Source organism: Misgurnus anguillicaudatus, chromosome 20 (assembly GCF_027580225.2).
Source record: "Misgurnus anguillicaudatus chromosome 20, ASM2758022v2, whole genome shotgun sequence".
Classification (NCBI taxonomy): domain Eukaryota; kingdom Metazoa; phylum Chordata; class Actinopteri; order Cypriniformes; family Cobitidae; genus Misgurnus; species Misgurnus anguillicaudatus.
The window spans coordinates 16318436-16606793 of NC_073356.2; the positions used below are offsets into that span (position 1 = coordinate 16318436).

The window sequence follows — 288358 nt, forward strand, 5'->3', positions numbered from 1 at the left end:
CCATACGAAGTTTCTGGAATAAAAAATACTCAAGAAAATGCCACCTATGTTGCTGAATTCCACCTCACCGTTTTATATTTGCGCACTGAAATAATTCGCCTGAGATTAGGTAAAAGATAATTCATGATTATCAGGCTTATTAAGATTGTTAGGCGATTTAATAGTTAAAAGGTGAACATTATAGGCCTACAGGAAATAATAGTAGTTGTTATTAAAAAGAAAGAAAAGGAGCAGGAAATGAGCCCCCCCAAAAAAATTAAAATGCCCCCCCCCCATATCATGGCATATCATGAAAATCTGACTTTTTCCATGTTTAAAGTGCTATAATTGGGTTCCCAGTGCTTCTATCAACCTAGAAAATGTGAAAAAGAACAAACTAGTAAACCATTCAATACAAGCATGTGGCTCCCCTTGTGATGTCAGAACGGGATAATACTGCCCCTTAATCTGCACTATGCAACCACGGCACTGCCATTTAGTGCAGAGATCAGCTCATTTGCATTAAAAAAGAAACACCCAAAAATGGCACATTTTTGCTCACACCTACAAAGTAGCAATTTTAACATGTAATAACAAATTATCTTAGGGATACTTTGAGCAAGAACTTCGCATACGTACTCAGGGGACACCAAAGATTTATTTTACATCGTAAAAAAGTCTTGTGAAATGCCCCCTTTAACACTGTTAGCCCATTTATAACCGAATTACCGTATTTGTCCTAATACATACAGCTCTGACTTCAAAATTTTTATTATTTTATAAAGAGCAAAGCTGATTACCTTGTTGCCAATTCCCTGTCCTGTCCCTCCGCAAATTTTACCTAAACATAACAGTAACTTGTTAAACTTCTAAGATTAAAATTGTAGATTAAGAACAGAAAGGCTCTTTATATTCGGATAGTTATGGTAAAAAAGAGTCCCGCCTACAACTGGAAGTGAAGCACACCAAACTTGTCTCATCATTGATCTCCTCAGTTGTACGTTTGAGCTGGACTGTTGAGATTTTTAACTTTGGGTTTAAATCTGTGTCACATCAGAGATGTCTGCGATTATCAGAAAGATCATTCACACTGCAGCTGCTCCAGGTGCTATCGGACCTTACAGGTGAACGAGCACGCGCTGTTTATGATGGTCAGACGCGCACGCGACCTGCTGTAGCATATGCATTATTATATTTGCTTAAAGCACGCGGCTATAACACGACAAAAAGACCTGACGTGGATTAAACATTGCAGTGCAATATTTGTTCGGGGCGTGTCTTTGTTCGCTACAGTGGCATGAACCTAAAAACATTGATTTATTAACTTCGCATATGATATACTGTACATGTAACGTTAGCGTTTGGACGAGATGACTTCTGTGCAAAGAAAGATCCCATATACAACTAAAGCCCCTATTAGACAGGGCATATACAGGTAGGATATATGCATAATCTTTATTGAAACAGATGAGGTTTCATTCTTTTAAAATGTTAAACTATGTGTTGGTTTATTTTACGTACCGATACATTTTTTACTGTAACATTATCGCAGTTAATAATTTGCATCCTATTTAAAGGATTATTTCCTCACCAAATTTTATATCAGGGAGAGTTTATATTTCAACCAATAGACGGTTAGGAGGAGGTCTAAAGTTCATTGCCTTGACCAGAGTTTAACATGCTGAGTTTAGCATATGTGCACAAGGTTATAGCTTTAATATTACAATACAATGTTTGAATGATAACATTACACATTTACATTATATGAACCTAAATCTCTTTATCTTACACCTTTGCCTTTTTATTAATGATTGTTTATATACCTAACCATTTCTAAACTGAGCTAAATTAGACACACATTAACTAGACTTGGACCTGTAAGAGCTGTAATATTGTGTTTTACACCCCAATAACTAAACTGGAATCTGTCCTAAATTAAAGATCACTCAAATATAAAAAAAACCTAGTGCTAAGCAAAGATTAATCGCATACAAAATAAAAGTAATTTTTAGCATAATGTACAAGTGTGCTGTGTGTAATTATTATGTATATATAAATACACACACATTCATGTATGTATTTAAGAAACATTTACATGTGTGTGTGTATATATATTTATTTATATTTTAAATATTCTATATTGTATTTTAATAAATAAAAAATATAAATAAAAAATTCTGAAATGTATATATGTATGTGAGTGTGTTTAAATATACATAATAATTATTAATAAATCGCAATTAATCTACGTCTTACTTTCTTCAGCTGAACACTAATGGATAATATGCCGTATATATAAAAAAACAGATAATAATTGTCTTATAAGGTAAAGTGATGGGTATTTAGATTTCAAACTTTACAAATTACGGCCTTACAGATGTTCACGAGAGAGTTGTGGTCTCAGGATGGAAGCTGACGTCTGACCCAACTTCACAAACGTAACGCCTTGGATAACATTTGACACCTGTATGAGTTAGTTTTAGATGTGCTTTTTTGGAGCTATTAAAATAGGGCACTATCCAGTGCCATTATAAAGCTAAAAAGGGCCAGGGTATTATTTTATATAACTGGCCAGTCTTGAGGGTGAGTTAAATATGGGCTAATTCTTATTTTTTAGTGAACTAACCCTTTAAGCAAGGCTTTACTTTCTCTAGTTGACCTGTAGTGTACTGATTATTTCAGCAGATGGCAGAGGAGGGCAAAGGGTTGTGGCTAGAAGGGCTACAGCTAAGGCAAAATCCCGTGAAATCTTGCAGGGAGCGCTGCTGTTGTCATCCTAATCCTAGCCCCAAGCCTAATTAAACTAGTTTCCCGGACAGGGATTAGCTTAAACCAGGACTAGGCCTTAGTTTAATTAGGAAATATAACTGGTTTTAATAAACACGCCTTACTAAACATTACTTGTGTGCATTTTGAGGCAAAATAAAGGGCACTGATGTATTTAACCCTAATAAGGTCAATCTTACCCCCAAGCCACTTTTATTTAGTTAAAAAAATATGGTTCCCTTCATCTCAGTGGAATAAGATTTTGTGACTTTTCCAGATTATCTGTCAAGATTCATATAAAAAACTGGGCTTGATTCGGTCATTCTAAAGAGGTGTAAAAAAATTCACCAAAAGAGGGGGTAAAAATGACCCCAATTGAAATGAATGGGAAATGCATAAATAAAATTTTTCTTCTTGTTATTCATCAAATAAAATTGATGCATCCAGAATAAATCGGAAAATGTTGACACAGAAAGGTAGGCCTTACTAGAGCACAAATGCAATATAGAAAATACATGCTCAATCACACACACACACAAACACACAAAGGTATGACTGCCACAGAGAATTTTTTTTACAGAATTTGGCAAAAAACAGCCACAGATGCAAAACAAAGTACAAACAAAATACTCACTCAGGTGTGTGCGTGCCCACACACACAAACACAGACACACACGCACAAAGACACAGTAAAACTTACACACACATAAAGACACAGACACACACAAAAAGACACAAACATACACGCACGCCTACACACAGACAGGATTTGATGAGAGCTACACATTCCAAAAAAAGTTGGGACAGGCAGCAACAAGAGACCAGAAAAGTCAAATGTACACACAAGGAACAGCTGGAGGAGGACCAATGTTTAGGAATAGGAATGTTGTCCTATTCTTGTCTAATACAGACTTCTAGTTGCTCAACTGTCTTAGGTCTTCTTTGTCGCATCTTCCTCTTTATGATGCACCAAATGTTTTCTATGGGTGAATGATCTGGACTGCAGGCTGGCCATTTCAGTACTCGGATCCTTCTTCTATGCAGTCTTGATGTTGTAATTGATGCAGTATGTGATCTGGCATTGTCATGTTGGAAAATGCAAGGTCTTCCCTGAAATAGACGACGTCTGAATGGGATCATATTTATCTAGAACTTGGATAAACCTTTCAGCATTGATGGTGCCTTTCCAGATGTGTAAGCTGCCCATGCCACACGTACTCATGCAACCCCAAACCATCAGAGATGCAGGCTTCTGAACTGAGCGCTAATAACAACTTGGGTTGTCATTGTCCTCTTTAGTCTGGATGAAATGGCATCCCAGTGTTTCAAAAAGAACTTTAAATTTGGATTCGTTGGACCACAGATCAGTTTTCCACTTTGCCAAAGTCCATTTTAAATGAGCCTTGCCCAGGGAAAACGCCTGTGCTTCTGGATCATGTTTAGATATGGCTTCTTTTTTGACCTATAGAGTTTTAGCTGGCAACAGCGAATGACACGGTGGATTGTGTTCACTGACAATGTTTTCTGGAAGTATTCCAGAGCCCATGTTGTGATTTCCATTACAGTAGCATTCCTGTATATGATGCAGTGCCGTCTAAGAGCCCGAAGATCATGGGCATCAAGTATGGTTTTCCGGTCTTGACCCTTACGCACAGAGATTATTCCAGATTCTCTGAATCTTTGAATGGTTTTATGCACTATAGATGATGATAACTTCAATCTCATTGCAATTTTTCTCTTAGAAACTCAGAAAACTATTTTTCGCTGCAGTAATGGGGGAATTGGTGATTCTCTGCCCATCTTGACCTCTGAGAGACACTGCCACTCTGAGAGGCTCTTTTTATACCCAATCATGTTGCCAATTGACCTAATAAGTTGCAAATTGGTCTTTCAACTGTTCCTTATATGTACATTTACATTTTCTGGCCTCTTGTTGCTGCCTGTCCCAGCTTTTTTTGGAATGTGTGGCTCTCATGAAATCCAAAATGAGCCAATATTTGGCATGACATTTCAAAATATCTTACTTTCAACATTTGATATGTTATCTATATTCTACTGTGAATGAAATATAAGTTTATGAGATTTGTAAATTATTCCATTCCTTTTTTACTTACAATTTCTACAGTGTCCCAACTTTTTCTGTTTTGGGGTTGTACAAAAAATTATACTATTTGAAATAATTTTTATTTTTAATGACCTTTCTAATATTTATATAAACACAATTTTACAAAACGTTTCACTAAAGTACTGATGCTGAGCAGTTGGCCACATCCAGTAAAATGAATGGGTCTCTATGGGCATCTGCTGGTCAAAATTATTTATTTCCTAAACTGTAACCATAAAACAGTTTTTTTTCTAAACACCAAATGGTCGAATTCAACACATAACATCTATCAATATCTAAAAACAATTTAAATCAAATTTAGATAATAATTTATGTGAATTTTTCATAAAAATTTTATATTTTACAGGCAAGCTAATGGTGTATTTGAGGAATTGAGTGGTAAACAAGTACAAAACACAGCATTAATGTATAGATGGGAAGTAAACAAAAAAATGATTTATTATTTGTATCATTAAAAATGTATATATTTTTGTAATCACCCTTTTAATTTCTGGGGTCATTTTAGGGAACTCTAACGTATACAGAAAAATAGGGGCTTATGTGGGTTAAGATGTGTCAGTGCAAGCTGTTTTCAGTTTGGACAGCTCTTACATTTATTTTAGTCTAGGACTAGTCTAATCCCAGTCCGGGAAACCGCCCTAATATTTCACGGGATTTAGGCCGTAGCTGTATCCCCTCTAGCCAGAATCGATTCAAAGCTGCTTTGCCTCTCTATCGCCCACTCCGTTTGAAACATAAAAATGCAGGTTACTGTGCTTACTTGACATGTTTTTTGACAATCATATTATGTGATCATACTATAATCATTATTATAAGCTTGTTTTGAATCGGGGTAAGGTAAGCAGTTTTCAACATTGTTTATGTACTTGCTCAATTACTGGTCCCTCACTGAACTTATCCTTAAATATTTACAGCTACTTAAAACTACTAAATTAATCTATCAATACCTATAAATTCTGGTGTTACATTCAGCCAGGCTGTCGTGGTGGATCGCACAATGTATATCTCAGGACAGCTGGGCATGGATGTATTATCAGGACAGCTGGTTGCAGGAGGGGTGCAGGCCCAGGCCAAGCAGGTGAGCCATAAATAACAACACATACAAAATCACCATATAGATATTTCAGTATGGGATATCGGGAATTACATGCTTGGAAACGTGTTTTAATTTTTATTTTTACAACTTTAAAGGCTCTTATTAACATGGGTGAGATTCTAAAAGCCGCAGGATGTGGATATGAAAATGGTAAGTAATCATCTTTCATTTGTGCTTATAAAAGGTTTGTTACATCATTGATAAAGTCTATCTTTTTATTTTTTCAGTTGTCAAGACAACGGTGCTGCTGGCAGACATAAATGACTTCAATAATGTCAATGAGGTTTACAAGCAGTGTAAGTAAGACATGTAATAGGCAGGGTTTTAGTCAAGCCTCACGGTGGCATAAATCACCCTTGTACCTACAAGCATAGAGACACGTAGAGAGTATTCGCGAATGAAAAGCTATGCAAAGCTTTTGGTAACAAACAAAACCTCAAACATATTTCTGCACAGTATTACAGCGGTCTGTCTGGGTCAGAAATAACCATGGTTGTTGGTGTACATTAGGTTATTTTACATACTTTATAATGCATTCTTTTATGGATCATGCAAATGTAACACAATGATGTCACGATAAAGTGCACCGCTGGGTATTTCCTCTTTAATTCAATGCAGAAGGGTAATCCTACTCTAATCTGCATGTAAAGAGATACAGTGTGGTTATGTGAAACGATAGACTCCTTTTCTGGCCAACAGCCCATCATCGCTGCCTCCTACCACCACACAAAACTTTCCATCATGTGACATAAAACTAGACCACAAGTTCATATTTTTGAACACTGTTCACGTGTATTATGTAATGCTGAAAATACATAGGCGTAAGATGACATTTTGGTTCTGTTTCTGTAGTCGATTTTTGCCGTCCTAACTTCACACCATTGGTTAAGATAATGTTGCTATGCCAGGTTGGTCAAGATGCTCAAACAAACAAAGTGATGTTATGACAGCACCACAGAGCTACAGCAATTTCTAACCACTATGGATTACACAACGCATACAGTACTGTAGTTGTATCTGGGTAAGCTGGGACAGGAGAAAAGTTTAACCACAATGAAATTCCCTTATTGAACCTCATATCATTCAAGGTGATTTTTCACATTAAAATGATGATTTCTCAAAATGTACCATTCGTTCTCCACAGAAAGCATGCAATTAACTACACTCTCCAAATAAAGGTACAAAACCTGGAGCGGTATCCTTTCAAAAAGTACACCTTTCTAAAAGAATGCATATTAGTTCCTAATAGGTTCATGTGAATTCAGTGTATTCATACTGTAGCCCATCCGCCTCAAGGTTGTGCGTGTTGTGGCTTCACAAATGCTTTGCTGCATACCTCGGTTGTAACGAGTGGTTATTTCTGTCAAAGTTGCTCTTCTATCAGCTTGAATCAGTCTGTCCATTCTCCTCTGACCTCTAGCATCAACAAGACATTTTCGCCCACAGGACTGCCACATACTGGATGTTTTTCACTTTTTACACCATTCTTTGTAAACCCTAGAAATGGTTGTGCGCGAAAGTCCCAGTAACTGAGCACATTGTGAAATACTCAGACCGGCCCCTCTGGCACCAACAACCATGCCACGCTCAAAATTGCTTAAATCTCCTTTCTTATTCTGACATTCAGTTTGGGGTTCAGGAGATTGTCTTGACCAGGACCACACCCCTAAATGCATTGAAGCAACTGCCATGTGATTGGTTGATTAAATAATTGCATTAATGAGAATTTGAACAGGTGTTCCTAATAATCCTTTAGGTGAGTGTATACTAAGGACTCTGTAAGAGCAGAAAAAGTATATTTTACTTTGTCTCTATGTTCCTATAGAATAAACGCCGATACATTTTCAGGATATTGTAATAATGTCTGTTTCCCTTTCTCTGTCCCTTTCTATTTTTGTATAGTTTTCACCTGCAATTTTCCAGCCAGAGCTGCCTATCAAGTATCTGCCCTGCCCAGAGTAAGTATACACTTTAAAATTAGGGTTCCTAAAAGTTCCAATGGGCTTTATAGAGAAGCTTTATCATCAAGAGAAGCACACATTTTTTTTGTAGTTTTAAGTTTTCTTTTTTGTAGTTTTAATTAGGCATTGCTGTGAATAACCCTCCTGTATAACTCTGGTAGAGCATTGCAGCACAAAAGGTCATTTGTTTGAACCCAGAGAACACACATACTGATACATGTATATTGTAACGCACTGTAAGTTGCTTTGTATGCGTCAGCCAAATGCATACATGTAAATGTAAACCCCCTTTTTTTAATAATGTATATTTTAGACTGGTTCTACTTTTGTAGTCTAAGAATACTGAAGTACCGTAATTTTAAAAATCGACTGTCACTTTTACAGGGTGGACTTGTTGAGATTGAAGCAATCGCTGTGTTGGGACCCATCACTGATTCCTCCTGACTAGCTGACCACAGCATGCATCACAAACTCTGAATGGTGACAGACAGTGGCCCCAAATTAGAAAAGCAACTACACTAAAACCCCCATAAAGTGTTGTGCTTGAATACAGACAGGAATCAACATAAATACACATCCCTGCACTAAGATCATTTGCAGTTATATATACAGTAACGGTGATTATTGTATTACAAAGTAAAAAATATGATCTGTCATCAATTTACTGATGTCATCTATAATACCAACATTTGTGAATATAGTCAAAGTTAAACTTTATTTTTAGTTTCTTACAAATACACTATATTCACATTGGACTTAATGACACCACAAAGACATTTCACCATTTCAAGATTAGTTGCAGCTGCAAGAAAACAATAAAGAAATGTTCTATAACAAATAAAGGCCTGATTTTCACATACTTATTATTAGTCATGATTTTAAATTCATAAATAACAGTCTTTCTTAAAGATTAGAGATTTGAATAATCACAAACTATTAACTATTATTATCAAGTAAATCACAGTTTTAATATATTTTTTTGGCTTTTTATGCACTATTTTAAGCCAATGAGGAGAGGCACCAATAGAAGATCTATAGTTAAAGCAACACCAATTCATTAAACTACAACTGGTGTTGGGTAACTGCATTATATAAATCAATGGTTCTCAGACTTTTCAGTGTGCATCCCTGTGTGGCCAACCAAAAAGAAAATTCTTGAAATAAAACTAACAATTTGAATTAAACAAACACTTATTGAATTATTAAATGAGGTGTTCGATAACACAGAATGAATGCATATTTTAAAATGTTATAAAACCGTGCCCCTCCGGCACCCCCCAGTTTGGGAACCACTGATATATGCATACTGTATAAAGAAAGGCACAGAGATTTACTAGACCAACTGGTCTAGTTTGGCAACAAGCAAGCAATAAGTATACACTAAATTAACATCTTAAGTAAAATGCTGACTTTACTAAAATGAGTGTTTCAGTCTTGATTGAGCAGTCGCTGTGCCGATCGATGCAGATTTAATTTTCTTCAGTAGAGGCTGAAAAAGTTGATACAGCTTATGAAATTGGACGTTTACATTGTTAAGAGATGCCAGATTGTTTATTTATATCCCACTTACCAGGAGCTTCCTCTGGCGGGGAGGAATCCTCAGTTGTGTTTTCTGCGAAAATAAACTTTTTTTTAATCTGTGGTCCTTGCTAAGGCCAGCATCCCTATCATTATTGCTTTTGATTTAAACAAACCTTTACCCAAAGTAATACATTTTGGCATATTACTTTTTGGTTTTAACATTATAACATGTTGGTCCTGTGTATGCATTATTGATTATTAAATGACCCATATGTAAAAAAAAAAAAAATTAAGACACTTTTTTTTTTTTGCCGGTATGCAATAACCTTGAAACCTTCCAATAACTTTAATATTGTAGCTTAGTGGGTTTTGTAGGCAAGCAGCATTAAAACAATTCTTCAAAATATGTTAATCTAGTTAACTGCTTAAAGGGGCTCGCAGCTCAGCGCCGCGTCGCGTCTAGGACAACTCTGAGGTATCGTAAACCGGAAGTGCACATTTAATAGCGCGAGCTTCATCAGATAGTGTCTACTTCAAAATGCAAAATATACGTTAGCCGCCAATGTTAATCGTTATTGATTTGGGACAAATATGATGTTATTTAAATGTTAAACTATGTGAGTGGCGCTGTGTGGCCGACAGGGATTTGAGCAACTTCCTGAGTCACAGCTGGGCGGGCGGGGACAGGCGCCACCTGGCGGCGCCGGTGTGCGTATACTCATAGAAAACAATGTGTTTGATTTTTTTAGAACGGCACAGCGCTGAGCGGCGCGGCCGGTGTGCGATCCCCTTAAGGCTTAATTTTGGATTCCTGTGACATCCTGTGATTTCAAAATTAAATACAGCTGACAAGTTGGGTATTTTGCACTTGGGGCCCTGTTTTTAGATTGTTTGTGATGAGGTGGAACGGTTTTGACTGAAATTTGGACATATGATGCTGGGCCGAGAATTTTCGGGTGTTTGTTGTTCACCTCCCACCTTTACAATGGGTGTATAGGTGCACAGGAACAATCCTTCCTAAAATGCATTAAACTTTCGTTTACAAAGATGTGAAACTCACCGAGTGGTCAGGGGTGTTCACTGATATGCTCACACAAAAATCGCTGCAAAAGATGCTTTCCAACAGGTGTTTTAGAATACAAACAACGTTCCCGGCGCGGAATAATACCGTACCTCACAGCACATCTAATACAAGTCAATGGAGTTGGACAAAAACTACGATAAAACAGCTGTTGGAATGCATCTTTTGCAGCGATTTTTGTGTGAGCATATCAGTGAACACTCCTGACCACTCGGTGAGTTTCATGTGTTTGTAAACGAAAGTGTAATGCATTTTAGGAAGGATTTTTCCAGTGCACCTATACACCCATTGTAGAGGTGGGAGGTGATAGAACAAACACCCGAAAATTCATCATATGTCCAAATTTCAGTAAAAACTATTTCATCATAAACAATCTGAAAACAGGGCTTTAAGTGTAAAATACCAAACTTGTCCTTTAAAAAATTTTTTTATTAAAGTTTCTCTTGCATTGTATTACTCACCAGGTGCGTTCTCTGGAGTGGAAGAATCTGTCTTCTCCTCAGTTGTGTTTTCTGTGTAAATAGAAAATCATCAGTATACTTGCTAAGTTGAGCATCACTGTTATTATTAGTGGTGCACATCTGAGCCGTCATCAAGAGGGACAATAAGCCACTAAGCGTGTCTTTATATTGCAGTGTGTATAAAGACTGGTACCCAAACTTAGACTTTTGTTAAAAGTTATTTAATTATATTTTTTATACAGTTTTAATATACGGTAAGACAAACCAAATGTGCAAATTCATTTTAGTATTTTCTTCATAAAATTGCAGTTTTCCAAAGACATTCTCAAAATCGCTCTGGTTACATAGGTCACAAACATGTAGCCTATCGTGTCCACACAGCGGATTAGGTGTGATTTAGTGTAGAGGTAAAGCAGAGGTGGGGACTAATTTGCATATTCATAGATCTGTGTATACTAAATGAGGTAAGAGTGCAGAGTTACATTCTAGCTATTTTAAGGCAAAACACTTTTACATATGCTGTTTTGATGCTGGAAGATGTTAATTTTTAGGGATAAATTATCAACTACAGGGAGACTTTAAGCAGCAGCCGTGAGTCAAACTATTAAATCCAGACAATTTGTATTACTGACCCCTCACATGCTGTTTGTTAAAAGGAGATGTGCATCATGTTAACAAAAATATAGCTTTAAATAATTCTTCACATCAAGCTTTCATACATCTATAGCTCCTAATTCATAAGGACTATAGGTGTTGTGGTATTTTATGGTCCCCATTCACTTAAATTGTAAGAAAAACAGTCCTTTAAAATCTTCTTTAAAAACTATCAAGGTTGCGGACATCTTTTCATTTATTGTTTGTAGCTAATGCTATCAAGTCTGAATTGAATCAATGACACATTAATATCAGTTGCTTATCAGTTCCCCATACTAATTTTAGAGTATTATTTCCTGTTGTGTTGTTGCTTGTATTGTGTTCTGTGATTAGTCATCGATTTTGACAATTTCAAAGACAAGTCTTTTGTTCCACATTGTACCCAAAATATTTGCATTGGTGATACATTGTCATTTACATTTGAAATCCTGGCAATGACGCATACTATAGCCCTTGGCGAGTCCCAGATATGGGCCGATCAATTATATAATAAAGAAAGGAAAAAAATGTCCAACTCCTAATTAAATAATTGATTGCATATTTATAACGCATACAATAGCCTCTACCATCCTAACTGGAACTTCACACCACCACTGTGTGTCTATACCAGCCAAAATCATGTTATGTATGCGTCGCAGGTGTAAGAACTAGAAACTCTTGGTATGGGCTGAATTGGAGAACTAAGTAATGGACAGTAAACTTGTCAGGACACTAGTGCAAGCTATAACCAAGTTAAACTCTTATTTAAGGCCTTATTAATATTACATAATTTTTTACAAATATAGCTAACAAATAACAATACATGTGTGCATCTTGAGATAAAACAATGTCACTGATATATGTTAAAACTATAGGCAAGATGATTATAAATTAAGGCATCTTAAACATGAATTTTAGGATAAGCCCTGTCCGGGAAACTGCCCCTTTATCTCTTAATTCAAACGTAAAGTTCACTTAAATTATAAACCTTTCTAATGATGCTTTGACTATAATGTTTTATATTTATACTGACTATTTACTTCAGAAATCATGACTATAGGTTTTCCATTACTAAAGGGAATGTGCATAATATTTTGCATCCAGAGATACGCTTCTTGAAAGTGCGCGAGCTATTTGCATGCACACACGCAGCACACAAGGTACATTGTACATTGATCTTGAGTATGACTTTGAGCAGTTCACTTACTGCAATATTTATTTATATAATATTAGGGGTGGTCTTCCGGACAGGGCTTATCCTAGTCCCAGACTAAAAGCAGTCTTAATTTAAAAACACCTTGCACTGACATATTTTAACATACATCCGTACCATTGTTTTCTCAAGATGCAAACAAGTGTAGTTTATGTAAGCTTTGTTTGTAAAAACGACTTAAATGTCCTAAAATAACTAAGGCCTCATCCTGGATTAATCTAAATCCTTCGGCTCCATAGTGTATTTACCGTAATATACATATTTCTCCTGGTTGTCTTAAGAAAAATGTAAACTTACCACTTTGTGCTGGTGCAGGTTCTTCCTGACCTTCAGCTGTGGTTGAGGGGTCAGTTTCTGGTACAGCAGGCTGATCATTGGCAGCCTCTACAGGGTCAGCAGCATCAGGTGTGATGGTCTCATCAGCGGCTGTATCGGCGGTCTGTGGAGATCCCTCAGCCTGGGGTTCTGGATTTGTCTCAGTGTCCACAGCAGGACCACCGTTTTCATTCCCTGTCTCTTAGAGTTTAACACATAACATAAAAGCGTTTAAAAACAATCTAATAATATTATATTTCTCATATATAGGATCCCAGGCTGGGGCTGGATTGTTGGTATAGCTTGGCCTGTAAACTTCGGAAGAATGCAAATGTCTTCACAGTTTTTTCACCACCTATTATAATTGCATTCAGGAGAAATGTGGCTTAAATACAAGGTAACATGTAAATACTTGGGGCTGTTTTGATAATGCTTTCAGCCACCAATAGGGCTGTAACGCTCACATCTCTCTTTAACACATTTTACTATATTTAAATCCTTTACAAGATTTTCACCTTAATATGAACACAGAAAATGTGAAAAACATCTATGTTGACTTTTACTCTTCTGGTAGACAATAGCAGGTGAATTAAGTACACAATGCTTTTTGTATATATATATATACATACAAAAAGCATTAAAAAATGTAAATAACACAAATACAATCTTATTTAATATACAATATATATATATATATATATGGTAATATTTTCATGTTTTCTTAAATAGGCATGTTTGCATATCTATTATTTGAATAACATCTGGTGATAAGGAAACTGAGACGTGCAATAGTCTATTAATTCACAGTATAAGCATAGCATTGAAACTATACAGTTAATAATTATCTGACACTATAAGGAAATCATTAACATCCTGGTTGAATAATGAAAATTCCTATATAAATGAAGAGAAAATTCTTAATAAAAAAGAAATGAATGTTGTAAAATAAGCAAACTAACAGTGGTTATATCTAACTTGCGTGATCTAAAGTACACATTATTTGCATGAAACCTTGTTCACAGGTCCATAAATATACACATAGTTTAAATGATGCGTTTAACAGGTTGACATGCATCATCACTCTTGAGGAAACAAGGTGAGGAAGACCCCCACTGACAGTCAAAGAATTCCTCAAATAACTCCTCAGATCCAAGTCCTGTATGACAGAAACTTTAAAATCCCTTTATATGTGATTATTGATTGCAGTTGGACCCTATTCACATTGAATTTGTTAGGATGTAAAATAGAAAATTTCTGTAATTTGGTCCCTGAGCTGCCAGTTTGTGTGGTGGATGGCATTTAACCCTTGGTTGTTCCAGTGGGCTTTGTAAATAATACTGTAAGTCTCTACAGGAGACTATAGAGTCAAGTTGAAATAAACTGCATGGGCAGATGACAGCATGATGGATACAGGTCTGGATCTATTACACAAAGGTTGCGGGTTCAGTTTCAAATTAGGGTGACCAAGGATCCGAAAAGTAACTAAGATTACAATCGTAGGCTGAATTTAGCATACATTTGTGTCCACATAAAGAAATCACACGAGCAATACGCGACATACAGTGTCCATACATAATTTACAATTATTCATGAACTAAAAAGCTGCTTTTAAATAGTTGTATAGCAAAATTACCTTCATCTTGTTTGGTGTTGGGTTGTGTTGTATCTTGAGTTGTAGTCGAGCTAGATGCGCATCCCATTGTGTCTGTTGAAGTTGAAGTCAAACACTGTTGAGTGTTACTGTAGCCAGCCTGCGGCGCACATCAAGTGCACGAGACTCCTCTAATAAACCACGAGCATTTGACAGGGACGGTCATCACCTATCAGCAGGTAACGCACGCTTTATTTGGATGTAGGCCTATGTAAGCGGTCGTCATGTTATGCAACCTGTCCTTATTCGTAGTGTTAAAATGGCAGCAAACTATTTTTTTCTCTCTGTGTCTGACTAAAATTACCAGAGTCTAAACTGAATGTCAGATTATGTCGCTTTAAAAAATATTTTTAGAAAAAAATATAATCAGTTTTTAAAGGAACTTTAATTTTAAATACGTCAAAAAAACACGTGAGAACATTTGGCTTTAGGACGCAAAAATGAAAACAAACTTTTGAATAGCTTTCTAAAGAAATTCGTTAATTGGTCATTTTGGCGACACCTGCAGGCGACTTGAGGATCTACTTTAAACAAGCCCAAATTAAATTACTTCTTATCGTTTTCAACGATTAACCTTAATTATTTTGAGAGGCAAATGGAAAATTAATTGATATGAACTGTTTCGTATATAGTGATATAATCTACGTTACTCTTGCGGTATTTATTTTAAGTAATTCCCATACTTTCATTTGTAGTGCTTCATAGATTTTAATTGTAAAATGATGAAAATAGTATAAATACAATTTGGATTGTATCCAGGATTTTCGACTGGTTTCGTTGTTTTTTTTATTGTTTTATCCGTCATTCTTATGGATTTAAGAAAAAGTGTAGGTATTAAATAAAACTTACTTTTTAGTTTCTGTGTATTTTTAAAATAAACTTACATCTTCCAAGTTCCCTTCAAAGGCATCATCTATTTATGCAAGTAAATTCTCCTTTAAAAGTCCTGAGAATCGGTGTGTTCGACTTCATGCGGCGGCATTACGTCAAAGTACCGCGAGAGCGAGTACTTCGTATGATTTCTGAAATCGCTCTCGCGGTACTTTGACGTCATCCGCGTGTTGGTTCTTGAAGTCGGACACGCCTCATATCTCGAGTTACTTGGGTTCTCGCGATACTTGAGCATGAGTGTTACTCGCGCATTGCACGCTGGGAAGTCCTTTCTCTACGAGGCCATCTTGGTGTGATTAGGAGGTGAGCGCGGCTCTGCTGAAAATGATTAAAATGACCGCATTTTAATACTCGCAAGAGGAATTTAAACGCATTGTTTTGAAAGCGCACATCTTGATTTATCGCTTTAACTGTGTTTAGGTTGGCCAGATCGGACTAATCAGTGAAAATGGTGGCAGCAAAGAAAGCGGTGAGTTGAGCGCAGCCCTGCGCATGCCGGAGAACTTCACGTGGACGCCAGCTACAGGCCTCATGCTGAAAATGAATGCTTTTATATACAACTAAACCATTTATACAGTTTACGTTTTAGTAGTCGTTACCTCAGTTACGATGTGGGAAGCTTGTTTGTGTTAAATGTGAGCAAGTTGAGCAGTGAAACAGCTTTGACAAGTCTTTTTTTTGTCCAAGAGTGGTGTTATATTTAACGTAACAGTGATCGTAATTGAAGTTGCATATGTACGTTTTCATAGATTCCAGACTTGATGTAAGAACTGAAACACGTCTTTATAGGACAATGTTCAAGACATTGAAATATGAGAGGTTCAGTAAACACTTCCACGTTATCGATAAATGTATACATTAAGCGGAGTGACAGTAAGATACAGTACTGTACTGATATGATGCATGATAAACAGTGTGTATATGTGACAACCCACATTAAAATATTTCAGGATACTTTAGTAAGTATTACCTTATTATAGTACGTATTGCAGTGTTTACTAAACAGAATCGTGTAGTATACATAATCAAAGCGTAGTAACGTTAATTACTATAGTATACATAGTAAACTACAATTTGCTACAGTTTACTATAGTATGCTACAGTATTCATGTGGGCAATACTGAAGTTAATTGATAGATGTAATTTTTACAATGAGAAGAGTGAATTTAGAGCAGCAGTCTTTTGATTTTACAATACTTAATGTTAAACTGTTTAATGTTTAATAACTACATTATTTTAGCTAAATAATTGAATTATTGTGTAAATGCCAAACATGAGTTTAGGTTGGTTTTCAAAATGGGTCAATTTTAAACACATTTGTATGTACATTTTCTTAAACTTAAGTTAATGTTGAGTGCTTTGGATACTAATGACTTTTTCATCTTCATGTGCTCCTGCATTTGTTTATTTCTACATATTTACAGAAAAAGTCCTTGGAGTCCATCAACTCCAGACTGCAGCTTGTAATGAAGAGCGGTAAATACGTTCTTGGATACAAACAGTCCCAGAAGATGATCCGGCAAGGCAAAGCCAAACTCGTAATCCTGGCTAACAACTGCCCTGCTCTGAGGTATACACCGTTTGCTTGTTTCAGAATGATTTTTTTTTTAGTATACTACCATTGTCCCAATAGACATCCATATCAAATTTGGGGCTGGTATTAAGATGCGTTTTGTCGATTGGATAACAAGTGGATGAGAGAGAGACACATTCACGTTTACGTCCTGGTATTTTAGTCCTCCTCTTCTCTCCGGATAACTTTGAGGGGGTGGTCTGGGGGCGAGTCCCTCTGCTTTTCAATGAATGCTTAAAGATTACTTTGAACACTGTTGGTTTGTGCTAGAAGTCATGTCCAATGTATCACATCAGATCAAGAGGCGGAGAGTGGCAATCCTGTCTAGTGCGTTTTCGACTAACTCTGAATGTGGTCGAATAGGGACGAGCCCAAAACGTTTTACATTTGTATTTAGCATCGTCCACTTGAGCTCCAATTGACCAAAAAACATCTTAATACCAGCTTTAAAGTTGTTCAGAAATTAAATTAATTTGACGACTGTGATCTGTTCCTAGGAAATCTGAAATCGAGTACTACGCTATGTTGGCCAAAACTGGAGTCCATCATTACAGTGGAAACAATATTGAGCTCGGTACAGCCTGTGGTAAATACTACAGGGTGTGCACACTGGCGATCATTGACCCTGGTATGTATTATTAATGCATTTAAATGTAGGAATCTAGTTTATTATACAGGTTGTCTGACTGTTGTATGTACTTAACATGTTTAATAATGACTACTTTTGTGAAAAGGTGATTCTGACATCATCAGAAGCATGCCAGACCAGCAGCAGGGGGAGAAGTAGAGCCATTCCACCAGATGTTATTACAAATAAAGTGATTGAAACGGTCATTGATTTTTTTGGTTATTTCTTTCTCCGCTTTTGTTATGGTGTCAAAAACATTGAAGTATAGGAAACATAAGACAGCACTTGTATTTTCAATGACTTTTTCTTGTTTAAGTGCTATAATTGGGTCCCCAGTGCTTCAATCAACCTAGAAAATGTGATTAAGAACAAACGTAGGCTCTGTCCAAATAACCACACTTGCGGTCTTTCCATAATGCAAGTCAATGGTGCTCCAATACTTCTTGGTTACAAATGTTGTGTTCGTCGGAAGAAAAACTATACAGGTTTGAAACAACTTGAGGGTGGATGTCTTGTTTCTCTCTGTTTTATAAGTTGTACTGTAATTGCATTGCTGTGGCATTACAAATATAAAGCTTCAAAAAAATAAAAACGGCCCTAAAGCGCTTGAGCAGAGACTGAGATAAAGATCAAACGGTCTCCTCACAAAACGATTGCCCCAGTTTCCTCAGTCACGTGTGCTCGGTTGAGAAATCTAATTCTTAAATACCCACACACATAAATATAATCACTCTCAACTGAGCGCATGCATGCAAAGATCCTTCCAAATATGAAAACTGAAAAAAAAAGAAATTATTAGAGAACAAATAAAACATTATTTATGAGATGTGAATACAGAAAGGACCTCAAGATTTATTTTGCATCAATGGACAGCGTCCTAAGAGTCCAGAGCCATCAAAAAATAGGTCAGTGGATGTTGTGTCCATATTTTTAATAACCCAACTGATTGCTCATGACATAGTTGTGCTCCGAGTCAGGCAGAACTTCAAAAGGGGGAAACCGTCTCCTCTGGTCATGCAAACTTAATGCCATGTTTCATTTGTGAAGAATTTACTTTGATATACCCTAAATTAAATTCAACCAATCAGAAGTTCACAGTATAAAGACGCACATTATTATAGGCCATACATAAAGTTTTACAGACAAAATCATCATCATAGTAATTTAATATTATCACATTCGTTTTTGAAAATGGTAATAAAAAATACACAATCATAACAAAGCCTACTGTAATATTTTATTATTTAGAAAGCCAGTATAACACCACAAAAACAAACACATTCTACCAAACAACCTTGTTTTCGTGAATTAATTTTGTGCTAACCATTAATAAAAATGTGTTTACCAGGAATATTATGAAAGTATTGTAATAAAATCTACAGGTTATGTTTATTCCAAATAAGCACAATATTGATGTGTTGTGTTATTTTGTGACTTTTATAGGTAAACCGCTTTAAACACAATAAAACACTGAATGATTATGCTACATTGATAATGGAAGTCTACACACAGAGTACAGTCAAAGTAAAATGTTTACATACATCTCTAACACTTTCATTAATGGTTCTATACCCAACATTACCATCACTAATAAATGAAGATCTATAGTCATTGTCAACAAATACATGTTACAAATACCCTTGCATAGCCACTGTATATAAAAATGAATAATGTTCCCATTAACAGAAGTTACCTTGTGCTAGGAAATGACACCTGGAGATATCTTAGCTAGGTCTAAATGTTAAATGACTTGGGGTCACATTGTTTTTCATTTCTCACAATTATGGATTAACACACCTTTGACACAGTCAATAACACATTATTACTATTTATATGTGCAAAAACATTGCAGTCTGTAGCCATAGGTCATAACGACAAAAATGTTATTGTACTTGAGTCTTAACAAATATAAAAAATCACATCCTTACACCCTCTCATTTATGCTTTTGAGCACTGTCAGCATTCAATTCAGAAATCGCAAGATAACACCATCCAAAGAATCATTTAGGTGTTTTTAACCACTTCTTTAACTTAAGACTTGATTGATTTAAATCAGACTCATTGGCATGTATTACAGCTATGGTTAACACTTTACAATAAGGCTGTATTTGTTAACAATTAGTTAAAGCATTAGCTAACATATACTAACAATGAACAATATTTCTACAGCATTTATTAATCTTACTTCATATTAATTTTGGCATTTACTAAAACATTTATAAAATCAAGCATCGTAACTGTTAACATTAATTAATGCACCATGAACATGAATTGACATTAACTAACATCAACAAGAATTAATACATGCTGGAAAACTATATTGTTCATATCACTTAATGCATTTATTAATATAACCTTATTGTAAAGTGTTACCCATGTGTGTAACTGTTCATTTAATACAGATCCACCACATATCATTGGGTCAAAAAGGGATGAACCCAGCCGTGGGTTAAATTAAACCAAATATATATTTGGCTCAACAATGGGTTAAAAAAATCCAGCATAGAATAAATTACAACCCAACAGATATGGTTTTGTCTCTTTTTGACCCAATGCTGGGTTGAAAATGAGAATTTTTTTGAGTGTAGATCATGAAATATTTGGTTTTGGATCATTCACACTACATCCTCTGAAACTATTGATAAGCAATTCATTGAAAGCGAACGACTGTGATTGCATGTATTTGGAAATTATTTGTATATAAGAAAGACTTTGTTAGTATAACAAATTTAGTTTATATTCTGAACCATTTCTAAATATTTCTTTCATACAGTACTTTAACAGTTTTCTTACATTCAGTACATTTCTAGTTAACTTCAATTTGAAAAAGTGCTCTTACGTAATTCGCATATTTATCGTGCACGCTGCATTTAAATCTCAGGCATATCAGTAGATGACAACACTACTGGGTTCACAGTATGAAAAAGGCCAATGCCACAGATCATTACTGAAAGTGCAAATCAGATTGGAGCTGACACCGAGCTTTGGGTTGCCAGGACAGCTGGGCAGCCTCGTAGCGGGAAGAACATTTCAAAGTCATACTACCACCATCAGAGAGGATAGGAGACTTACGTCACACAGAAGGGGGGGGGCGTAAAGGGCTATATTGTGACGAGAAATTGTTTCTTTGGAGAAGGTTCGGGAGGAGTGTGGAGGAAGATAGAGGTACGTCTATCTCAAGCTAAAGTATATTGGGGTGGCGAATCCTTCGGTGGGATGGCGACTGCCTCTTCGTAGGGTGGAAGTAGTACCTAAAAACAATGCGAAGACATTATGTTAGCCGAATGCTTATGAATGATACTGGGATGGTTGTAATTGATAGCTTTGATTTTGGGGGGGGGGGGTTTACCTCCCCCTACCACCCCTTGGAAACTACGCCCCTGGCCTTAACATTTAGAAAGACAAACAAAGAGCAGCCTATATTTATGCATTGATAATATAGGAAGGCTAACACATTTTCATCTTGTGAGGATGGTTCAAATGCATAAACCGAGAGCAACCGAACAAACATGCAACGGCATTCAGATGAGTAATGTAAAAGACCCATAAATGGCTTTTTATTTCTGACCACTCATGAAAGTGAATCAGCGGAGCTCATTTGAACAGAACATAAACAACATATATCATAATTAATTATTTGAATTGAACTAAGCAGCGGTACAGATAGACAGTGGCTGTGAGACAGGATTATCTATGACAGGCAGACAGAGCCGGAGATTAGAGGCAATGCAGACACACTGCACAGTGCCCTTTCTAATGCCCTCCATAAGCACTGACTCAACATGAGAGGGCATAAACTGTCATCATTATCTTCTGTGATATCCCTGTAGTTGTGCAAAGATGTACCGTACAGCAGAATGCGGTTTGACTGAATTATTTGTGATCGTTGTGGCAGGGCTTTACTGCAAAGACTTTTTCTGCCAGTGGTTGAGATTTGATGCTAATATGTTTGGCCTCAACACACAAATGTGTTTGCAGTGGTTTTCAAACTTTTTCCGCGTGCGGCCCCCCTTGTGTACGGTGCATTCCTTCGCGGCCCCCCCAAAGAAAATTTATGAAAAAAAAAACAGTTCTAAAATGTAACATTTTAATTAAGCAAAACATAATAAATTATAGTGCTGGTGGTTAGTAGGTTTATTTTTTGGTTTAATTACACAGAATTCATGATAAATTAATGTATTTTATAAAATGTCATAAAACTGGGGCCCCCCTGGCACCATCTCGCGGCCCCCCTGGGGGCCCCCGACCCCAGTTTGAGAACCACTGATCTAAGTAGTTTTGAACCCAAGTTTGTTTGAAAAAAAGCAACTTTTGGCATTAAACAATTCCGTATCCAAGAATGATGTTTGGATATGGCAAGACATGATAACCACAGAGTTTTATAGGACCAACCTGCTAAGCATCGTCTTTGACGAAGTCCATTTAACTTATAAATGGCAAGTGTTATTTATCAATATCATATTGTTATTATGCCTGTACTGTGGTTGTCATAGTGCCACTAAGTTGTGTTGCTTTTCAATATCAATATACAGCTACTGGTTTAGTTGCATAGCTTTCAGCTGTGTGCACACGTACTGATAAAAGTTGTTTACGTTTGAATTGATGTCGCTCTACATACGTCATCTGGTATAACTGAAACGATTGGCTATGAGCTACGTACAGACGCATTTAATAGACATTCGTAGCGCCCAATAAATGGCTCTGGGCATTCGTAAACCACGCCTCAAATACCAGAAAATGAGCATGTGGTTCCCAGACCACGTCTCATTGTCTATGAGACTGGTCTAATGTTAGCCAGGCTAGGCATAAACTGTAAAAAGTGCTATTTTTTTGGAAATAACCTAATGCTTTTAATGCGTTTGCTTCAATGATGTGTACAATGCAAAACTGCTGATTTGTCGATAACCTCCAATCTGGTCTAACTATTAATTTTAGGAATGCATAGACAAAGTTGCCTTAAATAGATATTTAAATAAACATATTTCACATATTTAAATAGGCTTTCAGACAAAAGTGTTTTTTTGATGTATGAGTTCACATGCACTTTTCACCTTAAGCATTTTATTGGAAACGAACAGCACTTTTTTGGCAAAAACCACCATTTAAAAATCCCTTTCTTTGTATAACAAATAGTGAACACTTGCAAAATCACTAAAGATGCAAGTTCAACCACCCTGATACAAATGCGACTTCCGGAGGCTGCAGTCTTCCACACATTAGGGGACGCTGTGATGCATGTGGCTGCCACATTTAGGTTGTATTAAATGGATAGTTCACCCAAAAATGAAATCATAAATAATCTGTAATTATTTACTCACCCCCATGCTGTTCCAAACCTGTATGAGTTTCCTTTTTTTTTTAATAAACACAAAAAGAAGATATGAAGAGTTTCGTTGCAAAACAAGATAAATCCGTTTTTTTAATTGTTCAGAAATCTCATTTTTTGGTTGTGCATTCCAATTAATTTCAATGCAACTGCAGTTGTTTTTTTTTTTTTAACCCTTCATAACTTAAAAAATACAGCTAAGTAGCACAATAAAACAAAATAATAACATGATAACATAATAATAAACATGTTTTGACAAAAAATGTTAAAAAATGGATTTATCTCGTTTTGCAACAAAACTCTTCATATTTTAATAAATAAAGCTAAGTAACCATCTGATTGTAACCAATGACTTTCATATAGTAGGAAAAAAATATTATGTAAGTATTGTGATCAATTATAAAGAAGATATTTTGATAAATGATGGTAAGCACACAGTTGACATTGAATTCTATCGTATTTGTTTTTCCTACTATGGAAGTCAATGGTTACAATCAGTTGTGTGCTTACCATCATTTTTATAAATATCTTCTTTTGTGTTCATCAAAAAATAAATTCATACAGGTCTAGAACAGCACGAGGATGAGAAAACGATGACAGAATTTTCATTTTTGGGTGAACTATCCCTTTAAGTTTAAATGTAACCCACAGTCTTTCACATTCATCTTTCGTGCACGTTGAGAAAAAATTGACAAGGTGTTTAACTGATTCTGTCAACTAAATGAGGCCAGGACTAAGCAGATTTGAAGTGAATATATTTGATAAACATATAATACGTGCTGAGAGCATTTGGTTAATATCATATACAAATAAAGAAATTCATATATTGGTATGTCATATGTACATAAGATGCACATAACATACAGCGACAATGAAGAACTAGCCCTATAAACCAAAAGGCAACTGACTCCAAGCATTCAGGCCCTGGGCTTATTGTCATCCATGCGTTATATGTGGACTATCAGAACTAAGACTGCTTCAGATATAGTGCGAGTTTAAAAAGAATCACTTGACTTACTGTAGTATCATTTGTGGTGACATAAACCAAGACCTCCGTACTGCTTCTTCCACTCACATATCTGTAGCAGTTCCACACACAGGCAATAAGATACGCCTGAAACAACAAAACAGCCATTGATGCTAAATAAAACATCTTCATCAATCATGTAAAGCCTTCGACTAAGCAATAACAATGATGAGCAATAGACACAATGAGTGCATAGTCTGCACTATCACATTTCCCAGTTGTAAACATTTCTGAAATGAAACATGGGTAGCTGACAAATTACAAAAATAAAATTTGCACTCAAAACAAACACTTGGTATATAGACAAAAATTGTATGCAAAAAATGATGCAGAAATGAATTTGAATAGCAAATATATTACATCATGCAATCATTTTATATGATATTAAACAAACTACATGTATTACAGAAGATTTGGGAAATGTTGTTTCACTTTCAGAGTGTTGGGTATGTCCTTTTAACATATTTCTAAACATACTTTATAACGGCCTGAGGTTAAATAAATGTATTCACAAGCAAGCTGTCTCATCATTTAAATGATCACATATAATAAAGAGACTATGACAATGCCTGGCATACATACACTGTACAACTGCTTAGAGGAGAAACTAAGAGTTTATTTTTAGCTCACTGTGTTTATCCCAGCAGTGTAATCTCCCTTTCTCTAATGCTCACAAGCTGTCATAAAGCGATTTCTATCACATCTGAAGTTTGCCGGAAAAGTCAAGATTCCAGAATTCCCAAAAATGATCAAAATCAATCAAATGTACCTTAAAGGCCAAGATGCATCCAATAAAGAGAAGCACTGCTAATACTAGGCATATGTTGTTTGTGGACATCAAGTCCTCTTTGTATGGAAAGGTTCCAGGCTGTTAAGACATAAAGACAAGAGTAAACGATTGCACGAAACTTGGCATTAAAATAAGTTTGATCATTTATAATAACATTCTTACCAACTGCTGAAGGTAGTCCTGTACAGTGTTGGGATAGACCACAACGCTTATTGCTACGAGTGTGTTAAGGGCGAAGTCAAAGATCTGATAGCAAAAGAAGGGAATGATCCATGCTCCGTGTTGCTAAAAAAAAAAGGTTGGTTCAGTACAAACATACTGATGAAATAATGAAAAATAAATATGGCTGATTGAGTGATTTGCCAAACCTTGTATGCGCCGTAGGTTGCCATTCCACAAATCAAAATCATCAGCAAAGAGATCGCCGCTGCAATACACATGTCTGTGAAGGACAAACAGATTACATTACATCTAATGTTGCTGACGCAAATCTGATGGACAAAATGTTTGTGCTTCCAATCTAGCAGTTAGGATTGGCTAAAAAGATTATTTGCAATCTTTATTTCAATTGTATTAATATTTGAAACCTAGACTGATCTTTAAATCTATGCATGTTTGAGTCAATATGTCACACAATATACATACAAAATTATGGACAATCATAAAAGATGGGTTAACCTAATACATGCTGGGTTGAACTAACTTAAAATGTTGGGTGGTTTTAACTCATGGGTGGGTCAAATATGGACCTTTCTAATTATTTAACCCAACATATTGGTGCACACATTTCCCAACCATCGGTTGAAACAACCCAGCAAATCATGTCTTTTGAATGCCACTTCAAAAAACACAATTGAATATTTAAATTAAACTTTAATAGTAGGGAGGGATACACTGATATATCTGTCCATGATCGGTATCGGCAAATAAAAGCAAATTTCCCACCATCAGACATCGGCCGATTGTTTACAAACAGTCACTATATCCTGGCAATTAACTCTTTCGCCACCATTGACGAGATATCTCGTCAATTAAGAGAAAACGCTTCCCCGCCAATGACGAGATTTTCCGTCTTTCCGCAATACCGCTATTATCCACCAGGTAACTTATACAACCCGGAAGTAGCGCCTCACGTGAAAGAACTCTGTGTATGTTTTAAAGATCGCTCTGCATCTGATCTTTATCAAATGTCCTTCGCAAAAACGGAATTATCTCAGCTTTTTGCTCAAAATTGGGTGTTTTTGAAGAAACCTATCCATGTTTGAGAGGTGATTACAAGAGAACTAATGAAACGTTTTTTTTTTTTTTGTTTGAAAGCAGAGGGTCTGTTCTTTCATCTGATATATTGTTTGTTTATATATTTAAAGAAGAACATTTTCTGGAAGGCATTAAACTTTTGTGAAAATCATGAAAAATGCTGGTGCTGGCTGGCAACTTTTTTTTAAAACGCTGGCGGGGAAAGAGTTAAAAGGTTAAGAAAACTCATCAGAAATCATACTATTTGTTATTTTGAATTGAGTGACAATGACAATATACTTGCCGGAAAATAGTCCCCTGCTATCAGTGTTGGGGGAAAGTTACTTTTAAAAAGTAATGCATTAAAATATTAAGTTACTCCCCAAAAAAAGTAACTAATTGCGTTACTTTTCATGGAAATAATGCTTATGTTACTTTTGCGTTACTTTTTCTTACTTAGCTGAGGCTTGATCTCATTCAGGACTTGCAGGTGGCTCGTAAATCTACGTTAATACGTTCAGTTTAATCAAATTAATTAAACTGAAAAGTAACTTGCATTACTTTTTTTAAAAGTAACTCAAATATTAATGTGTACATTCATAAAGTAATGCGTTACTTTACTCGTTTCTTCAGAAAAGTAATATTATTATGTAATGCACGTTACTTGTAATGCGTTACCCCCAACACTGTCTGCTATTGAAAGTTACTAAGGGAACTATTTTCGGCTGCTGTGCAATATTATTGCGCCTCCTGCAGCCATGTTACAGCAGCAAAGTCTTTGATTATTACGCCAGAATGAGAGTATAGTTCCTAGCCATATCTGCCTAGAAAATTGCAACTTTTGATTTTCTGTCTGTCTTAGTAACTACACAATGTAACTACAGAAGAGTCAAGTTTTAAATAGAAAAAATAGAAAAACTCTTTGGTTATTTTTTAGCACGATGCTAATGGTCTAATCAGATTCAAGGCATTATGCTAAGCTATGCTAAAAGTGGTAGCACCAGATGCGGAGATCTGAATGGATTCCAAAATGGTAAAAATCAAATGTTTAACTCTAGGGGAGCTGGAAAATAAGAACATTTTTTTAAAAAAGTGTCCCTTTAATACAAACATTATCCTGGCAGTAGAATATGTATTTTTTCATGAAAGTTTTATTGACTATAAAATAGTGACTATAAAATACAGAATAAGGTGCTGTGTATAGATTGCAATATTTTAATATTTCATCTGTTGAGAGGTGATTTAAATATTCATGGCTTGAAAAAGATGGAAAATTGACCTGCTTGTGCCGCCGCTCTATAAACTGCTGCTTTTTTGCCCTCCAACCCTCCCCTTGGTGGGTCACATGACTGAAAACTAAATATGTAACTTTACCTGTCTGAATTAAACATTTAGTAGCTCAGCCAGTTGCACGTCATTGAACTGGTTACCTGACCTGCCATCTAATAGAGCTGTTTCCAAAACAACCAATGCCATCATTCTCTCCAAAACAAGTATATTTTTTACATCACTAAGCAATACAAACAAAGCAGCATGCAATAAGATTAAACATAAAAATAAGTGTAACAAAGCTATTCTAGAAAACCTTAATTATTAAATTTGATAAAATATTTTTCCCCCCAACATTTTAGAATAACAAATAACTAATCGAACGTATGGAATAACACAAGGGAATTATGTTGTAACTAAAATAATAAAAATATATGTAAATATGTATATAAAACGTCATTTCAGTGACCGTAAACTTTCGATTGGTAGTGTTAAGTTGCTCATGGTCTCTATATCCATTAATGTACTGACACCAGCCTTTGAAATACTTCACTTAATCCCCCCTCCATATGTTAAAGTGCACCAGTACATTGTCTAATTGAGCGACTATTACAAAACAGGCTTGCCAGACCCAAACCAAGGATGTAAGTATCATTATTTTAATCCTGCTGCTGATGATGACAAAATCACAGTAGTCAGTGTCTCTGACAGCACAATATTATTTGAAAAGCAAGGGGCTAGCAATGCCAATGTCGTGTCTTTGATTCCCAGATAATGCACAGTAAGTCGGTTCCGATAAAGGTGTTGGCCAAATGCATAGATGTAAATGTTACTTTAAAAATAAAAGAAATGCCCTTAAACATACTTGCATCATCCATGACGTCCAAATCCGTGCCAAGTTCGGAACTGGTGAGGTGGTAGTGATATTGGACTGGGTCATTGAGGGCTGACAATAGGATTAACAAAACTACGGCATTGATGAGCTGTAAGGGAGAGAGTTTTCATCTTTAGTTTGTTTAAACAAAGAAGAACTAGAATCAGATGAGACCAGGAGTCTTGAGGTGAAGGTGTAAAATGAGTTTTGAAATTAACAGCTCTGATATAGCAAAAAACGTAAAATTGATCAATATATCTGACACACTTTAACTATAACTGCATTTATCTTATTATCCTTGATAATGTTTTGTCTGTGACAGCATTTTAATCTGTGTCAATGGACATCTCGGTAGTTTTTAGGTTAATGAATGTTATGTTTTAACTGACCAGAATATTCCAGCATGTTGATGGTATTTGGGACCTTTGCCAAAAATCTTACAAACCATAAAGTATCAAGAAAGGGGTCAAGAAATACTTATCTATTTATACTGCAAGAGCTCTAATTTCAACAAAAAGATTAAGACTCAAAGATTAAATATTATTATGTTTTTTATATAAAGTCCAGCCAAGAGATTACACAAATAATAACAGTATTAATATACTGTTTTTTATTTAATTCTGTTTCCCATCTGATACATAATAGTAGTTGTTTACAACACATTCGTTTTTAAAACAAACGATTTAAACCATTTCTCTACAAAGAAACATTTCACTGTTCAAATGTTAAATAGTTATGGTTAAAAAATATAAAGTAATGGTTTAAATATGAGATGAAATATAAAGGTTGCCTTACCATATACCAGATGCCCAGAATAATGGTGCCCGTCCGTACATGACAACACAGACAGCAGCTGGTCGTGTACCATCTGTCCCACGGAGAAATCATCTTTACACCAAAATATCTCTATCTGTTCATGTAGGTCTTTCCAACCAAATATTTGTAACACCTCAGTGGCTTATGAGAGAAGTTGTTCACCAATGCAGGATTCGGGTGCTGTTAAATCCCGAAGTTGTTTCCGTTTCCCGTTCGCCGTTGTGTCCCGTTTGTTTCTCCTCACCGTTGAATTAATCCAGCTCGTCTCCTCGACGTCACGTGACCGGAGGGGGATTACCGTGACGTCAGAAACCCATAAATACTGCTGATTTATGGTATAGTAAATCTTTCAGCTAGCTTAATTATCTTTATATTTATGTTAATGTAATGTAACCCGATATTGTGTACTGTTTTCCATATATTGTACTGTTCTGTATATTGTTTTTGTTTACGCATAATAAAAAATAATAATAAAAATATGGTATAGTCCCATTTTACATTTAAATATTTTGAGAACGTTTTCCAAGCATTGTTTATTGGTTGTGGGAACAGTCATTTCAACGTTTCAAAAACGCAAAAAGCAGTTTGCTTAATGTAAGTGAAATGTTCTTTGCATAATGTATGAGCAATTATAGGTGAATTATAACATTTCTTTTTTAAATAGTTTTAATTAAAATATATGAAACTTATTTAGCATATAAAATGTAGATGTTATGTTTTAGGACTAGATGAAACAATCCCCTAAATATAAGACTTGAGGTATAAGTGGTGACAATTCCTCCATCAGTAATTTCCCTGCTGTGGTGGTGGCTGAATGGGCTGCGACTGGGGTTTTGCTTCATTGGGGTCATCAGGTGGGCACCCTCCTTCTCCGGTGTTTCGATGATAGGCCCACGACACCTCCAGAGGGCTCATCGGCACCACCTGGAGTCCCAGGTGTGCCCCCCTCTGCTTTTACCCCTTACGCGCAACAGGTGTTATTAGGGGCCCAGCTGGAGTCTTCCCTTTTCATCCAAAGCCACCGACTTGCTTCTTCTGCTGCACCTTATAAATGTATTTATAATCGATTTGAATGAATATAATATTTATATAAATGCATAACAGAACATACAAAACATAAAAGAAAATAGTACAGTAGTATTATACAGTAAGTACAGTACAGTTTTGTTTAGTTTTTAACAGTATAGTTTTCTACAGTATTGTATATCATAGCAAAGTATAGCATATTATAGCAAATAACAATTTACATGTTCAAAAGTAAGTAATAAGCATATCTGTGATTAGGATGCAATTTTATGAAATGTTAGTATATCTCACTACATACGAAGAAATACATACAGTGGCAAGAAAAAATTGTGCGCCTAAGAATGAACTGGTTTTCTACAGTAATTTGCCATAAAATGTGATCTGATCCTCATCTAGGTCACAAAAATAGATAAACACATAAGATGACAACACAGAAATAATTCTAGTTTCTTGTGTCTTTTTTGAAAACACCCAATACACGTTCATTGCACTCAAACAATCTCAAAATATTTAGACATCCATCAGTCGACAGTTAAACAAATTGTCTATCAATGGAGACAGTTTAATACCGTAGCTACCCTTCCTAGAAGTGGGCACACAGCCAAGATAACTCGGCACAACACAGAATTCTCAATGAAGTAAAGAAGAACCCACGAGTAACAGCTAATGGCTTGAAGACATCATTGGAACTGGCGCACCTCTCTGTTCATGAGTCATAATTCGTATCGTTTTTCTACCGACTACAGGAAACTCAATTCTTTAACAAAACCTGATTGTTATCCTCTACCAAGAATTGATGATTCGTTAGCAAATTTTATCTCCTAAAAAGTTATTGGCAAGTGCCATTAACATCTCGTGCTAAAGAACTATCTGCTTTTGTCACCCCTGATAATTTTCTGCAGTACACCGTTATGCCTTTTGGGGTCCGAAATGCTCCTGCTACATTCCAGCGATTGGTAAATCATGTGTTGTCTGGGGTGACCGGTTGTGAGGCTTACCTGGACGATGTTGTTCTGTATAGTTTTACTTGGTCTGAACATCTTTGTTTTCCTAGACTTTTGTTTATCATTATTGGTTGTGGTATATGTTTAATGTAATAAAATTTGCATTAATTAAACGTTTTTGTGTGATTCCTCTTTTATGTTGCGGCTTTAAACGAGCTGGTCATAACAACCATACATAAGTCTTTGAACAGGCACAGTATATGGCAGAACACCATGGAGGAAGCCGCTGCTCTCCTGAAAAACATTGCTGTGAGCTTGTAGTTTGCAAAGAGCACCTTGGCAAACCCCAGTGCCACTGGGAAAATTTTGTGGACTGATGAAACAAAAGTTTAATTGTTCGGGGAAAATACTAAGGCGCAAAAAGAGCACAGCTTAACAACATCAAAACATCATCCCAACAGAGAAGTAGGAGGAAACATCATGATTTGGGCATGCTTTGCTGCCTCAGGGCCTGGACCACTTGCCATCAATGAGGGGAAAATGAATTTCCAAGTTTAACAAAATATCCTACAGGATAATGTCAGGAGGGCTGTCTGCCTGTTGAAGCTCAGAAGTTGTTGGTTGATGTAGCAGGACAATGACCTTAAGCATCAAAATCCACCACAGACTGGCTTAAGAAAAACAAAACATTTGGATTGGCCTCGTCAAAGCCCAGACCTTAACCCGTGGAATGACCTCAAGAGAGCAGTTCACACCAGTTTTGTAAATGGGAATGGGCAAAAATTCCTATTGAACGATGTGCATGTCTAATTCAGAACTACTGAAAGCGTTTGATTTAGTGCTTGCTGCTAAAAGAGGTTCAACAAGCTATTAAATCCAAAGGTTCACTTACATCAACCATAATTTTGAATAATTTGGGCACAGGTGAAATGTCATTTAAATTAATGAGTACCGTTAATATGTTCTGTACAATTTGACCGCCCAATAAATATTCTTTACTAAATAACACACAAATAGTATAGTAATACATTTCTTTCTACAACCCAATTGCAGACCTACATTAAAACCATGTGGCAAAAGCATTCTTGATGTGACGGATATTAATATGTAAAAGTGTTTCTCCAATGTAATCATATGTAAGGATTCACAGAGTACAAGCCACGTGACAGGAAGATAAGCAGATGGCCCATGCCAATGAATCTTTTTATATGTGTGTGTGTGTACCCGCTAAGCTTCTGTGGGCAAAAGCTTCATTACAGCATGAGGAGATTTACAGCTCTCACACGTAAGTGTATTTACACAGCAGTAGCAAAACAACATTGTGGTTAAACATTTGTAAAATGTACAGGTACTAAAAAAAAAGTACAAAACCGTACCTGTGTGTTACCCTCAAAACTTTTTTTATAAATAACAGAGAAGATAGAAAAATTTAAAAGACATCAGTAATTGAAGTGTTGGGAGAAGAGATAGGTTTTAGCAGATTCCTAAAGGGGACATATCATGAAAATTTGACTCCCCCCATGTTCAGGTGCCACGACCGGGTCCCCAGCGCCTCCATCAACCAAGAAAACATGCAAAAGATCAACCCAGCAACCCAGCCCGGGCAAACCATCCTCCGCAACCATGCGAAAAAAGGTCTAAAACCTGTCTCCCCCTGCGATGTCAGGAGGGGCTCTTATAATAATACCACCCCTTCATTTGCACGATCCAATCAATGCACTGCCATTTAGTGCAGAGATCAGCTCATTTGCATTTAAAAGGACACACCCATGCCACATTTTTGTTAACACCTACAAAGTGGCAATTTTAACATGTTATAATAAATTATCTATATGGTATTTTAAACTAGAATGTCATTTACATACGCCGGGAACACCAAAGATTTGACAACTTAAACTGTTAAGCGTCGCCGTCCCGAATATGGGACACCTAAGTTGGCATTAATATTGTTGATGTAAATTTTAATCTATCACTACAAACTATATATCGTTGGAAAGGCCTAAGCCTCCAGAATAGACATTTCAACAGTGTTTTATAAATTAAATTATGTAGGGAGAGTAATTGTATTTTCTGCTAAATGTCACTGTCCCACCAGCAGGACGACTACATTTACTTCAATGTTTGCATATGAATTCTTATCTAATCATGACAAACTGTATATTGTTTGAAAGCTCCAAGAGTGTAGACTTAACTCAATAGGGTGGGGTGACGCTTAAAAGGTAAAAAAAAATTGTGGGCTACAGAGTCAGTTGAAGCTGAAGTGCTGCCTAGCAAACACTGTAATGACTTGCTTTAGCTAGTGCATTATTTCCTAGTATTCAAAAAAGCCACCAAAAGCTCAAATAGCAATTTTCTTTTATTTAACAAATCAACATGGAAATATTGCATTGACTTACGCAAACATGAACATTCTTAAATCCATAAACTAGTAGAAATACATGTTGAATTATCTCTAGATTGACAAACTAAGGCAGGCACCTGAGGCAAGCTCAACATGCCTCAGAAACACAGAAATGTACAAAATGACCATGGGGTAAACACCAAGAATTTAACCCAAATATGAATTTAACCCCACCCCATATCCATTCATTATTCATTAAAGCCTATGTACAGTGAGAGGTACTTGCACGAGTGGACAGAGAATCAGGACATTGTTCATCACTATAAATGATTATTAAATCCATGCAAGTGCAACACTGACATCAATCAGATTTGAAATTAATGAATCAATGTCACACCTTGTATTAAAAAGATTTAAAATGAGAGATAAAAGCATACACTACCAAGTATAGATTAAGGCAACAGATTCCTGAAACTGATAAGATTTTAGTGTCATGGAATTAAAGCTGCTCTAATCACCAATCAATCCAAATAAACCAACAAACTATCTCAGTCCAAACAAAAACATAAAAGATTTAAATGTTCACATTGTGCAAGATTAAAAAAGTAAATACACATGGGATTTTTACAACCTTCAGCACAGTGCAATTACAAATAGTATTACCATAGAAAAAAGCCCTTATATTTCTATACATATGGCGTGGCTTTTTCTAGTTTAAGTTGCGAGAAGTAAAGCATTAGAGACGGTTGATTAAAAAAAAAAAGACGACTTAACTCTGAACATCTCCATGATCCACCCACTCAATTACATGGGTAAAATATATATATACTCAGGACGGAAGAAAAGCTCTAAGAAAATAGGTTTAGCATTTAAAAAAAAAAAAACTCAGATTCTCTGCAATATAACCGTTTCTTACGTCTTTAACCGTACTGATCTACAGGATTACAGTAATACATCCACCTGTTACCGTTCCAGCTAAAGTCACAGAAGTACTTCTACCTATGTCACTGACTCGCAGCGCCTTCCTGTGGCTTCTAACACTAACTGCAACACTTCAGCAAACTGCAGCAAGTGCAATTCAGCGGTACAAAGTGCCGCAGGGACAGCAATGATGTAAAAACGACGAAAATCGTCCTCAATTTCCCAAATAAGTTTAGTAGCCGTTTGTAAAATAATGATTATGAATGGCTCCACTGAAAGTCTGTCTGATATCAAGGATGAAAACAAATCTCAGTGTAGCATAATAGTGCACGTAAGTATAGTGTTTCAGCCCAATGGACTCTTCACCTTTACTCTAAAGTTTAATTTATTTTTTACTGAGCTATTATAACTCAGATTTGATGCGATTTTGGAATTGTTTAAAAGCACAGTCAATTTATTCATTCAGTATAAAATCCTGTACTGTGAAATTATTGCATAAACAAACGGTTTGCATAAGCGCTCTCGGGCGATGTTCAGGGTTCATGTTTCTCTTCTGGCCTTTTTCTTCTGAACTTGCTTCTGTGGTTCCAAATTCTGATCAGATTTCTCTGTGGATGCAAAAGTTATCAGTTTATTACTTTTCAAATAGTAAATCAGTTCCTAAAATAGTTAAATATTGTCATTTCTTTAACTACATTGTAATAAAAGATTTTTTGATTCAATAAAAAATAGTAAGTTAGGGTTAGGTATTTGATAAATTCAACTTAAAAATATTAGTTGTCTCAAAAAAGTTGTGTCAACCAGTATTTTTAAGTTGAATTAAAGGTGCAGTGTGTACTTTTTAGAAGTATCTCTTGACGGAAATGCTAAATAATATACAAAACTATATTATCAGAGGTGTATGAAGACCTGTTTATAAAGAACTTTTATGTTTTTATTACCTTAAAATGAGACGTTTTTATCTACATACACAGAGGGTCCCCTTACATGGAAGTCGCCATTTTGTGCCGCCATGTTTTTACAGAAGCCCTTAACGGACAAACTTTTTTACTAAGTTGTGTCCGACAATGACATGTTTTTCCGGTGGCGGCTACCGTAGCTTCTCTATGCGTTTCAAAACAAGGGGTGAGCAGTGGACTGAGCCGTTGGTTGCAATTCACAACCTCACCACTTGATGCCGCTAAAATTTACACACTGCACCTTTAAGTAAAAATCTTAAAGGGGACAGTTCAGAGTGTGTATGTGAAGTTTTAGCTCAAAATACCATATAGATAGTACAGGCCAAATGTTTGGACACACTCACTTGTTTTTATTTATACATTATTCCATATAACATAATAATAATAAACTCATCCAAACTATGGCATAACACAAATGCAATTTTGGAAATTATGTTGGTTACAAAAAGCATCCAAAATAAAACAAAACTCTGTTATATTTTATTATTTGAAGTGCAGTCACCCTTTGCCTAGAAATTGTTGAACCGTATTGGTGTAATTGTTTTAAGAAGCTTCTTAAATTTTCAATTTAGGAAGAATTTTAAAGAGTATAGAAGGAGTTCATATTTAATCAAGGCTCTTATTGGCTCCTTTTTCTTCAATATTCAGTGTATTTCAAAAATAATATTTTAAAATAAAATTTAAGTTTTCGAATAACAAAAATTAATCTGTTTGGCACAGGTATATTTTTTTCTGCAAAAGTAATTTTAAGCATTTACCCATACACCTTCAGCTTAAATGATTTTTAAGATCATAGTTAACATTTTAGTCAAGTGTGTCCAAACTTTTGGCCTGTACTGTAATTTATTATTACAGCATGTTAAAATTGACACTTTTGTAGGTGTGAGCAAAAATGTGCCGTTTTGAGTGTGTCCTTTTAAATGCAAATGAGTTGATCTCTGCACTAAATGGCAGTGGCGTGGTTGGATAGTGCAGATTAAGGGGCGGTATTATCCCCTTCTGACATCACAAGGGGAGCCAAATTTCAACTTGCTATTTTTTCACATAGCATTGTAGAAAATGGTTTACCAAAACTAAGTTACTGGGTTGATCTTTTTCACATTTTCTAGGTTGATAGAAGCACTGGGGACCCAATTATGGCATTTAATTATTCAGATATTTATGATATGTCCTCCTTAAGGCAACTAGGTAACTTACTTTATAGACTTTGTATTATGATTTGTATCATAAAATACTCACTTTGTGTGGATGGTGGAGGGATGTTTTGCTTGGACACCTCCTCTTTTGGAACATGAGGAGGATGGGGCTTTATAGTCACACTCTTCTCCGCAGGAGCAGAACGTTCTTGGATCACCTAAACAAAGATCATATAACCATATTGACCAATTTGAAGATTTCAAACACTGAAGTGGGCATACACGAAATGTACTTCTTACCTCTGTGGCTGAACTCTCCTCCTCTGGTCTCTTCTTTTTCTTTCTTCTCTTAGATTTGCTACCTCCAGCAGGATCGGCATTATCTTTGTCATCATTTGATTCCTGGAACGAACACAAACACTTAGCCAACAGTTTTGTTTATTTAAATTAAAAAAATACTTTTAAATTATTTTTTGATTCCACAAGTGGCTTTGAGACTGGCACCTCTTTGAGAACAGGAGCATCTACTTTGGGTTCTTCATAATTGCCCCATATCTCAGTTGGGGGGTTCCAGTCTGAACTCGGGTCTACAAGACCATCTGAAATCACACGAAGATGCTAAAAACGTTAATCGTGTTCATAAAGTCCTTAATAATGTTTAGATATTACAGGACCTCGAAACCATTATTGATCTTACTGAAGCTAGACCACTCGCTGGAAACAGCATCACTGCACATTTCAATTTTAGGTTGAGACCCAGGCTCTCCACCTATGAAAATCCAGGGAAGAAAAGGTTACAGTGTTTATTCTCATGCAGTAATGGATAATGTCTGCAATGCAAGCTTTAGAAGAGTTATAAATACCTGATGTGTTCAATCCAAGCATTGTAAAATTTACTGGTTTCAGTTCTGCTTTAATTCTTGAATCCAAACCGGTCAATGTCCCTGTGAGTCAATTACATATGTTGTCATATGTGTGAAATGTATAAATGAATACTGACTTTTTCCTATTTTCTACCAAATTCTAAAATATTTTGCATTTCAAAACGTATAAAGAAATGCTGATGAATCTAAAGCAATCATAATGCATATTTTAGTGATTTTTGGATTCAAATTTACATTAAATTTAGTAAAAAACTAAAAATACTATTCTAAAAGCAGCTCAGAACAACCACAAGTGTTACAAATACATCGAGTTAGGGTCATAAACAACCCGATCCATTACCCTCCGATTCTAGTTTCCAGGAGTTCTCACGGTTCTTGGGTACAGGAGCCTTTTTAACAACAGACCGCTTCTCATTGTTTGAAGTGTTTGCTTGGGTTTGGTGCTTCACTGGCACTTCAATCCACCCTCCTCCATTTACAGCGTTTGCATCATTCCGATTGGATGTCACTACAGGAAGGGTGAAATTCGTAAAAATTCTACAAATTTATGCAAAAAAATGCCACAACCCCTACCTCTTTATTTTTGCTGCATATTTGTTTATTTAACAATTTGGCTTTTCTCATCATGCTTTTGATCATTATGGTTATTTACTAACACTTAAGGCTGATTTATACTTTTGCGCAGACCAATGCAGTAGCGTCTATGTCAGGGTTTCCCAAATCTTTCCCTGGAGGGCCGGAGCATTACAGAGTTTAGGCCCAACCCTAATCAAACTTAACCACCTGTGATGTTCTAGTGATCATGAAGACCTTGATTAGCTTGCTCAGGTGTGTTTGATCAGGGTTTAGCTAAACTCTGCAGCGCTCCGGCCTTCCAGGGTAAGATTTGGGGAACGTCATAGGCTGTGTGTCAGTTTTCATTTATACTTCTGCATCGTTGTTCGATTCAGCGATTTTTTTCACCTGATGGAGGGGTTCAAGCAGACCAATCACAGTGCTTTCATTCAACGGAGAATTGGCGCATTGTTACATTTTTTGAGAAGTGCGCACCGGAATATTCAGTGCTATGCACAGCATAGGCCCAATGCAGAAGTATAAATCAGCCTTTAGAAAATCAATTATTACAGGGGACATTTCACAATGCATAAGATGTCAAATAAATCTTTGGGGTCCCCCGAGCACGTATGTGAAGTTCTAGCTCAAAATACCAAATAAATCATTTATTAAAGCATGTTAAAATTGCCAATATAGCAAAAATGTGCCGTTTGGGGTGTGAGGATGCGGTATTATCTACTTCTGACATTACAAGGGGAGACAAATTTAAATGAGCTATTTTTTCACATGCTTGCAGAGGATGGTTTACCAAAACTAAGTTACTGGGTTGATCTTTTTCACATTTTCTAGGTTGACAGAAGCACTGGGGACCCAATTATAGCACTTAAACACAGAAAGAGTCAGATTTTCATAATATGTCCCCTTTAAAATTTGTGAATCAGAAGTACCTTGTTCACACTGTCAGTTAAAATCCGATTTTCGTGCATTATTTCATTTGAATGACTGACTGTCCACACTGTGTATCACAACTGTTCAGGTCCGATGTGTGTCATGTAGTTGTTTTTCGTTTTCCAGAATAACTTACAAAAAATACTGGTGTACATCTTGAGACAAAACAATGATATTGATATTTAATAAAATATGTCAATATAAGTTGTTTTTAAATTGAGGCGGCTCAAACATGTATTTTTGTCTGGGACTAGGGTTAAGCTCTGTCCAGGAAACCGCCCCTTAATGTTGTCTTACAATATAACAGTGGACTACTGCATCCAATAAAGCAGCGGTGGGAACATAGGAGGATGGCATAGGCGGTTTTATTACTTGATGCCATCTCCACTCCCACATTGACAATAACACAACAACCTTGCTTCTGACACAACAACGTCTGATGTGTTTATGTTTTACGTGGTGTGAGAAAGCAAAATAAGTGAAAAGCTAAGCCAAATTCGATCAGTGTTCAGAAATGGATTTCCTAAAATATGATTTGAATAGGATTTCAAACTACATATAAATGTAGAATTTTGATGCGTTTTTTGCTGTTTACACATGCTAAATATGATCGAATTTCGGATATACAAAAAAAAATCGACTTTGGACTGACAGCAAACAAGGTCTAAAAGAAAGAATCATGATTTATATGTGAATCGATTTTCCCCCCACCCCTAATGAATAGTGCAATTTTACCTGGGGCTACGACAGCTTCAATCTTTGCAGACTTGGGACGTGATGACTCTGCAATAAGTCAGACAAAGAGTGCATATATATGTTTAAAATTTAACCTCCTGCAATGACATTTTGAGAGAGGCCATCATTGTTTTCCTCTCCTAAAGGACTTGAACAAGATTGTACCTTTGTTCTTCTTGGTGCTTGCTGTGGCTGCAGGCGGTGGCTGCTCCACCACCTTCGAGCTGGCACGATCGCTGCTATCAGGGCTCCCGGGGCTGTCGCCAGGACCCTTCTCTTTTTTACGCTGCTGACGTTTCTCTCGTTGGCTAACCTTCGTCTCCCAAGCACCTGCTGAACACAGTCATACTGAAAAAGCAAAGCACTTTCACTCTTTCTCTAACAGTATCATTTGAATTTTCCCTTGAGCAATACGTTTGCATTTGGAAATCAGAAGGGTAGAAAGGAACTACAAGTGAAATACCTCATATAAAAGACAAAAAAAAAGCTTAGCTCCATAAAAAAAATTAAACATGCTAATTAATATGTTACTGACTGAACCAGACTCGCATTAAATCAAAAATGTTTATGTCCTAATTTTTTGTTTGGAAAATTTGTCTATACCATAAAAAAGCAAAACATTTTACTCACATTAACCTTATTCACATTTCAAAAGTGAAACTGCTGCTCCTACCGGTAGATGTTTGTTGTGGCAGCTTAACAGAGTTTGTTAACCAAATGAGTTTCATACCTTCATCATGTTCCTTGCCATCAGTGGAGGAAACATCTTGACTTGACTTCACCTCTGGTTTTGGTTTCTTCTTGTTTTTCTTAGCCTACACGGGAACCACAGCAAACTTATTTACAACTTCCTGGTAAAAGTCATAAAGTAACCTATTTCCCCAAACACTTTCAATAGTTACAAACGTGTGGTTGTGCCATTTCACGCAACTACAGAATTTCATACACAGAAAAATGCACAACATCTTTTTTTAATATTGTAAACAAATGTTGAAGGAAAGGCCTTGGGTCAGGGTACATATTCCCTGTTTGGATGTGCCCTGCATTTGCACTGTCTGTAATTATCCGATTACAGCATGAGACCGACACCCGACCTCTCTGAATCACAGAGTGAACCAAGGCCGATACAAACATCCAGGGAAACCGTAATAGCACTACTTAACAGTAGCCTTTATTGTTTAAACATTTTAATAACATACCAGCCGTACTATGCTTAATACAGTTTTTAACTACGGGAACACGCTTTGAACTTTTTTAATTTAGATTGCCGCAGTGCAGTAATACTAAAATAAAAAAGCGAAAGAGACGTGGATGAAAAATAAAAACGCACCTGACATATACACTATTAATAATAAAAAAAAGGTTCACATTGTACATGGGCGTTGTCAACTGCCCATCAACTTTGTATTAGTCACTGCTGTCATAAAAAAAGGAAATAAATTGACAAAGCAATTTCAGCTTATTTAGCTTGGAGCTTTGCATGGTTAACAACTGCAACTCATTATCGATTTTTGGTATATTTAACAATAAAGTAAAAAATTGTTTAAAGGTGGCATGTCAATAAATTTTAATCTTAAAGGAAAACAACAGCGTTTTTTCAATACTTTACTATGTTCTTACCTCAACCTAGACGAACCAACGCATACCCACCTCTCTTCAATGCGTGCACCTAATCCCCGTACAGCGCATCGTGAATGTGTTGGCATTTAGCCTAGCCCCATTCGTTCCTTGGGATCCAGACAGGGATGAATTTGGAAGCCACCAAACACTTCCATGTTTTCCGTATTTAAAGACTGTTACATGAGTAGCCACACGAGTAAGCATTTTTGCACAAAATAAAACGTCAATATTACTGCGTCTGAGGTCAAAGTGCTGCAAACTAAGTGCTCTTCTGCCACACAATATAGTTCTCTTTTTTTATCTGCTTTAAAAATCGCAACGTTTTCTTTTGTGAAACCATACTTACTCGTGTAACCACTCACGTAACAGTCCTTAAAGTGGAAGTGTCTGGTGGCTTTTAAATTTATCCCTGTTTGGATCCTAAGGAATGAATTGGGCTAGGCTAAATGCTAACACATTCACGACACGCTACACAAAGATCAGGTGGACACACCGAAAAAATATAGGTATGCATCAATTCGTCCAAGTTGAGGCAAGAACATAGCAAAATGTCGAAAAAGGTGGTGTTTTCCTTTAAATATGTAAGAAAATATTTTTTATTTTGACCTTGTTGAAAGCTGTAAATTCAGATCATTGCTCTAAACTTTTGACTGCATGTTAAAAACGTCAAATCTCAAGACGAACTGCATGTGACAGCTAGTCACGAGACGCACAAGAAGCAATGAGATTCGACATAATCAATATGCCGTCATATTTGAATTTACTTATTTGTATGTAAAATATTTTTGAAGTTTTCTCTCACAAATGTATTCAAGATTTACCGTTATCAAGTAGTCTTAATTAATTAAATGCATAATTTTACTTCAGCAGACATCCAGGAACTCACTAGACTCATTTTGATTACTTTAATGATGGAGGGATGTGCTTTTTTATTAAGCTTTATCAAGTTGAGCCCTATATATGAACATAGCAAGAAAGCATTTTAATGAAAAATGTAAAAGTCATATACAGAAGAAGTCAAATCTTATATGGGAGGGCCAGTAAAAATTGAGAGAACTTTTATATTTAGGTGCACTATTCCTTTAAAAGCACACAAAGAACTGTACTGAACTACTTTCAATAGATGTTAAAATTTAAAGACACTTATTTAAAAAAAGACACTTTTCTGAAGAACAAGCATGAAAAGTTGGACGATGAGCCTTTATATCAGCAGGAGGTTGTACTGGTACTGGTGCTGCTACAGGAGGGGTTTTCTTTTTCTCCTCAGCGACTTTGATTTCTTTGATTTCCTCCTTCGGTTCAGCCACTGTCTGTCCATTCGCCTGGGCCTTTTGCTGCAAGCACATGACAGTTATAAACTCAGCATTTCCTTCCCTCTTTTAAATGACAGCGTCTATAAATTAACCGTGAGCTATAAAAACAATAAAGTCTTTGGATCTTAGTTGTGCAAATCCCAAAAAACTGACAGCAACATCGGTGTTGAAGAAAAACGAAACTTATAAGAGCATGCTAAGCTTGAGCTAGCCGGTCAGCTAAGTTATGTGGCTACGTGGCTTTCCCATCGCCTTCGTGTCTGTCATATAACAACACAGATAATGAAATCTCAACTTCTCATATGATCATGTATGCCTTAAACCGTTTAGGACAATAAACAATATACAGTTAGATTATTCTGAGGGGCAAATACGCAAATATTTTCACCTCACCGATGGTTTATCGGTGCTTTGACAGATTAGCTGTTAGCCAAAACTTCAATCGGTGTACTATGATTTACAGTGAAGACTGGTCGTGTCTCAAAGCCTAATGTTCCGCCAATTACGACAACAGCATTAAAAGGTGCCTTCCGAATGATAACGCTTACAAAGCTGTCTAACGTTAGGTAACATATTGCATTGAAACCAGAAGAACACAATGGCAGGCCGTTTACCTTGTCAGCTGCCTTCTTTTTGTTCTTTTTCTTCGGTTCGCTCGGTTCGGCCTTCACAGTCTTTGGTGTCACGGTGGCTTTGATCTGGGTCTCGGAGGCTGTGGTGGGACTCCTGGTACCGCTAACCGGAGCCGCTCGACGCTTTCTTCGTCCGCAGGCCGCGACCAGCAGCAGCACAGTCAAGGCGATGAGCGCCGTGCTCAAAATCGCCCATGACGGGTACTTCTCAGGCTTTAAGCCGAGATCGACCCCCAGCTCGGTTCGGAGGAAGCCTAGGCCGGAGGACAGTAGCCCGCGGAGACGGTCTGACACGTATTCGGCTCGCTGAGTGGCTAGGGCTAGCCAGTCCGGGTCCATTTTCAGCAGACGGACACGAGCTTGCAGACAGAGAGTGAAGTACTACTGCCAACAGGACTTCAGTGAAGAGAGGAGGGAGGGAGGGGCTATAATTGTTCTCGCCTTCTTGCTTGATGGCAGTGTCTCATCATCATAACCTAGGGAGCTGACTACTTATGCAGATGCTGATTCTTTTAGTTAAATCTAGTATATATATAAATTCATTGATACCTGAAAACAATATTATGTTTAGAAAATAAGAAACGTGTCTGTATTTGTAAACATTTCAATATTTTATCCAGCTTTATTTATATATTGTAATTTAATGTACCCCTGACTGTAAAGAAGTCTTTTAACCAATAATACATTTACCAAGCAGCTTTTGGTGGCTTATATGCCGTTTTTAACGAATAAAGTAGTAATTGCTGCGCAGACCGATCGCACTATGACATCAAAGTACCGCGTGAGCGATGAGAAATACGGAGCTTTCGAATTACTCTCGCGGTACTTTGATGTCAGTCTGCGCAGCACATGAAATCAAACACACACTCTTCTGTTGATTCGATTCAACCAAAGGTTATTGTAAAGATAAAACATTTTTTTAAGGCTGTCAAAAGATTATTCGCGATTAATCGCATCCAAAATAAAAGTTTGTGTTTACATAACATATGTGTGTGTACTGTATGTAAATATTATGTATATATAAAAACACACACATTCATGTATATATTTAAGAAATATTTGCATTTAAATACTGTATATACATTTATATAATTTATATTATATATAAATATAAATATTTTATATATAAATATAACTTTTTTTATTTTTTTCTTAAATATCTACATGATTGGGAGCGTTTTTATATATAAATAAAATAATAATTATACACAGTACCCAAACATATGTTATGTAAACACAAACTTTTATTTTGGATGTGATTAATCGCGATTAATCTTTTGACAGCCCTAATTTTTTTAGTTGGTTTATGGAAAATATGCGTTTATGGTTTATCATTTCCAAAGTAAAATTTGGTCCCAAACTAACAAGTCCTAGCTTGTGCCTTGGTAATTAAAATTTTGCAAATTCAGTTAAAAATTTTGATTTTAAATGTAAAATAAAATAATTATATAGATAAATAGTATTTACAATTTTGGATAACAACTGTGCACCAGTTGCAAACCTTGTATAACAAATTCAAAACACTTTAACCCATATATATGCTTTGACCATCAATATTTTCTGACTAACCCTTATTTGATAAAAAATATATATTTATATATATATATATATTTAGGGCATTTACCAAAAACACACTGTAACTGCTTACGATACCTTAATTAGGTATAACACTTTATTAACACATATATTTGATTTAATTTTCTTTACACTTCCTTTAAGATTTTAAAGGTCACAGATGGAGGTGAAATGTTTTATTACTGGAATTGTTTTCTCAGTAGGATGTGCCCATTGGGATTACTTGCTGTCTGTTATTTAAAAACAACGTTGAAATCCCAAAAGATTTACACCAAAAACATTTGTGTTTGGGTTTCTTACAAGGAAAGGCATCATTCTGATCTCTGCCTGTCTTTGTTTTGTTAATGTAGTCAATTCATCATTATCTAGTGTTTGTATTGGGTGCAAAAAAAAAAAACTAAATTTAAAATTTATTTTGTGTATTTTTCACTTTCTGCTTAGACTTAAAAGAAAATTAAAACAAACTAAAAAAAATCAACTAACTGACTGATTTCTCTGTAAAATACAATGAAATACTGTCTAATAAATATAATAATCTTCATCATTAGAAATCTGCGTCAAGAGTAAATTCAGAGTCCACAACGTTTGACATAACTCCAAATCGCTGGTATTCTCCCACTCGCTTCTCAAAAAAGTTTGTTTTTCCTTCCAGTGAAATCGACTCCATGAAGTCAAAAGGGTTTTCTGACTGGTACACCTTTTGAAATAGAAAATAAGAAGCATTGTGACATTAATATAAAGATATCACTTTACATTTATTAATATGATTCTAATCATTTAGAAAGACAACTAGGAGACAGTTCTGATATATTACTCACTTTGGGCAATCCCAAATCTGTTAACAACCGATCAGCAACAAACTCAATGTACTGCTTCATAAGAGAACAGTTCATTCCAATCAGATTGACTGGCAGGGCTTCCGTAAGAAATTCCTTTAAATAAAAACAAACACAGTTTAAGTGACATTCATAACAAAACTTACAAGAAAGCAATGTGTGGAATTATAATAATATACAAACCTGTTCAATGCTTACAGCCTTTGTGATAATATCCTTAATTCTGTCTGCTGAAGGTTTCTTCACCAAGTAGTTGTACATCAGACATGCGAAATTGCAGTGCAAGCCCTTTAACATTTAAGTGTCACGATCAGTTATTACATTTTGCGTATTTCTATCTTTGCTCGAAATGCTTGTAGCTGAGCTATAGGAGCATAATATTTTCTAACCTCATCTCTACTGATAAGCTCATTGGAGTACGTGAGCCCGGGCATTAGTCCTCTTTTCTTTAACCAGTAGATGGCAGCAAATGACCCAGAGAAGAAGATGCCCTCCACTGCTGCAAACGCTACTAAACGCTCTCCTGAAAGTACATAAGCGATAAGTTACTACTGTAGGTCAGGTGTAATAATCGATATTGCATCTCTTTAATCTATCTTGGAAAACACACTGAATGGACTGGCCCGTTTTTCTTCAACCCACCAAAAGTGGAGTTCGTATCAGAGATCCACTGTAAGGCCCACTCTGCTTTCCGTTTTACACAAGGCATAGTCTGAATTGCATTAAACAAATAGTCCCTGTATCAAGAAATACAAAGCAGAAGTATTAAATACAAGTGCAAGAGGGCATGCGGTGTGCTATGTTTCTACTACAGGTTGTTAGGGTTAGGATTAAATTCAAAGATATACATTTTAAAGGGAAACTTTACCCAAAAATAAAAATTCTGTCAATTTTCTGACTCTTATGTTATTACAAACCTGTATAAATTTCTTTATTCTGATGAAGAAAGATATTTTCAGTAATGTTATCACAGTAACATTCATAGGAAAAAAATGTCCAGTAAATGTACTTATCCAGCAATAGTTAGTTTGTCTAGAACAAAGCATTCACATAACTCATCTGGGTAATATACTTATGCCGCAATACTAAGCCTGTCTGGAACTGAGCTGATTTAAACCACAATACGGTATGACGCTTGCATTACATGTGAACGGCCCCTACGCTAATAGGATTCTGTTTCTCTCGACCCCGAGGACAATGAGACAAACAGACCCAGTTCCTGCTGCTGTGAAGGTCATCACACCACTGATCTACTGACTGTCCTTCAACGTGATGCCCAGCCGATGCCTGACCAACGACCACCGGCGGAACTAGTTTAATTCGCTTACCCGTTTACATACCCCGATAGTATTTATATATAGAAATATATATGTATCTCTCTCAGGGGTTTTTCTCCTCCTAGGAGTTTTCCCCCTGGACTAACCAGGAGGGTTTTTCTCCTAGGTTTTTTTCATCCCCTGGGGAGTCTGCCACCTTTGGCTTAACTTTCCTACATCTATTAATGTAAAGCTGCTTTGAAACAATTAACAATTGTGAAAAGCGCTATATAAATATTGAATTGAACTATGGAAGTGAATGGGGCTCATGAACGGTTTGGTTACACAATTCCTCAAAATGTTTTTCTTCGTGTTCATCAGAACAAAGAAATTTATACAGGTTTGTAACAACATGTCAGTGAGTAAATAATGACAGAATTTTTATTTTTGAGTGATCTATCCCTTTAAGTAACTTTCTCTCTCACATATGAACAGATAAAATGCAAGTCTGTTCATAAACCACATAAAAACGACATGAAATGTGCTTAACCGAACCTCACACCTGTCACCTGTGTACATGCACGTTGGAAGTTACTGACATTGTTAAAGTGAACATCACATTGCTTATTTTCCTCAAACCTCTCTTTAAGATCCCTGATGTAAGTGTTGATGAGCATGCTGTACATTTCGGAGTGCACATTCTCAATAAGGATCTGAAAGCCATAGAATGAGCGAGCCTCTGGAAGTTGCACCTCTTGACTAAACCTTTGCACCTAAGTGAAGACAAACATCCCTGTTTAGTACTACTTCAAACAGACTATTTCATAACCAAATATCTTAAGACACTTGACATTGATTTCCTTTATCATGAGTACAAACAAAGGTCGTCTGGTTGAGACAGACTTGCCAGATTCTCATTGACAATCCCATCACTTGCTGCAAAGAAGGCCAATACATGAGATATAAAGTGTTTTTCATCAGACTTCAGGTTGTCCCAGTGAGCCAAGTCCTTTGATAAATCCACCTAAACAAGTCAATAAACAAGAGAAAATAGGACGTCATCACAGGAGTGGCCATACATTGTAATTACTAAATAATTACCCTATTACAATTCAATGTATACAATACAACTACAATTCTGTTTATATTTATTTTTAGGGATGTTACAACATAATCCCTCGCTGAAGTGCAGCCTAAACAACCTAAAAGATTAAAAGGACAAAAATGTAAGATTCCTCACCTCCTCAACTGTCCAGAATGAGGCCTGAGCTTGTTTGTACATTTTCCAGATGTCTGGATACTGAATGGGAAAGATAACAAATCGCTTTGGGTTTTCTCTGAGAAGAGGCTCATCTTCAATGCTCTTTGGGTCAACATCCTTGTAACCATTCTGTAAAAGAAAAAGTTAATAGAGGAACAAGGTGTATTTTTAAACTAATGCACTGTTAAGAGTCCTACATCCACCATTCATAGTAATATATATAGAGGAAGAAGAACAGATATACGGTACTACAGTTACAGCGCATGTGGGACAAAATGATGACGAATCTGCTACGCAAATATTAATTCACATATAACCTATTCATATAACACGTGTTTATGACAGAATGAGGTTCATTTTAATTGTATTTTAATAAAAAAAAATTTAACAAACCTTACTGTTAATAATTCATATTTAATGTAACGTTAGCTTAATCCATTTGCGATTCGTAATACTTTACACAGTGTTACTAAAATGAATCAGTTCAAGAGTTTTCAATTCATACAAAGCATTTCATTGAATTGCCATTTCATTCTTAACAACTCAAAATTTCGTTTTATTTACGTTATAAACAGTTTGTCTAAGGCGAAGGCCCTTTGTTATGAAAGCTCCCAACAACAGACATATTCGGGACAGCAGATTCACCATTTATTCGAAGACCGTAAACCTGTATCAAAACCTAAAAAATAAGTTATTTTACCTGACACTCCATAATATCCGTCGACGTGCTCATACTAGAAGTCATGTTTATTATTGTTTGATCGGCAGCGGTGAAGCTGCGACCTCTCGCTCTGACGTTGTCATTGCTGATGCTGCTCGAGCACGATACTCATGGCTTGTAGCTCCGCCTACATTTTGAAGCTGATTATTAACCCTTTCACTTCTTTAACATAAACCTGAAATAACACCAAATCTGCTTGATGTAAAGGTTGGTTTTAAATGTTTATGTTTATATAAATACATATATTTAAAGTGTAGTTATGGAGCAAAATATTTGGTAGCTTTAGCTTCCATGTCTAATGTAAAGTTCACTACTTGATAAACAAAAATGACTCTGAACAACAGTATTTGCTCAAAGAAATGTATTAAATTAACATTTTCATTACTCCTACAAGCACAATTGTACAGTCAAAGACAGACAATGGTCCATTAGTGCCTTAGACAATAGTTATTTCATAAAAACAGAGTGAGTCATGTTAAAATCAAAATAATTAACTGTGCTAGACACACAGGATAATACATTTGCAATATACATTTTGGATTGATAATCACAATTAATTTGGAAGTGAAAATTGTGTTGTAGGTTAATTGAATTAAGAGGTTCCTCAGTGCCAGACAATCCAATTATAAAATATGAGAAAATCATGACACCAATTAACATCTGCCTTCTTATGATAACCTAGCAGAAGGCTCAAAAATGTTCATATCACAGTACATTTAACCATAGAGCACTAAGAAATATAATAACCTTTAAAAAACTTTTACGTGACGCACCACACGTACTGAGGAAACAATTTGGCATGAGGAGCAACTCCCCAAATCTATAAAACCATGGACATTGTGAAAGAAGAACAAGGACAGAATTGCTAAATCAAATTTTCACTTATCCACATACTAAAGACGATAGCATATGTGAAAATATTAAAATCTATTTTACTGAAATTACTTTGGAGACAAATGCATCATGTACATTTACAGGACTGTATTTAAGTAATCTATAGCCATATATATGTATACATCAAAAAATTAAATTAGTTCAACATTTATGTAAACGGTGTTTAAGAAACCCAAAGTTTGGGTGCCATCTCCACAGTTATCCATTTTGTTGCATATGTTATTTAATATGGGTTTTCTGCCACTGTTTTTGGTTGCTAAGGAAAGTGAGCCTTTATGTAGATGTGAGAAACTGAGGTAACAATGTCAATCAATTAGTTTGCCAAGCCTTTCTCCCCCCATCAAGTTATCGAAATGTTTTCCACCCATGACTGTTGGAATGTTGACTCTGCAAGCACGTGCCCAGTGTTCATGGAGATCGATTTTGGCTCCGTTACAAGCCATACTGGACCAGTGAGAAGTTTTTCATGGTGTCATCCACAGAGATCCCAGCTTCCTGCATCTCAAACCTGATGGAAGGATATAATATGAATGTGTGTAACATCTATCAAAGTACCTCTTGGTTAAACGAAATTAAAGAGCAGCAAACAAATTCAATATGGCTACAATTACCAGTCATCTGTAGAGATGGTGTAATACACAGGTGGTGGTTGTGTGTCACTAAGGGGTGCTGACCCTTCCTGACCACTGGCCCCCATGTTCCTGAAAATGAGCCAGTCCCCAACAAAGATCTCAGGGAGAAGGCAACACTCCACCACCTGGTCCAGTGCGTCACACGTGGGACCCCACAGGCTGCTGGAGAACACTGGTTCATCTAGGGTGAGTGACATCTAAAAACAATACAAAGTTTAAAAATCTCAACCAGGCAACTAGTACAGAAATGTTTATGCAAGTGTGAATCAATTACCTTGTGCACAGAAGGAGCGGCGATGGTATTTCCAAACAACTTCCCCACAAAAGATCCATACACACCATCGTTCATATAATACATGAATTTTGGTTCATCACTGTGTTTCAGCTCATCTAAAAGCACATTGGACATTTAGTCAGAGGAAGCGTCAAACGAATCAGTAAAATAAGATAAGATGGGAATTTTACCATGGAGATCCCGGTATACTGATTTCTTTCCGATAACATTGACAGCCATGGTGAAGGAGGAAAACACAAAGAAATTTCCTGGTTCAGCAATGACACTCACTCCAGACCCTGAGGGGAAATAGGCCTCTAGCAGTGGGGTGACAGTAGAATGTATCTAAAAAAATGAAAAACGTCAAAAATGTTTTGAAAAACATCCACATTGAGCAATATTCAAATAAAAGAAACATGAAACTTGATGTATCTGTTTTAACTGAAACTCAGAACCACTGAATCCACCACCGATATTCAGAATCTTCATGTCGAAGCCTAACTCCTTCTGTGGAAAGACACAAGGAAAACTCAGCACTACAACAATAGATACATAGTGTAAATCTACTAAAAAATGACAGTCGACTTATGATATCCAAGACACTTTATATAGTATAGTAACCATGTTAAAAATCACATTTATCTCCTCACCCCCATGTCAAAGATGCAGCGAGCGTCTGAAAGTGCATGGGTGTACGCCTGGGGATCTTTGCTTGACACTGGTACCTGAAACCTGCAGACAGAGCAGCCCAATGTCAAATCTACTGAAATTAAAATTCAATACAAAAACGAAAAACCTTATAACAGTTTACTTACATGACTCCAACCACGTCTACACTCAACTCCCTTGCCATTTCCATAAGATGCCTGCAACCCTTCAAGGAGCATCCAATGATCACACTCGCCTCTTCTACCTGTGCTTCAGTAGACACTTGTAGCAAAAGCCTGTTGGGGCAGAAACAGAACGATGAATTATCATATTAAACGGATGCATTTTATTTCATCTATTCAGTACTTACTTGGACTCTGGATGGGCACGTGCAATTTTACGAAGCTCCGCCTCGTTTTCACACACCAGATAGTTAATGCCATTCTTGGCTGCATGTTTAATGAGTGAGAGCTGCTTGCAAACACCAGACAGGATGATGTTCTCAGGAGGGACATCATGACTGAGTACCAATGTGGTTTCCGCCTGAAACAAGTTAATGAGTTTCCATTAGATCATGGCCCTAAAATCCATAGAGACCTTTCGAAATCTGCAACTTTTATTAAGCAAATTGTTTAAGATGTTACCTTATTTGCACAGACAAAACCAACACCAAGCGCAGACAGGAGTTCAATGACTACAGGGCTGCTGTTGCAACTGACTGGGTAGAAGGGCCGAATGAGGGGCATGGTGGTCTTCCACAGAACATACTGTCGCATTAGGGCCCCAAGGTCGGCCACAACAAATGCATTCTTTTCAGCCTGAGAAAACAACAACAATGAGTATGTAACATCATGTGTGACTTGAAATTCCATGTGCCTGGTTAATAGACCTATGGTTGTCATAATACGTACCAGATTTTGTTCATAGACATGGCTGTCGATGACATCTTCAAGGGTCAATCCTCCTTCTAGTATTTCAATCATGTAGTTTGGTGCATCAACGAATCCTTTCATCTCAACCGTATTCCGCAAATCCGACAATCATAGAGAGTTTACTGAGCCGCTGGGTTATTCTTGGTATGCAACAAACTGTTTGGGGTAACAAAAGTCACTTTCAGAATAGTGGTTTTATAACAACGTTACACATTTTGACGAAAATTTCAATAAAGGCATAACACCGCATGTTACCAAATGCTGTGCATTATATAAGCAACCTTTGAACAGGAAGAAATGAACCGTGTCATTGTTCAATTTTGAGACTCATTTGATACGCATCAACAAAGTCCACAAGGCCAATAAGTAAAACAAGCAGAGAAAACCAATCACATCATCAGAGAAGGTATCACATGAGTCCAGCTCAGTATGTTTAGAGATGACGACAACACACAGGCTTTCTCTCAAGCCGAACCGAGATAAATCCCCGTGGCTTTGAGGCACAATGGAGCGTTTGATGGTATTACCAATGGACTTATGCAGTATGACTGGGGGACAGAGATGTCACATAGAGGCCGCCCAGAATGTTATGTAAAACCAAAAACAATCTACCACAGTTTGGTAACCAACTGTTCTGCAAAGATTTTGTGTTTTGTATATAGCCTATACAAGTGTTTGTGTATATATGTATGCATGTATATATGTATATGGATATATGTATGTGTATATATAATTCAGGGGGTCAGAACGCCACTACTTACATGGACAACGTGGGAGATGGTGCTCTCCCGCTATCAACTAGGATCCCAAGGCGGCTCAGCGTTGAAGTCAAACTGCTCGCGGTAAAGAGCCTCCCCTAGGCCTTCGGGGTAGCGCTTATACACCCGCAGAGAAAGTGGGGAGCCCTGTGGTGCCAGAAATACAGACATGTTAATATATTTCACTCAGAATAGTAGCTAGCTGACTGATTCAAATAAAGGACGTGTCAAAACATTTCATAGTAAGTAACCAGTTTTCTCATACGCTCACTGTATGTTTATCATCAACATCATTACTGTAGGCTATATGAACCTTATCAAGTGACAACAGGTTTACTACTGTACTTTGTACCAGAGTTTCACAGACCTGGGTGATCAGTTACCTTGTGTTCTCAATTTTAAGCATTAGACAACTTTGTATTATCTTAAACACTCATCATGGGATCATTAAATGAAGTTTCAGTTTTATAATATATTAGAGATAACAGTATTTGTTTCTACATGCACACAACACCTTCTGAAGTTTGAGTCATCTTTTGTCCTGTTTAATTAATACTTATAGGTTAACTTCATTAATTATGAATTCCAACCCATGACGTTATGTTTTGGTAATAGCTGTATTGAGATAACGCTACAATAAACATTGCGTAGACTTATAATATATAATAAACTATCTTGAAGGGAATTCTGTTTTGCCATTATGTTTTACTAATACAAATGTTTAACTGAGGCAAGACAACTAAAACTGCTAACGTTGAGTTAACGTTAATTTAATATTTAATGAGCTGAAAACACACGGTCCCATTTCTTGTTGAAATTCAGTAAACCGGTAGATTTTTGTAATAGTGATATATAATACTACTAACGTTACTACCACTACTACTAATAATAACAACAATGTGTAGTTTGTCTTGTTTAACTCGTCATTTAACAATCTGATAGAACACGTCGTATGCGACTGGGTTTGGATGACTGAATCAGCTACTAGTAACTATTTAGCCAACTACACCCGTTACGCTACAAACAAAAAGGTTTTGTATTATTAAACTCATTTAATTCGTATAACACGTAATATTTAATTTTATATATCGTTGTCCTTCACGGAGCAATGCCGCTACCCGTATTACAAACGCGACTACAACCAACCGCCATGTTGTGTGTCACAGTTCCTCACAAGAGCCGTTGAATTTCCCGAGTCAATAACCATAACCAAAATGCGTACTTACGTGAGATAACGGCCTGAATGATTTGGAAAATCGTCTTCTCTTTTTCGGCGGAATTTTTAAAGAGTGGTGGGGACACAAATAGAAGAAAGAAAGGAGGCTGTATGTGCCATATGCCTGGGTGAGGACGACTCGGGTCGAGCACGGAGCACTGTAATACGTCTTGAGCAGAAATGGTCGGTGGAGGAAGGCGGGCGATTTGTGAGAGAACACGGGGAGGAGCTTATATGTATAAACCCTACTACCGGGAAGGCTTGGCTTATGAATATTATTTAGGTTACGTGATTGGACGCTCAGGGGGAAACTTTTTGAGAACGTCAGCACTTCTGGTCAATATTCATGAGCTCAGGCAAACTAGTTTAGGCTTGTTTAACTTCGCGCGGCGCAAACTCATCTACATGTAAGTACAGCGAGAGTTCTCGCGGTACTTTGATGTCATATGCCGAGCGCCTCTTGAAGTCGAGCACACCCTTTAGTAGCCTGCGTAAATTTGTAGGCAGAGCCTTTTATGTACTCATAAAAGAATTATGATCATTTAGATCATTATCTAATTCCTTCTCGAGATAGACACTCCTTTGAACATGTTTAGGCCTACATCACAGGCTCTGTTTATTTGTCTTTTAATGTCTGTACTTTTTGTTAAATTGGCAAAGATTTCATCCTAACTCCACCCAATTTTATTTGATCTTCATTCCTAAACAGCTACACCGGCATAACAGTGAAACAATTCTTTGTTTACCAGTTCCGTAGTTATGTTCAAAAAACATAAAATGCAAGGTTGAGACAAATAATAGGCATGAAAGTCACACATACAAAAGATTATTAAACGTAGGAGTTGTGGTTCACCCTGAACACTACAACAGACCTTTATCAACAGTATTCTGTTTATAAGGGAATTCAATTTAGATGATGAAACAGGCTCACAGCAAGGAGGATTGTCATAACAAACACTTAAACAATGATAAATAAACCCTAAAACATTGTAAGATACAAGTGTTTTCATAGCTGTTTGCTGGGTGAAAGGTCATATTTTATGGTTTTGACTTCCAGCTTCTTTGCCAAAGAATTGTAGGTCCCTTAACCATTTAAAAAGCTTATAATTTACAATCAAACCGTTTAAACTAATGTACATGCCTTAGGCTACTTTAAAGGTCTGTTTTGTTCACTCAGTTGTTGCTTACTTGATTTGTATTGGAAATTTGTCTTATAAATCCAGTTATTTATTAAAAAGTAATTTCTTAATAGTATTTTTTTCAATAATAGCCTTTTTGAGGTCACAACATGTATTAATGCCATGAAACCATCCCCAGAAAAAGTTGTTTTAAGTTCTGGTGCTGGTTAATGCGTAAATAGTGTTATATTTTGTATTATATTTTGTTTATTCAGTTTAAATTTCAATGCAGTTTACTACTTACATAATACTTACTACACCATCAAGCTTTGTAGATTCTGGAGCGTATTAAACAAAATTTAATACATACTTAATGATTAATATTCATGTATTCAGACAAAACAAAACAAACCAAAAAAAGTGGCTTTGCTTTACATGAAAATAAATAGTCGTTAAAAAACGTTGAATTTATACAGTGTTTTAATGCGGGAATGACTTGGTTTTTTATAGGTTTTATTTTTTTTTTACAAAATAAAAAATGACATAATGGTAGGCTACCAAAAAATAAAAAGCTAAATTACATTCAGATCTTTTTGTTTCAGGTTATAATAATTATTAAGATATAATAAAGCTAAAAGTAAAAAATGTCAAAGTGTAATTTGTGATCAGTATCTATTCAAAAACCAGATATGATAAGCTTTCAAAAAAGGCTTCCCAGATTATGCGCATCCCGGATTATGCGCATCCTGAACGCACTGTTAACTGTTCTGAACACAACCTCCTCTGATCAGCTGACCACAATGTGATGCTCTTCTGTTTAGCGTTTAAAAAATACAAACAACAATGTTTTACTAAAACAATATACATTTAAACGGATTCATTTGCAGTTTATTGAAGTGACTTATCCAGTTCGTAAGTACTGTCAAACATTCATTTAAATTGTATAGTCGTGACAGCGGTAGCTGGTCATACGATATGTCAGACCTCTAAAGCCACCCAGTGGCTTTATATCCTACCTCATTTCAGTTTACGCACGAAATTGAAGTGTATATGTTTGGGATTATAAATTGTGTAATGAAAATTAATTAATTTACTATTAAAAGCACGATATAGTTTTTGATGTCGAAGCACTAAATGACTTTTCATTTGTATGGAACGAAATGGAGAAGCGTGACTTTGTCACATGATCATCCATGTATGAACCTATAATTTATTTTACACAGAATAACGTTACATTAGAAACGCTTTGCCTATATTTTCTCACCTGCTGGGATATCCGTTAATGCATTTAATCCTAAATAATCTTAAATGTATTTTAGGTGGATTGATCATTTGAGTAGTCATGATGACTGAGCTTTGGTTGATCTCTGCTCCTGGAGAGAAGAGTTGCCAGCAGACATGGGACAAAATGAACTTGGCCACAACTCATGCCAACACCCTGTCCACTAACCACAAATTTAACATTCCTGACCTTAAAGTAAATGACCTAGTATATTGTCTTCAAACATTAGGGTTTATTAACAACACATGTTTGACATCACTCTTATCTGATTACTTTTCTCAACAGGTGGGAACTCTTGATGTCCTTGTTGGGTTGTCAGATGAGCTTGCTAAACTGGACTCTTTCATAGAAAGGTTTATGTTTACATGATGACATTGTTAAATGCTTTAATTTAGTCTTTTTGATGATCTTTATTTTGTTGCATAAACTCTTAAAAAAGGTGCTTGAAAAAGGTTCCTCACAGCGATGCCATAGGAGAACCATTTTTGGTTCCTCAAAGAACCATCAAGTCAAAGGTTATTAGAAGAACCTATTAATAATCTAAAGAACCTTATGTCACTACAAGGAAGAGAAATACTCTTTAGATGTTAAAGGTTCTCTATGGAACCATTCAGCCAAAAATGGTTCTTCTATGCCATTAAGCACCTTTAGTTTTTAAGAGTGTACTATTTATAATTATTTATGATCATAACAGTCTTCGCAGACAAACTGGTTTGGAGCAGGGTCATATTTCCCATAATTCCCTCTGTGCTGATGTCATAAATGTTTTTGGTATCTGTCACATTATAGTTTTCTAAGCATAGTGAAATGTATATTTGTACAGTGTGGTGAGGAAAGTGGCCCAGTATATGGCTGATGTGTTAGAGGACAGTCGAGATAAAGTTCAGGAGAATCTTTTGGCCAATGGAGGCAAGTAAACACTGATCCTAAAAAACTTGTAAGATCTTATCCATCATTGTGAACAGGACCGTATACAGAAATATGATAAATTGGTTATTTCTTTACAGTTGATCTGATTACATACGTTATACGTTTCCAATGGGATATGGCCAAGTATCCAATAAAACAATCCCTTAAGCACATCTCCGAGATCATCTCCAAGGTGAGAAGCATTCACATTATTCATCCTTATTTGTTATGTCTGGAGACGTCTGGTCTTTCGTTTATCATCATAACAGGCTCTCTGCTTTATAGCAAGTGAGTCAGATTGACAATGACCTTAAATCTCGAGCGTCGGCTTATAATAGCCTAAAAGGAAACCTGCAGAGTCTGGAGAGAAAGAATGCGTAAGTGGTAGAAATGCTATATTCTCAATTTAAGTGTGACCTTTTTAGTTCATGTCATCATAATATTTCTTTTCCACTAGGGGGAGTCTTATGAATAGGAGTTTGGCTGATATAGTCAAGAAAGATGATTTTGTACTAGACTCTGAGTACCTTATTACTCAACTTGTGGTTGTTCCGAAGTAAGTCAGTGTATTTGTATTCTTTATTTATAATTTTGTGCTAAAGAGGCTTTATGTTTCATGCTTTGACTTTGGTCAAAAATATACATGTACAGATCTGAATAAACTCTGCCTCATTCATGTTTTTTACCAAAAGGGCAAGTTATGAAGACTGGCAGAAGACATATGAAATGCTTGCTGAAATGGTGGTACCAAGGTCCACAAAGTATGTAAAATCCTAAATTAATCTGTCAAAGGCACCATATAAGTATTACCATTATATATATATTTATTAACATCATTATAATCAATATAGTTATTTTCACTCCTTATTGGTGGAGACATGAAATAAGCATTCTGTAAGCACACACAATAATAAAGCATTGCTACTACAGAGTGCACCTGCATACATACAAACACACAACCATGTGCTCAATTAATTCTATTTGAAATAACAAAATATTTAAGAAACCATAATAAAGTCACATTTTAAACAGATCCAACATCATCATTTGTCAAAAAAAAGGTTTATTCTAGCATTCATTTGAATCTGAATCTAGAATCTATGCTGCTCCTCTTTGTGATTTGATATGTGTTTTTTTTTAGGTTACTATTTGAAGATCAAGAAAATGGGTTGTTTAGTGTCACACTCTTTAGGAAGGCCATTGATGACTTCAAAACCAAAGCAAGAGAAAACAAGTGAGTCTTTCATTTAACCACCTGCGGTATAACACAAAACCATGAAAAGTTCACCCAAAAAATGGAAATTTGTCATCAGTTACTCATCTTCATGCCATTTCAGTCTTGTATGACCGTTTAAAAAAATGTCCTCCCTATTTATTTACGTTGAGACTGTATGGGAACTGGACCCTTTAAGCACCAAAAACAATCTTAAATCTTATATATCAGTGCCATTGTTTTGTCTTAAGAAGCACATCAGTAATGTTTTTTGTAAGATGTGTTTTTAAAAACTACTTAGGCTGCATCCCAAATGCATTTCATGTGGACTTATGTGACCCCAAGTGTAGGGCAGGGATGTCTAATCTCGGTCCTGGAGGGCCGACGACCTGCAGAGTTTAGTTGAAACTTCCCTTAATACACTTGCCTAAAAGTTTCTAGTCTGCCTAGGAAGACCTTGATTAGCTGGTTCCAGGGCTCCGTTCCAATCCGGCAGACTAACTAGCAGCTTATCTTAGCAGAGCCGTTTGAGCCAAAGCTGGTGACTGACGTATTCATGTGGGCGGAGTTTAGTCAACGAACTGTTTTACTGACGTCATTAAAGCAGGAAATAGAGGGCTGTAGTCCAAACCGGTCATTCGTTGTAGGCTTTTAAAGAGGAATTCTATTGAAGAAAATATATCGCCTGGCAGTGAACTTTGAGCTTTATCATTTTACAGGTATTATTTATGCTATTATAGCAACATTACACACTAACTAGTGTTTAAAAAATGGTATCAGGAAGAACGTGACCTTTAAGGCAGCTCCATATTACCACAATGCAACACGATTGTGATGTCACTTCAGCAGCTCGCGCTTTGCACCGCTCAAATGATGGAGGGGAAAGTAGTTCACACCTGTAAGTTAGGGCGTTCCATTTGAACCCACTTCAAGTGATCCCCCAGTAGTGGGCACTCGTACAACGTAAGCAATGACGAACATCCGAGTGAACGAGACTGAGGGAAGTTAGCGAGAAAAGGTCATAAAAACGAACTGGAACGCAGCCCAGGAGCAAGATTTGACACCCCTGGTGTAGCGTGTCCCTTTTGTCCTTTCAAGTTTCAAAAGAGTGCTCATGGGTGCCCCCTTTTGGGTCAATATGCTCCCTTGATCAGGGTTCCCACAAGTCCTTGAAATCCTGAAAGTTTGTGAATCTTGGGGAAAAAATTCAAGGCCCTGGGAAGTTTTTGAAAATATACATACATAGATACAGGTCATTGAAAGTGCTTGAATATATTTTATGCAAGAAGTTTTCTGGTAAAAAATCCATATTATTCCCTGTGTAGTGTAGGATAATAGCATACAAATTCTAGACTTTTTAAGCAGACTTTTTAAACTGTTCGCTTTAAATGCTTATATCTTCTTTATGTGAATGTTGATTCATATCAAAATGCTTTTTTGCATAGTTGTGTTTGACACATGAAAACGTCTCAGGTTACGTATGTAACTGTTGTTCCCTGAGAAGGGAACGAGACGCTGTGTCTCCCTTGCCATACTTCCTGCATCCCTGTAACACAGTCTTTGGCAATATTTCAGATAGCAATATACAGTGGGGCAAAAAAGTATTTAGTCAGCTACCAATTGTTCAAGTTCTCACACTTAAAAAGATGAGAGAGGCCTGTAATTTTTGTCAAAGGCACACGTCAACTATGAGAGACAAAATGAGAAAAAAAATCCAGAAAATCACATTGTCTGATTTTTTAAGAATTTCTTTGTAAATTATGGTGAAAAATAAGTATTTGGTCAATAACAAAAGTTTATGTCAATACTTTGTTATATACCCTTTGTTGGCAATGACAGAGATCAAACGTTTTCTGTAAGTCTCCACAAGGTTTTTACACACTGTTGCTGGTAGTTTGGCCCATTCCTCCATGCAGATCTCCTCTAGAGCAGTGATGTTTTAGGGCTGTCGCTGGGCAACTCAGATTTTCAACTCCCTCCAAAGATTTTCTATGGGGTTGAGATCTGGAGACTGGCTAGGCCACTCCAGGACCTTGAAATTATTCTTACGAAACCACTCCTTCTTTGCCCGGGCGGTATGTTTGGGATCACTGCCATACTGAAAGACCCAGCCACGTTTCATCTTCAATGCCCTTGCTGACGAAAGGAGGTTTTGAGTCAAAATCTCACGATACATGGCCCCATTCATTATTTCCTTAACTCGGATCAGTCGTCCTGGTCCCTTTGCAGAAAAACAGCCCCAAAGCATGATGTTTCCACCCCCATGCTTCACAGTAGGTATGGTGTTCTTTGGATGCAACTGAGCATCTTTCTCCTCCAAACAGACGAAGTTGAGTTTCTACCAAAAAGCTATGTTTTGGTTTCATCTGACCATATGACATTCTCCCACTCTTCTTCCGGATCATCCAAATGCTCTCTAGCAAACTTCAGACGGGTCCGGACATGTAGTGGCTTAAGCAGGTGGACACATCTGGCACTGCAGGAATTGAGTCCCTGGCTGCATAGTGTGTTACTGATGGTAGCCTTTGTTACTTTGGTCCCAGCTCTCTGCAGGTCATTCACTAGGTCCCCCCATGTGGTTCTGGGATGTTTGCTCACCATTCTGGTAATAATTTTTACCCTACGGGATGAGATCTTGTGTGGAGCCCCAGATCGAGGGACATTATCAGTGTTCTTGTATGTCTTACATTTTCTAATAATTGCTCTCACAGTTGATTTCTTCACACCAAGCTGCTTACCTATTGCAGATTCAGTCTTCCCAGCCTGGTGCAGGTCTACAATTTTGTTTCTGGTGTACTTTGACAGCTCTTTGGTCTTGGCCATAGTTGAGTTTGCATTCAGACTGTTTTAGGTTGTGGACAGGTGTCTTTTATACTGCTAACAAGTTCAAACAGGTGCCATTAATACAGGTAACAAATGGAGGACAGAGGATCCTCTTAAAGAAGAAGTTACAGGTCTGTGAGAGAAAGAAATCTTGCTTTTTTGTTGTTGACCAAATACTTATTTTCCACCATGGATTGCAGGTGGATTCTTGGAGGATCGGACAATGTGATTTTCTGGATTTTTTTCCTCATTTTGTCTCTCATAGTTGAAGTGTACCTATGATGAAAATTACAGAACCCTCTCATCTTTTTAAGTGGGAGAACTTGCACAATTGATGGTTGACTAAATACTTTTTTGCCCCGTACTTCCTGGCTCCCGCGTCACCCTGTCTTTGTCGTTAAGCCTCAACATTGGTTGAATTTGATATACACATTAAGACGCACTTACCCCTGGAGGCGTCCCCAAAGTGTCACCGCAGTGACGCAGCACAAGTTCCCTCGAAAGGGAACTGTAACAATGTATCTTAAAAGGTAACACGATGTAATCTTGCTCTCACTTGAAATGTGTCCCCACATTTAGTCCTTGAATTTGAGAGTATTGGACCTGGAAAGTCCTTGAAAGGTCCTTGAATTTGAAGTTAACTAAGGTGTGGGAACCCTGCTTGATGCACACTTGAGGCTGCGCTTGTGGAAACTTCGCAGCAGACTTTTTCCATTTAGTTGAAACAAACTGTGCATTTTAGTTTCATACGTTTTGAGCTTTCTTTGGTTTCATGAATTAAAATGAGTAAAATACATTTTTAGAAAGTAAGCTCAAATCTGTTGTGTACTACTAGAAAGGCTGATATGAAAGCTTGTTTGAATGTTTGTGTGTTTGATGCTGTCAGAGAGAATCAGACCCAGTGTTACTGATTTTTGTTTCAGGTTCGTAGTGCGTGACTTTCAGTATAATGAAGAGGAGCTGAAAGCAGACAAAGAGCAGATGACTCGCCTCTCCACTGACAAGAAGAAGCAATTTGTATGCGTGCAGCTGCTTTAGTTATAATCCAATATTGAATGTTATGATTTCATTACAATGTTGTTGAAGAGGAACCTCAAATCCACAGGCAGTGTGATACCCTGAGCCTGTATTAATTACAATACTGAACTTTTAAATTCGCTTCTGTATATCTCATAGGGACCTTTGGTACGTTGGCTTAAAGTTAACTTCAGCGAAGCATTCATTGCATGGATCCACATTAAAGCTCTCCGAGTTTTCACAGAGTCTGTCTTGAGGTACAGTACAAGTGTTGCCATTAAAACACAAATCTCCATAACACATTGTGATTGTGTGACCTCCATGTTTGTATTTCTCAGGTACGGGCTGCCAGTCAATTTTCAGGCCATGCTGCTGCAGCCCAACAAGAAGACTGTAAAGAAGCTGAGAGATGTTCTGCAAGACCTTTACAAACATTTGGACAGCAGTGCTACTGTTCTTGATGTGAGTCACTGGTTTACTCACCCCCATGTCAACCAAAATCTTTGTCTTTCTTTGTTCAGTCGAGAGGAAATTGTGTTTTTTGAGGAAAGCATTCCAGAATTTTTCTTAATTTAGTGGACTGTATTGGACATCAACAGTTTATAGTTTCAATGCAGTTTAAAATTGCAGTTTCAACGCAGATTTGAGGGTTCTAAATCATCCCAAACGAGGCAAAAGGATCTTATCTAGCACAACAATTGTCTTTTTTGGCAAGAAAAATAAAAATATGCACTTTTAAACCACAACTTGACGTCTTGCACTAACTTGCGCGATCTTACTTAATGCGTAAGGACATCGAAAGGTTACGCATTAAATATGTAAAACGCACATTAGCAGACCATTTTTAAAGGCTCTCTAAGCGAATAATGTGCGACGTCACTTCCTGTTGATGTTTGAACTGTTTTCAAACAAACGGAGCGTAGCTAACGCCTCCCCCTCCCTCTCCCGTCCGTTTTTTCATGAATGCGCCCAACCTCCACCCCCAAATCCTTCTTGTCGTTTATTGGCTGGAACACTTTGCTATGTTTTGTTGTGCTAGGTTTGGCCACTATGTTGATATTGCCAGTTGTCGAGCCTGAGCTGTCTACAGAGATTGCGTTTTTTTACAGTTTGATCAGCGGACAGGCTGCAAGCAGATAGTGAGGAGATGTTTGCTGTATGTAACAAAAAATGTTTTATGGTCTAAAACGCGTCAATTCGATTAGAGCGCCTTTAAACGATAAACGTACACAAAGACATTAATTAGTATAGTTAGACATACAACAACGTCGAAATGGTCTTCTTTCTCCACACTTGTAAACACTGGGGCGGTAGTTTAAGTTTTGCATACGTCATGCTTGACCTTTCGACGTGATGACGCATTACGTTAGGTCGCGCTGACGCGTCACATGGCTGGTACAAGACGAGAAGTACATATTTTTATTTTTCTAGCTGAAAGTGACAATCGTTTCACTAGATGGGACCCTTGTGCCTCGTTTGGGATCGTTTAGACCCCTTTAAAGCTCCTTTGAAACTGCAATATTAAACTGCATGGAAACTGTTGAGGTCCAATAGAGTCTTGAATTGAAAGGAATCCTGGAATGTTTTTCTTAAAAAAGCTTAATTTCTTCTCAATTGAACAAAGAAAGACATCAACATTTTGGATGACATGGTGGTAAGATTAGTTTAAGAAAGTGGACTAATCCTTTAAATTGAAAGGAAACTGAGGGGGTTTAGGCGAATTTGTGTTTGTAAGGTTTGCTTTAATTCAATCCAAATCGAACACAGTCTCAGCAGAATTTATCACAACAGGTGTTTAGTTTAGAAGACTAGTCCTATATATTTAAATATACTGATCTAATGAAAGAAATCCATGTTTCTGATCACAACTTTTCTGTGTTATAGGCATCTATGGACATCCCAGGTTTGAACCTCAGCCAGCAGGAATATTATCCTTACGTTTACTACAAGATCGACTGCAACGTCCTAGACTTTAAATAGAGTTCAGATTCAGTTGCATCATTCCATCGGTGGCACTTATCATTGACCTACTGTTTATTCTGTCCTTACCTTTTAGCTGGTAGTTCATTCAATGTATTCCTGCAGAGTATCTCAGGTGTTTGTTCTTGTGTGATTGGTTGTCAAATTGCTTTTGCTTTCTTGTTTACAAATGAAGGAAAGTTTTTAAAATCTGTCTTTTAAGGATGTGTGGTCCACCACTGCACATGAAGACAGTGACATCATTCCACTTTCAATGAAGCCATGCTGTGCATCCGATCGATTTTTGTGTTTTTCATTTCGTTACTAATCTATGCTTCACACTGGGAATGTAGTGATTGTTTATGTGGTCAGGTAATATAGTGATTTTTAAATTATTTTGTGAAGAATCAATATGTCGTGCTACTGTGAAAATAAATGTATATTTGATGTTGTTGAAAAAGCAGAAATATATGGTCACATATTGAGTATAAATTATAATCCCAGTCAATAAAATTATAAAACATAATTGTGCTTATCTCATTTCATGGTCAGACATAATGATTAGTAATAACAAAATGTTCACTGACACATTGTCATTGAAAGGTTACTGCTTTAATACAATCCCTAAATAGTGAAAATCAACAGTATTAAAAATGTAGACTCTTAAGAATCTGTAGCCTGTGTATTGGAAAATTGATTTAATACTTAACATATTTTAATCACTTTTATATTCAGTAATTTAGCCATTTCATTATTCAGTTAGGAATATGTACACTGAATTTAGTTTTGGTTTGAGCCTCTGAATATAAAACAGACATCACACTGTTTATGAAACATTACAAATTCAAATGTCAGAGATTCATATTTCTTCAAATTTAAGGGCTTTGTAAATAAAACAAAAATAAGCCAAATCAGACCACAGGTGAGGAATGAAGCATGAAAAATAAAGGATGAATAACATTAAGCTTAACAAATTTTAATTTAGATGGTGTTTCATCTGCTGCTTCTCACCCAGAGGCGAATGAAAAATTCATCCTCGCCTGATGGGGAGAGTTCCCAATAAAACCCAGAGGAGTCCAGCTAAATAAAAAATCATAAACGCTGTAGAGAGAAATGGATCTTGGCATCTCAATGGATGTCTTACAATTTTCACTGGAAATTACAACATTTGTTTTAATTGTCAGTATTATAGCAGTTTATTGTTGTTATACTTTGCTTAAGTGGTTTGAAAATCATCTTGCCAAAGTTTGATATTAGTAGCATATCGGCATCCTCATTTAAAAGCTTATAGCATTGACTAAAGAATGCAGATTTTACTTGTGATATAAATATAATTGCAATGTGCTATTTAAATGCCAATAAACTTTGCGTAATAATATTCTTAGTGATAAACAACCAAGGTTGTTTTTTAAATTGGGTTGGTAAATATTAAAGGCCTTTTAATAGCTTTTATTTATTAATTTATTTTGTTATTTATTTCCTTTGAAGCAAAACATTGACAAAATGTATTATTTAAATTGTCAGTATTATATCACTTTTTTGTAATGTTTTTGTTTTGAAATAAAGTTTCATTTATTGTCTTTGACATTTAGCATATGGCTTTACATCACAGTCTTGTTTTCTCTATAACCACTAGAGGGGGTAATTTATCTTAACATTGGACATGACTGCACCAGAGCTGAGGTGTCTACCAACACTTTATGGGGTCTGTTTAAAAAATGACTGGCCATGGACTTACATTTCACATAATTGTTGAAAAAGCTACGCAATATTATGAAACATTTTAAAGTCTTGTGGAGTGACTCACAAATCGATTTCTAAAGAGGCAATATTTTGGTAATCCTATTTGTGTTAGAATATGAAAGTGTAATCGATGAAATAATGTATAAATACTCTAATACTGTGAATATTTATTAACAGTAACGTTATACAACCTATGAAAGATTATTTGCCATATTTATTATTTCAGCAGCCACAACTGGGTTTATATGATACATGTGAACATTTGGTTTGCCCCCATCCACATAGCTCATTATTTGCATATAGGTTTTATTTATTATACATTTATTTTACCATTGCGTATTTACAAACGGATCTATCTCGCGGTACTTTGATGTCACACGCCGAACCGTCTGCGCAGCGCCGCGCGAACACAGCTCGTCAGTCTTTAAGACCTCGCGGAAAAATAATTTGACCGCCTCAAACATTGCTTCACCAACACAGCTGAGCTCAGAAGTACCAACACGAGCAGCAGAATCGGACGTACGATGGTTTTCTAGATGACAGACCTAACATAAACACACATTTTCTTACTCATCAAAACAATATCACAGTCATTCTTACTCTCGGGAGAACCGGGGAAGAAGGATGATGGACGGAGGAATGTTAATCTCACCGCCGAATCTCCAGGATCAGGGAGATGGAGCGAAACCCGCAGACAACAGCGTGGATTGTACGGACGAGGACGATGAAATGTCTTTGCAGGAGATTTTAACACTGTACAGTCAGCCGATCAACGAGGAGCAAGCATGGGCCGTGTGTTATCAGTGCTGCAGGTGGTTAACGCAGAAACGGAGACGGAAAGAGACAGGTGTGAGTCCACCTGGACGCATCGCGGGTCCCGAAGATGTAAGGATCCAAAAAGACGGAACTGTTAAACTGTACCAACAGAGCGGTCCAGGTAACGTTAACCACAATATTTACATAACTTAAGAGGTCAAATTAAATGGCGCGACAATGGACAGCTATAAAAAGCAACACCAGTGCACCGCGTTGTTTACACCTGCGTCGTATTGCCACGTAAATATAAACCATATACGTTACGGGTTAATAGGGTCCACGGGGCCATTCAGACGATTAACTGTGTTCAAATGTAGCTTGAAATCAAAATATGGGCGTTATAATTGATTCTACTGAAAAACATTAGAAACTTTACATTACTAATGGATTTAATAGTTAAAATAAAAAATATTAATTTGACCAGGCCCAAAATATACTAAATTAATAATGTTTTTTTTTTATGGTAAACGGCTAATCTTTAGTGGTATTTATATTGGAAACAATATTATATGCTTTTATGCTTCATCAGGGAAGGCATTACATTCAAACATTTTTACTGACATGTTAAATGGTTTGATCAAATATCTTCCATTTTTTTTAATTAGATAAGCTTTGAATATCCTGATATACATACTGCTCTGAAATTAAACAATTCTGTAGTCCAAGTCTGGGTTATATCGTGGTGACCGTCGTGTCACAATAAACAATAGAGCCATGTGATGGATTCATCTATAAGCACCTTTAGTCAAACAATAGGGACCTCCTCTTTGGCCTATTAGTGATACCATACATCTTAACGTTCCTGGTTATATTAACATTTGGTTGTGTTTATGTACAGTTTAGTATATCCAATATTTACAATAGGCCTATTAAGTATGATTCATTTATAACGTTAAATAATATAAATGGAGCCAAACTGTAAAGGAGGTTTGTGTAACAATTACCTGAATGACACATAATGTGACATAAGCTAATAAAAATTTGATTCATTTTAGAAAGTGTTGTATTTTTAAAATAGTGCATAAAAATAACTGGTTTCTATTTTATTACATATTTTTTGTAAATTAATTGAGACCGATTTTTAAATACAGACCTATCATTAATTAAAATCCTTATATCATTTGGGCTCCATAGCCTGAGGGTTTGGGATTTCATTTCCATCTCAGTTTTTCCTTTGAGAATTAATCTCACTACCAGTCATAAGTGTAATTATTGAGATCAGTGTCTAAATCTTTCCATCCACCCGTCCAACTGAGGGGTGACTCGGTTCCTTTTTTTTTGCTTTTCGTATGCTAGGCTCTATTCAATCTTCGGGGTAAAGTCGCTTTTCCAAGAGACACTTCCATGAGTTTTTGTAGTCATTTAAATACAGTAGCTACTAACCTTTGAATGACCTGCAGTTAGCTACTGATAACCATCTTTAAAAAGTGTCAGCATAGGTGTGCATTACATATACTGTACATTCAATGACCACATGACCTAGATTTCAAAAGGGTTGCAGGTTGTGATAAAGGATATGTTTGAAAATATGTCATTCATGTTAGCCCGATGTATTAGAAATCTCAAGTCCAAGAGAGTTCCCTAGTACAAGATGTAAAGCCAAGTAATTACATCAGAAGGATACTATAGGCGGCTCAAATTATGCTGACCGACCGATAAAATAAGAGTAAGACTGTGTGAACTTTCTTATTTGGGTCCTTCAAACTGAATAAACCGGTTTATGAATCTATTTTTTTGGGTTGTGATGTGTAAATAAGAACAGCTTCAGGCGATGCTTTATTGATGTTTATTTCTTTCCTGTACAGAACCCTCATGCTCTTCTCTGCTTGCTAGCACAATAGAGATTGATAGTTGTTACAACCCTGGAAACAGCATGTATCCTAACTAGATAAACGACATGTGGGAGTGTATTGTTTATCCAGCTGAAATGGTTTGGTGCTGGCTGGAGATGCCAAGGTCATGGGTATAAAAATAATGGAAAAAGCGGTGCTCTGTGGAAAAATAACGTCTTCCAAATGTAAATGTGAAAATGTGTCATCATGAGATATAAACATTGACCATGTGGTTGACTTAGAAGTCACCTACTATGAAAATGTCACTTTTATATTGTTTGAACATAATTGTGTGTCGCCTGATTGTACACAACCACCCTGTAATGATAATAATCTTCCCACTCCATTTATTTTAAATTCCCCATAACCTCAACAGTCTCACGAGACAAGCTGTTGGCATTTTCTGAGCAAACTGATGTCACTTTGCGCAGGCCCCGCCCACAACTGTTTAAAGATCACAGCAAGGCCTTTATTTTTAATTTTTTTTGCATAATTCATTACTGAACAATTAAGTAAGGTGATTGCCTGTGTATGTTTTTGGTATGATAACTGTAAACACAGCAGCTCAATTGCATTTAAAGGTACAAACACAAAACGAGCTTTGTCAACATGGTATAATAAATGATCTATAGGGATTTTGTACCTCTAAAACATTAAAAGCAAATTCTGGGGACACCTAAGACTAAACTTACATCGTGAAAAATTGCCGTATTAGGTGGCATAATATTAATTCTTAGAAAATGTGTCGTGCTTTATAGGTTAGATAGATCTCATAATTAGTCTATGTCATATAGATTAAGAATGTCAAGCCTTTCACTTTCTGTTCTCAAGTTAATTTGATGCTTTGGTTCTGTCATGACTCATGAGTAAACCCTAAACCATTAGAATATTGCAAAATTGTTATGTGAATGTTAAATCATTTTAAGTTTCCTTTTAAAGTCTCATTTAAAAAAAAAAATTGTGTGGGTTTACACATTTGCCTTTATTTTTGTTTTGGTAGCTTCCCACCGTGCTAGACATTCAGTTAAAGAGGTTTCCATGGTAACCGGTTACCCTGTAAGGGATGAGTTAGATTCAGTGACCCTCTTTCATCCTTAGACAGGCAATAGTCATCTCCATTTTCATACAACGGACGCATCTATGACAGATGAATTTGAAGTATTGTTCAGTCGTAAGGTATCCCATAGATTTCTTTGCACAGTTCTGCTTTGATTTGTTGGAAGTGACCGTTGAAGTGACACTGGACTCATTCATTGTAGCAACGCTGAACTCTGGGTCTCAGCCAATCCCAGAAGAGACTCTTTCTTTTAATGCTGTAACATTATACTCCCAGTGCAACTGAAGAGTGGCCTAAAAGACAGACATTATGGTTCTAGCCTCTGTGTAGATGTCCTGTGTCTCAGGTTCAATGGGCACAAATTGCCCCACAGTCTGTCTGTCTCTAGATTGAGTTCAATATTTCATGTGAACGTTGTTAGGGGTGAACCCCTGGGACCCTCAGTGTAATATAAAATGGGGGGAGGGTTTATCATGGTCAATTTCCCCTCTGCGTAATTTATCTATGGCTGCAACCCATACTGCACATTTCTGTCTTAAAAAAAAGCATCTTTATTACGGAAGGTGTGTCTGAAGCATGGCCAACAGCCAATCACAGTGTCTACAACACATGCTCCTCTGTTCTTCGGTCTTGCATAAACATAATTGGCTGGCTCTGCACCAAGTTATTTTCATAAGGCGATCTGATTGATGGATGCACGCATTAGCACTTGAAAAGTTGAGAAATGTTCAACTTCTGCCATGAGCAACGACAGTGACGCGACACCGACGGATCCAGTTCAGTTCAGTTCGGCAACGCATGACGTTACTCATTCAAAGTAAATAAGAATCGTTAAAGGCGGAGTGCACAATGTTTGAAAAACGCTTTGGAAAAGGTAGTCGGGCTGATTACCAAAACACACTTGTAGCCAATCAGCAGTAAGGAGCGTGTGTACTAACCGTCATCCTTGCCTGGGTTGCGTATGTGTGGGGTGGGTCTATCAAAAGAAGGTCCAGATTCTATGGGGGTAGGGGCGTGTTTGTTTAGGTGATTTCATTGGCTTTCAAACATTGTGCTCTCCGCCTTTAACGGTACATTCACACGGACGAAAGCAATCACAGTGGCCGCAACACATGCTCCAGTCTTCCCTAAACGTAATTGACTGGCTCTGCCTAGGTTATTTGCATAAGGTGATCTTATTGGCTGATGCACGGGCTACCACTTGAAAAGTTGAGATATGTTCAATTTCTGCCGCGAGCAACTGCAGTGACGCAGCGCCGAAGGATCCACAATTCAGTTCGGCAACGCATGACATCACCCATTAAAAGTGAATGGGAAGCGTTAACGCTTACGCCCCGTGTGAATGTAACGTTATGACGCTGCTACTGATAGGAATGATACCTCCAATCATGTGGCTTTAATTTTGCCTGGAAGGGTAGCAAAAAAAAATCCCAAAGATTTGTTTTTTGTCAAAAACACGAAATTTGTAATTATTACCTTTTTACATTTGTAACCCTCTCTGTGAAATCTTGGCTAAAGTCTCATCATCTAATTTTAGATTAGGAGCATCAAAGTTTGATTTCAATCAATGATTTTACATTGATTTAAATTTTTGGCAGGACTATGCTCAGTCAGAATGTTCGTTACATTATGTAGGATGAAAAAGATTGTGCTATTTTTAAATATTGTTTGGTTTAATATTTCCCATTTAACCGATTTGTTTTCTCTCCTCTACAGATAAACCCATAACGCCCAGCACATCAACAGAGGTGAGTCATCGTTTAGCTTTTGTTGAGGTGGTGCAAGACTGGTTTTGGACTTGACAATGAGTCATTGTGTTACTATATTTGGAAAAGAGCACCAGCTTGATACACCACATTCATATCGTACGATTAATAAAACCCTCCTTAGAAACAAAGATAGTTTTCTCGACATGTTTATTTCTTAAGGTTTCGAGGCTTTGTAGGCACCCTTCCTCGAACCTGAGGAGCATCTGTTGTGGTTGACTCTCTTGTGAGTGGTGTGAACATCTTTTATTGAGATTTAGGTGGATGGTTTTCAGGACTTTCTGGGTCTTCAGCAACTGCTTTGACTCTCTCAATGTTATTCGTTAGCGGCCATTTGTTGGCTTGCCTCAAAGATTTAGTGTTTGCTCTCTAAAGCTCCCTGGCAACTTTCTGAAAGCTGTGCTGTAACTTGGTCAAAAACTGAGATTTCCCAAGCTGTGAGAGAGCTCCTGCTGTCTGCCTCATGTGGGACACAACATATATACTGTTTTTCCTTTAACCATACAGTTTCCAATGGTTTTCAAAGATGAAACTTTTATGTATTGTTGGTTGTTTTAGAAATTATAAGAAATATAAAAAAGATACAAGCGGTAACAGATGGGTCCACGCGGTGATGCACACTGACTGCACTTGGCCACATGCACACAAAATTGCAAACCGTAAGATCATGTGCCTGTGCATGTACACAGACCACCTTCCAAAACAAGATTATCAACAAAGTGCTAGTCGGTAGACTCGTGATGTTGAATGGGAAGATTCTGCCTCCTTCTGTACACAAACACCACCTCTTCTGCTGTCAACTGTCTAGATAAGCATACATTCAAAAGTGTACAGTAAATATTTATAAGCCATGTGTTAGCTTTCGATTAAGGAACGTTCTCTGAAACAGTCTTCCAATGAAACATGAACCCCATTCACACAGCACTTTGGTCCCAGATAATTTCCGTAAAAATGGCAGAGAGGCAAACATGTCCCAGATATGTTCTGGCATTGCTTCCGTAATGAGGACCTAGAAAATTGCGGTTACATTCACGGAAAGCATTCTGTGTGAACAAGATGCAGAAACAGTGTCGTAAGGGTGTGCCGTAGTGAGGATGCACGTGTCATTGCAATAAGAAGTACTTTAAATACGCCACGTGTCTTTATGGGATCTTTACGGTATGTGTGTGAATTGCACGCACATATTCCAGAAAATTATTGGCAGTGTGAATGAACCAATGGTGCGTACACGTCACGTCTAGAGCCTCCCTGACTGTATTTTAAAGCAACACTATGTAGTTTCCATATAAAAATGACTTACAGCTCCCCCATGTGGTAGAAAAGCGCAACAGTGCCTGGTATCAGACACTCTTCTGCAGGCAGGGAGAGGGTGGGGCTGTGTGCTCTACCCTCCACCGCCACTGTCAAAGTGTGCTTGTAGCAGCTAGGAGGCTGCTCAGGTTGCAGCAACAGTACCATTTGTCCAGTTAAAAGTTGTTCTATCACTGAAATAATTTTAGAGACATTATTTAAAGGTAAAAAAACTACATAGTGTTGCTTTAAAGCAAAGAGCTGCTATGTGCTCATTCGAGCAATAAATTGTGGGATTCCATTTTAAAGGGCACCTATTTCATTGCTAAAAAACGATGAATTTTGTGTATTTGGTATAATACAATGTGTTTGCATGGTTTATGGTTTAAAAAAACACATTATTTTCCAAATACCATACATTTTTGTAGCTCTAGATTTTACTCTCTTCCTGAAACGCACAGATTTGAAAAGCTCTGTGTGCCTGATTGGCCAGCTAACCTGTACGTTGTGATTGGCCTAAATACCTCTGATGTCAGCCGGACATGTGGCGCTCCTTACCATGTTTGAAAGATTCGCTCACAATGCAATGCTGACAGGTGTTAACTTGCAGGCTGTGAGTCCGAAGCGGGATGAATTGTGATAAAGTCGGTCTTGTCTACATCACTAATCCCAGGAAGTAAACTGTTGCCTACAATCCATGTGTTTGTTGTAGTCCAAGAAAAGAGATTTACGTGGAAACGTTAATTCGCGTCATTGACCACGTTTACATGCACCCTCATAATGCGATTATAATGGGATTTTGGCAATACTGCTATTATACTTTACCTCATGTAAACGCAATACTTCGATAAAAATAATGCGATTAAGCTCATAATCGCAGTGAGTATAATCGCATTAAAAGAGGTGGCGTACGCCGTTTATAATCGCAGTATGCGTCCATGTAAACGCTTTAATTGCATTTATACCGCACTAACTGAAGTGCGTGTGTGTTTTAGTCACGCACCTTACGCACAAATTTGTTTTAAACTTGACATTAGGAAGTTTTACGTGAACTCTGCCAACACGACTCGCTGTCAGCAATCTGCCTTCATCCAGAAACAGCTCAAATAACACGACGGCAGTGTATAAAACCTTAAGGACATTATAACGATAATTATAACGATAAATATATTAGTGACCACATCATAATGACAACTTCATGCTAATTCGCTTAACGAGCGCGGCATTACCTAATATTAGATATTTCTTGTAATAAAAACATTTTTTGCACTGAATATGTAAATATGCTGTTCTTGTTGCATTAACACAGCGGGAAACCAGCAGATATCCTCAACTCGCTGCGTTTCGCGTAACTAAACAATGAATGTAGTAGTTTGTGTAATAATATCTTACCTTTTGACATAGTAAGTGTGGTAGAAAAAGTAGTGAATTTCACAGCAACTGCATCAGCACTGGATACCTGAGGGTAATTTTATGCTATAGACCTCAGCAATGAATGAGCTTTTCTACTGCATTTCAAGTGCGCATGCACTTCAAGTTCAAATAGATTTGATTGGCTGTCAATAGTTTATCGTTCATCATGTGCCAAAATCGCTATTGTTATAGTTGTTGGGTGAACTCCGTGATCTTTAATATAAAAAGATTTTTAAAACTATTTTTGTAGTTATTGTTTTAATATGAACGCCATTTACAGGCACTGTCATATTATTTCTGTCTTCATCACGGCACCGGATAATGAAATGCATCCATAACAACGTGTTTGTCATTTAACGTAAGTAAATTAAAACAGTGGACCATATATGTGAGTTCATCATTTGTGCTCTGCGTTGGGCTATGTGTGAATAATCCGAAAATAAAAACTGCATGTAAACAGGAGTGAAGAGGTGAGCTCCAGTCATGTAAACATCTTACTGCAATTAAGTCCTTACTCGCATTATTGGAAATAATCGCATTATTGGTGTACATGTAAACGAGCTCATTGTTTACTTTGGGGTTTGTACCTTTTGCATATCGTTAACGTGTACTAATACACACTTACACACCAAAGGAAATGTAAAAACAAGAATCAGACCATAGGTGCCCTTAACTATGCACTAAAATACACTAAATATAAAGTATCTCATTACTGTATATTTTCCAAATATAGATTTAATGTAGTTTTCCACCAATAGCAGTAGAATACTAATGCTCTGTTTTCAAAAACCAATTAGATGAAGGTTTCTTGGTACACTTAATGTTATGCAAACCATGAAACATAAGCTGTCAGATTGGTGTATTGATTTCTTTTCCAAATTGGTGTGGATCGGAGAAGTGCTTTCAGCTGGGGTGCATCCAGCCCCTGAAGTACAACCACACTGGCATTTGGCACTGCCCTGAATAACATGACATGATCTAAGCCAGTTTACTTCATTAATACTGTCATACGGCCAGCAAGATTTCAATGTTTTATAAATAGGAGAATAGTAATCAGATTTAGATGCATTGGCTTCTCACCAGGGACCCACTCAATCAAATTAAGACTGAGAAATTTGTGGCTCTCTAAGTGAAGTGTGCATTATAAAATGCTAGAGACTAACTATGAGTGTCCATCAACTGCTCATTATAGCTAACATGACCCATAAACCTTGAAGGATGAAAGACCAAGACCATTTTGACTGTTAGGTGTCGGCAGCTTGCATGTTTCCTTCCTAGTGATGCACGGACAAAAAGGATTTGGCCTAAGATCCAGTTCAGTGGCTAAAGGGGATTAACAGGAGTCCTTTCAAGCATCAGGTTTTACTACCTATCAGAGGTTTGATCTCTCAAGAGAGAGACAGTTGCTAAACAGGCTTAAGATGAGGGGTAGGAATGTTGAAGAAGAATATCGAACCATAAATTCCCAGTTCAAATTCCCCATCAGTGGATTCTAGTAATGGCAATGTGTTTTCAAGAATATGCCTCACAAACACCCGTCATCTTACTTTCTGTTTCTGTGGTTTTGGATAACTTGTTTGTTAGCTCTGAGCTTAGTAGCCTCGTGGTTTAATCCCCGGAGGTTTTCTTTATCAATGCACAAAGCCTGTTTCTTTTGCATCACTGCATAACTTCCATTCCTCAGCTGGCCAACTGTTTGTATGTGTGTGTGTGTCTTTGCGAACACTTTGGTCTGGTCTCACATGGTCATTGATGGGTAAATGATCCCAGTCAATTTGACATAAAGTTCTGACTTTTTAGCCATGTAGCAAGCCTTGGAAAACAAGTGGTGATCTTTTTTAGCATCTGTTTTGCCTTCTGAAAGATTAGCTGAAGCATGATACAGGTTTGGAACAAGAAACAGGGACAGTATCTCTGAGCTGTAGCCGGATGCCAACTTTGGACAAGCTTTGTTTGTTTGTGGTCAGTTAAGGAAAGCACTTAACTTTGTGATGTAAGGCAGTGGAGTGTGAAGGCCAGCCTGGATTCTGTGTAGTTCACCGGTCATAAAATAGACAAGCATAGAAAATACACAGATGACTGAAGCTATCCAAACACAGTCAAGATTTTGTTACCTGTTGGAAGATGGGTCCAGATGGTTGATTAGTCAACTAGTATACATTTCTTAGTTGTATGAGTCTTAGTTTAAAGTCCCTGTAAAGACAAAAAATGTATGGCTGAAACATGCCACTAAGGCTGTAAACTGTGTAGTACTGAATTTCAGAGTTAGATTGTTAAACAATTTTCACCATTTCTGAGTTCAGGATTTTTAAGGCGTCTTAAAACGGTTGCTCGTCGACACACTTGAGCCACCGCGCATGGCCCCGCCCCTAACCCCCCATTCAGGCAGTAGCAGAGCGACGCAATCTCATTCATTTCAATGGAAACCGGGCGACTTCCGGCGGCACGAGTGAAAGTGACCGTTGGCGACGTATGGGCGTGTCCAGCGACGCGAGAAAGTTAAGAAAAGTTAAACTTTATGCAAATGTCGAGCGAATTTCGGGAGCGACTACCAGTGAGAACGAAGCAGTGAAGTTCACGTCATCCTTCTCTCGTCAGTTACTGGCGTTGATGGTTCTCATTTGTTTATGACAAGCAGGTTTAGAAACGCCTCATTGAAAGAGACGGGCGACACACAGCGATAACATCGCTGGCTGTCTGAATGCGGCGTCACACAATCACAAGCATCCGTTCAGGTTGTAGCTGTATTTGAAAGTTGAGACAGACTTGGAGCTTTCTCGCAAGTGGGTGTGGTTTCAGCGCCAACAGCGGACACACCTCCACTGCTTGAGAACAGAGAATCCTGCCTGTTTATTTTATTGACTTTCTGTTGTCAAAACACATTTAATAGCTGACTTTTAATTGTTGCAGGCACTTGTAAGGAAAATGACGTTAAAGAGGTGACCTTCAAGAAAATAAATCTAAATGCAATTCTTATATGGACTATGATAGTTCAATGCCATTTAAAATTATTTATTCTGTTAATTTGTTGATTACTGTATCTTTCAGTTAAAGTATATTTTTGAAAGGCTCTCTCTCTCTTTCTCTCTCTCGCGCGCTCTATTTTAAACCCAATGAGTTCAGTATAAAAGCGCAAATATCTTAGCCTATACTACTGCAAAGGGCATTATTAGCCACTCTCTTATAAAACAGTACTAACGCATTTGAGAAGAAACACGACAAAGATTTGCATGTGAAAACTGTACGTCTAGAGAAGAGATACAGAGCTACTTCAAACTATAACTGTCACATTAATAATCTGATTTCTATTAAATAGTATTAACTCTGACTGCATGTTTATAGATATATTCATAGATATAGAATAATTAAGTGAGAGACAAATATAATGCCTAGAGCAGGGGTCGGCAAGTAACTTTGGCCGCGGGCCAATATTTTTTTTAGCCAGTAGATGGCGGGCCAACTGTTGTTGGCACACTTACGTCTTATTTTGAATTAGCCTAGTATAGGCTATCTGATCTTTTGTCAAGAAACATTGTCTTTATTTCCTTTTTAAAAGACGAAAGACGGCATTAAAAATGGCTAAAAACATGGTAATGGGTCTGTTTATCATTCGTTCGATCGTTTTTTTTTTTCAAATTAAAAACAAAAATGAAAAAATTAACCACCACGGGTTTTCTGATTGTGTGCTCAGATAAAAAAATTAATTACTGGATTAGACATTTTTTTAATTTAACTCCTTTATAGGCATAATATATCAATGAAATCATTTTGAACAGATCAAGTACTATAGTGGTAATATTACAGGCATTTATGCTCTCATGAAATACTCTTACAGTCCGACTTTTGAACTATTCCTTTTTTTATTAATATTTAACCGGGACACACACATACACACCTAAGGTTTAAGGAGGTCTCCGCTGGACTGTTTTTTGTCCAGCTCCGACAAGGTTCTATTCATACATTCATTTGTGTTCACCCGCTTTATTTCCCGACCTGACGGGTACGCAAAACTTAACGACACGTTTCGTTTCCAGAATCTCAAATTCAAATGTCTCTAACGAAAAGAGACAGATAATTTTAAATGTTATACAAAAATTGTGTTCGTGCCAATAAAAATATTATTTTAACATTGTATTCATTGTATTTATAATGAAATATAAATAATAAATTAAATGGGACAAAGCCTCTCACTCAAATTTCTCACCATCATAAACCGAGTTGGTTGCGGAGTTGCTGTTCAAACTGCTGAACATCCTCCTTTGCCAAATTTATAACGTTTTAAACGGAGGTAAAGATCAAAGAACTATGCGTTAGGAAAATTAATAATGGCTTTATTTTAATAGACATGTAAAACCATATTTTGGCGGATTACTTTTATTTTTTTAACGAATTTCCCTGCCCATTTAGTCTTAATAATTAACGGTAAACGAACTTGACTTGCTGTTTTCGAAGACAGGTCGAACCTTAGGTCGGGCTCGAGCCCCAAGTTCAAGTAGCAGAAAACAACAGTATTCCTTTCAAATCTACTTTAAAAGTGTGTTAGTTAAAATATTATTGCAGTAAAAGAGTTTATTTTTTATCATATTTTTTAAAGTAGATTTCTAAAAGCCAGCAATTACTTTTCAGTAATTTGCAATGTCACGGAGTTTAACGTCTTCACGCGTGATGAATTGACATGATTTACTTAGTAAATTTGCAAATGATTCATGAAGTCATACCTCTGCAATTATTTGATCGATTGTGTTTTAGAAGTATGCTCAAACTCTAATGACAGTTATGATCGCGGATGCGCTGGTAGAGAAAGAGAACGAGAAAAAGCGGCCCGTTAAGATAGCTATTATACGCATTTTTTTTCAGGACATTCTTGCTATTTGTCAGTGTGTTATACGCGAATAAAAAATAATGAAAAAAGTTCAAAAGTCGGACTGTAAGCGAATGAGACTTACAGGAAAGCATGGTTGCTATTCAAACCCTTATTAAAACCCTTATTAAAATGTAATCTGTTAGTACCTGATCTGTTAAATTTATTTCATTGGTATATGTCTGCTAAGGTGTTCAATTAAAATTTGTCCGAACCCGTTTTCATTCATTTTTTTATTTTTGATCTGAGCGCACATTCAGAAAACGAGTCGTTGGATTTTAGTTCAGGAAATAAATAATAGAAAAACAAGTCGTTTTTATTTATTTTCTTTTTGGTTTTGATTTGAAAAAACGAATGAAGGAATGATACACGGGGCCATTTTTGTAAACTGTTATTGTAAAATAAAAAAGTCTGATTAAAAAAAAATTAAAAAACGGATTTCAAATTAATCCGGCGGGCCAGAAACTATTGCTGGCGGGCCACTTTTGGCCCGCGGGCCGCCAGTTGCCGACCCCTGGCCTAGAGTAAGGCACTATCTTTGTAAAACTGCTTTTAAAAAAACGTAAGTACTAACTCTGGGATTTTAAGCATTTCTATGTTACCCCAAAAGCTAATAAAGGAATGGCAAAAACACAACTGTTACAACACTGCTTAGTTAATCTACAATAAACAGATAATAATGTTACTGAATACTGAACAAAAAATGTAATTCAAAATAGTCATGATGCGTAACGTATCGGGACCCTTGTATCGGGATACGTATCGTATCAGGAAATTGGTGGCGATACGCAGCCCTAGTAAGTATTCATGTGGCTAAGAAACATGTCTTATTTGGGTGTGGGGGATATATTACCCTAAACAAGCCTATTAATGCAGGGCTTTAAAGGTAGGGTATCACATTTTGAAAAATGCTAACGGTAGCCGATCCCACCCTCCATTCAAATCGCCATCCAAAGTCACGCCTCTTTCAAAAGACATGAACACGCACAGATCAGATGGTCACATCTCATGTCTCATTCACTAGTGAGAAAACTTTGCAGTACAAAGTGAATAACACTTCCAAAATAACCAACATAAACAACTGGTTTACATCAGAATAAGTTTAAACACACTTTCAGTTGTGTAGACGTAGTCATATATCAACTATATCATTACGCTAATCCGTAAACGAACACAAATTTCATAAGCAACACAATGTTTCATCAAAGTAGAATATCTGAATCCATCTCAATAAAAACATATCGCGTACCTACCAGGGCTTCAGACTGCCACCAAAATTTGAGAGTGTGCCACTGAATTTTACATCCAGTCGCACATGTGAGACCAGTAAATGTGATCTTTTTTTGTGATGTGACACTGAATTTGAAACAGCACATTGTACTTTCTCCATCTATCATTAAAGCATTTATTAGTAAAAGTACAGTGTAAATTAGTAGAAATGTGAATATTTGGTTAGCATGTTGATTTATTGTGTGTGCCCCTAAATTGTCTGGTTGTGCCCCTAAAATTTTCAGTTGGGGGCCACTGTGCTCCTAGTGAAAAAAGTAAGTCTGGAGTCCTGTGGTTGGTTGGTTAGTCAGTCAGTCAGTCAGTCAAGTTAGTTGGGTTGGTTGGTTGGTAACTCAGTCAGTGACGTTTTGAGCTCGTCCACTTTCGACCACTTTCAACCACATCCAGAGGTGGTCGAAACCACTTTCGATCGGATCGCTTTGGAGTTGCGGAACGCACATGTGGTTGAATGCGTTCGAACAGCCACACGCGACCTCCTTCTCTCCGCCCATTTATATAATCTGAGGTATTAAACACAAAACACTGTGCAGCATGTTTACTTGCTAAACAAGCAGTGCACTCCGACATAATATTAGTTTGCGTCCATATAAACTCATAATTACTCCCGCTCGGGTTTGAATGACAGCAGAGAGACTCGCCCACCGTCTCACAGACCACCCCCTCATAGTATTCAGCACAGAAGCGGTCGAAAGTGGACAAAAGAGACGGATTTAAATACCAGGTGTAAACGTAATGTGTCTCTCTCGTCCACTTGTGATCCGATCGATGAAAACACATCTTAATACCAAGTGTAAACAGCCCCTAAGTTCACCCTAACTAAGAGGCCAGTTCTTGGACAGTTTTCACTACAGTAAAAAAGATTACATGTTGCAGACATGGGGATTGTTTTAAGAAACCTGTACGATGAAATAATTTGTTATCTGAGCTTTATCTATAAGATGGAGGTGCAAAAGGAAAACGTAGTAGTACACAGAGACTACAGTACAGTAAAACAGTGTGATGCTTCTTGTTATGTAAAGAAATGCTGTACAAGATGTTTTTCCTGAACGTCCTAAGGATTTTCTAGAAATAAGGTAGTAGGAAGGATCTTTCCAGCATCTAACAGTGGGACTACTTGTGTTAAACCCAAAAATGAAAATTATTTCATAATTTACACACTCGTTGTTACAAACCTGTATACATTTCTTTGCTCTGAGACCCCAGAACCCCTTTTCTTTTTTCCTACTATGGAAGTCAATGGGGCCTCTGATCGGATTGGTTAAACAATCCTCAAAATATCTTCATGTTCATCAGAACAAAGACATTTATACAGGTTTGTAACAACATGAGTAAATGATGACAGAATTTACTTTTTTGGGTGAACTATCCCTTTAATGTACCCCTGTCTGTACCTTGCTGTAGGGCTCTGGATTTAGGCCAGATCGTTATGTAACCGTTCATTTACTCTTTCATTCACTCTCATTTTCTCATACTCATTCTCTTCCTTAGTCTGTTGCTTTCAGTGGTTCATTGCTGTGCCAGACTGGTGCGTAGATGTCTGTAGTTTAGAGTTCAAAATGGTGCTTTTGCCAGTCCTCAAATGCCCCGATACTACTTATGTTCATATAGAGTGGAAAATTAAATTGCACCTATCTGGTAAATGCCATTTTATCAGCCAATTGGATTTTAACCAGCTGCCTCAGGTTTATAACTTAAATTTTTTTATTAATTAGTTTTTTGGAACCAGCTGCCCCCACATTTGTTGTGTTAGTTTTCTTTCTCTTTCTTTTTTTCTTTATTTTTATTTCAAACAAAACCAAATTTAAAATAAAATAAAATATGAAAAAACAATAATTGAAAATACAATAATTGTGTTACCACATGAAACAAAACAAAATATCCATTAACTTCATGTGTCCGAAAAGGAGCGGGATGAAGCAAAAGCTTGTCTTGTTTTGAAAAAGTTTTATATTTTAATCTATAGCTAAATTGTGTTAAAGGACAAGTTCGGTATTTTACACTTAAAGCCCTGTTTTCAGATTGTTTATGATGAAATAGAAAGATTTTGACTGAAATTTGCCAGGAATTTTGTTTGTATTCTTACAATTGGCAAAGGTGGATTATCGCCACCAACTGGGCTGGAGTGTCTATTATTCAAGCTCTCAACGGAAGAATATACGGGTGTAAAGCGTTTGGAAAAATAGGTCCACAAGTTTACACAATGAATGCTGAAACAGCTGTTGGAAAGCATCTTTTGCAGTGATTTTTGTGTGAGCATATCAGTGAAACACCCCTGACCACTCGCTGAGTTTCACGTCTTTGTAAACGAAAAGTTTAATGCATTTTAGGAAGGATTGTTACCGGGCACCTATACACCCATTGTAGAGGTGGGAGGTGAAACAACAAACACCCGAAAATACTCGGGGCAGCCGCATATGTCGAAATTTCAGTCAAAACGTTCTATTTCATCATAAACATCATGAAAACAGGGCTTTAAGTGTAAAATACCGAACTTGTCCTTTAAACTAGCAACTGTGGCTTCTATCATTGCTTTGATGTAAATGCATCACCTCATGCCAGTCTTTTTTAGATAATGAACTTGTCACTTGTCAGCAATTCGTCAATTATTTGCATTATTTGCACTACGAATTATAATAATGACTAATAAGTCTTAATAAATGCGGGGAAAAGCTCTTTCACATTCTCTGTTATGCGTTTCATGTACTGATTCTGACTCTGATTGATTCGCTTGGTGACTGAATTGTTTCAACCGTTCATTAAAATGAAACGGTTTAAAATAATTGTTTTTAAAGAATCATTTGTTTTCGAGCCGTTACTGGTCACGTTGTTTGTTGACCCACCGAACAGTTTCATGCAGAAAAAAACTTGTGTCTGCAAAACATCCACGGACTATAGCTAATATACAGTTGTGTTCAAAATTATTCAACCCCAACTGAAATTGATTGTTTTGGCCGGTTTGACATTGATTTTGATCATTCAGTCATCCTGCTTAAGGGCGATTTATAGTCGTGCGTAGGTCCTACGCCGTAGGTTCCGCGTCGGTTTTCATTTATACTTGTGCGTCGCCGTCCGCGTCGACGTGCAAACACACGCGAAACCGCTGGTTGGCAGTAATCACGCGTGTAACCACAGTAGCAGCAGAAGTCGTCACAGAAGAAGAAGCTAAGCAAGTAAACCCACAAACGAAGAAGAAATAGCAACTTGTTGTGTATAATTTGAGAAGAACAGCAATGATGGAAGTAAATAAACAGCGACTTATGTTTCAGTTTAAGTTAAATCACTCCTCAACTTGGCTCGTCTTTGTTTTCACCGTCTCAAACGGAAATACCTATGACGCAGTTTTTTTACCTGACGGGAGGGGTTCTGGTGGACCAATCACAGCGCTTACGGTCCGCGTAGAGCCGACGCGCTGTTAGAAAATTTGTGAGGTGCGCGTCAGGCTACGCAGAGCTACGCACAGGCTACGGATAGCCTACGCCGTAGCTGCGCCGTAGGACCTACGCACGACTATAGATCGCACTTTACAATTACATCAAAGAGGCATGTGTAGGTCAGACAAATATAACATAACATTTATAATGAAATAACCACAAATGTCTTTTCTGTGCTCACATCATTATCAGTTTTATTCAACCCCCAAGTGACATTCAATCTTAGTACTTAGTACAACATCCTTTTACAGTTAAAACAGCTTTTAAACGTGAAGCATAGCTTGACACAAGTGTCTTGCAGCGATCTACGGGTATCTTCGCCCATTCATCATGGGCAAAAGCCTTCAGTTCAGTCACATTCTTAGGCTTGCGCACTGCAACTGCTTTCTTTAAGTCCCACCAGAGGTTCTCAATCGGATTTAAGTCTGGTGACTGCGATGGCCACTTCAAAATGTTCCAGCCTTTTTTCTGCAACCATGCTCTAGTGGATTTGGAGGTATGCTTGGGATCCTTGTCCTGTTGAAAGGTCCAACGTCTCCCAAGCCTCAGGTTTGTGACGGACTGCAACACATTGTCATCCAATATCTCCTGTTACTGAAGAGAATTCATGGTACCTTGCACACGCTGAAGTTTCCCTGTACCTGCAGAAGCAAAACAGCCCCAAAGCATGATTGACCCCCCACCATGCTTCACAGTAGGCAAGGTGTTCTTTTCTTCATAGGCCTTGTTTTTCCTCCTCCAAACATAGCGTTGATCCATGGGCCCAAACAGTTCTAATTTTCCACAGAACACTATCCCAAAACTTCTGTGGTTTGTCCACATGACTTTTGGCATACTGCAGTCGACTCTTCTTATTCTTTGGAGACAGCAAGGGGGTGCGCCTGGGAGTTCTGGCATGGAGGCCTTCAGTACGCAGGGTGCGCCGTATTGTCTGAGCAGAAACTTCAGTACCCACATCTGACAAATCTTTTCTCAGTTCCTCAGCAGTCACACGGGGACTTTTTTCCACTCTACGCTTCAGATAGCGCACAGCAGTCGCAGTTAGCATCTTTTTTCTGCCACGACCAGGAAGCGTTTCAACAGTGCCCTTTGCCTTGAATTTGCGAATGATGCTTCCTATGGTGTCTCTTGGTATGTTTAACATCTTTGCAATCTTCTTATAGCCATTGCCCTTCCTGTGAAGATTAATCACCTCTTCTCTTGTCTTCCTGGACCATTCTTTTGACTTCACCATGTTTGTAACCACACCAGTAAATGTTTAGAAGGAGTTGAGTATCACAGTCATTTTAAAGCTGCCTAATTGGTGCTTATTAGGCTTTATTGCTGTTCCTGATTGAAAACACTTCAATGAACCTCTGTTCTTCAGAGTGGTAGTTCTTTAAGGGGTTGAATAATTGTGTCAATGAAGAATTCACAAAAGAAACATTTACTACTATATTACAAAAACAATTGATGTCATTTTAGTTGCATATGGTTCTTTAAGAAGTCATTGTAGGATTTCATTCTGAATACAATTACAAATGTACACTAAATTCCCTAAAACCCTTAACAGCATTGGGGGGTTGAATAATTTTGAACACAACTGTATCTCTTAGGAGGAAACTCCATAAGTTGCACTTTCAAATGATAATATTACACAGAGTGCAAGGATTTTTCATGTTTTCCGTGAAGACACATGACAGGGAAACCTGTTTGCGCTAAATTTGGGCGAGGCGGCCGCCTCCAGAATCTCTATGCAGGAAAAACCCTGTCATTACATTGGCAAACCACAGCACACTTTTTATATAGTTAGTGAAAAGTATAGGTGGTGAACAGGAATATCTACTGTATGTTGTGTAAAACCGAAACAACAGCATTAGTTCATCCACTCCAGTGGCTCATCTCCATATGATCCTGGGAAAATGGGAACAAACTCGGGATTTAACTTGGATGCAATGATGTCATATGAGCAGAGCCCAGAAAACAGTAGCCTGCCTGTGTCTTCATTGTTTTGTATAGCGTGAGAGATGGCGAGAGCTTGGGATAAATACAGTGTTAAGGTTTGGGCATAGTCACATGGGGTGGAAGGTCAAACCAACCATGCTCTTTTATATTACAGAAGGGTGACAAATTTGATCCATATATGCTTTGTCATAAAGCCGAAATGTTGCTTTGGTTGGCAGTGGAGTGCCAGAATGTTTTCGTTCCCTCCTGTCAGCTCAGTTCCACTTGAGAAACCTCTTTTTATCCTGCCTGTCTGATCTCTTTGCCTTTCTCTGTGAAGACACTTACGTCACATACTGTAAAGTCAGTTCGGTTTAGCTCTTCAGATGTGGATGTTTGCTAAGATTTTGTTGGCCGGGATAAAACAAGCAGAGATTAACCACTGTTGATTTGTGTCGTCTCACATTCATAATCCCCAAATTCCTTCAGTCTGCACTCTCTTCCTGTAATGGATGGATTGATGGACCACGAACAACAGACAAAACCTGACAGAAATATTCCTGGTGTATTATTAACTTTTTATGACTCTGTGGAATGGAAAGTTATTTGAATGGTTAGTCTTGCAGAACAAAATTAGTCTGGTCAATGTTGTAACTAAGAACTACCTACTACAGAATGGAAATATTTATATGTTAATCTGAAATCTAACAATTTAAACCTAAATGTTTGAGTATGGTCCTTTTTTTATGTGACGCAATTTTCGTCATCAGAAGAGTGCGCGCGTATTGTATGCACACCACCTTTTTTGAAACCCCATGTACACTGTACGCCTAGGTCTCGCATGCGCATACAGGAGAAAGTAATATGTAGCCCATGAGATGCATTGCAAGATTGTGCGCATACATTTGCGTACCCTGACTATACTGACTTTATGAAAAACGACTATTTTGCGGACTCAAAGGGACACTTCAATTTTTTTGAAAATCATTTTCCAGCTCCCCTAGAGTTAAGCATCTGATTTTTACCGTTTTGGAATCCATTCAGCTGATCTCTGGGTCTGGCGGTACCATTTTTAGCATAGCTTAGCATAATGCATTGAATCTGATTAGACCATTAGCAATTAGCATCATGCTAAAAAATAACCAAAGAGTTTCAATATTTTTCCTATTTAAAACTTGACTCTTCTATAGTTACATCGTGTATTAAGACCAACGGAAAATTAAAAGTTGTGATCTTCCAGGCAGATATGGCTAGGACTATAATCTCATTCTGGTATAATAATCAAGGACTTTGCTGATGTAACATGGCTGCAGGAAACGCAATGATATTATGCAGCAGCTGAAAATAGTCCTCTGCTATTGAAAGTTACCAAGGAGACTATTTTCGGGTAGTGTGTAATATCACTACGCATGCTGCAGCCATGTTATGGCAGCAAAGTCCTTGATTATTACGCCAGAATGAGAGTATAGTTCCTAGCCATATCTGCCTAGAAAATCTAAACTTTTGATTTTCCGTCGGTCTAAGTACACGATGCAACCACAACAGAGTCAAGCCTTAAATAGGAAAAACATTGAAACTCTTTGCTTATTTTTTAGCGCGATGCTAATGGTCTAATCAGATTCAATGGATTATGCTAAGCTAGGCTAAAAGTGGGTTTGTGGGCTTTTAATTGTCGAGAGCTTGTAATGCGCGTGACACGGGCTCCTTCTCACACTTGAAGCGCCTGAGCATCAATAACACGTTTGGATTAATGGCATAAGGTTTAAGAAGGTTGCAGTCGTGACGTCTAAATCAGCCTTTTTTCGTCCACTAATCATAAATTAGTAAAAAAAGGACAAACAAATAAATGAGTAAACTATTTCCCCACCCCCGATACTTTTGTGTATCGCCGATCTACTATGTGCAGTATGAATCAGATGTTTGCACAAAGATCTTTTTGAAAGCTGCCTTTATTTGTTAATCCCTTCCTAGTGTGCACTGATAATTAACACATTGACCCTCTAGTGTACAGACAAAAAAGGTGTGAATTAACAGTAAGCCTGTCTTATCTTGTCTCTTCTTGATGGTCTGACACTCACTGTAATTTTGTCAATTATTTACCTTAGAGAAAATGTGATTTGAATTGATACTAACTGTGCAATCGATTACACGTCAAGCCTGACTCTTACAGTTTGGCACAAAATACACCCATAATATTGGTTTCTGTGTGTGGAATAATTCAGCTGCTTATTGGTTAGGCACACATTGCTGCTCCTTAAGTGTGCGATTGTGCACATTTATTCACCCGTCATGTGCTTCTGTGTTTTGAGGTCTGCTGAGTCTCATGCTAATAGTTCAATTGACAGCACACGTCTGTGAAGACACCGGCATGTAACTCAATAGAACGAGCAGATCTGTACCCAACTGTATGAATTCAGATTAGAACGTTTGCAATTTTGATTTTCTCTCTAATAAGACCAAATATTTTGGCAGATAAAGGATCAAGACATGCATTTTTGACTAATAAAATGTAGGATGGTAAAAAGTCATGACTCTGGGATGGGCGCAGGTATTTCAAATGGTGCCTGAAGCATTGTTAAGGTGAATGCTCGCAATTTATGCATGAACCAATAGTGTGACAAATTCAACAACGACCTGCCTTTTTAGGAAGTAAAAACATTTTCGTAAATATCAGGTCTTTAAGAAATATTCAGACACAGTTTTTCTCTGAGCAATGATGTCATGTGAACCAGGTTGAGTGAACAGTAGGCAGTGTCTTCATTGTTGTGTATAGCGTGAGACAGAGAAAGCTCTGGAAGCGAGTAAAGAAACCATCTTTCTGTCAGTGTGCACATACTAAAGGGATGAAATATCACTCCAAAGTGGGTTCGACTGGTAATAGATGAATGAAGTAGAGGTTTCTGACCTAGCATGAAGGTTTGGTGGTTGAAACTGACTGGTTGAAAAGTCTGACATATCAAATCTTGTGCTTTTTACCATAAAAAGTCTGTGTGAAGAAGGAAGAGGTCAGAGTGATTTTGTTTTCCATGTTTGTGCGGATAAAAACTGGGTTTCCTCTTCACCCTCTCTGATCTCTCTTACCCTCCATTTCTCTTCCCTCATTCCTGAGTCACAAGTTTGGATAGAAGACAAATACAGATAATAGTCCTGTGTTTGTCCACTCTTTTCGGATGTCTGGAGGAACTTAGTGTACTGTCCCGGTCACACCCCTCACATCATACAGATTGTACACGCGTAAAACATCAAACTAGCGCAAGAAAATGTTTTGTTTTCAGGTTATATGCACTTAGCTTCTGTAAATTGGCTAAATCTTTGAATTTTCCTCTGTGAGGAAAATGTTGTGCCAGTACACTGCAAAAAACGATTTGTTGGTTCAGCTTAAAAAAGTAAGTTACCTGGTTGCCTTAAAATGTTAATTAATTCGAATGTTTCATTTTTTTAATGTTAAATTAACTAAAAATTTTAAGTTTAACCAACTTTTTCTAAGAGTGTACCGTAGTAATGAGTGGTATGAGAGCTAAATACTTGTATGTAATTATTATTTACATTTAGTCATTTAGCAGACGGTTTTGTCCAAAGCGACTTAAAAATGAGGTAAACAATAGAAGCAATTATAGCAACACAAGAACAGCAATACATAAGTGCACTAGAAATAGTCTCATCAAGTCTAACAAAGTATACATAGCGAAGGGTTAGTTAGTTATAACTATGTGACAGCGTTGTTCAAGAAAACACCATAACTATGATTTAATGGACTGGCTTTCAACTTATTTTCAACTTATTACACACTCTAAAAAATAAAACATTGAATCAACAAAAAAAAATATGTTAACCGTTTCCACTAGAATTTTTGACTTTAGACTGCTTGCAGAATTACATTAATTCAAAGTGATGTTTTGAGTTTGGTGAATTACCTTTTATGCCACAATAAAACGCATATTTAAGTTGATCCAAAACAATGTTTTAAGTAAGGAGAAGTAGCTTTTAGGCCACAATGAAACACATTTTTAAGTAATATGAACTTAATTATTTTCAACATGAATGCAAGTAATAAAGTTGATCTAACATAATATTTTAAGTTAGATGAAGAAGTTTTTGCCCATAATAAAACACATTTCTAAGTCACATGAACTTATTATGGTTGATCTCTACAAGAGTTAAGATGAGCCCTGCCTATAATAAAGACATTTTCCTGTGTTTCCCAGTAGGCAATTTTTTAAATATATACAGACACCAGTAATGATCAGATTTTTTTCCAAATGAAATTCAGGCTTACCATGACTGAGTGAAGGTTATCCACTGTCTCAGGGATTCCAGATGGTAGTACTAATTTACGGACATCATGATCCGCAAGAATCACTCGGAGTTGAACTGGTTGTGACATTATGCATCCTGTACACAAAATGTTTTACATGTTTCAATCATTTTTAGTAAATGGTGAATAATGTTCAAGAAGAACTCTGGTGAATTTAAACATTGACCTCATTTATTTGTAAATTTGGAGTGCTGTCAGTACACAGAACAATGACAAAAATCTGTGTTGCCTACACTGTGTAGTCCTCTTTTTAAAATTTGCACCTTGTCGACTTCAACGGAGCCAGTTTTAAACCTGCTTTTAGCCTCTTAACATCCTTGATGTGACATTTCAAGTGCCCAGCTATTATGAGTGATTACCTTAAGTGTGAACCTCGGTGAGTCTGACTGCGGTAGATGTGAAAAATATGGGTAAAAGTGATGCTGATTCAGCCACCGTACATGCCTGTATTTTCTTCCTGTTTTCAGTCAAAGTCCACAGTAGTCGATTGTCGAGTTCACGCGCATCTGAGTCTCCACCGTAGCTTAGTCACGCGTGGGATTTGGACAATCGACTACTGTGGACTTAAATCGAAAACAGGATGTAAATACAGATATGTGGCTGGCTGAATTAACATCAATTTTATACATATTTTTCACATCTACTGCAGTCAGATTCACTGTGTTCACTATTGAGGGAATCACTCATGGGCTGGGCACTTAAAATGTCACATCAAGGATGTTAAGAGGCTAAAAGCAGGTTTAAAACTGGCCCCGTTGAAGTTAAGTCTCAATGTTGATGTAGCTTATAGCTGAAATATCAGACAAGTAAACTGACAACAGTTTTGCATATGTATAAAGTTAGAGCCTCCTAAGATGGTCTAAGGACATTGACAGTTTACACTTACATAAAAATGATTTTAGACAAAACTCATGTTTTCATACGTTGTCATGTCACGTGTGTTTTGTGAGAATCACTTACATCATACAGTACATTATGCAGCGAATCAGACGTCAATCATCGATGGATTTTCTTCAATCTGTGCTACAGTGTTTCTAGAGGTTGCACGCGTTTAACTGTGTTTGACGACGAACAGGACTCGCGCGTATGTAATGGCGGGTACATGTGTGAAGTTTTGCTTTTAGTTAAAAGATTGTTAAATTCATTTCCACGTCACCCAACACTGGTTATATTCTGCGTGTTTCTACATAGGTTACGAGTAAAACAGCTTCGGACGATTCCGTTTTTGCAGCGATTTGAACAATTCATTCAAACTGTTTCGCGAACCAAATTAAAACGTTTGGCCCATTCGCTTTGTAAAGAATCGACTCAAATGACCCATTTATTTGCAACACTTTGTAAGGAATCGACTCAAACGAGTCATTAATTCGCGAATGCGCCAGAAACACAAGATAGAAAATTAAAAATAAAATACAAATTTCGTAATTAATTAAAATACAGTAACGAAGGAACGCTGCATAGTGTAAACGAAGTAAAAGTACATTTTTTCCACCTCGGAAGGGCAACTTGAGTCGAGACTCGAGAAGGGCATATGGGCAGTTGCCCGGGCAACCTGAGCAACCCCCCTGTGCACGTCCCTGAATTATTTATCACACTAACTGTCTTAACATAAATATGAGCTTATAAACCCTTATTAATGAAATATGGTTCCTCAAATACATTCTCACAGACAAAAAGAGCATGCTGTCAGAGTGTTTCTGTTGAAAAAATGGAATTCATAGGGCCTTGAACGACCGTTAGCTACAGGCTAACATTAACTAACTTTACCTCAGCAAACAGACTATCAACACTGCTCAAATCTCAGTATTAGGTTATAGTACATGTTATCACTAACAGAATCCTGAGTGCAAATATGTGCAATTAAGCATAAAATTACTTACCATTCATCACCACATTACACTTCAACGAGTTTCAGCTGTGGCACCACAATCGTATCCTTGAACATGGCGCGGAAATAGTATTTTACATTAACAGAACTTAAAATTAAATTATTTTTGATTAACTGAAAATTTTGAACTCTGACAAGTCATGATAATACATTTAATCAATAGGCATAATTTATGTGTCATCCTAGCTTGATAAAATAACAATCACAAGTAAAAAGTCTAACAGTATCTCTGAACTTGATTTTTTATTTCACAACAATGTATATATTTAAGTAATGACTAAAGGTCGTCTGAATTACTTTTTAGAGTGCAGTGGCCGGTTGCATAAAACTTTAAGACTTGTCTTAAAAGTTAGTCATTAATTTTTTCTTCAAGACTGTTTTAAGTATGTTACATAGAAAGGTAGATTGGTTTAATTCAAATCCAAATAATAAGACTGATTAGCCCTAACTAATTGCTAGTTAGTCAGAATCATTCTTAACGACACGGCTAAGTACTCGATTTCTTAGTTAATATATCTCTTCCTAATTTACCTTATACTGTAGGTACTTAATGCAATTCCTTGGTATTTGGTATAAAAAAATTCAGTCCTTGCTAAAATTTGTTTTGACACTTAAATCAATAAAAAGTTAGTTCTCTTTGCTGCCGATGCACAGGTCTGAGAGTTAGTAATAGTTACGTAGTTTTGAATTATTCTGCATGCACACCGCCAGCGACTTTGTTGCTGTTTGTCGACCATCTCTTTCAATAAGGTTGTTGGGAGGCTTTCCTCCCAAATTGTGGTTGTCCTAATAACAATTATAAACATATGTGTGTAACCGTCCGCTCAGTAAATGCTGTAACTCCCAATTGGTAGTCACTCCCGAAAGTCGCTCATCATTTGCATAAAGTTAACTTTTCTCAACTTGGTTGTGCAGCTGGACACACCCACTTCCTGTCGCCAATGGTCACTGTTGCCGAAAGTCATCAAGCTTTCATTGAAATGTACAAGATTGCATCGCTCTACTGTTCTGCTTATCGTAACCGTAAATGCCACAAGGTTAAGCAGCAAGGTCTTTAGGTTTGTGTTTTGCCGTGGGCCAGCGGTGCTCATGTGGGCTTTCGGTCAAAACAGTGAGGCTTATTGTTGCATCACAGGCTTACTGCAGTCGCACACTAAGACTGGATTATCACATGCTGTCTGTCTGGGTGCAGCTCTTTAAAAGCAAAACAATTTAACTTCGCTTTATAGCTGTTAGATACTGACGTGTGTCTCTTTATTATTTAACAAATAATGACCCATTCAAAGTGTCACTGCACCTGCATCATAAAATATCCTCCTTTTGGTTTCTTATGTTACATGAATGCCTCTCCCAGATGTTCCTTAAATTGAACATCATTAAATTGAAAGTCAACGCATGATGGTTCGTCAGTGTTGACCACACCTGGAATTAAAGGAAATCATTGAAAGACGTGACGATTTGCTTTGTAAACGTATAGTGTCATTTGCATAAATAATTCATACACAAATATGCATTAGTAAAATTTGCAGTAGTCATGTTTGGAAAATGGTCCAAAAATATTCATTAAATAATATTTTCATCCAATCAGATGCTTTCTATAAAAAAGTCCTGTAATTGACACAAAAGAATGCTTTTGTCAATGTATCAATTCTAGTAGTAATACATTTATTAATGCACTTTTTAGGACCCTTATCAGGGCTCCAGACTTTTGCCACCAAAATTTGAGAGTGTCCACTGAATTTTACATCCAGTTGCACATGTGCGACCAGTAAATTTGACCTTTTTTTTGTGATGTGACACTGAATTTAAAACAGCACATTGTACTTTCTGCATCTATCATCAAAGTATTTATTAGTAATACAGTGTATTACTTAGTAGAAATGTGAATATTTGGTTAGCATGTTGATTTTCGGTATGTGCCCCTAAATTTTCGGGTTGCGCACCTAAAATTTTCAGTTGGGGGCCACTGTGCTCCTAGTGAAAAAAGTTGGTCTGGAGCCCTGCTTAGTATGTTTGAAATCCACGTGTAGGCTTTATTTGCAGGTAGCACTGCCTGTCATAATCGTACAGTAAATCTTAAATTTGGTTTATTACATAGAGGATTACATTACATAAGAGCAGGACACATAAAATATTTATTTTACCTATCAAGAGGATTAATGTCTGGACCTGTGACAACATGTTATGGTTAACAAGTATTAAATGCAGACAATTCACAAGATTGTCAATATTTAAAGAAGAGCTGCTTGGATGAGTCTCAGTTTTTTTTTGTTAGTGGTAGAAGGTACCAAGTACTTCAAATAAAATACATTTGGAAACTTTGTGTCATGTGTCAAAGCCTCTTGTGTTTAGTCATAATATCCATACACACATGTTGACTATTCAAACATAGCTTCAAATTGTTGAACAAATCTTACATAGATAATCTATTAGTCCATGTTTGATCCAGCTTGAAAATAAACACGTGATTTTTGTGTCCTGCCTGAGCTGATTGTCCATACACATCTACTGTAATTGCATAATGTAATTTCCTTACATAAACTCTTCTCACAGTTTGTTTTTTTAGCTGGATATAATTGGTCATTTGTTGGGTCTTGGTTTTTCGGTGTAATTATCAGCTGACTTGCGAGTACATAAGTGTGCTCTGACCAAACTCCTTAAATTAAACTCTATAATATTGGCTACGTGTTACCAGAAGGCATTTCCCACAGTAGTCATGCACATGATGGGAAACATGATTGTATGAAGCTGGAATTTAATGTAATCTCAATATGTGAGATCTCAATTGTCTAGACATTAGAAATTCCTCGCCATTAAACCATACTGAGCTCAGAGAGTCATGAGACCATAACATGGCCTGTGTAAGAGGGTATTGTCTCCTTTATGTCTTTTATCAGTAGTCACGTTTGGGTTTATAGATGTTTGAGGTTTATGTCAAACTACGTGTTGATCTTGCTGCTGATGTGCTTTGATTTGTTCAGCAATGCTTAATGAATGTGATATTATGTGTTACAGATCATAGAGTCTCTGGGTATTATGATCTATAAGGCTCTGGATTACGGCCTGAAGGAACATGAGGAACGAGAACTAAGTCCTCCTCTGGAGCAGCTCATCTATCTCATGACCAACATAGCGGAGACAGAGAAGGACCCCTGCCCTGATGAAGGCTATGAGGCAACTGAGGAAGAGGATGAGGGAGAAGGAGATGAAGAACCTGCAGATGTCTCTAACATCCATGGCTATCGTGACATCATGTCTGTAAGTAGTATATTATTATTATTTTTTTTTTTGTGGCTAAAACAAGTATACGGGTGATTCTCACGAAACCATTGAAACACCACGGCACTAATGATTTTAGCTTTAAAATGTGTAATATAGTAACATTAAAAAGCATCAGAATTAACACAATACTGTGTTCTACCTTGCACAATGTGTGATTTCAACATAAGAATTTATAATTGTAAATTTTATCTCATTTTCTGCTGAAATTCTCATTACCGCAATGTGTCCGGCTGTGTTTGAACATGCGTTATGTTGTAATTTAATCAAATTAACACAAAAATATTAAGAAAAAGAATGGATGTTTTGCTAGACTACTTTAGATGACAGAAAAAATATTTACTGAATATTCATTTATAATAATAATGAAGAAAAATTAGGAAAATGTTGTGTCCATGCCTGATGTTCTCATCCTCCGCAACACTTTTTGAGAACAGTTTAAGCACACATACAGAATTTTAATAAAGTTTGATTTTGAGTGACCAAGCACATGGACCAGTTACTTCAAGATGATCATTTTTTTACAGTTAATTTGAAATATTGTCTTGTCAGAATGCTTACACGACATTTTGATTATCATTACCGCAACAGATGCTTATTAAATGTTAATTTAATTAATAGAAGCATAATACTTTGATTTTAAATGCATGTGCAGAATCTCCAAATTATGTTCTTTTAGGTTTGTCATGTCATTTTGAAAATATGTCAGTGTTGATGTTTTCTGACTGTTGCGGTAATGAGATTTTTTAGGACTAATTTTTTTAATTATGTTACAAAAAGTGTTAAATGATAAGTAAAAGTTTTTAAATTAATATTCCCATTTACTCCAGACTTTGTTTTTCAATGTCTGGTAGGAAAAAAATTCAAGCAATTTTTACATTTTCATGCTTGACATTTTTCAAACCAAGTTTTCGTGAGAATCACCCATACATGTGGGATCATCCTAGACACTTTATACTCTTTCTTGATCTTAAAAATTTACTAAAAGATACTGATATTCATTAAGCTGTTCTCACAGGTCCACTTATGTACTGCTTTCCTCTAAGACTCCCTTAAAGCTTTTTAAACACTTATCACCACAATCGTTTTGAATTACTGTGGTATATGACAGTAAGCCAATGGAGAAAGCCCTTTACTAACTATGAATAGAAAGAATATGACTAGGCTATATTTGCATAGTTTTTAAGTGTGCAAGGTTGGACCTGGCATGACATTGAAATGGCTTCCTGTAGTGGTCAGTTTAGGTCACAGTAAATTAGGTTTTCTGCAGGGCTTTTTTGGGACTGGTTCGATAATACTCGTCTTCTTTTCGGCCTCTGCCTGTCTTTAGTGTTGAGAGACGAACCGTGACATTAGATTTCTCCTAGCACATGAGTATACCCGTCCTGGTTCTATATTTAGAGAGAGACGGAGAGATAGAGATATCAAAGACAAGAATGACGATAATGTACACAAGACATATGCCTACGATAGTGTACTACAAGACATAGATATACTTAGATATAGATATTTATTCAGCTCTGCACACATTATCTTTTTTAAAGCCCCCATAAATTTAAAATAAAACTTTTCTCCTTTTAGTATAAATACAAATACTTTTTTTTCATATTTATTTCCGCAAACATTGAACGTAAGCTTAACGTTAATCTAATTACTAGTCTTCTTCACTAGATGTCACCCTCTTTTTTGCCTTGCACGATGTTACCGAGGAGCGAAAGGCGAGCATGTCATTCATTCATTCATTCAGTGCTTAAAATGATGGTTTCAGGTGCTTCGTCGACTTTGATGCCACCTTCACATAAAAAGTCAGAGGTATGGAAGCATTTTAGATTACGCAAGCAAGACGACGAAGATAGTGTTTAATTTATTTTTATTAATTACCCACTTGTAAACTGCTGTTCAATGTTCTTTTTTATTAATATAGTATTTGTATTAAATCTATATTCATTGAGTTGAATCGAGAATCGAGTATAAAAACCGACCCGAGAACTGGAATCGAAAATTGAATCGATTTGATAGCTTGTGAATCGAAATTGAATCGATCTGGAACATCTGAATCGATACCCAGCCCTATTGTTAACATCATTTGTAAGTCGCTTTGGATAAAAGTGTCTGCTAAATGACTAAATGTAAAAAAGTGGAAGGGTTTTCTCGATAGTTCCATTATAACTTCCTGTTTCAGGTAAACTGATGGCAAATTATGCTGCACATTTCAAAAAGTTATGCGGGTTTGGAATGAGGTTGGGAACATATTTCCATAATTACATTTTTAAGTGAAAAGTTAGTCTTTAACCCTTTCAGACCCTGCATCCACTGGAATGGACATCACATGTCCAAAAAAAAAAGATGATTAACAAATTAAATTAAGGCACACTGATTAAAAACCTGAAGGTCTGAAGGGGTTATATTGTTGTTTTTTTTAAGTACCCATTTTTGCTAGGACTCTCCCTTCTATCAGGGTAAACAGATATTTTCGAACAGTTTTGCTCCTAATAATCCTTTAGGTGAGTGAGAGAGATTCACTTTCTCTTGACGTAGCCAGTATTCTTGTAAAGCGTGATTTCATGGTGAAACTCCTCAGGTAGAAGGTGACGATACGCTGTGTAAGACATTCCTGAACAGGGCAGGGTACAGGGGCAGGTGTGGGGAAAAATGCCATTAAGCCGGTTGAAGGTTAGTCAGGGTGATTTCAAATTCATCTCATGCTAAAATCATAATGCGTGAGACACTGAACTTTAAGTGTTTTTCACCTTCCAGTCATGCAAACTTTGGGTTTGGCTCTTAGCTATGTGCCAAAACATAATATGTGTAATGCAAGGATTAAATGATCAGACTGAAAATGATTTTCATAAGTGCCTGTCTAAAAGATGCCAGGGTTATTTTATCAAAGTCGTTTCCTTAAGATTAGTTCCTTAAGGAAATCTTCTGTAATTCCTGTCTTGCATTGACTTTAAGATATGTAACCCTTGTCTAACACACAGTTAAAACTTCTTGACAGATTGGGTAATTTGTTTCGCTATTAATGTTTTGTGTTCATACTTGCTTTCTGCTTGGTGATTGTGAATGGGCTAGACAAGTGTTTCTTTAATAAAATGGATGTTGTTGTTTTTTCCATAGCCCTAATACTGTTCCTACCTGTAAGCTTAGGCTCCTTAGACTAAATGTTAAATGCTGTCTTAATTGGCAACTTTTTCAAAACTTTGGATAAAGTAATGGTTGGTGGTTGATTCATTGCCAGCAACCTGTCTGATTGATCAGTACATGAATCTGAAGTCAGAAATATATAAAATCACAGACGTATTATGTTAATGTCTTGAACTTAAATGTTAAGAAAACAAATCCTAAAAAAATCTTAAACTGTGATGCTGCGATTTACATCTCACTGTTTTCTGGTCTCCAGCTTTGCACATCTCACCTTCCCAGCCAATCAGATTCTCTTGACCACTACCAGGCCGTATGTCGAGCCCTGTATGCCGAGACCAAGGAGCTGCGCAGCTTTCTGGAGAAGATCAAGAGTGCCAGAGAGGTAAAGTTCATCACATGACTCTACTAATGACCCAGAAAAACAGCAGATCCTTAGATGAGACATTTTATTATTCATTTCACACATCATTGAAACCACAAAAACCTTTATAAGCACTGCGAAATGTCACATACCGTCCATTATAAGCACATACCAAACGGATCATTGGTAGTTTCCTCCTCACGGATGGTAGCGATTGCTTACAGGCCATTGTTAAAGCTGCCTTGTTTTTGTTTCTTTGCTTTTATCATTGTTTTAAAGATGTTAGCGGCACCTATTTCCGAGTAGCCGGGGATCCATGTCCAGACAGGGTGAAAATCAGAACAGTTGTGTTTTTGTACTGTTAGACTTCCTCAGAAAGCTGTTTGTGTTTGTCTAAACTGAATAGATTTAGTGGACCGATGATGACTCCTACCAAGGAGGATTAGGGCCAAGCTAAAATAAAAAATAAAATATTTTTAGAGAAAAAAGTCAGAATAAATATAATTTTGAGATTAAAGTCATTATACACTCACCTAAAGGATTATTAGGAACACCTGTTCAATTTCTCATTAATGCAATTATCTAATCAACCAATCACATGGCAGTTGCTTCAATGCATTTAGGGGTGTGGTCCTGGTCAATACAATCTCCTGAACTCCAAACTGAATGTCAGAATGGGAAAGAAAGGTGATTTAAACAATTTTGAGCGTGACATGGTTGTTGGTGCCAGACGGGCCGGTCTGAGTATTTCACAATCTGCTCAGTTACTGGGACTTTCACGCACAACCATTTCTAAGGTTTACAAAGAATGGTGTGAAAAGGGAAAAACATCCAGTATGCGGCAGTCCCGTGGGTGAAAATGTCTTGTTGATGCTAGAGGTCAGAGGAGAATGAGCCGACTGATTCAAGCTGATAGAAGAGCAACTTTGACTGAAATATCCAATCGTTACAACCGAGGTATGCAGCAAAGCATTTGTGAAGCCACAACACACACAAACTTGAAGCGCGATGGGCTACAACAGCAGAAGACCCCACCGGGTACCACTCATCTCCACTACAAATAGGAAAAAGAGGGTACAATTTCCACCAAAATTGGACAGTTGAAGACTGGAAATTATTGCCTGGTCTGATGAGTCTCGATTTCTGTTGAGACATTCAGATGGTAGAGTCAGAATTTGGTGTAAACAGAATGAGAACATGGATCCATCATGCCTTGTTACCACTGTGCAGGCTGGTGGTGGTGGTGTAATGGTGTGGGGGATGTTTTCTTTGCACACTTTAGGCCCCTTAGTGCCAATTGAGCATTGTTTAAGTGCCACGGCCTACCTGAGCATTGTTTCTGACCATGTCCATCCCTTTATGAACACCATGTACCCATCCTCTGATGGCTACTTTCAGCAGGATAATGTCACAAAGCTCGAATCATTTCAAATTGGTTTCTTGAACATGACAATGAGTTCACTGTACTAAAATGACCCCCACAGTCACCAGATCTCAACCCAGTAGAGCATCTTTGGGATGTGGTTGGAATGGGAGCTTCATGCCCTGGATGTGCATCCCACAAATCTCCATCAACTGCAAGATGCTATTCTATCAATATGGGCCAACATTTCTAAAGAATGCTTTTAGCACCTTGTTGAATCAATGCCACGTAGAATTAAGGCAGTTCTGAAGGCGAAAGGGGGTCAAACACAGTATTAGTATGGTGTTCCTAATAATCCTTTAGGTGAGTGTATATTATTAAATGTATTGTTTCCAGTTGAAAAATTGTTGTTTGTATGCGCATAACACATTTTAATGTTGCAATACCAATACTGCAACACTGTGGTATTTTAGCTTAAGATTATCATACTGCCAAAATCTCATACCGTCCCATGCCTGAATGTGTGCTATAGCGTGAGTTAAGCTGTTGTATTATAAGCTATTTAGTATAACTATCATTGTTAATACTTGGAATAACTTTTTTTTATATTAGAGATGCACCGATATATCAGGCTGTAATCGGTACTGACACATAAAAATTGCTGTTTGTATGCCTTTCACTTATAGGGTTTCATAATAATTTGCAAAGTTACTGTATCTATCGCTATCAGTACATGTCCTCCCTAATAATTGGTATTGGATCCAAAATTTTGCTTCGGTGCATCCCTAATTATTATTAACCAAGAGCTGCCTGGAACAATGATCAGTAATAAAGTTTAGCAGTCATCAATTATAAAACTGTACATGTACCACCAGACTTGCGTGAATTACAGGTTCCATTTGTACATGGCCTCATATTCAGGAGAACATTCCAGAATTTGTGTTTATTTGCTTATTTGGGTTATGTAATCCTTAAGTTAACAAAGAGCCATTAGAAAGATTTTAATGAGATTGCATGCATGTTGGTACGGAGTGTAACTGTTTAATCGGTAATCATCATGTGATCTTTATCTCAATGCACTTTATTTACATAAGCCTACTTCCAATAACTTCTCACTGAACCAGACTTTCAGAAAACACTGAGTAAAAAGCACATGCATTCGACTAAGATGACTGTCTTAAGGGTGAGCTGCTATCAGCTAGTCTAGGGATGTGACCCTGTCTGTATAATCCAGGCTATAATCTGATTATGAGATTAGAAGCATTGATTTCACATTGATGTTAATCTTTGACATCGCCTTACACTCAGTCAATAATAAAGATATCAAGATTATATTTTCACAAAATGTTCTTTATATTATGTAGGATCATTTATGTAGAAAACAGTAAATCACTAAAATTAACTTTGTTTTTGCATTGTAAATGTAATGTCGCACATACTATCTGTCATCTAGTTTGTGAGATAAGAACATATGCAGTATAAATCACTGAATCATTCACACTCGTGCCAAAGGTAATGTCCCAGTACTAGCGCACTTTCAGAAGTGTACGCTATCAGTCAACGATTCAGATATGAATTTATGAAAATACAGAATCGGCTGATCTAAGAAAGGTTGTCAGAAATACCACAGTACATGAAAGTACATGAACTTTCTGATTCATGAAAGAAACGCTCTGTTTTAAGTTACGTTTTTATGACGCCATACAGCTGTTTATGTAAGACATCAAACTCTTTTAGCTTGGATATTATTAGCTCGGTTTCTGTATGTCTGTTTTGTTCATTCATGTCGAGGCAGTGTCAGGGCTTGGTCATGTACAAAGAAATCCATGCGACAGTAAAATAATGCTTTTTTGTTCTGACAATATGCCTGATCCTGTCTGTCTTACATAATTCTTAGTTATTATGACCAAAATGTTTACCAAATAATAAGTTATGACCATATTGTTCATTGCATTGTCGCAGCCTAATTCTTAATGAACCAAAACAAACCCTAATACCCATTTTGGGTAAATATTGGACACCGCTGGATTAAAATTGACCTAATGCTGGGTTGTTTTAACCCCCAACTGCTGGGTTATTATAACCCATGGTTGCATAACAACAACCCAACATTGGGTCATTTTTAACTCAATATGTGTTTTTTTGTCCAATACTTATCCAACGTGGGTAAAAAATAACCCACCCCAGGGCTCCAGACTGCCACCAAAATTTGAGAGTGTGCCACTGAATTTTACATCCAGTCGCACATGTCCGACCAGTAAATGTGACCTTTTTTTGTGATGTGACACTGAATTTGAAACAGCACATTGTACTTTCATCATCTATTATCTAAGTATTTATCAGTAATACAGTAGAAATTAGTAGAAATATGATGATTTGGTTAGCATGTTGATTTACGGTGTGTGCCCCTAAATTTTCTGGTTGCGCCCCTAAAATTTTCAATTGGGGGCCACTGTGCTCCTAGTGAAAAAAGTTAGTCTGGAGCCCTGCACCTATTTTTTAAAGTGAGTTGTATCTTCTGTGCTGCAGATTTATGTACATGATACATTTATAACCTAAGGATGGGAATTTCATATCATGTTTATAGTGACCAAAGTTATCACGGTTATCAATGTTATCATGGTTTTGTTAAAATGAGATGAAAATGTTCAAAAAGAACTGATACACACACTGAAAACAAGTTTTATTTTTGAAAATCACAATTTAATATTTCATGTCCCTGAAATTATTTCTGTGGTAAAAAAAATAAGTTTACCATGAATGAATACAATACATTATCCCTTAAATGCCTTCTTGTGCAAAAAACGTTTGCATGTGTGCGTCTGCGTCAAACTGATTCTGGCTGGACAAGATTTACCGCAAGTTTTCAAAATCATGGTAATCAAACACGGTTGTAATGATAATAAATTTTTAAACGATAATACTAACCGCCACGACATTTTATCGTGGTTAATCTTGAAACCAGTAATCGTCCCATCCCTACAGATGAGCAGCTAGCTAACCAATTCTCACATTTACAACCAGAGAAAGTCTGTCATTGACGTTGTTATCCCAGATTCAACCCTGTGTGTGAAAATCGGTGTTTGGCAATGGTGTACATGGTAAAAGCTGCATTAGCTGGTTATTGATCATTGCTTTTTATAGTTAACTCTGGCCTACTGATTTACTTGCACATCAAAATGAATCGGTTTACAAGCAAACCACATCCTTAATGAATAAATTGACTTTTGCATTCTTTCCCCAAGTGTGCATTTAAGGGCATCTTTGAAAGCCAAATGTAGTATGCATACTTTCACAGTATAGAGTACTGTAAAGATGTTTTTTTCTGTTTCAGAATTTGCGAAGAATGGAAGGCGAAACCTCAGAGGAGCCGGTCAGAGACCTGAACGAGCTGCAGAACGCTGACTGGGTAAAATATGAATCAATCCCATAAGCCCTTTCTGCATGAAAATCATATCGGGTCGAATGGAGCTGAATACAATATGATTGTGTGCTGTTATGAGATTACATTTTTTTAGGATAGTCATGAGCTAGGTCTAAGTATGCTTTATATACTTTATTTTCCACAGGCATGTTTCTGGGTTCAGGTGATGAGGGACCTGAGGAACGGGGTTAAGCTGAAGAAGGTGCAGGAGCGTCAGTATAACCCTCTGCCTATCGAGTTCCAGCTGACACCTTACGAGATGCTCATGGATGACATCCGGTCCAAGCGTTATAAACTTCGTAAGGTTAAGGTGTGTGCTTGCAACCAATCATACTAGGACATTGGCTCTTGATTATTATATTGGATCAAGTGACGAGTGCTTAAGGAATGTTACACAATAATATGATGATAGGAATTGTCCTATGATGCATATAGAGTACATAAACTGTTGAACATTAAAAAGCGAGTTTTACGGTCTATCGAGCAAATGCCCTTTTTGCTTAAGAAACATGTATCTTTTGTCAATTTTTCATCTTTCACCGAAAGCTATTCTTAAACTTTCATTTTCTTAGAGCAAACAGGCATGCGTGTAGTTTATAGCTTTCTCATAATGTCAGTAAAGCCCATTTCGCTTTTATTGCTCTTTGGTACATGATCATAACCCACAACAATGTTTACTTTGCTTATCGGACAACGAGCAGAGTTATTTTCGAAGCTGAAGGGTATGAAACTACTGTTTTATAAGGTTAAGAAAAAATTGAATGATACCAGAACATTGAAAGTTAATAAAGTCTGTAAAAAGTATGGGAGGAGTTCACAGTTCAAAAACAAATCTATAGGTTTGCCACATCACAGACAACACCTTAAGGCAGTGTGAACTGTGTGATGTAACACCTTGCACACCTTTGCCTCCAGTTATTAACATGGATGATGTCACATGGCTGTCATCAAGATTGTTTGAATTGTTCTTTAGGCTGCAATGTACATTCTGTTTTGAATTCCTAAGTCATGTTTTGAGCTTCAATATGTAATTGTTGTATCAGAAAGTGCTATAGGTTTTAGAGTTAGCTCATGACATGGGTTAAAGGTGCTGTTTGTAGATTTTAGTGGCATCTAGTGGTGAGATTGCACACCAGACAACGTAGGGACAAAGCGCCCTTAGTAGAGGAGTTTGTCCGATTAGGGTTCATGTAGGAACATAGCAGCGATTACATGTTAGGAAACCAGCGGTGTATGGAGATAAAAACGGCTTATTCTAATGTAATAAAAACAATACAGTTCATTGTGTAAGGACTTTATACACTACTGATAATATAGTTATGTATACTAAATTGCTTTTCTGTCAAGAGATCCTTTTAAATGTCACACATTGCACCTTTAATTGTGATAAGTCTGTCTAACCTTTGACCCCTCTCATTGTTGCAGGTGAATGGTGATATTCCTCCAAGGTTAAAGAAAAGCGCTCATGAGATGATACTGGAGTTCATTCGATCCAGACCTCCTCTGAACCCTGTAAGAATGAAAACACACATGTGATTTTATATCATCTAACAAGCAGTGAAATATTATTTCCATTGCACATTTTTCAACTATTAATGCTAGACCTGTCAATCATTTTGCATGCTTATATTCTTTAAGGCTTCTGCTCGTAAGCTAAAGCCTCATCTTCCACAACCTCCAAGTCTTCATGAACGCATCCTGGCGGAGATCCGATCAGAGAGGAAGCTCAGGCCTGTCTCTCCCGATATGATCCGCAGGAGTCGACTGGGTTAGTAGATTTCCACACGTTCACTCCTGTAAACACACATAATTGTTTTAGTAAGCGCATATAATATTTTTTTCCAAAATACGTACTGTAGTACACACATTTTTATGTTAAATGGATTTGTACAATACATCAAACAGCATTTTGTTTTGATAGTTAACAATCATTGTGTTGTTGCAGACACATTTGACTTTCTCTTTCCCATTGCTTTCTCTTTATAATAAAAGTGAATGGGGACAGGGTCTTTCAAGTCCCAAAATGTCAAAGAGGCACTGTAATGTATCATGCTATATTCCCAGGTCTTTTGAAGCCATGCACTAGCTTTGTGTGAGAAAGAGCCGACATTATTTACTTAACATCTTCCCTTTTATGTTGCTATTTGTCTTTTGGGTCTTGACAGCCCCAGTCCCCATTCACTTTCATGAGATGTTAAAAAAATACCATGATATTTATCGCAACAGTTCAAACAAGTCATGCTGGTTTAAAACAATACGAGGGTTTAACCCAAATATCATACAGTATATACGCATGGCAGGAGGTGAGTATGTAAAGCTAAAACCAGGATTGAATCTCTCTGGATGGCTGAATAGATATTAAACAGCATTGCAGATCTGTTGTAGTGTCACTCGCATGCATGACTGCTTTTGTCTTCTCTAACATGACTATCTGCAATGCAATTGCCTCTGTTTTCCTCTTAACTCTACCCATTTTAATATTTGTAACTTGAGATTCATGTCTTGGATTGATCCGTTTTGTTATGTGACAGTAGATTCATAAACATAAACCCTATTGTCATTGACAAGGTTAAAGTGAGGGAACATACACAGTCATCGTAGTGCTCTGTTTAAAGTATTAAGGTACAGTGTGTATAAATGAAGACTAGCTATAAATAAAGGTTTAGTGAGGTTTTACAATTATGGAAGCACATCTTACACTTAAACCCCATTCACACAACACTTTGATCCAAGAAAATTTAATACAAATTGGCTTCTGTGGGAACACAAACACGTCTTGTAAATGTTCTGGGATCGCTCTCGTAAAGAGGACCTAGTAACATTGCCGTAACATTCACGGAAAGCATCCTGTGTGAACAAGACTGCAAAACAATGCTGTAAGGGGCGTGCCGTAGTGAGGAAGCGCGTGTCATCCGAACAGCTCTTTGACACAAGGATTTTAACGCAGATCAACATTCACAACGAGAAATGTCTGTAAACTGGACCGAAGCAGAGATCGGGGAGCTCTATTTGCGCTAAAGCGGAGATAAAAAATGCGCACACGTGGTTTCTCGAGAGAGAAATCACAAATAATTAGCAAACTTCAGACGCTTTGGATAAAACCTACCAAGTACATGACTTTAAATTAGGGATGCTTTGATTGATCGGCTGCCGATCGATATTGGCCGATAATGGCAGTAAATGACTCAGTCGGTACTCGCTAAATTTGCTGATCTCATAAACCGATCTTTCTGTTTAACTTTGTCATCATAGAGATCCTGAATGCGGCTGCAATTAGAGAGCATTTTTACGCCGTGCAAGCATTTTTACAACCATTGCTAATGTGCAGATTTGGATTTCTTTCTTTGCCTTTACAGAGATATGTGTATTTTCTATGAGGACGCGCTCCGGTCAACAGCGCGACACGTCTTCACATGCCGATCAAACAGCGTATACAACACACATCTATCACGGATAATTGCATCCTCATGCCAAAAGTTAATTATTTGCATGCGTTTTAAAGTTTTGAGCATTTAAACTTTTTCCTCACAGCTGCTCTTGTCCGCGTACACCTGACGCGCGCACACACAGCAGCCTGTCATCATCGCACTTGAACAGAGCGATCTCTCTCACGTCTTAAAGCTACAGTAACCTAATTCACCTCTCCATAAAATCACTCTCTACTCTTGACTAAGGAACGGTATACTTCATGTGAATGTGTGTATATTTAATTCGTACAGTAAAGACTGTGAAGTGTTTTATTTTCATTACTTTTAATAAACATAAACCTTTAAAAGCAGTGGTCTCAAACTCCCGGCCCGCGGGCCATTTGCGGCCCGCCCTCCCTCTCTCTGCGGCCCGCGTCACCTTTCAAAAATATAACATCATCTGGCCCGCAGAAAGATTTTCATTCACTTTGTTTTATATTCGTTTGATTTTTTTATTTAAAAGTTCAAGTGTTCGTTCACATGTCGCGTCTAACAACGCGTTAAAACGAGTCAAAGCATTACTTTTCAAAGTGCTCGGGAGCGGAAGTTGCGCTCCGTGGCGTGGGTCGCGTCACCCGTTGCTACGCAGCCATGAACAGCACGCTCCGTATGTCGAGGATAACGGAATGCGTGATCGGATTTTAATTCCTCATCTGAACCTCGCCTCAATCAATCATATCATTGTAACCATGCGATCATTTAATCTGGTCGGGACTTTGTAGTGTTTGTCCAGAGAAGATTTGTTACTTTCCGGGTGGATACTCAGCTGTTACTCAGAGAAGATCGAGCTGTGGTGGGCTTAGTTCACCTCACGTCACAGCATCTAATGGAGACACCGCATGGGAGGCAGAGCGGTAGATATAATGCAACACATTTTAAACTACAGATAAGAAAAGAGCCATCAAAGTGCCCAGGTTAAGAAAAGAGAAAAGATGAGGAGAAATGTACAGAAGATAAAAGTATGTATACTGCTATATATAATGAAGTATAATATATTATTATGTAGCTTACTATATAATTACACATAGAGCAGTATTATTTTTTTCCTGTCCAACTAGCTTATATAACATGGACTACCCATTCAAAAGTTATGGGATCACTTTCACTTATTAATATTTTCCCACATAGGCTATAGTAGAAAATTCATTAAAACTGAAATAACAAAGAACATAATGAAGTCAATACTATGACTGAAAACAATCCAAAAAAAGAGAAACACTTATTGGTGGTAATTTTTTATAATAGTTTATAAATGTATACAGAAATTTAATTTGTTAGTTTAGTGCAAGGTTATAATAGGTCTTGGTTAAGAAAAAAAGATTTTCTTACTTTTATAAAGTAATGTATATTAAAATGATTAAACCACTTCTCATATATTTTCAAGTATTATTATACATCAAATAATAGAAATTAAACATGACATTTACATATTGTACTTTTTTGAACGTTAAAATAGCACTGCGGCCCCCCGATGAAATGTCTGTCTTAGAAATGGCCCCAAGCAAGTTTGAGTTTGAGACCCCTGTTTTAAAGGGATATTAAATATCTCCTTGCAGAATAAATATTTGTTGTGCTTATTTATTTGATTCATTATTAAAACAATAATATACCTAATTACTGCAAATAATATAACAAAGGCAACATCTGTGGTATTACTTTATCTAAAAAAAAGTTAACAGTTACAGTCATCGAAGAGCTTGCATAACAGCTTTAAAAAATCTGTATCGGAATCAGTATCGGCTGCAAACATCCTGATTGGAGCATCCCTACTTTAAATGCGTCACGTGTCTTTACGGGATCTTTACGGTATGTGTGTGAATGCACGCACAGATTCTGGAAAATCATGAACCAAAAATCAAACGATCCCGGAAAAATCCCAGAAGCATTTTCTGTACATTTTCCCTAATCTCTGTGTGAAAAGGGCTTTAGTTTGTTGTGGTGAAAGCTTTTTTTTCTTGTTTTCTGCTTTAGGAACAAAGGTAATCAACTTTCATTGTCTATCACAAACCTTTTAAACCAGAAAAGCTTACAATGCAGGAATCTGTGCATTACGTGAATAGCACTGATTGTACTTTATTGTATTGTTAAATATTTTGCCTGTTTTTCCTTATAATGGACTTTGATTGCAAAGTTCAGATTTAATCCTAGAACAGCTAAACGTGTTATTTCCAAGAAGTGTGCTTTAGAGAGGGGATCAATGCCAAGCTGATGAATTGCAGAGTTGTTTTAACTAGAAAATCTTTTATGTATATAACCTCAAATGCATTGATGCGTTATTTTAACACATGGCTTTATCCTTTCCTTCCTCTACCCCTCTCTCCTTCTCTTCATTCATAACTTCTGCCTTTCTCACAGTAATACGTCCACTAAGCATGTCTATCAGTTTTGACTCATCAGGTAAAGACTTTACCGCTGTTGGCTCATTGACCCGCTGGCTTTTGTGGTTGTACCTGAATCCCTCCTGTTGCATTAATGTGGTGGTGTGGAGACTGCAAAAATTGGGCAGTGCGTAATAGTGACTTATTATTCAGATTCGAGGGACAGGCTGGTTCTGTGTGCAGGACTTTTCTCTGTAATTCCTTCTGCTGTTTCGGGCGTGCAGTTCTCTCCACCACCAAATCCCGCATTAGTCCTTTGTCAAGGCTGCTGCGTCCGTGTGGCTACACTGTGTTTGTGCTTCTGTGTGCTTTTATCAGTCTCTGAGTAAGTGATTGTGTTGAGCTGTGCAGGTGTATTGTGTGAATGTCCTGTATAGAGAAACAAGTCTTGTGCTTTTGTTGACTAAGGGATCACATTGAGAAATATGTTGCTTTCTAGGCGCAGGGAAAAGCATAAGCACCCCGCAGGACTTGTTCAGAAGCTCAGGTAAAGTATTCCTGATGCAAACATTACCGCTTCACGCACCCCTCTCTGAAAATACATGAATCAAACCTGAAAGACATGAGCTCTTAGAATTGATTATTTTTGAATGAGGATTAATTTAGTTTAGGAGGGCTTATGTAACTTTGAGTTTATATGTCATATGGTGCAGTCAGTGTTTTGATACTGTGTCCCTGACATAATGTATGATTATCTCGCTTGAGCCTAATATTCACAGAAGGACTTATTCCCTACATACTATAATCAAGGATTTTGTGACATGGCTGCGGCGGGCGCGGTGATGTTGCGCGGTGCCTGAAAATAGTCCCCTTTGTAACTTTCAATAGCTGTGGACTATTTTCGGGCAGTGCGTGGTATCACTGCGCCTGCTGCTGCCATGTTACGGCAGCAAAGTCCTTGATTATTACACCAAAATGAGAGTATAGTTCCTAGCCGTATCTGCATAGACAATCACAACTTTTAATTTTCTGTCTGTCTTAGTACACGATGTAAATACAGAACAGTCAAGTTTTAAATAAGAAAAATATCCAAACTCTTTGGGTTTTTTTGCGCGATGCTAATGGTCTAATCAGATTCAATGGATTATGCTAAGCTATGCTAAAAGTGGACCACCAGACCCGGAAATCAGCTGAATGGATTCCAAAATGGTAAAAATAAAATGTTTAACTCTACTGGAGTTGGAAAATTAGCATATTTTCAAAAATTGGAGTGTCCCTTTAATAGAAAAAAATGGTTTATCTTTGCAGTTGGTCTTGCCATTGTAATTTAACAGTGCTGTTTATACTGTATATAGTATATACTGTTTTATGTTTTTGTATGGCATAATGTGTGCTCCTGTATAGCTCAAAGCATTGCGTTAGTAGCGCAAAAGGTCATGGGTTTGAACTCCGGGAACGCACAAAATGAAAAAAAATGTATACCTTCTATGCACTGTAAGTCACTTTAAATAAAAGCTAAATTTAGTGTTAGGTTTTTAGCTAAATCACTCTTTGGTCCGTTTGATCGCAGTGTGTTTGTAGTTGGGCAGGTTAAGCATAGGTGCAGTAGGTTATACATTGAGTTTTAATAGAGCTATTAATAGAGTAATAAGTTATTTTACACTTATATGCGCATGCCCAGTTACGTGATTGGTCATGTTTCATGCGTTTATTATGGTGGTGTATAGTGTGGATGAAGATTCTTTTAAAAATGGCAGTATAAACGAGGATCGTTTTCATTTTAAAATGCCGTTTCAAAACGCAAATGCTCTAATGTAAACATGGCCTAAAAGTTTCACGTGTGCCTTGGACACGGGTCAGGAATAATATTAGCGGCATTGGGTCTCAGGTCATTTTAAAATGAATGTGTTTTGCACCCGAGATGAACTTTCTTGCGTGTGTGCATCGAGTCCTTTTTCTTCCCCCCTCTGTTTTCCAAGAGCGTTTGCAACATTGTGTGACTGGCGGTAGGTTTTGTTGAGCCAGACCTCGGCACATTTAGCGGTTTCGTCATCAAATAAAACAAATGAAGCAGTGGGCCAAATTGGTTGAGAGACCACCGGGGTTTCTATCTGTCTACCTGATGGGTGCTGCACAAGTCGGTGCCGTTTACATTTAGGTACAGTCGATTTCCAAACTATTTCCACTAGGGGTGTAACGGTACGTGTATTCGAACCGGACCGTTTCGGTTCAGGGCTTTCGGCACGGTGCACACGTGCACCGAAAGCATTTTGTGTGCGCCTGTGCGGAACATAATACGTGCGTTTCCGCACGAACATATTAAGTGGCGGAAGTCTCCGCGTTCAGCGCAAGTCTTCTGTCAAACATATAACATAATTCGGCCCGCAAAAAGATTTTTATTTACTTAGTTGTATATCCGTTTGATTATTGATGTAAACGTTTACGTGTCGTATCTAAAAGCGCATGTTAAACGCGTGTCAACGCGCTGCTTTGTTCTTTCAAAAGTGCGTGAGAGGATGCACGTCTTTCGTTGCTACGCATTCATGAGACGCGCTTTCTGTGACAGCAAGAATAAGGAATGCGTGATCAGATTTTTCATCTGCACATCACGTCAATCATATCATTGTCACAATGCGATCAGCTGGTCGGGACAGAGAAGAGCTGTAACCCGGGCTTACTCCGCTGTTACTCAGCTGCGGAGGGGTTCGTTAGTAAAGTCACAGGCAGCTTACATTGATGACACAAGCAAAGATTAGGAGAAACGTGCAAAAGATCAAAGATGGCTAGGTATGCAGCTCACTAATCTCAAAATGAATGTATAATAAGTATATCATCATGTTGCTTGCTATGCAGTTACACATAGAGCAGTAATATTATTTTTATACAGAGATGGTACATAGCCAATTCAATACTGTGAGTTAAACAATCCAAAATAAATCAAAACAGAAAATTTTTGGTGGCAAAAATGTAGGCTAATAGTTCATAAATGTATTCAGGAATTGAATTTGTTAGTTCAAGGTTTTAGTAGAAAAAGTTTAAGAGAAGGTTAAGAAAAGAGTTACCTTCTGTTATAAAATAATGTAAAAAAGAACTTTGCAGTAGTATTTTATTTATTATTTTTTCATTTTATATATATTTTATATGTTATATTTTAATAAAAAGTGTTTAAAAAAGTGTAAACAAATTGTAAAAAAAAGTTTATAGTAATAAACAACCTGCAGTTTAATGTTTGCATTTCTCCCTTACTGTACCGAAAATGAACCGAACCGTGGCTTTAAAACCGGGGTTCGCACCGAACCGTGATTTCTGCGTACCGTTACACCCCTAATTTCCACTGGGTCAGAACTCTGGTCTTATTTACTTAGGTTGGTCTCGGGTTGGGTCTTTCTCTAAAAATTATGTATGCACGTCTGATTAGGGTTAAAAGTGATTCGGGTCATTTGGGGTTGGGTACATTTCTTTGGACCCGAGAAGACTTTTAGTTTGAATCCACCTATTTTTGTTTTGTATTGAATTTAGCAACACCAAGATGTCATGATGGATATGCATTATTATTTTAACAATAATGCATATTATAGTAATGCACAGCTACTACATCTGAGCCGCTAATGTAGTTGGCAGTGCTCCGACATGTGCTTTGGGCGACCCGAATTTGAGTTCCGTGGATGATGAACTTTCCTGTCCTCTCCTTATTGTCTGTCAATTAAAGGCGAATAATCTCCAAAAGAATAATCTCTCAAATGTAGAAGAATGTCTCTTAGCATTGTGCTAAGTAATGATGCCTAGGTCATTACTATGGCAACCAAGACATAACTTGTTATTGGCTAAACTGTCTTAACAAGTGTATCAGAGTTCATCACTTGCAAAATGAGTCAGTATGATGAAATTGAATTGGGCACAATTGGTGCAAAGCCTTGTCGGATATTTGGTTTCGTGATTGGTGTCTAATTGTGTCAATGTTCCCCCCACGCAGACGTCCCTGATGGACTCCGAAAGTTGGCGGTCAGCACGCTGTCTCTGGCCAATGGCACGTCACCACCTGAAAGCCCCAAAAACAGTCAGCCGCTGTCACAGAGAAAGAGATTGCTCAAGGCACCTAAGCTGGCCGATCTGGACAGTTCAGATTCAGATGAGTGATTTTATTTTGTTTTAACCACTGATGTTGAATGAGTTCTCCAGAAAACTCACCTGAACATTTTTGCCTGACTGTAGGAGGACCAATCAAACACCACTCAGAAAACAAACAGCAGCTCCAGTATTTCCACCTCAGTGATGGAGGACTCATCTCCTGAGTCTGTAAATGACAAAAAGAGTAAGACTCTTCATATCAATATCATCCAGAATGTTTTCGGTCCATTAAATGCATGTTGTTCATTATTGAACTGATGTTTTTTGGTCTTTTCCAGTTCCTTCTCCGCTCCAGTCCACATCTTCCACCCCACAACCTGACAAGCCCATCGCTCCGCAGACGAAACGCACTACGGGGATGGAAGCCGTCTTCAGCCGGCAGCCTTTCCTGCCTCCATCTCGACAAAGCTCGAAATCTCTGGTATGTCATACAGTACATTGGCTGCAACAGATATGTATGTTACTTGCTGCTGTTTGCAAAGTTTAAAGGGTACCCCAACTATAAACGCATCATGTGGCGTAATAGATTAACACTGGGAATGTGAAATTTAAAAAAGTCACGGTTTTAATAAACTTAGAAAAATATTTTCACTCGGAGGCTGCCATTTTGTTTACATCACAACCTGACGTCATATGGTTGTAAATCAAAACCTGTGATGTGAAACAGAAGATGAGAGTTATAAATGCCCACAGACAGTAGATGGCAAAATGTGGACCTGACATTTGCATGCCATTTAAAAATACAAGAACATCATCTCTTCTGTTGAACCCTTTTATTATGAACCATAGAGTTACATAAATGATGAAAAATACAGAAAGCATAAAGATGAAAGATCAAAATTATGAGGGGTTAGAAGTTGGGAGTGGAGAGTAAAACATTCTCGATTAATGAAGTTTAATGGCTATGTGTGAAAACATAATTGCCCCATCCACAGTTTAAAATGAGTATTTTTTGAAGTAATGAAAATATTTCAGGCGTTTTTAGCAGTGAATTTAATTTAATTTAATGAATTTAGTAAATTAGTGTAGAGCAATCAAATGTTTGCTGGCAGTGGAGCAAGCAATCTCCTGCATCTTTTGAAAGGACAAATTGATTCCCAGAATTCCATGCAGTTCTGCAGCATTGTCCCGAATGTGGAAAAAGTTCAAAAAAGACTTTGTGCTGTAGCTAAATAATAGCTGTCATACAGCAAGATAATGAACCACTGCCATATCAGAATATTTGGCAGCCTGGAAATGGACGGATTTAGCCGTACCGACTGTGTTTGGTTCTGACCCATGAAAGCATCTACAGTACTGTAACTGTTCAGCGCTGATTGTGAAATGCGTTCCACCGAACAGTTTGACAAATTTACAACCGTTCAAAGATCTTGCAATCTTTTTATTCTTTAGACAGGGAAACAAATTTACAGTTAAACAGATAAAAAGCAGTGCTATATGCTAGTTTTATGGCAGTATAGATAAAGAGCTGAAATTGCTTTTATTTTGTGCTTTAACTGAAGCTGTCCTCTGAGAACAAGCTATATCATATTTGCAGTGATTTGGCTATGTCAGTGATGTTAAACAGTGCTGCATGGCTGTGTAGTATTTATTAGGGAAGCCATTAAATGATATAGATAAATGATTTTATGATCATAATCAATTGCAGTTATAATTGTGCTATACAGACTTCCTCCTTTTGAGTGATGCACAAGTTTAAATATTATCCTGTATATGTAATTAAAAGGGACGGTGTGGGGTTTTTAGCGGCATCTAGTGGTGAGATTGTGAATTGCAACCAACAGCTAGTGCTACCTACATGCATAGTGAAGGACAAACACATAATCGTCTGAGACAACATAGTAACAAAACATGCTCTGTAAAGCAGTTTGTCCTTTTAGGGCTACTGTAGAAACATGATGGCGACTTCTATGTAAGGAGACCCGTGGTGTATGTAGATAAAAAGTCTTAGTTTCTAAGTTAATAAAAACAATAGAGTTCAATTCAATTCAATTTTATTTATATAGCGCTTTTCACAATTGTTAATTGTTTCAAAGCAGCTTTACATGCATAGATGTAGGGAAAAACACAGAATAATCAATAGATAATATAAGAAGAAGACAACAGCGGCTAAGAATAAACCGTTCAAGCGAGCGTAGTAATAATATAACGTATACAGTAAAGTGCTAAGCTCCCGGGGATGAAAAAAGAACCTAGAAGAAAAACCCTGTGGGAAAACTCCTAGGAGGACAAAAACCCTCGAGAAAGATTAATATATATTTATATATATATATAAACGGGGATGAAAACCACCTAGGAGAAAAACCCTGTGGGAAAACTCCTAGGAGGACAAAAACCCTTGAGAAAGATTAATATATATTTATATATATATATATATATATAAACACGATAGTTTATTATCTAAGGTCTTTATACACCACTGATAATATAGTTATGTATATTATGTTGCATTTCTGTCAAGAGATCCTTCTAAAAGTTACACATTGCACAGGGTAATGTACAGACAGCTATTCGCATTAATCATTATTACAAAATAAAAACGTATTAACCAAATAAACACCTGAATGAACACGAAAGATTGAGTAGAATATGTCATTTTGTTATTTGACAGGTTAAATAATGATATGAGAGACATAAAACTAGGCTATAGCATGTAAAAACGCTTGTGGGGTGGGAGAACATAAAGCTACATAGTTCATACAGTATACAGTACGTTTGATTTGAATGATAAATTAAAATTTAAAGCGATAGTTCACCCAGAAATGAAACTTCTGTCATCATTTACTCACTCTCATGTTGTTCTCAATCTGTATGAGTTTCTTTATTCCCCTATATATATATTTATATCTGAAGAGTTGTTTAAGGAAAGGCTTAGGAAAAGCAGTTCAAGAGAGTGAAAGTATTTAAATAAAGATTAAATATTGCTTCGTAAAAAAATGTTAATTGCTACAAGCATCAGTATATATTTAATCTGTATATATTTAATATATAATATAATATATATATATATATATATATATATATATATATATATATATATATATGTATATATATATATATATATATATATATGTATATATATATATATATATGTATATATATATATATATATATATATGTATATATATATATATATATATATATATGTATATATATATATATATATGTATATATATATATATATATGTATATATATATATATATATGTATATATATATATATATATGTATATATATATATATATATATGTATATATATATATATATATGTATATATATATATATATATATGTATATATATATATATATATATATATATATATATATATATATATATATATATATATATATATATATATATATATATATTATTTATATATATATTATTTATATATATATATATATATATATATATATATATATATATATATATATATATATATATATATATATATATATATATATATATATATATATATATATATATATATATATATATATATATATATATTATTTATATATATATATATATATATATATATACATAATATATATATATATACATAATAAACAACTATATATATACATAATAAACAACTCTTCAGAAATATTTTTAATTTGGGCATGTTGGCTTCTGTAATATTTGCGGAGCATCAGTGAGTTGTTTTTGTAAACATAAAAATGTGCAGAATTTAGTTATTTAAAAACCTAATAAAAATCTTGTGGTTGTTTTCTTTGACTAGACTCAAGCGGTAGGCAGAGGTCGTACGGTATGTTATTAAACAAATCAATCTTTAGTATTATTATACAATAGTAATGCTGGGTGACAAAGGGCTTAAAAGCCAATATGAATCTTTTGTTTAACACAATTTGGCATAAAACTGTAATAGAATATAGGCTCAAAAGATGCATATTGGCTTTCATATTGGCTTATATCGGTGCTTTAATAAGGTGCATTTGGGTGAGGACTTTTCTTGGGTTGCTGTGCATTATTCTATTCATCTTTATGTATCAATCTGTACACAGGGTTTACCTATTATGCTTGTGTAACAACATAAAGAGAAAGTTTTACATTCCATTTTGCTTTAAATGCTGTCTTCTGTCTTCACGTTCATTGTGTTGCTATTTATTTTGGGCGTCCGAGGGTGTGACCATGCAGAGATGAAGTCGTGTATTATGACTTTGCATCTCTCTTTACGTTTCTCATTCCTGGGTGTGAAAAGTATGTTTACATTTGCAGTGCAACCTTCAGCATGTTTGTGAAGATGATGTTTTTGTGATTTAGGAGGAGTTCTGCTTCCCTGTCGAGTGCCTCACTTTGACCGTGGAGGAGGTGATGCACATCAGACAGGTTCTTGTTAAAGCTGACCTGGAGAAATTCCAGCCGTACAAAGACGTCTATAACGCCCTAAAAAAGGGAAAGGTACGCTGTTTAAAGGGACTGTTTACCTGAAACATACCCCACCTCCAAAAAAAACCCTTTACTTTTATTCTGACACTTTGCATTATCTCCTTTCAGCTCTGCTTCTCATGTCGGACGAAGAAGTTCTCCTTTTTCGCATGGTCCTACACCTGCCAGTTCTGTAAAAGGTGGGTGGAGCTTTGAATTCTGACTTTTAATAAAATATCACAGATGATGGTGATATGCAATCGTAATCATACTCATTTCTCTCTTACAGACCTGTTTGTTCACAGTGTTGTAAAAAGGTAAATACAATCTCCTCTTTGCTACTTTTTCATTGAAATAAGTTGATTTATATTTGTCTTTTTACTTTAAAGGGCACCTATTATCCTAAATCCAATTTTACAAGGTGTTTGGACATAATGTGTGTTGGCAATACAACCACCCTAGCTAGCCTGTCTAACACCAGACCTATGTGTGTCTCATAGAGAATGAGACGTGGCCTGGGAACCACATGTTCATTTTCTCGTATTTGAGGTGTGGTTTATGAATGCCCAGAGCCGTTTATTGGGTGCTACGAATGTCTATCAAAAGCGTCTGTACATAGCTCATAGCCAATCGGTGTGGTGCATAGACGTCGTCATCGTCTTGCTGCCCCCTCCCCGTTCTGTGATTGGTTTGCTATTTCAGGCGAGATTTTGGGCCATGGTTTCCATGCTAGACTTGCAGCGTTAATAAATTAGCGCACAAGGCAGCATGGGGAAACCCAGGCTACAACCATACAAATAGAAAAAAAATAACGTGTAAATAGCATAAAAAGCGTTTGAAGAGAAATTGACGTGTGTCCGAGACGAAATCTGCTTCTGGTGGGAGGGGCAAGTTCTAGGCGGTTGTCTGTTTGCAAGATGGCTGATGTTGATTGATGTTGACCTTCGTTTCCAGTTTGGCGAGTTTCATTATTTCCTGTCTCTATAGAAATATAAACTTATGTCATATAACTTTGGGTGACTGACTGCCCACTGACAATATCACTCGTTCCTCCATGATGTTGAATGAGTGACACCGAGCGGGCCACCACAGCAGCAAGCAGGCTCCTGATTGGTTACGCTGCGCAAATTGATCACTTTTTTGCATCAATTCGCGCGAATGAAGCGAATTCGTATCTACCGTACGAATATCACATAGACGCGTTTTTACATTTTAAATAATTTGCGCCAGACGCTCTATTCGCGTTTGGTGTGAACGCAGCATAAGGAAGCGAAGAGGTGTAGCTCATATGCATTTAAAGGTACAGACATTAAAACAGCGCGGGTTTGCTCCCACCCAAATAGGGACATTTTAAACATGCTATAATAAATGATCTGTGAGGTATTTTGAGCTGAAACTTCACAGACACATTCTGGGCACACCTGAGACTTATATTACATCTTGTAAATAGGCCATAATAGGTGCCCTTTAATGATGAGTAATGATCTCATATATTTTTTTTCAGATGAAGTTGCCCGCTAAGCCCTTCACCAGCCTGCCCATCTCTTCTCTCGGCCCCAGCATTTTGCCCCCAAAAGATCCTGGATCATCAGAAAAAAACTCCACCACATCTGGCCAGAAGCATCAGAGCCTTCAGCGCTCCACATCCAGGTGAGCTTCACAGCATCACTTTCAGTTCTGAATCATCTATTTTCAAAATATTATTCAAGGTCCTAATATTTACCATTTAGGTACAGATATGCATACATTTGGTACCAATATGTACCTCTGAGGTACAAAAGTTTACTTTTTAGAAGGGTCCAATGATAGCTAGGGCCAATTTTTTTTGCAGTTTTTTCTGACAGTATATTGCACCATGTTAAGCATAATCAAGTTGCCATCTAATACCATCTGTGTTTGTAAGAGTAGCCACTAACATAATGTTTTTGTCCTATCAGATCATCAGTGCACGGAGAGCACTCGTCCTCCAAAGATGAACTTGAGCTCCCCAAGCAGTTCACGGAGGACTGGAGCACCATGGACGTCTGCGTAGACTGCAGGAAGTTTATTAACGACATCATCAGCAACAGCAGACGCAGCCAGTCCACCAAACGTGCCCGTCTGCATCGCAGAACCCATTCGGTCTACATGGCCTCCGGTAGCTCCTCAAACTACAGGCCAACTGAACGGACTATCAAAGAGGTTTAGGATGATTCTCGCCATCTTGTTGGATCCAAAGTGCATGGAACTCGGCGCGTTAAAACTATGTACAGTTCTCACCCGTCATGAACGTTTCGGTCCTGGTGGCTGGAAAATCAAAGTCTGAAAGTGCCAGACAGAAATAAACTGTTTATGTGAGGCGTATTTCTTGAACTCTGTTAGCTGTGTAATATGACTTCAAAACATCTCCCTCTTCTCTTCCATTTTAAAAAGTGCCAGAGGTGAAGGAATAAAACCCTCCCTCGTCCCGGATGAGTCCTTAAGCACTAGATGTCTCAGGAAATGTAGGTTTCTTCTGTCATTTAAGGTGTGGAATGTAGTATAATACACTTTAAAGCTTGTGTTAGCCACAGAACAGATTAACACTGGAGTAAAGGAACAATATAGAGATGTTAGGAATTCGGCATTGGGAAAAAGAAAACCGATCGCTGCTTTGAGCACTCGAATGTATATTTTTCAATATTAAACTGGAACTCGGCAATTGTATGTAAATATGAAGCTGCGTTATCAGCATAACTATTATTGATGTAAATAGGTATCCACATCTGGTTTAATTGAATCCGCTGAACGACCAAGAGACACTGTAGATTAACTCCACCACAATTCAAGATTGTCTTACCAAATGTTTATTTGTCTTAATGTTTGTTAAAATTGCTGCTGGTCCAAATGAATGACGTTTTAGATAATTACAAAGAGTACTTGCATATATTTTTCCTCTGTCCAATGACAGTGTTTTTGAGATTTTAGTCAAGGATGAGGGTCAAAAATGTGTTTTTTAGGGCGAATGCTGAAGTGTTTCTTAAAGAATTGATCACATGTGCCAAAAAAAACCCAATCCCCTTTGAGCAATATGTGTCTTGGACCTGATGTACATAGTGATGTTTGAGGCAGGTGATGGGACCCAAAGTGGATCTCAGATCTCTCTCTGTCTCAGATACAAGCTCATTTTTGTAGGATACATTTATGTACATGCTGTATATCCAGAGTTCATCAAATCTACTGATATATATTATTAAAATTGCTTTATAATGTTAAGATTTATATTATTATTAATAATAGTTATTTTATTTTTCTGTGTAGTCTTTGCAGATTCTCATAATTTGTCGCTTTTGCTTAACCTCAAAAAATGTTACAAATTATTTCAACTTTAAATTTATTTTGATGTCTTAAAAAATTTGTAGGTTAAGTTGAAGTTTATTATTTGTAATAACTCATTCCTAGCTCAATGAAACACCCAGAAATTCTTCAAACAGAATTTTACAACTCAACATTGATGTCATGTAAGAGTTTTGGTAGGATTATTTATTTTTTTATTATAACTAAAGACATGCACACACACCAGATATAAATTCATGTGCACTTCAGTGGTTTACAGGTTTGTGGACATGTTCTTCTGTGCATATCTGACTGTACTGCCTCTTCTACAGAATGATCGGTGTGCATGATGGAATCTGTTTTTATAACAAGGAAAGAAATAAAGCATCTGAAATGTAATGTTATATCATTGCTTATTCTTTATCAGACTGACACGAATATGGTGATGAACATTGTTGTCCAGTGTGTTCCATAGGAGAGTCAAGACACAAGAAAATATGGCTTTTGACCGATTTCACATTTTCTTTTAAAGAAGGAATGTTTCCTTTTTGGATGAGCTACTCTCTGACAAAGGCCTTTTGAAGTTCAACGTTAAAGTTCACCAGCAGAGGGCAGGAAAACTTCGGTTTCAAGAGTCAACAAAAAAATCCCGTTTATTGATTCTGGCTAGAGGGGATACAGCTACGGCCAAATCTCGCGAGACGTTGGGTCTAGGGCTACATTTGAGAAAATGATTAGGATGAAAACCGCGGTTTTGGCTAGATAGATAGGATACAGTTACGCATAAATCCCATGTAATGTTGGGTTTAGAGTAAGGTTTGGGATAGGATTAGGATGAAAACGGCGCTCATCGCGCGAGATTTCACGAAAATTTGGCCGTAGCTGTATCCCTTCTACCCACAACCCTAGATTTCATATCAGCCTAGAAACAGCAGAAATTCATCAAGTGTAATCGCTCAAGTATATAAAACCTTTTTTTTGTTGTTGAGCAAATCTAACAATATGTCACCCTGTCTGTAAAATTCAAGCTAAAGTTTCATAATTGAGATTTGGAGCATCAACGTTTGATATTAATGTTTAATTGTACTTTTGATGGCCTCATACATTATATTAAATATGATTAATAATACAAAAAAATACCAAGGTTACATTTTCACAGAATGTTATTTATTATGTAGGATGTGTTTCTGTAGAAAATAGTAAATGACAATTGGCCTACTGAATTGTGGAATTACAACATTAAAGGGACACTCCATTTTTCCTATTTAAAATTTGACTCTTCTGTAGGCTACTTACATTGTCTAATAAGACAGATGTAAATTTAAAAGTTGTGATTTTCTAGGCCGGTACGGCCATAGATATGTATACTATAAAGGCTAGATGTCTTACGGCGAAGTGTCATCACCTGGCGGCCATCTTACCTCAGACAGTTCGCTCACTCGTAGCATTGAGTTTTGATGGTGCAGGTACTTTTAAATGACCATAACTTGCTCAATTTTGGTTTGTTTTTTTTACAAACGTTATTAACGTGGCTATAATTCTGGATGCTTTAACATGTTTCATGAATTTTTTATTTATTTTTAGTATAAGTATGCAGTGTCATATCTTTGATGTTTATAACAAACCAAACTGTTTGAAAATCAGTAAAAAATTAAACAAGTTATGGTCATTTAAAAGTACCTGCATCATTAAAACTCAATGCTACGAGTGAGCGACCGCCCTGTTGTAAGATGGCCGCCAAAAAGCGGGTGTTCCACTTCCACTCAATTGGCCAGCAGTGCGGGTGAAACATCTAGCCTTTATACATATCTATGGGTATGGCTAGGAACTATACTCTCATTATGGCGTAATAATCAAGGACTTTGCAGCTGTAACATGGCTGCAGGAGGCACAATAATATTACGCAGCACCTGAAAATAGTTCCCTGCTATTGAAAGCTACCAGGACAGACCCGGAGATTGGCTAAAATCAAACGTTGGAATGTCCCTTTAATCAATTTTTCCACATTTCAGGATTATTTGGGCGGGGCTAAAACGGTGGCTCGATGACGCCCTGGAGCCACCGACCATAGCCCCGCCCCTAACACAATCAGGAACATACATTCAGATTGTAGCGGTATTTGACAGCACTGAGTGTATTTTTATAACACATTTTTTTCTGTGGTGTGACAAACTCAAAATACATATCACACAGACTTTAATGTATATTCTCTATTTTATATTAGAAGGCTGTCTCGGAACTTGAACATACTTTGACCCTGCCATGACTCAAAAATGTTTTGCCTACAGTAGGCAGCAGATGGCACTGTAATATTGTGAGGATGTTACCACTAATAATTTAAAAAGTGCACTATGTGAGAAAGTTAAGGTTTATACATTATAAACATCCCTTAATACATTTATAATACTTGTAGTATTTACAAGATTTTACGGATTTATAAAAATGACAAAGCATTCCCTACTGAAAAATCCAGCTAAAACCAGCATAAGCTGGTGAGTTGGTTTTAGCTGGTCTCCCAGCTTGGTTTTAGCTGGTATTGCTGGTGTAGCAAGCTGGTCTAGCTGTGTGTTGGTCATGTTTTAAGCTGGTCTAGCTGTGTTTGGTCACTTGTTAAGCTGGTCTAGCTGGACTTTGCTGGTCAGGCTGGAAGACCAGCTGACCCACCAGCTTGACCAGCTTTGCCAGGCTGGGAGGACCAGCTTAGACCAGCTACTGCCACCTTAAACCAGCTAAAACCAGCTACTAGCTTATGCTGGTCTTTAATGGATTTTTCAGTAGGGTTGTGACTTAGTAGGGCACAGTCTGTTGCATATATCAAAAATAAAGCACACGTATTGTATTTAACATAATGTATTTAACCCCTCCTTTATTGAACATAAGACATCATGACTGATAAACATTGACGTGCATTCAAAAAACGTTTTTGTCTTAGTCATAGTATTGAACCCTACACTGACATGATGCTCACAAAATAGTCTGTCCTGCACTCTGATTGGTGGTTTCCATGACAACAGTTGTCAAGGTCTATCTACGCGTAAGGGGAGTACTTTCGATCTAAAAGCTTGTGGCTAAAGTTAGTGATGAGTTTGGCTTGAGTCTTGGGTTTCTGTTCACGTCATCCCTCATGCACGAAATGCAATAGTAACTGACAAAGTGCAGTGAACCAATTCAGAAATGAATAGCCTGTTGATTTTTTTTAAACGCTTGAACGTTTTATTTCCGTAGTCCAATGCAATAGAAAAAGATGTTTATAATAAACAATTTTATTTGTTTAGTCATTGAATGTAAGGTCACCAGACGTCGAGTAAACAGTTTTCAAGCAGCACTACGAGAAGGCAATGAACATCATATCATCATGATGTCTTTTATTTCTTAATGCAGATCGCAGGCAAGATGACCACTTCAAACCATATATCAACATAAAGTTCTCTTAACAATCCTAACTTTATGTCTCTCTCAACATCAAAGCTGTTTTGCCACAATGGGAAAATACATTCTCCATCAAACATGACGTGCTTCATGAGTTTTTTGGCCATTATTCATCATCCATTAAAGGAATGGTTCCTGACTCACATGGTATTATTAACAAATACTTTAGCTGCTCAAGTCATTCCAAGAGGGAAGATCGTGGTTAGAAACATCCATCTGAAGACTTTGGGTCAGGGACAGCTTTGCAGTGCAAAAGTACGCAGTTTTATTTCGAGGTCCTGGGCTTTACTCCCTGTGGTCCTCTTTAAATTGCCAGCTCAAATCTCTTTTGATTTAAGATGACACAGATGCTGGCGAACACCAGCAGTGTCCCATCAAAGCCACAGCTGAGATATACTCGGTCCACACATGAGTGCAACCATCCTCGGATGGTTTCCAGTCTCAGCTGTGGGCCCATTTCTCATTTCCCTTAATGAGCAGGGGAGCGAACGGGACACCCAGGCAGAGGTGTTGGATCCCCGAGCAGTCATGGTGGGTTGGGACGGTTGGAGAGGCAGATCAGAGATAGTGAGCCGTGATCAAACAGCTTGTACGGTAGAGAGCCCTTGGGAGTCCAAGCGTCTGTTTTAGGGTCATAGCACTCGAAGCAGTCGGAGTCCTCAATGACATCATGACCGTTGAGGAAGCGTCCTCCAGTTACATAGAGTTTGTTATTGATGACTGTAGCGGCGTGGTGCATCCTCCTCTCCGTCATGTTCGCGCACTTGACAAATTTATTGGCTTTCGTGTCATAGGCGATCACTCTTCTAGTGTATCCTAAAATGAATTTAAATGATATGTTCAACATTGGGCATAGTGCAAGGAGATCATAAGCAAGGCCGGATTGAACCCACAACCTCCAAGCTCACACCTAGACTCTCAATTGGTACAGTAGTGCATTAGCAGTTTAAAGGTTGAGGGTTCAAATCCAAAATACCAGAGATCTCACCTCCGACAATATAAATCTTGTCCTCTATGACGGCAGCAGGTGCACAGACATTCTTCACCGTCCGGGTTTCAAGTCTAGACCACACGTTTCGGGATATGTGATACACCTAAAAGAGATGCACTTGTCTTGTTCAAGTAATATCACACTACGAATGAAGCAGATTAAACCATCTGAATGACATTTCTTACCTGTATTAGCCTCACTGGATTCTGCAAGGCATCCTCACCTCCAAACACATAAATTCTCTGGTCGTTTGCAGCGACTGCAGGGTGCAGGACCGCCGTGGGCATCGGTGCCATGGACTCCCACTGATTAAACATGCTGTTGTAGCGCTCCACAGTATTTGAGGTCTTTGTGTCAGGACCTATTCCTCCAAGAGCAAAGATGAAGTGAAGGTAGGAGACGCTCTGATGGGCGTAACGTGGCTCCAGCATCGGCTCAGCAGTCCTCCACTGGTTGGTCTTCAACGAGAGGGTGTACACAGTGGCACTGACTGCACTTTCTCCAGACACCAGACTTAGGTTAAGCCCTCCCACCACATACAAAATGCTGTGGATGCAGACATATGCCGCCTTGTACAGACGCAAAGGTAGTTTGGCTAGCCACTGCCAGCGCTGTGTCCGCTCGTCGTAGAGGAGCGCCTCTCGAGATGTCTGTTCATTGTTCTTGCGGCCTCCAACCACCACCAGAGTTTCATGGCACGTGTAACGGCGTGGCGTGGTCCAGAGAGGCTTCAATTCACGAGTGCACTTTGCGCTAACCGAAAACATCAGACGTCGCACGGACTCGATGATCTCAGTGCACAACGTAGACGACTGGACGAGCGGATCGTTCGCGATAAACTGAAAGAGGTATGTCGGATGGATGTACCTCAACCGAACCTTCTTGAAGAGATCATGAATGGCACCACGCCTGGAGAAGGGGTCATGGTGGATCCAAGCCAGGAGGGTTTCAAACACCTGCTCTTCCTCAGCACACAGCCTGTCGTCCTCCAGGTAGCACATGAGTTCGGGAAGCGAAAGTTCACAGAAGTCTTCCGTGCCCGCGACGTCTGAGAAACAGCGCACGGCCATTTCTTTCGCTCTCTCTTTTAGGGTTTCGCAATGAAGGATCTCGGAGAGCCGGATCATGCTGAGGCAGTTGTCTGGATTGAGCTGCTCCTGTAGGAAAGTGGAGCAGGCCTCGAAAAGCCTACCGTATTGCAGCATAGAGGCCGCCTGCATCAGGGGCAACACGAGCTCCATGGTGATGGTGAGGGCTCCAGTATAAATGTATTCCACAATGCATTCCATGACTTCTGAATTAAGGCCTTTCAGGTCCACTCGTTCCTGGTTGCTTTCCCGGAAGTTGCTGCAGAACATGGCACGGAAGTACGGGCTGCTGGAAACCAGGACGTTCCTGTGGCAGGGGAACTCTCTGTCTTGGGTGCACAAGATTACATCGGTGAAGATCTGCTCCTGCCTCAAAATATTCAACTGACACAGGAGGTGAGCGGGGAGCTCTTGGTCTTTAAATGGAAAGATCTCTGTTGATATTCCAGCCATGCTGCAAAGGAAAGGAAATCATAAGTGACTTCTTATTGACTAATCTATGATTTGCCAAGCAAATAAACCCGATACTTGAGTCACATTAAATAATATCTTACCGTTTGCTGTTGTCATAGGCACCACGCAATCTTCCATCCCTTAATCTCTATGTACATTTCCACAACACAACGTTCTATTCCAGGGGACCTTAAATCATTTTTATGTGTCCACTTGGCCACACTTTCCTATCAAAGCTAAGTTTATCAACGCAACCGTATCACTTCCCACATGTTTCTGATCCCCTTGGTAGGTTTGCCCTTCACAGCCTAAAGCATTTCACGAGGCTATTATCAACACTAAGTCATCTAATCACCCCAGAGACAGCTACTGATTTTACTTCACATCAGATCACATGGGCCTGTCTGATGTCTATTTTAGGATGCTAATTGTTTTTCCTTCGTGTTAATCGCTATTCTGTGACATCACAACGGGCTAAAAGTATCAAACATAAACTGCATATTTTGATGACTCTTGATTTAAAAAACACACTTTCAGTTGCCAATGCATTGCTCTATATGCAATGTTCTTACTGAGCAAAAATAATACGTGCAAATCTTGATATAGATTTTGCTTTAAATTTTGGTTTTATTTTTGGCCAGACCATTACGCTACAACATAGTTAAACCTGAACGTCATATCAGTCAGTTACAAAACATCTAAAAACCAAACAGATGAATCATTGTGGAGCAAAAATATAATGATGAATCAGATGTTGGAAATGAATGCAAACTAAAACTATAAAATAAAATAAAAACATTTTTGATAGTTAAAAAAATGTAAATAAATGAAAAATTGAAATATCATCTTAGCAATAAAGCTAATAAAATGCCAAAAAATTTTATTAGAAAATTACAAAAGTTAAACTAAAATTAGTATGAAAAGCTAAAATATTTAAAATATTTATAAAACTAAAACAACTCTGACAACTTTATTGAATTACCAGGCCATTCAGTGACATTTTCTGACATTTAGAAAGTAAATAGCCCTATCAGTATTTACAATCTGTAAAATAAAGCATTTTATTTAACTCACCTGCTCTTTATGCCCCGTTGAATCTGCACAAAATCATCCTCTGTTTAATATCAAAACAGAAGCATTCTCCCCAAATATCCTCCTTAAAGATAAAAGATACACGTGGCGAAAGGTGTGCACAGAGACTGTGAAGTTTCAAGCGTGGAGGTTTGCGTTTGCCATGAGGTTGGTGCATTCAAGTTACCTAGAATAGTTTGGAGGGCTGCTGTTGTCCGGGTGTTACATGTGACCCTCAGCAGTGGGCCATGCACCATTGTGTGTTTACTATGGTAGTGACGGAGGGCTCAGCTAATCCAGAGGACAGAGGCAGGGGTCGAGGGCTTGTGCATGCCCACCGACAGGCTCGTGTGACCCAGGAAGCTGGTAAATATAGTGCAGTGCTGATGGCTGAACTGAGTGAGTTGAACAGCTGAAACGTTAGGCCTGGTTACCCTGGTTTGCCTCTGGGTTGAGGTGATAGGGAGAGGATTACAATGCTGCTAATCACCTGCCATTAACAGTGTTATGATGGGCATCAATGCCGCATTATACACTTTATCTAACATACATATAACATAATTTAAAGCCATTTATTTAATCCTACCATGGCTTTAGAGGTCATACAGAGACCTATGAAATCTAAATAAACAACATAACTGCATACAGACTGCATACATAGAAGTTAAAAATGAAATTAAATATATAAGGAATAAAAATAGACCATTATTAATTTACATGCAAAAGAGATTTTACATGCAAGAAAAATGCACATGATCTCATATAAATGGTGTACCGGTGGTTAAATTTTTTTTAGTGTTAACAATATTGTTATGTGCCATAATAAAGATCAGAAACTTGTAAGAGTATAAGGAAATGTCATCTCTGCATACAGTTCATTTTGTGCCCGCAGATGCTGCTTATAGCCCTATCATCAACTGCACGCTGGGAGATGAATTACTGTCATCCTTAGATTGCTGCAGAGGGAAAGAAAAACAAACGTGCATCCAGGCAGATTATATGACAGTCACAGGAATACCATGAAGTCCAGAATGTCAGAGAGAGATCAACATCTTTAGCAGTGCCATCTTCTGTGTTTGCTTTGCCTATTGCAATGCTTATCCGGTACCATAAACAAGCTTAGCTATATGTATATACCCAAAAGTGCCACTGAAGATGTTTTAGACTGTTCTTATTTTTATAGTAATGCAATAATGTCAAAACTACAGTAAATATGTGAGCCCTCCAACAACTGTGTAAAAAACATTGTAAAAAAGACATTTTCATAAAATGAGCATGTGCAAAAATTTGGGAAAATAATTGCTATTTTTATAAACATAAACATGGAAGAATATAACACATTAATAATGACATAAAAACTGAAATAAACATTGATTTACAAATTAATTTACTATTAAAATAAATTTTGATCTTTAAATAAGCCTTCATTACATTAGAATCTGTATTTATTATTATTATGACAATTTTTAACAATGAATTTACAATAACATACAAAAATTACATACAAAATACATATAACGTTATGTGCCAGGAGTGAGAAATACCATATTATGTGTTTACATTTTTTTATTATTGAATACAAAAATATAACAACAAAGGCAAATATACATTTTACAAGAGTAGATAGAGATTACAGGCTCAACACAGTATAACACATACATTATTTAGAAAAGACAGAGAAAATAAATAGATAGAAATCTGAAATCATAATTTACATGAACTTAAATAGAAGTAAAAGAAGATAAAAAATAAAATAAAAATTAACTTCAGTACAATAAATCATATGATGTAAAAAATAAAGCAGCTTCATAGCACTCTGACCTCTCAGCTTGGGAAAACATTCGAAGTAATTTTTTAATATAATAAGTAGTGGGGGGATTTAAAGAATCTACATTTATGAATAAAATATTTTGCTAATATTACAATGTTATTAAGCAAAAAATAATTAACACAGCAGTCTTTGGGTTATGATGCAAAAAAAAAAAAAAAAAAAAAAAACTATAAACAACCACCTCTTTTTGTATCAAACAGTCCTAAATTGATATCCAGAGGAATTTGGAGACACTGCATAAAAAAGATATGGTCTGTGTCTTCAGAATGACTATCGCAGAAGGAACAGTGTACAATTTCTATATACAATTTTTGATTTAGGAATTTGTTAGATTTATGTGTTTACTGCACTTTGAGTTAATCCCCTGTCGTCACGCGCTGAGCGGAAATGACGTACATAGCCAGAAGCGTGACGAGGGCTCGCTTAAAAATACAACAAGGAAGTGGACAATTACTGACAACGGTGAAATAATATTCGTACAGTAAATGTTTAATAGCTAAACGGTGACTAAATATCGAGTGAGTACCGGGAGGGTATAGTCGTGTCGGACTTACCCGTTAGCCCGTTGGTATCTGTGTGCATAAGAGCTCGAGTCCAGCGATGAACACGGACGTTGAATTTCACATCAGGCAGAATTACCCGTGGAACAAACTGCCAGCTAATGTCAGACAGGTACAGTAACGCAACGCACTGTACACATGACGACACACAACGCACACTGTCAACAGCATCAATGCCTGCATCACAATCCTAAGCATTAGCATGATTTACATTGATTGTGCCTTTCATCTTTCATTCATCTGTCACAGCACACGCACACACACAGCATCAAATTCCTCGAAACACACATAAGTTACACACTTTCACAGACACACACATTATCAGATTCCTCTGCAGGACACTGGTCCATGTGTTCTCCCAATGGGATGCAATTTCCCAGAGAAGGTATTTGAATTGCAGAAATTAATACTTGCATAAAACACAAGCATGGTGCATTATTGAGATGTTCATGTTTCAGTTCACTACACTACGTAGTTATAGGTTATTATATAAAAGAATAGTGCTGGGCAAAGATTAATCGCAAGGTTAATAAAAGAGATTTTTTTGCATAATATACAAGTGTGTGCTTTGTGTAATTATTATGTATATAGAAATACACACACATTAATGTATAAATTAGAGAAACATTTACATATGTGTGTGTGTATATATATATATATATATATATATATATATATATATATATATATATATATATATATATATATATATATATATATATATATATATTTACATTTATTTATATTTTTATATATATTTATATTATATTTTTATATATATTTTAGAAAAATTAATGAATATATATATAAAAATATATAAAAAATTAATATATATAAAAAAAATCTGAACTGTGTATATATATATATATATATACACACACACACACACACACACACACACACACACACACACACACACACACACACACACACACACACACACACACACACACACACACACACACACACACACATTTATATAACGCGATTAATCTTTGCCCAGCACTTATTAAAAGAAACATCATGTGTTAAATTAAAATCAAACTTAAATTCAATTTGTCTTTGCTTTATTGACAGAGTCTTGGAAATTCGCAGCGCGAGTATGACAAACAAGTCCTTCTGTACAGTATCCGAAACCAGCTACGTTTTCGCAATAACCTAGGTAAGCTTTAGATAAATTGAGAAACATATTGCTTTTCTCTTTATAAATCTGCCTGGCTATCATTCATTCTGACAGTGTTTGTATTTCCTACTCCATCTTTGGCCTGCACACATTTGAGCTCTTTTTAACAGTACTGTAATGACAAAAAATATTGATCACTGCTCTAATAGATCTTTAAACACTGTCAAAACTCTCTAACCTAGTCAGGCATGTGAAAAAAGACGAACGCAAGTATTATGAAGAGCTGTTGAAGTACAGCCGTGAGCATTTGATGCTCTACCCCTACCACCTGTCTGACATCATGGTCAAGGGTCTGCGGGTTACCCCCTTCTCCTACTACATCAGCATCATGGAGGTTTGCTTAAATTTTCAACTACTTTTGTAGTTTATCCACATGTTTTTTTATGCAACGTTTTTATAGTATAGATAGCTAAAAATGATGGGTAGATGAATGGATCAGAAAATTTTGCAAAACTTGCATTGCCTACTTTATGTGACAAGCATGGCCTAATGTGGTGCATCCTGTGCACAGCTCTGAAGTATATGCCACATTTAATATAATACAGATCCTGTGAATATACAACATATGGTAGACATGGGCTGGTATCCAAGCATTTTACTGGACTAGTCTGAAAGTCTATGGGGGTATTTTCCTGTAATGATAAATGCGGTAGATAAGTATTGAATGTGCACCCTGTTATTATCGTTGTATTGTTATAGCTCATTACTGTAGGGGTCCTGCATTCTGACAGTGATTCGGGAAGGCTAATGCAACTCATAAAATAGCTGGAGAATCATAGAGCTTGCTTACCACATGCACAATATAGCGTGAAGACACTGTGTTGTTAAGACAGTGTTGTCTTGTGTTGTGTATTGATAAACTGCTTTAAATCTATTCATGTGCAACAAGATAATTTAAAATTACCACAATATTGCAAATGGCCATACTGCAATATGCACATAGCAATGATGTGCAATAACTATAAACTATAATACCAAATTGATTTCATGCTTAAACAGGTAATGCAGGGGTGACCAACCCTGTTCCTGGAGATCTACCCACCTGCATATTTTAGATCCAACCCAGCTTTAACACACATGACTCTAATTAATAGGTAACCCTGAAATGCTTGATTGCCAGGTTCAGGTGTGTTTGATTGGGGTTGGAGCTGAACTCCAGGAATAGGTTTGGTCACCATTGAAGTAATGTATAGTTTACGTTTAAGGTCAATGCATATAGCAGAGAGAATGATGATGCAGAGATAGCAATGCTTTCTTTTCCCCAAAAGAATGTGAAACATTTATGTTGGTTATATTATTTTTAGTGCTGGGCAAAGATTAATCGCGATTAATCGCATACAAAATAAAAGTGATTTTTTGCATAATATATGTGCGTGTACTGTGTCTTATTATTATGTGTATTTAACCACACACACATTCATATATTCATTTCAGAATTGTTTTATTTATATATCATTTTTTTATTTATATTTAATATAGATTATATACAAATATAAATAAATATATATAAACATGTAAATGTTTCTTAAATACATACATGAATGTGTGTGTATGTATTTATACCTAATAATTAGACACAGCACACACTCATATATTATACCAATAATCACTTTTATTTTGTATGCGGTTAATCGCGATTAATCTTTGCCCAGCACTAATAGTTTTATATATATTTTAATATCATGTGATTTTACAAATTTAAAGCATTACCATATCGCATATTGTATAATGCATTATCAAGCAATTTATTGCATACCGCATTTTTTCCAATATTGTGCAGCCCTAGTTTAGAGCTGTGTTTACTGTGAAAGATGAGCTTTAAAAATAATGAAACGTTTACGTAAAATTTCACGTAACATTAGCTGCGTTTCCATTAAAGGTGACAGAGAATGAAAAAAGTTTTTACCTCGTCTTAGTTGAATATCAGTAGTCTACATTCTTAACATCTGCGTTTTATCCTCCTTGGGAAATGTCCGCCAGAAAATGGCCCAATCTGAACAATACTGTACATATTACGTAAACTGCATCTCAACCCCCACTCTCATTCAATTCCCTCCCCTTCAAAAAAATGTTCATGCATCTGGCCTCTCGCCTCCAACGGGAAGTAAATTGCAGCGGTGTTCGCGAAATTCAAGGCGAAATGGCGAGTCGTGTTCCAGGATGTGCTCTTCTATCTGTACAATTTTAGTCTGTCCGTGTTCTGAAGTCGGGCGAAGTTTACATTCTTTTGAGTGGCAGCAAAGGCAGCCAATCAGTGTCAAGTGCTTGCATTTCATAATGAGGTTGCCAGTTAAGCCCGAAAAGACACCAAATATGTGCAAAACCTCTCGTTTAAATTCCCCACCCTAATATAGCTTTCTAAGAGAGGTTTTTAGGAAGCTTCTAAGGCATTACAGACCCAGCCAAAATTTTGTTGTCTACATGTCACATTACAGAACAAGAATAAATACCCCGTTCAATCATTCTATGTCACCTTTAAAGATTTGCGCAAAACTTCAGCATTTTTTTCTAAATGTCGACAAAAACTATTGCGAAGTGACAGTTTCCATGAACTGATATTACGCGACAAAAAACTTTATTTTGTTGTCTCGCAATACTGTAAGTAATTCCAAAAACCATGGCAGATGGGTGTGTCCGACTTTATACAGCACGGCACAGCACAAAAACACACCACGCCATATTGACAAGAATGATCATGTGACTTATTCGCACGCAGGTGACCTATAAATGTTAAAAAATGTAAAGTTTTGCGATATATGGGTTTTCATTGGCCACATTTTCAATTTGCCATTTAATTTTTGCACAATTTGAAGGGTAATGGAAATCCAGCTACTGTATATACAATATATTTTAATGCATTTTGATTTAACTGTGTCATTATAGAAAACTCTTTCCTTTTGATTTAGGACATCATGAACTGTGAGAAGAGTTATGATTCGCTACCCAACTTCACTGCTGCTGACTGTAAGTTCTGTCTCTGTCTGAGCAGGGATTCATTATTTGCTTCTGTTGCCGACCGCTCATGCACAATAACAAGGACACAAGACACAAGAGACACTCTGGTGGTGCTCATTCAGAACTCAGCATTTTGCTATTGGGTTAGAATAAATTTAGCAAAAGTTAAGTAGAGTCTTATGAGTAATGTAATTTTTTTATTGTCTGTGCAGCTATGATTGCATTGCATTACATTAAACATGCACTTGGAAGATGCAGAATCATTTTTACCCATTAAATACATTTTAAATATGATAAAAAAATAGACATCAAAACAATGTTTAAAATGATGTACACCCAAATTATGTTATTCATATTTAGTAATGTAATGTAGGGTGGGGACTGACATATTGATACAGTATCACATCACATGACCAGGCGTAGTAGCATGTTTATTAGCATAGTATGTCCACAGTATACAATGATCTACAGCGTAGAAAATGTCTTAATGTCTTTATTTCTAAATCACCAACACTGAGATATAGGGAATGTAGACTTTGTTTTGTGGTCCAGCCACAGCTTCGGATTACTTTTGCATGGATTATTATGCATTTCTTGGCATTTTGCAATCACCGTAAGAGTCTACAAGCACTTGACTGGAAAACACAGAAGCCGTCACGATTTGGTCTGTCAAAATGAAAAAGCATGGGATTGGAGAATGTGTTTACTTTATTAAGTATTTTCATTTGCACATATGTCTTATTCTTCAAATAAAAGATATGTGATGGGCTAAATATATCTTATGAGAATTGAGCCACAGGGGATTCATTTTGCAATGTAAAGTATAAAGTTCTTTTATATCCAAATAAAAAGCAGCCTAGTCTCTGTGGATATCAGTTTTGTTCATCTGGCCACTGTATATTTACCTACCTTCAAGTAGTAGCTTATAAATAAGTTCAGTAAGGTTGCATGGGGCATGGATGGACAGTAATAAAAGTCACCAATATTTGAACAATTGGACTGTGATCTGGATTTGCATGTTTACATTTTTATGCCTGTATAGTTTTGACTTGCAACTGGTTAATGCCTTGCTGGAAAATACTTTTTAAGTCGAAGGTGTCCTATAGGTTTTTCTTTACGATTTCCCCCTATTGTGCTACATCCATTTTACCCTCACGAGCCTTCCAGAACCTGCAGCAGAGAGGCATCCCCACAGTGTTATGCTCCCAGCTGCGTACCTCACACTGAGGATGGTGTATTTTTGATAATGCAGTGTTTGACTCAAACATGGCACTTTGTTTGGTAGCCATAAAGCCAGACGATGAAATTGTCTTCCAGCTGGCTTCAGATTCTCTCACATTAACACTAGCTTCATCTTTTGTTACTGCACCCAAGCTTCAGTTGTTATATGCAGACTTTGTAGTCACTGTATCCATCGTATATCTCTTAATGCCTTCCATTATTTTTTTCTTTATGCAAAATATGCAATTATACACAACCAACAAACCCATTATCTGTACACAAGTAATTTGCATTAAACCTTATGGGGCGGTTTCCCAGACAGGGCTTATAGTCCCAGACTAAAATGCATGTTTAAGAAGACATATTTAAACATATATCAGTGGCATTATTTTGTCTCAAAATGCACACCAGTAATGTTTTTGTAACGTATGTTTGTAAAAACTACTTAAATGTCCCAGTATAATTAAAGAGACACTCCACTTTTTGTGAAATATACTCGCTAGAGTTAAACATTTAATTTTTACCGTTTTGGAATTCATTCAGCTGATCTCCGGGTCTGGCGCTAGTCCTTTTAGCATAGCTTAGCACAATCCATTGAATCTGATTAGACCATTAGCATCACGTCTAAAAATAACAAAAGAGTTTGGATATTTTTTCCTATTTAAAACTTGACTCTTCTGTAGTTACATTGTGTACTAAGAATGACGGAAAATTAAAAGTTGCGATTTTCTATGCCGATATGGTTAGGAACTATACTCTCATTCTGGCGTAATAATCAAGGACTTTACTGATAAAACATGGCTTTTAATTTTCCATCCGTCTTAGTAGACTACAGAAGAGTCAAATTTTAAATAGTAAAAATATCGAAACTCTTTGGTTATTTTTAGCGCGATGCTAATGGTCTAATCAGATTCAATGGATTATGCTAAGCTATGCTAAAAGTGGTAGCGTCAGACCCGGAGATCGGGTGAATGGATTCCAAAACTGTAAGAATCAAATGTTTAACTCTAGAGGAGCTGGAAAATGAGCATATTTTCAAAAAAAGTGGAATGTCCCTTTAAGGCCTAATCCTGGATTAATCTAAACCCTGTTTGGGAAACCGCCTCTTGTTTATTAAAACAAATTGACTGCCCAAGTTATAATTAATGTTTGTCATCTATATATCTGCTGCATGCTCACAGCTTTAATGGGGTCACACCGGGCGAGAAGGCTGCATCGAGTGTAGGACAACTTGCAGGTTTTGCACACCAGACGTGTGCAAACATTCAATAGCGCGAGCTTGCCAGACAGAATCTTCTTTTTTAGATACAAAATATGCGTTAGCAGCCTATGTTAATCATTGCGATTTGGGACAAATATGATGTTATTTAAGGTGGAACTATGTGAATGGCTCTGTGGCACAGCAGGGATTCGAGCAGCGTCCAGAGTCACAGTGGACAGCCGCCGTCAGTCCAGTGGGTCTTTATTGTTGTATAGACAGAAGGTGGCCAGCAGGCTATGCCTGGGTCTCTAATTCTAATCTCTTTATCTGAAGCGTCGCTTTTCTCCCTGCCCTTTAGAGCTCAACCCACAGCCTCTGGCATCATGCCTGGCATGTATTAATCAAGCCTGGCCCTCTGTCATGATCCCACAACCCTGTGCCTTTGTGCATGGAGGGGGACCGGGTATAAAGGGTGAGAATCTGCGGCATGGAGGAATTTGTACATTAAGATATTGAGGGACCTCAGATTACTTAATTCATTAATACAATCAAATCTAATAGTGGCATGATTGCCTAAAAGACAGTGTTGCATATTTAGTGAGCCTCAGTCAAGACATATGTCAAAGTAATACCAGGGCATAGACAGACATAGCAGATTTGGTCTCCACATATAAATCATTTGTAATTTAGAGTATTAACTGTTGACATTTCAGGTCTGAGGCTTCTTGGTATTGGCAGAAACCAGTACATTGACCTGATGAACCAGTGCAGGTCTTCCAAAGTAAGTCATTTTCAATGCTATTCATTAAGATCTTCCACATAAGCTCTCCCAGGATTTCAACATGATGTTCATTAGATGCTTCTCAAATCTGGATGGTTCATGCATCCCTTTGAAGATCAAAGATGTAGTCCGTGGAGAGCAGTACGTTTTTGTACACATGACGATTAAACCTCACACTAAGCAGCATATGTCTGTGGCTAGAAATTCTTCCGGAGGAAAACGGCTCGGGATCTCCTGCCTGGAAAACCTGTGGAGATCACGGTGGAACCGTGGTGGGTGGTGCAGACCGGATACATCACCGAGGATGACATTAGGGTGAGGCGGATTAATTTTGCAATGTCCTATTTGTGTAATTATATTAAACCTGTGAAGAATTATGGGAATTAGGAATATAACAGATTAATCTGTCAGTATTTCTGGAGGTATTACACAAAAAACATACCACAAACCAGGCTATTGTAAAAGCCTCAGTTTTTCCTGCTGCATGAAATTGGATGAGGACGAAAGCCCCCTTAGTTGTTCATTTAATTGTTTGATGCATGTGGTCTTGAGCTTTACTCGTATTGTGCTGGCTTGATTACAGATCTGCTCTGCGGCAGAGAAGACCGCCATTGATAAGATGATAGATTCTGGACCCCAGCTGGCCGGATCAATGGAGTACAACGTGGTTCTGAGTGAGTCTTTCTCTGTCTTAGGAGGTCACCTAAATGAAAAATGCTTCGAAATGATGAGAACAGATGTCAGTATGCTTTGGCCATTTTGAACCTTTCTTGACAGATATATCACTTGCACGATTTTAGCTTGACGCTTTGGAGAAATCATGACATAATAAAGAAGGTCATGTCATTGACTCGTTGATAAATGTACTGTATATGTTTACAGCACCGTTCTATTCATTCATCCACTCCATTTATTTCAGGTTTATACAACCGCGGCTATATATATCTCGATGTTCCCATATCAGATGACAGCTGTATATCAGGTAAGTGCTGCAGTCGATCAAATAAAATGGTTGGATTTAAACAGCATTTCTAGGTTTTCCGATGACCCCCAAAGGCTGTTTGTGCTGTTAAAAGGATTTATCTCATCCATCCCGTTTTATACCCAGCCACAGACAGTGGATGAGAGTATCATTGATCCAAAAAGCATAATGGGATAATCATGAAATCCATTTGGAGGAATGGCAGGGAAAACATTTAGGGTACAAACTCACCCACATGCTTTCTGTTTCTCAGTACCTCCGCTCGAAGGGTTTGTCATGAACCGAGTCCAGGGTGACTATTTCGAAACGCTTCTCTACAAAATCTTCGTTTCCATCGATGAGCAGACTAACGTGTCCGAGGTACATATTCAAAATCAGACGTTTTCTTCTCGCTTTGTATTCTGGTTGCTTTTGAGACTCATACCAAATTTTCTTTTTGTCATTTCAGCTGGCTAATGTACTGGAGATTGACTTGGGTCTGGTGAAGGTATGTGTCATGCGGGGTTGAAAATAAAAGGCAGTGTATTTGCTATAAAACGTTGGCTTTATAGCCGAGTGGTGAATATAGGATGCAAAACACAGGGCTGCAAGAAAGAGAAGCAATTTGTCAAATCCTTCGGCCTTTTGATGGGATGTGAAATGAATCCGTGTTTGAATGTATGATGAGGCCTCTTTGTAGCCGTTTAGCCCCATTTCACAGTGTGTTCATGTTTCAGTGAAAAACAAGATTATTCATGAGACCCATTATGGAAATTTATAACTCTCTTAATTAGAAAATGTCAAAGTTGTGTTTACTCAAAGGATGTAATCTTTACAGATGAATTTATTTTTACAAGGGATAGTCACAATTTGTTTTCATTATCTGATTGACATTTTGCTAAGATTAAATTGTTTGTTTTCCACAGTCATTCAGTTTGTGGAAATCCATTTATTTTGTACAAATGATGATTGCATAGTTTATTCATATACAAATAATTGTATGAAATATTGACCTTTTTTGCTTCCAAAACATGATTTCATTTCTTAATGATGGTTGCTTTGAGCACAACAAATATCAGATGCAGTGAGTCGTGTTGTTTTTATCTACTTTTAACATTAATATTTGGTATGCCCTCCTTTTTCAGCAGTTACAGCAGTACATACTTCTGGCGTAATGTCAATATATTTTCTCAGAACTTCATCAGTAATATTATCCCATACCTTCTGCAATGCAAGCATTTTCCAGCTCCCCTAGAGTTCAACATTTGATTTTTACCTTTTTGGAATCCATTTAGCTGATCTCCGGGTCTGGCGCTACCACTTTTAGCATAGCTTAGCATAATCCATTGAATCTGATTAGACCATTAGCATCACGCTAAAAATAACCAAAGAGTTTGGATATTTTTTCTATTTAAAACTTGACTCTTCTGTAGTTACATCGTGTACTAAGACCGACAGAAAATTAAAAGTTGTGATTTTCTAGGTAGAGATTGGATAGGACTATACTCTCATTCTGGTGTAATAATCAAGGACTTTGCTGCCGTAACATGGCTGCAGGAGGCGCAATGATATTACGCAGCAGTCGAAAATAGTCTAGTAACTTTCAATGCTGCAGCCATGTTAAGGCAGCAAAGTCTTTGATTATTACGCCAGAATGAGAGTATAGTTCCTAGCCATATCTGCCTAGAAAATCACAACTTTTAATTTTCTGTCGGTCTTAGTACACGATGTAACTACAACAGAGTCAAGTTTTAAATAGGAAAAATATCCAAACTCTTTGGTAAATTTTTGGCGCGATGCTGATGGTCTGGTCGGATTGAATGGATTGTGGTAGGCTATGCTGAAGGTGGTTTAGCCAGACCAAAATGGTAAAGATAGAATTTTTAACTCTAGGGGAGCTGGAAAATGAGTATATTTTCAGTGTCGCTTTAAGGGGGTCAGAAAGGAAATGACCTAAATCTCCTTATGATGGCTCTATTTTATGGTTTATAGAGGCCATCATAAGTTGGAAAATAAACAGCAATTGTGTGTCCGTGATTTGTTTTAAGAGATCAACCCTCACAAAATTGAACGGACTGTCATTTTTTAAATAATTTATCAAATTAATGTTTCATGAGCTTTCAAGTGTAAAAAAAAATGTTAGCAAATAGTTGCTCAAAATGAAAGCTATTTCTCAAGCTTATCTAACACAAGTGAAAAGGAGCAAGTCGTCACAGTCAGTGCTTGGTCACAGTGCTCATGCGAGAGCGACCGAGCGCAGAGCTTTCCAGAGATAACCTATAATTAACCCAACAGCATCATTTGCTCTTATTCTACCTCACTAATCAAACTAAATGTGAAAATCATTATAAACAAATAGGTGTTATGCACTGTTTATAGATCTTTAAACTATAAGCACTGATTAATGACTGTTCATGTTTTATAAACTCAAATAACTCAATGTTTAATGTTAAAAGTGCATTGTGTAACTTTATAAATGATCTCTTGATAGAAATGCAATATTACAATATTATCAGTGGTGTATAAAGACCTTACATAATGAACTGTATTGTTTTTATCTACATACATCGCGAGTCTCCATACATGGAAGTTGTCATTTCGTGCTGCCCATAGACCGTAAAAAATATGGACGTAGTGTCTGTGACGTCACCCATAGGTTTGTGAAGAGCTTTTTTGAAGCCAATAGTAGGCGATGCCTGCTGTCGCCATCTTGGCTGCTCAAATCACTCGCAGAAAACCAAAAATGTGTAAAGAGGTGGGACGTAGATGATGCTGAGATGGCTGATTGCTGAAACCACGCCCGCCTAGCTCGACTCTAGTGACAGCAGTGGCAGTTCACCAGTCACTCAAGTGGCCACGCCCCTTAATTATACAGTACTTTAAGGCTTAATATCATTTTAACGGAGGAGTTACAAAAAAATTCACCCCCTCACAGTTGTCATGAAGGGCAAACTTGGCCGTTCCAGGCTGTTAACATATTGTTTCCTGCTGTAAAGTTGGATAGTTTAACATGGTGGGTCTATGGGAATTGACTTCCTTTTGGAGCCAGCCTCTAGTGGCCTTTCGATGAATTGCGGGTTAAGTCACTTCTGTATTGGCTTCATCAAAAAGATCGGAAGTTTGGTTGCCCCACTGGTGCTGCCATTTTATCTACAGTAGCCCTTAATGGACAAACTGCTCTATGGAGCACCTTTTGACACCTACGTTGTCTCATGTGGCATTCACACCAGATGCGGAAGAGCCGGAAAGCGCAAGTGATTTACATGTTAAGTCAATGCAAAGACGCGAATAGAGGCGGAAGGCGCGGTGCGGATGCCGTGTTCTGCACGAATTGAGCGTTGCCGCGGGAAACGCGCAAGTTGAAAAATCTGAACTTTGGCGAATATTCGGGCCGCCTTAACCAATAAGGAGCTTGCTCTAGTAGTGACGTGATTACAGGGAGTGAGCGGAGTCGCAGAAGCCCCTTCCATGATGCGAATTTCCGTGTGAATGTCTCGAATGGCTAGAATTTCGCACGTGGCTTTCACGCACGAATGAAGCGAATAAACTCAGGATGTTGAAGCATCAAACTACGTGCGATTAGCGTGTTTTTGCCGCCTCTACCGCGGCTGGTGTGAATGCACAGTCAGACTCGCTATGCATTTTGAAAGGGAGAGGACTGAGCTGTTGGTTGCAATTCACAGTCGTACCTAGATGCCACTAAAAATGGGATCATGGCTTTTTAATCTTAAATGCATTACTTATTTTATCCCCAGAAATTTGTATTCAATAGCTGCATTGGTATTGATATAAATGTGACCCTGTCTGTGAAATTCAGGCTGAAGTCTCAAAGTCTTATTATGAGATTAGGAGCATCAAAGTTTGCTTTCAATCATTGATATTTGACTCAGTCAATATTAAAGACATCAAGATTATATTATGTAGGATGACTTTATGTAAAACAAGTAAATTACAAAAAAAATTTACAGACAGGGTCACAAATTATACTAGCTTTGATGCTACTTGTCATTGGTTAAATGGTGTTACCTGTTTCTGATTGATAGGGGTGTACCCTATCATTTCAGAGGCACATAAATATTGGGTTTCATTCATGAAACATAAGAAGAATGAGTTTAAATGCAAATCATTTTTATTGTTTTATTGAAACAAAAAGGGCCAATTTATACAAGAATGGTTTTCTAAACGTTTTGTCATCACCAACCTGAAAATACAATATCAAAAATATCAAAATTCTCAGTGACACCTCAATAAAAGTGATGCGTAAGTCACATCTAGCCTGACCTACTTTCTCCAATACTCAATCATTCTCAAGAGCCAGCATTTTATCTCAATACGTTTCCCCAATTTTCTGCTGTTCCGCTTCAACTATAACCATTTGCGTTGGTGTGTAGCTCTAAACATAACCTTTCGAATATCAGTAGGTATGTATTCATACATTTTGTTTTGTTTGGCCTCGCTGCAGAATGAGATGTTATGTTCTTCAGGTGAAAAAGGCAGATAATGTTGTGTTTAGTCGAGATACAATAAGCCATTTCTGATAGCACTATGGATAATTCATGGCACTTTGGGATGCTTTCCAAACAGTCCTGCTTACTTTCTTATAAATAACATGTTAACATATTTACTGCAGTGGTTAATAATGCATCACTGATTTGTACATGACTGCCATATAAACATTACACTGACAGTTTTCTCTTTTTTTCCCCAGAATGCCGTGTCCATGTATTGTCGCCTGGGGTTCGCTATCAAAAAGGGTCAGGTGATCAGCCCAGATCAGCTTCACCTCTCATGGAAGAGCGCCCCTTCGGTCAATAAACTCAAGTATGTTGTCTTTTATCTGCGGACATACCGGACATTAATAAATACGAAACAAAACATTTGCTGCTGTGTATGATGGGGCTCTTCACACATACACAGGATTAAATAGGTGGTGCCACTTAACTTAGTTTTGACTGCTGGGTGTGCGGCATCGTTTTTGTAAAAATAAAAATAAATACCGCTCTATGGAGAAATCTGTTTGTACTGCTAAGATTTACAATTTGAAAGTAAAGCTTAGCAGCAAGATTATCAATGCATACATTATCATTGAAAGGAATGGCTCCCTGTCACAGCACATGTATGTGTGAAGTGCTGCTTGTTTTCGTTGTATTTTATCATGTAAGAATATGAATCCCCCCATGTTTGGCTTTAAACAGGAGCACTATGGACCCCCAGAAGATGCTGCTCTCATGGGAAGGTGGCAGTCCAGTGATGGAGGCGGGTTCCTCAGCCACTGATACTGACACCACCAGCCTGGAGGACCAGGGTGAGAGCGTGATCGCTTTCAATAAATCACACACAGCTTTTCCACTCAACCTTCAGACATCAACAGACTCTACTGTGCCGTTTATTAACCATTAGTCTGGCTCATTCATGCGTACTTTATAATAATGGGGATTTAATTGACTCTGTGTGTTTTTCCATGTCATCCAGATACGGCTAGCGTGAGCAGTCTAAGTATTCCTGCGGCCCCAACTAAGAGGATTGCCTTTTTGTTCGACTCCACCCTCACCGCCTTCCTAATGATGGGCAATCTCTCCCCCGTGAGTGTTTCGCTTGCTTGGAGGATTCCTGTTTCATTGTCTGTAGATATTTGATACCGAATGTGCCTTTCAATGTGTTATAAAAGTACTTGGTGCTGTGTTTCTCAACACAGTGGAGGGTTGTGACCTAAACATTAAAGGGGTAGTTCACCCAAAAATTTAAATTGTCATTATTTACTCACTTTCATTTGAGTTTTGAACACAAAAAAATGGTGATCATAGATGGTAAGCACACATTTGACGTTACCCATTCAATTTCATAGTATTTGTTTTTCCTACTATGAGAGTTGATGGGTATGCAACTGTGTGCTTAACATTATTATTCAAAATATTTTATTTTGTTTTCAAAATTCATACATGTTTTAAACAACATGAGGGTGAGTAAATGATAACTTAATTTTTATTTTTGGGTAAATTGTCTCTTTAAGGGGGGATTAAATGTTTAGGGATTTTACAGATTTGATTATTAGTAATAGCGAATCATAGAATGGTTGAAGGGGACATTTCACACAACCTTTTTAAAATGTAAAATAAATCTTTGGTGTCCCCACAGTACGTATGTGAAGTTTTATCTCAAAAAACATATAGATAATTTATTATAACATGTTAAAATTTACACTTTGTAGGTGTGAGCAAAACTGTGTCGTTTTGGGTGTGTCCTTTAAAGGTGCAGTGTGTAAATTTTAGCGGCATCTAGTGGCAAGGTTGCGAATTGCAACCAAAGGCTCAGTCCACTGCTCACCTCTCGCTTTTGAAACACATAGAGAAGCTACGGTAGCCACCACCGGACAAACATGTCATCGCCGGATACAACTTAGTAAAAAAGTTTGTCCTTTAACTCTTTCACCGCCAGCGTTTTTAAAAAAAGTTGACAGCCAGCGCCAGCGTTTTTCATGATTTTCACAAAAGTTTAATGCCTTCCAGAAAATGTTCTTCTTCAAATATATAAACATACAATATACCAAATGAAAGAACAGACCCTCTGCTTTCAAACAAAAAAAAACCGTTTCATCCTACCTTTAGTAGTTCTTTTGTAATCAGCTTTTGAATATGGGTAGGTTTCTGCAAAAACACCACATTTTGAGCAAAAAGCAGAGATCATTCCATTTTTGTTCCATTCAGAGCGATCTTTAAAACAGACATGGACATGCAGCAGCTTGTCATAGGGCAATACTTCCGGGTTTATAAAGTTGCGGAAGGGCGCCACCTGGTGGATAATAGCGGTATTGCGGAAAGACGGAAAATCTCGTCATTGGCGGGGAAGCGTTTTCTCTTAATTGACGAGATATCTCGTCAATGGCGGGGAAAGAGTTAAGAGCTTTTGTAGAAACATGGTGGTCCATGTAAGGGGACCCTCGGTGTATGTAGATAAAAACGTCTCTTTCTAAGGTAATAAACACATAAAGGTTCATTATGAAAGATCTTTATACACCTCTAATAAAATAGTTTTGTATATTATTTTGCATTTCTGTCAAGAGATTCTTCTAAAAATTACACACTGCACCTTTAAAATGCAAATGAGCTGATCTCTGCACTAAATAGCAGTGCTGTGGTTAGATAGTGCAGATTAGAGGGCAGTGTTATCCCCTTCTGACATCACAAGGGGAGCCGAATTTCAATGATCTATTTTTTTACATGCTTGCAGAGAATGGTTTACCAAAACTAAGTCACTGGGTTGTTGTTTTTCACATTTTCTAAGTTGATACAAGCACTGGGGACCCAATTATAGCACTTAAACAAGTCAGATTTTTAGGAAAAGTCCCCATTAAAATAGATTTTGAGTCTGCGATTTTCAAATGCTTGACTCACACTGTCATTTGTACAAATACTAGTGAGTTGTTTCCACACATTTCCCCTCTACCTGTTTTCGTCTCAGAACCTAAAGAGCCACGCTGTCACGATGTTCGAGGTGGGGAAGTTGTCTGATGAGACCCTGGACAGTTTTCTCATGGAACTGGAGAAGGTAATGCTCCTATTATAAGACACAAAGGAGGCTGAGAGAAACGGCGGACAGGCGACTTCAGCCTCTGTGCTTGAAATGGAAATGATTACACAACACACGTTCGCATTTTTCTCATCTCTTTCACGCTCACAAAAGCATAAAGGCTATTGCATTTCTTTGATATCACTGCAGCCTGTAGTTATATTTTTGGTTCTCACAGTGATTGGCCTCTTTGTGTGATTATGCTGTTGATAAGGATGTTGTTATGTTGTAAGGTGGAGAGCACCGCTGAAGGAGAGGCTCAGAGATATTTTGACCACGCGCTGACCCTCAGGAACACCATACTCTTTTTGCGCTACAACAAAGATCTCACCCCGGATCAGGGCCCTGACTTACCAAATATAGGTATGTGACAGCATCTGAGCATTTATGTTTACTAGGGCTTAATGATATTGGGAAAATACTTGTTTTATGCTATATTATAGAAGCGCAAAGGTTAATGGGGTCAGTTACACATACTGATAAAATGTATAACTTGCAATGTACTGGATAAAAAGCATCTGCCGAAAGCATAAATGTAAATGTAAAATCTCTGATTTCAACCTGATTCAAATTCTTAATGTCATGTTAAAAAATATAAAAAAAATAACATATTTGTGTTGAACTATAGGTGCATATTAGTTAAATTGATTAAATATTGTTTCTCCTCATGTTTCAAAAACCAGTTTGCTTTGATCATTTTAAACCATAGTTCACTAAATTTTACTGCATTTAACGTTGAAATTATTTTAAATTTATGTATTTGGCAGATGCTTTTATCCAAAGTGACTTACAGTGAATTTAAGCTATACAATTTATCAGTATGTGTGTTCCCTGGGTATCGAACCCACAACCTATTGTGCTACCTGCGCAATGCTGTACCTGCGCTACAGGAAACTGAAATTTTGAAAACACATTTGTGACTCTGGACCACAAAACCCAGTAATAAGTCGCACAGGTATATTTAGCAAAAGCCAACAAAACATTTTATGGGTCAAAATGACAATCTTTTTAAAATGCCTTTCAGACAAACACATTTAGAGTTGCTGTATTTTCCGGACTATAAGTCACACTTTTTTTTATAGTTTGGTAGGTCCTGTAACTTATAGTCAGGTGCGACTTGTATGTCAAAATGATTTCATATGAACCAAGAGAAACCATTTCCGTCTACAGCCACGAGAGTCCCCCCTATGCTGCTCCTTTATTTATTTAATTCAATGGATTCAGTGATGCGGAATGACTTTGGGACCTTTTTGTACTTGATTTGACTTGTCGTGTTAATTTTAACCTATTCAGCCTTCCCAGGTATGTTCTGTATGCTAGTGTGTTCAGTGAATAAATGTTACGTTAACATGTACGGACACCTATTCAGCCTGCTGTTCTGTGCTATTGTTTAGTTTCCAGATTAAATGTCTGTTTTTCGGCTTGGATTTTTGTGAAATAATTTTTCTAAATAAACGCGACGTATAGTCCACTGCGACTTATATATGTTTTTTCCTCTTCAAAACACATTTTCGACTGATGGGACTTATACTCCGGAGTGACATATAGTCCGGAAAATACTTAATTTTAGTAAATGTCCTTGCTTAAAATGGGAGAAAACAGGGATCAGGGAACAACTTCTGACTTTGAAGCCCAAAAAAGTGCATTCATCTTTTGCGAGTAATCAATGCGATATTGTAAGACAAATATCAATTTTAAATTATATAAACTATACTTACTAGCTTCCGGTAACGACCCCATCTTGGAGATCACCTCACAATGGAGTCACTGCGTAACATATCCATGGCAACCAATGCTTACTACGCTAAAACTCTTCAAGATGGAGCCGTTACTGAGAGTTAGTTAATACTGTATATAAAGTTTGAAATCTGGATATTTTTCATACAAAGTCACATCGATTACCCGCAAAAGTCAATTTTTAACCCATTGGAGCCGTGTGGATTACCTGTGAATGATGAATGCACTTTCTTAGGAGTTTAAGTCAGGCCCTGATCTCTGTTATCTACCATTTTAAAAGCTTGGAAGAGCAAGGACATTTACTAAAACAACTCCAAATGTGTTTGTCTGAAGGATGATGGTCATATGTATCTCAGGGTGAGTAAATCATGGGGTAATTTTAAAAATATGTGGCTGGAGTTTCCTTTAAAGTAAAGATAATTTTTCATGAAGATATTTATATGAAAATTAGTTATCATTAGTAATGTGTTTCTATGAACTTCATTTGGACAACTTTAAAGGCGATTTTCTTTATATGAAGATTTTTTTGCACCCTCAGATTCCAGATTTTCAAATACTGCAGTTTTATCTCAGACAAATATTGTCCTATCCTAACAAACCATACATCAATAGAAAGCTTATTTATAGCTGTCAGATGATATATACATCTCAATTAAAAAAAGTTGACCCTATTGACCCTGTTTCACATTTCAACACAGACATATAAAATATAACCCTAGTTTATACATTTTCAGTGAGATGAATTGCTGTCATATTGTTTAGTTTTGATGCATGTCACTATTAATGTCTTTATTTCAACTGTATCACTCAGAGACACTTAAATTTCTTCCAAATATAAAGCGGTACAAGTAGACACATGTTAGCATGTCCTGGTTGGCACTAATGTAGGTTTGTGTCTCTCTTTAGGCCTGCCTCTGGACCTTCTCCGCTGTGAGAGCCTGCTGGGATTGGATCCTGCCACCTGCAGCCGTGTGTTAAACAAGAACTACAAACTGCTAGTTTCCATGGCGCCGCTGAGCAACGAGATCCGACCAATCAGCAGCTGCACGCCTCAGGTAGCCCCAGCTCACCCGGGAGATTGTATTCAGACCGCAGGGAGGGAGGAGTGATCATTGGGACACACACACAATTGTGTGCTTGCTCAGTGAGCAGTCAGATCGCTGTCCTCTTGAGAGTATGATTCGAGCTAAATGGGTCTTTTCTGTGCCTCTGTTTTTTTTTACGAAAGTTACACCATGTAGGAAAAAATGTCTTTTTTGAAATGCTGTTTAGATTGTTTTCAAAGCCAGAATTTTCAAGAGATTTGTAAAAAAAAGTGATATTTTTTTAACTGAAGAATAATAAAACATTGACAGCCAGTTAAAATACATTCCTATTTGTAGTTTATAAAATGTAAAACTGCAGCATGTGAGCTAAGAAAAAACGTAACGTTATCGTACAATGGTGTGAATGCTAATATAGTTATCGTTTTTAACCCTGGAGTATTGTCAGTTTTTTCATGTGTACGTGAATGTGCGTGCATGGTTTAAACGCACAGCCTTGCAAAGTATAGTTTATTTGATTTATATGTATACACAGACGTTCGACACATGGGCATTGCAACAAAATGCAATGTTGCAGTATGCGCACACTCTTCTGCTGACAACAATTGCGTCACACGCACTGTACGCAGACAGTACTTTCGCTTTAAGTGTGAATGGGCCTTAACCTCTTATGGAACGGCTGAAATACCACAAGGGGGCATATTTGTTCCTCAGACGTTGCACAATAAACGTGACATCCAAAAATATTCACTATAAATCGTGAATGAAAAGTGAGATTGGAACGAATGTCCGTTAATGAACTAATTGTATACATTATTTATATCGTAATTTGGTCAGAAACGTCAAGATTGTGAGATGAACAAATTGGATATTCCATTTCCTTGGACTTTTGGGGATTTATGAACAATTTGTTTTGGACAATTTCACCGAAGCGGATAAAGGGAAGATTTTGAAGGTAAGTAAATAACATAAATCAGCGCCGCCCGGTTCAGGTAACTAACAACTAGATTACAGTTTTATGACTGCTAGTAAAAATCATATTATGCTTTGTGTGTGCGCTTAATGGAATCCCGAAAGTCTAAGCTTTACAACGATGTGCCGCATAAGGGGCCAGTCACACCAAAAGCGCTTTAAACGCTTGCAAACGCAAGGCGCGACGCACTGCCTTTTTAAAAAAAGAGCAGTGCGACGCGGCTTTTCATATTGCTAAGCAACCACCGAGTCAGCTGTCTTGTCAATCAAATATTGAAGCGTGAACGCTCTTTTGCTGTTAACTGTCATATTAGCAGAAACTTTAAAAAGAGGACGCTTGCTCTGACCTTGTTTGAAGATGAGAGGTGCACAAACACGCAAGAGAGAGTGAGCGAGTGAAGTCCGGTTGTTCAAAGCAACTGTAAACTTTCCTCACCACAACGTAAGGCCCGCCTCTCCCCTCATTCGATTGGACAATGGAAAGAAGCGAATGACGTCGGGCGCTTCTCCGCTCTCAGCGCTCCTTCAAAAACGTGTGCGCGGCAGGCGGCAAAAAACCGCAAGGCGCTCGGTGCGCATAAACAGCGCGCAAACGCGCCCTGCCCATAGAATATCATTCAAAAAAGGCACCTGCAACTGCCATAAACGCTTTTGGTGTGACTGGCCCCTAACTATTCTGAAGATTGAATGCTTCAAAGTTACAATGACGTTTATGCAGCCTCATGTGCAAGGGAGGGGGTTCCTTATCAGGTTAACTCTAGGTTTCTGTATAGTTATTGTTCTTGGTGTGAACGCCATAAACTTTAACAGTGATGGTTGTTTGAAAATGGACACAGTTTTTATATAAAATTCATATTGTATGGTTTGTCTGTCTTTCAGCACATTGGCCCAGCCATTCCTGAGGTTAGCTCCATCTGGTTTAAACTCTACCTGTACCACATCACTGGTCAAGGCCCTCCATCACTGCTCCTATCCAAGGGCTCTAGGCTTCGAAAGCTACCTGATATATTCCAGGTCAGTTTTATTATGGTGAATTTAGTCATTTCACTTCACCTTCACCATTGTTTGTAGGGTAAATAGTGCTTATTTAATTCTGTGTTTAAAAATGCTTAATACTCTTTTTTTCTACTCAGGTTTATGACCGGTTGCTTATTACATCATGGGGTCATGACCCTGGGGTTGTCTCGACGTCTAATGTGCTAACAATGCTGAATGATGCCCTCACCCACTCTGCTGTGCTCATTCAGGTAATGGACAGGGACACTGACCACCCATTAACATTATTCTCATACCTAGATGTATTAAAAGTTCACTTCACATCTCTTTTTAGGGTCATGGAATGCACGGGCATGGTGAGACTGTCCATGTGCCCTTCCCATTTGATGAGGAAGATCATAAAGCAGGTGAAATCACAGCACTCTGTTCATACATTGGCCTAAAAAGTATGTGGATACTTAAAAATTTTGCCGTTGTAAGGGGCGGAAACCTTATACATTTAAAATTGTTACTTTTTAGGAAAAATGCTTGATTTATTTATTTAATTAAAGTTTGCAGGGCTCAACGCAAAGAATTTTTTATACTGGCCCAGTCGGGCCAGAGGTTCAGGTTTTCACTTGCCCTGCCAAATTTTTCACTGGCCCCATTAAAAAAAATTCAGTGTCACATATTTCAAAATAATAATTCAAAAGTCAAATATAATTGTATACATATACAACAGACATGTTCCAACGAAAAAAGGCTCCCAACTTTTCTGCTTTACCTTTAAACTGACAGCAAACTGTGCAAAATATTGCATTGTTTCTTTCGTCGTGTTTTAGTAAATGTCTGCTTCCAAGATGTTAAATAATATACATTGATGAAAATATATTTTAGTGACTGAGGGTGAAGCACTGGCCCGATCAGGCAAGTGACGATACTTTTTATTGACCCAAACTTCTCTCATGCTTGCCCCAGGCCACCGGGCAGTCCTTTATGTTGAGCCCTGGTTTGGCTTTAATTTTTGGATATTTTGGCTTTTATTTGGTAAAAAACATTGCATGTGTCATAATATTATGAACTTTTTACTAAAATCAAGCTTAATGTCGCCATGAAACGGAAGTAGAAATTGTCTTACTTACCTCATGGAGACGTACATCTGAATAAAACAGCTTCTGAAATGAAAAAGGTAGGGCTGGACTTCGTTGCAATCTTTGCAATCTTTTCCCGGACCCTGCCCACCTGCCATACCATATGAGCGGAGAGAGATCGTTTCGAGGAGGGGATTTGCGTTTTTGATTAAAGATTATGAGGGCACATACATTTTTTTTTAAAACAATAAAGCTCACAGATAAGTAATTTGTAAAAAATTTTCATTTCAAGTTCATTTCGACTTTAAATGCAGTTTCAAGTGTTTTGTCCATCATGAGAATATACAAATCGAATCAGTTGCAGTAAATGCATCACATGACCTCATAATTCTTGCTATGTGGGTGCTCAGTTTTATGTTATTAAAAATGAAGTGCTATGCACAGTACATAATTATAGTTTATTACTACACAAACATTTAAACGACCAGTTTTATAGCATTACAAACAAGCAGAAACGGTCATAAATATGTGCGACACTTCGTTTATAATAAATCTGAGGTGAAGTTATGTAGTTACGAGGTTAAGTCACAAGCTCTTTTTAATACTTTTCAATTGTTAAATACCTGCAAAACCCACAGACAAATATAAAGGGTGATCAATTGTAGATTAAAAAAAATGAAATGATAAAGGTACAAGATTTCCACCAGAAAGAGAAAATGTACTAATGTATTAATTAACGTCATTGCATAACAGCAAAATGTTTATCCTAAATTAAGAGGCTTGTTTTTGGATAAGTCTAACCACTTTTAATGAGGATAATGCTTAAAAATGTTCCCATTGGGGTAAAGAGTGTTTTGAGCTCACATCCTCATTTAAGCACTCCACAATATCGTTCTAACCAACTGCTTTATTTTGTGTTACCTCTGATAGACTTCTCATATTCCAACATGTGTGGGCACAAAGCCCTTAAGATTCTGCGGGAAAAGGTGGATCTGGAGCACCAGTGTGGCTACATCACCATGCTGAACCCCAACAACAGACATCGCAGGCGACCCAGCGACGCCGACGGTGAGGCTAAGAGCTATTTCCAAGTTCACGCTATCCATTTAACCAATTACTGAAAGCCTGAACCGCCTGAGCATTGCCATTCTGGGCCGTATTGATAAATGCTCCAATTAGATTACGAAACGCTGTCCGGCCTTTCACCGCTGTGTTTTATTAGAGCAGATTTTTTGCTGTCTAATTCAATTAGTGTTTTAATTGTAGTCTACATGTTTGTTTGTTTGCATCACTAATCAGACTGTAAGCTGTATGCTTCCCTCAGGGTCTCGAAGGAGCGTTAGATTCACTCTCTTTGCTTTCCTCACAGGAGACCCTGAGCTTAGTGGAGTGCTTGATGCCAATGGAAGCAATGAATCTTTTGAGCTGGTCACAGAGGAGAATAATGGAGACGGCAGCAAGAAACAGGGAACAGAAGGTGTGGACAAACTCAGACTAATTTAACCTCTAATTATAAAACATGCTATACAGAAGAACGTGATGATGTTTGTGTCGGGATATAGAAAACTTCCCTGATTTCTTCAGGACGTTCCTGTTCTGCATGCACAGATTCCAGATGGGAAAGCCAAGTAATGATGTGACCAAGTAAATACCAGGTGCACAGAAAATTCTGTCTGTTCTTCTTCCCAGGATCCTCCAGTGAGGATGAATGGGTTCCTCTGGAGCTCTGCTTTGGGATGCCCCTCTTCAGCTCTGAGCTAAACCGCAAAGTGTGTGAGAGGATTGTCTCCCACAAACTGTGTGGCACAAACAGGTGATTACTAACACTGTTGGCTGCTTTAATTTATTGTGCATTTATGATGCTTGTGCATTGCAAGTTTAAATGCAGCTCATGTCCATCCATCCCTTATTGTTTCCTGTCCCTTTACCACTATCAGAAAGGTCATTGACAAAATAACTATCCAGTATCTCTGATACATACACACTATGCATGGGCTGGTATAAGATTCTGGCGATATGATAACCTTTAGCAAAAATACCACGGTTTCACAGTGTTGCGGTATTGCCATTGCAACACTAAAATGTATATATAATAACACAGCTCATACCTTGAAGACGTTATCACAGAACATTTTAGTGGTTTTGAAACCTTGACTGTTTAAAACCTCGATATACCTTGAAACTGGTAACCGGCCCATGCCTAATACATACTGTACACTATTTATGGTACCAATTTGACTAAATATTATTTATAATCTGTTTTCTTGCAGTCTTCAAGAGTTACTACATTCCAGTCGAAAACTATCATTGAAGGTTCTCAGTTTTGTTCAATCATTCCAGGTAAATCTTCACCAGTTTAATGTTTTAAAATTGTCTTTCTTTTAGCTCTGTAAAGTCTTTTGGGGTTCACATGTTTATGGAAAACCTAATGGAAATATAAAAATATGAAATCCATAAAAAATATTGGGTTAAAAATAATCAGAAATTAATAAACAATAAGTATATAAACAATCAGGCCCCTTACACAGAGCAGCTAAATTCGTTGTCACTTCACCTTTTATGCTGCGTTTACACCAACCGCGTTTCAGGCGTCAAAATTGCGTCTACCGCACCCAGTTTGCCGCTTAAACAGCTTGAATGCATTAAAAAAAGCAAGCATTTGACGCGCGTCAGGGGCAAAATCCGCTTCTTGTGGGAGGGGCAAGTGCTGTGCGGTTGTCTGTTTGCAAGATGACTGATGTTGATTGAGCATTTATCGAGAGAGTTACCGGTTTGTATTTGGTAACCTTACTATAGGGGGAAAATAAACGGCGTGGGTCGATAAACGCACATGATTCAAAAGTGAAATGTGTATTTACAACTTACCAGTTGCCCGATGTCCTCACTGGCACTCTTCCAAGTGAGCTCCTTTTTATTCCTGTCTTTATAGAACTAAGAACTTGTGTCGTATAGCTCCTGGTGACTGCTTATGGACAATATCAAGCATTCCTTCAGGTTGAATGAGTGACTCCGGGCAGGGCTGCGCCCACAGCAAGCAGGTTCCTGATTGGTTAACGCAGCACGAAATTCCGCCAAAGTTCAAATTTTTCAATTTGGGCGTCAGCCGGCAATTTGCGTCAGACGCAAAATGCACAAAAAGCACCATTCGCGCGTACCGCGCCAGGCTCTCAATTTGCGCCATTTGCGCGAACTAGACGTGCGAATGAGGCGGAATCGCGTCTTCCGCGCCGCACCAAATACCTAATCTGTGCCGCGAGACCTCCAGACGTGCATCAATGCGTCTTCACATTGACTTAACATTGAAATCACTCGCGCTTCACGCCTTTACCGTGGCTGGTGTAAACGCAGCATTAGAGCTTAAGTTTGTTTTGTACACACACAGTTCAGTAATTTACGGGAGTGATAACCTGAATCTACTACTGAATCAACTACCGCAAAATGCAGATTGACAACTGCATTTATAAAAATTCTGCGCAGTGTGTAGAGAATCAATCTGAAAAACTAGTGGTTAATACCATATTTAACTTTTGTGCGTTGTTCAAATTCACTACCCTTTTGTGTTGTTCAGGATGAAAACATCCGCTAAATTAAACCGCTGTAAACATGTATCGGATAAATATTTTTCTTTTTTTTGCATAAATCTGTTAATCAACCTCAGTCCTGATCAAAACTACTAGATGTTTACAAAAATTCCAGGATTTTAACTCTTTAATTGCCAAGTTAATTAATTATGAAACTGATTTGGGGAACCACGCGCAAAATGACTGATTTTCAATATAAAAAGTGATTGTGGCGTGTTTTTATACCTTTTATCACAGTCTTGGGCATGTCAAACATTAGTATAAACATGGGCTTTGATGCATTTTTAGTTTTTGTGCAGCATCAGATTAAAAAAAAAGTCTTCCATATTTACTTTTCGTGACAGTTTTAGCCCCATTGACTTCCATTATAATGACATTTTTTGATTGCAAAGCTATGACATAATATAATCCTGCATTCTTGTTGGTGTTTTTTCCTGTTGGAAAGAGGTAAAATTTGTCATTTTTACTGTTGATCACCATGTGGCACCATTAACCAAAATGCTTTTTTGCATAGTTGTGTTTGACACATGAAAACGTCTCGGGTTACGTATGTAACTGTTGTTCTCTGAGAAGGGAACGAGACGCTTCGTCTCTTTTGGCATACTTCCTGCGTCCCTGGTACACCGTCTTTGGCAATATTTCAGATAGCGATATATATTTCCTGGCTCCCGCGTCACCCTGTCTTTGTCGTTAAGTCTCACCATTGGTTGAATTTGATATATTCGTTCAGACGCACTTATCCCTGGAGGCATCCCCAAAGTGTCACCGCAGTGACGCAGAGCGAGTTCCCCCAAAAGGGAACTGTACCAATGTATCTTAAAAGGTAACACGATTTACCCTTTCTCTCACTTGAAATGTGTCCCCACATTTAGTCCTTGAATTTGAGGGTATTGGACCTAGAAAGTTTTTTAAAAGTCCTTGAATTTGAAGTTAACTAAGGTGTGGGAACCCTGGTATATTTACTAGTGTTGCCAGATCTTGCACTTTAAAACGGCGAACAAGAACAAGCCCATAATAAAGTGAAATAAATCCAAATGCTTCACATTTATAAAATAAGACCAAAATATCACGACATGCACATGTCCACTTTATTAACTCAAAATTGCTTTATAAGCAAAGCTCAAAAACAGTTACGCCTCAAAATAGTTCAGCCCATATATCGATCGTTTAGAGGATTTACTTCCTTATTTAAATTTGGTTGTCACTCCCAAAAGTATGTTGTGAATGTATGTTGTTTATCAATACATGTAAATATAAGTCCGTAAAGTAACTCGCAATTTAATGTTGCAAAAAAGATCAAAAGTTACAGATGGCAGCTTTAATGTTCCTTAACCTCCTAAGACCCGAGCTTTGGTTTGTCTTTTTTCAGATTTCTTACAACTATTTGGGGTTAGGAAGAACCGATAAATATATTAACCAAATATTTTTCTTTGAACGTGAAGCAGTGTAATTGTCCACATTTGTTTACAACAGGTCCCAGTTACACAGAAATGGTGCAAACAACAACAAAAAAATGTGGTCTTAGGAGGTTAATAATAAAAAAATGAATGTTCAGAATTTTTCTGAATATTGATTTTTTTTTCAAATTGAGCTGTTATGCTTTGCTTCAATATATTATATCAGTCGAAATTATATTTGTGATTGCATCACTTAAATCAAATGATAACAAATAACTGCAAAAACCATTAGAATAGTCATAAAAATTAATTGGTTTGAATGTGCGGGACCTCTCATTTTTACTGTTCACCATCCCTCACAGGATGGCAAGCAGCCTGCAGACCCTGACAGTGGGGTTTCGGGTCCCCTGTGTCAGCCCCCAGCAGAGTCTGGCGTTCCCCTCCCCGCAGTCAACCTGTTCTTTAAGGACGGCGAGCTGAAAGAGTGGAGTGGGAAAGCCCCGACCTCTCTACAGATTTCTACTTCACAGAAAGATCAACCCACATAAAACAACAACCCCATTCAGTTCCACACAGCACCCACATTCGACCACTTATTTCATGAGTAACCACATTACCCCGCGACCCTGGATCACACGAAGCCATCAAGTCTGGATGCGAGCGTCTAGAGGTCAAGAGTAAAACTACAGAGTTTAATCACATCTAATCTTCCACATTTCTGTTTGTCAGATACTGTATTACAAAATAGAAAATCTATTTACAAAAAAAATCCTTTTAATGTGTATATAGACTTTGCTTGAAAAGCATAGGACCAATCCAGTGGTTGGATGAAGTCACCCAGGTCTTCTGTATATGAACCCCAGCCTAATTGTATTGTCATGTTTTGTGACCTGATGCATGATATCATTGCACAAAATCTTAGAACTACTTGACTGAATCAGCAGGGTTTGAAAACATGAATATGAGGTTTACGTTTGCACAAAGCCTGTGGATGATATTCTGCTTTATTATTTTACTTATTTCAAAGTATCTTGCATTTAGAAGGGTCGTATTCCAGTTAAAAACCTGTCCGTCTCATTTCTGCTTCGCAGAGGAGCGTTTCTGCTTCACTGAGACCAAAGACCAATTTTTTATGTTGATTTTTTATTTTCTACCACCTTATTTGCTTTGTGCCCAACAGACTGCTGTATCACCAAATGCACGCTGATATACTTGGCCAGTTTAAAGACTTCCTGTTTAGACTAACAGCAGTTATACTGACACTTTTTGCAATGCTTCTGCTTTAGTCCAGAGGGAGCCACACACAGTAGCAAGTAGTGACAACAAAATCATCCATAATCCATCAGTACCTAGATGTGTTAAATGTCAGTATAAGTTTAAAGTTTATTGTGAAATTATGGATTTTAAAGGTATCCCTCGGTGGCCTGAATCTTTTCCTCTTGCCTTTACTGAGGTTGCTGGCAGTGTTTCCCCAATCGAACCGTATAGTGGTGTTTCATAATGATGATGATGATGAAGACAGATTAGGCATTGGTGCTGCATGAGTGTGTAGAGTTGTTGTGTGTATTGTGTGCAGTTCTCTCCTCACTTCTTCTTTTCTCCACGCCATTCCTTTTTGCATCTATACAATCCAGAAGACACCAGCCCCATGCCTGACCTTATTACAGTGTTAGGAAAGAAAACCCAATAGTTTTATAAAGTCACCCTGCATTTTAGGAACTCTTATGTTGTTGTGCGTACTTGATGGGACTGTGTAAATGCTCTTGTAATTAAATGGGTACCGAAATTACATTTCCTCTGTCATGCCATTGACATTCACCAAAATATATGTTATAACAAATATGTAAAAAATATAAGAAAGTACTAATAAATATGTTACAAAACACATTTTTTATAAGTTTTAGTTTTTTGATGGGGTTGAAACCCTTTTCAGTTTGTTGGTGTCTCAGCTATGGGCAAGCAGATTCCCTAGTGACTGTAATTACAGTATAGCAACACAAATTCAGGGTGTCACCGGGGGGCAGTGAGGCCATAAATTGGGGCATGTCATCGAATAAGACATGGGTATCAGTCAACAAACCCAGCTGTAGAAAAATAACATTCTTTATTATCCATGCCTAGAGAGTCTAGTGGTTTTAATCTTTAATTTTATTCATTATAAATCTAATATCATTCTGGCTTAATAATTGACATTTGACTTGATATGTTTGCTTTTTAAAACTAAGCCTTCACAAAATGTTTATATTATAGGGAAGCTAGAAAATCACAAATACTGTAGTACAATATCATAATTATTATAGTACGCCTAAACTAGTTTTTAATCTTACTATATTCAAAAGTAGATTGCGGTATTTACACTAATGATCAATAGCTATAGTTAAAGGATTAGTCCATTTTTTTAAATACAGATAATTTACTTACCACCATGTCATCCAAAATGTTGATATCTTTCTTTGTTCAGTCGAGAAGAAATTATGTTTTTTTTTGTTGAGGAAAACATTCCAGGATTTTTCTAATTTTAATGGACTTTAATGGACCCCAACACTTAACAGTTTTAATGCAGTTTAAAATTGCAGTTTCATAGGACTCTAAAGGATCTCAAACGAGGCATAAGGGTCTTATCTGGTGAAACGATTGTCATTTTTGACAAGAAAAATAAAAAATATGCACTTTTAAATCACAACTTCTCGTCTATATCCTGCTGTGACGCACGCGCCAGTGATTGCGTAATACCGTGGAAAGGTCACGTGTTACATAAATCGCACATTTGCTGACCATTTTAAACAATAAACTGACACAAAGACATTAATTAGTATCGTTCGACATACAACAACGTCGGAACGGTCCTCTTTCTCCACACTGGGGCGTAGTTTTGCATACGTCATTCGTGACCTCTTGACGTATTGCGTGAAGTCGCGCTGGCGCCTCATAGGACCGGATATAGACGAGAAGTTGTGGTTTAAAAGTGCATATTTTTTTTTTTCTTGTCTAAAATGACAATCGTTTCGCCAGACAAGACCCCTATGCCTCGCCTAAGATCGTTCCGAGTCCCCCGAAACTGCAAATCCAAACCGCATTAAAACTGTTAAGTGTTGGGGTCCATCAAAGTCCATTAAAATGAGAAAAATCCTGGAATGTTTTCCTCCAAAAAACATAATTTCTATGCGACTGAACAAAGAAAGACATCAACATTTTGGATGACAAGGTGAGTAAATCATCTGGACTAATCCTTTAATATTAGAGACTACTACAGTATACTATATTATAATTACTATTATAGTACACTAGAGTTATAATTTCATGTGGGATAGGCACTCCCATAATAACCTAATGTAATTATCAAATGTGTTACATAACGACTAATTATATTTTTGATTATACCCGTTTAAACAGATTTTAGGATATTTTATGTTGTTTATATTGATGTAAAAATGATGCTCTGTCTCTTTAAATGCAGGAGCATGTGTAAGTGTGTAGCTGTACTTATGTTTTTTTTACCTCCGGCTCTCTGCCTGTTAGTTCGCACCCGAGCAACACACAGCACGTACACTTACAAACATCGTAAACAAATTTGACCAAAGCTGTTCGAACGAAACACTGCTTTATTTTTTGTGTTATATTTTTCTCTACGGATACCGTCGCATAATTTTAGGCGCGTTTCATCAATACTGTACATCAAGAAGTTTCTGTTCGGAGGCATCAGGTATGAACAAACAAACTACGTGGATTACACATCACCAACAACACTAGCATAAACATTTTTATCTGGATGTACACTATCCTGTTACTTTTGACAGTAAAACAACGCGATTTAAAGTGTTTAAAGTGATTAGGTTGCGGGTTTTAGTACTTCCACATGCTCGTCTGCTCGTAACAGGTGGAGCTCGCCTCACTTCATCACACGGCCGGTGAAGCGGCATATATGGGCAACCAGGTTGACAAACTGTCACACTTAAGTTACGCCGAAGTTCCCACGAGCGACCCCAACGGACTCGACGCCGAGGACGACGGCCCGCGGATCGGGGTCTCGTACATTTTCGCGAGCGACGACGACGAGCTGGACGATCATAACCTCCATCATCATGATGGACCAGAGCGGAATAAGGAAGAGGTGCGATGCAACGAACTGGAATGCGCCGTTTACCATCGCGACGAGTGCATTTACGAGAGGACCGTGGCGCAGACGTTCACCCCGGAGGATTTATTAAACCGATGTAAGCCCGGGGACGTGCTGGAGTTCGTGTCCGGCAACCTATACCCGCACTGGGCTGTGTACGTCGGCGACTTTCAGGTGGTGCACCTGCACCGAGCGGAGATCAAGAACAGTTTCCTCACTGATGCCAGTCAGGGCAGGAGAGGACGGATCGTGAACGAGCTTTATAAATTCAAACCCCTCGGTCCCGACATGGTGGTACAGAACGCAATGGAGCAAGTGGGCGCGAAGGACCGAGAGTTAAGCTGGAGGAACTCCGAGTGTTTCGCCGCGTGGTGCCGATTCGGTAAACGGGAGTTTAAGATGGGGGGAGAGATACGGATAGGAAAACAGCCGTACAGATTAAAGCTGCTCCTGCCTGATAAACAGTCTCACGTGCTGGAGTTTCAGAGTCTGGAGGATTTGATTATGGAGAAACGGAGAAACGATCAGATCGGTAAAGCCGCTGTCATTCAGGAATTGGCGCATCATTTGAACAATTGCGGAAGTTAAGCAATTCATTGACGCAACAGGTGCAAGCAAGAGTGAGAATTTATGCCAACGTACAGTACAGTATATGATGATATCTGACATCACGGAATATGGTGAAAAATTCATTTTCCTTCTGTTGGAAATCAATATACTTTAATACACCGTTACAAGGGTGAATTCAGGTTTATTGGGACACTTTTTGACCTTCCCTCATGATAAAATGCTGTAGGCTGTACTAAAGTATGTACTATAATAAACTAATAAATTGTAGTACACTGTAGTATAATTACACTATAGTATTACTATATTATACTACACACGCACACACACACACACACACACACACACAAAATATAGTTTATTATATAGTTTATTAAATATAATAGTGTATTTTATAGTATTAACTATAGTAAACGAATAAACTGTAGTAAATACTGTAGTGTCCTTTAATATTTACTATAGTAAGATTTAAAATATTAAGGAATTTAACTACGGCTTACTATAGTAAATACTGTAGTATGTTCAGATGACTGTCGAAAACTGTCCCAACACTTTTTATTCTGGTTGTGGTTGGGTAAAATATGCAATATACTAAACTTTAAAGGGGACATATCATGAAAATCTGACTTTTTCCATGTTTAAGTTGTATAATTTTGTCCCCACTTCTTCTATCAAACTTAGAAAAAGTGAAAACATCAACCCAGTGACTTTGGTAAGCCATTCTCTGCAAGCATGTGAAAAAATTTGTGATGTCATAAAGGGATAATATGCCATTTAGTGCAGAGATCAGCTCATTTGCAAGGACACAACAAAACAGCACAGTTTTGCTCACACCTACAAAGTGGTAAACAAATTATCTATATGGTATTTTGAGCTAAAACTTCACATACAAACTCCGGGGAAACCAAAGATTTATTTGACGTATTAAGTCTTCTGAAATGTCCCCTTTAAAAACGGACTCAAAATGGGTCACATTTCAGGTGTGCAGGGCAGGCCAAGCACCCGATTTCAGCATTTGCTTTTGTTTCGTTTGGATAGAATATGGACACACCCAACCATTGGGCTTCAATAAACCTGTGCTGGCATGTGTCTACCCACTGCTTGGTAAAAAATTGACATTTTCTGGGTTAATTTGAACCAGCGATTGGGTTGGATCATATTTTACCCATTACAACCCAGCATAGAGTGAATCTACCTGAATTCACCCAATATTTTAAGTTCGATGGTGTTGATAAGATGTGAGATGTTCTCTATGTTGTATAATCAAGGCTCTATGAGTTTCATAAATAGCCATAATTCAAGATATGTGCTTTCAGAGTTGCACACAAATTGCAGCAAACTGTTCAAGTAACTGATGACTGTGAATCCAGCAATCTTCTCTTTCTCCGAGTTATTATTTTATATTACATTCAATCATTGGGAAACGGTCATTCATAGAAAAAGCACTTATTACTAGAAGTCACTGCGGTTGAGTTGAAAGGCCAAATATAAAAAGAACTCATGTTAAAATCTGATGGGTATCATTTCATGTGGTGTTTTAATATTCAGCTAATGCTTTAAGCCCTCAGGAGCCTCTTCAATAACTCTCCACGACTTTCATTTGTGAGGCTGCCTCGCGAAGTTGACTTTACTTGAGCTACTGAATGTGTGTGAATTGAATGAGGTGTTGAGAGGCTTTAGAAAAGCGGCTGAGGGCAACAGTTTGTGAAGATTATTGATTAAGATTGTTAACAAAGCATAAAATAACTATATATTCTCCACTTTGTTCAAAAACAAAAACTACAAAACTCAAATAGGAACACTAGAAAATGCTACAGGCATCATTTCATTGTAAGTAGCGACTCACCATCCTGTCATTTGCTTTATCCAAACTGGACTTTGGACCTCATAGTTTGCTAATGAGAAAACACCAGGTGGTCAACCTTGAAAAGCACGGAGAGTCTGCAAGGTTAACACATTTTCACTGTGACTTATCTGGCTGTACAGCAGTCTTGACTTCGAGATATGCCATAGATGACATGTTTTGTTACTGGAGGCAAGGGTGTTTTATGATTTGAGCCCAATCGCATTGCCACAGGGCCAGTCTGGGTAAACACAGAGATGCCGGGGAACAGGGAAGTAATTACAACTGCCATACTCTGAGTGAGTAATGGCCACCCACAAAGACAACAAGACACGCTTTGTGAATCATTGGAAAGCCAACACTATTGCCTGCTTGAGACAACAGCCCCCTAATGAGCAGTTAGTCAGTGATGTTTTCAATGTGATCCGAATCAGTGACACTCTTCTTTGTTCAGTGAGTACCAGTTTCGGCCCAATCTTGCTGCATAAATGTATAGTTTGTCAAATAGTAGGTTCTCTCGGTTTTGCTTGAGTACTGCTTTCTGTTTTAACATTTGGGGATGGATACTGAGAAGAGATTTTACGCTTCACAGAGATTTCAAAATACACTTGAAAAAAAGTTTGTGAAGGTTCTTTGTCATGCTGTATGGTTTCATTAAAAACCTTTAAGAACACAGAACCTAAAAGCTTCTAAATGCAAATAAAATTTTATTTTCCTCTCACGATAAAGCCGCATTCACATTACAAGCAACTTTGTCACTGTGTGTCGCTCATCCCATTCAAAGAGGCTTTTAGGAGGTGTTTCTAAATCTGGTTGTCGTAATCAAATGAGTAACGTCCACTCCAGTAACTGACAAGAGACAAATGACGTGAACTCCACTGCTTTGCTCTTATTGGTAGTCGCTCCAGAAAGTCTTTTAGCATAGCTTAGCATAATCCATTGAATCTGATTAGACCATTAGCATCGCGCAAAAATAACCAAAGAGTTTTGATATTTTTCCCATTTAAAACTTGACTCTTCTGTAGTTACATCGTGTACTAAGACAGACATAAAATTAAAAGTTGTGCTTTTCCAGGCAGATATGGAACTATACTCTCATTCTGGCGTAATAATCAAGGACTTTGCTGCCGTAACATGGCTGCAGTAGGCGCAATAATATTATGCAGTGCCCCTTATTGAAAGTTACCAAGGGGACTATTTTCAGACCTGGAGATTGGCTGAATGGATTCCAAAACGGTAAAACCCAAATGTTTAACTCCAGGGGAGCCGGAAAATGAGCCTATTTTCCCAAAAAGTGGAGTGTCACTTTAAGTCCTTCCAGAAGTCATGATGACAGATTTATATTTTTTTTATTTTGGTTACGTAATGCCTACGTAAGTGCGTACATAAGTGCGGTGGTGCACAGACCAACAGGCGAATGACATTATATTACCTCCAGAGTGATACGAGAAATCATATGTAGCAGTCTGCTTAAATCACTCTTGTGGTACTTTAATGTCATCCGCCGGTCAGTTTTTTGCTGCACCACATGAAGTCGAATGCACCTGTTATTTTTAATTGAAGAAGACGGAGGTGTGTAATCCAAGCATTAATGGCAAGGCAAACCCCTTATACATGAGAATAGCCACGTATGGGTAGGGGGCTGTGCATCGGCAAGACTCTGGTGATTCGGTACGTATCACGATACAGTGATAGCCATACGATACAATGCGATACACTGCTGTGCTGTAAGTATTGCAGTACTTTGGGAAATTCTTATTTTGGGGATTGAAAAGGATATAATTTTAGGAAAGCTGTCATCAAGAACACGCCACCATATGCAGATCTTAGCAAAAAATTACTTTGATGTGTAAACAGAGTTGAAGGGGATCCACTGTTTTATGATTTGAGCCCAATCGCATTGCTACAGGGCCGGTCTGAGTAAACACAGAGATGCCGGGGAACAGGGAAGTAATTACACTGCTGTTGTTCTGTTAGCTGTATATTAGATTTGTTGTTGTGTTTGAATATTTGACTTTGGCATCTCACCTCAATACGAGAACTTCCTGTCACTCTTAAAGTTTAGAGATAAGAAAACTGCTATCTAGCGGTCGGTATGGAAACTCAAAACAACTGCCATGAATCTTGTATAATAGAAAAATCAGTATTTTGCATTTTTTTTAGCAATACAGTATCGGCAAACAAAATATCCTGATATGATCCTTTTTTTTCGAATTGCCTGGAAAGCCACATCAAATGTAAAAAATTTTTTGCAATATATGGGAGTTTTTGTGAAATTAGTCAATTTTCTTACAAAAAATACAGATAATTTACTCACCATTATGTCATCCAAAATGTTTATGTCTTTCTTTGTTCAGTCGAGAAGAAATTATGTTTTTTGAGAAAAACATTCCTGGATTTTTCTCATTTTAATAGACTTTAATGGACCCCAACACTTGACTGTTTTTATGCAGCTTAAAATTGCAGTTTCAAAGGACTCCCAAACGAGGTATAAGGGTCTTATCTAGCGAAACATTGTCATTTTTGTAAAGGAAAATAAAAAATATGCTCTTTTAAACCACAACTTCTCGTCTTCCTCCGGTCCTGTGACGCACCAGCGCGACCTCACGTAATATGTCCTCACGTCAAGACGTCACGGATGACGTATCGAAACTACGCCCCAGTGTTTACAAGTGTGGAGAAAGAGGACCGTTAATTGCGACATTGTTGTATGTGGAATGTTACTAATTAATGTCTTTGTGTCAGTTTATTGTTTAAAATGGTCCACAAATGTGCATTTCATATATGCAACACGTGACCTTTTGATGTCATTACGCATTTACGTGAGGTCGCGCTGGCTCATCACAAAGCCGGAGAAAGAAGAGAAGTTGTGGTTTATTTTGCAAAAAATGACAATCGTTTCGCTAGATAAGACCCTTATGCCTCGTTTGGGATCGTTTAGAGTCCTTTAAAACTGCAATTTTAAACTGCATTAAAACTGTTACGTGTTGAGGTTCATTAAAGTCCATTAAAATGAGAAAAATCCTGGAATGTTTTCCTCAAAAACCATAATTTCTTCTCGACTGAACAAAGTAAGACATCAACATTTTGGATGACATTATCTGGATTTTTTTTAAAGAAAATGGACTAATCCTTTTTTGAAAACGCAACTATTGTGAAGAACTCTTTTATTCCCTTTATTTTTAAGAGTGTATAATAAAAAAACATATTTAATAGGTGTTATCAATTCTCTAAACATTATATTCAAGGTAAAACATTCGTCATTACTTTTCAATTAATAAATGGCTTGTCAACTTTGTCGACATGCAGTTTAGCCAAACCAATGCTTCTCATTATCATAGACTTTTCATATCTGAGTCATGATGTAAATCCAGCTGCACTATGACATGTTATGTGAGGACTTTAATGTATTTAAACAGATTCAAGCAGTTTTCTTTCAAATTAAGTGAAATACTTTGTCATTCATATCCTAAAAACTTTACAAAATGGCCTTTTTATAAACCTTTGTTTGAGTCATTGGTGATGAACCCAAACCATCTTTATAACACTTGCTTTTGATTGCAAAAAAGTGGTCGGAAATTACTCAGCATCTGGTGTAGAGCGCCAGTGAACTATGGCAGCACGTTTTTAATAGCCTAACACAATAGCATATTATATTTCCCTGCACATACAGGAGAAACTAGAGAAGAAGATTGAAGTTTAAGGCAGTAATAGACAGGAAGGAACTTGCAGTCAATTTGCTTATGCATCCTGTTGCAAACATGAATCAGCTGCTGTGATGTTTGTAATTGAAATTTTCAGCAAAGTTTCAGTGAATGACAGAAGTATTTGAGCAAAGTCTTTTTTAAATAAAAGGCTTAGAAAAAATATTTGCTCCCTTGAAATTATAAAAGACTGAAAACTTTCCTTACTCCAAAAAAACCCACACTTTGTATATAAGTCTATATAGATTTAATATGGACTGATGTGTTGTAAAACACAAATAACAGCAAAAATATGACATGTCAGTGTCAACGCCACTGCTTTAAATGAGACCAGAAAATTTCTTACATTTATATTTTACACATTGGGATATACCAATGGTGGCATTGAAGATGTGCGGCAATGTTTCTTTTTAAATTGGCAGTTGCCACCTCTTTATCTAACCCAAATTTCAAATTATCAAAGATCAAGTTTGTTGACACCAGGTTTGCAAGACACCAAAAATCTTCAATTGGATGCAAGCCTGGTCTTTGATGCTATATATTTGTTTTGTGCCAAATTTTGTGCTTTACTTCAAGGCCAGAGAGCTCATTTTTAGCGTCATCATATATTTTCTTCAAACGTTTCAAAAGATTTCAGGTTTCATCAGATGGCTTCTAGCAAACTCTGGCATGATTTAATGGTGCCCTCTTTAATTTCTTCCTTCCAGGTTTTCTCAGAAAGTCAAAATCTGTGAAGTGCTGTAAAGTGTTGATCCATCACTGTTAGATGCTGCATCTTAGTCACTTCTCTGAAATTTTCTTCAGTTTCGCAGTTTAGTTGATTGATTCAGTGTCTTAGTTGTGTCTTGTTTATCCATTTTACAATGATGGATTTTACAGTGCACTTAAAAGCTTTTTCATCAAGGGTTAACTGAGCTGCTCCTTGGTCTTCCTGAAGGCTGAAATGATTTATGATTTGCCTTTAAGACCTCACATGTAATCAATGTTGTGTAATCAGACAACTAAACAATCGAGTACTTAATTTTTCTTTAAGTTTCTTCTTTAAGTCGATTTAAATTGATCTCTATAGTGCTTTCCACAGTTTTGCATTGTTGTAAAGCAGCATTACAGTAAATACATACACTCTTAAAAATATTGCGTTGGTTTAACCAAGACGCAACCTTTGGATCTCTATCGTGAAGACAACATGGAAATGACTTAAACTGCAATTCATCGATGGCCGCTAGAGACTGGCTCCAAAAGAGAGTCAATCCCATAGACCTCCATGTTAAAATGCCCAACTTTACTGCAGAAATAATATGTTTACAGCCTGCTACAAAAAGTGTTTTTGGTACAACTGTGAGGGGGGTGAATTTATTTGTAACTCATCCATCTACGTTATATTAAGCCTTAAAGGGACATTCCACTTTTTTAAAAATATGCTCATTTTCCAGCTCCCCTAGAGGCTGTTTACACTTGGTATGTGTTTTCGTCGATCGGATCTCTTTTGTCCACTTTCGACCGCTTCTGTCCTGAGTACTGTGAGGGAGTGGTCTGTCGAGACAGTGGGTGAGTCTCTCCGCTGTCAGTCAAACGCGAGCGGGAGTAATGATGAGTTTATATGGACGGGAACTAATGTTATGTCAGAGTCCACTGCTTGTTTAGCAAGTAAACATGCTTCACAGTGTTTTGTACATGTATGTTAGAGCTTTCTCTGAATTTTCACCGCAATTGATGAAATAAGATTGCGCAACTTTCACACGCCTACAAAATGAAACTGCGGAGATCAGCCGCTTTAGTTTTATCAATGAAAGGCTAAAAATAGCGCTGTACACTGCACTGAAAAAAAAAATCCTTTCAATTTACGTAATTTTAATGTGTACATCGGTCCCACATGATCCGATTGTTTAAAACCAAAATAATTTTCCTCAAATAATTTTTGTGTGTCAGACCAAAACATTTTAATTATTTTAAGTAGTCTAATACAAATATGTTGACTCAAAGTGATATTTCTCTTTACTATAACACATTTATTTTGTAATGTTTAAGTAATTTAATTATGTAAGGGGACTAGATTTTCATCTGTAATTCCAACATGCTTTTTTAATGCTTATATTATGGGATTATGTAACTCTAAAGCAATTTCATTATGTCTCTGGCACCAGAATAATCACCCATAATTATCCAAATGTTATTTATTTCTTTTTAAATACAAAATACATTTGCATTGGCATAAAAAGTGAAGAGTTTTGTACAAATGTTTAGTGATATTGAGGCAAACCACTGCTTTCAGATCATCAATTCATTTAAATCACTACACATTAATTCAATAACAGTCAATAACTATTACAACAATCAGCACATGCAGTACATACATAAAGGGGCAATTTCCCAAACAGGTTGTAGATTAATTCATGACTAGGCCCTAGTTATATTAGGATGAAACTGACCCAAATGTTTAAAATAGTTACTATCACAGTAGATTTAGAAGTGCTAAAACACAAACACTGCATTCCAAAGAGACATGCAAAACAGTAAGTACTATTATTTTTAAAATGGATTTACAAACTGGAAAATATCAATCCTTCAGAAAGTCAGAGCTACAGCATTTGTATAAACTGTTAATCAAAAATTCATCAAAAACAAAATACAACAACCATTTCCAAAATCGACTATGAGCAGCAAACGGTTAATGTATTAATAAGAGAAAACACTTAAAACAGATAAACAAAGTCAAAAATGAGCAGCACAGTCTTTCTGATCCTTTCACTGAAAGAAACTGTTCGTTAAAGTTACTCTCAATGCAGTTCCATTAAAATCTTTTGGATTTCCTCAAAAATAAAGCGGAGATCAGGATAGCTCAGGTTTAAGGAATACATCAGCTCAAACAACATGGCACGATGTTGCAACACCTTCATGCCTTCCAGGACTATACAAAGATCCTCTTCTTCATCACAAGAAGCAGGTTGTTTGAGAGCACAAATCCCAACATTGGTGTCTTCAAATGACCTCACTGATGCTGACTTCATCCATGCCCTGTACAAAACAAACAAATGTAGTTAAAGAAACAGAAAAAAGGTTACTGTTACAATAAAAGTGTCATTGGAAATTAGTACAATGCAAACAAATATAAATGTAAGTATACAGACCCATGTGCATTGCCACAGCATGTTACAATTGGTAACAAATATATGGGTTACAAAGCAAGGCAGCTGCACTGTCCACTGCTCTGGGTGTGTGTGTGTTCACTACACTGGGATGAGTTAAATAAAGAGGCCACATTTCGAGTGTGTGCTACCATACCGGACAATCACAGCAAAAGTGAATTCTCTCATTTTCTCACTCTCATGTTGTTACAAACCTGTATAAATGTCTTTGTTCTGATTAACATGAAGGAAGATATTTATTTTGAGAAATGTTTGCAACCAAACTGTTCATGAGCCCCATTCACTTCAATAGTATTATTTTTCCCCACTATGGAAGTGAATGGGGCTTATGATTGGTTTGGGTACAAACATTCCTCAAAATATCCTCCTTAGTGTTCATCAGAACAAAGACATTTATAAAGGTTTGTAACAACATGATAGGGAGTAAGTGATGAGAATTTTTATTTTTGGATGAACTACCCCTTTAAATCTTCCCAGGTGTTTTAATGACCCGTGTGCCAAAAGATGTTGTAACTAAAACATACTAAATGTTCTGTACTTCCAACAAGGTTTACATATTTTATGTCTATGAATCTATATTACTTACTTCTGTCATTTGATCATTGATTGTTTGAAGCCTTTTTGCTAGCTGTCCTCCTTTCTGATAGAAGAGTTTCATCAGGTTTTTGGATTGGAGGTCCAGGTGACACGCAGGAACATAAGACAGTAGTAATTCTTTCAAATTCAGCATTTATCTGAAAACAAATTAACCAACCATTGTATATTTGAGTACTGCGAGTCAAAGAATAATACATGTATATTAGTTACAAAAATAAGATATAGCTCCTAACAGCAGTACAAAAGTGAAAGAAATGACTTACCAATGCTTTTGAGTGTGTAGCGTATGAAAGGATGATGGACCTATAAGAGGAAATATTCAGAGGTGAAATCAACACACAACCTCAAATGATGAAGGTCACACATACACAGAAAAATAATGAAATAAGTATTATATCTGTCATAGGACGCAATTTTGGACAAAATGAGATCTTAAAACAACAAGGTGCTCTTCTGAAAACGTCAGCTTTAAGGTGTGGCACTTCAAATCGATTTTTTTTCAGTGAATATACCAGACGACACGCGAGACATTTAAAAAAGCTTTTTCTAATAGAATCAAGTGTTGCTCGTGGCGTAGCGAAGTCACGAATAACTGACGCGGGTCTGTTCATCTGATTAAGCAGACAGTTTGTTTCATACGCAATGTCATTATTAATGTAGTTAATTGATATCATCTGGTAAATTACTTACATGGATAACGTTACTCTGGACAGAATAACTTTTGGTTAGCGTTTTATTTGTCCCGACAGGTTTCCATAGAACAACTGAGTAAAAAGTGCCTCAAAAGTCAACTCAAAGCTGACAGTTTTCAACTCAGATAAAACTACCAAACGTGAAATAACATTAAACAGCTGACGTTTTTAAAACGCTGTGTTTTTCTTTATGAGCTTGACTGACTTACTCCACCAACCTCCTCCAAACTAATATTTACTACAAGTCATTGCAATGGCTACATATTGTAAACAAAAAAATAGTCTATCTAGTGAAGATATATCACGTATGAAGCGAACATAAATAAATAATATAACTTACTTTAATAACGTGGTGTCCGTCTGAGAGAGTTCTTCTGACTGACTGGTAGTGACTGCTGTGCTTAGTCTTCATTTTGGCGCCCAAAAAACGATCTTTATTCTTCTTTTATGGCAATCGATGTCCTTCTCAATGAGCTATACTGCCCCTGCTGCTCAGGAGGTGCCATTTTGTGTCCAAACCCAATTTTATTGTTTTAAGTATTCAATTCAATCAATTTTAATCAATGTGAGAATAATGTGTTCATTTTACATTCAAACAAAACATTTTAATCCTAATCAATTAAATTATGTTTACACAAGAAATATAAATATTTTGTGTTGCATATACATGTTTATTTTATTTAAATTCAAAGACCCACTAAGTCCATTTTTTTCAGTGTGTGTGTTCGCGTCAGAAGTCAGAAAAGACGTAAAACATTGTGTTCAGTTTCTCAGATTAGATAAATGGGCGGAGGGAAGGCGGTCGCGTGTGGCAGTTCGAACAGATTCAACCACATGTGCGTTTACACTACAAAAGCAATCTGATCGAAAGGGGTTTTGACTACCTCTGAATGGGGTTGAAAGTGGTCGAAAGTGGACGAGCTCAAAACGTTTTAAACACTGTTTACACCTGGCATTAACGTCGTCCACTTCTGATCCGATCGATGAAAACGCATGTTAATGCCAAGTGTAACAGCCTCCTAGAGTTGGAATCCATTCAGCTGATCTCCGGGTCTGGCGGTACCACTTTTAGCATAGCTTAGCATAATCCATGGAATCTGATTAGACAATTAGCATTGCGCAAAAAAAATAACAAAAGAGTTTCGATATTACGCCAGAATGAGAGTATAGTTCCTCTGCCTAGAAAATCGCAACTTTAAATTTTCCGTCGGTCTTAGTACACATAGTAAATATCGAAACTCTTTGGTTATTTTTTAGCGCGATGCTAATGGTCTAATCAGATTCAATGGATTGTGCTAAGCTATGCTAAAAGTGGTACCACTTACTGGACAGAACCTACCATTGGGTTATACATAAACCAAATTGGGCTAGTTTAAAAGTAAGGAACAAATGAAAACGGTCCGTTGAATTATTCAAAATATCCAGTGAATTATTAAAATATCCAACGGCCCATCGTCAATTATTCTTACTTTTAAACCAGCCAAATATTTTTTAGAGGGTAGCACAGACAGTGCTTTTGTGTCTGCAACTTCTTTCTGCCATTCTGGATCAAAGAAAACATTTGTGTCCATGAACATGAATCAGTGGATTAAAATAAAAGTACCCTAACCATTCATACCTGTATTATTTTTGGATCTCAGTTAGTAGCAAAACATGAACGTTAGTTAATTTTGCGCTTGTTTAATTCTGAATTTAACGACTACGTGTTCTACCTCATGAAAGCCGAACATCTTACGAAACAACTTTGTCAGTCGACAGTAAAAATGTACTTCCCTTTTAAGCACTGTCTGCTCTTCTTTGAACTTCCTAGAAAGAGAAAAACCTGTTTGATTGTTTATCTTCATTTTTCAGAAGAAAAAAACACTATTTGATCAGCAACATAAAAGCTATCATAGGAAAACATGGAAAACACTACTCAACTTGTTGTTTTTTTGTTGTAATATTTTTCCTGTCTCAGAAAACCACATCAATCCATATTTTATTCAAAGGGAGATCGAATTTGTCCGTATCATAGACTTCTGAAAAAGTGCTAATTCGTTTTTTAAAGCTTTTAAAAGTTTTACAATTAGAAATGAAGGATAAAATTGCTTTAACGTTTAATTGACGTGATAATTTTAAAATAGCCTAAGGCATGGGTGATATAACAATCCTGTCTATGTTTACCTATGGCCAGCGCACCTGTCAATCATTCACACTCCATAAATTCAATTTTCATTCTGGATAAGTATTACAACAATGAACTCACATGAGTATATTTTGATCACTCTCAGCTTGAGTTCCTGCTGGGTCAATCAAAGCTATGGAAATTTCTGCGTTTCAAGAGGCCTCATTTGTAATGCTGGACTGCATTATAACTCCCAGGTACACAATGGAAATCCCTGCATGTGTTCCTGATAGACCGAGAGCCTTGTTCTAATTTGATTAATGTCGATTTTTCTCTTTTTTGGGGTGCCAAGCATCCCATGTTTGGAAACACATATCGCATAATAAACCTTTGATAAGAGACTAATCTGCGTTGGACAAAAAAATTAGCATATCAAACATATCAAACCCTTTTGTCAACATTGTGAGCTGGTGTATTAAATATTTCATGATGCGAATAATGGGATAATGTCATGGAATAATGTCATTATTATCATGTATTTGGACAGCGATTTAGCGTTACATCATATAATCAATTTGCGTGCATTAATAAAAGGCATTTATTAAAATGTTAAATATGAATTAGGCTACTGATCAGTTGACCGCTAATGTAGCTATCAGTGAGAGGCTGTATGGGGAACAGTTGAAGCTCGTGAACGTTGAGGAAGGAATTGGTTATGCATGTCTTTAGTTCTGCATCAGGCAGATAAGTGCTGTGTAGGATTGCCCTTATAGCCATTAATTCAATGACTCATAAAGGCTTCTTCAACCCAAACCTCACCATACATAATTGTACACCTACTTCTAAAGGAACTCAATAGTGGGTGAGTTAAAAGTTTTATGTCAGAGAAGTAAATGACTTGCGGAAAGTAATTGGTAGGGAATGCGTTCCACTCGACTCCGGACCGCCCGCCGTGCACACATTTACATTTAGGGCAAGTGGAGGCCGCTAAATGGATTGTAGACACGTTATACACATGAGATGCCTGTGAACAGTGTTCGCAAAAGTAGAAGAAACAACATCCTGCATAAGACTTTTTAGTGTTTACAGAACTGCTTGATGTGATTTCACACAAACACATTATTCCCATTAAGTTACTTCAAATAAATATTAATTATTCAAACTTTTTAATTGGCAGGAATAATCGGCTGGATTGACATTGTGGGATTTTATTTGTAATATTGATTTAGTAAAGCATTAGGTGGTTTAGTAGTTTTTGGATGTTTAACTCTCATTCTCGACATTATTACTCATGCGGCTTTACCAACATTTTTGAGATGGTAGTTTGCAAATAAATGAAGCCCATTAACACAACAGTGTGTTTAAGGGTTAGATTAAAGAGTTACCAAGACTGACACCAAACATCTGAGCGTGTGCTTAAATGCAAAGCTTTAATTTGGCAATGGAGAAATTCTAGTACTCATGAACAGTACTCCAGGCTCTATTCAAGCTGTTTTCACAGATGTATGAATTTGCTGGCTAATCTGCTTTGCATTTGATTACATGGTTACAATAAAATGAAGCATATTCTCCCTCCACAGCTTGTTTCTTGTTTCACACTTCCCTCACAATGAAAGAATGAGTGGAGGACCAACATGTCTGAATTTTGGACACTGTTTAAAAAAAGGCTAATGAATTTGAATCAAACTGTGTTTTTGCCAGTGTGCAAACAAAATTGGTGCTCATTTTTTATGTTTTTAAAGAAAAAAATGAAAATGAGCCCATAATTGACTGTATTATTATGATACCTTAGTGATTGAAAATTATTCAAATTTAAGAGCTTTTTAGAGAGTGATAAGTCACATTTAAATGTAAACAACACTGTAAGTTGTGTGTAATCTAAATTGGGGCACACAGGCTCCACGACGGTTCTTTAACTCTTTCCCCGCCATTGACGGGTTAACTTGTCAATTAAGGGAGAACTTCCCTGCCAACGACGAGTATTTCCGGCTTTCCGCAATACCGTTATTATCCACCAGGTGGCGCTCTTCCTCAACTTATAAAACCTGAAAGTATCGCCCTAGGGCAAAGAGCTGTATGTCCGTGTAAGTTTTGAGGATCGCTCTGCATCTGATCTTTATCAAAAGTCTCAAAGAGAGTTGCTGAAAATTTGGTGTTTGAAGAAACCCATATTTGAGAAGTGACAAAAGAGAACTAATGAAGGTAGGATGAAATGATGAAAAGCAGAGGGTATGTTCTTTAATTTGATATATTGTATGTTAATATACTTACATTTATATACATTTTCTGGAAAGCATTAAACTTTTGTGAAAGTCATAAAAATGCTGGTGCTGGCTGGCAACTTTTTTTTTTTTAATTGCTGGCGGGGTAAGAGTTAAATATCTGAATAGTTGTATACTAAAAATGCTACTGCTGTTTGCTGTTTGTCTACATAAGAAACCTTTAACTTCCAAAAAAACGTTCTGTTTCACAAGGGAAAATGTCTTTAGACTATTAAAAGAAAAGAAAGAAATGGCTATAGCATTGCTGTGGAGAAAGATGACCTTCATATTCACCGTAAGTAAAAGTGTATTTCCCCAAACAAACAAGACATAATACTATGTTTACTACCAGGAGTCAATATGAAAAACAAGACTTTTACCAATGTATCCTGTCTGGATGTCTCTAGCTGTCATGTTATGAGTATATTGACAGTTTTCCTTGAGAAATGCAACTAAACTCCTGGAACCATTGTCATACCAACTGTGACGAATACCAAACGTTTAATCATATATATTATTAGACTAAACACAAAGTCTTTTCCTGCTTGTAGATCTCTCGCCGGTCAGACTCATTGCTCTTACTGATGGTGAGGCTTAAATGATCCGATCACCGCAGACTGAATGATTTATTTACAGCTCTTCACTGGTGTAGCCATTGCCTCGGTTGCAATTTTAGTATCAATATTCGAAACACTGAATGTTTTAAGCTTAAGGTCAGAACTACCAGAGCAAAACGTTAATTTAAGATCCAGGCCTCCTTCATGTGCATGATCAAGAGCCACTCGGGTTGGGGGAAATATAAAGCTTCAATCCAATATCAAGTAGCAGAACGTTCTTAGGACTCTGTGTGTTTCAGTATCAATTCACACTCAAGCCATAATACATACATGTAGTGTTTCGGTGCCTTAGTAGATTTAACAAAAATAAAATGAGTAAACTGTATAAAAAATGTGGTATTCTTTTTTTTTGTCAAAATATGAGTTAAAATAACATAAAAATGTGAATAATTGAGTAATTCTAAATTAACACATTATTGAGTAAATTCAACCTTATTTTATCATGTATAATCTACTTAAATTTGTAAGAAGGAAATTAACTAAAAAGAAAGACTTGTTAGTGTTTAATGTTCATTTATCTTCGAAATTTGGAAGAGTTTCTGTTTCTTCTTTGGGTTTTGTAGTTACCATTGTTCAGAAGACTGGTGCTGGATACACTGCGTACTAAAGTATGTTGCACTTCACAGCTGCCCAAAACGAAACTGGGTGGGCACGTTGATTAAATAAACGTTTTGTGCCCTTATCTCACAGAAAGATAAAGTATAAAATCAATGTTTATAGACCCTTTTACTGTTTGTACACAGTGATGACATGGCAGCGTATGTGCGTGCATTTAGGCAACGGAAGTATTGCAAGAATCAGCAGTGAAGCAACCAAGACAGGGAAAGTTATTTTAAAAAGTGAACTTTATCAACTTTTTCAACACAGCTACCAGATCCGTGTACTATAGTGGAGTGGATAGAAGACGTTAGCAGATGGCCAAAAATAAAGTTGCCAGATACATATATAGCCTACGTATATTAGTATATTATATTACCCTACTGAAAAATCCAGCTAAGACCAGCATAAGCTGGTGAGCTGGTCTCCCAGCTGGGTTTTAGCTGATTTTGCTGGTGTAGGAAGCTGGTTTTGCTGGTGTAGCAAACTGGTCTAGCTGTGTTTTGGTCACTTTTTAAGCTGGTCTAGCTGGACAGGCTGGAAGACCACTTGACCCACCAGCATGACCCGCTTTGTTAGGCTGGGAGGACCAGCGTAAACCAGCTAGTGCCACCTTAAACCAGCACAAACCAGCTACCAGCTTATGCTGGTCTTAGATGGATTTTTCAGTAGGGTAGTGCAACCAAACGCAACAACCAGACATTTTGATGCTGGGAAATCGTTTTTATAAACTTTCTGAGTTGCTAACATGTTAGAACCACTGGTGAACAACACTGCTTCTGTTGCCTAAATGCGCGCGCAGGCTATTTGATCACGTGAGCTGTAAAAGGGTCTATGGAAACAACAACAACAAACCATAAAAAAGTTACCTGTACCAAGAAGAGTTAGTTAAACTATACTAGTACTATTAGTTAACTAATAATACTAGGAAAAATATTGAAACTCTTAGATTTTTTGAGCGCGATGCTAATGGTCTAATCAGATTCAATGGATTATGCTAAGCTATGCTAAAAGTGCTAGCGCAAGACCCTGAGATCAGCTGAATTGATTCCAAAACGGTAAAAATCAAATGTTTAACTCTAGGAGAGCTGGAAAATTAGCCTATTTTCAAAAAAAGTGGAGTGTCCCTTTAAGCTTTTGGTGACTTCAAGTGGAGTTGTAAAAATACTTTGTAATTACGAGATCCAAGCACATGAACGACCAAACTAAGTTTTGGGATTTTATATGATACATGCGATTTATATTTTTATTTTTTTAATGATGATAAATACACAATTAATTCATGTAAAAAATGAACTGTGTGGGAATAGTAAGTCTTATTAGATATTTTCTAGTATTATTTAACTGTTTTATAGTCACTATAGTCCTAAAATAATTAAGTAAATTTTAATCAAAAACTTTAGCAGATGCATACATTACATTAAAAATAGGCAATATGTAAAATGAACAGGTATAAATATATGCAAAAACCTACAGACAGGATGAATACCTAGCTTATATGAGAGACGAAGCTTTAGATATTATAAATATGACAGGTGCTATGATGTGATGATCATGAAGTCTGTTTTAAGGTCTTGATGCCCTTTAAATAAAACTCCATTTCGTGTTTCCACTACTTTTGCCAATTGTACTCCTGTGACACAACAAGGTAAGCAAAGCGTTTAGGCTATAAAAGCAACTGTTTAATTTAAAGGCACCAGAATACTAGAAAATGGCATCTACTGCAGTAAATGCTTTGAACCAAACCCACAGTTGTTTTGCTTTGGACACCCATGCTATAATGTGATGTACCACACCTGTATTATGCACGGGAACTTTGAAAACTGGCAATTGGGAACAGTTGGTTAAAAATAAAAACAAAAATTATATCAAAAAGTGTAACCACTGGCTCTGAAGAGCCATATAACAACACTGAGCTATACTTACATTTTTCAACAAGTTTCAGTTTTAGTTATTCTTATACACTGTAAAAAATAATACGCTGGATTTACTTAAAATATAGTCCATCATTTTTGCATCCACTTTTGAAAGCAAGTTTTACATGGAATTTTAAGCAATTGCATAAATTGGATGCAAAAATGATGCACTATATTTTTAAATAAACCCAGCCTTTATTTTTTTCAGTGTAGAAGACAGTTTAATCCAAAAACTTGGAACTGAAATCCATTAGAAATAATGCCCTAAGAGCATGTTTCCCAGGAGCTAGAGGAGTGCATGCCTCAAGCACTTCTCTGTACGATGTCGATTTGGAGACAGAGATGAGAGTGATCCACTCAAAGCTCAGCAGCAGCTGTTTGAAGCCTCCTGTTCGGCCAGAGGATGAAGGACCTTCAGTCGACACAGGCGAGGGGAAATGTGGGATGTGAAGCTTTGGACACTGTTGGACATCAGTGAACACTTGCTGTGTGCTGTTGTAACGTTGAAAGAATTTTGAGACATCTAGATAGGCAAGCAACAGTGCTGAAATACAGTTTAGAAATATATAAATATTTTTTATGTTAATATAATCGATAAATAAATTATAACAAAATGTTTGTCTTTCATTAGCTTGGTTGATAACTGAAATTTATTTTCAAGATTTATTTGTATTGCTGCATTGTCTCCCCAAAGGTTTAATAATCACATGGTGATGATCAGATTTATTCTTTGTCCTCTGGAAAATTTAATGAAAATAGTTGATCTTGTACTGCAAGAGGTTGTGCACACGACTCTCCTCTTGTCCATCCAACTGATATCTGAAGCTCAGGCATCTTTTTGAGTCACTGCTTCTAATGCATTACACGCCAGCATGTGTAATAAACTTTATATGACTAAGAAAATGGACTATAAATATCACCCGCATATGGTCTCTTTCTTCATAATTGCATATCAGAGGTGACGGTGTAGTTTCACTGATGGGTGGAGTGAGGTGTGTGTAATCGCCTTACAGATGCCCCAAAAACCACGAGAACAGGAAGCTTACAGTACACGTGTGCTTATGTGAATTTTATATGAACTTTCATTTAAAGAGCAACAATAAATAGGCAAAGGGTTTTATGCGTGGGAAGCTTATCACATTTTTTTGCAAAATGTTTTGAATTCTCGGCCTGTTCATAATAATAAAATTATAAAAAAGTTTTTGCATCAGTAAACAACTCGGCGAATCACTCATAATCTGTCAAATTGCTTTGGTACCAAAACATTTGCCAAATAAATGCATACTGATACGGCATAAACAGAAATGCACCAATACTGGGATTCAACAGCTTTGTTGTTCACAAATTTACTTCAGAAATGTGAAAGGGACACTCCACTTTAAAAAAAAAGGCTCATTTTCCAGCTCCCCTAGAGTTAAACATTTAATTTTTATCGTTTTGGAATTCATTCAGCTGATCTCCGGGTCTGGCGCTAGCACTTTTAGCATAGCTTAGCATAATCCATTGAATCTGATTAGACCATTAGCATCACGCTCAAAAATAACCAAAAAATTGCGAAATATTTCCTATTTAAAACTTGACTCTTCTGTAGTTACATCATGTATTAAGACCGACAGAAAATTAAAAGTTGCGTTTTTAGGCAGATATGTCTAGGAACTATACTCTCAAACTGGCATAATAATCAAGGACTTTGCTGCCGTAACATGGCCCCATGCAGCAGGCGCAATGATATTACGCAGCGCTCGAAAATAGTCCCTTTGGTTACTAAAGGACTATTTTCAGGCACTGAGTAATATCATAATATGGAGCTGGAAAATGAGCCTATTTTCAAAAAAGTGGAGTGGCCCTTTAAAAATGACAGTGTTTGCAATTACCATCCCCATGTGTAATTTATATATTTTCTCTTTCCTATTTTAGTCACAGTTTGTTTATTTGTCTTAACACATCATGGCCCTGTAGCTGTATTGGGAAAACCAAATCCAAGGCTGCCAGTAAGATGGCTGATCTGTGGGATTTGAAGTGAACACAATGAGCGTTATGTGAAGAGAATCTAATCTTCTTGTTTAAGCCAGACACCAAATCATATGCCAAAAAACGCACAGCCTCCTCCACAAAGCTGGCTGTGCGCTTAGGGTATAATGGTCAATTTTTGGAAACTGCAGCTGAGCTGTTCACAACGTGGTGCAAGTCGGATTCAAATGAATTTTTCTGGCTGTTTTGGTTGGGTATTATAAAATGCTGATAGATTATGCGATCATATAAAGCCTGAATCCAAACTAAGCTACTTACAGTTCTTGCTCCACTGTGTAACATTTAATAGATCTAACACGTCCAAATTTATCATGCACTTAATAACATTGTGTACTGTTTGCATTAAAACAGTGAAGTTTTTTATTATTAGTGAAGTTATTACTTTCTATTCTAAAATAACAATTTTGAGCATTGTGTTTTATGTTACACTCGGGTCTCTATACAGCAAAAAATGACTTTCTTATTTAGTATTTTTTTCTTGCTTTCTGTAAAAATATCTACAAATTCTTAAATCAAATCAAATTTTCTTGATGAGCTAAATGACTTAAGAAAATAAGTCTAGTTTTTAGACAAAAATATACAATTCAAGTGAATTTAAACAAGCAAAAATATCTTAGAGAAAAAAATCTTGAAATAAGTTAACTTTTCTTTCCTTAATACTTTATTCAAGAATAATTTTCGCAGATATTTGACTTGTTTTAAGCTCAGATTCACTTATATTATTTTATTTTGTCTAAAAACGACACTAATTTTCTTAAAGGGACATTCCACTTTTTTTTGAAAATATGCTAATTTTCCAGCTCCCCTAGAGTTAAACATTTGATTCTTACCGCTTTGGAATCCATTCAGTTGATCTCCAGATCTGGCGCTAGCACTTTTAGCATAGCTTAGCATAACCAATTGAATCTGATTAGACCATTAGCATAGCAATCAGTGACTTTGCTGATGTAACATGGCTGCAGCAGGCGTAGTGATATTACGCACTGCCCGAAAATAGTCTCCTTGGTTACTTTCAATGGCAGGGGACTATTTTCGGGCAGTGTGTAATATCACTACGTCTGATGTTACATCAGCAAAGTCCTATTACGCCAGTTTGAGAGTATAGTTCCTAGCCATATCTGCCTAGAAAATCGCAGCTTTTTAGTTTCTGTAGGTCTTCGTACACAATGTAATTACAGAAGAGTCAAGTTTTAAATAGGAAAAATATCCAAACACTTTGGTTATTTTTTAGCGTGATGCTAATGGTCTAATCAGATTCAATGGATTGTGCTAGCTATTTTCAAAAACATAACATATTTTCAAAAAAAGTGGAGTGTCCCTTTAAGTCATTTTGCTCATTAAGTAAATACATCTTGATTTAAGAATTTTTAGACATTTCTACTGAAAACAAGACAAAAATACTAAGTAAGAAAGTCATTTTTTGCAGTGTACTCTTATAGTGACTGTTAAACCTGAAATGTACTTATCTTATATGTACTTTTTCTTATATACCATTAAAGCCCGATCAGTTAGACTCTCATCATCAACATCAAGCCAGAAATGTGTGACTCATACAGTATTTAGCATAAATATTAAAGGTGTACTGTGTAGATTTTAGCGGCATCTAGCAGTGAGATTGTGAATTGCAACCAACGGATCAGTCCACCATTCACCGAAACGCAAGGAGAAGCTACAATAGCCGCCAAAGGACAAACATGTTGTTGTACAGTAGTGATAAAACGCGCTCTGTACAGCAGTTTGTCCATTTTGGGCTACTGTAGAAACATGGCGGCACAAATTGGCGACTTCCATGTAAGAGGACCCGCAGTGCATGTAGATAAAAATGGCTCATTCTAAGGTAATAAACACATAACAGTTCATTATGTATGGTCTTTATACACCACTGATAATATAGGTATGTATTTTATTGCATTTCTCTCAAGAGATCCTTCTAAAAATTACACACTGCACCTTTAATATGATAAAATGTCCAATTATAACAATTAATCTCTTTTAAAATTAGTACAGTGAGAACATAACAGACCGATCAAGTAGTTAGAAAGTAAAAAAAATATTTAAAAAAATTGTCAATTTGAATCAACATTTTTGTAAGTAGGCCTATTTTAAGTTCAAAAACCACCCTGGAGTACAATACAGTTACTCTGGGTTTAAAATAAACCCACTTTAAAATATTTAAAATGTCTAAAAAACAGAGAGCATGTGTTATATAGCCTACCATCATTACCATCAAAATGTTTTAAGCTCTGAGCTCTCATAGAGAAAGAAATAATAAGACGACCATTATAAATTTCATTTACTGCTGATACGGGCAGTTCTGCTCAGCGTTAGCGTCCTGATAATGTGCGAATGACATGATTTCCAGTCTGTCTATTAACAGATGTGACTGCTGATAAATGAGCACGCTGGAATGAACATGACATTTAGAAAGTGCTGCAATAAAATGATGAGTGTGTGAGTCAAACATTATCAGTCTGAACAGCACTGAAATGATGGCACCTTTAAAAGTTGCATCGGATAACACTGCCTCATAAACATGTGATCTCACGAGGGAAACAGCACACTGCAGATTGTATTCAACATTGTGCCATTATTAAAAGATTAGCTCTCTCTCACATGCTATTTGTCACTTGCTGGAGACAAAAAGCTTTTCCAAATGGAATCTGGTTCAAACCTGAATTGGTTATAATGTGTACAACACACATACAACACAAATGCCCCCCCCAAAACAAACAAACAGCTACAGTATAGTCAACACAGTTGTGAAATAAAGCATGGTCTGTTGAATGCTTTATTCTGATTGGTTGAGAAATGTTCAACGGGTATTGATTATTTTTCTGTAAACCGCACACTGAACCTGTCAAATGTCTTAAAATAACCACCAGAGCAATGTTTGTGGTAACCGTGTAGTAAGCAAAATAATTACAATTCTTTTAATTAAAACACTTTTAATTAAAATAATGCACATAATGCACACCCACGGTGTAACATTACCACCTTGGGTGTGCATTATTTTCGAATAATTCAACGTCCCGTCGTCAATTATTCCTTACATAACAACACCCATATTTTTTTTACTTTTACAATTTAGTTCTTGCTTTTTGTGTAAATTCAGTTCAATTCAAATGTATTTATTTATATAGGGCTTTCATTATGTGCATGAAAAAAGAAAACACATAGGAAAATAATGAGATGTATAGAATATAAATCGAACAAAATCTGCACAAATTCATAACAGTAAAAAACTCAACTCTTCTGCACAATGTTGCTATGCAGTTCCTATGGGCATTCTGTATAAGACCAGCTCCAAACCCATCCCCAAATCTATACGTTATCCAAAAATATTGCATGCACATTCAGTTTTGGTTGATCATAATTTAAATCAACACTATAATGTTTGATGATGTTGTTTTGTTTAAATCAGCATATCCTGTCACTTGGAAAAAATGACAACATACATACATTGTGGGTGGGTGAATGTGTTTACCAACTGTTTTTGGAGACCTGATTTGCATGGTAAAACATACTGGCAAACAGATGCTTAAAATTAGCTAAACACATCTGTTAAACAGGCCCCAGATCAATTTGATCAGCTTTGTTGAAATGCTGCCCTCTGGTGGATTATTTTGTTACATCAATTTAGAAAATCTGAAATGTTTGCATGTCTTACTTGTAAGGACCACAATTTTTTACAGTCCTCAGTCCTCACAAATAATTTATTAAAATGCTTTACTATATTTGTAAAGACATTATACAAATATTGACCCACACAAGAATAATAAAAGTGCACATTTTAAAACATTTAATTACTATAAAAAATGGCATGAATTGGGCAAATTATGCTCCAGTTTGAATTTAACGTTAATATCTAATAATGTTTTTTTTAAATATCTAATAATGTTTGTTTGAGGGCTGTGAGGGTTAATAAAGATCATTATTTTAATCTGAAAACCATTGCATTGTCCTATTATGAGTGCTTTTGGATTCCAAATCAAAGATTACCTGAAGTCATATTAAATCATTATGGCTATTTTCTCTTACTGTCTTTATCCAGTTTAATTCTTAGTGTTTTCTAGTAATAGTAAAATATTTGAAAATGTCATTTTTTGCAGTACCTAACCTATCCACATGGTTGTGACATAACATAGACAATCAAAAATAAATGGTTTTCCTCGATGTTTTCTGGAAACCTTACATAGGTTCCTAAAACTCCTCCAGCTGTAAATTGTTGCAGTATGTTAAGTAGTACACGTGTACCGTAAATTGCTTTGGATAAAAAAAGCAACGAAGTAAGAATAAGTAACACAAGTTTAGATTAGTTTTTGATTCACTATTTGATTATCACTGTGAATCTGTGAATACAATTTAATTTACGCTGAAATATAAACACAAAATTGGTATTTATGTCATTGGAAAAAGTGTTACAAGATTTGCATAAGAGGAAAATTGCTCGTGTATAAGTCTTGCCACAGGCATGATGGCATTACAACCAGTTGAAAGAGATGAATAGATACAGGGGCAATTGTGACGCACGTTGCTTGCAGAGCCACTTTACGCCCTTTTATCTCTCAACGTGTCTAAAGCCTGACTGCATATCACAACTGAACTGCCCGCCCTAAATAGTGCCTTGTCTCTTCACATCATCGTTTGATTCGGAAACATCTTTAAACACAACACACACAGTCAGCAAGAATGACAAGTCATGTGGCGCATGCGCAGTGGCTCTGACATATTTGGCAATCGCATCCGTGGCGTGCGACGCTCCTTGGCAGCTGCCCAGCGGAGACGCTCCAGCTACTTTGTTAAACCCAATCAGCCGCTTACGCAAGCCTTGGTGACGTCACGTCGGGGAGGCGGAGTTAAATGACTCCCTGGTCAAAAATGCACGTTACCTTTCCTCTTTCAGACCTGAGTTCGGAGTAAAGGGCCGGTCACACTAGACTCTTCGTTCCATTGACTTCAATTCATACGCATTCATATGCGGCAGACCGGAAACGCAGGCTTGTGCGACGACGGCCGTTTCTTCAAGCAAATGTTGCTGTGTTATATTAAAATTAAAGTTGCCCGGCTGCTTCTCCTAATTTATAATTTTCTAATGTTTAAAAAATAATTAAAAACACACTTTACATTTATTTTCAAAGGAAACTAAACAATAATTTTTTAATTTCCTCTTTTGTTTGTATGCAACTGGCTTGACCTCTCTATTGTTAGCCTATTCACTTGTTAAGTCATGACCACATTTAAACAGCCATTTATGAGCACTATTTATTCATTTATTTGGAAATTTTATAAACTCATGTGTAAACTGCAGTCAGTGCCGGTCCTAGATGCTGGGAGGCCCTAAGCAAAGCTTTGTGAGGGGCCCTCTGTCAGTGCATTCAGACCCTGATAGCATAGCACACATACATCTCGGAGACGTCTATTTGATGTCTGCGTTTACATCTGCAAGATGTCTTATTTAAATTGTTTTCTCATCTGCAATACGTCTGTGAGACGTCTCCTAAAAGATGTCATATAGACATATTGAAGATGTCTGCAAGACGTTTTTGATTTAGAATGTATGTAAACCAGCTCTTTTCCTTTATAAGATGTTTTTACACACCAGATGTATTCCAGATCTCCAGATCTTTACCAGACATCTCACAGACGTACCTGTGCTATCTGGGTAAAACCCAGTCAATGTTGCTGTTAGTTAGTTGTTAACTAACCACATAGTGTATTATCTTATAGCTGTATAATATTCCCATATGCACATTACTTTGAAACCCTGACTGATAAACTTGCTGATTATAACATGAAACATGTATTTGCTGATAAGTTGTTTTGATTTAAAATGTGTTGTGAGAAGCACTAAAAAATTTACCTGATCTAAATAAATGTAATGAATCAAATTAAATTACATATAAATACATAATGTTAATACACAGGGGTTAAATTGGGATTTGTTATGTGGGGGGGGGGGGGCTCTGTGGGGAGGGGTACTTCGAGGGGTAACATGTTTAATACTGATGACAGCAAAGCCACTTGTGTGTTTCAATGACATTCTGGACCTCTGATAGGATTTAATAAGTTTCAGCTTTAAAAGAGCATTTCACCCGTAGAAACATTAATCTTTATTGAAATGTAACATAGATTTAGAATTTGGTGCCTATTTTACAGAGAAAAGGGGTGTTTGTAGTCTCATTCCCTCAACAAAGACATTGCACTTCCTTCTTTCAATGATGCAAAATGATGATTTTTACGTCATTGAAAGAAGGAAGTGCAACACTGAAGTCTGTATTTCTCCTGTCTCAGCGGCAACTGAGGAAATGATGCATGACCATTCAAAAACATGACTGGAGTTCTAACTATACAAAGCTTAATGCAAATGGGTGAAGTGTCCCTTTAAAGCTGTCACAGAGGTTGACACCAAATATTTTAAAAATAGTGTCTGATTTTAAATATTGCAAATCTATGAGTTTGACACCTTATATCCATTTGTTGCACATGTCATTATGCACAACTGATCAAACTTTAAAGGAAGTTAAAAGAATCAATCTCCTTGAATAATTCTAGGCATAAGATGCCCAAAAAGACTCAATTAACAAGATAAGGTACAACACACAGTACTGTATCAGCAACATGTCTTATAAATTAGCCATAGAGATTCCCTATGCTGGTCAGCAGCTACAATCATATAGTTAGGTTTGATTTGTGTAATCAAAATACATTATTTTATTATCTATACAATGAGTTATATCCAGTGTTATCCAGTTAACATACTGTAATTAAACGAGTGACATATACTTTAATCCTTTACAAATTTCAAGTCTTCTATTAAGTTTTCTCGACGTGGGCACCATTCTTACCTCTCTCTCTCTCTCTCTCTCTCTCTCTCTCTCTCTCTCTCTCTCTCTCTCTCTCTCTCTCTCTCTCTCTCTCTCTCTCTCGTCAAATTATCCTGCACGAGAGCGCGTTCTTGAAGTTCAAAGGAAAAAGCGCGTGTTTTCGCGGCAATTTCGTCACCCAATTCGCGTCACTTGAATCGCCCCATGCTAGGACGCGTGTCTTTACATTGACTTAATCTGCTCGCGCAAATCCTTTATCTTGTTCCCTTGCTTCACGTTTTTCCCCTTTATTCTGCTCCAGACGGATAGCTTTGTCTTTGTTTTAAATCAATGGTGGGTATATAATATGCGCATCGTTACCAAATCACTCTTCTGCGTCATGCACGCGGCCGTTTCTAAATTTGAAGGCTGCAACCTCCGGATCATGTCGCATATGCGCGCTGTGTGGTGGTTACAAAAATGTTGAAATATATGTGGTGTTATACATTTTTTTTTGGAGATCAAAATTATAAATTTTATGCAACAATGTCTGAATATTGAATGAAAAATAAGAACATTAATAATAATTAATTACTTTGTGGTAACAATTATTATCTTGTCTTGTTCTGCCTTGATCGATGATTGCAGTGTTTGATTGCTTTTCCTTGCAAGTGTTGACCTGTAGGGGGAGACGGGCGCGCTGCTCAGAAATACACAGACTCCTTGTGAAGCAGCAGCTCCGTGCCTTGTGTGTGTTTTCTCTTACATTATTATCTCCCCTCATCAGGTATGGACTATGACTGTTACAAAAATGTGTGTCTAAGATGTTCAAACATCACAGAGAAAAGTGTTATTGCTCAAATTGTTAAAGTTATTGTGTTTAGCACTTTAAAAGTTTGCTCCGTTTAACTTGTATATTACTCAGACTGAACACGTGCGCCATTTTAATGTGTTCACGTGGTCTTTGAGATAACGTGTTAAAAATAATATGTTATATGTTGATATATATGAAGTTTTACATTATATAATTACAGATGATAAAGTTTTAAAGAGAGATTGAAGTTGCAAATGGATTGTTGCAAATGTATTATAATAGTAAAACACACTTAAATCAGATAACTATATACAGTTACGTTCATCTACAGTGTTAATTATTTTGTATAAACAGTGTGATGAAACAATATGATGAAAAGATGTGTTTAAATATAGAGTAAAAGAAATATGATTCTCTTGTTAGAGAAATTGTTTGATGTAAGTTTATATTTTCTTCCAATGCATACCATGTGATGATGCTAAAGAAATACTGTCATTTTCAGATTACCTTTAGTGAATTTATTCATGTTTATTTGAATTGATTACATTAACCTATGTGCCATATGTAACAAAATGTGAACTGTTATATTTCATTCATGTTTATTTGTATTGTGTGAAATAATTCATGAGACACATGTTACATTATTTGAATAGTTTTATTGATTTGTCAGAAATACACAGACTCCTTGTGAAGCAGCAGCTCCGTGCCTTGTGTGTGTTTTCTCTTACATTATTATCTCCCCTCATCAGGTGTGAGGGTGCTACATTTTGGAGGCCCCAGCGAGGATGAATATGCAGTGAAGGTCGGCGTCCATAGATGATGGTCTACCTACGGTGCTATTCACTCTAAAATTTGGCTTGGGAGAACAGCAGAGTGAGAACGGCTTGCGTCAGCGTTGGGTTTGGAAGAAAATAGCGTGTCATCTGAGGTTTATCGTTAATTCCCAGTGCATCGTCATCTTCAGACCAGCTAAGGACGCTTTTGCACATCACTTTGCACTCACCTAAAGTCTAAATGAACAATGGAACCATTGGAGGACTTAAAGCTTGAAGTGATTGGAGCATTGTATTCACTGTCAAAAGAAAAACTTGTTAAATTATGTGAGTTTGTAAATATTGATGAGTGTGAGAATGTTGTTAGCCAAACACGTTCAGTTGTTATTTCTACCCTGGTGAAACACTTTGAGAGGGAGGGGCTAAGTGAACTAGAAGATGAGGGTATGTCTGAATTTTTGTGTTTAAGGGACAAAATTTCTGAACTTCAGCAGAATACTGAAAACATTTCAGGGTCACAAATAACACAGCAGGGGGTGGCTGTAGACTCAGTAGAGCAGGTCACAGAGCAGGAATTACTGCAAAAAGAAATTGACAACTTGCAGTTAGCTTTGCAGAAGTTGATTGAACGAAAACAGAATATTGTTGCAGACACACATCACATTAGTGTTTCAACTCACTGTAGCACACAATTAGACCATGATACACGAAGAAACATCATCCCAAATATGCCCCAACCATCAGTGCGGCCAGTTGTGGCGACCTGGAGCAGAGAGTTTAAGATATCAGGTCAGATAGGTGAACCTGGACAAAAGGACAAACTCACCTTCTCAAGTCTTGCTCACCAAATTGAACATGGACTGAGTAGGGGTTTCTCTGAACTCGAAATTGTTGATGCAGTAATAAGAGCAATTGCACCGGGAATGCAGCTTCGTAGCTACCTGGAGGGAAAGACAAATCTTACTCTGCCCACACTGAGACGCATACTCAGAGCTCATTTCCAAGAAAAGGGTGCAACGGAATTGTATAAACAACTTACCTCAGAGGTACAAAGCAACAAAGAGACCCCACAGAGCTTTCTTGTTCGCTGTTTAGATTTAAGACAGAAAATTCTATTCGCCTCACAAGAAGCCGACTCCAGTTTGAAGTACGATCCACAGTTAGTTCAGAGTATGTTTCTCCATACCGTTCTGACCGGCCTGCAGAATGATAGTATCAGAGGTGATCTAAGGCCTTACCTGACTCAAGCTGATGTAAGTGATGAGCTGCTTTTTGACAAGGTCAATTTAGCATGTGCCCATGAGACAGAACGCCAAAGTAAAAAGAGGCTTGCACAACCAAGTGTCACCAAAGTGCATACTGTACAATCAAACGACACTAGTGTCGAAAGGAAGGGAAAAGGACAGTGTCAGAAGGACACAGAGAAGGCTGAACTCAATATCTTAAGTGAGCTGAGAGAAATGCGCTCTGGGATGGCCTTGTTGAAAGACCTCAGTGTAGAAGTTTCGCAGATTAAAGAGTCAATCAAACAGCCCCAGGTCACGTCACCCCAGTGTTCCTCTCTGGTAGGAGATATAGCTAGTGGGCCACCGCCGCAGCATCAATACTATCAGCAGCCTTACTTCCAGAGGAGAGAGACAATTCAGCATCCACGATGGGTTCCAGCACAGCGTTATTACCCTCCTGCAACTCGAGTAAGGAAGTGTTTTGCCTGTCAGCAAAGTGGGTTAGATGTCTACTGTACCCATTGCTACAAGTGTGGTGGCGGCGACCATTTTGCAGCTGGCTGTCGGGCGAGGATGCCCGTCATGCAGAGGGATGGGCCGTTAAACGGGACTGGGTCACGACCGCGGGACAGGGAGTGACCGGTTCTATACAAAAGTCCCCTCAGTGCTGTACATACTGTGGCGTTAGAAATAATGGCATGGTATTAAGACAATGCTCAAATTGTAAACAGACGTTGTACTGCTCAAAAGCATGCCAAGTGGATCATTGGGCCAACCATAAGAAACAGTGTAACGGATATTCAAAGTTAAATGTGAACCCTGTCTCAAGTGCAAAAGTTGTGAAGACAAACAAACCTACTTGTGCTTCTCTGGTAGGAAAACAATGTCTTGTAAAATGCTACCTTCAAGGTCTACTAGTGGAGGCATTATGGGACACTGGTTCTCAAGTCTGCATTGTCGATGAATGGTGGAAAAATAGCTACTTGCCAAGTGTGAGAGTAAGAGATGTATCAGAAGCAATCGATGCACCTGAAGAACTTCGTCTCGTAGCTGCAAATGGTCAAAATATACCCTATATAGGATGGATGGAAATCTCCTTTGGACTAGAGCTGGATAAAAGAAAAGAAAATGAACTCACCATACCTGTGTTAGTGATGAGGGGTAGACACTTATGCCATCCTATCATTGGGTATAATGTGATTGAACAAATAGCAAACAAGAGCACGTTACTCCAGCCCCACAATAGTGACACAGAGATGTCAGCCATACCTAATACTGAAGAGAAGAAGATTCAAGCATTCATCAAACAAGTGCATGCAGAAACACCACGTGATTACATCATTAAAACAACAAGAGAACAAGTCAATGTGGCTAAACATACCTCAGTTCAAATTGAATGTAGAGTGCAGACATCTACACCAAAGGAGGACACAGTGCTAATGTTCGAGCCTGCCTTAAACCCTACGTGGACCGAGGGCTTGGAGTTCTGTGAAACCCTTGTGAAACTCCGGAAACAGACCTCACCACATGTCATCGTCTCTGTCCAAAATCCTACTGACCATGATATAATATTAGGTGGCAAGACAGTTATCGGTACAGTGCACCCAGTCCAGGCCGTATATCCATCTCCTGTCCTCGAGGAACCTCATATGGAATCTGTGAAGATAAATCAAGTCACAAACCAATCTGAACCACATTCTGACCCAACATGGGACCCACCATTGGACTTAAGTCACCTCAGTGAATCAAGGAGAGAAATTGTACAACAGATGTTAAGAGAAGAGGCAGCTTCATTCTCAAAGTCTGATGATGACATCGGTTGCATAGATGGATTGCAGTTGACTATTTCACTAAAAGACACCACCCCAGTCACACGCACTTACCAGTCAGTACCTAGACCTCTGTATAAGGAAATGAAGGATTACCTACACAACCTTATTGCACAAGGATGGGTACAAAAGTCTAACTCACCATACTCCTCGCCTGTTGTTTGTGTTCGCAAAAAAGATGGCAGCCTACGGTTGTGCATAGATTATAGGGAATTGAATAGAAAGACAAATCCGGATCGACAGCCCATCCCACGTGTTCAAGATATATTGGACAGTCTAGGAGGAAACACCTGGTTCTCATTACTCGACCAAGGGAAGGCATATCATCAGGGCTTTATGGCCAAAGAGAGTCAACCTTTGACAGCATTTGTGACACCATGGGGGCTCTATGAGTGGATCCGCGTCCCATTTGGATTGATGAATGCCCCCGCAGCCTTCCAACGCTGCATGGAAGAGTGCCTGGAAGATCTCCGAGATGACTGCTGTGTCCCCTACCTCGACGACACACTGGTGTTCAGTAAATCCTTCGAAGACCATGTGAATGATGTGAGAAAGGTTCTGCAGCATTTGAGACGATATGGGATCAAGCTCAAACCTGGAAAGTGTGAAATATTTAAGAGAGAAGTCCGGTACTTGGGAAGGATCGTGTCCGCAGAAGGGAGTAAAATAGACCCTGCTGACACTGTGGCGGTAAGAGCGCTGAAGGAAAAAAGACCGAGCACGGTGGGGCAGTTGCGAGCAGTACTTGGCCTGTTGAGTTATTATCGGCAGTACATCCAAAATTTTTCCAAGATTGCTGGACCATTGTATGACCTGCTAAAAGGAGCAACTGACACCGAGGAAAAAGGAAGTAATGGGATTACCACCAATGTTAAGACAAACAGAAAAAAAGGAGTACCTTCTCAAAAGCCCATTGTATGGACAGAACAACACCAGCAGATATTAGAGAGACTAATAGACTGCCTGGCGAAACCTCCAGTGCTGGGATTCCCTGATTTTTCACAGCCGTTTATACTTCACACAGACGCCTCAAACCAAGGGCTTGGTGCTGTTCTGTACCAAAGGCAGAGTGGAAAACTTAGAGTGATTGCCTACGGATCTCGCACACTGACAGCCTCTGAACGAAATTACCATTTGCACTCAGGGAAATTGGAATTTTTAGCCTTAAAGTGGTCAATCACAGAAAAGTTCCGAGATTACCTGTATTATGCACCCACCTTCACAGTATACAGCGACAACAATCCGCTTACTTATGTAATGACAAGTGCAAAGCTCAATGCAACGGGGTGTAGATGGGTAGCAGAACTTGCAGACTTTCATTTCACCATTAAATATCGCCCAGGCAAAGAAAACATTGACGCAGATAGCTTGTCCAGAATGCCACTGGATGCTGAAAGAATGTTAGAACAATGTACAGAAGAACTATCATCTGATTGTGTCAAAGCAACCATCCAGGCCATTGAAGCTCAAGATCTGACCACAGCATGGACTGCCACATCTTTGTTTTCTGATTCTGAGAGTACAGTAGACCAGATTGAAACTTATTCTGCTGACCAAATCCGACAAGCACAGAGTGATGATATTCACATTGGACCAGTAGTACAATGTAAGGTAGCTGGCCAAAAACCAACCAAGCAATTATTAAAGACATTCAGTGCAACAAGTAAAAGTCTGCTGCGCCACTGGGACAAGCTTTGCATAGAGGAGGATGGAATCCTTCGCAGAAAGACAGCTACTCGAACACAGCTTGTGCTACCAGAGAAATATAAACTACGTGTCCTGGAAGAACTACATAATAAAATGGGACATCAAGGAGTGGAAAGAACAGCGTCCTTGATTGGAGACCGATTCTTCTGGCCAAAAATGCACTGTGAAATTGAACATTTTGTGACAAAGAGATGTAACTGTTTAAGGCAAAAGAAACCAAGTAAAGAGACCAGAGCACCTCTTGTGAATATTGTAACCACTCACCCATTTGAACTTGTTTCTATTGACTTTTTGCATCTTGATAAAAGTAAAGGAGGATACGAGTATATACTCGTAATAGTTGATCACTTTACAAGATTTGCCCAGGTCTATGCAACAACATCTAAATCTGCTAAAACTGCCGCTGATCGAATTTTCAATGACTACGCACTGAAATTCGGATTTCCCCAAAGGATCCATCACGATCAGGGAGCAGAATTTGAAAATCAGCTGTTCTCCCAGTTGAAAAAGAACTGCGGGATCGCAGGGTCACGAACCACCCCGTACCACCCCCAAGGAAACGGGCAGGTGGAACGTTTCAATCGGACATTGCTCCAAATGTTAAAGACATTGACGGAGACACAAAAGGCCAACTGGAAGGAATCACTCAATAAACTGACCTTTGCCTACAACAGTACACGATGTGAGGTAACAGGATTTTCCCCATTTTATCTCCTCTTTGGGAGATCGCCAAGACTGCCTGTTGATTTTCTCTTTGGCTTAGCACCAGAAGGAGGGACTGACGACCATAAGGAGTATGTAAGGAGATGGAGGAAAGGAATGCAGGAGGCATATGAAATCGTCAAGGAAAATGCAAAAAAATCAGCAGAAAGAAATAAAAGGAACTTTGAAGGAAAAGTGAGGAGTTCAGTGCTGCACTCAGGCGACCGTGTTCTAATACGAAATCTCACACCCAGAGGAGGCACAGGAAAACTGCGCAATCATTGGGAAGATGCTATACACACTGTTGTCCAAAGAATCGGAGAAGGTCCTGTTTACGAAGTGAAACCCGAACGTGGAAAAGGGAGGTCAAGAGTCCTTCATCGCAATCTCTTGTTGCCGTGTGATTACTTACCGCTGGAAATAGAGTTAAGCACACAGTCGAAGACCAAGAGAAAGATGGATAAACCAGCTGATGCAGTCAAGGAGAATTCTGGCTCAGAAGATGAGGATGAGGGATGTGCCTACTATTATGACTTACCTGAGATCCAGCCCCATCAACCTGTGGAAGGAAACCGTGAGTTAAGAGATGCACAATTACCTGAGGTCCAGCTCCGTCAACCTGTGGAAGGAAACCGTGAGTTAAGAGATACACACTTACCTGAGGTCCAGCTCCATCAACCTGAGGAAGGAAACAATCAACCTGTGGAAGAAAACATCGAGTTAGAGAATGCAAACTTACCTGCTGTCCAGCCTGATGAATCTGAAAAAGAAAGAGACAGAGTTAGTAAAGAGACAAAAGAAAATGCAAGAATGCAAACAGAAAATGAGAGAGTAAATCAGCAGCAAACAGGCATTGCCGAGAATGAACATGATGAACTGGATAGTATGAGAGACATGGATGACTTGCAAAGTATAAGTAGCCATGGAGAAAGACAGAATGCTCGGTGGCCTAGAAGAGAAAGGAGACCACCAAAGACATTTACTTATGATTATTTGGGTACTCCCATATGTTACAATATAGAGCAAGTAACGCCAGTAACACCTCAGTCAGTGCCATATGGAACGTGGAACTTAAACCAGTGGACTAATCCAATGCCGCCATATGCACCAGTTTATTTATATGTCCACTAGAGAGAATGACTGTGCATTAGAGAAGCTGTAAAGGCATGAAATAATTATACGAGCTGTAAAGCAAGGACCATACACTATACACCCCCCCAACACACTAACAAAAATATGATTAGGCATCATGCAGCCCATACACTAGTTGTAGCACTAACGCAAGCAAATTCCTATTTGAATCAACTATGTGTTTTTAGTAATGTCGGGACGACATTTGTTTTGAAGGGGAGAGTGTGGTGGTTACAAAAATGTTGAAATATATGTGGTGTTATACATTTTTTTTTGGAGATCAAAATTATAAATTTTATGCAACAATGTCTGAATATTGAATGAAAAATAAGAACATTAATAATAATTAATTACTTTGTGGTAACAATTATTATCTTGTCTTGTTCTGCCTTGATCGATGATTGCAGTGTTTGATTGCTTTTCCTTGCAAGTGTTGACCTGTAGGGGGAGACGGGCGCGCTGCTCAGAAATACACAGACTCCTTGTGAAGCAGCAGCTCCGTGCCTTGTGTGTGTTTTCTCTTACATTATTATCTCCCCTCATCAGGTATGGACTATGACTGTTACAAAAATGTGTGTCTAAGATGTTCAAACATCACAGAGAAAAGTGTTATTGCTCAAATTGTTAAAGTTATTGTGTTTAGCACTTTAAAAGTTTGCTCCGTTTAACTTGTATATTACTCAGACTGAACACGTGCGCCATTTTAATGTGTTCACGTGGTCTTTGAGATAACGTGTTAAAAATAATATGTTATATGTTGATATATATGAAGTTTTACATTATATAATTACAGATGATAAAGTTTTAAAGAGAGATTGAAGTTGCAAATGGATTGTTGCAAATGTATTATAATAGTAAAACACACTTAAATCAGATAACTATATACAGTTACGTTCATCTACAGTGTTAATTATTTTGTATAAACAGTGTGATGAAACAATATGATGAAAAGATGTGTTTAAATATAGAGTAAAAGAAATATGATTCTCTTGTTAGAGAAATTGTTTGATGTAAGTTTATATTTTCTTCCAATGCATACCATGTGATGATGCTAAAGAAATACTGTCATTTTCAGATTACCTTTAGTGAATTTATTCATGTTTATTTGAATTGATTACATTAACCTATGTGCCATATGTAACAAAATGTGAACTGTTATATTTCATTCATGTTTATTTGTATTGTGTGAAATAATTCATGAGACACATGTTACATTATTTGAATAGTTTTATTGATTTGTCAGAAATACACAGACTCCTTGTGAAGCAGCAGCTCCGTGCCTTGTGTGTGTTTTCTCTTACATTATTATCTCCCCTCATCAGGTGTGAGGGTGCTACAGCTGCATACGTCATCAAGCCTGATTTATTTAAGTTAAATAAGCATTTCATTTGCAAGTCATAAGCATAATATAACAATTAACCATTAACTAAGAATAATAGTCAACATTATAATTGTTAATATTCTAAAATACGTTTTTATGACGCATATGCACCCTACAAATGTGACCTCTGAAGGCTGCAGCCTTCGGATTGAGAAACTGCCTGCATGTTGTCCGAGTACATATCAGTGATTTAAGAAATCATTAAGTATTTTTAAAAACCCGCACAAATTCGGAAGTTTGCAAATTATTTAAATTATAGCGTCTTGTTTTCATTAAACATAATAATAATTTTTCTTTGATATAATGGTTTTAAATAATTCTGAGATCAAGGGGGCCCTCTAGTGGTGCGGGGCCCTATGCAAATTGCGTACTTTGCGTATAGGAAAGACCGGCACTGACTGCAGTCTCAGGCTCCCAGAATCAAAGACAGCAATAAATGAATAATTCATAAAAAATCCACGTCCATAAATCATCATCGGATTTTGTTATGGAGATCAAAATTAGGATTGGGTGTTTTTGGTAGTTTTTCATATACGAGTGTATTATAATCGTGATTTTTTTTGTTATTTCTCTATGACATCAGTGAGCGGTTGGACCCGGCAGTGGCACATGACAACAGACTTAACAACCGGATAGTACCCAAGTTCGTTGAGTTTCGTGATGCATGATATTCACCTTCAAGTATGCATGTACATTAAAAAAAATATGCACTTTAATTTCTTGCATTTAATGGCAATTTATATTTTTGTAATGTACAAATAAAACAAAAAAATTTAGAAAATGTTTAATTAGAAATATGAACATCTGCTTCAATGAATTTGATCTTTTTTCCTTATCTCACATGGCATGACGGGTCAAATTAAAGGTCATTGCGGGCCAACTCTGGTCTAGTGTGACCACGACTTTAGGATAAAACCAGCAGTTCTGACTAGATAAGATAAAGATACGGCTTAAACCCATAAAAAATTGGTAAGGTTTAGGGTCCGGATTAAGCCGCGGTCACACTGGACTTGCAAGTATTTGTTGTAGACGTTGCTGCGGGGAATGGGCGGGCAGCAGCTCATCAATATAATCTTTGGCTTTGTCTATTTTTGCTTTTCATTAGAGAGAAAGGCCACACAGTGACATACTGGTTTTGTACTGGTCACAATGCTACATTGGATACGAATTCGCAGGTCAGAGTTCACCAGACTTGAACTTTGCTCAGCAGCAACCTGGGTCACACAAGTTTGCTTTTCCGGTCTGACGCTTTCTTATGCGTATGAATGGAAGTAAATTGAACAAAAAGTTTAGTGTGACCGCAGCTTTAGAATAAAAATAGTGCTCATCCGGCTTGATTTCACAAGATTTCTGTGTTTGCTATATCCCTTTTATACACAACCCTGATGAACCGCTGTATTTATAATTGGGGTGTTAAAGGGAACATGTTTTTAGTTTGTCCTACTCACTTTTTTGGAAAAATCATCAGTGTTATGCGTTTTGGCCCGTTTGTGAATAAAATGGCTGGTTGCTGGTGAAGTGAACTTAACTGACATGCAAACATAAAATGATAATTTATTATGCTCTTAAAAATAAAGGTGCTTTAAAGGGTTTGATGCAATAGAAGAATTTTTGAAATACCTTTAAACATTTCTTTCTTACCTTTTAATGGTCTGTAAAATCCCTTTTCAATACAAAGTTATTAAACCATACAGAATTCTTTAACCTTCTTTTTGAGAAAACTATTGCAGTATAGAAATGAGTATTCATGGACTCATAAAGTTTAAAACAATATCACACAGACCGTTAAACAAAACACGTTTGAGTAGAACACACACAAACACAAACTTTCAGTTCATTCATTCGCCCCTGCTGCTAATCCTTACAAAATTACATACTGACACCTAATCTGCGTGAGGCCTTCAGGCTCCGAGAAAATTATTAAAGAATTCTCGCAGTCTGGAGAAAGTTACGCAAGATTTTTTTGGCCACGTTTCACACATACACGTTCACACTTTCAATCCAACAGCCAGTTTAAATAAGAAAAATTGTGATCTTTATTTCATTTCATCCATACACTTAAAATGTACATATTTACAACGAATAACCATTACACCCTCCCGGTCAACCCTTGAGGTTTATGTCACAAATACATAATTCACAGTGCAATATGAACTTTGTGCACCCGTGTCAGCTTTCTCCATGTGCTGCGTGCATGAGACAGACACTTTGCATGCCCTCCAGACAAACAGAGGCTTTGCCTATAAAGAGCCTTTCAGAAAGCATAAAAGTCGCATGGTACTATTATGCTTGCATTCAGAGGTAACAATGCGAGAGGAAGCAAAAAAAAAAAACAGACCTCTGTGGGAACTCTGCCCTTACAGTTATGCTACTGTAGTACTGTTCTCTCTTCTTTAAAGTAAGAGTAAAGATACACAGACTTAGTCATACTGAACATGGCAATCTCAGTCCATTCCTCTTTTGTACACCAACACCCAGCTGTTGAGTCATTCTTGTCTTTATCTTATCCGCAATAACAACTGACCTGCAATATTGAATCCTTCTGTTATTGAATGCTTGACTGGCAGGACAAGACAGATTAAGGTAAAGCAGGGTAAGGGATCTACTGAAGTTTTTTTTTGTCTTGAAAAACTGTATTGCTTAGGGTTTGCCTATATCATCTTTGATTAAGTATCAACTTTGTCTCAGATGTTTCTCATTAAATGCCTCAGGAACAATTGAGAAATAAAATGAATGTAGAACAGTCATATGAGTATTGGGCTATAAAATAAAAAATCTTACCGAAATCTCTGATTGTTGAAATTTCATTTGATCTACAGGAGACACACGTGAGACTGTGAAAAACCTTTAAAGATCTTATTTACAATATTTACCTTATCTGTCTAGGTTTGTTTATTGGAACAATGTATTTTTAAATCTTTGTCCTTTACCATCACATTTATGCTTCTGGTAGTTGTACAAGAGTGATATTTGAGTATAGCTTACAATACCAAAAATCTTAAAGATCAATGGCTGACATATCGCCTTTCCTGTACAGTTTGGCAGGCTTAAGTGACAATGGCACACAGTAATGCTGATTTACAACAGCTTATTCATGAATATTTTCTTGTGATCTTCAGTCCCCTTGTATTACCGGAGACATGCACCTATGGTACTATTCAGTATTCAACGAGTGAGTCAACATACATGGCCATGTTTAAAGTGGCCCACGTCTGTGCTCCCCCTCCTTTGAAGCTAATATGTTACCCCGTGAGGTTAGTCACCATGTCCACATTCGTATTAATGCCCAGTCGCAGCAACAAAAAACGGTTCACTAGCACCAAAAGACTTCAAAATATACCGGCTGACTGCACGCTGTCCCTAAACCTGACACAGATGATACAGTACTTTAAGTATTCACTGAGGATACTTCTTAGAAAATGTATTAGAAAATGAAACACATACAACAAATACTAAGACAATGTTTGGTCCATGTTTAAGCTACAGCATATTGGTTTTCTCAGGAGAAAAGGTCCTCGTCCTGCTCGACTTCAATCTGGGGCACTGCCTGTTCTCTGCTATTGACTTCCTGTTCTGCGTTTCCTGTGTCCTGTGTGTTTTCGTGGAACCACGGGTGAATGAGCACCTCGGCAGAGGTGAGTCTTTCTCCGGGGTCCCTTCTGAGCAGACTGCGAAGCAGACATCGCGCCTTCATGGACAACCCCTCGGGAAGGCAGTACGCGCCCCGTCGGATCTTGGAGAACAGGGTTGCCGGGTCCGGGTCGTGAAAGGGGTAGCGGCCCACCAGCATCGTGTACAGCATAACCCCGAGGCTCCACGAGTCCGCCTGCTTGCCCGAGTAGCTACCCCCGCCGTTCAAGATCTCAGGGCTCACGTACGCCGGGCATCCGTGCGTGTCGAACATCGAGTCGTCCTCTCCGGATAGTATACGGCAATCCTCTAGGCCCTCCAGTTTCAAATGGGTCCTGTAAGAAATACATTAGGGTTAATAATGAATAGCACATGACGGTGGCTGTAAAGAAATGATCATTACAATAGCATTAAGCCTATAACACATTCAGGCACTTATTATACTATAATGCATTTTTCATAGCTGCTCGTCTCCAGTTAAATTGCCTTTGGCTCGCATTATTATTCGCATCTCTTGCAATGTTTCAGAGGAAGGCAGACCCGACTGATTCTCTGTGCATGTAAAGTGTTGATGGCAATTCGAAAGTACCAATACTTCAACTCCTCCCGAATCATTACACTATTACAGTGGTAAACAGATGCCACTAATGCTAATGTAACTGATGCAGATTTAACACAGTTTGATCCCAAATAATAATATGGCAGGATGTTGGAATTCAATTTTGATAAGGACCAAGTAATTCATCATCACACTTTAAAAGAAAAATAACCAAGCATTTTAAAGGGGACATTTCATAAGACTTTTTTTAAGATGCCAAATAAATCCATGGTGTACCAGAGTGCATATGTGAAGTTTAAGCTCAAAATACTATATAGGTAATTTATTATAGCATGTTAAAATTGCCACTTTGTAGGTGTGAGCAAAAATGTGCATCCTTTAAAATGCATCTCTACACTAAATTGCAGTGCGGTGGTTGGATAGTGCAGATTAAGGGGTTGTATTATCCCCTTCTGACATCACAAGGGGAGCCAAATTTCCATGACGTATTTTTCCACATGCTTGCAGAGAATAGTTTACCAAAACTAAGTTACTGGGTTGATCTTTTTCACATTTAATAAGTTGATAGTAGCACTGGGGACCCAATTATAGCATTTAAACATGGAAAAGTCAGATTTGTATTATATGTCCCCTTTAAAGTGATAAGGCAGCATTGTTAAAAGCATAATCAAAAATAAATTTGAATAAAATAGAATTAAATTATTGACAAAGACCATACACACAAAGAGTAGGGATGTGCAGAAATTTGTGGATGTCAGGTGGTCCAATTTAAAAAAAAAATTTTTTTTACATATTGGAAAAAATACACTGCTTGGTTAAAAGTTACCCAATACTGGGATGTTTCAAACATTATTACAACCCATGGTTGGGTAATTTTCAACCCAACGCTGTGTTTTGTCCAACATTTACCCAGCGTGGGTTAAAAAAAACAACTCAGCATTTTTAGTGTTCTGCAAAAATGCTCTACATGAGGTTTTGTGGGCCTGTCAGTGATGTATTCTGTATCTCAATACAATGTGCTCTTCCATTGCTACTGTAAATACAGCCACGTTTGAAGTCTTCTTTATTATGCATTGAGCTGAACTGACTCGTGTGCTATTTGTGTACGAGTGGTCTGACCCTCAGTCTATACATACTATAGCATATAAAGAACAGGGCCTTGTCTAATTATGGCCCTCATTTAAACAAAAGCACGCACGAAAGTTTCCACAGCGTGTGCACAAAATAAACACGCTTCATCTCTCCAGTGCTCTCTAATGTAATCCTGCCGAATCTCGGCTAAACTTAGCTCAATTTCCAGTGGTATCCCTGTGCACATTAATAGTTAGGCTTTATGACCCATGAGTATACATCTCTGTGTGTGTGTGTGTGAGCTGGTATCCCTCAGTTAAACATGAGCCGCATGGTATTGTGTTTCATCACCGGCTATCAGCCACAGTTTGGGGGGTTGCGGATGACACAACAGCGTTTTACCAGAGGTGGAGAGAATGAGTCATAGCCCTGTGTGTGTGTGACTGACACAAAGACTGAGAGTCGGGACAGATACGAATGTGGTGCAGGTCTGCTGTGTTCTCGCTGCACCTGTGTCTCATGCTCACGGCATCTGCCTGTGCCTCATTGTACCCTATGAACGCCGCTGTTACATCCGTGACACATGAACACAGGCCCTGCCCAGCCTGTGTGCGTCTGTTTCACAATCAAACAGACACATTCCAGGTAAGCCGGTCTCTTTGTGAGCGTATCTCGGCATAATCGATGTTTCAACGGTAGTCACCTGACGCTTATCCATCTCGCACCATCACTGCGTTTTGCAAAAGTTATTTCGGGTATGGAAATCGCATTTGTCGAAATGAAAGGATGAGGGTCACCAAAATGCTGTAATGTAGGACTTTATGCTGCACCTATAAATCTGATTATTACAAATGATACTGATAAAATCACTTATTTTGCTTCTAAAGTTGCATATAATACATGACATCACAATTTTAATACATTTAATGCATTTAATGTATACATTTTTTATCAGTATGTGTGCTCTCTGGGAATCAATGACCTCTCAGATGCTAATGCAAAGCTTGAGCACTGTTTCCATTATATATCTGTATGTGAGCTTAGGACAATCATAAAATGTAACCATAAAATCAACAACTTCTCTATTTTGCCTATATATAGTACTTGACTACAGGAGCAGTTCTCAATTTCAGTCCTACAAACAGTTAAGTGCCTGTTTATCCTGTTGCATAGAGTTAAACTATTATAGACATGTCACATCAACATGGTAATTGTTGAATGACTCCAGAAACGCTATTGAAAATTTGCACTTCTTTATAAGTCAGTGTGAACTCTTAACAACAACAGCAACTTTGCAGCTTTCTGGTCGGCACAAATGTCAGCATGCCCTGGTCACGTCTGTGCTACACGCGTTTGTCATGACAGACTGTCACTCTGCCAATGTTGCACTGTCCATAGCTGCTGTCCTAATCATCTCAGTATCCTCTGTAGTGCCTAATCGAAACCAGAGGACACAGTGCAACACTGACCCTCCTCACCTTAAACCAATGCTGCATTCAGGATTGAAGTGTTGCATCTGTACGTACTGTACTGTACATGATTCTGAATGGTGAGTGTGCGTTGCTATGACTCATCTCGCTGCACCCGTTGCCTGCTATAAAATGATTCCTCTTATACTATTCACATTTTCTCGCAATCATGCACATGGCCAAAGGTCAGCATTTAAAATCTTGTCCTGGAAATGACAAACAAAAATCTACATGACTGCAGATAGGGTGTGATTTGAATTTAATATCGGACACAACAGGCGTCTGATTCCATCTACTACTACAGTTAGCTCCCTCCATTGGAGACTGCAAATTTGCATTTTATACATAATTCCCCCACATAGGACTTTCATTTCTACCGAACAGATGACACAGATTCAGAGATTAAATAACCAGGGCTGTTCCTCTTATGAAGAAATATGAGTAATTGGGTGCTATGAGTTTGTTCCTTTGAATCTTTAGGGAACCGGCACCGATCACCTGCGATGTGCCACAAAGCCAAAGGGAAGCGAGAGCTGAACCAGAATTATTTTCAGAACTGCATTGATGTCACACCATCGATGCACGACCCACAAGATTTCCGATCTCACACTTGCACATGTATTTATATGAATATTACAATCACTCTCACCTTTTTACATCTGAGAACACAACCTTGCGTAGCTTAAGGTCCCCCAAAACAACGCCGCCCTGGTGGCAGTGGTTCACGGCAGATGCCACCTGGTAGAAAAGCTTGGAGGCCAGGTCTTCAGAAAGCCGTTTGCTGCTCTTTACAAAGGTGTGCATGTCTCCAAAATCTTTCTCCTGGAACACGTAGGCCTTGCTCTCTCCAAGAACTATGTCTTTGATCTCTGCAATGTTTTTATGCCTTGACAGCATGCTGTAGGCTCTGATTTTCTCCTGGTACTGGCCCATATTAAACACCTTGCAGATGGCAATAAAAATAAACTTGTGATAAGCAGATTTTTTTAAGATGGCTACAATTTTAACCTGATAAAATCAATTATGAGTTATAAAAAGTGCACCATAACATGTAACACACACATTGACATATGACTAAGGTCATGCAGTACATACCCCTGAGGCATTTGTTTAATATTAAATGAAATTATTAACATATATAATATATTACTTTACGACAATTGTTTACATTAAACATAAAATAAAAAATAGGCTAAATACAAACTTAGCCTACTTAAAATCTTAAGTACACTTCATATGCACCAAACAACTAAAACATGCTAAATACCATGTTAGTTCACATATCATATTTGATATTTAAAAAAATAAAATAAAGTTGTTTACCTTGCAGACTAGTTCCTCTCCCGTGTCCATATCTAAAGCGCTGTGCACCCCCGGTCGATCGGTCAGGGGCACCAGCAGAAACTGGCCGATGTGAGCGGGACACTGATGGGTTGGGCTGACGCTCAGAGGCGCTCCGCTGACCGGAGATCCGGGTGATGAACCCAGCAGACCCGCATCACCCGACGACTCGCTCAGCCTGGGACATTTCGCTACGGGCTCATCTGTGTCAAAGCGCTTGTGTCCGTGTCTTCCCGGTACAGGATTATGAATCCAATGCACGCTCATTTTTAAAAAACAAGAGTAGACTAAACACGAATATTTTGTAACAGAGAGTCCGTCCAGACTAATCCGACAAATTGCACATGAAAGATCCCTGCCCTGCTGCAAAAGGAAAAAAAAGATCCTAGTTGTTCATCAATGGAAGCGTGAAATGCAAAAAAGTATCTGTATCGTATATTTGCTTATCCATTATTATTCAGTATTTTTGCATTTGTCTTCTCGTGAGAATACTGAAGCCCGGTGCTGTATGAAGCAGCTGTGTCGTGTGAAATATTGCCGGTATGGATCTCAGTCCGTCTCATTCAACTACTGATGCTGTTGTCTGAGCTCTACTATCGGCTGAAGAGATGTCCGATTCACAAACGAGTCGTTTTCGTGAACCGATTCGTTTTAATGAAACATTCGAATCGTTTCGCTAAGCTTAACAGATCCACTGCAGAGGACGCTTTTTGACTTCTTTTTATTGAACCCCATTTACAATTTCTATCAAATAAAGCAATCTAGAGCTTAGTATATCTAGAAAGCATTTTGATACAATAATTTTAATTATACATTTGAAATAATTTATCTTGTTTTGTGTTGTTTTTAGAGAGCACCAATGGTCCGATTCACATTTTTAGATTTCTGTGATGTGTGAGTGTATTAGTACATGTTAACAATATGCAAAAGGTACAAACTCCAAAGTAAACGATGACGCGAGTTATCATCTCCAATGTAAATCTCTTTTCTGTCTTGGACTACAACAAACAAACAAACAAACAAACAAACAAACAAACAAACAAACAAACAAACAAACAAACAAACAAACAAACAAACAAACAAACAAACGGATTGTAGGCAACAGTTTACTTCCTGGGATTGGTGATGTAGACAAGACCGACATGATCATACATGGTAATGAGCGTCACATTTCCGGCTGACGTCAGAGGTATTCAGGCCAATCACAACGTACAGGTTAGCTGGCCAATCAGGAACAGTTTTGTGCAAAATCCGTGCGTTTCAGGAAGAGAGTGAAATCTGAAGCTACAAAAATATACGGTATGTTGAAAATAATGTGTTTTTTTTTAACCACAAACCACGCAAACACATTGTAGTATTCCAAATACACAAAATAACGTTGTTTTAGCAATGAAATAGGTGCTTTTGAGCTCATTTAACAGACAATTTGTCTTATTTAAAGTCATCCTGATTCCTGAGGCCCTCTAGTGGGCACCGGTGCCCTAGTTACTGTATGTGAAAACTTCAGGAATTAACCTGTGTGATTGACGTGTTTAAACATAAATGATTTTATAACACATTCTTGCGCATAATTTAAAATAACTGATTTAAATTCGAGTTTAATTTTGTTACAAATAAAAACAGTCGTTTAATTAAACGTGAGATCTTTGGGGACACCACTGAGTAGTGATGACTAAAAGTAAACAGTGAATCAGTTCAAAACTAAGCGTCCGAACAAACCGATTCGCCTAAATGAATCGGACTTCCCAATGCTGGAACTCCGCCCGGTTTGGACTCTCTAGTGACACATTCATTGCAGTCTCGACGATTGAGCAATCGCCACATGCCATTCACCTTCCTGAATGCTAAACAAGTTCATTTGTTGTTTAGCAACAGTAAAACGATGCACGCAAATTGTTTAAGTAAGGTGAAAGTACAATTGCAGCTTTGAAATTCCTTTAAACGGTGTATTTGCACAAATTAGTCTAAATGTTTGGCATTATGAAATCCAAGGACGTTAATGCATTCATATTTTTCATAGTGCTTCATGAAAACACACGCTAGACAATGATTTACTTTATTTCGACATTCAGAGCAACCTATTACAGTCTGTGTTTAGGGAGCTGCTCTGTGTGTGCTTATTTTCTCACCACCAGTAGCCTATGTTTAGAAGTTAACATCTTCCTGACAACGTGTCAACCTATATGACATAATGGCCTCACAAAAAATGCTTGAGGAACGGGGGTAGTACTCTATATTTGCAGTTCATATTTGTTTATGTGCTGATGAGTCATCAGCATAAAGAGAAAGACAGGGAGTGGTGGTGCCTTTTGTAGAATAACCATACAGTAGATCTGTATAGCAAATACATGCTTGTTTATTTAAAACAAAATGAGAATGTATATTATAAAGCAATCTTGCAAAACTGCAAATGCATGTGACCCACAAAATCAATTTGAGGGACTAGCATGAGACAGTATAGTTGGCACCATGTATTTGAGAAGGAAATTGTGTGACCACAAGATGTGGATCAGTGCTTTGTAATCGGCTACATATGGTTTTATGTCTTACAACAACAGTCACTATATTGGAATTTTTGTCTCGCTTTTATTGGTTGTCGCTGCTCTTAATTTGGAAGGGAGGAATTGAACGAACACCTGCTTCACCAACAGTGTAAAAATGCAGCATTTTTTGTCAAATCAACAACATATATTTTTATGTTACTTTAACTTACATTTTTTTATAAGTTATGTCAAATTATAACAGGTACAACTTAAAATTGTAGGTTGCAAAACCAAGTTCACTTAATGCTGCATTTTTATTTTACAGTAAAGGCTCAAAGCGAAGCAGCATGTATTTTTAAATGCTTAAAATACCACAGCTTTATCCAATTGTAATTTTTATTAAAGACAAAGATAAATAAGTATTTTATGGACTAGTGATCAAAGTCTAAAATAAAATCCAAGCACATGCCCAAAAAAGTAGCTGGATGCTGCTGCATTACACTGTCAATATTTCATCCCAAAAGGAAAGTTCCTGCTGTTCCAAAAAATAAGTGTGGAATATTTCAGAACACGTTGTCCTGATTCCCTGAATCTGTGACTGTATAATAGATGGCTCTGCGTGGAGGTTTATCAAACATGGTCAGGTTGAGTATTTAACATTAAAAGAGTGATTATATTTAGTAACCGTGTTTCCATTGACAGTCGAATATCTGTGTGATGACTCAGTATCTGATGTGTGTGGTTGTCATGCAGTTAAGCAGGAACAGAACAGGTTTTCTGCGCTTCCTCTCCCTTTAGAGTAAAACACCCGACTCTCAATGAAAAAACATATCTACTTCTGCTTTGTTATGACATAAACAGGTGTCAGAGACCACACTTGATTGTATTTGTGTTATGTTTGCATGTGATTTACAGAACATGGATATTTGAGGTCATTCTCGCTTGTGGGCCCTGACAGAGCTTTTTTCCACTGTAATTAACTGACTCATTGCCGAACAGATCATACTGTACACTAAACATTCAGCTAGGAACAGGTGTATATTCTCCATAGACGGCTTTTATCCACTTCATCTACTGAGACCGAAGCATGGGCTATTTAAAAACACTGGTGAATCTGGCCTTGACGGGAATCCTGCATCATAATTGGGGCTGAACTTTAACCATGACTTTATGACTGTCAATCAACAGTGATCATAGTGCTTTGAGTATTGAACATGGTTCAAATGGTGTAAAATCAACTAGTCATATATAGGCTTAAAAGAATAACACTTTAAAGTTCCTGTAAAGTCAGATATTAAATGCGTTTTGAGTTTGTCACACCACAGCAAAATGTGTTATTAACCACCCAATCAAATTTGAATGATGGAAAAATGGCAAGTAAATAAAAAAAAGCATTCTCTACTCTCAAGCGGTGGGGGCGTGTCCGCTGTCTGCGCTGAAACCATGCCCACTCATGGGAAGGCCGCCGTCTCTTTCAACTTTCAAAAACACTACAACCTGAATGTATGCTCGCCATTGTGTTAGGGGCGGGGCCATGCCATGCATGGTGGCTCCAGTTCCTAGAAGAAAGATGTGTCATCAGAACACAATCTCATGGCAATTCGTAAACATATTTCACAAGGTGGCTAATGCGTATTAATTTGTATTTGTACGCTTTGTACGATTTGCTTTCAGCTAGTGTCATTGGGGTTAGGGTTGGGGTTTCATTATTTTTTAAATATTATAATTGTTTTATTATATATTAAAATAATTGTATATATATATATATATATATATATATATATATATATATATATATATATATATATATATATATATATATATATATATATATATATATATATATATATATATTATAATAATCGGTTTTATTATTGTTTTATTATTATAATAGTTTTTGTACGAATTAGCCAACTCGTAAAATGTGTACACTGTAAAAAAGATTTGTTGTTTCAGCTTAAAAAAGTAAGTTAAATTATTCAACTTAAAGGGATGGTGAAAACGCGTCAAAATGGGAAAAAACTGTTGTGCGACAGACTGTACTAACAGATTAATAAGAATTCGTAGCTATCGTTTTACAGACTGCCAAAAAACACCAAAAGGAGAAGTAAATTGATCGTTCATTCCAATGTCCACAGACCACAGGTGGGTTGACAAGTTGCTAGGGTCTATCAAGCAGAGGTTTTATTTTCTGCTTAAAAGTATTTTTTCAAGTATTTGTATTTGTACGTGTTTTTCTTTGGAAAACATACATTCCAAAGCATATTATCATAATTTTTACTTTATTACATTTCATAAATAATACGTTTTTGTTTTACATTTAATATTTAAGTACATTAACGTACTTTTACTTAAGTAAGAGACGTCAATGGATACCCTCTATACAAACATCATCAAAGTAGTCCAGGTGACATCAGTGGGTCAGTTAGAATGTGTTGAAGCATCGGAAAATACATTTTGGTCCAAAAATTACGACTTTATTCAGCATCGTCTTCTCTTCCATGTGACTGCAGTGACGCGGCAGATGTACGACACGGCTGACGTGTTATCTGGTGTGCCACAGCTGTTTTTTTGTGCGCCCGGTCTTCGTTAACAGTCTGAGGGAGAAACACTCTGTAAGTTTGAAAAAAATTTTTCGCAAACACGTCATCCGTATCACTGCAGTCACGTGACTTTAGTCTCGCGCATGCGCTTCACAACAGATGTGGAAGAAAAGACAAAATGTATTTTCAAACACTGACCCACTGATGTCACATGGATACTCTGATGATGTTTTAATTACCTTCCTGGACATGGACAGTAAACCGTACGTAGATTTTCAATGAAGGATCAACAAGCTTTCGGACTAAATATAAAACATTTTAAACTGTTTTTCGAAGATGAACGGAGGTCTTACGAGTTTGGAATGATATAAGGGTGAGTCATTAATGACATTATTTTCATTTTTGGGTGAACTATCCCTTTAAAAAATATTAGCTAACAATTTTTTTAGTTAACTGATATTTCGAAGTTGAAGAACTCAACATTTTAAGGCAACCAGGTAACTTACTTTTTTAAGTTGAACAAACAAACCTATTTTTTACAGTGTACACATTTTACGAGTTGGCTTATTCGTATGAATTTGTATAAAGCGAATCGTACAAAAAATATTATAGATAATAAAACAATAATGAAACTGATTATTATAATATAATGAAAAAGAATGAAACCCCACCCAAAACACCACCCCTAACCCCAACCAGTAATGCACGGGTTGATTCAAAATGAGCGTGAGCCATCAAAAATATTTTTTATGATATTCGGGTCACGGCCGGTCGGGTTGTTTAAAATAAAGATGCCAATTAACTATTTTAAACAATTACTACTTTTAAAAAATGAAGGCCAGGAAGCGGGTCAGGTGCAATTTTTTTGCGGTCCGATTAGTTGAAAACGTTGGTCGGGTGCGGGTTGTTTATACATTGACCCACGCATCACTGACCCCAACGACATGTGGCGAAAGCAAATCGTACAAAAACATACAAATATAAATTTATACGAATTAGCCACCTTGTAAAATATGAATTGGCATTCGAACACCTTGGGATGACACATCTTTTTTCCAGGAGCTGAGCTTTATCACCCAGCTGGAAGTCAGGAGGTCAGGAAGGTCATAAGCTACAGCAAGCAGATTGTGAAACAGATGTAATTTAATTGTGACTTTCCCCTTCATTGGGTTTGGTTTAATTACAGCTGTGCGCAGGAACTTTTGAAGCGTTGCCTAGATTTACTGTTAGCATAATAAAATCTCAAGTGGCAAGATTTTGAAATCCTCATGGTTTACAAGACATAATACATGCAGCCACTTTGGCTCACCATCAACAGTGCTTAAATGCTCATGTAAACATTCCATAGTTCAGACAGCATCAGATTTCAAACAGGCCATTATTAAGTTTCCACGCAGCTTCTGTATTCTCCTGTGAACTTTTTCCTACAGTATGTGCATTTTAAATGTTTGTTTTACACTTTGTTTCTCAGGATCCAGTTAGTCCGGAGACTGCTCTGATGGACCGTGCCTTTCAGTATACAAGTGAGAAAACCTTTGTTAGGTGGAAGTGCCACAAAATCGAAAGTCTTTAGTTTGTAAAAGAGGAAGTTGATACACAATGGTCTAAAAATGCTCTTGACATATTTGTGACCCTGCCTTTTTGTGATTTACTTTTTTTATCCTTCATCATCTTTATATCTTTAATATTGACTGAGTAAGGTCATGTCAAAGATTGAAATTAAAGTGAAATCAATGAGTGAAATCAAACGTTGCTCATAATCTCTTAATTTATTATGAGATTATGAGACTTCAGTCTGGATTCACAAACAGGGTTACATTTGTATTTATCTTAAAGCGATAGTTCAGCCAAAAGTGAAATTTCTTCATTTACTTACCCCCTGCGACATTTCTCAAAATATCTTCTTTTGTTTTTTGCATAAAAAGTGATATATATTTGGAATGACATAAGCTTCAAGTTTCAACTTTTATTTTCAGATACACAGCCATACCATACGCAGTACGACATGCAGTGAAATGCTTGGTAAAGTTAAGGGATGCATAATCGCGATTAAACTATAGCAGAATAAAAGATTTTGTATAAATATGCACACATGCATGTATCATTTTGGGGCGGTTTCCCGGACCAGGATTATCTTAATCCAGGACTAGGCCTTAGTTTAATTAGGAAATATAACTAGTTTTAAACAACATGCCTTACTAAAAACATTACCTGTGTGCATCTTGAAGTAAAACAAAGGGCCCTGATGTATTTTAAGATCTGTAAGTGAAAGTTGTTTTCAGTTTGGAGAGCTCTTAAAAGTGTATAAGTCTAGGACTAGTCTAATCCCTGTCCGGGAAACCACCCCTTTAAGAAAAAAAGTATTAATATATAAGATAATTTATACAAAAATATACAAATGTAAACATTTCTTAAATATATACTGACCTAAAGGATTATTAGGAACACCATACTAATACTGTGTTTGACCCCCTTTCGCCTTCAAAGCTGCCTTAATTCTACGTGGCATTGATTCAACAAGGTGCTGAAAGCATTCTTTAGAAATGTTGGCCCATATTGATAGGAAAGCATCTTGCAGTTGATAGAAATTTGTGGGATGCACATCCAGGGCACATTGAGATCTGGGGACTGTGGGGGCCATTTTAGTACAGTGAACTCATTGTCACGTTCAAGAAACCTATTTGAAATTATTCGAGCTTTGTGACATGGTGCATTATCCTGCTGGATCTACATCGAGGTCATAAAGGGATGGACATGGTCAGAAACAATGCATAGGTAAAAGATGCCCAATTGGCATTAAGGGGCCTAAAGTGTGCCAAGAAAACATCCCCCACACCATTACACTACCACCAGCAGCCTGCACAGTGGTGACAAGGCATGATGGATCCATGTTCTCATTCTGTTTATGCCAAATTCTGACTCTACCATCTGAATGTTTCAAAAGAAATCGAAACGCATCAGACCAGGCAACATTTTTCCAATTTTCAACTGTCCAATATTGGTGAGCTAGTGCAAATTGTAGCCTCTTTTTCCTGTTTGTAGGGGAGATGAGTGGTACCCGGTGGGATCTTCTGCTGTTGTAGCCCATCCGACTCAAGGTTGTGCGTGTTGTGGCTTCACAAATGCTTTGCTGCATACCTCAGTTGTAACGAGTGGTTATTTCAGTGAAAGTTGCTCTTCTATCAGCTTGAATCAGTCGGCCCATTCTCCTCTGACCTCTAGCATCAGCAATGCATTTTCGGCCACATTTTCGCCCACAGGACTGCCACATACTGGATGTTTTTCACTTTTCACACAATTTTTTGTAAACCCTAAAAATGGTTGTGCGTGAAAATCCCAGTAACTGAGCAGATTGTGAAATATTCAGACCGGCTCGTCTGGCACCAACAACCATGCCACGCTCAAAATTGCTTAAATCACCTTTCTTTCTTATTCTGACATTCAGTTTGGAGTTCAGGAGATTGTCTTGACCAGGACCACACCCCTAAATGCATTGAAGCAAGTGCCATGTGATTGCTTGATTAGATAATTGCATTAATGAAAAATTGAACAGGTGTTCCTAATAATCCTTTAGGTGAGTGTATACATGCATGTGTGTGCATTTATCTATACAACGTTATTATACACAGTTCACACACATATATGATGTAAACAAAATCTTTTATTCTGGTATAGATTAATCGCGATTAATCGATATGTATCCCTAGTAGAGTTTTACAGACTAGAAAAAAGTATGCATGAAATATGAAATGATAGAACCATAATGCATAGAAATAAAAAATAAATGAAATATGCACGTGAATGAACACTTAGTTACTAATGTCATTAGATAATATTCAAAAGCTTTGTCTATATAGTTGGACACGGGTGTATGGCAGCCACACCACCAAATAAAGCTCTGCTACAGTAGTCAAGAATTTGTTGTGGTGAATGATATATCGTCCTCAATACATTGCGATGAAAGGTTAGGAAACTTGACGACATAGAGGTTCATATGGTGGCGTAATAGGTTTCCTGTACCAAGCAGACGCCAGTCTCTCTTGTCAAGTGAATTACAGTACAGCCATTCAGAGTCATTCGTCTTTTACAGCTGTTTAACCTTAATAAAGAGGTTTGGAATGTGGAGCTATGCTGAGATTCTCATCTGTTGCCTATGTGACAGGTTAAACAGTGAAGACAAATGTCTGTATGATCTGTCAAGATACCTCTCAGCGGCCTACAATACTGTGTTGCCTAATAGTTTTTGTAGGTCGAAGACGAATGGGCTTACTCAGTGACGGTTTAATCCCATCTAGCAAAAAAATACAAGATTGAAACTTAAGCCATTGTTCATACGCTTAAAACCACATTAAAGGGCAGGCTTAACATTTCACGCACATCCCTGGCGTGTTAGCTTCCTGTCATCAAATGTGAGTCAGTCTTATTAAAATTATCAATGAAAAACAAATTAATTGTTGCATACGGTATAATGCCCATCTAACATGATTTCACTGGCCTGAGCATTGTGCCAGAATAGAAAAGATTTATGCCAACAATACCATCAAAAAGCAATAATTTGACAGGCATTATGGCACTATGCCAATGAAGACCCAGAGTAGTTTTTCTCCGATTAACACTAGATGCATTTTCTTCACTAGCCTAAAGGTAAAAATCAAAGCCATAAGATTGCCAGAAGAGCCCAGTGTCAAGTGACATTAGCACAGACTACAGTAGCATCATTTGGAAAGTGCAGGGGTACGCTTGCTCAACTCCAGTAACTATGAAATGCCCCTGTCAGCTATGTTCAGAGGTGTGCGAGGATTACACAACAGTTATTTCCATAAACATGGACTCGTGAGAGCTCAGCGTTCGGGGTCAGTGACTGGTCTGTACTTGTCGAGCTATAGCGTAGATAAAGTGTGCTCTGAAAGGAAGGTGTTATGTTAGCATGTAGGCGGAGGTAATTAAGAGAAGGAAATGTGCATTATTAATGGTAATGGCTTATAATAATAGGCTACAGCGTGATCTGTCATGCCCACCGCTTCGGGTCGCTGGCATGTTGATGTACCCGCTGTTGTTCCCTGGACCTGTCAGAACTGTCACTTGTCTAATGGAGAGCTCTCGAACTCGAGTCGTGATGCTCTTAGTACACAGAGCTGTGCGTGCCATATGAGGAGCAAAGACCAAATGTGGTCGCGCTTGCTTTGTATGTCACCCAGTGCTACAAACAGGGTGACGAAAGCTTTCCGATGGCACCAAAACAAACTCATTATGTAAATTGCCTCTTGCAGCAGCACGCGGTACCAACGTGCCAGATTTCCCAGAATGGGGACATAATATGAAATGGGTCATGGGAACTGAACCAGGTGGAACGAGGGCAAGCATAGCCGTATATGGATAGAGAGACGTAGCCTCCAAAAATGGATTTAAAGAAAACAAACATGTGACCGGTTCAAAGTAGCATGGTCATATTTGCAGTCTGAAGATTGAAAATAGAGTAAAAATAGAGTAAATACACTACGTCTGCGATGCTCCCTTGACAGCCAGCCGTGCATAGTTTAGCATGTTATTGAACTCCGAATAAACCTTATATTTCATGTGCATGTGTTAATGATTAAATATGCCAATGTTATGTTTTTTTGGTGCCAAGACAGAACGGTCGTTTGTGACACACAGGCAGCTCAGTGCCTTTTATGAACATCGCACAGTGTTTAAATGATTATACGTGAGATTACTCGGTAAAGTTATGCAAACAACGACGTCTCGTTGTCATGATGGGTCATTCCGGGTTCAGGAGTTGACTCGAGCAGACATTCCACAGGTTGTGTCTTCTTACTCAATCTGTTCCCACCTCACACAAAAGCTTTTAACACAGTCCAGATGTCTCTGGAACACAGTCAGACAAGGAAAATTATCCTCTTGGTTTTCAGGAGTAAATATTTTCATCAGTTTGGAAGGTAAATGGAAACAGTCCGGGCTGGCCGAGGAGAAGAGACATTCCCCTGCTGCTTCTCTGACACTTGCTTGGTAAGAGAAGAAGGCAATGTAGCGTGCCAGCTTCTGCAACACTCGCGATGGAAGAAACGAGTTAAAATAATAGACCACCGTGCTCGCCTCTTGATCTCTCTGAGTAACAGTGACTTTTTGGATCAGTTTTCCACATAAACAGTTATCAGAATTTCATTACGTTGCTCTCAGAAGCAGGGTTGGGGAATAGGGGTAATGCTAGTCACTTTACATTTGCAGTAATGTTGCTGTTCAGGTGTTGTGAAAATATTGTAGCATATACTGTATCCTGTGCATAAACAAGCTGGATTTTTCAACATGTTGCTTGACAAAACATTGCGTCACTGCCCAGGTAGCCTGGTGCACTTTCACCATTGGTGTGCCATGTATTTTACACAAGAAGAATGAATACCATACATCTTCAGATTCCCATTCGCAATGAGCTCCAAAAGTGATGCCTTCTCTTTACACACTGAAAACCCTAATAAGTTGACTGAACTGATTTGATTGAATAAACTTGGTGGTCATGTATACTGAATTTAGAATTAGTACATTTTCTAAAGGGAAAATCCATATAGTTTGCTCACCACCATGTCATCCAAAATGTTGATGTCTTTCTTTGTTCAGTCAAGAAAAAATTATGTTTTTTAAGGAAAACATTCCAGGATTTTTCTAATTTTAATGGACTTTAATGGACCCCAACATGAAACAGTTTTAATGCAGTTTAAAATTGCAGTTTCAAAGGACTCTAAACAATCACAAACGAGGCATAAGGGTCTTATCTAGCGAAACGATTGTCATTTTTGACAAGAAAAATAAAAAATATGCACCAGTCATGTAACGCCAGCGCGATCTTACATAATACGTCATCACAAGAGGTCATGGAGGACTATGCGAAACTATGCCCCAGTGTTTACAAGTGTGGAGAAAGAGGACGATTCTGACGTTGTTGTATGTCGAATGATACTAATTAATATCTTTGTGTCAGTTTATTGTTTAAAATGGTCCGCAAATGTGCGTTTCATATATGTAACACTAGACCTTTCCATGGCATTACGCAATTACGTGAAATCGCGCTGGCGTTGTGGTTTATAAGTGCATATTTTTTATTTTTCTTGTCAAAAATGACAATTGTCTAGATAAGACCCTTATGCCTCATTTGGGATCTTTTAGAGTCCTTTGAAACTCAGTTGAAACTGCAATTTAAACTGCATTAAAACTGTCACGTGTTGGTGTCCATTAAAATGAGAAACATCCTGGAATGTTTTCCTTAAAAAAAAAAATTTCCTCCTCGACTGAACAAAGAAAGACATCAACATTTTGGAGGACATGGTGATGAGTAGATTATCTGGATTTCTTTTAAGAAAATGGACTAATCCTTTAAATAGTCATTTACATTTTAAGTTCATTTGCACTTACATTTTTTAGGGTTTTGTTCTTAATAAGTTAAATGAACTAAGATTACTAAGATTGTTTTTTTAACTAATGTTTAGTCACGATTACTTGACTTTTTAAGTAGGTCCCGTTCTTTCTGTGTTTTTGAAGCTTTGATTGTGTTTACAGTGCGCAATATAACATGTGTTCATGTTTCATCTTTAAAAAACGCTGTATTTTTCACACAATTTACTTATCTGTATAGCGCTGTTTTCACTGTCCTTAAAGCAGGCTGATGTCTTCCCTGTTCTATGAAGTCCCTTCTTCAGAAATACGTAATTAGTTCTGATTGTGTAGTTTGTTTAATGTGTCGTGATTCGATAGCAGCTTAGCTTAGCAGAGCCGTTTGAGCTGACTAACATATTCCTGTGGGCGGAGTTTAGTCAAAAAACTTTTCTAGTGACGTCATTAAAGCAGGAAGTAGAGGACTGTAGTCCAAACCGGCCGTTCGCTGTAGGCTTTGAAAGGCGATTCTGTTAAAGAAAATATATCACCTGGCAGAAAACTTTGAGCTTTATCATTTTACAGATATTATTTATGCTCTAACAGCAACATTACACACTTACAAAAGTTTAAAAAATGGGATCAGAAAGAATGTGACCTTTAATTTACTGTTGTCTGTCAAAGAGATGCAGTATTACCATGATTGGACTGTCAGAATCACTGCTTTTCTCTCTATGACCATACAGTATGCACAAGAAAAAGAAGTCCTTTGGGATGGGCAGCAAACGATGTGTTGATTTCCTCCAGATGTCTCTCAGCATCCTGTCCTGCCCAAACAAACTTTCAATTCAAAAGCAAGGGGACACAACGCAGAGCTCCTGCGCGTGCGATGTTACATTGTGCATTCATCCTGTTCTTTAGTGTCCTTCAGGTTTGATGCCAAGCACACTTTGTTACTGTCAGTCTGTTACTATACAGTATGTCCCCTATTTTGAGGGACGTTTTTGCTTAAATATACGGCACTGTTTATATCACTTCGTTGTAAGCCTGTGGATACGTTGGTAATTATTTGAGACCATGCTGAAATCAGATCCTGTGATTCAAATCTTAATTCTATTGTGAACACTTTACAATAACAGTACATGAATAATGTGCTAATACCTGAACTAATAATCACTTCAATATGAACTATTGATAAGTTAAAGGAAAACACCACCGTTTTTCAATATTTTACTATGTTCTTACCTCAACTTAGACGAATTTATACATACCTATCTTTATTCAATTCTTGCACTTAATCTTGTACAGTGCGTTGTGAATGTGCTAGCATTTAGCTTAGCCCCATTCATTCTTAGGATCCAAACAGAGATGAATTTAGAAGCCACCAAACACTTCCATGTTTTCCCTATTTAAAGACTGATACATGATTAGTTATACGAGTAAGTATGGTGGCACAAAATAAAACGTGGCAGTTTTTATTGTATGGTGGAAGAGCACTTTGTTTGCACTTCGACCAGTAATATTGATGAAAGTTTGAGTGGGGGGAGGGGGGGGGGTTTCACAGGAGTGATGATGTTACTGCGCCACAATGCTAACACATTCACAACGCGCTGTACAAAGATTGAGTGTACACGAGCAAGTTTGGTGGTACAAAATAAAACGTAACGCTTTTCTAAGCGGATTTAAAAGAGGACCTACACTCCATGGCGCAACAGCACCCTTGGGAGTACTCCGACTCGGCGCAGTAACACCCTCCCTCTCCCATTCTGAGAGGGAGAAGGGGAGCAGACTTTTCAGGCGAGTCGAAGTACTCCCAAAAGTGCTATTACGCCATACAATATAGTTCCTCTTTTAAATCCGCTTAGAAAAGCGCTACGTTTTATTTTGTACCACCAAACTTGCTCGTATAACTACTCGTCTTAAATAGGAAAAACGTTGATGTGTTTGGTCACTTCTAACTTTATCTCCAAATGGCACCATTGAATGAATGGGGCCAAGCCAAACGCCATCGAAGCGTCGCAGCGCGCTCCAGCGCTTACGTGCACGCACACAGATGATAGAGGGATGTATCAACAATTCTTAGTTAAGGTAATAACATATTTCAACATTGAAAATGAGTAGACTATTCCTTTAAGTAACACTTTGGGTAAGTCAAACATCCTCTAAGACCAAGACCAAAAATAACTTTTATGCACAATGTTTAAGTTTTTAATGCAAAATAAAAAAAATGCCCCACAGCTGTGTTGTAAACATTACTGGCACTGGATTTCTTGCAATATTTACAGTCAACCTCATCAAATGTACCGTGATGCGATGCATTCGTAATTAAAATGAGTAATTTTTTCCTTCGTTTTTTTTCCGAGTCATTCCACTGCTGCAATTAAAGAGATAGTTGAAATCATCCTAAAGTTGTTCCAAACCTATATAAATGTCTTTGTTCTGCTGAACACAAGGGAAGATATTTGTAAGAAAGCAAAAAACAGGAGCACCATTGACTTTAATAGTAGGAAAAACAAACACATGGAAGTCAGTGGTGCTCATAAACGCTTTGGTTACAAAGATTGCCAAAAATATCTTCCTTTGTGTTCAGCAGAACAAATGTATGCAGGTCTGTAACAACTTGAGGGTGAGTAAATTATAACAGAATTTTCATTTTTGGGTAAACTATCCCTTTAATGGAAGCAGAAAATTACTTATTTTAATTATGAATGCATCACTGTACATTTGATGAGGTTGACTGTAAAGTTATTTCTATCTTTCTAGAGCATGTTTGATTTTGGTTACCCAAAGTGTGAATTAATACAGTGACTTACAAACATGTTTTAACATGTAGTTAAGGTGGCTGTTATCCATGCATGAATTCATATGACTCATGACATAGTTATGGTAAGTTCTTGATTAGTACATGGCTTAACTCATCAATAGTTCATATTAAAGTGATTATTTATTTATTTATTAGTACATGATTATTCATGTACTGCTATTGTAAAGTCTTGCCAATTCGATTACAGCTCTCATTCAATTTCAGCTAGTGAAAGGTAAGATATAACAGTTCCAGGAGTCGCTTTGCCCAAGGTTACTGTTTATACGGTGCCGCCCTAAATTGAACACAAATTTATCCTGCATTTCATTTAGTACATAGAAAATAAAAACTCCGGAAGGAAAAAGTTGCAATGCAGTTTCAAACCAGTCTCATGGAGATGCGTATAAATAGCAAGCAGTGTGAAAAGTTGTGCCAAATTCCAATTTTGCTTGCATATACACCAGTCCTTCCTGTTCATTTAATACGGTGCATCTTTGTGTGTCGTTTTACGTATTGTTTTCTCAATTCAGTTTTTTAAACCAAACCCAAGAGACAATTGTAAAAAAATTAAAAAAATTGAGAAACCAATACATAAAACGACACGAAAAGATGCGCTGTATTAAGTGAACAGGAAGGACTGGCGTATCATATGCAAGCAAAATTTGAATTTGGCGTATATTTATTACACGACTTTTCACACTGCGTGCTATTTATACGCATCTCCATAAGATTGGGCTTGCAATTTCCATAATTTTGGGTTATTATCTCATCACGTACGTGATCACACGTTTATGTCTATTTTTAGACTATGGTCGCTTGGAGTTGGGGTTAGAATTGAGGTTTGAGTTAGGATGTCATTTTATGTAACAAAAAGTTGTTCTAACCCCAAACCTAACCTAAGAGACAATGGTAAAAACTTAAAAAATTTGAGAAACCAATACATCAAATGACACGAAAAGATGTGCCGTATTAAGTGAATGGGAAGGACTGGCGTAACATATGCAGGAACTGGAATTTGGTATATGTATTGCACGTCTTTTCACACTGCATGGTATTTATACGCATCTCTATGAGACTGGGCTCGCATTTCCATAATTTGGGTTATTATCCCATCACGTCCATGATCACGCAGCAGTTGCTGCCTTTCCACAATCAATAAATATGGACCCACTGAAAATGAAAAGATAATTATTAGAAGAAAACTTTCATTTGAATCATTAAAGTGAAAGATTTACATTTCGGTTGACAACATCCTTACTGGCTTTGAAGAAACGCGCCTCTGATGTGAAATAACATTAGGTTGGCTGCATAGACAGTTATACATGAATATGAATGAAACTGCTTGTTATGACCCGAGATGCTCATTAAAAGGAAAAATTCCTCTGTTTGTTCACCCTCGGACTGTGTGGTCTGCTGCATTAATCACAGCGCTGGCTGAAAGAACATTTTTACATTTCAAATTTGCAGTTTTTCAAAGGCCGCTCTGTTTATGGGAAGTTTAGTGAATTCAGTCAGTAGACAGACAATAGAGGCATGACTCAATGATGAGAGGAATTCCTGCATGGACATTGTGTGCTAGTCTCGATAGGCAGTAAAACATTTTTGAAAATAACATTTGATAAAGAAAATATGTACGTTTAAAGGGGACATAACATGAAAATCTGACTTTTATCATGTTTAAGTGCTATAATTGGGTCCCCAGTGCTTCTATCAACCTAGAAAACGTAATAAAGAACAACCAAGTAACTTAGTTTTGGTAAACCATTCTCTGCAAGCATGTGAAAAAATAAGTAATTGAAACTTGTGATGTCAGAAGGGGATAATACCGCCCCTTAATCTGCACTATCCAACCACGGCACTTCCATTTAGTGCAGAGATCAGCTCATTTGCATGTTAAAGGACACACACAAAAACGGTACATTTTTGCTCACACCTACAAAGTGCCAATTTTAACATGCTATAATAAATTATCTATATGATATTTTGAGCTAAAACTTCACATACACACTCTGGGGACACCAAAGACTTATTTAAGATCTTGTGAAATGTCCCCATTAACTCTTTCGCCGCCAGCGTTTTTTTAAAAAGTTGCCAGCCAGCGCCAGCATTTTTTATGATTTTCACAAAAGTTTAATGCCTTCCAGAAAATGTTCTTCTTTAAATATATAAACAAACAATATATCATGAAAGAATGAAAGAACAGACCCTTTGCTTTCAAACAAAAAAACCTTGATTAGTTCACCTCTCAAATATGGGTAGGTTTCTTCAAAAACACCCAATTTTGAGCAAAAAGCTGAGCTAATTCCATTTTTGTGAGGGACTTTTGATAGAGATCAGATTCAGAGCGATCTTTAAAACATACACAGAGTTCTTTCTCTTTCACGCGAGGCGCTACTTCCGGGTTGTATAAGTTGCAGAAGTGCGCCACCTGGTGAATAATATTCGGTATTGCGGAAAGCCGGAAATTCTCGCCACTGGCAGGAAAGTTTTCTCTTAATTGACGAGTTATCTCGTCAAAGGCGGGGAAAGAGTTAAATAAGGCACACTTATGCTGCGTTCACATCAGCCACGGTAGAGGCATCAAGCGCGAGTTATTTCAATGTTAAGTCAATGTGAAGACGTGTTGATGCGTGACTGGAGGTCTCGCGATGCGAATGAGGCGTTTAGTGTTTTAGTTCCGCCTCATTCACTCAGTCTAATTGAGCGTTGCCGCGGGAAACATACAAGTTGAAAAATTTGAACTTTGGCGGAAAAAACGCACCACGTTAACCAATCAGGAGCTTGCTCTAGAAGTGACGTGATTACAGAAAGCAAGCAGAGTCGCAGAAGCACCTCCCATGACGCAAATTTCCGCGTGAATGTCTCGATGACAAGAATTTCATGCGCAGCTTTCACGCATAAATGAAGCTAGTAAACTCGAAATGTTCAAGTGGCAAACTAGACACGGAAGACGTGAATTTGACGCCTCAAACGTGGCTGGTGTGAACCCACGGTTGGACCCACAATTACCATAAGACAGAGTTCATACATTTTAAATCGTGACAAAGAGGTGTCATTTACCGAGTGCCCTAAAATACTTCCATCACCATCTTGTATGTGAAGCAGGATTCAGGGTTTGTACAAAGATCTAAGTTAAATATGATAATGGAGATTACAATGGAGAATTCAAAACAACTACACTCTCATAAAGGAAGATGCAAAAGCTACCACGGGTACACATCTGTACCTAAAGAGTGCATATAGGTACCTCACAGGTACATATCTGTATCTAAAGTACGAAGTATAATCTGTTTTTCTTATGCACAGCCTTGCAAAAAATAATTTATTTGACTAGTACGTAGAGCTGCACGATTCTGTATAAACTGAGAATCACGATTCTTTTGCTTAAAATAAAGAATAAAAATTAGTTTTTACAGGTGCAAAGAATTGAGCGTAATCGTTTTTTTGACGCTCTCGCTGGCGGCGTGAATGTTCATTGGGTGAATAAATCTACATGAACGCTAAATTTTTACGCCCACTAGCTACTTGGGCCAAATACAGGAAAACGTAATGTAAGCAGTCAAGTGCAAAGACAGCAAGTGTGGTTATTTGGACGCAGCCAATGTTTCCCCCTGTGCTAAAAACCCTTTCGGAAGGTATAAGATCCGGAATAAGATTCGCCTTTTGGTACTAAAACAACGTCAAGGTTCTTGTCGGACGTACCTGCGCATTGCTCTCTTTAGTTTCTGTTTCTTTCTGTCTAACTTCTTGGTGAAAGCATCCGCTGTACCAGTGGAACCAGCACAAGCACATCTGGCTTGCGCAATAATAAATGTGACGTCAAGACGTCATCGCGGCCGATGTGATGTGTTGTCGAGAGAACTGATGAGACTGCGTCTTTCCTCTTTTAAAATATAATTACCTGAATTGTCGAAATGCTGAATTAAAATCTTTGGGGGTTTGAAACGAGATCACGATCTCTTAACGATTAATCGTGCAGCTCTACTCGTACGTGTACACAGACCTTTGACGCATGCACATTGCGACACAATCTCCTGGGCTAAATACTTCATTCTCCTGCAGGTGCATGCTTGACCTACGTGTAAAATGGTGCGAGTACAGTAGCGCGCACTCTTCTGATGATAAAAATTGCGCCCCCGACATATGTGTAAAAATTAACCATACGTCGGCCTTCAGTTGTACATTGTAGGACCACTTTAAAGGATACCGTCTCTTTTATACCCTTTTCTGACAGTGCAGTTGGAGCGAAACAAAAAGGAGCCAAATGTCTAATACCTGGGTTGGGCTGGGGATTTGGATTTAAGAGATTTTTGCAATGTAAATGAAAAATGGAGACCTACTAGGTTTCGAAAAAGCCACACACTAAGACTCAAATTTCAGAATTCCAGTCGACTTATCTTTTTGGAAAACTTCCCATTGAGCCGCAAGAGGAAATGATGAAATGATATTAGTGCCCGTTTTGCATATATTGACCATGCTTTGAATTAGCTGACCGCGGGACAGTCCCTAAACACATAATTCTTAGTAGTCACAGTACGCGCTTATCGTAGGCCAACAAATGACATCTGCCTTTGATAACAGAAAGGGACCCTTGTTTATACGAGAATGTGTTTGCCTTCAAACATATTGACACAAATGTACCATTTCCTGTCTCTGCGCTGTTACCCGCTGTTTGTTCTTAATATGGAAAGGTTAAGTTTGTTTCTGCGTCTTACAGCAGCTGTTCTTGTTCTGCCTATCTGTCTGGCCTCAGAACAGATGATAATTAAAGCCCACCAGACTGTCTGCACTTTCATCATAGCATCTTATGTCTGCCTTATATGGAATAGATAGGGGTACAAAAGTCTAATGCCACGTCATGCTACACTTTCAGCATTAAAAATATTTGACCCCGGCCCACTGCCTATATGAGAAGCAACCGGATATGCTTTCACATGCTAAAGTGTTGTTTATTATCCGCACATCATAGATTCAACAAAATAGGTATACAGTTATTTTCAGTATGCTGTGATTTTATTTGTAGGTCACGCACTGAATTTATTTATCTGCAGGTGCTTTAGAGATTTTGGAATGCGTACAGTACAGTACAGTGCAGGTCTTTACAAGCCAAAACCTAGTTACTCAACATGGGTCCCTTAGCTATGTATATACACATGAATTCAAACAACCGATTGTTGGTGGTGACCTTTAAAAGTTCTCATGCAACGTCTGAGATTATTCCTGAATAGACATTCCATAAATGAGAATATGATTGTGCATAGTTAGATCATAATGGGCACGGCGTGAGTCATCGGCAAACATTAAATCCGTGTGTAATGGTTATGTCGTACGTTTCTTTTCAAACATTGCACAATAAGAATTTTAAGCGAATTGTGCGGGAGTCAAGGAGATTAAAAGCGATGACACTAGTGGAAAATAAGCGCTGGCTGTATATGGCCCGCCCCCCTTCTGAGAAGGCTCCTATTTGCTCTGGGCAAATGGACCAGTTGCACAACCGTGCTACTAGCAGTGCTGTTCAAACGACTTCTCACAACAACCTGCCGTAAACAAAGGCACAAAAGCAAGCAGTGTCGGTTTGCAAAATCCTTTCAGACCCTTTTTGCCCCTCGCTATACCACGCTTACACAAGACCACCTCCAATCGCTCTATGATGCAAATAATAGATTCGAGTTGGAGCCTATAGAGGTAGCTTAATTACGAAATAACGAAAGTTCAAGGAAACCTACATATTTGTGCATACCATTGTCTTGCATCACACAAATCCACAAACAGCACAAGCTTTTCTGCAGCATGGGGACAAAACTTCATTTAAAAACATAATTTTTTTTAAACTTGCATGAAAATTAAAGCAGTTGTACAACAAACAACCCTCCACTGTCTTTCCATCATTAATGATGATGAGTTGTTTAAAGCACAGGGCATCGTGGCGACCATAGGCATAGAGTAAATAGAGGCACGTTTCTGTTGAAGACGCCGACTTACAGCCAATAGAGAGGATGTTGTGCAATCAATGAGCTAAGCTAATTATCATGAGATCAAATAGTGGCTCCATGGAAACCTCTCTTTACTTTTTCCAAAACAAAGCACAGTGGCCGTCTCTCTTATCCGTTTCCTTTGAAACGGCCACCGCTTTTCCGTCTCTTCCTGCTCTGTTTATTTCCAATGGCACATGGCCCTGCAGCCCATATGCGTGGACTTTGAGGAACCGTATGTCAGTTTGCTTGATAAGGAAATCTCGGCAAAACCTTTGCGTGACTGCTGTGAAATGACACAATGCTTATCTGTCTTTATGATGCAAGTAAACACTACTGACCAGTGTGGGAATATAAACACGAAACTATCCGTCTTACCTGTTGGACTGTAAATTTAGCTGCAGTGATATTAATTTAATGTGTGGACTTAAGAGCTGAATACAAAAAACAAAGTTGGCCGGTCTGATGGAAATAGAGTAAATGTGCTTGGCTGACAGCATGTGTGGTCATAAAGAGTTGGGACACATTCCTTTTTGTTGTATAAATCCTATGGGATTTTCCCAATTAGTGTGCTGTTCCCATACATTACTAAAACCGCTTGCTCCATAATGCGGGTAATGAATTCCTCGTATCGCAGAGCCAAGCTACACGCTTTTACGTGTTTAAAGAGGATTTATGCCTATTAGGTCAAGTTCACTGATGGTCCATTGGGACTGAAAAGAGTTTGACATTTTCACCTCCCGACCTCGTGAGAATTTCCTAAAGCTCCCACACCAAAACAAGCCTATGCAATAAAATTCCTCACGGACCTGCACAATGATATTGAGTTATAAAAAACCCATAAAGCTGACACACATTCGAAACCTAATAATACAAAGCAAGTCTCACACGACAATGCCCATTTGCATATACTCTTTGCACACCTGATTAGGGTGAGACCAACATAGATGCCTATGTTTTTTCTTCCGCCTGCGGTAGGCTTATGACCCAAAGGCATCGTGGCAGATTGTATCACCGTGGCGTCAGATAAGCACTTGCGCAATATTATATGTGGCAGCAGTATGCTTGTGAAGGTGGATGTCGAAACCATTAACAAAAACAAGTACTGGGTGACTGAGAGAGCAAACCTGGAGTGCAGGTACTTCTACTCAGTATATGCAGTGTTTGGTTAACCATCTGTTGTTTTCTAATGAATGCGGAGACAATTACGTTCGGAAGAATTACAAGTAAATAAGTCTCTTGTTTGGACACGTTGCAGATATAAAAAATGTCAAAAATGAGATGTATCTTATTATTTACTAGTGCTGGGCAAAGATTAATTGCGATTAATCACATACAAAATAAAAGTGATTTTAATAAATATATATATATGTAAATGTTTCTTAAATACATACGTGAATTTGTGTGTATTTATATATACATAATAATTACAGACAGCACACACTCATAAATTATGCTAAAAATCACTTTTATTTTGTACGCGATTAATCGCGATTAATCTTTGGCCAGCACTAGAATTTACTCATCCTTACTGTATGCCATTCCCATTTTATTTCTCCCATCAAATGCACAAGGAGATGCTATGTAAATAATATACAGTGAGGAAAATAAGTATTTGAACACCCTGCTATTTTGCAAGGGGTCTGAAATTGTCATTGTAGGTGCATGTCCACCGTGAGTGACATAATCTAAAAAAAATCATGTATGATTTTTTAACTAAACTATTTATTTGTATGATACAGCTGCAAATAACTATTTGAACACCTGAGAAAGTCAATGTTAATATTTGGTACAGTAGCCTTTTTACAGAGGTCAAACGTTTCCTGTAGTTTTTCACCAGGTTTACACACACTGCAGGAGGAATTTTGGCCCACTCGTCCACACAGATCTTCTCTAGATCAGTCAGATCTGGCCTGTCGCTGAGAAACACAGAGTTTGAGCTCCCTCCAAAGATTCTTTATTGGGTTTGGGTCTGACTCCTTGGGTATCCTGCCTGTGTGCTTCGGGTCATTGTCATGTTGGAAGACCCCTCCTCGACCCTTGACCTTCTTGGGATGGTACTCATCATTCTTCTTCCTCCAAACACGTTTAGTGGAATTATGACCAAAAAGCTATATTTTGGTCTCATCTGACCACATGACTTTCTCCCATGACTCCTCTGGATCATCCAAATGGTCATTGGCAAAATTAAGACGGGCCTGGATATGTGCTGGTTTAAGCAGGGGAACCTTCCGTGCCATGCATGATTTTAAACCATGACGTTTAGTGTATTACCAACAGTATCCTTGTAAACGGTGGTCCCAGCTCTTTTTAGGTCATTGACCAGCTCCTCCCTTGTAGTTCTGGGCTGATTTCTCACCTTTCTTAGGATCATTAAGACCCCACGAGGTGAGATCTTGCATGGAGCACCAGTCCGAGTAAGATTGACCGTCATGTGTAGCTTCTTCCATTTTCTAATGATTGCTTCAACAGTGGATCTTTTTTCACCAAGCTGCTTGGCAATTTCCCCATAACCCTTTCCAGCCTTGTAGAGGTGTACAATTTTGTCTCTAGTGTCTATAAATAAACTGTGTTAGAAAAATAGTAGTGTTCTTAAAAGTTGCAATGTGTAACTTTCAAACATGCAATATAATTTCATATACGTAAATATATGGAACTGCATTGTTTTTAGTACCTAAGCTGTTTTAACCTACATACACCACGGGTCTCCTTACATGGAAGTTGCCGTCATGCACCTATATTTTTTTAATTAATTGTATTGTAGATATTTGTAATCACAACATAATTCCCATAGCAACAGTTGTTTTTCCAGTTTTAATGAGCTTACTATTATTCTAAATGTGGTAAAAGTATTAATAAAACATGAGTAAGTGACCCTTAACCTTTGAACAGCAGTCTGTAGTATATCAGATAGAAAATATTGTGCATAAATATAAACATTGTTTTGCAGTAATACAGAGAAAGACATCTGAAGTCTGGATTTCAGATGTGTTGCATTAACCAATTAATCCAGAGGTCTGCAGACTTTTCTTTCTCTGATAAATGGACAAAGTGCATGTATTGGGAATATATACTCAGAGCTGGCAGCATCTCTCTTTCTTTGTGACTCACGGTGACTCACGCGGTAGTTATGCTCTCTCTTTCTTTATAACCGCTGCAAGGCAACCATCACGTTAATATTCAGTACAGTCAGGCGCTACGGTGCACACAAACACACACTGGTTCCCATTATGGCCTCTGTTGGGGATGAGTCAGAGGGGTGAGGAGGGAATCCTTTCCTCAGAATGAATGAATGGTCGTGTTGTGAGATTGTAACGAATATGCTACCTGATGATAAAAAATATCTACGACCGAATTAGCTGACAAAGAAAAGGTGCACTGGAGCATGTCAGCCAATGGTCATTTTATTCACTATGATTAATTTATGACCTCATTTGTACACAATGAATGTTTGTGAAAACCTAATCTTGTTTTTATTTCAGAAGGTGTCCTATTAATTAAAGGTGCACTTTTTGTATTTGTTTTGCTGTCTGATATGACAATGTTTTAGCTCTGCTTACACCCATCAACATGCATGCAAAATGTAAAATTTAAATTGATGTATTTGCAGACATTTTCTCAAAGGGAAAATGCATGCATATTACCGACAATTCAGTGCAAAAGGGAGTTTAGTTGATGCTACCCCGAATTAATAAATGAGTGACGATTCACTGAATTAAATACATTAAATCATACTTTATTGCTAAATATCACAATGTACAGTTGTGGACAAAAATATTTGCACCCTTGGTAAATATGAGCAAAGAAAGCTGTGAAAATAAATCTACGTTTCTCATTTTGAGCTTTAAATGTAAAAAAATATATAATACAAAAATATGTTTTATTGAAGTAAAACTATTGAACTCGGGGATGGGAAATTACATTATTAAAGGTGCAGTGTGTAATTTTAGAAGGATCTCTTGACAGAAATGCAAAATAATATACAAAACTATATTATCAGTGGTGTATAAAGACCTTTAATAATGAACTGTTATCTATTTATTACCTTAGAATGAGGCATTTTTATGTACATACACAGAGGGTCCCCTTACATTGAAGTCGCCATTTTGGGCCGCCATGTTTCTACAGAAGCCCTTATCGGACAAACTTTTTTTAATAAGTTGTCTCCGATGATAACATGTTTTTCCGGGCTACCGTAGATTCTCTATGCGTTTCAAAAGCGAGGGGTGAGCTGTGGACTGAGCTGTTGGTTGCAATTCACAACCTCACCACTAGATGCCGCTAAAATGTACACATTGCACCTTTAAATAAATGTTTTTCTCTAATACACACTGGACACAATTATTGGCACCCTATAAAGCACCTATGAAGAACCATACGGGGGTGATATAGCACCACTATAGCACCAGATATGGTTCTATATAGCACACTATAGTTATACATAAGTAACACATGAGTGCTATATGGCACTTCAAATGGTTCCCTTATGATTACGAGCCAGTGAACCACTTTTAGTGCTGTTTAGCACCGTTTGTTTTTAAAGTGTATAGTATATTCCCTCCGATATTAAACATTTTTGTTGATTAGAAACATGATGTTGTCCAGTCATGAGTCATGACTTCCTGTTTCACAGGGGAATAAATATTAAGTAACACAAAGCCCAAATCCCCCTATTCATTCATTACAATGGGTACACCCAAAGACTATAAATCGGATGTTCAGCAAAAGATTGTTGAGTAGCACAAAGTAGAAAGTGGCTTTAAGAAATAGTCAGAAAGCTTAAAATTAAGCTTAATTGTGGCCAACGTCCATTTGAGAAAAATTTATAATGTGATGATTTCCCCCCATAAATATTTTTTTATCATGAAACATTGGATTTTTGTGATTTTTTTAAAGCTCAAAATGAGAATATTGTTGATTTTTTAAACAGCTTTCTTTGCTCATATTTACAAAGGGTATGTCTAGGCAACAACGGTCACTTCCGATACATGTTAGCATGGCCATACTATTTTGCTACACAATAAAATGCATATTATTTTCCGCAACAAAAGCAGTACACAAAAAATGCTGGCTTATTTTAAACCCAGAAATGGGTCAAAAAGAGACCAACACAGTTAAATTAACCCAGAAAATGTTTATATTTGACTCAACAATTTAACGCAATGCTGGGTTCATATCAACAAAGCACTCTAAAAATTCTGTTTTTTAGTATAATATAAATTTTTAAGTATATACTTTTAAAGCATAGTATAAGACAAATCGGCACACAACATAATTTAATCAAAGAAAGTGTATGAGAGAAGGCGGTAACAGAAAAGCGAGTAATGTTTGGGTTGTCACATAGTCTGTCGGCTCCCATATGGCGAAGCAACTTTATGTAAAATAACCAATTTTCGAAGTATGCAGTTTCATTACATTGACAACATGGCACCAGATGTCAAACCGCAACACATAAATATTAATTATAATAGCTTGTAATGTTAATGATCTATCTTCTACACTTCTGCTCTTGTCAGAGCTAGTCGTAATTACACCAGCAATACTGGTTAGTGTTTCTGACTCATTCATGACTGACATAAAAGCTATGAGACACAATAATGCCATAGTAGGGTGGATCAAGTTCCAGGGATTTTCTATTGTTTTTGCACATAAAATGCCTCTCAGTGACTCTTTTGGTATCTACACTGCAAACAGTAAACAAATGCAGACGCTAAACGTTTTGAGTCATGAAAAAACAATGCTAAATAAAACCTGCATTTTTTTAAGGCATATTTCGACCAAACCATCCTATCGATCACTGACCTTGCTTGGCACTTGCAACACATATGTCGCAAATCTAAAACTGTTGAAAACAAAATTTCGCAGTCCAGCATGATTTCATAATGTGTGATTTACAACAAAGCAAATATATATCCATGCAACCACCCGCAATTAACATAACTGAGCATACATTTACATACAAAGAAGTGTTATCATGTCATCTCTGATTTAAAACAGTACACAAATGTCATTGTCTAAAAACGCACACATGATTACAGAATGGCAATGAAAATTCATCTTAATGCTCATCATCTGTCACTTCCTCTACATCATCCTCATCATCTTCATCTTCTTCCTCATCCTGTTTCCTGTGCCTGCTAGACGTTCTGGACTACACCAAAAAGAAAAGCCTTTTAATTGCAGTTTTGGGTACAATGCGACTGAGTCATTCTAATGAGATTCACATAATGCAAAGATCTCTGTGCTGTTTAATAGAAAATCATGTGTATATCCCTGAAGTCAAAAGCATGAGATCCTAAGCTGATTGTAACTATAAATATAATGTAATAGTTATTTTAGCTAGAATATAAAATATGAGACATGCTATAAAAACACTTACCTGTAATGTACCTGATTTACTCATTGACGTACCAGTTTGATTCAAAGACAATTTTGAATTGGCACGAACTATTTCTAACCGTGACTGGTAATCAGGGGGGTGCAGTGAATTCCTAAAAACCTGTCAAGGAAACAAAAGGGATTAAGGGTTACTACTTGAGGACACTTGCATCCTGATGTTTGCACAAAAAAACATTAAAGGGGTCATGACATGTTTTTTATATAGTATTTCATTATGTTCCCTAAGGTCTAATTATAATATAACTAAAGTTAATAAAGTTTTTTCTGACTTTGCCTTTCTTTTAATGTGTACACAATGTGCACAAAGTCCATGCTAAAGAGTGTTATTGTCAAATATCACTTTCTTGAGCTACAGCAGACGCATAGGACTCAATACGGCGTAGTCCACTATGGCGAAGCCTATCCATAAGTTCGAATACTTTTGTGCATATGAAGAAATACAACACAGATTTTTTTTTGAGGGAGGTGTTTTAGCAGACCAAAGCGCTTGGGATGTGTGTAGAATTTACATTTTTAGAGAGGTGCACGTCAGGCTACGTGGTGTTACGTACAGCATACACCATAGGTCTGACGCAGAAGTATAAATCAGGTTTAAGTTATAGTCCTGCAGTTATTACTATGTTACTACCTCAACCTGGACAAATGAATACATACCTATCTTTTTTCAATGCGTGCACTGTACAGCACGTTGTCAATGTGTTAGCATTTAGCCTAGCCCCATTCATTCCTATGGTACCAAAAAAAAAGTTTTATTTTGTGGCACCATACTTACTGGTATAACTCCTCATGTAACAGTCTTTAAATAGGGAAAAACACGGAAGTGTTTGGTGGCTTACCTGTTTGGTACCATAGGAATAAATGGCTCTAGGCTAAATGCTAACACATTCACGATGTGCTGTACAGTGCACGCATTGAAAAAAGATAGATATGTATTAATTCGTCTAAGTTGAGGTTATAACATAGTTTAATATGGCAAAAGGGTAGACTATTCCTTTAAAATCACAAAAAAGATCGCCAACGCGGTTATTTGTAACAGTGAAACATAACAGAAACACACTAAATTCATATGAAATTATATTTATAGTACACATTAAATGTTAATATAATTATACATGATTTTCGAGGATACATCACTCCTATTACCTACCAAACACAATGAAACACATAGCAGCATTGTGAAGCAGTGTGACTTTCTTATAAGGCATTTAGATTCTCGCTGTTGCCCGCTAGTGTTACTCGTAATATATAAAAAAATATGATAAGTATATATTAAAGTAGATGGCCACCAGTAATAAAATATTAAACCATTAAATCTATATTATTCACACATTATACACAACTAATTAAAATATAAAAATGTTACTAGTTATTATTAACGATAATCATTACCTACAGCAGAGTTCATAAAATATCACTGTTGACTATATTCATGAAATGTCCGAAAATGTAAAGAGAAACAGTAATTTCACAGATTTACCAGCAGGTGTCATTGAAATGAATGGGCTTCAGTGCTGCGTTTGGATCTATGGGTCACTACATGACACGCTGTTACTTCCGCATTCCATTCTTCCAACGGACGTCTATGTGAGTGTCGTAACTCTCTTATTATACGACTCTGGCCCTCCTCAAATAAAGCATGTAGTCCTCGGTCTGGAACTTTTGATTATAATGAAACCAATTTTTTATAATCCTCTCCCCCCAAAGGGGTTAAAGCCTGGTTTCTTTAGAGAAGACGAAAAATATGGAGTGATTTTACAGACTATTTTTTAAAACTATTCACAAGTTGTATTTGCAATTGTGCGTGCTTCTTCGTGTGCAATTTCGTTTCCACAAACGTACATCCCTGCCAAATTTCAAAAGGTAAGGCAAAGTCCATTTGCAATTCTATTTCCCATGTTGCACGAGTTATAACCCTGTCATATTTAAAATCGCTAGAGCAATTACCCATTTGGTATTTCACTTCCTCTGCGTTGCGTATTCGGCGCCTGCCAAGTTTTGAATGAAATCGCAATTACCTTTGCATTTGTGTTTACAATGCCTTGCATCAGGCTAAAAAATAACCAAAGAGTTTCGCTATTTTTCCTATTTAAGACTCTTCTGTAGTTACATCGTGTACCAAGACTGATGGGAAAAAATAAAGGTTGCGTTGCGATTTTCTAGGCAGATATAACTATACGAAAATAGTCCTCTTGGTTACTTTCAATAGCAGGGGACTATTTTCAGGCAGTGCGTAATATCACTACACCTACTGCAGCCATGTTACAGCAGCAAAGTCCTTGATTATTACGCCACAATGAGAGTATAGTTCACAGCCTTATCTGCCTAGAATATCGCAACTTTTAATTTTTCGTCGGTATACGATGTAACTACAGAAAAGTTTTAAATAGGAAAAATTTTGAAACTCTATGGTTATTTTTTAGTGCAATGCTAAGGGTCTAATCAGATTCAATGGATTATGCTAAGCTATGCTAGCCCCAGACCCGGAGATCGGCTGAATGGATTACAAAACGATAAGAATCATGTTTAACTCTAGGGGAGCTGAAAAATTAGCATATTTTTTTAAAAAGTGGAGTGTCCCTTTAAATGAAAGTAGGTGTAGTTATCCTGCTGTAGGCAAATCATACAAAAATGATCGTGGACTCTGCTTTTTCTGGAGCACAATTTTAAAAGTGCATTTTTTAAGACGAAGAGGACATTTTAAGCTATGCAATCCGCAAGATGTATTAATGATATGTCTTATATATCAAAAGCTCAAGGAAAATTTGATTTAGCACCCCTTTATACCAATACCGAAATTGTTTAAATTAAAAAGAAATAAATGTTTACACTTTCTGTCCTGGTGAGGGTGTGCCAACAAACACGGTCACCTCACTTTATTAAGTCTGGTTAAACATTACAGCAACATTACATATATTTATGACCCATCCCTACATGCTATAGTTGTGTCTTCATAAACCTGTCACCATGTGTCATTATATGACTATTAAATTGTCCAGATCCAATTACAGGCAAAGTTCAAACATGAACGAGGAAGCGTTTCCACAAAAATCCCTAGTGAACAATATTCATGTGATGTTTCCACGCCATCCCAAAGAAAGATTAACAACCCTGGTGCATAAAATTAGTTTTGGCATGGCAAACTCTGAATTTATAAATAAATGCATTCCACAGCTGACTGAACACGCTTTGCAAGATGCCTCCCAAGTTTCTTTTACATATTAGGATTGGAGAGATTGAAAGCACCCTTGAAAGCAAAGCTTTCATCATTATGACAGTGGGGACATCTCGAGAGAAAAAGGATATAATGTGATTAGACATTAAGACAGACAAGCTTAAACTAGCAGCACCCTGTGGAGCAGAAGTGCTGGTGCACAGTGCTCACCTCAAGGTCTCCTTCCTCATCAATATTCTTAATGTGCTGGTAAGCCGTTGTGTACGTTTCCAAAGCCTTGGCATGAAAGGCCATCTCAACAGTCACGAATTCACTCAAAATTTTCTACAGGGAACACAAAACATTTCAATTATTATGCGCATTATTATTTAAAATTTAAAAGCATTATTAAACAAAAAATTAATCAGGGTTTAGTATTAAATGTATTCTGTGCACTTTGTGTAATACTGTTTTCCTTTTCATTAAGTCACAAATCAAGCTGATATTTTTGCAGACATGAAAACAGTCTAAGGGACCTTGATGTCTTGAATTTTCTGCTTTTCAAAGTCATCTATTGTCTCCTCCAGCTGTCGGGTCGTGCGCGTGGCATCCATCGTGGCTCTTTGCAGTTCACTCTCGGCCTTTCGTGACACAACAGACAAAAGTAAAGTACAAAGTGTTCCAAGCACTGGAGACTCACAGGATGTGACACCGTGAGCTTTCAAACAAGTGAAATTAGATGGCACATATCAGGTTAAGTATAACTGACGTATTAATGCCAGACTGATCTTGTTTGGCTGTTCTTTGAACCCACCTGTGACTGTGAAAAACTGTCAAGGAACGATCTGTAATTCTGTGGTTTATGTTTGGACACATACAGTGGTTTCCAAATGTCCCAATGATTGTCCTGAATATAATACCATTTTAATTACACTGTAATGCCTCTCAATTAATGACGTCATCTCTAGATGATTACATGTCAATCATACTTTACATCCGCAAAAATGCGGTAGCTGGCACCAAATACACATAAACAAGTTCACCTGGACTGAAGCAACCTGATGAACTACAGTCGTTTACGGTAAGGCAGAATTCTACCGTAAATGAAATATTAATAGGCTATATGTTTTTTCACAATGAGATGGACAGCCAAGGCTAATTGTTATTAAATCCAGATAAACTGCAAGACAGGTTAGATATGGTACTGTATGCCATATGAAAAGTATTTAAGAATTAAGAGTTGGTCTTTAAAAAGCATTTTTCCAAAAGGTACACTTTGGAGGGGGCATCTTATATTCGGGACAATACGGTAATTTAAATGCGGAAACAAACTGGAGGGCTTTGAAGAAACACATTTTGACCATATTTTATGTAAATAGTTATATTTCTATGCATTTTGAAATATTCTCAAATCATGTCGGAAAAACATGGCATGAGTTCCTGTTTGGCTTAGTGGTAGAGCATTGTGTTAGCAACACAAAAGGTCTTCGGTTCCAACCCAGGAAACACATATACAAAAAATGTATGCCTTGTAATGCCCTTTTTAAGCCCTTTTTATGAAAGCGTCTGGCATGTATGAAATGTAGATTATGAGATTTGTGTAGTCTGTGGCAACTTAAATGCAAATATAATTATAATGTAGATAAAAGGGGAAATCTAATACCATGGGTAACACTTTACAATAAGGTTGTTTTTGTTAACATTAGTTAATGCAATACTTCTACAACATTTATTCATCTTAGTTCATGTTTATTTCAGCATTTACGAATACATTTTAAATCAACTTGTAACCTTTAACACTAGTTAGTGCACAGTGAACTAACATGAACAGCTGGCATGAACAAATAATAACAACATTAACAAAATGCTGAAAACCTACATTGCTCACCTTTAGTTCATGTTAGCGAATTAATTTACTAATGGTACCAAATACCTATTTTAAAGTAATGCCATATTATGAAATTGCAAATTGGATGCAATTTTACTATTTAACTGTACACTAAAACTTGGGCTGATAATATATGTTGCAATAGTACAAAGCATTAAAGGGATAGTTCATCCAAAATTGAAAATTCTGTCATTATTTTTTCTCTTTCATGTTGTAAAAAATCTGTATGAATTTCTTTTTCTGATGAACATGAAGGAAGATTTTGAGGAATGTTTGCAACCAAACTGATTATGAGCCCCATTTACTTCCATAGTAGGAAAAAATAATACTATAGAAGTAAATGGGGCGCATGAACAGTTTTTTACAAACATTCCTCAAAATATCTTGCTCCGTGTTCATCAAAACAAAGAAATTTATACAACATAAGGGTGAGTAAATGATGACAGAATAAAAATTTTTGGGTGAACTATCCCTTTAAATGACAAAAATCCGAAAATAAATGAACATTTTCGATGATTTAGCATGATGTTATTTCTAAAAGGCATTTAAACTAAAAAAAAAATAGTCTGTCATTTATGTTTTGTGAATTTAAGCGATGATTATAAGTTTGGTACGTTAAGTAAACTGCAAAACTATGTAATTCCAGTAAAAGATAGCAAGGATACAATGATTTGTCTGTCAGATGGGTTTCTCTGTCTCATCTTTTCAAGCTGCTGCATTTGCTTGGCCTCTCTGTTCCTGGCAGTCTGCGTCAACTTCAGGTCTTCCTGTAGATACAATCACAAAAATGTCTTACATTTTTTGGTTTTGCTGAATACAAATGAAGATATTTTGATATATGATATGTTAATAACCAAATAACCATACTTTGATATATTAATACCCAAACTCATCTGGGGCACCATTCACTTCCATAGAATAATTTTTTCCTACTATGGAAGACAATGGTGCCCCAGATCTTCTTGGTTACAAACATTCTTAAAATGATCTACATTTGTAATCAGCCGAACTTTAGATTTGGAAGCTTCAAACAACTTCAGAGTTAGTAAATGATGACAACATTTTCATTTCTCAATGAACTATCCCTTTAAGTTTTAACCTAATCACAGTTACTCAGAATGTGATACAATGCTGCCCCCATAAGATCAATTGTATATTTGAAAAATAAACACCACTGGAACCGTTTTACATTATGATAGCATAGAGAAAAGTCTTACCCGTTTTGTTTTGACAATATTTCCATACGCTTTCAAAGGCTCTACAACTTTTACCTCCAACCTTTCCACCTGTAAATGACAACTGTTGTATTTAATAGGGTTTGCACGTTAGCCCAGAAATGCAACAAAATGCTGTTATAGTATGCAACACCTCTGCATGGCGATAGTCCTGAATCTTTGCCAGATCATCTGCAAAATCCTTCAATCCACATTTCAGGTTGGGTGTCTCGGTGTCAGCATACATACTGACTTCTTTGACCAGCAGATCAGCTTTGTCACGGAGTCGTGCAGTTTTACGGACATAGGCAGCAAACAGTTGACAAAGATTTCCAAAGTGCTTCTCCACACTGGTGATGCTCTCCTGGATCTGCTTGGTCTGGGTGTCTCTGCAATGTGCAATGAGAAGATTATTCGACTTAGAAATGAGTGTGAATTATGCTTAACAATATTTCAAATGAGGAAGCCTCATATTGTAATTCCAAGATTTAACGTTAATACGAAACGTTTCTGTTATTCGCTATCTTAAAATGACAGTTATCGCGTTTAAGCGTCACAACACATCATAGATATGAATGTTTAAGTTAGCTTAGCACGCTAGCCTCCAAGTTTTTATACAAAATATGAGCAATTGTTACCTCGCTCTTGCATCAGGCGTGCGGCTCATCATTGCTGAAGTTTTTGATGTAACTTCAAATTATATTAATCCAAATATCGCATTGGAAACGTAAGAAAATAGCTATGGTATAAAACTCAAAAACCGCTGTGCGCCGTTACCATGGAGCTAAAGAAACGCCCTCTACTTCTTCTTTGGTTTTATTGGCGGTTGGCAAACCAGCGTGAAAGGAGCCACCTACTGGACTGGAGTGTAAGTAATACACGATAAACTACAATCCCAAGCGCTAACCTAACCAATTATATTCGTTCAGTTAAGCCAGTAATGTTCAGATAATTCATTACATAATCAAGACTGTTACCAGATGTTCAATAAATGTTATATATTTTGTTGTCCGATTTGATTTTCCAACCCACTTTCTAGCCTCCTCATATCTTCTGCACACACATACTTGGGCATTATTACAGAACTGGGTGCTTCCCTATTCTGTGCAATGATTGATTTAAACCAGTATGTCCCATTCTTAGTAGTTTTACGTTTACATTTTAGTTGTAAAATTTAATGCTAAAGTCACATAAAAAGAAAGAAAAACACAAACCACTTACTGGGTTTACTAGGAATAAAGCTATTTGACTTTAATTCCCCTCTTAACAGACACATATGGCACGTCTTAGCGATTTTATTGGTTTTGTAACATTGCCAGAAGCAGACTTGATGATCATTGAAAGTAATGGGATTTCATGAATGTCAGCAGATGCAGTCTGTGCGCCTCTGTGGAGAATGTCCAAAAACCTTCATTATCAGCCTTAATCATCCGTGCTATTCATCTCACTGTAACAGATTGTCTGTGTAAAACACGTTGTGTTTAGGTGCGTGCATTCAATCCTGTTTGACAAGTCTAAAACCGGACACTTTCCTCTTCACTTTAATCATTTAAGGGAATTTAAAGGGATAGGTCACCCAAAAATGAAAATTTTGTTATCATTTTCTCATCCTCATGTTGTTCTAAACCTGTATGAATTTCTTTTTTTATGATGATCACAAAAGAAGATATTTTGATAAATGATGGTAAGCACACAGCTGATTGTAAATTTGCTTCTATAGTAGGAAAAACAAATATTATGGAAGTATTGTGATAAATAATGTAGAAGATATTTTTATAAATGATGGCAAGCACACAGTTGACGGTACCCATTGAATTCCATCATATTTGTTTTTCCTACTATGGAAGTTAATGGTTAGTTGATCAGCTATGTACTTGCCATAATTTATCAAAATATTGTCTTCTATGTTCATCATAAAAAAGAAATTCATACAGGTTTAGAACAACATGATTATGATTAAGGTCGTGAAAGCATAGAAAGCGTTTATTCCAATGGTGCACATTGAAATGCAATACCGCTTATTTGCGCTAGATGGCAGGCGATTTCTTCCTGTTGTTCATATATTTCTGTTAGGATCTTGCTTGGATGTAAAAAGTTGTCAGTGACAATTTGCTCATTAAAATGTTTAATGTAAGGCTCATGCATTCAACAGCAATATAATAATACAACATATCAATAGTCATCAATACATGTATGTGTCCCTTAAAACAAGTAATATTTCTTATAAACTTTATTAAAGTGTTGATTCTCAGTCAAATTATTTACAAAAAGTAACCATTTTGATAAATGCATGAAATAATATAGCATACCATGCGATGAAGTGCAGTTGCAATTGTGACAGTACACAATACATTTATATGAATGTGGTCCTCAAACCAAAGATATACTGGCTGCATTATCTGTTATATTCAGAGTATGTCCTCTTATAGACAAAGTCTGACTTTCTTAAGGAACAGATGGTGTTATTACAAAAACACCAATTAGCGGGAATTGGGTTGCATCAACACAGCTCTCTGAGCTTCGTGTTGGTGGCCGTCTGTGCCGTACTGACAGGTTATGTCAGTAAGACGTGTTCCCACTGAACAGATTGGGACTGACATATGTCAGGATCCTTGGCTGTCTGGGGCCCGGTGTGAGAGGTACTGGGCCCTGTGAGCATTACTCTTCTTACCTGCAGGTGAGACCTCATCAGCGTTGTGCTCTCTAAGGGTGTCAACTCATCTCAGCGGTCTGTACACCCCACCGATCACCAGCAGCAGTCTGTCTGCATGCCTGCCTGCTTCTGTCATTATGTGCTCTGTGGTGTCTGTCAGTAGCTACATGAAATTAGAGCAAAACCTTCTGCTGATGAGTTGCATTCTGCTCTCATTTAAAATGCAAGGCCCACCTTATGGTGATGTTAATTTATACTGAAGAATGCAATAGTTTTCCCTAACTCATTACCATACAAACTACCCGTTTATAAATCATTGCGCATTTAAATCTGACTCATATTCTGATTGCATATCTGTCCTAGAATACAAATGAAGTGTGATGCTTTAATTTCTTCATCTTCTTTTTTATATTTGAATGTGGAAAGACTTGTTATGTGGCTGACTTATGTTAAGAAACTACATGCTTATCTATAGTGGAGGATGTGGGGTTAGGTGTGACAAAAATGTTCATCCCAGTGAACATTTCTGAGTGTACAATAAGAAAACAATAGTCAAAAAATGGTCCCTAGCTATATTGCTGGGGCAGTACCCTTTCAAAAAGTACACATTTGCAACTAATGCAGTGGCGGCCAGTGACTTCTTTATTCAAGGGCACTCAATGCGAAGTTCGTCACAACATGTATGTAGCCGGTCATGTGTGTGGTTCCTTTTTTCAAAATATGTGTTCTGTGCCTCGAGAGATCTTGTGTGCATCACGCGTTTTGTCAAAAAAGTGCCTGCTTCAGACGCGTCTAAAGGGTTTGTGATAAAAGAGACGCTCGCGTTTGCCAGATACTCGTATAATCTCATGCGTAATCAGAGTTTACTGTCAAGGGAGTATCTTGTGTGTATTTTGTGAACGTGAGGGTCTCTTTTATCACAAACTGTTTTGATGCGTGTGCAGCAGGCACTTATTTTGACAAAACACGTGATGCACATGGTTCACATGACACAACAAACACATATTTTGAAAACGCAAGAAACACTCATGACACTCCGAACACTTATTTTGAATTTGCGTCCCTCAGATGAGCAGTCACAAGCCACCACTGACCTAAAAATTACCTCAGAGGTACATATTGGTACCATACACTGTAAAAAAATTCTGTAGAAATTACAGTATTATTGTGTATTACTGGGAACTAGCTGCCAGTAACTTACTGTAGATTTACATTTATGTAATTTACTGGCAACAGTTTGTTCAAAGTTAAATGAACATGAAACATTTTCAGTCTTTATCATTTACAGTAAGTTACTGGCAACCAGCTGCATAATTACAGCTAATTTTTTACAGTGATGTATACATTTATGTACCTAAATGGTACATATTAGGACCTTTTGGTGTTTGACAATTTTTTTCTGACATCGTGGTATTATTTTTAAAGGTCAAGATTACAGTACAGATTATGTGCAATATAAAAAAATGTAGAAATTACAGTTTTACTGGCAGCTGTTTGCCAGTAACTTACTGTAGATTTAAATTTTTGTTATTAACTGGCAACAGTTTGTTCAAAGTTAAATGAAAATGAAACATTAACAAGTCTTTATATATCTTTACAGAATAAAACTAAAATAACAGCCTCATGCAAAATATTCTGGAAAACAAAAGAAAAAAAGAAAAAAGTTGATGAGGATTTCTAGTTCCCAGAATGCTTTGCCTGAGATGTTATTTTATAGTTTTATTCTGTAAAGAAAAAAAAGTTTGTTAATATTTAATGTTCATTTAACTTTGAACAAACTGTTGCCAGTAAACAACATCCATTTAAATCTACAGTAAGTTACTGGCAAACAGCTGCATAAGCACAGCAACATTTTTAAAGTGTAAATTAAATAGTTTTTTAAAATGCAAATGTTGTATTCATAAACTGACATCACTTTTAGAGATATCAGGTATTAATGCAACAGATATTTGACTCAAAACCTTTTAGTTACTGAGATATAGCTTTTGTAACCTCCCCAAGCGACCCCTATAGCCCCCATCTCCTATGTACCAACCCATTCTCACCAAAAAGTGTACAAATGATTATCGTGCAATAGATACGGCAAATTCCGCTTTTGCGTGCATATGATACGCCAGTCCTTCTCATTCACTTATATGGCGAATCGTTTCGTGTCGTTTTATTTATTGTTTTCTCATTTGTTTTCAGTTTTTTTACCATTGTCGCTTGGGTTTAGGGTTAGAACAACTTTTTGTTATATAAAAATGACATCCTAACCCAAACCCCATCTCTAACCCCAACTCCAAGCGACCATGCAGACAAAAACACGGAGAAACCTGTATATTAAATAACCTGCTTAAACAAATCTCAAATCTAACCCTAAACCCAAGCGAAAATGGTTTAAATAAACAGAAAACAAATGAGAAAACAATAAATAAAACGACACGAAACGATTCGCCATATAAGTGAATGGGAAGGACTGGCGTATCATATGCACGCAAAATCAGAATTTGGCGTATCTATTGCACGATAATCACACTGCGTATCATTTGTACGCATCTTGGTGAGAATGGGTAGCTATGTACAGTAGCATGCACGCAATGCACTTTCCTCGTGGCTTTTGAAGACTATTTACTGTATGTATAGCAGCCTGTCTTAATAATTGCCACTTAAAGGATTTTTGCAAATTATTGTACACTGTTAGACTTAACTGTAATTTCTACAGTTACTTACCACAAAATGCCCAGTAAAACACCATCATTTTCTTTTCCAGTTCATTACTGTAATATGCATTGCATTATGGGTATTAACATTTAATTTACAGTGATTTACTGTACATTTTGAATTTGCGGTAGACTGCTGTAAAACAACAGCAGTAGTGCTAATGTAGTTGAATAAAACTGTGTTATTAAAGCATGTAAAATGGAAAAATAAAATATGTCTTTGAAATGAAATACATTTTATTTGTTATGCTTTTAGCAGTGAAGCAAATTTCAAAATGCGACTTGTTTTTCAGCAGTGTAAATAATTGATTGAGAATTGTAGATAGAAACAATAAAGGGATTATGGATAAATGCTTGACCGCCAGATTTGAATTTGACCTCAATACTTCAAAACACTAGTGACGCCATGATTTCGCTCCTCGAAGTGATGGGAGAGTGACAGAAGAGGCTACTTGGGGAGTGTAGCGAGTAACTTTTATTAAGTGACTCTGTGGCACTGTGGTAGTGTTATGGACCTACATCATGGGCAACCCAGGTTTGATTCCCCTTCAAGGCAATATATTTTTTAAAACAGTAAGGGTACACTGTAAAAAAATTCAGTAGAAATTACAATGTTATTGCAGCTGGGTCGCCGGTAACTCACCGCAGATTTACACCCATGTTACTTACTGGCAAGAGTTTGTTCAAAGTTAAATAAATTTTAAATATTAACAAGTTTTTATCTTTTCAGAATAAAACTATACAATAACAGCCTCATGCAAAGCATTCTGGGTACCAGAAATCATCATCAACCTTTTTTTGTTTTTTGCTTCAGATTTTGTTTCCCAGAATGTTTTGCTGGATGCTGTTTTTTTTAAGACAAAGACTTGTAAATGTTTAATGTTCATTTAACTTTGAACAAAATGTTGCCAGTAAATAACATAAATTTAAAACTACGGTAAGTTACCGGCAACTCAGCTGCAATTTCTACGGATTTTTTTTACAGTGTACTGTAAAATGGAACTGCGGTAAAGGCATGATACTGTAAAATACTTATGATACTGTAATGGGGCAGTTACAGTAACTCACTGGCAACACGTTTGCCAGTGAGTTACCGCATATATACAATAAAAAGTCTAACAGTGTAAATAGCATTGGTATAAAAGCCTCTGATAAGAACATAAATGCGCATGAAAATTTACAGCAATTGTGCGTCTAGAGTTGAACGGCCGATGTAATTCTTTTCATAAAATTGATTACCTTTAAGATCACTCTACCGAAGTGTTATATATATATATAATTCATTAGACTTTATTTATCTATCCCACATTTAATATTAATATCAATCTTTATTGTGCTCGATCGTCCTCGGAGCCTTAATGCATCTCCGAACTGGCGATGTTGCCAAACTGCGGCCATCACGCTATACAAACAGCTGAGTAGATCTTTACTGCACGTTAACCTCTTTGCTGTAATAGACTGCTCCTCCTGTACACACAATATCTATCCCATCCCTAGAGATGCCATTTTGGAGGGCTTCCAGAACTTCTTGCTTTAATTGAGAATGACTTCAGACTACATAAGCAATGCACAGTCCTATATTTGTGTGTGTGCGTATGCATGAGTGTGCATGCTTGTGTGTTACGGTGGCCTGAACGATAGATTTTTTTTAAGTCAACCTGACACACAATTTTCGACGTATTTCTCTCTTGCATTGCAAAAACCGTCCTTATGTCATCAATATGCAAATGGATGAAATCGGCAAGAGTGCGGCCCTGGTTCCCCGAAGTGCGTTCTTTAGAAACTGTTAGCATAATTGATTCTCAGCACTGCAATAAAACTGGTCACTTTGTGAAGCTTCTCGGCCCCTTGGGCATGCAGTCAGAGTTCACGGACTAACTTCCAGCATTAATCATTAAGAAGTGTCCGGGCCTGAAAGACAGAATGAAGTCCCCTGAGCCGCGCACACACATACACTGTTCCCATCATTGATGTCTGTATAATAACAGTATGACAGTTATTCGATTGACCGTCATCCTTACCAAATGCTTTCCAATAAAGCCTGATACTAAAGTACTTATAAAGCCTCTTTGTTATTTAGCACATTAGTCAGCATTAAGCATTTTTTGTTCATTTCAATTTATAATTTTTTTGTGACCCTGCCTGTAAAATCCCAGCTAAAGTAATTGTTTGTGATTTACTGTAAAATCAGGTTCAAAATTTCAATAAAACATTAAAATCAGGTGCAGTAATGCGCATTTCACATTATCCTGAAGTGGACTTTTTTCCATAAGAGGACCGTGGGGGAGGTGGGTGCCAGTGAAAACCATCTTTTATTTTCTAATTAAAATCTTCCACTTTTTGCTCCACAACACCTCGACGGAGAGGGGAATTCATGATGTATCGCTGCCTTTGCAATACAAACGGATCCATCACCTCCACCAGCCATAACCCAGATGGCCAGAAAATTGGCTTTGTGTAGAGATGTGGATCCAGGCATGAATATTAATAGATGACAGATGTAAACGTATATTAATATCCTTTCACATTTAGGACAGCCTGAAAATTATAGCACGCTCACTTGGGAGAGAGAAAGGTTGCATCTGGAAAAATATGCACAATGTATGTTTGTGTAGGTCCACAATGGTTCAAGGTAAAAGTGTTCAGACTGCTCCTATATACACAAAATATTCAAAGGGTACAGTTCTTGAGTTTTTAGGGTTATCGTGAAAATGTCTCAGGCTTTTGGTTGTGATTTAAAGTAATAGCCACCACACAGCATCTGTATAGTGAGTTTCTCACGTTCACAACTGTCTCCTCGGCTGAGCTTGTGTGAAATGACTGGAGGAGAGACTTTTACCCCAGACACAAAAGCAGATGGTAAAGTAATGCGATAGTGTTATTGGAAAAAACTGAACAAAAAGCACTTCAAATAAAAAAACAACAACTTTTGGCACATGATTTATATTTCATATTAATCTGTTGAAACCAGCCTAACAAGGTGATTTTCTGGTCTTGGACTCTGCTAGTTTAAGATAGTCTCCCAAACCTGGCCTGGCTTGTTTAGCTGGTCACAAAAGACAAACAATACAGCTTAATTTTCCTCTGTTGATATTTGTAAAGATGAAAAAGAAACCCAAAGGTAAATTTAACCATGAGATGGCAGTAGTGCTCCTCAAAAAAACCTTCCTTATTATTTCTTTTGTACTTCAGTCTTCCATAAATGTGTAACATATGTTGTCTTTTTTTAGTGTAACAGAAAAGGATCAAATAGGCTCTCTTTAGTTCTCGTTCAAAATGTTTTCTTGTTGTATTAATACACATACTGTATACTATATGGTAAGATGCACTGTATTTCAATGCACATCCATATCTCCATTCATTAGAAGTGTAAATTCGTATAATAAATGCTAGAGTTAAATTATCACCACAGTGTGAATATGGGATGGTGGCAGAATAAACATGACAGGTTTGAAGTATCATAACAATTTACCTCCCACCCTCAAATGAAACAGAAGGCTCAATAAAACTCAATTAAGCAACTAGCCCCCCATTTTCTTAGCAGTTTTACGAGCACATTAACATCACGGCGCCCGTGAGACCGAGGTCGCAGTGAGAGGATCCTTTAGGGAAGCTCTTATACTAAAACACTATTGGTCATTGCGCCATTGGGTCATAAATATAAAGCATTTCAATTTACTCTGTCCGTATGCATGTGGCTATTATGAGCATTCTTTCCTAATTGTGCTATTTTTATTGTATGTATAATTCAACCAGATTCTGTTTTCAGAAAACATGTTTTGAATAACGCTGTGGGTAATTTAAAAGTTGGCAAAATGACAGGGACCAGTTCTCTAAAGGAAAACACCACCATTTTTCAATATTTTACTATGTTCTTACCTCAACTTAGATGAATTAATACAAACCTGTCTTTTTCAATGCGTGCACTTAATCTTTGTATAGCGCGTCGTGAATATGTTAGCATTTAGCCTAGCCCCATTCATTCCTTGGGATCCAAACAGGGATGAATTTAGAAGCCACCAAACGCTTCCATGTTTTACCTATTTAAAGACTGTTACATAAGCAGTTACACGAGTAAGTATGGTGGCACAAAATAAAACGTGGCGATTTTTTAAGGGAAAAAAGAGAACTATATTGTTTGGTGGAAGAGCACTTAGTTTGCAGCACTTCGACATCGGGCGCAGTAATATTGACGGAAGTTTGAGCGAGAGGGGGAGGAGTCAGGAGTAATGATGTTACTGCACTCTGAGGTTGAAGTGCTGCAAACTAAGTGCTCTTCCGCCATACCATATAGTTCTTAATTTTATCCACTTAAAAATTGCCACGTTTTATTTTGTGCCACCATACTTACTCGTGTAACTACTCATGCAACAATAGGGAAAACATGGAAGTGTTTGGTGGCTTCTAAATTCATCCCTGTTTGGATCCTAAGGAATGAATGAGGCTAGGCTAAATGCTAACACATTCACGACGCGTACAAAGATTAAGTGCACATATTGAAAAAAGATAGGTATTAATTCGTCTAAGTTGAGGTAAGAACATAGTAAAATATTGAAAAAGGGTGGTGTTTTCCTTTAAAGACAGTGCTGATAGATGGTGAATATAATGTGATTATCTTTATCAGATAATAATATTAACACAAGATATCAGGATATATATATTTGTCTTTCCTGTAATTTAAATCTGTAACCTTTGTACTGCCAAAATTAACTTGGTCTGTTCAAGTAAGAGATGACTTTCACTTATAATTCATATAAGGGTTAAAAAGCTGTTTAGATGATGACAAGAATTGCAATGTTTTTTGTAACTCCAAGACACATTTGGACAGCAAAGGGGACAAAACCGCACGTATTGCAATTTTCTGTGAATCTGAAGCTCTAAGACTCCTAAGCCCATCTGGAAGCCAGGTACGGCTTACCTGCGGTGGTCCTGTTGTTGCAGTCAAACACAATTCATCTTTTATGGTTTGTGAAATATGTATGTCGCACAAAAACATGTTTGCTGAAGTGCCCATCCAAAATGCATTACATACAATCTAACAAATAGCTCTTAGGGCGAGATTGCATCCTGAATTCGGTGCCAGCTAACACAGCCCACAGCTGGACAATGTCTGGATAAATTACATGACTGAATAGCTTAGTGACCCACATTTTCACGTCTTTATATTTCGGTGTAGAAAACGTAAATAAATATACAGGAGCAGAATGGCGACGGATAGAGCACAATTACCAAGGAAAACCTACAAGTGCTTGCTGACAAAATTAAACTCCAAATATTGAAATCGGGTCGATCTTTCATATTTACAGCTTTCTCTGCCCGCAAAAAGGCAGAGAAAGAAAGGAGGTGTGGCCTATGCCTGACTGTAGATCTTAATGACAGAATGGCACACCATGCCGCTGCCCCAGCGCTGGGCATGCACGGTTAGATTGCTAGTCATACGCCTGGCACAGACGGCAACAGAAATGACTGGCTCACGAGCCACTCTCATAAAGGCAATCTGTCTCAGGCTCTCATAATCACCATCTGTCATTCCCCTGAATCAATAGAAATGACAAACGAGGAGCAGAAGCCCCGCTGACGGGGGCAGAGAGCCGGACTGTGATATTCAGGGGTGGATCTACGTGTTGGGGCGGGTCACCACACCATGCTTCATGCTTGGGTCTTACAAAAGGAAGGTAACTTAATTGTGACAGATTTAATCTTCTTGTACAGTTTTACTCATTCGTCATGTTATTATACAGCAGCTGTTACTTGTATTACTTGTATGTTTAAAATAAATGCGAAATCTTCCATCTTGTATATATTTGGTTAGGGTCAGGCCTTTTAATGAAGGACAGAAAAGTAAAATCTTTTTTTTTTTGAGCATGCATTGATCATGAACTTCAATCAGATTCTTTTGTGCTGCCTTCATAAGTAATAAAAACTTCAGCTTATCTGTCCCATAGCCGAATTCAATTGCTTTAGTTGTACAGCTTATCATGTGCGGGTCCCCAGGGAATAACCAAATTACATTCCAGTAGTCTCAATACACAGCCAGATTTGTCTGTGCGGGTCTCCATAAAGCCGCATGCCATGACAGAGCCCCTAACACCCCTGAAGGTGCGCCGCATTGATGAGGAGCTTACTCTTATACATCAAAGCAACAGTGATTGACAAAATAGCGTAAAGCACCCATCACGGTGCAAGACCCGGAGACCGTGGGCTAACAAAGCCTCAAGATTGGATCCAAGCTGGGTATAAAGGACACCAACAGATGAAATATAGACGAAAGCTTATCCCATCCCTGACCGCTAACAACATCTAACCGTCGAATGACTTGAGATTCACATTCGCCTTCTTACACGCGCACGGGTTTTCCAACAAACACCTACATCATCCACGTATACGTGCGCGCATAGGCACACCGGGATTCGGATTGCTTGAAAACAGCACCTGCTCCTCCATTTGAAAACTATTTAGGGAGGCATCAAACTCTATCAGAGCAGGTCTGATTGCGGTCGCCTCTTCACAGTCCTCCAATCACTCAGTGAGTCAATTAGCCCCCGCCCCAGACTGAAGCCCACCTCAGCTGTTCGCTCCGAGTCTGAGAGGGAATCCATTCAATGCCACCGAGCAACACCTGAGGCCCCCCTGCCCTTCTTCTCGCCCGCCTACCCCCTTCTCCTCTCTAATAGTTTGGCTCCAAGGGCAAACACTGCACAATGGCATTCAATTCACCCTATTGTCCTCCTTTGGTGGTGGAGAGGAAGCCCACCAGTCATGGCTCAAAAAAGCCATTTAGTCAAAAAGAGAGAAAAGAGTGAACTCGGGATGGGCCGCTGCTGAAGCACTTTAACGTAACCGTCTGGTTGCTTGCGTGCGCTTTATGGTACTTTATAGTGTCGGTGCGTACGTTTTTGAGCCTCAGAGAAAGAGAGACCATGTTTCGCCATTGATTTAGGTTAGCCCACGCTCACAATTGGTTATTTATTCAGGGCTCTTTTGAAATAATCGAGTTGACACATCTGTCAGATGGCGAGGGAAGGAATGCTAAAAGGTCACGGGGAAAGATACCAGCTGCTCCAGACGAACCTTTCCTGCCTTCAAATAGCACAGTCATTACACTGGAACAGATGGGGTCCCTGAGCTTTCATTTCAGTCTTCAGGTACAACAACAACGGCTGCAAGGTCAGTTTAAGCTGTCTGGAGGTAAATCACCCCCCTTCTTATAAAAAACCCCCATAGTACTGACGCCACATCCAGATACCACCGATGCATTAGAGCCCTGCTTGGATCTTTTTTCATCAGTGGCATGGCATCAAACAACAGAGATGATGGTAATTGGTAACTGCCTCATTCATAATTTAGTGAGGGGTTTTGACGTGATGTGGCATGTTAAGGCATGCTTAAAACGCCTGCGGCTGAGCTCTGCACCCTTTGATGATCACACAAACATATTAAAAAACTGTAGGAAGAGAGAAATCTTTGATATTTCTATTGGCATCATCTCTGTTCTAAGTACTCATGGCAGTCTTGATCACTTTTAAAGGGACACTCCACTTTTTTGGAAAATGTGCTCATTTGTCAGCTCCCCTAGAGTTAAACATTTGATTCTTGCCGTTTTGGAGTCCATTCAGCTGATCTCCGGGTCTGGCGCTGGCACTTTTGGCATGGCTTAGCACAATCCATTAGCATCGCACTCCAAAATTACCAAAGAGTTTTGATATTTTTCCTATTTAAAACTTAACTTTTCTGTTCTGACGGAAAAACGTAACTTTTAATTTTCTGTCGGTCTTAGTATACGGTGTAACTACAGAAGAGTCAAGTTTTAACAGGAGCGCACAAAGGCAAAACAATTAAACACAAACATATGCCATTTTGAACAAGCTCTGAATAACTAAAGGTGTTGTATGTGAGCATTAGACTTTACACAGAGACCCATTTCTCTGTGTCTCTGTTCTGCATAAAATTCAACACTACAGATGCTATCTCCAGAAATGTTTACAAGAGATAATGTGCATTGTAGTGCTGACAGGGGATTATGCTGTTCGTTTTATGTTTTTTTAATGGATAGAAATAAGAAGTGCAGCTGTAGGTTGCCAGACATCTGAAAAGGAGATGATGTATTCGTAACGATAACAACAACATTTAATACTAGCTGTAAGAAGAAATATAATGTTGTGTTTATGTTTTTATATGTATGATTATATTTTAAGTACACAAAAAAATTAGTTGGATCTGAATAACAAGCTCATGCTCATTCCCTTGTCTTTTGAAAACTGAAACATTTATATTTTCCACAAGGTATTTGTTCCAGAAGTCAGTTTAGTCACTAGCCAGACCTACAAACAAACACAGACTGGAAGTTAACTTTGGGCCAGACGCGTAACCGCGGCAACATGCGAGCGTCCGATGAAACCGCGTATAAAATTATCACTAGGGTCATTGTCAGAAACTGAAAATAGTATTTGTTATACAGTCTAAAAAAACAAACGGTGCTATATAGAACCAAAACTGTTGCTTTGGATCGTAATCATAGAAGAACCGTTTTAAGTGCCATATAGCACCGGTGAAGCACCAGTGAAGCACCTGTGTAGAACCATATAGGTGCCATATAGAACCACTATAGCACCACATCTGGTTCTACATAGCACTATATGGTTCTACACAGGTGCTTCACTGGTGCTTCACCGGTGCTATATGGCACCAAAACGGTTACTCTATGACCACGAGCAAAGAACCACTTTTGGTGCTATATAGCACAGTTTGTTTTTAGAGTGTACATAAGTGAGCTCTATCAGATTAAGGGAGCTCCATAACCTGACCCAGGTCAATGCGAATACTTTTCTTATTTCGACGACATATCTATATGTATTTAAATTATCAATATTATTTACATAATACATAATTCATGACCAGAGCATGCACTGTGATTATGGGCCCTATCATACACCCGGCGCAATGCAGGGCAATGCGCAACGCAAGTGTCTTTTGCTAGTTTTAACACAGCGCAATGATAATTTCCACGTTTAGCGCCACGTTGTTTTAATAGCAAATGCATTTGCGCCCAATGTTGCGCCCATGGGCGTTGGTATGAAAACGAGGTGTGTTCAGGCGCATTGTTGGCGCGTTGCTACTGTATTTTGAGGCAACTAAAATAGACTACGCCATTGACCAACAAAAACCTGCTCTAAATTCTAACGTCAATGGCGCAATATTGTTTTTGTTATTTAATGAGCAGAGAAATATGCACCTATAAACGGGACGACAATGCGGGTTTGCTTATCACACACATGGATGCGCAGCAGCACAAAAAGGCTTTTAAATATGAAAGATTAAATGAATAAAATGTAAAAGTTTATTATTGAGTCTCTTGGACATAATTGAGGACTAATTATGAGACGTTAGAAGGCGCAAAGAGCTGCTTCACCTGCATCCTGGTAAGTAAATAAATGCGTTGCTTTAAACAAATGCATCTATTTTAAAAAGTTTTTTAAATGATACCCCACGGATTTATTGTATATGATGACTCTGTACCTGTGGATATGGTGAGATGAGAAACATTTTTAAGTAATGCTTTAAAAAACTCATGGTGCTGTCCGAGTGCTGAAACGGCTCTCCGCATGTTTGTAAATTCTTTATCTCCTGTTTGTTACAAATAAAGTATTTTTAGAGCACAAACCTTTTCTTACATACTTGTAAATAAATTTTGATGATGTTGGATATCCATACATTTACAGCAATTAAAAGCCTGCTATTTTTACTTCCATGAATAAAAGAAAATCCAAAAAATGAAAACAACACAATTATTTAACATTAATCTTAAACTGGGGATCTTTTTCAGTTTACAAAGTCCGTCATCTAAATAGGGATTAGACATAGCGCCAGCGCAACAGGCTTTTAAAGGGGATGAGAGATAAGACTCTCATTGGTTTATTGCACATCACGGCCAAAACACACCCATTACTCATTACAAGAATAGGAACAACCCTTTTCGACCGTTTTTTCCGTCATTAAATTAGCAAAAGTGGATTTGGACACGCACGTTTAGACCGTGGGCCATGCGCTTTAGACCATGTGCTTAGAACGTTAAAATAGAGCCCGTTGTCATATGTCTCAATGATGAAATATAGAAACTATCAAAAAATAGGAACAAACGCACTCCGTCCGAGGTGCGAGTCAAAAAGAATAAATCCAAATATATAACACAAAATTATTTTGCAAGTGAGTGTGCAGTCACTATTTTGTGTGAAATATAGAAACTACCATTTTACTGATCCATGCATCACACTTTATTTGTCATGAATATGTAAGACACACATTGTGTTATTAACATAGATCTGTGCACTTATAGGGTAAGGAACCATTCAAGATGCAAATGCAAATACATTATATATGTTGGCATCTCAACACTAACTTACAAAACTAAAGTGATGACCACACTAATGACCTTCTATTTTGTGACTGATGATTTAATGAGCAAACAAACATGTGAATTAATGGATCATATCAAGTTTTGCTTCATTAGTGGCCTCATTATGTCATTGATCATTTTAAGGGGCTAATAAGGCAATTAAAGGGATTTTCCCATGTCAGCTATATTTTTCATTATTTTGTATTAATTACATTTTGAGCATTAGCTCATTATTGACCTCATCTTATTTATGTTTTGATGTAAGGTCAACGAGTGCCTTTATTGGCAAGCTCATCAAGTTCATTAGACTTTATGCTCATGGCCATTTAGCTAGTTGTGTGATGTTTTGTGTTATTGATCATTTATTGTTATAATTCATCACCTTTGTAGGTTATAGGTTGATAAAATAATGCTTTTAAGTTACTTTCTAAAATTTGTCCCTGTAGATGCACATTTGCACCAATAGAGTTCATATATGAGCACAAAAATGTATACATATCTGTACCTAAATAAAAGGACCATAGGACCTTTTTAAAGGCACTGCCCCACTGACAGTTCAGACCAGGCTTTAAATCCCTTTCTGTAGCTGAATTTTTTTATTTTTTTGGAAAGAGAAAAAACATTGAAATCCGGAGGAACAGTGACGGTTGGTGAATTGCGTTTCAAAGACGCATCTGCTTGTCTTGAACCTACCAAAGATTTTCAAATCTCAATTAAAGTGGATTGCTGTGAATTGTGGAAACGGGTCAATGAAAAGTTAATAAATTTAAGAATCCACAAAAAAGGGATAACCCAGAAGATATTTGAAAAAAAAATAAACCAGCATTTTTTAGAGTGTACTGTGTGGTAGTGCCGTAATAATCAAGAAGATGGACAGCAGCTGGCGAATCAAAGAGAAAAGCGTTGCGTGTGCGAAATTAATAGAATTAACAAACCAGAAAATGTTGCTGGATTCGATTAATGTGTTTGGTAGGCTAGGAATTTTACGGCTCGCAGTGAATGCAGCAAAAGCTCTGGGTTATTAAAAAAACACGTTCGGTTAGAGAGAGCATACAGGAGTCTTTAGGCAGTTAACACATTGTCCAGGAAAACAACAGAAATCTAACAGAAACAGAAGACCATTTTAATTGTTAAATGAGCTTTTTTCACTGCCTATGGCCTACATAAGCAGCTGCCTCAACAGCAGCACTTGCTCCATCATGAAGTGACCAATTTAAAACAGGAGTTTTTATTCAGTACTTTTTGATGTTATACAGTATAATAGAAACAAATAAAGGACATGTAGACCTCCTGTTCGTTATGTCACTCAAACTGGTCTCTTATCTAGATGAGTAAATGCTTTTTGTCAGGGGTAAGATGAATGTGCCCATGGTTATAATAAGTCAACTGTTTAAAGTTTATTTGCTGCAGTCTTGTGTCTGTCATACTTTGAGTCCCCTAAATCACTCTGCTCAAGTCATTTCTTCTCAAGTGCTCTGTTGTCTCTCTTTCAGGGTGAGGCACAGCACAGATCTTCTTTGATCACATGTGACAGCTCCACAACTCATGCCGTGCGCTTTAAAGCTGTGGGCTTTTACAGTTACACACAGCTAAGTGAGGGTTTCATGGGTCAGCTGGTTACTGTGTCAATTTGAGAGTCTTTAGGTATGCACTGTATGTGTGTGAAAGAAAGTGACACGCAGAATAAGAAACTAAGAGTGAGGGAAAGGGTTTTGTTCTAAACAAATGACAATTGACCGTGTAGACAGCATTTAAGAAATGCAACTTGTTTATACACTGCATTGGTCAAATTTTAAGGCAGCAGTGCATGTATCCTTAATAAAAGATGTAATCCCAGAATGCATTGCCACAGAAATAATTGTGGTAAACAATTTGGTACGAATCATTCTTCATATCTGACTTGTTAATGTGAACATATCATTCATTTTCAATGGGCCCGTTAATTAGTCAGGTCAAAAATGTTAACGTTCTTAACCTCTTCAGACCTGTGAAGTGTCCAATGTTTAATCAGTGTGCCTCATTTTAATTGGTTGATCAGCATTTTTATTGGTTTGAACCACAAAACAAGTTATGTCCATTCCAGTGGACGTAGGGTCTGAAGGGGTTAAACTACCGGTATTAATGCTTTTGAATATCTTTGTATAGTAAGAAATCTAAAATCCATTGTTAGATATTAATAGATGTATCAGCATTGAATTCTCTTTCTGAGAGCTAGTTTAACTCATTTGAGCACATGTGTCAAAAGTGAATTTGTTAAATTGTCAACCTTATAACCATTTTAAAGACATAATTTAAAAAAATAAAGACATAATTTAAAAAATAAATTGTTTTAATTTAGCTTGACACGCAGTGCATGTTTTTTATTTAAAAGGGAGATTTCACAACACTTTTTTTAAGATGTCAAATAAATCTTTGATGTCCCTAGAGTACATATGTGAATTTTAGCTCAAAATGCCATATATAGATAGGTTAAAATTGCCACTTTTTGTAGGTTTGATAAAAAATGTGCTGTTTTTGGGTGCGTCCTTTAAAATGCAAATGAGCTGATCTCTCTACTAAATGGAAGTGCAGTGGTTGGATAGTGCCGATTAAGGGGCAATTTTTTCCCCTTCTGACATCACAAGGGGAGCCAAATTTCAATGAGCTATTTTTTCTCATGCTTGCAGAGAATGGTTTACCAAAACTAAGTTCGTGCGTTGATCTTTTTTACATTTTCTAGGTTGATAGAAACACTGGGGACCCAATTATAGCACTTAAACATGGAAAAAGTCAGATTTTGTTATATGTCCCCTTTAAATGCATACATTTTTTTGATAATTAAGTGTGCTTGCAAAAGCACACTTATTGTTCTTCTTAAGTTTTATTATTCTTATTATTAAGTGTGCTTGCAAAAGCACACTTATTGTTCTTCTTAAGTTTTATTATTCTTATTATTAGGGGCCAAGCACCGAAGGTGCTGAGGCACCTATTGGAACTGTCAGTATTATTATTCTTCATCTTCTTCCCCAATGGGAGTCTATGGCAGCCCTATGAACCGTACGTAGGAAAATGATGAAATTTGGCACAGTTGTAGAAGTGGTCCTGAAAAGTCAAGTGACCAAAAATGGGGTCTCTAGCACTAACTCTATAGCGCCACCAGCAGTGCAAAAATTCAATGTTTAAATGGTTATAACTGCTGATCCGCTTGATCTATAAAAATTCTACTTAGTACACGTGATTGCTCTCCTCATGCTTATTGTTTTTAATACCTTACAGTAAGACTCCACCCATTACAGTAGCGGGCATTTTGAAATGTACAGTATTCCGTTTATTCGCTACTCCTCCTTCAAATTTGGTTCAATTCTTATGAATTTTGGCACAGATGATCTTTGGAGTGAGCCGCACAGAAATGACTGAACAGAATTTAGATTTTTATCTTTGTTCAAAAGTAATAAATGCCCAAACTTAACGAGATTGACGCAAAATTGGTTCTGAAGCTGTATCTCGGTCATTCTTTGATCAATCGAGATGAAATTTGGTACACTTCATGTCGACCATGAACTGTGGGTCCATGACAAATTTGGTGACAGCGCCACCTATGGGTCATGAGATATGAAAAAAGGCTATTTTTGTGCATAACTTCTGAATCGTTTGGTGTCTACGGATTCCTTGGCTCATGCCGCATCTGTCGATATGTATTATGCCGGGTTTGACCGAACCGCCTGTCCGCCATTTTGAAATCTGTGATAAATTGCTATAACTTTTGAAGTATCGGATATGTCGGCGCAAAAATCGGTAGGGAGCTTCGGCATGATGTCCTGAGGAAATCAGAGAACAGCGCCACCTAGGGGTTATAAACTATAACAGTTCTTAAAGAACTGCTTATAACTTCTGAATTCTTTGTATGGCATCTAAGCTCTTTTCTGCTGCCCTTGAGCTGTGTCTACTGAGTGGCGCATCTGTTAAGTCGTATGCATAGAGATGCTGAGTTCATGGGTTCGAATCCTGCCTGATGCAGATGTTAACTTCTTCTACTAAAGTTTTGCTCTTTCTCACCTATTCTTCTTGACTTGTCTGTAGTTCACATATGTTCTACTTTTGCCATGTTTTCTGTTGCTGCTCTGCACTGCAGTGGTTCTGCTCTGCATTTGCTTTGCTTCGGGTTCGGGCTCTGTATTGCGCGCTTTCTGCGCTTTGCCCATTTGCTGCGTCGTGTGGTTTTTGCTGTGCTTTGGGTGCTCATTGCGCTGAAGGTGCTTGACCCCGTATCGCTGCTTGCAGCTATATTTATTATTAAGTGTGCTTGCAAAAGCACACTTATTGTTCTTCTTAAGTTTTATTATTATTATTTTTATTATTTTTCCCGGGTAGATTTTTTTGGCCAGCTCTAGCGACCAGACCGTTTGACGCAGAGACACCGTTCAAACTTTAAAATGTTTGGGCAGTACCGGTGTAAGTTGCTTGAGAAGATGAAGTCACAGATCCATGTCGTTCGGCCACCATATTGGATAGAACACAAAACCTTTAAAAAGTTTCACAGGTCACAAATTTTGTCCAAACTTCAAGAAATTCCACGTACACGATCCTTGGACCAAGCCTCACAAAAGTTACTAGAAGGATTTTTGATTTTCGGAAGCATTTGCCCAAAACAGGTCAAAATATACCTATGGCGTAGTCCCCAAACAGGAAGTAGTTCATATCTCAGATTGTCTGTAACATATCTTTATAATTTTTTTAATATGAACTCGGAACTCCAATGTGAACATGGCCAAGATAAAAAAACATTGCAGTAACATGTCTATATTATGTTATTTTCACTTTAAAATGTCCAATAAAATCCTATGTAAAAATAAAAATGTCATATAGCTTTTACCACTAGAGGGCAGCCCAAGCGTGTTTAATTGCCTTGCCTTCACACGTGACTAGACCGAAACTTAGTCCGTGCCTATTAAAAACTATATATACTGAGGATTATTTGATACTAAATCCAATGGAATATTAATATTTCTCATATACATTTGTGTACAAAACTGCAAATGGATGTTATATTCTGAAGGCGTGAATCAACGCGAGCTTTCTGGAGAACGTGCAGTACAGGTAGGAATGTTTCGGGGATTCAGACGTAAAACCCTTTCTTTTATTTCAGTAATATATAACATGACAAGTTTAATTCCGTTTTTCATCAATGTAATACATTGTAAACGTATTAGTTTGTAAAGACGTCAATTTCGCGTCCTCGCGTAGCAGTGATCGTTTGGCATCGGCTCTATAACAGCTGCATGGTTTAAATGATTGTGAATTGACGCGAAAAAGTGTCACTTTACCTTAAATCATGCATGTTATGCCAAGTGTATTTAACGTAAACAGTCATGACTTTGAGAAATGTATGAGACATTAAAACACAGCTTGCCACAGCTAGAAGACTGCGTATATTTACATAATCTTCAGATAAGAAAGTTATATATCATCGTATGCTTAACTAACGGGAACACGATCGATTGCATTATGCTGTCAATCATTATGCTGTCAATCACTCAGCGAAGCATTGATTTCACATGGAAAGCAAGAGGACAGGGTCGCAATCTTGATGCGCGTGCATATGTTGTTGCATGAGATGCAGAGCGCGAGTCACCCCTTCACGTGTATTCGCGCTTTGGTCTGCCCGCGTCAAGATGCAGAGACCACGGACTCTATGGCTGTTTTAACTTTATTTATTGTATTTCCAGCTTACAACAACTCCTCTTCCGACAGTTGTTGTCTGATATGTCGGCTCAACGATCACAATGACATTAGATGTCTTAATAAAGGAAACGATTTTTGTGAACTAGATAAAAGATCCTGGCGTTTCTCCGAAGTTCAAAGCAGACAAAGGCTCAAATATTATGCGAGTCATCGTTCTCACACAAGAATGCAATTTAAACGTGTAAGTTAATCGCCCATCGCTCACAGCCCAGCACCTGCACCACTGCATGCGTATCGCGCTGACAAACATACACGTGATTTTACTGCCCTGATGAAATCTAAAAGTATAATTTCTCTTATTAGAAGCTAGCTTAATGTTTGCCAGTTATTAAGATGGCGGTTGTAGTTTAAATAGAGGTCGTGAAATAATTAGCATTGCCAAAAAGTGCATAAAACAATGTTATGTTCCATATTATAAACTTTTGGTTATGTGTACTTAAGTGAGTAAATAAGTTAAATTCTCAATGAGTGTGATATGGCTCTTATTTACCCCTTTTAATGAAGAATAAAGCTTACTCGGGTATCTTACAATGCACTTATGTTGTTATGCAGTTTTAAAATACAAAATACGAACGTCTGGATGTAGATAAAGCCTACTTGGTCATATTACAATGCACAAGTTTTGTTGTATGCAGTTTGAAAATACATGTTTGTAGAAAAAGTATATTGTACAATAGTGATCGACCGATATATCGGCCGGCCGATACATCGGGCCGATTTTAGCAGGTTTTAGGTGTATCGGCATCGGCCGATTCGCGGCTTGCGTTCGCCGATAGCTTTTCCCCGGCATTAATTACAGACAGGCGCCCACAGGCAGCTCTGTGTTGCTGGAGGCTGCCTGCAGCCCGTGCATTGCCCCTCCCCCCACTAGCAGAGCGGAGCGCTCCAAGCCTGCTCTGGTAAGCTTTAAACTTCAAAGCATCTTTTAAAAGCATCGTTTGACTGAAATATTGCCATATACTTTGAAAGTGTTAACACGTTGCTCTATATGTGCGTGCAATCATAGCTAAGAAAGTTTGGTGGTCATAATGGAAAACGCGAATGCCTATAAAACTGCTTGCCATTGTATTTAGGGAGCTTCAAATAGCCTTTAGGCTAACCGTATGCATACGGCAGCTGTTACGAACATCATATGATTAAATAATGCTGACGTTGTTCCGTGATTTCGTGGTATTTATAGGAGTTTTATTCAGCGACCACCAGTCTGACGTTTGGACGCGACGCGTGCTCATAATGCCGCAAGCGAACGCAGGTCATCAGCCGAACAGCTGATCATAGCTGGACATGCTGGGTTTTTAATTTTCATCTCCATAAATATATGTAGTAGTAAAAGGCTAAAAATTTATATCCATTGCTGATAGTTTCTCGTCATTGTGGAGAGCGCAGTTCATGGTTGCATACGTTTATGGTTGTTGACACGGAGTTTCGCGGAATTTGTCAGCGGAAAAAAATAAGAAATATGACCCAAAGCACTTAGTTCCAAACAGTTCCCACATGACTTTTATGTGACCGGAGAAGTGTTTTTTTGTAAGTTTTGTCAACATTTCTGTTCACTGGGAGCGCAAAGATACATGCACTCTCTCATCCACGTCTCACTGCACCTCTCCCACGTGCACGCGCGCTCTACTATCTGACCGAAGTCCGTACACAAATCCTCATGTATTTGTTCAGTTTTATGCGTTTTAAGCGAGCTGAGGCAAACTAACTATCCCTCGCATTTATTATAGGGCAAGAGGGTGTGTGAGGTACAGAAGTGGGGCAATTGGCATGTTATTCAGAATTCTTTTTAAGTTGTTTTTTGATCAGTATTGCTGTTTACATTTTCCTTGTCTTCTTATTAAAGACATTTGCTCTACAAGAGATTAAGTTAAGTGCACTAAAACTTAGACCTAAGCATTAAATAGGTTGTAAATAGTTGGTTACTTTCATGGATAAAGTAAAGTGTTCCCCTTGTTATGCTGCTTGGTTGTTGCTACTGTGTGCAATGGTGTAATTATTATTTTATTTATGTATTTTAAGCAGCACTGAATTTTCTTACTTGTTCTACCTCACCTTACTATTTGTTAAATGTAGTTCAATAAATTTTCCTTTTTTAAATTAAGAGCTGTAACATTTGGTTTTATCATTGTGTCATTTTTATGATATAAACTGAATGAGGAAAAGCAGTATCGGCTCCAAATATCGGCTAAAGAAAATCGGCAGCCTGTATCGGTCATCGGCTAAAGCTGATGGGAAAAAATCGGTATCGGCATCGGCACAAAAAAATCCATATCGGTCGATCCCTATTGTACAATGCACTGATTTTGTTGTTATGCAGTTTCAAAATACAACATGAGAATGTTTAAATGTATATGTAGTCATCATCACTGATGTATCTCTGGCCCCCATGACAAACTAATTGAATAGCCCTGTCGTAGACGCTCAACACACAATCATATTCATAAATATAGCTGCAAGCAGCGATACCGGGGTCAAGCCAAACATGGCAAAAAATGATTCATACGTGATGACTGTCATGATTTAAGATCTAAGTTTGCATTAGTTGTAGGAAAAAAATAGCAATTTTTTCGTATCTTGAGACCACTAGGTGGCGCTGTGCCGAAACAATAGATGGTACCTCAGGTCATGACTGTGATGACACATACCAAATTTAGTGTTAATACAATAAAGCGATACGGAAATATAGCCTTAAATGACTTGACCACTAGGGGGCACTGACCAAACAATAAATTGTGACTCAGGTCTTGATTGTGATGACACCCACCAAATTTGGTGTAAATACGATAAAGAGATGAAGAGATATAGCTTCAAATCTCTTGACCACTAGGGGGCGCCGAAAAGTTTACAAGTCCTCTCAGAACATGTTGCTGATGAACCATACCAAGTTTCATAACAATACGCAATTGCGTTTCTGAAATACTTGAATTTAAAGAAAAAATTCAAAATGTCCGACACACAAAATGGCTGACCAAAACCATTTGGTATCGTTTGACTCGGCATGCCTCACGAAATCTAACAAAACTAGTCTCATAATTTTACATTCAGGTTTGCAGTAGTTATAAGCAAAAATAGACATATTTTATATCTCGTGACCAGTAGGGGGCAGTGTGACGAAATGGTGCATGCACCCTCAGGTCATCACTGTTATGACATATACCAAGTCTCATATTAATACGCAAAAGTTTTGCGAAGATACAGGCTCAAACACATTTTGGCGTGCTCGCCCTCACATTCTTTGATGCGTTATACGACAACGAATAGGTCTACCGAAAAGCTTTTGATAACTTTTTGTCTAGAGTGTCTCTAGATGATGCATACCAAAAATCAAGCCAATCACACGAGCGCTCTAGGAGGAGTTCGAAAAAGTAGGTGTTCAATATAATTCAAAATGGCCGACAGGAAGTACGTTTGACTCAGACATATTTGGTACAGTCGGACTCGGCATGAGCCAAGGAATCAATAAAGTGAAGTCTTATGTCAGTGTGGCAATTTAATCAAATGATATAAAGATTTTAAACAATTTATTTACATATCCTGACCACTAGGTGGCGCTGTCCTAAAGATTTATAGGTGCGCTCAGAACATGTCACCCATGAACCATGCCAAATTTCGTAACCATACGCCATTCGGTTTGTGAAATACTGAACTTAATGAGAAAATTCAAAATGGCCGACACCCAAAATGGCCGACCGAAAACCGTTAGGTATCGTTTGACTCGGCATGCCTCAAGGAATCTAACAAGACCACATTCATGATTTTAGACTCAAGTTTGAAGTAGTTATAAGCGAAAATATGCATTTTTCGAATCTCGTGACCACTAGGTGGCGCTGTGACAAAACGTTGCAGGCACCCTCAGGTCATGACTGTAATGACATATACCAAGTTTCGTGTCGATACAATAAAGTTTTGCGAAGATATGGCCTCACGTCCGTTTTGGCGTGCTCGCCGCCATATATGTTGTCAATTTATACGAGAACGCATTGGTCTATCAAAAAGCTTTTGATAACTTTTTGTCTGGGGTGTCTCTAGATGCTATATACCAAAGGACATGCAAATCGGACGGACGGTCTAGGAGGAGTTCGAAAAAGTAGGTTTTACGGAAAAATCAAAATGGCGGAAAGATTTGCATGACACAAATGACATCAACGTATGCAATTGAATCATCATGAGCCAAGGATTCAGAAGAAACAGGAATTTAGTTTCTAGGACTCACGGGTCAGAAGTTATGAGCATGAACATAAGTGGATTTTTGGACTGTTGGTGGCGCTAGAGGGTTTGAGTCAGACACACCAATGTTGCTATAGTAACTTCTAAGACCGTCCTCTACATGTGTGCCAAATTTCATAACTTTCCTATGTACGGTTCTATGGGCTGCCATTGACTTTAATGGCGGAAGAACAAGAAGAAGAATAATATATAAATATAGCTGCAAGCAGCGATACCGGGGTCAAGCCAAACATGGCAAAAAATGATTCATACATGATGACTGTCATGATTTAAGATCTAAGTTTGCATTAGTTTTATGAAAAAATAGCAATTTTTCGTATCTTGAGACCACTAGGTGGCGCTGTGCCGAAACAATAGATGGTGCCTCAGGTCATGACTGTGATGACACATACCAAATTTAGTGTAAATATGATAAAGCGATAAGGAGATATAGCCTTAAATGACTTGACCACTAGGGGGCACTGACCAAACAATAAATTGTGACTCAGGTCTTGATTGTGATGACTCCCACCAAATTTGGTGTAAATACGTTAAAGAGATGCAGAGATATAGCTTCAAATCTCTTGACCACTAGGGGGCGCCGAAAAGTTTACAAGTCCTCCCAGAACATGTTGTTGATGAACCATACCAAGTTTCATAACAATACGCAATTGCGTTTATGAAATACTTGAACTTAAAGAAAAAAAATTAAAATGGCCGACACACAAAATGGCCGACCAAAAACCATTTGGTATCGTTTGACTCGGCATGCCTCACGAAATCTAACAAGACCAGTCTCATAATTTTACATTCAAGTTTGCAGTAGTTATAAGCAAAAATGTACATTTTTTATATCTCGTGACCAATAGGGGGCAGTGTGATGAAATGGTGCTTGCACCCTCAGGTCATCACTGTTATGACATATACCAAGTCTCATATCAATACGCAAAAGTTTTGCGAAGATACAGGCTCAAACACATTTTGGCGTGCTCGCCCTCGCATTCTTTGATGCGTTATACGACAACGGATAGGTCTACCGTAAAGCTTTTGATAACTTTTTGTCTGGAGTGTCTCTAGATGATGCGTACCAAAAATCAGGCCAGTCAAACAAGCGCTCTAGGAGGAGTTCGAAAAAGTAAGTGTTCAATATAATTCAAAATGGCCGACAGGAAGTAGGTTTGACTCTAACATATTTGGTACAGTCGGACTCGGCACCAGCCAAGAAATCATTAGAGTGAAGTCTTATGTCAGTGTGGCAAATAAATCAAATGATATAAAGATTTTCAACAATTTCTTTACATATCCTGACCACTAGGTGGCGCCGTCCTAAAGATTTATAGGTGCGCTCAGAACATGTCACTGATGAACCATGGCAAATTTCGTAGCGATACGCCATTCTGTTTGTGAAATACTGAACTTAATGAGAAAATTCAAAATGGCCGATACCCAAAATGGCCGACCAAAAACCGTTTGGTATCGTTTGCCTCGACATGCCTCAAGGAATCTAACAAGACCACCTTCATGATTTTATACTCAAGTTTGAAGTAGTTATAAGCGAAAATAAGCATTTTTCGAATCTCGTGACCACTAGGTGGCGCTGTGACGAAACGTTGCAGGCACCCTCAGTTCAAGACTGTAATGACATATACCAAGTTTCGTGTTGATACACTAAAGTGTTGCGAAGATACGGCCTCACGTCCGTTTTGGCGTGCTCGCCGCCGTATATGTTGTCACGGTATACGAGAACGCATTGGTCTATCAAAAAGCTTTTGATAACTTTTTGTCATGGGTGTCTCTAGATGCTAGATACCAAAGGACATGCAAATCGGACAAACGCTCTAGGAGGAGTTCGAAAAAGTAGGTTTTACGGAAAATTCAAAATGGCGGAAAGATGTGCATGACACAAATGACATCAATGTGTGCATTTGAATCATCATGAACCAAGGATTCAGATGAAAGAAGAATTTAGTTTCTAGGACTCACAGGTCAGAAGTTATGAGCATGAACATAAGTGGATTTTTGGACTGTTGGTGGCGCTAGAGGGTTTGAGTCAGACACACCAATGTTGCTATAGTAACTTCTTAGACTGTCCTCTACATGTGTGCCAAATTACATAACTTTCCTACGTACGGTTCTATGGGCTGCCATTGACTTCAATGGCGGAAGAACTAGGATGAATAATAATAAGAAAACTAACAGAAACAATAGGTGTCTACGCCACTTCGTGGCTTGACCCCTAATAATAATAATAATAAGAAAACTAACAATAACAATAGGGTTCTACGCCCCTTCGGGGCTTGACCCCTAAATAGTAAAGAAATGAAATGATATTAGGCTATCAGTGCTGCTGTCGCTCTTTCCTATCGCTTATTTTAAAAATGAGCTTATGATCAATAAAATGCAGCTTACATCTGCTGCTTTTGGTGACGTGAACTCTGGCCTACATTAAGTCTCATGTTTTTAAGATTATCTTAAGTACTAAAGAAGAATTTTTGGTATATTATGTACAAAACTAGTGTGTGAAAATAGGACACTTTAAAGGGATTGTTCACCCAAAAATTAAAATTATTTAAATTACAATTCTAAAAAAATGTAATAAGAAAACACTGAACATGTGCAGCATAGCTGTTATAGTTGGTTCTAGGCTAGCTAGAGCGGGTTATCTAGGCTTGTGATCCCTGTATTTACATAAAATGGTCTGTGCTAAACCCCGGATGTCCTTCAATGCTGGAAACACCCCTGGTTACAAGCCTGTATACATTTCTGTGTGTGTGTGTGCGTGCGTGCGTGCGTGTGTGTGTGTGTCAGGAATGCTTTCACGTAGAGGTCGACCGATATGGCTTTTTCTCTGGCCAATGCCGATATTTAGAAATCAGGGCAGCTGATGGCCGATATGTTAGGCCGATTTTCTATATGTACATAATTATCAAAATGTTCTCATCATTAGCAGATATTTTAAATGTAAAAATGTCACTATTTAAGTCAAAGTCTTTTAAAAAAATTATGACTGGTCTTTCTGAAGAGTTTTACAACCTCCTCTGCACCATGCATTTATCAGACACAGATATTACCTGACACTCTTCTGTCATCATCTTTGATCAGTTTTTTACCATGGCTTTTATTGCTTTGTAGGATAAAATCCTTATTTGGTAGACCTGATAAAATATTTATTCATCATAAAGTTAACATAGTAATAAATGTCTATGTTTTTTAGTTGAGACTGTTATTTAGGGCAAATCTTTCTAAACACATTTACATTCTCCTTTCTGAGGCGCTATAAGTGACTGATTGTGCTGACAGTGACGTCTTGTGAGTTTAGTGTTGGGACAGATCTGTTGTTTCAACCGTTCATTCAAACGAATCCGTTCAAAGGAGTCAGTTCGCGAATCGGACGCATTGTGTTGGAATCCAGGCTGAGCAGCGCAAAACTGTAAACAGAGTGTTACTGTAACAACACGAAAAACATTTCCTCAGTGGATATGATTTGGTCTTCCGACCTTTCGCCATTGAGTCAGTTTTGTTTTGAGTAATAAAAGCAGGGAGACAGTTTAAAAACAGAACTGTCTCCCTGCTCTCCAGTAACGCATAACTTATGTTGTTATGCAGTTTTAAAATTCAAAATACGAACATGTCTGGATGTAGCATTTTTTTGTGGAGGGAGGTGCCCTTTTTTTTAGGTTAGAGCAACTGCCTCTTAAAATTCCTGTGCACGTCCCTGATGCTTAGTTACTGTTGAACGGGAACACGATTGATTGCATTATGCTGTCAATCACTGAGTGAAATATTTTTTTTTATGGTAAATTTTAGAGAAACAGTTGTTACAAGTCTGTATACATTTCTGTGTGTGTGTGTGTGTGTGTGTGTGTGTGTGTGTGTGTGTGTGTGTGTGTGTGTGTGTGTGTGTGTTTTTTTAAAATGTTCGGGCAGTTCCGGTGTAAGTTGCTTGAGAAGATGAAGTCACAGATCCATGTCGTTCGTCCGCCATATTGGAAACCTTAAAGTTTCACAGGTCACAAATTTTGTCCAAACTTCACGAAATTCCACGTACACGATCCTTGGACCAAGCCTCACAAAAGTTACTAGAAGGATTTTTGATTTTCGGAAGCGTTTGCCCGTCACAGGCCAAACTAAATGTGCGTGGACGCCGCCAAAACAGGAAGTAGTTTATATCTCAGGAATGATTTCACGTATTGAAACCAAACTTTGTACATGAATTTCGGTCTCCAATGTGAGGATGCACAACATCAAAAGAACAATTTTTTTCCTAAAATTTTACCCTGCCAAACAGGAAGTAGTTTATATCTCAGGAACGCTTTTACGTATTGAAACCAAACTTTGTACATGAACTTGGGACTCCAATGTGAGGATGCACAAACTAAATCGGCGGCACCCGAGCAAGCACACTTTTGCAGTTCGTCCCGAAATGCATTTTCTAGTTATTAAGTGTGCTTGCAAAAGCACACTTATTGTTCTTCTTAAGTTTTATTATTCTTATTCTTATTATTATTATTATTATTATTATTATTCCCGGGTAGATTTTTTGTGTCAGCTCTAGCGACCAGACCGTTTGACGCAGAGACACCGTTCAAACTTTAAAATGTTCGGGCAGTACCGGTGTAAGTTGCTTGAGAGGATGAAGTCACAGATCCATGTCGTTCGGCCGCCATATTGGAAAGAACACAAAACCTTAAAAAAGTTTCACAGGTCACAAATTTTGTCCAAACTTCATGAAATTCCACGTACGCGATCCTTGGACCGAGCCTCACAAAAGTTACTAGAAGGATTTTTGATTTTCGGAAGCGTTTGCGCGCCACAGCCCAAACTAAATGTGCGTCAACGCCGCCAAAACAGGAAGTAGTTCAAATCTCAATATGTCTGTAACATTTATTAACCAAAAATTTTATATGAACTCTTTACTCCAATGTGAAGATGCCCAAGATAAAAAAACATTGCAGTAACATGTCTATATTATGTTATTTTCACTTTAAAATGTCCAATTAAAACCTGTGTAAAAAATAAAAAATGTCATTAGCCTTTACCAGTAGAGGGCAGCCTTTACGTTCAAACGTGTTTTTTAGACAGAATGTAAAGATAGCGGCAGCCATCTTTAGAAGCTAAGCTAACAGGCTATTGCTCCGTGGAAAAGTTTGAATAACAATGGCGGGATGTAGTTTTAAGGTTTAAATGGCAAAATGGACTAGAGAAGAGCTGTTGAGAGAATCGAGTGTTCCTTTAAGAGCCACAATACAGCGAAGAGCTGAGAAAGACGGAGAGCAGAGAAGCCCGGAGAAGAGGCCACAGCCTGAGACTCTGCTGCATAGAGCCCGTGGGGCACGCAGCACCATCGGCTGGCACCCAAGCTTCGTATCGTATATGGACAGCGGAATCCTGGATACATATTTTTAAAATCCTAAAACTTCATCTTATTCACTATACAGTATGCGGTTTCGGACGCAAAACTGCAAATGGATTTTATATTCTGAATGCTTGAATCAACGCGAGCTCTCTGGAGAACGTGCATTTTCACATACAGGTAGGAATTATATGATTCAGACATATTTTAGTCCCTTTCTTTTATTTCAGTGATATATGGCACGACAAGTTTAATTCCCTTTTTCATCAATGTAATACATTGTAAACGTATTAGTTTCGCTCGCGTCAGTATCGCGTCCTCGCTCGCGTGATCGTTTGGCGTCGGCTCTATGACAGCTGCATGATTTAAATGATTGTGAATTGACGCGAAAAAGTGTCACTTTACCTTAAATCATGCATGTGACGCCAAGTGTATTTAAACAGTCATGACTTTCAGAAATGTATGACACATTTAAAAACACAGCTTTTGCCAGAAGACTGCGTATATGCCATTTACATCTTCAGGTAAGAAGATACATATATCTAAATCGTATGCTTAGCTACTGTTGAACGGGAACACGATTGATTGCATTATGCTGTCAATCACTGAGGGAAATATTTTCTTTTATCATTAATTTCACAGTCTGGGTCGACAGAGGCGCGGGCGCCGCAAAATCTTTATTTTTCAATCACTCCGCAAAGAGACTTAGATAACTCTGCTGATTTTGGACTTACATATATGATTTATACATCATTTAAAACTTTAAAGTGTCTAGTATTTTTTCTGTCCACTCCCATTAAAAACAGAATGTTGTGCTTTTCGCAAAATTAAGAAAATAAACATAATGCGGGTTTGCTCTCTCTCTTAGTGACGTCCTTTCAGAAACACGTCAGAAAAATGAGCTGTAACTTAACGAATTGTTTTCATAGAAACATAAGATAAATGTCTACATAATGCTTGGAATGTCTGCTTTTAAATGGTGTAAGTGAAATCGAAAACAAATATTGTACTTCGTTGTTAACTGTATTAAAAGAGGGAGATGTACCGTCTCTCATGTTACTGCATTATTTATAAAGAGCCACGCCCCGCTCCATTGAAGAGAAGAACAGAGATCATCCATATTCATTAGTCAACGCCACAACGAATGTTTTCTCTGTGCTTGCTCATACAGCAAAGGCTCAAATATTATGCGAGTCATCGTTCTCACAAAAGAATGCAATTTAAACGAGTAAGTTAATCGGCCATCGCTCACAGCCCAGCATCTGTCCTGCACCACTGTATGCATATCGCGCTGACAAACTTACACGTGATTTTACTGCTCTGATGAAATCTAAAAGTATAATTTCTCTTATTAGAAGCTAGCCTAATGTTTGCCAGTTATTAAGATGGCGGTTGTAGTTTAAATAAAGGGTTGTGAAATAATAAGCTTTGACAAAAAACTGCATAAAACAATTTTATGTTCCATATTATAAACTTTTGGTTATGTGTACTTAAGTGAGTAGATATGGCTCTTATTTACACCTTTAAATGTAGAATAAGAATAGAACTCGGGTATCTTACAATGCACTTATGTTGTTATGCAGTTTTAAAATACAAAATACAAACATGTCTGGATGTAGATAAAGCCTACTTGGTCATATTACAATGCACAAGTTTTGTTGTATGCAGTTTGAAAATACATGTTTGTAGAAAAAGTATATTGTACAATGCACTTATTTTGTTGTTATGCAGTTTCAAAATACAACATGAGTATGTTTAAATTAGGGCTGTCAAAATAAACGCGTTCATAACGCAAATTCATTTTAACGGCACTAATTTTATTAACGCGCGATTAAGGCAACACACAACTTCTGTTTGACCCACAGCTGGATGAATTGAGACACAGCAAGTGACTGGCGCTGTCTAGATGAGTCGGAGCTTTTCATAAAAATAATAACATTAAGCTCTCGTCTAGCGAATCAAATGCTCTAAATGGTAATTAAACATCTAAAATGCACGTTTTCTGCACGTGCAGTTTTCTTTATCTGCACGTTTTCTGTGAGGTGTACCGTCCCAAATCCATATAAAGCAAAGATGCGTCTTCTTTCACTTTTTAGTTTCGTTTTAAAAAGCATTCAGAAATTATAGAAAATAGACTGCAGGACTTGTTTGATGTTAAAATAATTATTAAGAGAGATAAAGTTCGGGATCTGATTGATGTTAAAGAGTTATTAAGAGTGACAAGGCTCAAAAGCGATGTCTGACACAGACGTCTGAAGCGCATGCACACAAACGCGCGAGTGCGTGACACTATTTATACGCATCTTCAGGAGACTGGGCTCGATATATATAGACATCTAACACAAAATTACAGGTTTAAAAATATCTGTTTTGACAAGAATTCACGCAGGTATGACCTATAATCTGTTATATCTGAAGTGAATGTTTGGTTAACTGTTAAGGAAAAGTATCTGTTGTGTCATTTATATTAAACCCTTGCATTATCCTACAGTCTTAAAGTGGTCTGTCTCAATGTCAAAATTAAACAATAAAAGAAAAACATATGTATATTGATATTGTTTTTGCTATGCATTAACAGGTATAGTTCTGTCATGCTTTGTCAGATTCCAACAATTGGTCCAATTGTTTTGAAGTTTTTTAATAGAGAGTGTTAAAATATAAATGACACATTTTTGAAAATTTGCTCATCCCAACTCAATTTGCCAGCACATGTCACAAATGATGCAGCAGCAAACAGAAATGGAGAAAGAACAAGGTCTTCTAAAGGCAAAACATTTATAAAACTATGGCTGATGGTTCTGTTGAAAATGTAAACAGGCTGTTGTATACATACAATTTGATATAGCATATATATTATCCAAATCCATGCTGAATAGAGCATTAAAATCTTAAAAACTGTTAAAATTAGGTAAATTTAGAACAGATAAAAATTTGCGAATAATTTGCGATTAATAGCGAGTTAACTCATTAAATCATGCGATTAACTGCGATTAAATATTTTAATCTATTGACAGCCCTAGTTTAAATGTATATGTCGTCATCATCACTGATATATCTCTGGCCCTCATGACAAACTAATTGAATAGCCCTGTCGTAGACGCTCAACACACAATCATATTCATAAATAGTAAAGAAATGAAACGATATTAGGCTATCAGTGCTGCTGTCGCTCTTTCCTATCGCTTATTTTAAAAATGAGCTTATGATCAATAAAATGCAGCTTATATCTGCTGCTTTTTGTGACGTGAACTCTGGCCTACATTAAAGATGCAGTGTGTAATTTTTAGAAGGATCTCTTGACAGAAATGCAAAATAATATACAAAACTATATTATCAGGGGTGTATAAAGACCTTTCATATGGCTCTTATATGGCCGTTATGTTTTTATTACTTTAGAATGAGATGTTTTTATCTACATACACAGAGGGTCCCCTTACATGGAAGTCGGCATTTTGTGCCACCATGTTTCTACAGTCTTAATGGACAAAATCATGACATGTTTGTCCTGTGGTGGCTACCGTAGCTTCTCTATGCATTTCAAAAGCGAGGGGTGAGCTGTGAACTGAGCTTTTGGTTGCAATTTGGAACCTCACCACTAGATGCCGCTAAAATTTACACACTGCACCTTTAAGTCTCATGTTTTTAAGATTATCTTAAGTACTAAAGGATTTTTGGTATATTATGTACAAAATTAGTGTGTAAAATATGGCACTTCAAAGGGATTGTTCACTCAAAAATTAAAATTATTTAAATTACAATTCTAAAAAAAATGTAATAAGAAAACACTGAGGGCTTGACATTAACTTTTTGAGGAACTTGTCCTTCGGACAAGTAAATTTGTGTTTCACTTGTCCATGCACAAAAGTCACTTGTCCGGGTAAAGTTTTATAATATAATGTATTTTTTGTGTTTTGATAATCAGTGGCAGAGCAAGGGATTTTTCATAAAGGAGTCGGACAACTAATTTTTTCTTACACTTGTCCTACAAAAAATCCACTTGTCCCGGACAAGCGGACAAGTCTTAATGTCGAACCCTGAACATGTGCAGCACAGCCGTTATAGTTGGTTCTAGGCTAGCGAGCTATCCCTGTATTTACATAAAATGGTCTGTGCTAAGCCCCGGATGTCCTTAAATGCTGGAAGCACCCCTGGTTACAAGCCTGTATACATTTCTGTGTGTGTGTGTGTGTGTGTGTGTGTGTGTGTGTGTGTGTGTGTGTGTGTGTGTGTCAGGAATGCTTTCACGTATTGAAACCAAACTTTGTACATGAACTTGGGACTCCAGTGCGAGGATGCACAAGATAAAAAACATTCTAAAATGTAACATTTCACAAATCACGTTAGTGACCGCACCAGAGCAAGCACACTTTTGCGGTTCCTCTGGAAGTGCATTTTCTAGTTATTCAATGTTAGATAACTGATAGGGTCTAGAACAGTGTTTCTCAAACATTTTCAGCCCAAGGACCACTTTATCTTCCAATTTTTATCTGAGGACCACTTAACAGAATCCCACTCTAACACTCCCCAAAAAACAACAAAAAAGGAAGGATAAGCTAAGTTTAAGATTAATATGCAACTGTTTCAAGTCAAAAGCTAATTTTTTAAAAACAAATACAATGCTATGTTCAGAAATTATTATATGAATTTTATTTCATTTGAAAAAGTAAATGTGAAATGAGTTGCAGCTTAATATGAACAACAAACTGCACATGTGAAAAAAAATGCAATTAAACATACTATAACAGCCTAGGTCCCACTTAATGTCATTCCAAAGAGCCAATAGTTTAAAACTGAGGTGGTGGGTATATGAAGTCTATGGTTGTAACTATGGTAACAATAAAATACTGAAAAAAAATGTTCCCCTTAATGTCCAAAATCACTGAAATTACAGGGATTTTACACATGAAACAAAAACTAGTACATTACAAAACTAATAGATCTGTGGATTTTAGCTGTTTTCTCTTTTAATTTTGACCCTCTTTGGTTTAGCCAACCGATCCATTTTTACGTTATTAAAAGAAAGGCAATAACTGATATCACAGTTTCGCAAGTGCATTAAAAATCTATTTAAATAAGTGACTAGTTTAGGTCATCTTTTGGCGGATCACTGGGGGGGTTTGGTGGACCACACTTTGAGAATTACTGGTCTAGAAAGACAGTGTTTATAAATATATAAGCTCATATGCAAAAACCTCTAAACGCTACCTCCGTCAAAAATGAGATATTGATATTAACCGAATGGTTTGTCAATGTGTATGTTCATTACCTCCGCTTAAAATCCACTTAATCCCAGCCTCAGGCTATTTAGAAATAAGGCTTTGTTGGCAAATTCGGTTAAATGGCATTTCATTTTTTTCAGCTGTCATTTTTTTCAGCAAAGTCCTCTAACATTCCACTAGACAGACAATATTCAAAAGTTGTATTAATATCTTGCATCAATGGTTGCAGGTGTATTAAAGGCAAACAGTCCAAAACCTTATTAAATATAAATAAAGATATACTAGCTATTTCCCTGGTGTTCACCACCCCCTGTATGTCCAGTAGCTGTGCTCCTGTGCTAAGGTCTGGCTGCACTATGAAGAAGATCCATACCGTACCTGTTGGACAAACTCATAAACTTTAAGTGAAAATAAGTCTTTGTTTGTGTGTTTGTCTTTTGAGTGCGAAACTTTTTTCCTAAATTAATTCTTAACACACCATGCGGATGTTAATAAAAGGATGTATCTGTGGCGTAGACCCGAGCGCTGACGTTTGATTGACAGTTTGCAGTGAGGTATCCCTGACGGCAAACATGCAGAGACTGCTTCCAGTGAGTTCCCATTAGTTTTTTTTTATTTATGCAAGTTGCTTTCTATTTGGATTGTAGTAAATGCTTACATTTTTATATCTCAGACCCAAACGTTTAGATATTTAGAAAGTAAAAGGTTTAGTTCAAACTTAAAGTGCACCTATTTTATTGCTAAAAACAACGTTATTTTGTGTATTTTGGTATAATCATAAAAAATCAGTTTGTGTGATCAACTACTTTAGTATATGTACACACTACACAGTGTTGTCATACAACAATAAAGCATCTTCATCTTCCACTTCCAGATGAACAAAGCGCCTGCTGTACACTGAGCGTCATGAGAAGACCTAGAGGCAGAGAGGAAGAGCGGATAGAGGGATGAGTAGAGCAAAAGAATGTGAAAGCACATGGTTTACAGTGTGAAAGAGATTTGTCTCTGTGAACTGCAGAGAGGGTCTGGGTTGGTGAAGAAGAGAAGCAAGAGACGCCATATGGCCCCTGCCAGGGCTGCGTTCGGGGTGACAGGAAGGAGGGAGGGTGAGAGGATGAGGCAGCAGGCACGAGAGATGATGAGACAAACGCTTCTTTCTCCAGTGCAGGGAAGAGAGACTGCGGCCCGAAGGCCAAATAGAGGCCACTGATTGACACCAGATCTGATTGCATCCAACACAGAGATGCTAAACAGTGACAGGTGCCAGCACTGTTAGAGCAAAGAGGAGGAGGGAGGGAGGGAAGACCAGATTGATGAGAGGTGACAACATGAGGATGGTGGAACGTATGTCCAATATAAGTAAAGTGTGCTGTATGTAAAGTGCAAGTTATTGCATTAGATGTTTGCTTGTGGATATTTAGAGCCAATGTCTGTAGCTCTGTTGGTAGATAATTGCATTAGTTTGATTTGCGAGTGTAGCTGATGGCAACACAAGATACACTCACCTAAAGGATTATTAGGAACACCTGTTCAATTTCTCATTAATGCAATTATCTAATCAACCAATCACATGGCACTTGCTTCAATGCATTTAGAGGTGTGGTCCTTAAGACAATCTCCTGAACTCCAAACTGAATGTCAGAATGAGAAAGAAAGGTGATTTTAGCTATTTTGAGGGTGGCATGGTTGTTGGTGCCAGACGGGCCGGTCTGAGCATTTCCCAATCTGCTCAGTTACTGGGATTTTCACGCACAACCATTTCTAGGGTTTACAAAGAATGGTGTGAAAAGGGAAAAACATCCAGTATGCGGCAGTCCTGTGGGCGAAAATGCCTTGTTGATGCTAGAGGTCAGAGGAGAATGAGCCGACTGATTCAAGCTGATAGAAGAGCAACTTTGACTGAAATAACCAGTTGTTACAACAGAGGTATGCAGCAAAGCATTTGTGAAGCCACAACACGCACAACCTTGAGGTGGATGGGCTACAACAGCAGAAGTTTCCTACAAATAGGAAAAAGAGGCTACAATTTGCACGAGCTAACCAAAATTGGACAGTTGAAGACTGGAAAAATGTTGCCTGGTCTGATGAGTCTCGATTTCTATTGAGACATTCAGATGGTAGAGTCAGAATTTGGTGTAAACAGAATGAGAACATGGATCCATCATGCCTTGTTACCACTGTGCAGGCTGGTGGTGTAATGGTGTGGGCCATGTTTTCTTGGCACACTTTAGGCCCCTTTAGTGCCAATTGGGCATCGTTTAAATGCCACGGCCTACCTAAGCATTGTTTCTGACCATGTCCATCCCTTTATGACCATCCTCTGATGGCTACTTCCAGCAGGATAATGTCACAAAGCTCGAATCATTTCAAATTGGTTTCTTGAACATGACAATGAGTTCACTGTACTAAAATGGCCCCCAGAGTCACCAGATCTCAACCCAATAGAGCATCTTTGGGATGTGGTGGAACGGATGCTTCATGCCCCGGATGTGCATCCCACAAATCTCCATCAACTGTAAGATGCTATCCTATCAATATAGGCCAACATTTCTAAAGAATGCTTTCAGCACCTTGTTGAATCAATGCCACGTAGAATTACAACAGTTCTGAAGGTGAAAGGGGGTCAAACACAGTATTAGTATGGTGTTCCTAATAATCCTTTAGGTCAGTGTAGTTTAACAACTAATTGTGCACAGTTTAACTGCACATAGTATGCATTTTCTAATACAGTTTGCAAATGTATATAAAACCCAAAATAAACACACACAGAAATGTTTGTGTTCATGTACCAGACTATTGGGTGCAGTCAGGCACGATAGTTCGAGCGTGTTCGCTTTCTGGAGTGTGCAATACGCTGTACGTGCTTGCAAGCATGAAGGAGGAATTATGAGTGTGTTCAAATTGGGCACGTCAGAAAGCAAGAGGGTTAGGAGCAAGTGTGCATGCATGGCTGGGGCTCAGGAGGCATGCAGCTGTAAGACCCAGGTGCCACATGGCATACTCGCTTTGGCCTTGCTTACTACATCTCCACAGGCGGCCCTCTTCGAGAGGCTCTTGATACTTATCAATACGTACACACACATACACAGCAATCAGCTGCTGAAATACGGCTTAAGTATCTGTTGAATGTGCAATGACCTGATAAAAAGCATATATTTTGTACATTAATTCATTCAAGGTATACAGTTTAACAGTATGTGTGTTACCTGGGAATCGAACATCTTTCCCAAAGCGTTTCGATTTGTACTGGAAGATACCAGCAATGGTAATTACTGCATAAGCAGTTTAATTACTCTAGATTAGCAGACTTTTATGCATGATAACATAACTCGACTGGATTCGATAATGTGTTTTGAACATCTGCATAGTGCACATTCCACAGTACAAGAGTGATTGACGGTTGCACCGCTACACCGATGGCTTCTTTGTATCTTCATTTACTCTTTCTTCTATTTTTAACATGCAGGTTTTCATTTTAGAGCCATCTAATTCAAAACAGGGATCCTCAATTATGCAATGTGTCATTTACATATGCTAATTAGTATCATATTAATTATCTTTAAATTGGGTAATTAGGCAATCTCAATTAAGACATTGTTCATTACACTAAATGCACAGGAAAGGTGTTTGAAGTTTTTTTTTCCGCCTTGCCTGTGCCTCCCTTCATGAGTGTGTATGTATGTGTGTGTGTAAGAGAGGAACTCGACTGGGCTCGCTGCCACATCTGAATCGGGCCTTGCCAGCACGGCGCGTTTAATAATTTAGCCGTCCCACATCATATAAGAGATGCACCCACAGCTTTCATGATTACCAAGCATATGGTTTGGTAATGAAGCTTCTGCTTGTAAAATAGTAATGACAGCAGAGAGAGAGAGAGACAACAGCTTCTTCATTTCACTGTAGCCATGCAGCGAATGCATTATACGAGCTTGTTTGGATTTTGTGTGCAACGACGCTGCCATTGATAAGACCCTGTTTTCCTTGCGCTTTATGAGGAAGGCCAACAAAGCGTTGGCAGGGATTCAGGCGCACTTGAGCTGCAAAACAAGCCGAGGCTGATGGAGAGGTGGGGGCATAGTCTGTCTGCGGAGGATGCCCAGACAATAGGTTTTCATAAGTTTATGCACTTGATACTGTACGTGGATGAATATAATATGTAATTTTATGGTGTTATATGTAGTGTTATCTTTCGGGTTTTTTGTCTGTGTACAATGGCAGAGACAGCAATGCACTTTAACCAATGCAGTCTTTACAAGAACAGCTGTACATTTATTCTTAAAGTTTGTTCTACTGTATATGTATCTTGTTATAATACCTTATATTCTATATATTTCATTACATATACATTAAAGGTGCCGTAGAATGTAAAACTGTATTTACCTAGGCATAGATGAATAATAAGAGTTCTGTACATGGTTACAAGGATTGTTTCCTCCTTATGTTAAAGAGCACCTATTGTCAGATTCACGATTTTACATTTCCTTTGGTGTGTATGTGTGTACAGTATTAGTACATGTTAACGATATGTAAAAGGTACAAACCTCAAAGTAAACGATGACACAAGTTATTGTCTCCAACGTAAATCTCTTTTCTTGGACTACAACAAACACACGGATTGTAGGCAACAGTTTACTTCCTGGGATTAGTGATGTAGACAAGACTGACATTGTCATAATTCCACGCTTGAACTCACAGCCTGTAAGTTAACTCCTGTTAGCATTGCATTGTGAGCGAATCTTTTAAACATGGTAAGGAGCGTCACATTTCCGGCTGAGGTCAGAGGTATGTAGGTCAATCACAACGTACAGATTAGCTGGCCAATCAGTGACACAGAGCTTTTCAAATCCGTGCTTTTCAGGAAGAGAGTGAAATCTGGAGCTACAAAAATGTACGGTATGTGGAAAATAATGTGTTTTTTAACCATAAACCACGCGAACACATTTTATTATACCAAATACACAAAATAATGACAGACTGGAAACCAGAGATGGGACCAAGTCACACATGTACAAGTCTCAAGTAAGTCTCAAGTCTGAACCTTCAAGTCTCAAGTAAGTCCCAAGTATTTTTTTTCTTGGGCAAGTCAAGTCAAGTCGAGTCACAGGCTATATCAAGTCAAGTCAAGTCAAGTCCTGTAGTAGGTCAAGTCAAGTCCAAGTCAAGTCACCTTATTATTGTAATTTTACCTGCAGAATCTGATCTTAATAAAGTAAAAGGACAGATATAGAAAGTAACTATCAGGAAATTACAAGCATTTGGATTTGCATGTTGAGTAAAATACATCATGGAATCAAACAAAATTGTAACTTCATCAATTATTTGTTTTTCACTTCTGCCAACTGTGTTTGAAATGTTTGGAATTTTCAACATTGAGTCCATAAAACAAATAACATCTTAAACACAGTTTACCGACAACATTAAACTTTGTTACATTTCTCCTCTCTCTCTCAGACACACACACGCTCTCTCGCTCTCTCTCAAACATGCGGCCAGAAAAAACGAGCGCGTCGCAACGCGTATCTTCCCTTCGCGCGCCTACATTTGAAATAACGAACTTGGGCGTGCAAAAGATGCGACATGTGAACCACCCCTAACATTGTAGAATCAAGTCATTTTTCTTTGTGTGTGTGTGTCTGTGTGTGTGTGTTCAGGTGGCAAACTTAAAAAAGTAGCCAAGTCTCGTGCCGCTCAGATCAAGGGAAGTATTAAAAAAAAAAAATACAAATTATTTGGCCCACATTTGTCCCCAACACAGTATGATGAGGGCTACTTTAGCTATTATTGCATTAGCTAACCACCAACTAACCAGATATTAACAAATTGACAAGCAGTTAATGGCATTCTACTCTGGGCAAAATGGTTGTCGTCTGGCTGCCCGTGATTTTAATGTTGCATGTCTTGCAACGCACTGTTCGTCTTTTGCCATCTTGTTGAAGCCAAAAGCGATGACACTTTGTACCCCTCCGGCTGACATGTTGATATTTGATCTAAGTGGGCGTGGTGTGCGTAAGGTACGAGAGGGCATGACGGATGATAGTGTCTTTTTAGTCATGACAACGCCATTCTCAGCCGGCGCTCCAGCTTGGTCAACTTAATTTTTTAAAATAATTTATATATTTTATATTCAAACTAAAAACATGATGGGATTAACAAGTCATTGTGTCTCAAGTCAAGTCAAGTCCCGAGTCTTTAACTTCCAAGTCCGAGTCAAGTCTCAAGTATTTTATTTTTTGTCAAGTCAAGTAACAAGTCACAAAAATAGCGACTCGAGTCGACTCGAGTCCAAGTCACCAGTGGGTGCTGGGGCACCGCCCCCTTAAAGTTGGCCAGAGAGGAAAGCTAATTTAACATGTTACCAAAAAGTTAAATAAAAAGTGCAAATTAATACAAAATAAAATCGTTTAGTTGTACTATTTCAGTGTTAGTCATGTTATAATTTATTTAAAAAATCAAAAATCAAAACTGAGTTTGTTGTGTGTGTGTCATGTTTGTGTGTCTGGGGCGCACCCCTAATGAGTGTCTATGTAGGTCAGTAAAAAGGGTAAAAACATGAGGTTGAGCTCTAATTGGCCGCGTTTATTACACAAGATGGTTTCAGATGAGTTTAGTTCAATTCAGATTTTTACACGTTTAGTGATATTTTAATCGCAGTAGTGTTTTGGATTTGTTCATATTTGCCTGTTCAGCATCAAGCTTGCATGTTTTATCGCCTCCGCTGTCACTGTGAGAATAAAAATTCATTCATCTGCTTCATATGATGTTAAACATGTAAAGTGATGCACGGTCTCCGTTTATCTGTTCCCTAAACAAATAAATAAACACATTTGACTTGTATTCTCGTCTTGTAAGTTTATGATTAGAAATGGACATGTGAACGAAAATGAAAATAATTAAAACATGAAATGACGAATAATTACTGACTGTGACGGACTCTTTACAACGCTGTTTATATAAAAAAATGATGGAGATCGAAAAAGTCTATCGCAACCTGTGTGTGTGTGTGTGTCTGTGTGTGAATGATTACCTTGATATTAGTTCATTACAGATTCATAGTACATTTATTTTGTGCGTTTGATTTCAACTGTACATTCTCAGCATTTTAGCTAAGCAGTAGCCTAATGATATTCATCACCTGATAAATGGCTATTAACAGTACTGCATTACTAAAGTAAAAGATTGATTTTGAGTGTGTTTGCGCCCCCCCAAAATTTTTTTAGCACCAGCCGCCACTGATCTCAACATAACACTAACTGTGACGTTACAGTTGTGTTGTACGACCCAACATTAAATTTCACATTAAATTAATTACAATGTTGTTACAATGTTAAAAAACAAAGATGTGACTGTTGAGTTAGCGCTATATGCTAGTAATGCTATATGCTAACATTTAGGTTGAAGTTCTACAGTTGACGTTTCAGTTACGTTTTTGCAGGTCCATACTGAAAAACACAACTTACCACTCAGAAATGTCTGTTAACAATCTCCAAACAATTTATTATTTCTAAAATTACATATCTTTGTCTGATACAGAGTCAAACATAAGGTCTGTTTACATACTCACACAGCTACTGAACTGAACTGCACTGACAAACAGCCAATCAGAGCAGAGCTCAACATTATTATTCATGATCCTTTCAAATAAGGTAATAATAGACCATTTCATTCTAAGGGCAAATCTTAGAGTTGTAAATGGATATGTAAAAACGTTTCTGAATAATTTTTGCACTTGATAAAACCACATACCTTCTATGTAAATATCGGCGAGCAATTTAACATATTATTTCAATGCATTCTTTGGCACCTTTAAATAGGAATTATTTACCATCCATAAATGTCTTGTGACTTATCACACTGTAGCCTCAGCAGTTCACGCCTTAAAAATTGGCAAAATTATGACATAACAAACTATTTACAATTGATATGCATCTTGCAATAAATATTTCCTACAGCAGTTTGCTAAATTGCGCTTTCCGTATAATCCAGGAATCCCATGCAAACAGAGAATTTGTGCATATTGTGCATACATACATACTATTTACTGCCAAAATAGTAAGAGGAGCATGCAGTATATGCTGTTCCTTAGTAACACCTTAGTAAGATTATGTGTCACTTGATGCACAGAACAGCTGGGGATTTGGTTAATGTGATGGGTCAGAAGTTTTGCATTTCCTGAAGGAGAAGGTTAATGCATGATTCTCTCAAGTATTTCCGGCCCACTTCCTAGGCTCGGAGGAAGATGAAGGCACAGCGGGAGGTCCATTTATACTACCAACATAAAAAAAACAAAGAGATAGATGAATAAAGCATACATTTCTTGCTTTCTTTTTAAAAATTCACACCACATGCTACATTCTATACTGCCTTCTACTTTCAATCGAGTTTTCTGTATAAATAATTCACAGGTTCTGGCCTCACCTTGTGCACATAATAGCTGATATATATACAGTCACCTGTTCTGGGCCAAAAATCTCAGTGACTGCTCTGTGAGGGAAGTGAGAACAAGTAAACCATGTAGCCATTGTGAAGTCATAATGTAAACGCGCGTTTCATTTTAGGATAGAGCGTGGCATGCGCCTCGTGTAAAATAAATTGGTGTTCACAGCTGTATTTACTCTGAAATGAACCTGCTGGAAAACTTTAAACTCACCAAGACCAGTCGCGGTATAGGCGTCAAGCGCGAGTGATTTCAATGTTAAGTCAATGTGAAAATGCGTTAACGTTCGCCTGAAGGTCTCGGGCGTGAATGAGGCGTGTAGCATGGTGCGGTAGATGAGATTCCGCCTCATACGCACGTCTAGTTTGTGCAAATGGCGCAAATTGAGTGTTGCCGCAGGAAACGCGCGAGTTGAAAAATTTGAACTTTGGGGGAAAACGCAATGCGTTAACCAATCAGGAGCTTGCTCTAGTAGTGACGAGATTACAGAAAGCGAGTGGAGTCGCAGAAGCCCCTCCCATGACGTTATTTTCCGCATGAATGTCTCGATGATTAGAATTTCACGCGCGAATGAAGCAAGTAAACTCAAAATGTTCAAGCGGCAAACTAGACGCGGTAGACGCAAATTTGACGCCTCAACTGCGTCTGGTGTGAACCCACAATAATGCTGCGTTTAGACAAGCCGCGGTAGAGGCGTCAAGCGTGAGTGATTTCAATGTTAAGTCAATGTAAAGACGCGTTGATGTGCGTCTGGAGGTCTCGCGAAGCGAATGAGGCGTTTAGCGAGGTGCGGTAGACGCGATTCCGCTTCATTCGCACGCACAAATGGCGCGAATTGAACGTTGCCGGGCAAACGCGCGAGTTAACCGCTGTGTTAACCAATCAGGAGCTTGCTCTAGTAGTGACGTGATTACAGGAAGCGAGCGGAGTCGCAGAAGCCCCTCCCTTGACACGAATCTTCTTAGGGAGCACCCTAACCGTGATGAATTGTTATAAATGACAGATTTCAAATGCTCAGATGAATTATTATTTGCAGGGATAACTCAAATAATATATTTGAATAGAATTTACTATTAGCATATTGATAATGTATGATGCATAAGCATATAGCAGATGCAAATATTGAGAAAATTAACTTTAAATAGTTTACAATAAATGTAAAATACATGTTTACGTTCCTTTTATCTTCATCCCAATGCATTCTTAGATTGGTAGAAGACTTGGACAAACATAATCAGAGAAGATTTTATGAATCACAGGAGAAAAAAACAAGGTATAAGAGGAAAAATGCAAAAGACAGAGAGGGTTTTGATTTCTGCCATGTGGGAAAAGATATATAAAGAAATATAGTGTATAAAAGATGAGAAGTTCAGATAGAAACATGGACAGAGAAAGTTCTCCGCACATTACACACTGACTTACTCGGTTGCCTTGGTGACTGTAACAAAAAAGTGACATAAATTATTAGATACTGTATTGGATAGATGCCAAAGTCAGGGGGTTAGATCGGACAATAGAAGGGGCTTTTAATGATGTGCACTAGGGGGAGCTGTGGTACTCCTTTTAAAACCCTTGTGACAAAAGACATAAGCATACAGTATGTGTGAGTGCCATCACATTAGCGAGCTATACACAGAATTGTTCATTGCTCAGAAGACCCTGATAATATCAGAACAATAGCTGTGTTGAGATTCTTCCAAGAACTTTATTGGGAACATGGAAAAGCGTAACTATAACATTGCTGTTAGTGCTCCTGTCAGAGGTTCTAGGTGGGATCAGTTGGCTTCACTCCTTACTGGTAACCTCATACTGGTTTACTGGAGTGGGTGATAAAAATGGTCTCAAATTCCTCTGATTCCTCCTCTTCCTCGCCATCGCAGTCAGCTCTAATTTAGTTAGAATCTCAGTTAGAAATATATTTTTTCTAGAAGACATGCTGAGGCGATCCAATAAAGAGTGAAGGAAATGTGCTTGTGTGAAGTGAAATAACAGTTTGTGATGTGGGTTTTAATACAGTCTGTCTCCAGGGCTGTAACCTAAACATACAAGGTGGTTGACCACTCGAGTGTGTTTTTCAAAGCATGACCCTGGACCCTGGCTGTTCTTAATGCATGATGTCTTGCTGTAGCTTTCATCAGAATTTTTTTATTTATTCTCTTTACTTTATAGAGTTAGGGTTACATTTTTCATGTGGCTACATAGGGTCCAATATCTCGTTGGGTGTCTTCATCCTGTTGTTGTTGTTGTGTGGATATAAAGTCAAAACAGAGAATATCAATGCAGTGACTCTGTAGCATAATGACAGTAATGAGTAAATGATATCCAGACCAGCACATATAGTTTGATGCTTAGTTAGTTTAACATGGTCTGGTATTTAATAAGCTGATTTTGCACAATCATTTCATATTCAAAATGCAAGTCTTGCATTTTACTACATTTTCTTCAACATTTCTTTTAGGTACAAATTATGCTTTTAGCACATTTAATAATAAATGAAATGAGTCATACTTAAATAACTTATTAAAGGTGCAGTGTGTCAGTTTTTGGAGGTGTGTCAATGTATTATATATAACTATATTTTCTGTGGTGTATAAAGACCGTACAAAATGAACTGTATTTTTTATAACCTTAAAGTAAGCCGTTTTTATCTACAGTACATACACTGCGGGTCCACTTATGGATGTCGCCATTTTGCACAGCCATGTTTCTACAGTAGCCCTAAATGGACAAACTGCTCTACAGGGCGCGTTTCGTCACTATTTTGTCTCAATAAAGACATGTTTGTCATGTGGCGGCTACCGTACCTTCTCTATGTGTTTCGAACAGACTGATCTCACGGAAAGTCGTGTTATAGTCACACAAAATTGTATTCATTTATTCAAATCCATGGCACGAAATTCAGCTTTTCTCATGTCTTGAGCAAGAATGTTTTTCGTGTCACCCGCACAAATTTCTATAAATAGTTTTTCATGTCTGTAGCACGACTTTCTTTTTCGTTTTATTTTATGTATTGTTTTCTCATTGTTTTTTTCCTATTTTCTTATGATTGTCGCTTGGGGTTGGACTCACTTTCTGTTACATTTTTAGACAAGCATGAGAGGTTTCAATGTTAAGTCAATGTGAAGACACGTTGACGGGCGTCTGGAGGTCTCGCGGCATAAATGAAGCGTTTAGCGCGGCGCGGTAGACACGATTCCGCCTCCTTCATGTGTATTATTCGCTCGAATGGCGCAAATTGAGCGTTGCTGTGGGAAACGCACGAGTTTAATAATTTGAACTTTGTCGGAAAAACGTGCCGCGTTAACCAATCAGGAGCTTGCTCTAGTAGTGACGTGATTACAGGAAGTGAGCAGAGTCACAGAAGCCCCTTCAATTACGCAAATTTCACGTGCGGCTTTCACGCATGAATGAAGCGAGTAAACTCAAAATGTTCAAGCGGCAAACTAGACGCGATTTTGACGCCTCAAACGTTACCCAAACCCCAACTCTAACCCCAACTCCAGACGAGAATAGTTTTAAAAGCGGAAGAAAAACATGTAGAAACCAATACATAAAAGTACATCCTAACCCAAACCCCAAATCTAACCACAACCCTAAGCGACAATGAATTAAAAATAGAAAAAAAAGGAGAAAACAATACATAAAATGACACGAAAAAGAAGTCTTGCCACTGGCATGAAAACTATTTATAGAAATTTGTGCGGGGTGACACAAAAATTACATTCGTGCTCAAGGCACAAAAAAAGAATTTCGTGCCATGAAAACGAATAAATTAATCAAATTTT

General features: G+C 37.6%; 14 protein-coding genes and 2 long non-coding RNA genes across 26 annotated transcripts; 6 read left to right on the forward strand and 10 right to left on the reverse strand.

Annotated features, from left to right (window-relative positions):
* The first annotated feature begins 911 nt into the window (after nt 1–911).
* rida (reactive intermediate imine deaminase A) lies at nt 912–8786 on the forward strand. Of its 3 annotated transcripts, none has more exons than XM_055219960.2 (6): nt 917–1103; nt 5843–5948; nt 6062–6116; nt 6194–6262; nt 7869–7924; nt 8312–8786. In XM_055219960.2, the coding sequence occupies exons 1-6, from the start codon at nt 1039–1041 to the stop codon at nt 8369–8371; spliced, it is 411 nt and encodes a 136-aa protein (XP_055075935.1). In that variant the 5' UTR covers nt 917–1038; the 3' UTR covers nt 8372–8786. The 3 variants fall into 3 exon arrangements, with proteins under 3 accessions (XP_055075937.1, XP_055075935.1, XP_055075936.1); XM_055219961.2 differs by lacking the exon at nt 917–1103 and adding an exon at nt 1254–1414; XM_055219962.2 differs by lacking the exon at nt 6194–6262 and having other exon boundaries at nt 912–1103.
* Nucleotides 8624–15328, reverse strand: LOC129455274 (uncharacterized). Its single transcript, XM_055219963.2, has 5 exons — nt 14785–15328; nt 13134–13352; nt 10991–11041; nt 9498–9539; nt 8624–9416 (listed from the first exon to the last, which is right to left on the reverse strand). The coding sequence occupies exons 1-5, from the start codon at nt 14849–14851 to the stop codon at nt 9397–9399; spliced, it is 399 nt and encodes a 132-aa protein (XP_055075938.2). The 5' UTR covers nt 14852–15328; the 3' UTR covers nt 8624–9396.
* A 565-nt stretch (nt 15329–15893) lies between these two features.
* On the forward strand, nt 15894–18100 carry rpl30 (ribosomal protein L30). The gene is made up of 5 exons (XM_055219896.2): nt 15894–15996; nt 16114–16162; nt 17118–17263; nt 17764–17894; nt 18001–18100. Exons 2-5 carry the CDS (start codon nt 16142–16144, stop codon nt 18051–18053), a joined length of 351 nt encoding a protein of 116 aa, XP_055075871.1. The 5' UTR covers nt 15894–15996; nt 16114–16141; the 3' UTR covers nt 18054–18100.
* Nucleotides 18101–19119: 1019 nt separating this feature from the next.
* On the reverse strand, nt 19120–29518 carry laptm4b (lysosomal protein transmembrane 4 beta). The gene is made up of 7 exons (XM_055219964.2): nt 29212–29518; nt 28408–28525; nt 25406–25479; nt 25200–25322; nt 25017–25115; nt 24239–24334; nt 19120–21145 (listed from the first exon to the last, which is right to left on the reverse strand). Exons 1-7 carry the CDS (start codon nt 29302–29304, stop codon nt 21071–21073), a joined length of 678 nt encoding a protein of 225 aa, XP_055075939.1. The 5' UTR covers nt 29305–29518; the 3' UTR covers nt 19120–21070.
* A 4022-nt stretch (nt 29519–33540) lies between these two features.
* On the reverse strand, nt 33541–43656 carry mtdha (metadherin a). Of its 2 annotated transcripts, none has more exons than XM_073858213.1 (12): nt 43229–43656; nt 42501–42635; nt 40412–40496; nt 39847–40011; nt 39682–39729; nt 37784–37951; nt 37423–37503; nt 37257–37328; nt 37032–37158; nt 36860–36953; nt 36663–36777; nt 33541–35072 (listed from the first exon to the last, which is right to left on the reverse strand). In XM_073858213.1, exons 1-12 carry the CDS (start codon nt 43583–43585, stop codon nt 35005–35007), a joined length of 1515 nt encoding a protein of 504 aa, XP_073714314.1. In that variant the 5' UTR covers nt 43586–43656; the 3' UTR covers nt 33541–35004. The 2 variants fall into 2 exon arrangements, with proteins under 2 accessions (XP_073714314.1, XP_073714313.1); XM_073858212.1 differs by having other exon boundaries at nt 39847–40014.
* A 1234-nt stretch (nt 43657–44890) lies between these two features.
* Nucleotides 44891–49032, reverse strand: rrm2b (ribonucleotide reductase M2 b). The gene is made up of 9 exons (XM_055220067.2): nt 48875–49032; nt 48154–48303; nt 47821–47937; nt 47553–47686; nt 46300–46394; nt 46047–46180; nt 45841–45945; nt 45640–45753; nt 44891–45518 (listed from the first exon to the last, which is right to left on the reverse strand). Exons 1-9 carry the CDS (start codon nt 48917–48919, stop codon nt 45366–45368), a joined length of 1047 nt encoding a protein of 348 aa, XP_055076042.1. The 5' UTR covers nt 48920–49032; the 3' UTR covers nt 44891–45365.
* Nucleotides 49033–49241: 209 nt separating this feature from the next.
* Nucleotides 49242–54463, reverse strand: azin1b (antizyme inhibitor 1b). The gene is made up of 12 exons (XM_073858218.1): nt 54260–54463; nt 53037–53180; nt 52255–52431; nt 51988–52161; nt 51714–51886; nt 51511–51639; nt 51346–51427; nt 51122–51202; nt 50887–51034; nt 50696–50811; nt 50401–50618; nt 49242–50297 (listed from the first exon to the last, which is right to left on the reverse strand). The coding sequence occupies exons 3-12, from the start codon at nt 52354–52356 to the stop codon at nt 50222–50224; spliced, it is 1299 nt and encodes a 432-aa protein (XP_073714319.1). The 5' UTR covers nt 52357–52431; nt 53037–53180; nt 54260–54463; the 3' UTR covers nt 49242–50221.
* Nucleotides 54464–56103: 1640 nt separating this feature from the next.
* On the forward strand, nt 56104–65096 carry atp6v1c1b (ATPase H+ transporting V1 subunit C1b). Its single transcript, XM_055220561.2, has 13 exons — nt 56104–56279; nt 56687–56844; nt 56935–57002; nt 57473–57558; nt 57657–57751; nt 57844–57935; nt 58016–58114; nt 58251–58319; nt 58700–58792; nt 62518–62611; nt 62771–62868; nt 62950–63073; nt 64496–65096. Exons 2-13 carry the CDS (start codon nt 56710–56712, stop codon nt 64589–64591), a joined length of 1149 nt encoding a protein of 382 aa, XP_055076536.1. The 5' UTR covers nt 56104–56279; nt 56687–56709; the 3' UTR covers nt 64592–65096.
* A 1676-nt stretch (nt 65097–66772) lies between these two features.
* spire1a (spire-type actin nucleation factor 1a) lies at nt 66773–121761 on the forward strand. 6 transcript variants are annotated; one of them, XM_055219951.2, is made up of 19 exons: nt 66773–67250; nt 71735–71766; nt 95211–95453; nt 98875–99000; nt 103677–103751; nt 103912–104076; nt 105192–105278; nt 105405–105534; nt 109589–109630; nt 110051–110098; nt 113525–113682; nt 113764–113863; nt 113958–114100; nt 117422–117448; nt 117964–118101; nt 118198–118268; nt 118358–118385; nt 119573–119718; nt 120006–121761. In XM_055219951.2, exons 1-19 carry the CDS (start codon nt 66938–66940, stop codon nt 120253–120255), a joined length of 2322 nt encoding a protein of 773 aa, XP_055075926.2. In that variant the 5' UTR covers nt 66773–66937; the 3' UTR covers nt 120256–121761. The 6 variants fall into 6 exon arrangements, with proteins under 6 accessions (XP_055075926.2, XP_055075927.2, XP_055075928.2 ...); XM_055219952.2 differs by lacking the exon at nt 117422–117448; XM_055219953.2 differs by lacking the exon at nt 109589–109630.
* Nucleotides 121762–124211: 2450 nt separating this feature from the next.
* On the reverse strand, nt 124212–128720 carry klhl38a (kelch-like family member 38a). 2 transcript variants are annotated; one of them, XM_055219958.2, is made up of 5 exons: nt 128582–128720; nt 128398–128479; nt 125968–127324; nt 125780–125885; nt 124212–125607 (listed from the first exon to the last, which is right to left on the reverse strand). In XM_055219958.2, the coding sequence occupies exons 3-5, from the start codon at nt 127321–127323 to the stop codon at nt 125318–125320; spliced, it is 1752 nt and encodes a 583-aa protein (XP_055075933.1). In that variant the 5' UTR covers nt 127324; nt 128398–128479; nt 128582–128720; the 3' UTR covers nt 124212–125317. The 2 variants fall into 2 exon arrangements, with proteins under 2 accessions (XP_055075933.1, XP_055075934.1); XM_055219959.2 differs by lacking the exons at nt 128398–128479; nt 128582–128720 and adding an exon at nt 127425–128011.
* A 1885-nt stretch (nt 128721–130605) lies between these two features.
* fam91a1 (family with sequence similarity 91 member A1) lies at nt 130606–159336 on the forward strand. Of its 2 annotated transcripts, none has more exons than XM_073858219.1 (24): nt 130606–130897; nt 131863–131943; nt 132147–132302; nt 134875–134932; nt 138059–138126; nt 138328–138441; nt 138710–138800; nt 139046–139108; nt 139362–139468; nt 139557–139595; nt 143796–143908; nt 144283–144392; nt 144560–144669; nt 146546–146632; nt 146887–147016; nt 149297–149445; nt 151285–151419; nt 151539–151652; nt 151736–151808; nt 153402–153539; nt 153841–153948; nt 154161–154284; nt 154742–154811; nt 157812–159336. In XM_073858219.1, the coding sequence occupies exons 1-24, from the start codon at nt 130826–130828 to the stop codon at nt 157995–157997; spliced, it is 2496 nt and encodes an 831-aa protein (XP_073714320.1). In that variant the 5' UTR covers nt 130606–130825; the 3' UTR covers nt 157998–159336. The 2 variants fall into 2 exon arrangements, with proteins under 2 accessions (XP_073714320.1, XP_073714321.1); XM_073858220.1 differs by having other exon boundaries at nt 157824–159336.
* Nucleotides 159337–160936: 1600 nt separating this feature from the next.
* lratd2a (LRAT domain containing 2a) lies at nt 160937–163507 on the forward strand. The gene is made up of 2 exons (XM_055220595.2): nt 160937–161152; nt 161327–163507. Exon 2 carries the CDS (start codon nt 161372–161374, stop codon nt 162152–162154), a length of 783 nt encoding a protein of 260 aa, XP_055076570.1. The 5' UTR covers nt 160937–161152; nt 161327–161371; the 3' UTR covers nt 162155–163507.
* Nucleotides 163508–169836: 6329 nt separating this feature from the next.
* LOC129418332 (uncharacterized) lies at nt 169837–172812 on the reverse strand. Its single transcript, XR_012359703.1, has 4 exons — nt 172456–172812; nt 171687–171726; nt 171413–171560; nt 169837–170695 (listed from the first exon to the last, which is right to left on the reverse strand). It is a non-coding gene; the product is annotated as an uncharacterized lncRNA (long non-coding RNA).
* Nucleotides 172813–188493: 15681 nt separating this feature from the next.
* LOC141351447 (uncharacterized) lies at nt 188494–188904 on the reverse strand. Its single transcript, XR_012359704.1, has 2 exons — nt 188692–188904; nt 188494–188656 (listed from the first exon to the last, which is right to left on the reverse strand). It is a non-coding gene; the product is annotated as an uncharacterized lncRNA (long non-coding RNA).
* An 11115-nt stretch (nt 188905–200019) lies between these two features.
* trib1 (tribbles pseudokinase 1) lies at nt 200020–206713 on the reverse strand. Its single transcript, XM_055220466.2, has 3 exons — nt 206060–206713; nt 205386–205678; nt 200020–201972 (listed from the first exon to the last, which is right to left on the reverse strand). The coding sequence occupies exons 1-3, from the start codon at nt 206342–206344 to the stop codon at nt 201507–201509; spliced, it is 1044 nt and encodes a 347-aa protein (XP_055076441.1). The 5' UTR covers nt 206345–206713; the 3' UTR covers nt 200020–201506.
* A 26399-nt stretch (nt 206714–233112) lies between these two features.
* On the reverse strand, nt 233113–240701 carry cibar1 (CBY1 interacting BAR domain containing 1). The gene is made up of 9 exons (XM_055220534.2): nt 240531–240701; nt 240047–240281; nt 239896–239964; nt 239344–239445; nt 237605–237610; nt 237327–237431; nt 237022–237135; nt 233620–233739; nt 233113–233391 (listed from the first exon to the last, which is right to left on the reverse strand). The coding sequence occupies exons 1-9, from the start codon at nt 240560–240562 to the stop codon at nt 233299–233301; spliced, it is 876 nt and encodes a 291-aa protein (XP_055076509.1). The 5' UTR covers nt 240563–240701; the 3' UTR covers nt 233113–233298.
* Between the last annotated feature and the right edge of the window lie 47657 nt (nt 240702–288358).

Excerpts from the sequence above, each read along its gene's own strand:
- rida (XM_055219960.2), top strand. The coding sequence starts at position 1,039 with ATGTCTGCGATTATCAGAAAGATCATTCACACTGCAGCTGCTCCAGGT. Across the intron at positions 5,949-6,061 it reads TGCAGGCCCAGGCCAAGCAG|GCTCTTATTAACATGGGTGA; the intron begins GTGAGCCATAAA and ends ACAACTTTAAAG. Across the intron at positions 6,263-7,868 it reads CAATGAGGTTTACAAGCAGT|TTTTCACCTGCAATTTTCCA; the intron begins GTAAGTAAGACA and ends ATTTTTGTATAG.
- LOC129455274 (XM_055219963.2), bottom strand. The coding sequence starts at position 14,851 with ATGGGATGCGCATCTAGCTCGACTACAACTCAAGATACAACACAACCC. Across the intron at positions 13,353-14,784 it reads CAACACCAAACAAGATGAAG|AGACAGGGAATGAAAACGGT; the intron begins GTAATTTTGCTA and ends TTAAACTCTAAG. Across the intron at positions 9,540-10,990 it reads CACTCCAGAGAACGCACCTG|AAAACACAACTGAGGATTCC; the intron begins GTGAGTAATACA and ends TTATTTTCGCAG.
- rpl30 (XM_055219896.2), top strand. The coding sequence starts at position 16,142 with ATGGTGGCAGCAAAGAAAGCG. Across the intron at positions 16,163-17,117 it reads TGGTGGCAGCAAAGAAAGCG|AAAAAGTCCTTGGAGTCCAT; the intron begins GTGAGTTGAGCG and ends ACATATTTACAG. Across the intron at positions 17,895-18,000 it reads ACTGGCGATCATTGACCCTG|GTGATTCTGACATCATCAGA; the intron begins GTATGTATTATT and ends TTTTGTGAAAAG.
- laptm4b (XM_055219964.2), bottom strand. The coding sequence starts at position 29,304 with ATGATTTCTCCGTGGGACAGATGGTACACGACCAGCTGCTGTCTGTGT. Across the intron at positions 25,480-28,407 it reads GGACGTCATGGATGATGCAA|ACATGTGTATTGCAGCGGCG; the intron begins GTATGTTTAAGG and ends TGTCCTTCACAG. Across the intron at positions 25,323-25,405 it reads CAACCTACGGCGCATACAAG|CAACACGGAGCATGGATCAT; the intron begins GTTTGGCAAATC and ends TTTTTTTTTTAG.
- mtdha (XM_073858212.1), bottom strand. The coding sequence starts at position 43,585 with ATGGACCCGGACTGGCTAGCCCTAGCCACTCAGCGAGCCGAATACGTG. Across the intron at positions 37,952-39,681 it reads TGAAGCTGTCGTAGCCCCAG|TGACATCCAATCGGAATGAT; the intron begins GTAAAATTGCAC and ends CCCTTCCTGTAG. Across the intron at positions 36,778-36,859 it reads AGGAGAGTTCAGCCACAGAG|GTGATCCAAGAACGTTCTGC; the intron begins GTAAGAAGTACA and ends ATCTTTGTTTAG.
- rrm2b (XM_055220067.2), bottom strand. The coding sequence starts at position 48,919 with ATGACTTCTAGTATGAGCACGTCGACGGATATTATGGAGTGTCAG. Across the intron at positions 46,181-46,299 it reads TGATACGAACTCCACTTTTG|GAGAGCGTTTAGTAGCGTTT; the intron begins GTGGGTTGAAGA and ends ATGTACTTTCAG. Across the intron at positions 45,519-45,639 it reads CAGATTTGGGATTGCCCAAA|GTGTACCAGTCAGAAAACCC; the intron begins GTGAGTAATATA and ends CTATTTCAAAAG.
- azin1b (XM_073858218.1), bottom strand. The coding sequence starts at position 52,356 with ATGAAAGGATTCGTTGATGCACCAAACTACATGATTGAAATACTAGAA. Across the intron at positions 51,428-51,510 it reads GTAGACGTGGTTGGAGTCAT|GTTTCAGGTACCAGTGTCAA; the intron begins GTAAGTAAACTG and ends CTCTGTCTGCAG. Across the intron at positions 51,035-51,121 it reads TTCAGTTAAAACAGATACAT|TCTACTGTCACCCCACTGCT; the intron begins CAAGTTTCATGT and ends TTTTAGATACAT.
- atp6v1c1b (XM_055220561.2), top strand. The coding sequence starts at position 56,710 with ATGATGACTGAGCTTTGGTTGATCTCTGCTCCTGGAGAGAAGAGTTGC. Across the intron at positions 57,003-57,472 it reads CTGGACTCTTTCATAGAAAG|TGTGGTGAGGAAAGTGGCCC; the intron begins GTTTATGTTTAC and ends ATATTTGTACAG. Across the intron at positions 57,752-57,843 it reads TCTCCGAGATCATCTCCAAG|CAAGTGAGTCAGATTGACAA; the intron begins GTGAGAAGCATT and ends TCTGCTTTATAG.
- spire1a (XM_055219951.2), top strand. The coding sequence starts at position 66,938 with ATGATGGACGGAGGAATGTTAATCTCACCGCCGAATCTCCAGGATCAG. Across the intron at positions 67,251-71,734 it reads GTACCAACAGAGCGGTCCAG|ATAAACCCATAACGCCCAGC; the intron begins GTAACGTTAACC and ends TCTCCTCTACAG. Across the intron at positions 118,102-118,197 it reads ACGCCCTAAAAAAGGGAAAG|CTCTGCTTCTCATGTCGGAC; the intron begins GTACGCTGTTTA and ends ATCTCCTTTCAG.
- klhl38a (XM_055219958.2), bottom strand. The coding sequence starts at position 127,323 with ATGGCTGGAATATCAACAGAGATCTTTCCATTTAAAGACCAAGAGCTC. Across the intron at positions 125,886-125,967 it reads ATCCAGTGAGGCTAATACAG|GTGTATCACATATCCCGAAA; the intron begins GTAAGAAATGTC and ends CATCTCTTTTAG. Across the intron at positions 125,608-125,779 it reads CAAGATTTATATTGTCGGAG|GATACACTAGAAGAGTGATC; the intron begins GTGAGATCTCTG and ends AATTCATTTTAG.
- fam91a1 (XM_073858219.1), top strand. The coding sequence starts at position 130,826 with ATGAACACGGACGTTGAATTTCACATCAGGCAGAATTACCCGTGGAAC. Across the intron at positions 144,670-146,545 it reads TGATGGGCAATCTCTCCCCC|AACCTAAAGAGCCACGCTGT; the intron begins GTGAGTGTTTCG and ends TTTTCGTCTCAG. Across the intron at positions 151,653-151,735 it reads ACTCTGCTGTGCTCATTCAG|GGTCATGGAATGCACGGGCA; the intron begins GTAATGGACAGG and ends ATCTCTTTTTAG.
- lratd2a (XM_055220595.2), top strand. The coding sequence starts at position 161,372 with ATGGGCAACCAGGTTGACAAACTGTCACACTTAAGTTACGCCGAAGTT.
- trib1 (XM_055220466.2), bottom strand. The coding sequence starts at position 206,344 with ATGAGCGTGCATTGGATTCATAATCCTGTACCGGGAAGACACGGACAC. Across the intron at positions 205,679-206,059 it reads GAGAGGAACTAGTCTGCAAG|GTGTTTAATATGGGCCAGTA; the intron begins GTAAACAACTTT and ends GCCATCTGCAAG. Across the intron at positions 201,973-205,385 it reads GTGTTCTCAGATGTAAAAAG|GACCCATTTGAAACTGGAGG; the intron begins GTGAGAGTGATT and ends TATTTCTTACAG.
- cibar1 (XM_055220534.2), bottom strand. The coding sequence starts at position 240,562 with ATGATGAGCCGCACGCCTGATGCAAGAGCGAG. Across the intron at positions 239,965-240,046 it reads AGGACTATCGCCATGCAGAG|GTGGAAAGGTTGGAGGTAAA; the intron begins GTGTTGCATACT and ends TGTCATTTACAG. Across the intron at positions 233,392-233,619 it reads GTAAATCAGGTACATTACAG|TCCAGAACGTCTAGCAGGCA; the intron begins GTAAGTGTTTTT and ends TTTTTGGTGTAG.